Here is a 222,235-nt window from a genome sequence, read left to right as displayed (position 1 = left end):
TAAAATTACATTGTGTGTACTACTGTTAATGTCACAATAATGTACAATTTTTGCCTTTGGGTGACTGAATCCCAAAAGCTTTCAGGTTTTATATGCTATAGAAGTCTATGGAGGAACAGATGTTGGCCCTTGAAGAAAAACAAAAAGGTGCCCTTTAGATTGGAACCTTAAAGATGCACTTAGAGTCAAATTTTGCCACAAAACGGCACCAAACTCCACTTTTGCTTCAAACAGTATAATTAGAGAAATAGCAGAGCACATCGTTTCATATTTCCCCGAAAAATAATCTATATGAACAGATTTTCTTCTTTATGTGCTATAAATATCCCTCAGCAGGCTCATTTGAACAAGTATGCAATTGCACACACAGCTATACATCCATACATGGGAGTAATAGTGATGGTTATGCAGTGCATGTGAAGTACTACATAATGAAGCAGACTTATGAACTGAAGAACCAACTTATTTACAAAAATGTTAAGTTGTAGTTATAAAGCTATTTTTGTCTGAAGTCGGGTAACTTGGTTTAATAGCATGGCATGTCAACTTTTAATTGTATAAGAAACTAGTAGAATGGGTTTATATGTGTTACTGAAAATTCGCACTCACTTTATGTATCTTTAAGCATGAAATTTTCTGTGAAAGGTCCAATTTCCTGGCATTATATTTTGTGCTTTTCATGGTCATTCTTATCCAATTACGACATTTATTAGCATGTGAAGTCCTGCCTTAATAACACCTGTCCTCAGATGAAGCAGCAAGATATTTGCTGGAAACTTCATCAGCAAAGGTATTTGTATAAGGTTAGGTAAATGTTGTTTTAGCAACATTCATTCAGTATTACTTGACTTGATAATAAGTAATTTTTATTTTCAGTGTTCTTAAATCAGTTGTTCAAGGACTTTGTCACTTTTTTATTGGTAAAATGTAGCACTCCACTGTATAGCATGGGACATTTTAAGATTGGGTTTAAAAAGGAGGATAAAGAGAGGCATGGATGACTTGAACATAGAGTTGAACATCCATAGGAATAGGCATTAAAACAGTCTTATTTCAACGTTTGAATTCCAGTCCACAATGAATAGCTATTTTGAGCAAAGACCCCACAACAGAAATCAAAACTGCAGAATGGTGTTTGTGTAACAGCAACTTTAATAGATAAATAAATAATTATATTGGCTCTGCATCAACAAACCTAATAGATTAATGCAGTAACAACTGTTTAAAACTGGTTGCTTTCTCAAATAAAATGCAGAAATGTATAAATTAACTTATAAGAGCTATTCACATTTAAATGCACAAAAATTATATGGTACATGTATAACATAAATATCAAAAACTTCTTAAGTGCTTAATTTTGGCAACATAGTGTTTTTTGTTCCATTTTGCTTTTTAAATGCTACACAAACAAAATTAAATTGTAGAACAACAATCCACAATGATTTCTTTCTTTTGATGCTGTGCGAGTTCCATTTCTGTATTTGAACAAGAGTCTGAAGAATCACAGCCAGAACCAGACACACTATACCCAGAGTCTCTCTGCAATGCCACAGATGAGGAAGAAGAAGACATCCCCTCATCCTCACCAACACACTGGACATCAAGGGGATACTTTCCAATATTCATATACTGTCTAGAGATGGACTTTGGATGAGATTGAAGAGGTGATATTTGATCCTGTGTTTCGTTGTGTTCTGGGTCGTACAGGAGGTAGTTTGGGGACAATGCCTGTTGTTTCTTGGGGGGATACAAACCAACATTAAATGGTGTCATGTGACTGGGATGAATAGTTTTACTTAAGCATTCAGGTGGTTTGCCTTCACAAAGGGAAACATTATGACTTTCACGAGATAAGTACTCTGTCTCTTTGTTTGGGAAATTCAGATACAGTGAATGTCCGTCTCCATTTAGCATGCTGGTACTATCTAACATTGGAACATAATTTTGTTCATCTTTGTTGTCTCCATCATATGGATTCATCTGAACTTCAATTTTCCTTTGCCAACATTTCTCATATCTGTTCCCACCAATGGGGAATCTGCTCGAGGCATGTCTCCTCTCCCAAAGGTCTGAATCTGAATTTGGAATTTGGCTGTAATTAAGCTCTTTCAAGGGGATGGTCTCTTCATACGGAGTTCCTCCTCTAGCAGGATAGTTATCCTTGTTGCAGCACTTACTTGCAGCATGAGTTCTGCAACTGTGAACTTCAGATTTTGGAAATGAGTTGAAACATTCACGTGCATTGCTAATGTGATAATAAGTATGGTCTGAACACTGGTGTAAGTCATCATCCCACCCACTATCCTCATCTAAATCTCTAATCTGAAGATGATCTATTTCTGACATGTCATGGAAGCAACTGACTCTCATTTTCATCACAGAATCAGGCTCCAATCTCGTAGTATTTGAACCATCCTCAACATAGTCCTTTAAGTTACACGTTTTGTTGACCCTGATAAAATCTTCAGTGTCCGTGTAATGATTCCTCTTCTTGCCACACACACTAATGCAGTCCAGCCTGAACTGCTTGGTCAGTGTGATGTACAGGAGTGGGTTGGCACAGCAATTCAGGGGGAACACAAACAATGCCATCACTTTGGTTGCTGTAGCACCGATGAGGACATGTCCAAATCCAGCTGCTGCCAGGGTAAGGATCATGATGGGCAGCCAACAGATCAAGTCCGTAAAGATGAGAACAGCCATCCTTTTAGTTACTCTGGAGTCGTGTAAACTAACTAGACCTGTGCCTTTGAGTGAAACACAGATTTGGATGTAGCATGCAATCATGATCATGAACACAGCACCATCAATAGCCACCAAAATGCACACATACACTGAAAAAAAATATAACATCATCATAAATTAGTTATAGTCTGGATGACTGGTGCTATATTTTGGCCAAATTGCTCAAAATGTGGAAAAAGCATGAAACTTGGCACAATTGTTCTTTGGTCTATGCTGATCATTTTCAAGGGCAGTGCCCAAAATTTCCAAGCGTTGCTTAGCAACCGTTGCTATGGAAGTGAATTTCCTTAGTAACAAGCTAATTAGACCTTTCTTGTCCAGTTTAAAAAGTTTATAAATGCTAATAACTATGTTTCAGGGCATCAGAACTATCACTAGACTATTTTAAGGCAATTAAAACCCAAATTAACCTTAGCCACGATTGCTAGGCAGCATATTACCCTAGCAACAAGCATTTAAAGTTGCGTTAGTCTATTAAGTAAGGCAAATCTATAATACTAGCTAAGAACTACACTTTTGAGCAAGATGTTCATACTTTTAATCCAGTAAGTTGAACCAATTGTGTGTTTACACACATCCGATCAAATAAATTGCCAGTGCAGATACTTAAGGCAGCATGTTCAAAATTAGTAACCAGCCATTTCCATGCTTTTATCACCTTACGACTCTTTATAAAACTTTGCAATAGTTAATAATAATAATAATAGTTAATTCTCCCTTGTATGTGCAATATACAGTGTATTTTGCCCTTGCACATTGTCAGCCTCTACATCTGCACCTACATGCACACTGAAGCAACTCTGGACAGGTCAATAGCTTTTGGCAAATGTGTCCACTTAGGCCCACTGTTCTGCACAAGTCCAACCAGAGTGAGCACATGGTATCTGATGACATGGCACCGTAGTGCTGATTCAGATATGTTCATCTCGCAAGAATACTCTTATATTGATGTAGAGCAGCCTTGGTGGAAGTAAGATATGGCATCTAACGGCCTTTGGGTGTGAACAGAAACTTTTGAACTCTATTGATTAACAAATAGAATTAAAATAGAACCATGCTGAACTGACAAAATACAATGTGAAAAAACTTTTTAGAAAATATTGAACAAAATGAAAAATATCTTGGAAATCTGGTCTCTGAGAAACCTTTCAATAATAGGAAAGTCAACAGTGGTTAAACCTTTAGTATTTCTCATCTTACGTAGGGCATGTATAAACTCTCCTACCAGCCCCCCCCCCCCCCTCCCTCAATACTTAAAATATGCATATCATATTTAACTTTATCAGGAATGGAAAAAGATACAAAATAAAATGAGCAAGGATGGCGTCTGATTACAAAAATGGACGGAAAAAGGTACAGCAAATAAAAATTTTTCCAAGGCCCTAAACTTTACATGGCTTAAGAGACTTCTTTATGAAGAAAATAAGAGTAAGTGGAGAGCGTTTTTCTTGGCAAAATGTCAGGAATCGGTAGTAACAAAAGGTGGATTAAAAATACTAAAAGCAACTTCTTATCCCTTTTGGCAAACCTTATTGGTTCTTTGAGTGAAATTCAGGAAAATTTCAATTTAACCCCAGATGAAATCTTATCACAACCATTATGTCAAAACTCAAAAATTGAAAAAAATTAAAAAACTATTTTCCATAAAAGATGGTGTAAAAATGTTTTTGTTTTTTTTACATCAATGATATTATTAATGACATTTGAACTCCCCTCTGTCTAGAGGAACTCAACAAAAAATCAACCTTAACACTAACTTTCTGGGCTAATTCAGCATGTTAAATACTTGTTGCTAGGGTAATATGCTGCCTAGCAACTATTGCAATGGTTTACTTGGGTTTTTAATGTCTTAAAATAGTATAGTGATAGTTCTGATGGTTTGAAACATTATTAAAAGCCTTTTTAAATCATTTAAACTGAACAAGAAAGGTCCAATTAGCTTGTTACTAAGGTAAATCACTTCCTTAGCAACGGTTGCTAAGCAACGCTTTGAAATTTTGGGCACTGCCCTTGAAAATGATCAGCATAGTCCAAAGAACATTTGTGCCAAGTTTCATGCTTTTTCCACCTTTTGAGCAATTTTTGCACCAGTCATCTAGACTATTAACGAACTTTCATCAAAACCACATCTGATATGAAAGATGCAACTGAGTGAACTTAATCCACCCTTTCACACTTTATTATTTAAACATCTTCTTAACTAAAAAAAAAAAAGACCCAATTTTAAAAACTAAATCTTATTCTTGACTTTATGTTCTATATTATTATGAAATTCACTTTCTCAAAAACCAAGAAATTGCTCTGGCGTTACCTTTTGAGGCTACATCTCCTATCTCCATGGGCAGGCAGATGGCATATTTGGAGTAGCTGCTGACATGAATCAAAGGCAGAGAAGCAAACAGCACAGCAACCAACCATATAAATGACACAAGACAAGCTGAAATAAAGCAAACTTGCTATCATCTTTTGATATTTGGGTATTTCTACTAATTTCAATTATGTTTTCCCTAAGTTTTTGTAGCCATATGCTGGTGTACTCTAAGTTATTTTATTTTTTTTACTTGCAATAAAGTGGAAGATAAAAAATCTACATTTTACAAACTAAATACAATTTTGTTTAATGGAAAATAGTCACGAACATTTTACAAGCTGCCTCTGAGTATAAATTGGGGATTTAAACCAACCTGCATGCCTGAGAGGGACTCTTTTCTGCAAGTCTCCAGCATGGATAATAGCATACACTCTTTCTACTGTGATCAACAGTAATGTGAAGACAGAGAGTTGAGTGCCAAACACTGCCAGAAAGCCACTTGCCTTACATCCCAAACCAAACTGCCAGCCTATGGCACTAGACTCAAACTGACCTGATCAATAATATCAACAATTTTAGTCATCATACCTGTTAGTAATGATTATAGCACTTTTATATAGCACTATTTTTTACTTTCTATTATAATTTTATAGTAGCGTTCATATTGAAGTATCAAAGTAATTTCTCAAATTCTATGTATACCTTATAAGTGTTAAAGTAAAACAGACAATGCATTTTACCACTACTGAAAACATATTAAATCTTGAAACACAATATAAATTTGACCATTTCATCATTGCCAGAGTATTCAACTCACACGTGATCATTTTCAGACAGAAAACTCTCAGTACCCCTCCCCCCTTCAAAAAAAATTGGATATTAAAATTGATCAACTCAATTTTACTTAATATCACAGACAATTTTCACAGTTCTGCCTGAAATAGCTTTAGATACAAGATATTCAGCTCTATATATCTACCTATTGTGCTTGCATCCACTGAGGTCAACAATCCCAGATAAACAGCCACACACAGGTTACCGCAAGCTAAATTACACACCAAGAACTTGTTTGTGTCCACCTTTCTCTTCTGGGCCACGGTGACCAGGATAATACAAGCACAGCCCACAGCTCCAACCAGGAAAATCAGCCACACACCAACCCTCAGGGACCACCACTCAATTAAATTGTTACAAGGCATCAGGGGACCTGAAGATATCCAGTCAACATTGGCCAGTTAGTAATCAACATGATCTATACGAATAATCATATTGGTCATGTCTATCCAATATTTATTCTATTTAACTTGAAGGGGGAAATTGTGTGACATGGGTGTATAGTGCAAGGACTAATTTAACACATTAAAAAAGCTGTATTTTTTAACACTGTGGGGCATTGGTTGCAATACACCTACCTGTGAGTGATGATGTCTTTTGAAGAAGCAATCTAACTTTTCTTCAAGTGTCAAATGAATTTGCCTTACCTGGTTCAGGTGTGCACTGGACTGGTACTTTCCTGGTTATAGCAAGTGATCTCCTGTCTCTGTCCCGTGCCTCACCCGAGTACATTGGATTAGATGGAAAATCTGTATAAAAAGTTTAAAATATAAAGTATAAAAGATAAAAGAAAGATACTGAAGGAAGTGTTTTAAGCAATTTATTTTATTTTTCTTAGGCTCATGGAAATTACAGCAATCTGATTTATTTTTCTAAGTTTCAAACACTTAACTTGTTCTGCGATCTAAGAAAAAACTCTACCACCTAAATAATAGCTCTATGTGACACATCCAAAACCTGTACACACCGTCAGCAAGTGTCATGGGATATTTTGGTCTAATAAGCCATATCTCTCCTTTTTGGTATCACTGTTCAAATGCAACTCAAGACCATTCATAAGCCAATTTTTTCTTCCAAACAGTTTACAGATATAATGCCATGAATCATGTTTCATTAATAAATCCATGTAAGAGGTCACTGTTCTGACATACCAGACAAGTCTGTCCAGTTCATAGTCACTGGTACGTACAAATCTGATGACACCAGGAATTTCCCCTAGAAAACATAATGTGCAAAATCGTTATAATACCTTAAAAGTAAATAAATACGTATCAATACATGGTCAAAGACATACATTCTTGAATTTCTCGTACTATACCGGTGGCTCTATTCACTGTAGTGCTGGTGCAACATGAGGAAAAACCTCAACAAAGTACATTCAAATGCCAGATAATATTTTTATGTACTTAATGAATAACAGTCAACATGGAAATTGAATGTTAAAACAATTTATCTATTTATTAAACATTCCACCTCACCTCATTCATGAAATGGCAGCAGTGGTAAGTGTAGGAAGTTTGAACACTTTGAATAACTGGGAACTGCACAACTGAAGGAAATGCTCGCATCTCATAGTTCTGGTCTATCTTCAGACTTCTAAGATTGACTAAGCCCTTGGTAGGGAGGGAGGGGATGTGGTTGTTTGCTAGGTTTCTGAATTAACAGAATGACATTCATCATGTGTGGATGTGTTAATAAGAATAACACTAACATTTATCAACTATTTCAGATGGGAATGATAGACATTCCTCATAATAAATGGCATGCTCATATAGAATAAAAAATAGAATTAATTTTTATAAAAATTATCATGCCTTCTTTTACATACCAATATAGCTATATCATGAACTGTAGGAGTACAATCTACGTTTAACATCTTCATAGTAGTCATGTTAGTTTCAGATAATATATAATGTATAAGCCATATTCAAAAAATGTTCATGAATGCTAAGATACATACAGATCCTGTAGAGAAGTCAGACTGCCAAAGGCATCTCTGTCAATATTGCTCAGGTGGTTGTTTTGTAATTCCCTTAAAGAAAAATAACAATTTCATGGGTTCAAATAATCTTTTTTAATTCAAAAGGTTTACTTTTCTCCGAGTACGATCATAATTCGGTAGTTCAGGATTACTGATTAATTATCAAAAACAGAAAAAATCCTGAGCTTTTTAAAACAAATATTGTGCCCTACAAGAAAAAAAAAATTACAACTTCACCAACACTTACAGACTCAGTACACAGATTATACTTGCTAAGATGTTACTTACAAATACAGCAGGCTCTGTAGTCCATGAAAAGCGTCAAACTGTAACTCTGTGAGTAAATTGTTTGAGATGTTAAGGTCTGTCAACTTATGCAGATTCCTGAAGGGTGTGCTTTCCAAACTGCTTATTTCATTTTCAGCAAAGTTTCTGGAAATAAAATATATCTAATAAATCTAACTGTCTTTGGAAAACAATTCAATCATTAAACATCTTACTTTAATCATAAATACTTGCAAAACACCTAAACCGGAATATGAAACTAACTTATTTTTGATGAATTATGCTGTTTCTAATTGTCAACCTACATGTACTGATTAACAAACCATATTGGCAAAAATGCCAATCTTTTAACTTTGGTCTGCTGTAACACATTACTCACAGAATCTTCAGTTTTGTACAACTGGAGAGGTCTGGTAAATTTTTGATCTTGTTTGAATGCAGATCTCTGGAAGAAAGATGATCATCAAACTTGTATTTTCATTAGATTCACATCTGTTCGAGAATAAAGAAAAATGGATGTCCAATTCTAAAAGTCATAGGTGCTTAGATACTGAAATTACAGTTTGTCAATTATTTGTTGTTATGTGCATCTATCATGAAGAAAATGTATTTCAATTAGTGCACTGTTAAACGTCTAGGGGTGTGTGTGTGTGTGTGTGTGTGTGTGTGTGTGTGTGTGTGTGTGTGTGTGTGTAAAACATACTTACAGAGATGTCAGGCCAGGAATCAAATCACAAAGGTTTTCAGGAACCTTGTCAATTCTTCCTCCACTGAGCTTCAAGGTATTGATCTTCCCAGTGCCTTGTAAAGATGGAAACTCCTTCTGTTCTTTAATATTCGCAATTACTCTGTAATTAAATTGAAAGTCTTGAGAATTGCACCCAATTTTTTTTCAAAGATTTAAGAAGTTTATAGTGTAAAATTGTCAAAACAGGTGAAGGAGAAAGTTCCCTTCACAACAGTTTTAATTTTAAATATTTTGAGATTGCGATGGAAAATAAATGTACTAATAAGTATAATATTTATTTGATTTATTAAAAATATTATTAAAGAGTAAACTTTTAAACTTTTTTTTTTCCTTTTTGTCAATGGCATAACATGAGCAATTGTATACATACAGTTTTTCCAAATATGGCAGCTGAGTAAATGCAAATGTTCCTAGAGAAAGAATAGGGTTGCCAGACAGGTGGATCAGCTTCAACTCCTTATTTGATGTAAAAGCTCCATCAGGAATATGGTTGATTTTGTTCCCACTAAGATCTCTAGAAAAATTATCATGCACTAATCTTGCTTTCTTTTTTAATTTCCTGGTTATATTAGATATACCACTTTCAAACACAGGAAGGTGTGGCGAAAAAGTACATACACACTGTTCACTTATTATGTTTACAATGTGATTTATACTCACAGACTCAATAATTTCTCTTAGTAATGTATTCAATTTTTTTCAAAAGTTTTTCTTTGATATATGAAATACTTGCATAATGTGATTCATAAATCTAAAGCTCTTTCACAGATTTACTTACAGTTCTGTCAACTGTGGCAGATCCCTCAAGGCCATGGGGACACTCTTCAACTTATTGTTCTGCAGCTCCCTGCAGAGTATACAAGATATCAACAGTAAAGCCTTCAAAATTAAAATGTTAACCCCTCCCCCCTCAAAAAAAAAGTTCATCCAAATTTTAAGAATTGTTTCAAGGTATAAATGTTAACTTTCTTTTTCAAGAAAAAAGTTTTAGTTTGATAAATGTGACTTAATGATTAACTCCATGCTGTGCAAAAACCAGCTGAATTTAGCTGACAAATGCACAGCCCAGTAGATTACCTACATTAAAAATGGATAACAACATTTTTCAGTTTAAACAACAGTCCTGTAAAACACTGAAGTTTCTAACAAAGAAAAAGACTTCAACACAGATTGATACTTGCTAAAAATTACATTTTTGCTAACCAGTGTTGTTTTTCAAACATAGTATGTCAGTAACACAGATGACCCCAGCCTATTTCAGGCAAAAGGAAATGTCCCTTTCCCCCTAATATCTCAAAAGCAAGGTTTCAAAGCAGGGAAAATTTTTCAAAAATCTCCATCAAAATGGCAACTGTTATATGTGCAGCCACTACTATGGCTGCATATAAAAGTGGGACGACTTATGATGTTCACACACTTACAGCGTTTTCAAATCTGCTAATCCTCCAAATGCCTTTTCATCTATTATACCTATGTTATTTGTGTGCAGCAATCTGAAATATCAGATTAAATGTCCTTTCTGTTGAATTATGGTTACAATAATATGCCAAGGCTGCTTCTGATGAACATCTCTTGACCATAGACTGCAACTTAGCACAGAAGTGTACATCTATGAACTTAGTAAGTATCGGACATAATATAAGGTGTTTTAAGTATATTTTGCATGGATATAAATCCTATAATTAAGTCACTGGAAAAAAAATTAGTTAATCAATCTTCATATTGACTAAAAAAAACTGCTACTTTTTTAAATCAACAAATCTATTAATTGAATGCTAATTGACATGTTTTTCAACCAGTGTTTTATGAAAGTTTCATACATATTTTACTCAAAAGCTTTTATTTTCCAGACTTCAACATCAGAATCAAAGTTTCAAGTTTGAATATGGATAATGAAAAGCATGAGTGTGATAAGCGCCTTCATGTAAAAAGCATGGAAGGAGTTCCAACAATCATATCCATACTGTTAAAAGTAATTCTGCTACATCACATGCTGTATAAATTACAAAAAAATCAAATGTATATGTACTAATTAATGACACTTCATGAAACTACGTAAATAGGCAGGCAGCTAATTAACACTTACACTACAACCATTTTCCTGTTATTGGCAAAAGAGTGAGCCTCTACCTGAGTGATATTGTTAACAGCTAATGTCCTGAAACCAGACAGATGTCACATTAAGGTTGGTATTAATATAAATATGATTAACACTTCAGAACATTGAATATCATTAATTATATCATCTAGCATGTTTTTCCTTATCAGAGAAGTGAACAGGAAGTCAGAATGCAGCAGAAAATTCCATCTACCCCTTCTATTCCTCACCAGATTTCTAATAATAGAACTGAACAAATATAAAATATGTCCATTATGACCTTTCAATAGGCCAAAATCTTTGCTGGAAAATTTCCATGATTGCTTATTGGCACTTGATGCCCCTTTGTAATAGTCCGTAGGTTTCTTTTCAAGTACAATAAATACGTTTTTATCTAATCTTATTCTCTTCATCAATCTTTAAAAGGGATCAGCTTCTTGGAGCTTTTTTACAAGTAAAAATCATTTTTCTATAGTAGATATAAGTCTAAAAACAAATCTGCCAATGACTACAAATGATGATTTTTTTAAGAATCTGGTTTGGTGCCAGATAATGTAAAATGTCTGCATAATCACCCAATAAATTTTGCTAAAGTAACATTATCTTGGTTAAAACTTGTCTTTAGTCAGAACAGCTGTTTTCCTTAGTATAACATTTACTAGAAGATGATTCTATGCATCACCATGTTTAAATCATTTGTCATTTTTCCATAAAGGTATGAGGTAAGGTGTATCTTTACCCACAACTTCACATAAGAAAATTACAAAAATGTTTTATTCGGTGCAATATAATATTTACTTCCAATTTTATAAATAAAATGAGAGACAGACATTTTCTTCTTGGAGTATGGGAATTTATCTAGTAAGCTGCTTGTGGTTCTAAGGATTTCTATTTAGTAATGTTTTAGTGATAATAATTTTTAGGAAACAGTTATGTTTCAAATTTCAGGCCGAATGCTTGATGATGCTGTGATCTACAAGAGTAGCTGTTTCATGTTTTTTTTCCTAAGTAAGTCACTAAATATGTGTGACTGGTTGTTCATACTGGAAGGCAGTGGATGACATGGATTTCCTTCCGAAACTCCCAAGCCTTAGAAATGTTACCAAGACTGACAAGTTATAGCCTAGATGAAAACTAATGTGTCCAACCCCTTGTCACGGCCTGTCTTCAGTACTGCCTTTTAGGCCTGCAGGCCTACAACTAACAACTTGATGGCCAAGATGGAATTTCTTTCCTTTTCTTCCTTTCTCTTTTTCTTCTTTTGCAAAATATTATACCAAGGTGGTTGAATATGCAAAAAGTACAATTAAAATGCAAATAGTGCTTATCTAAAATTTCATATATAACCTATAATAAAAGTGTCTACAAAGAAAAAATTAAACAAATAAACAATTAATGTAATTATTTGTGACTAAGATTTTCTCCTAATTGCCTTTGAAAAGAAACTTGAAAATAAGAAAAAGCTGAAAAACAAAAATATTGAAATGATGTACTACCAATAGTCTAAATTTCTGCAATTAACATTAACTTTGTCCATTTGGTTATTGTTTGGAACTCACAGTGCCTCCAGAGCTGGAAGTCTGCTGAGTGCCTCTCTAGGGACAGCTGTCAATTCATTAGCATCCAACCACAACTGCTTTAGGTATGGCATGTTATAGAAGGCGTCTGCAGGAACAGTGAGAATTTGGTTTGCATCCAAATGTCTGAAATAAGAAAAATTATTGGCTTGCAGATACAGAAATGGAATGAGTCAGCCTCATCTGAAGTATTAACAATCAATGCATCTATATATCATATCATCTATGATTATCATTATTTTTGTAAAAAAGAAAATTAATGTCCAAAATCAGACCTTAAACAGTTACTAAGCTTTTAACAAATGTTTTAACCATTCATTATAAATTGATATATCCCTGACAAAAATCCGTGCTGTGCACTATTGTAGTTCCTTGAGACAACATTTAAAGAATTCTACACATTTTCCAAACCTTATTAATATCATGGCGCTGGGAAGGTGAAAATAGGCACAGTAACTAGACAGCAAAGTCAACAGATATACACACACCAAATTGTAAAAGACACTGCAACAATATTTACCAAATAAATAAAAAATCATTATAAAAAATAACCCAATCATGCTGTTTGCTTTTACTTTAAAAAACCAAAACTACTCAGTTAATCAAAAGCAAAAGAAACTAGAGGATCAGAGAGGCGATACCGCCTCCGAATATTGTACCACCAGCTGGAGCAAGCGCATTCGTATAGACCCCCACATACACAAAATAAGGGACACAGCCACCAGTCTTTTGCTTGACAAGCTGTAAAAATGCAATCAACAAGAATTTTCAAAATATGCAAAAAAATATATCAAAAGTTCATCAAAAGGTAGGTGAAAGGTCAATTTCACAGTAAGATTGCCAGTATATGATTTCCTATTCAACTTCAAAAGTAACTTTGGACCTATCTCTGCCAGTTTGGGAGATAAAAGGGAAGCAAAATTTGCAAAGTTCAGTTCATGGTGAAAAGTAGGTCAACAGTCAATTTCAAGGTCACATTTAGATTGCCAGTGTATGACTTCCTATTCTAGTTCAATAGTAACTATGGACCTATCTTTGCCAGTTTTGGATATGAAAGGGAAGCAAAATTTTCAAAGTTCAGTTCATGGTGAAAAGTAGGTCAAAGGTCAATTTTAAGGTCACATTAAGATTGCCAGTGTATGGCTTCCTATTCAACTTCAATAGTAACTATGGACCTATCTCTGCCAGTTTTGGAGATAAAAGGGAAGCAAAATTTGCAAAGTTCAGTTCATGGTGAAAAGTAGGTCAAAGGTCAATTTCAAGGTCACATTTAGATTGCCAGTATATGACTTCCTATTCAACTTCAATAGTAACTATGGACCTATCTCTGCCAGTTTTGGATATGAAAGGGAAGCAAAATTTGCAAAATTCAGTTCATGGTGAAAAGAAGGTCAAAGGTCAATTTCAAGGTCACATTTAGATTGCCAGTGTATGACTTTCTATTCAAGTTCAATAGTAACTATGGACCTATCTCTGCCAGTTTTGGAGATAAAAGGGCAGCAAAATTTGCAAAGTTCAGTTCATGGTGAAAAGTAGGTCAAATGTCAATTTCAAGGTCACATTTGGATTGCCAGTATATGACTTCCTATTAAAGTTCAATAGTAACTATGGACCTATCTCTGCCAGTTTTGGAGATAAAAGGGCAGCAAAATTTGCAGAGTTCAGTTCATGGTAAAAAGTAGGTCAAAGGTCAATTTCAAGGTCACATTTAGATTGCCAGTATATGACTTCCCATTCAAGTTCAATAGTAACTATGGACCTATCTCTGCCAGTTTTGGAGATAAAAGGGAAGCAAAATTTGCAAAGTTCAGTTCATGGTGAAAAGTAGGTCAAAGGTCAATTCAAGGTCACATTTAGATTGCCAGTATATGACTTCCTATTCAAATTCAATAGTAACTATGGACCTATCTCTGCCAGTTTTGGAGATAAAAGGGAAACAAAATTTGCAAAGGTTAGTTCATGGTGAAAAGTAGGTCAAAGGTCAATTTCAAGGTCACATTTAGATTGCCAGTATATGACTTCCTATTCAAGTCCAATAGTAACTATGGACCTATCTCTGCCAGTTTTGGATATGAAAGGGAAGCAAAATATGCAAAGTTTAGTTCATGGTGAAAAGTAGTCAGGCGGCTCAGTCCAAATTTTATCCAGAATTGTGCAAAAGATGATAACAGCATGAAATTTTCCACGATGAATGACCATTGGGTGTTTGTCAACCCCCTGATCCAAAATAGATGAACACCCAATGGTTATTCATCGGGGAAAGTTTCATGCTTTTATCATCTATTGCACAATTCTGGAAAAAATTTGGACTGAGCCACCTGACTATACCGTACTGCACATTTTGCTTTCACCACCAATATGTACTTTTTGATAGCGTTACTCGAAAACCGTTTGGAATACAAAAAAACGGAGACCACCTCCAGTGTTGGGCTTTACATGCTCTACAAAATGCAAAAAAGAATGGGTCTCTAGCATTAACGGTTCCCGAATTAGAGACAGTTTTCAGTTTCAGCATCTTATGGCCGTTACTCCAGTGAAAATGCACCGATTGACCCCAAATTCACGGAGATGAAAGATGACCTGAAGGGTAACACTTTCCAATAATATTATTGGTTAAGTCTGTGTGGTGTCTGAATAACAGGGTAAAAAAAAAAATTTTTTCATAAAAAATATTATTTTTTTAAAATTTTTGGCCCGTTTGACCTTGAAGTAAAGGTCAAAGGTCAAATCCAAGGGCATATTTGAAATCTACACATATGACTTTTGGAAAGCCGTCTGTAGAAATTTTTCCCATAACCCCTTCCAAAGGGTAGATAATTAGCATTTAATTTTGCCATTTTTGGACAAGGGTGCATTGCAATGAGTGCCACACCCAGACCCCAATACCGGCAAAGCCCAAATTTTACGTGGAACGAGCTGAGATTATAGGTGACCTAAATCCAAGATTTAAAACCATTCTAAAGAAAACCATTCTAAAGAAAATAAATAACATAGGAAAAATGCACCTTGTCAGTGTCACAGTTAGGTGGGTGTAATGACATAATGAAGTTATGTCATAATCGTTATGTAGTCTTTGGCTTTAACTTTAACTTAATCAAATTGAAAGCTCTTTTGAAAACATATAGAAAAAATCTAATGCCCATGTGGGACCACTAAATTCACACATTCTGAAAAATCTACTGGTCCAAACTAAATTTACAGGCTGCGGGCATAAGAAAAGTGGTTTTGATAGGGAAAAAACTGCACTTTATTCTTGTTTTGCCAAAGAACAAAACAAACAAAAAAACTGTAAATACAGTGCAGGTTATAATTCTGGGAGTATTTCCTTTTGGTCTTTCACATAGCCATACTTGAATCAAGAAGCTACATATATTTATCTCAGAGGGTAATTACATGACCACTTGTTTTGTGGGAACATCAGATGAAATACATGATGCCAGCCTAAAGCTGTATCAAAAAGGGAAACTTACTATTTTCTCACATCTGAATCAACAACAGTTCCTGACCTTAATTCATTTACAAGATAACCTTCTCAATTACAGTTGTCTTTGTGTCAAAAACATACACGTTAACAGTGTAAGTATCATGACCTTGTAATCTGATCAATTTATTTTAATTTTGAATTATTTTTCAGCATCTGTTATCATTCAGAAAATCCTGTTCTTTTAAATCACAACAGCATGCCCTTCTATAAATGTAATATAAATCAAAGCTCTTTTTGATTCCTATTCTGTTACCAAAAGTAAAGTACTTACAGTTGTTGTAAAAAGTACAGGCTTTCCAAAGCTTTGCTAGGGACATCAGTGAACTGGTTGCCTTGAAGATGCCTGGACAAAATTCAATATTACATATTATCTTTATATAATAGCTATTATCATAAATATTAACATAAGATATAAGATTAGATAATTGTCTAGTGACAATCCCACCTGTATATTAAGTAATTTTACCATCAAATGTATCCCCCTCCCTCATTCATGATCAGGAGAAGGGGAAACAGTAATTAAGATGATGATGAATTTTAATCCTACAACAATTTATCAAATTCTGCAAAATATTAAAAATTATCTTACATGAAACTTACAGAGTTTTCAGGTGCAGTATCCCAGTAAAAGCCTGAGCTGGCAACCAAGACAAACAGTTGCCATCCAATCGACTGAAATGAGAATTAAGAAAAAAAAAAAACATTACTACGGGTATACTTCTTTATAATTCATCCTACATAAGCAGATAATTTGGCTATTTATGTTTTTACATTTGATCAAACAAAACCATATTTAATAAAACATTTTATGTTTGAGCCAATGCTTTACATAGTAATGTCTCATGCATATGCAAGTATTGATATTATGTAAATAAAATTAAAGTGTTATAGTTATCTTGACTAAATTTGTGTTTTCTCAAACTAATGATCTGCTGAGAGTAAATATCGATCATTCCACATGAACCCAACTTTCCTAATTTGGTCCAAATTGCATTTAAATACCACTCCCAGCTATTTGTTTGCTTTGTTTTGGCAAAGACAGAAAAAAAGAATGCACCATGGCATTTGACTAGGGTTTAAATTTGCTTGAAAAGACTCTCATCATAAGATTTTAATCTTGTTAGAAATGTCACATTCTTGCCAAATGGAAAAAATTGCAAAAATGTGATAACAACACAAGTTCTAAAGCTGAACAATTCTTTAATAAATGGCAGCCCATCAGTTCAAATGGCCAGTATGTTATCATAATATCAAGCAAACTGCATATGCCCTTGCTAAAACCCATGGCATGCAAACATTTTGATTCCCTTAAGTCAAAAGAAAGCAACATAAAGGTGATAATTCTTTGGTTCACCTAAGTTTGAAAACATACAATGCTAGCACTTTGAAGGTAAACCAAATGAACTCACCATCCCATTTCCATATAAGTATATTATATATTATACAGTATGCATTTCTACTGGTTTTGAATATAAATATAATTTTGCCAATTTCAATTAAAAAAGGCTTGGGGGAAAAAACATACTTTCAGGATCCTTAAAATCTATAAAACTGGCATACTACTAACTTTTGAAAAATACTAGTAAGGGTGATAACCATGTAAACTAAGGGACCATTCAGATTGAGAAGAGCTGAGTGCTAGTAAGGTCGCGACCTAAATATGGCGGACCTACATGAAAGGAAAACCGCTAATCCTGTAATGGTCTTTCTGCCTCTCACACGCCTCCCCACGTGTCGTCCCTACAGGGGCACAGTAATTAAATCTCGGCTCAATTCAACCGGTCAAAGGACAACGCGTGGGGAGGCATGTGAGAGGCAGAGAGACCATTACAGGATATGTGGTCTTCCTTTCATGTAGGTCCGCCATGTTTAGGTCGCAGCCTTACTAGCACTCGGCTCTTCTTGATCTGAATGGTCCCTTAATAGGAGGCTACTCTGCATGGGGTTTACCAGTATCAGTCTATAGGTCAATACTAAAATGTTCACTTGAACACTAACAATTTAAAGTTGTTGTCAACTTGAGAAATGGATATTTTCAAGCTGTTAATAAAGCACCAACAACTGTATCATCTGTATCAGAACAATTTCCACTATAACCCATCCCCTTAATTCCTATTTACAGTAATCTAACTGAACCTGATCTGAAAGCACAATTGTCAGACTGACATCCAAACTTATCTGAGCATATATATATATATATATAAAAACACTGAAATTCGTTTCAAGATTTTTCAGCCCTACTGGGCCTCTTCAAGGTTTATTTTGGCCAAAAAAAATCTACAAAACACATACACACCAAGTTTTTGTACAAAAAAAGAGACCTAACATCAAGCAATTAAGAGACCAAATCAGCACAACAAAACATGTTGCATCAAGTTTAATTAAACAACTAATTGTTTCTACAGTTCTATATTCTCTTCCCAGTACTCCACAGAATTCTTGCATCCCAGTTGTAATAATAACAAACTGTTGGTTCATATGGTGTCAGACTACAACTGATAGGAATGCAAACATAATGCAATAATTGTAAGGCTGGGTGTTGGTTCAGGTGCCTTCAGTGTTCAGCATGAAGCATTTGCAAACAAATCTCAGACAGTGCCTGCCTCACAAAAAGAGTGATTGGCAAAGATGACAGAAGACACACGTTTCAAACCTGGTTTCTTAATAGAACATACCATTTGAATGTTTTATTTTTCAGCAAGGAAATAAAAAAATATGTTCAATTCAGCTTTTGAATTGTCTCATTATTTGGCAATAAAGTTAAATTACACTACTTTTTCAATTTAGTTGGCAATAGTATAAAAAAAGATAACTTGTAGAAGATATTCTTGAATTCTTCAAATAGATTTTAGTATCAGTAGATCTAAAACTTCTGTAACTGAAATCTCCCACATGCAAAAAATGTGCTGTTGAATTTTTAACTTTATATATATATATTTATTTACTGTATTTATTAAAGTGTCGCATATTCTTAAACCATAAAATACAAAAAAAAAAACATAAAATAAACTACTAATTAAAAGAATACCCAGCCATATTTGGCTTATGGGACACAGTTAAAAAGATTTCCGTCTTTTAAACATTTCAAAAACTGTCTTAGCTAATAAAAATTGGTATTCACAATTCATAATAAAAACAAAACTTCCTGTATAACTATAATTGCTAAAACATGGATTAAAATAGTGACATTGATCTAAAAGTTCTTGTCATAAATCTGAATAAAAAAAATAAAAAGGACAGATTAAAAGAAAGTGAATCTCATCTTCTGTATTTTTCTTATATGGGGTTTCCTATATACTATTGTAGGGTTTTCTTTGTCATTCCACATTTTACAAAATCATTTTTGTTCGTAGAATTGAAAAAGAGACCTCTTTTCTCTTTTTTAACATTTTAAAATACATATGACTCATTGCTTAACATGCTGTTCAGGTGTGTGTGTGTGTGTGTGTGTGTGTGTGCGCACATCCAAAATAATGGGTAACAACAATGGGTAACAACTGGGTAACAACATCATTGAAAGTCTTTTAAAATATTATTGTGTGTTAGATTATAATGGGGGCGCTTTCATGTGCAAGGAGATGGATGTCTTATTATAACAAACAATTTTATTTCCAAACATTGCTGTGTATTTTTAACTTTTTAATTCTTAGCCGACACTAAAACAGCAGTTAAATCTGGGACAAAGACATCCCAGTCTATCTTGCAGCTGTACATTATGGAAAGGAAAGCTCTCAGAATAGTATTGACACATTTTTGGTCATCTCAGGGATCATTTAAGGCACACATACTACAGAAAAACAATAATTGCTCTTTGTCGCAAATCTTGATGGGTGAAGAAAGCAGGTTTGTTGTGCATTATACCATCGTTTCTGCTTTCAACTTCAGTACAAAGAATTATCTCCCATACACCTGAACTATACAAATCGTTCAATTTCGGGATTTTAATACCTGAAATACACTCTGCTTTTCATAAAACAACGTGTAAGGAAATCCTATCATCTGAGCGTGTAATCACAGATGTTATGACCCAAGCCTGTTTTGTTTCTTTCAGACACACACGACAGCGAGACCACAGCTGGCAAGTAGTTTCGTTTCCTTATTCAGCGTAAATACTAGAGATTTCCATTGATAACGTTATGACCCAGTCACATGAATATTAAATGAGACTAAGGCTCCGTTCACATGGAAAATCTATTTTCTAAAAATCTATTTTCGGTATCTTGTGATCACGGTCTGTGCCCTGGATACCCCGTGGCGTAATTACTGGCAGCGCGAGCGAGTTACTTCCAAAGCTGTAATTAATTCTCGGCTGCACTCGGAGGAGATTCTGATACCTTGACGCATGCGCAGTAGAAAGTTACTCCAACTTGTTTTGCACTACCACTAGCCATATTACGGGTCTGCATGCTTGAGTTGTCACAACTAAACTGATGAACTTCACAGCTTAGAGATACTACTCTGCCGCGGGGTATCCAGGGCACAGACTGTGATCACAAGATACCAAAAATAGATTTTTAGATTTTTAGAAAATAGATTTTCCATATGAACGGAGCCTAAGTAAATTAGCTATATCCGCTTCCCACTTTTTGGCATATAACTCATGAAAAAAGACTTCATGTCATCACTGTTCAACCGCTGATTCAGGATCGCAGTGTGCTTTTCCAACTTTGTGGATCAACCTAACTCCCTCGGGGTTCACGCTAAATTGCAATCAGCCAAGCGTGCACAACAGTTAATTAGCCCCTTACAACTTTTAGTAGGCAGAACAGACACTTAAGCTGGCTAAGCTGACAGTAATCTAGTGAGACTCCCTACAGGGATAGATCGATCTAAAATCTGTGGGAATGGGGTCTAAGACCATTTTTACTTTGCTGTTTAAAATGTATTCATACTTACAGCTCCTCCAAGAATTTATACTGAGAGAAAGCAAAGTCAGGAAGTCTGGTGATCTGATTAACACTCAGGTCCCTGAAGCAAAAACAAAATACAGAATTACTAAAAGATTACTTCATTGCTGAAAAATTAAAATATGCGCACTTTTTTTATCAGTAGTAACCATTCAAACTTGAACCAGGCAAAACCCATACAGATAAGAAAATTGTGTTAGAAAATTATTACAAAAAAAAAAAAAAAAAAACATCTGAAGAGAGTTTGGTATTTTAGTGGTTTTGTTTGTGCCACTCCTGACTACTGCCAGTGGTCAGACACCAATGGTTAAAAATAAAGTTTTGGGAATTGTTCTTAAATACTTTTCATCTCACTTCAAATCTTCTAGACTAGGATTATTTATTGATGATTTCACAATATATAATACCATAATGTAATAAGATAAGTTTCACCACCCCTTGGTCTATCATTTTTTTTTTCAGATGTGCTTTGTATTATTCATAAAACTTGGCTTATCAATTAAACATCATGAAAATATACAACCTACTTGATACTATTTTAGCAATGAAATGCCATACAAACAGTGTTAACCTCAGCTATGCATGCCATAAAATATATTTTCTGCAATCATGAAAGTAAATGTTATAAGCCTTTAAGATGACCAATGTAATGAGAGAAGCTTAATATTAATATTAATAGCTTTATGCAGGGCTGTAGCCTCCGGGGGGGCAGGGGGGGCAGCTGCCCCCCCTGGGATTTGAGGTGCAAAAAAAAATAATCGCAAAGGTGGAAAAAAAATTGCAAAGTTGATATCAATTCTGTGAGAAAATGCACTCATGGCCACTAGACAATCATCCACCTCCCACACCCTCCCCCACCGGGGGCTTCGCCCACTCGTGTCCGCTTACTGCCCCCCCTGGCATTTTGCTCAGGCTACGGCCCTGTATTGTATCAGCTAAACCTTAAGCAATTATTACGATACTACCTTAGACATCAGATTTTTATAAATGGTCAATCTACATAACTCAACAATTTTCTCAAAGCATCATTATATAAAAAAAAAAAAACAGAGAGCTTTTTATTTGTTCCTTGACATGGGCTTAACCAAATCAAGATGTTGTATCAAGGATGGAGTTGAATGTTCATATATCATGAACTGCAGTTGGTAAATTCGCCTGACTGAGTCCGATTTATGATTTCCCCAGCTTATCAAATCCATTATCTACATACTTGGATGCTGGGGTGCATAATATCTTACTTAAAATAACATTGTTTAAAAAAGACCAATGAAAAGGACTGAAATATTGCTAGCCCGGTACACACTGTCAGACAGTTATAGGTTAATCTTGCAGCTAAAGGAGATGAATTGCATGATAAGCTTTTTATATTAAATGTAAAAGACACTACAGATTCATTGACATTTCAGCATTTGCTAAGAAACTCAAACATTTAGATAAATCACTTCATATATTGAAGGAAGGGAGTTACATTGGTCTGTAATATTTCTTTAAATCTGTTTAAATTGCTGTACATTCTGACGTAAATGCTGCATGGAAAAAAATTGAAACCAGAAGAGTAAAATAGAAAACAAAGGAAAAATTAGATAGGGAATTAAAAGGGAGGGGGGGGGAGTTCTTTTTTCAAATTGCCTGTACAAAAATCATCTAATTTCAAGAGCTGCCTCAAAACATCACGCATACTTTAAACTATGCTACAAGGACTTCCATTATTTCAGTCCTCAAATCACACATTTGCAATTGACTAGCACCCGCATACTGTAAAGAATGCAAGTTTGTGCGATGTCCCTCCCACTCCCCAAAGCAGCATTATTAGCTGTTACTTCTTATTGTACTGGGTATCAAGTATCACTGGAAGATCCACTCCTTACTGTCAAATTAATATCTGTTCTTTACAAACCTGTCACCACCAGTCCATTTTTAAGATTTTTAAATGGGGGAGGCTGGTGAATAATGAGGGCCAGATGGTTTTTGAATAAAATCCCAACTCAAATTTGGGAAATTTGCAGTCAGAAACTATAAATTGAAATAAACAAATATGAACATCTTTATTGGGCATAAAATATCTAACCAAAGACAAAACTTGAAAAAATATCTCCCATCTTTCCCTTCCACCCACCTTACACATCAAATGAACTCACTCCATACATTTTAGCACTCATGACCTCTCTGCTAATTTCTTTTGTTGCCAAACAAAAATATCTTGGTATCTTATAGCTTTGCGAAAATCTTTCACCTCACCTGCAGATTTCAACATGCATGCCAGCAACTTGATATGGTAAATTTCTACCAGTTTAACAAAATCCTTGCATTCTTTCCCCCCTACGAATGAACTTATAATGTTCTTTAATCTTTAATCCCACAATAAACTTTTAATCCTGACAGACAGGGATATATTTTGACTAAAAGCAACAAGATCCATCACTCAACATTTAAAAATCCCTGTGAGAATGAGGCCTAGAAAGTAATCTCAATGAATTTCTTTAACCCATATGATATACTGATATTTCTACCATCTTTAAATAACAGAAGCCTTGAGAAAAACTACTCCATAAATCCTGTATATCATTTCTAAAAGATACACTAACAGACATAAATCCATCTCTCTCTTTCTTGGGGTGATCAGTCAAGTGGTCTGAACTGTCTCAGAGTGAAAAGGTCTTCATATTCACTGAACAAAAAACTCAGCAACAAGGCCCATACCAGCAGTGTTCTCGCCAAGTGCTGAGGCAGACCTTACCAAATGTAAACCAAGCAATTTAAGAATCTCATTGAACACAGCAAACGATAATTTGACATACAATTTTTCACAAATCTTTCATAATTTGTGCAAATTCTGCACTGTGCATTTTTGTTTGAACATGGCTGAATGCCAGTCCCATGGTCCCTCCCCTGTAACAGCCTTAAGCTTCTGTTGCCTCTCCTCAGGTGATATCTCAATACAAGCCATATTTGCATGGACATGATAATACACATTAATTTTCCCCGATTAGTAGGGAGAGCTACTGACTCCTGTAAATATATACATCAGGCAGCAAATGATGGCACATTCCAAGGCTGGCAGAACTACCTCAAGGTTACCAGTAGGTGGAGATAACAAGTTCTGATTATAGGGGGATAGGACACTTCATAGAGAAAGGCTGGGGATAAGAATTGACAGGCTGATGGTTTATCTTATATTGTCAAAGATAAACGCTTAAGTAAAGAGATGTGCACACATTCAATTCTGATATGATTTTTTAAAATTTATTTTACTGGTTATGTCCACTGCATGATGTATTAAATCCCGATAATAGTGAATGAGCAACCTTTGGTAAGAAGGCATGCTGGAATTGTTTACAAGCCAATTCACAATTTCATAAATCCACAATCTTTTTCTTTGTCAGCAACAGGGCCCAAATTGTCAGATATAATGATTTAATTATACATTAACAATTATACACTGACAAAAATTCTTAAAGCATTTTCAGGATATACCCAATACATATCCTTTTCTTTGCAAAAGACTTCCACATCGTGACGTGCTTTAGCAAGAATTTGAGTTATTTTTCTTCTATTTCAACTATGTTAATTTTTTAAAAATTAAAATAGATATTTATAATTTTTTTCTACCTTCTTCTTTGACAGCAACCCACAAATCCATATTATCTGCTTGTTACATTATATACTTATTAATGCAATAAGTTCACCAGCCTTTCTTCATTAATCTCATTCATCCAGTGGAATGCACAATTGGAGTGATCAACTTTTCATAATAGCAGCACAAAATCAGCAGCTGCACAGTTTTCAGCTGCACAATTTCTCATTTTGTCATAATGGAAATAAGTCACTTTTCTCAATCACCTGGCATTTTTCTACAACTACTAAGATCAGGAAGACTTCAAGTGCACCAACATGACAAAAGGAGCTATAAAAGATGCTCTAAGTAGGTTTTTGAAAGTGCTTTGATTTATATTTAATGCAACTTACAAAATAGCAGACCATATAAGTATTTGCAATGACCAGAATTGCTTCGTATAGATTTCTTGCGCTCTCTCTCTCAGACTAATTACAGCTGTGATTTGTTCTTTAATACCATCTTAATTCCCACGTTAACCAGATTTCAATCAAAACAAATCTACTGAAACAAGTCAGTCCTTTGTTTTACACTGTGGCTGACTTTTCCATTTGAAACCCATTTCAACTTTCAGCTAAGCCCTACTGTGGCACTAAATATGAAGGCCCAAATCAGATAAGGAACAAATGGTTGGCCCACCCATAATTTACTGTAGATGGTCATGATTGCCACCATTAACCAAACCATTAGTAGTATCAAGCTGCTGATCAGGTGCCTGACATGCATTTTCAACCAACTCAACTTTTGTCTTGATGAAGAGACTTTGATTGCGGGCACGATCTTTCAGAAAAATGCTTAAGTCCACATACATTTTCACTATTATCAAATTAAATATTTTTATTCCTGCACTTTTGTGACAAATATTGGGGATGGTGTTATCCCACCCACTGATATGTCCTGCATTTGTAATTTTATTTCTTCTATCTCCTCACTTGAGTAATGGAGTGAGGATTATGAAATCTCAAAGGATTGATACATGTTAATCTATCATCAGAGATGTGCATAAACCCAAAGGAATTTTAGTACCACTGGGAGTGGAGCTGTCCCTGGGGGCTGATGACTCTACTGACCACATAATTTTTTATCAATACTTTTAAAAAGCCATGCATGAAGGCAGACTTTTTTATGTCATTTGATGATCACTATAAACAGTCAAGACCAAAGCTGTGACAGTCAAGACCAAAGGTGTGGCACAGAAATCCATGGGGATAGGGTCCCTGAAGGTGGTTGATAAATGAATTTCATTTTTACATGAATTTTGATTGTTGGTCATAAATCAATCCTACATAAAACACTAATCATCATGTAATGTTATATAACTTATATATTAATAAACAACATACAAACATGTTGGACACTAGGATTCTCAGTGGTAAAAACATCCTGAAAGTTGGATGACTATTTTTACAAATACATAGAACCTTTTCCATTGATACTTTTAAATATAGCCATTCATAAAGGTATATTTCATTTTTTTTTTTTGTTTGTTTTTTGTTGGTTGTTGGTTGTTGTTAATATTATGATGATTGTTATCAACAGTCCATAAACAGAGGAACAGATATCCAAGCAGGTGGTGCCCCTGGGAATGGGTGCTTCTTACAGTGTGGTGAAGTGCAGGGATATGCTGCATTGCATTAACAACATAATATTTTGTTTTTAAATATGACTTTTATCCAGAAATAAAATATTATAAAGTTTTGTGAAATCAGTCTAAGTATCTTTTTTTTTTTTTTAAATTGTTCATGATTTATTTCTTTTGTACTGGGTGTATCCCCATCTGACAGCAGATGTTAACTGTTATTAAAGCTTCTATTCCGAACAACAGAACTTATTACCTAGATTTTTTCTCAAATATGAAAATGAAAAAAAAAAAAAAAAAGAAAATAGGATTTTTTTCTCTTTCATATATATCTTTTTAAATAGCTGTAACATATTTATGCAAAATTGTGAGGGAGAGCAATCAATCACAAAAAGTCAGAACATTGGGGATAAGAGATCGAGAGATAAATTGTGTAATCCTCTAACATATTAGTCTACTTGAAATAAACTGAAAGAATGGATCTGGAATAAAGAACCACGGTTGCTTCCTGATAATTTTTAAGTTAGAATTTCAGCATAATCACATGAAAAAAATCATCATAGTATGAGCATGAAGTTACTAAACAAAAGTTGAATTTAGAAAATGCCTGTAACAATCAATTCATAATAATGAATTTTAAAAAAGTAAAAAAAAAAGTCAAATAAACTAAACAGGTTGAAAAGTAAAAAGCTCTCTTGAAGTATGGTTTCAAAAGTTGTCAATGTTGTTATGTGAAGAGCTAACAGTATTCACAGCAACATGATATCCCCAAATACAATGCACGTTCTTTTTACAGTGTCAGCATCAAGTTTTGCCATGAGTGACAGAATGTGGTCTGTAAGAAAACAGTTAACAGCAGGGCGGTCCCTTAATGATGCCAGAAGAAACAGGAGTGCTTTCCTGCAACCACCACCCCTCTACTCATGAATTGTTTAGCAAGCAATGACATAACGCAAATTGAAGTTTTCTTTTCTGACTTTACCCTTCTATAATATTTGCAGAGTAACTTAATAGTTTTATGAGAAACACATATTTATAAAGAACCAGCATATTTCCTTCAACCTCAAAGCTTGGTACCTTAAACAGGATTTAATTTTGCTCACAAGCTCCTGTATTGAAAATAATAGTTTTCCCTATCTCACTGACCCATAATTGATAGAGCAAGCGAAGGAAAAAGGACGGCCAGATTTTCTGTAGAACACAAGAGTGATTGTGTTGACATTAGCTTCCCTGTGTTTGCCACCTCTGTTTACTTACTCCGCATTTAACATAAGAGACAATGGGCTATGACATGGCCAACAGTGAAAACAGGGATATCGGTGATATGTTTGAATACTCAAGAATATACACACAGGTCCAGTTCATGCAAACATGCATAGTACATGCTCAATCAAGCTTCCTCAGAATAGTCAAGTCCTTTCAATGCCACAGCTTTTAGCGTCATGTTAAGCAAATGGACCAAAATATTTGGTCTACAAATGGTCGACAAATATGTGAAATAAGCATCAATATTATTTTAACACACTCCAGCTCAGGTAAGTGCTTTAACGGTAACCTAATCACTTGAAAGCGTATGCTTGGTTGTGCCACTGTGGCTCTCTAATTTAACTCTTATCGGTGCTTCCTTATACCACTTGTGTGGCACACACTTTTCCCCCTCCTTGGCATGCCACTTCTCAAAAGAAATTGGAGATTTTAGGTTTTCAGAAGGCGCCAATCCTAAAAATACTACAAATCTTTTTATACACACCAAGCAAATAAAAAGCAGAAGCAATTAGAACATTTTTCTTAAGTGGAATGATGCCCACTAAACTTTAAAAGATAATTTTTATTTCACAGGCCAAACTACCAACCAATTTCTATGACCTTTTCAATCCTTATATCTTGAAATCTCCATTAACTCAATTAGATTGTAATCAAGCAGCCTAGCTGGATGGATTAATTGAAAACATGAGCTACTGTTTATGACTTTTGTAAACATGTTATTTTCCCCCTCATTGCTTCAGCTTTGATGCCAGCTACTTGATAATGATAAGCCTCAACTTTATCTTAATTAGCTTAGTTGGAACTTATTTAAGGAGAGACATAGTGCATAGGGCACACAGGAATTAAGTGTCATTCTTTTTATTAAGAATTACAAATGTCCATTTCATGAAAAATGTATAATAATATATTAGAAAGAATTGTTAATTGTGGAATAACTTTATAAGACCAATCAAAAGCAATAAAACACTGCTTTATACATCAAATTGAATGAAAAGAGTGTATTTAAATAAGAACCATGACTTAAAAATTGTTTTGGCTTGCCATAGACTGCGGTATTCATAAATCCATTTAGCTTGACTTATTTAGAGAGACCATCAATGATAGCAGGGAAAAAACATGTAAAGATCAAATAAGCCTTGGACATAAATCTTAAAGCAATAAAGTAAGATGTCCAACATTTGTGGGTACTGCTTGTGCCAGAAGGGGAGGTGATTTGAAAGGTCAACACAATGTCAATGATAGTAAAAAGGATTACATTTTTCTACTGATGTTGCCCTAGGTTACTTCTTAAGCAGCATGAAAACATTTCAGGAACTCCATCTACTACAATTGATTATTGGCCATTATGGCATGCCCCTGAATCAACTGAGGCATCTTCAGATTTCATTTTGTATTTCTGCTGTGATTTTATCTTTATTTTTCAACAAGTCATGATTAGCCAGGTTATTTAAAAATTTCAGTTTGGAGATGCCTCTCTTTTTTTTCAGTGTTGTACAATCATCTGTACTATCCAGCTAAGCTTTCAACATCTCAAATTTCTTCTGTGTAACTTATTGTTAGACACACAAACCAACTGCAAGCCTACCATTAATTTATTCTTTCCTCTCCGATGATCATTTGTAGAGAATTTGATGCAATTAGTCAAACTACCCATGAAATTATATCTGGTAATTGCACTCAGGTGGTAGCGTGGAATATTGCCATTGAAATTCCACTGCCAGCTTTCAACAGTCAACAAATCGCAGTTAATTTAAGTCAAGGGTCCTGTCACTTTCCATTCACTAATGCCAACACAGTCAGACTCAAACTGACAACTTTTGTCTATTGGGGAAATGATGCATTAAATTGATGAAAACTTCCTCGCTTCCTATGGTAAAAAATCCCAGTCCGGGTCATGTAACAGGTATAAAAGTGGCATGCTTACACTAGGTGGCCAAGCAAGGTGCACGCTCTTAGGGCAGGAAAAATTCACATTTCCTCTTTGCTTAATACTCCCCTTATTGTCACTAAGGAAAGCAGAAATTGCCATTTCTTTGCAAATTTTCTTGTAACTCTACATTTTCAAAAACAAACTCTACCGGTATACACAGGTGTTAATATATTCATACTGGTTTGCACTCCACTCTATTCACTACCATTCTACCTAATCTTTAAGAAAGACTGTAAATTGATAAAAAACAACAAGATCAACTGAGAATCTGCACAATGAATTTGCAATCTGGTAGCTAAACTTATCAGCAAACTTATTGCCTTTGGAAAAAAGTACCATATGCTTCCAAATACCTCGCTGATGAAACCCAGAAGATTACAATTATTCAATGCTTTAACTCAAGTGCTAATGACCAGGTGTGAATTCATCAAGATTGCCTAATTTGTTGCTGTGCCTACATGGCCATCTTTCCAGAGCAGAGTAAACCTGTAAACCATACACCCTGCTGCATATCTATATGTACAAGAATGCTATAAATCCTTCCCTATCTCTGCCTCATTCATATTTCATCTCAACTGCCTTCGCCTTTTGCAACAGCTTTTAACAGAATGTGCTCAATCTGAAATAAAAGTGTTCAAGGATCTTAAAATAATCCAGCATGCAAGGCATTGCTGCACTGATTATGAAATGGATCCATATTTACAATTAGCATGTTATTCAACACAAAATGGCAAGATTGGTCCCAAAACTGTCTGACTGAACAAAAGGTTCTACAATAAAAATCCTCATCACTAGTAATATACCTTCTTACATGTATATCATCAAACAGCCAACTGGCTCCAGGGTACTGTTTCACAAAAACATAATTTGCATTTAGTTTACTAAGAAACGGAGCTGCATTTCAAAAAGACTCATCACGTAGTTACATGTATCTAAAGCCATTCTTTTAGAGAAACCAGGCAGGGCTAACAGAACCCAAGGGCTAACTGCCCCTTTCTAAGGCCTAGAAAAGAGGTTAATCCATTCTAGCTGCAGTGGATACTGGTTGTAGTAATACCCACATTTAAAAACAACTCATCTGCGAACTCTACTTTGTGACTGATGAAGAACGGAGTTATGTAAGATGAAATGTTAGCACATCTGTCTAACTACACATTCAGTGTGTTTTTCATTTTCGATTCCATTTTTTTCTGGTGATATGATATTGTCAGTAACGTCTTAGGGTGTATCCCCAGAGATTTAGATTGATCCAGAGATTAAGATTTGGATCGACCTAACTCCCTGGGGGTTCACACTAAATTGCAGTCAGCCGAGCGCGCACCATAGTTAATTACCCCCTTACAGCTTTCAGTAGGCGGGACAGACACTTAAGCCGGCTAAGCTGACAGTAATCTAGTGAGACTCCCCACAGGGATAGATCGATCTAAAATCTATGGAAATGGGGTCTTAAACAACAGTCTACCTGTATACTGTAGATATAGAGTAAACGTACATTACATGTACGTTCACAATGAAAACCCCTGTCGTATACGTTCACAATGAAATCCCCTGTCGTATTTAGTGGATTATCAAATTTGGTATTAACATTAATTAGTACATTAAAAATCAGTGAAGAGTTAATATTGTCGGAGGTCTCCTTCACAGGGCCGTTTTCCGGCTGCAATGAAACATCCAGTATCTGTGTACAGGCTAGGCACCCTTTTCTAGTGTACCACGCTAACAACACTAATACTCACAGCTGAACAGTGAATGAACTCAAGTCGGACGGAATTCCATGTAAATTCTGTCCTGAACAGTCGGCTCTCACGGTAAAAGCGTATCCACTACACGTGCAAGCACTGGGGCAGTAACTTTGGTTGGTTTCAGCTGCTACTAAATTCCACCGTACTGGAGAAAACCCTAAAAGATACAGGAGTAACAAAACGCACAACTCGAATGTTTGCGCCATGTTTTCGTCTGCATGTGTAGCGGCTCGAGGCTCCGTAAGGAGATCCGCAACTTCGGCAACTGCGCGAAAGTTATAAGAACAGCTTAGGAATTCCTAGTTAGTTTCGATTTCAAATTCCACTTATACTCAAAGTTAATGACAAATTATTGAAAATTATTTATATATGTTGTCTCACAAAGTGGTGTTTTCACATAATTATTGATGTCGCAGGCGACTAGTTTCATTCTATAAAATAAATACTAATTGGATTTCAGATTTCCTTACTAGCTATTTAACCATCAGACACATGTACTTGCAAGCATGCACGCGTCGCTTGGAATGATACATTGAATAAGGTCTGTCTCCCTCTCTCCCTAAGTGTGTGTGATTGCATGTGTGTATGGAATTATATTCCGGGGCGGGGAAGGGGCGGTGGTCAACAATTTTATAGAAAAAAATCCGACAGGGAATTGTTTTCCGTTCGTGGATCGCTTACTGCATGATAATCCCTACAGTACTCCCATCTCCGCTTCAACGCTGCTTTGGGCCTACACATGTACTGGTACCAAAATTTGTAAGTTAACAGTTGGTTAACATATACAGAAACTTATTTATCCTGGTCAGTTTTGCAGAAAAAGAAAATCATGCATTTGCAATTCTTGACATGCAGCTTTACGTGCTGATCAATATGTACTACATGTAGTAGCACATACGGTACGGTTTGTGTCTTGAAGAGTGTTTCAGGTATATTTTCGAGCTTGTTCGGAGTCCCTTGTATATGTTTGTATGGAGATTTTTAAAGCAAAGGTGTACGCAGGGCCCTAGCTACGAAGTGTGTTGAAGCTGTTTTAACCTAAAGTTTAGAGCGCCTCAAATATTACACAATTATGTGTTTACCTGTACCTTTACAGTAACAATAAAAGCTTCCCAGGGGGTAGGTGATATGTAAACCTATCATTCAAGTCTGACACTACCAACCCTAACTTCATCCCGTACTAAATAAGGTAGAAATAAATAAATATTTCATTTTAATTCTGCTTTCATTATCTTTCGCGTCACCAGGTGTTCCCGCTGCTGAGCATTGTTTCGATTTGCACAAGACAAGCCTATTACAAAGTAGTCGGTATTTCCGCAACATGGCCGAAGTCGGGAGCGTGGTTTTACCTGGTGACCAAGTGAGACTTATGATAAATACAGAAGATTCTACCAGGTTTGTGACAGGACCAGGGCTTCGAAGAGATTCTGATCAGGTTACAGTATCTAAAGCTGGGATCTTAAAACACAAAGAGCCCAATATATATTGGGTTGACAGTCGTCAAAAGCGGGTGAGCGTTAAAACCACTGGGTGTAGCTGAATTGCGGAATACACCGCAACACAGCCCAATACACATGAAAAACAAAACTGCTTCAGTAGGCATGCCAGACATCCATGCAGTTGCAAATTACACAAAAGAAACGGTCATTCCCAACAATGTAGGGTGATATAAAAGCCAATTATTATATTACTATACTAAGTAATTTTAATTAAATTTAATATATGTAGCGATTTGGGGTGAGTGCAGAAAAAACACCCACCAGACCAGGAATCGAACCCGGGACCCCTAGCTTACAGGGCGAGTGCTCTTACCTACTGAGCTACCTGGCCGGTTCTACCTGCCCCTGGCACTACACTCCTCCCCCCCAAATGCCGAAAGACGCGAGCCCTATCTCGCAACACCGCTGCCACCATTGTAGCGTTTTGGGGTGAGTGCAGAAAAATCACCGACCAGACCAGGAATCGAACCCGGGACCCCTCGCTTACAGGGTGAGTGCTCTTACCTACTGAGCTACCCGGCCGGTTCTACCTGCCCTTGGCACTACATATAGTTGATCAGGCACGTAGCCAGCAGTTCCAAAGGGGGGGGGGGTCTTTTTCTGAAAATGTGGACCTTTTGCTATAAAAGATCAAATTTTACTCAGAACAGACCTTTTCCCAGCAAAAAGGGCAGTTCTTTTGAACCCCCGAACCCCCCTGGCTATGGGCCTGTTGATATAACTCAACAAATGGCAAGACTTTTACATCTTCGTATCGGCAGCCTTGTTGGCGAGTGGCTCTCCAAGAGGAGCCACTCGCCAACATGGCGAGACCAGACGATGACAAGATCTTGCCGATTTGTTAAGTTGTATCAGCGATATTAAGTACTAGGTAATATATTTTGCTTTAATATCACCCTATTTATACCTTTTCCTATATTTACTTGCAACTGAACTTGTTTTTTCAAGTGTATTGCGGTGTATTGTGCAATTCAGCTACACCGTCTCTCAATTTTTATTAGGGTCCCAAGTTTTTTTCTAATAGTGCTAAGGGCTTGATACACATGATAGACATCTAAGTCACTTAAGCTGAAGGCAATTTAGTGAGAAACCCCTCAGTGATGTGTCGATCCTGCTTGATCAATCTGGGTATGGAAACGTGTCTTACCCTGATTCCCTGTAATCTGTTTTAAAATTTTTTGTGAATTTGTTTTTATAATATAAATGAATGTGTATACACAGCCCTTCCAGTCCTTACTAATTGTTTTTCTTGTTACTATTTTAGTACATTCCAACCAAGGGAGAAAATGTCATTGGTATTGTAACTATGAAAGCAGGTGATGTATTCAGAGTGGACATTGGAGGAAGTGAACAAGCATCGTTGTCATACCTATCATTTGAAGGTGCCACAAAAAGAAACAGACCAGACGTGAAAGTAGGTAATTTAAAATAATTGATATCTACATTAAGCTTTAAGGTATGTTTAGTAATTATTATCCAAAACTTGAAAAAATATTGAGGAATGTTTGACTTTCTTGTTAACAGTATGTTTTCTAAAAGGAACATGCACTTTGTGCTTGCTTATTGAGTTAAGGTGGGGTAGGCAAACTGTATAGGTTGTGACAGTTAGGGGAAGGGTTTCTCTGTTTGAAATCATATAAAGGTAATGGGCATTGATTTTCAGATAGGTGACTTGGTGTTTGGCAGGTTGCTGGTGGCCAACAAGGACATGGAGCCAGAACTGGTGTGTATTAGCAGTAATGGCAGGAGTAATGGCATGGGAGTGATCAGAGATGGTGGTTTCATGTTCACAGTCCCCCTCAACTTAATTAGGAAGTGAGTATTATACAGGTGACAAAATGCTATTTTTTAAAGAATGGGTATCTTTAAGGTCAATTGTTCTACTAAAATTTTATAAAAAATGAAATGGATACTTTGGTTTTTAGTCTTATAGTCCTATGTACTAGTAGCATTTGTTTCAAATGATTTATAATTCTTTTTAGTAATCAGTTAATACTATACTATTTTCAAGATTACAAAGAGCATTTAAATGTGATTTTAAAAACTAATTGTTTCCAATTGTATGTGGTTTCTTTTTGGAGGGAGGGGAGGATAGAAATCTTCAATACTGCATTACTCCCAGGAACCTATAATGTGCTCCTAGGTGTTCATTACCTGTTACATGGAGACGGTGATTATAGAAGTCAGTTCATTATGCCCCTATTTCACACAGACCACGAATCTCAAGGAATTGACAAATTTCAGGATTCGTGAGGATTCGTGAGATTTTGCCAATTTTCTGGTCTAATTCGACACGCTCTACAATTCAGTTATGATACAAGTGCGATAGTGATATGAATATTTGTGGGATTCGGCTGGAATCGCACAAATATTGTCCAGAAATTCACTCCGATTTTTTGGAATCGGGAGTTCATGGCCAAAATTTTGAACAGCTCAAAATTTTTGCCATGAATTCCCGATTGATCGAGAATTGCAAGAACTGACTACGATTATATACAAATCTGTTAAGAACTTCACGATCTGATTATGATTCAACCACGAATCCTGAAATTTTCAATTCCTGGCGATTCGTGGGATTCATGGTCTGTGTGAAATAGGGGCATCAAAGTTTTTGCCACTAATTCCTGTTGGTCAAGAAGTGCAAGAACTGACTATGAATATATACGAATCTGTTAAGAACTTCACGAACTGATTACGATTCAACCACGAATCCTGAAATTTGTCAATTCATGGCCATTCGTGGGATTCGTGGTCTGTGTGAAATAGGGGCATTACAGAAGTGTGTTTTGAGGCTATTGCTTGCCACAGAAACATGGTGATTGTGTTAGATGTTCCTTACCTGTTACAGGAACATAGTGGGAGTGTTGAGCCTTTAACACTTGTCACAGGAAGTTAACAATTATTTACACAGACTTCAGCAGATGTTCAACAGTTGTGTCAAACAGCTACAAAATCACTGGTCCAGTCTTTCAGATTGTTCATGTTATAGAAAAGATGTTTAAGGGTGTTACTGCGTACCAGTCAATAACTCAAAAAGAAATCTTTTAATTTCACCTTTATTGTTCACGCACATTTTGTAGCTATTTATAGTAGATTCTAAGGTGAATTCTGAGGTGAGTTCTGAAGTGAGTTCTGAGGTGTTTTCTGATGTGGTGAAACTAAACAAAAAATAAGTAAAATAGATAAATAATAATAATAATAAATAAATAAATATATTACATTAAGTGTACACACAAATGCAAATATAAAGAACGGAGAGAGAGAGAGAGATATGAACACGCAAATATCGACAATATGACTAAAACTATGAAATTAAATATATGCTGTAGCTAAAGTACTTACACAACATTTGGCAACTTAAAGATTGAGTACACAGTAACGTGGCGGCCAGGAAAGCAATTGTCTAGGAGGATAACGTACATGTCGACTAAATATATATATATTGATATAAAAAAGATGACTTTATACTAATATCACCTGACTTAATGAATAACTAATAGGTGACGACGGTTTACAAATCTTTTATATCAAATAAATGAACAACTAAATATGTACATATCCAAAGTGTTCTACGTGTCTTACCTTATTACATTTCGAAGAGAAAAAACCTGACCGCACCCAGAAGTGGTGTGCGCTCGCTTTTATAGTAAGCGTTGGCAAAAAGTACTCAAATATTCATGACCCTATTACAGCGACATTGCAGTAGGTGTGATAACGTGATATATTTGTCGATGTCGACAACAAAGGGACTGTTGTTCATCGTCACAAATGTTTAAAAGAAAGCTCTCAGTCAAATGATGGAATAAAAAGTATGAACTCAGACAGATCAGGTACACAGACTATGATAGCTAATGCGCAACAATCAAAGTCAACATTTTTTGACTGGAAACTGAGAACTTCACTAACTTCTGTGTTTAAAATCATTCACATCCGAGCAGTTTATAACTGGGATTTTATAAGATTTTGATGGCATTTTGGTCCATTTCTTAGCCATTGAACGAAAAATGTATCAAGCTCCTTCAGACCATAAAACAGAAGTCCAGAATTGTAGAAATAGCCGCGTGTTCTTAATGATTCAAGATTATTAGTACCACCAGCGTATGCTGGCGGTACTCATGGTTTTAGTCCTGACCCGTCTCGTACAGCTCCCCCGGCTCCGTTGGCTCCGCAGGGTGTCGTGGGATACAAGTCACCATTACCGCTTCTCCTCCTAGACCGCAAGGACCCATGTCCCCATCTCTTGGATTTAGGTCACATATAATCTCAACTTGAACCCCCTGGTATTTTTGTCTCAGTCTGTGCATTGGCCTGGGCGTGGCGCTCTTTGAAACGCACCCTTGTCAAAATTTTTGAAAATTCAATGCTAAATATCTCCCAAACTGAAGGAATTATGGGAAAAATTACTATAGATGTCTGACCGAAAGTCATATGTGGAGATTCCAAATGTGCCCTGAGATTTGACTTTCGACCTTTATTTCAAGGTCAAACGGGCCAAAATTTTTTAAAAATGGGAATTTTCTGCAAAAAAATATTTGTTTGTACCAATTTTCAGAAACTACACAGACCTAAGCTCTCATATTATGGTGAGGGGTTACAATCAGGGTCTCCATCTTTGGAAGATTGGGTTCAATCGGTGCATTTTCATGGGAGAAGCAGCCATTAGATACCGAAACTGAAAACTCTCTCTAATTCTGGTAACGTAAATGCCAGAGACCTTTTTTTTTTTTTTTTTTTGTAGAAATTGTCAAGGGCAATTTTTTATTTTCGACACAGTTTAGGCATTGCGCTATATAAAAAAGTACAACGCAATATTCAGTGGTGAAAATAAAATGTGAATTACTCCAAAACTAGCAGAGATACGCCCATAGTTACTATTGAACTTGAATAGGAAGTCATATACAGGCAATCTAACTGTGTCCTTGAAATTGACCTTTGACCTAATTTTCACCATGAACTGAACTTTGCAAATTTTTTACCCCTTATATCTCGAAAACTGGAGATATGCCCAAGGTCACTGTTGAACTTGAATAGGAAGTCATATACTGGTAATCCAACTGTGACCTTGAAATTGACCTTTGACCTACTTTTTATGATGAACTGAACCTTTATATCTCCAAAATTGGCAAAAAAATGCCCATGGTTACTATTGAACTTGAATAGGAAGTCATATACTGTGACCTTGAAATTGACCTTTGACCTACTTTTTCACCAAGAACTGAACTTTGCATATTTTCTTGCTTAATAGACCTATTGGTTTTCCTTGAAATGTGTTATCAGTGTTGCATCCATAGTATGCTGACAAAAGAAAAAAAAACCTGGGGGCAACACTGGGCAGATCTCTGCATATCTTCAAAACCAGCAGAGATCTGCCCAGTGTTGCCCCCAGGTTTTTTTTTCTTTTGTCAGCATACTATGGATGCAACACTGATAACACATTTCAAGGAAAACCAATAGGTCTATTGTCTAGAGAATCACAGGAGTGATCAATGTTAGGAAAATACAGGTCAATTCCAAAATCTGCTTGATTGGGCCATTAATAGTTAAGTTTTTTTCATATTTTGAGAACTCTTTCATTTTATAGAGCTTGTCAAGCACAAGACTGGTGGTGCTGTCCCTTTGTTTTTGGTTTTCCATACGAATGTGCTTACTCCAGCTGGTGGTACAATATCCGGAGGTGGTATCGCCTCTCTGATCCTCTAGTTTGAAGGGGGTCCAGGCTTGCTAAGCTGACCCTCCCCCCCCCCCCTCCTCAGCATGGGGTGCAGGCACTGGTGGAGGACCTCGAAAATTTACCTAATTTGAGGGCAAACAGTTCCATTTGTATGGTTTAGAACTGTGATTCAGCTAGTCAAAATTCTAATTTCTAAAGGGAACCATTGTTGTGATTTTTTTCAGATATTGAAGTGGGGTTAGGACCCTCCCTGACCCCCTGACCCCTCCCTAAATCCGCCACTGTGATATATTATTCTCTTACTTCAATATTTCAGGTTGTTGTCATCAGACTGCAATCTCCTAAAAACACTGGGACATCACCTACCATTTGAAGTTGCCATAGGAATGAATGGTCGGGTTTGGGTGAAAGGACGCTCAGTGCGTGAGACAATAGCTATTAGCAATGCAATTTCCAGTGCTGAATTTATGGACAACATGCAAATCAAAATGATGTGTAATAAACTGGTTGATGCACTGACTGGATTTACTTGACAGAAGGAAAAAAAACTTTTATATATTTTACACATCACTATGTCGTATACTCAAATGGAAAGGTTCCAGCACAAAAATTCCAGGACTGCAGTACAATTTTAATATCACAATACTTCTTTATGAATCACTTATTTCTGACAGGAATGATATAGTAATGTCTTAAAATACATAACAAGCAAGAGTACAGCTGTGTTCATTCCCTGTAATACATACAAACTACTACTTCCAGTTTCTCTTATAATTTGAGTAAAATAAAAAAAAAAAAAAAAAAAAAAAAAAAGCTTACAGTTATCACTCAGTCAGTCAATAAAAGGCTTTAAATCTGCACCTTCATATTTCTTGTCATAAACTTGACCTGCTTCTCTTCCCCTCTATGACTGGGTTCCCATGCCTAGATTGATCCATCTTGATCGGTCTAACTCCCTGGGGAGTCTCACTAATTTGCTATCAACTTAACCGGCTTAAATGTCTGTCAAGCCTACCGAATTAGCTAGGATGTAAAGATAATTACCCCCTAACAGTTTTACTAGGTGTGACAGACATTTAAGCCGGTTAAGTTGATAGCAATTAAGTGAGACTCCCCAGGGAGGTAGATCAATCCAAATATCTGTGGGAATGGTCCCTCTGGTTCATAATGAAACCAAAAATGAAATGAAGGGAAATAATAATCGAAACCCTGTGATATTTTTATTTGTTATACTAGTAAATTTACAATGTTTACCAGACAGTTTCTACTAGCTTGATATGCATCTTTAAAAAACTATTTGTAAACTAGAAAAACACCCCGAGAGCGCAGACCATCACCAAGGCAGTAATTAGGATTCCCCATAGGGGAATACTATTGTTTTTGGTAGTATTATTATTATAGTTATTCTTTCTGCGCGTTTTTTTTCGCAAAAAATCTGAAATAATTTACATAGGTAGCCTATGGTAAGAATATGCCATAGACCCAGTTTCAGTGAACTTGACCTACTTTTCAAGGTCACAGGAGCTTTTAAAGGCAAAATTTGTAAAATTTGAAATTGCCATTAGGCCTAAAGTATAAGCCATATGGCTAAGGGGCTTATGGCCAATAATACTGAGCCAAATCCACAGATAATGACCTACATTTATGCAAGTAGGTCAAGGTCAAGGTCGCTAATTGCCAAACGGGCTCAAAAAAGGTTTGTTTCCGAGATCTCAAAAACCGGAAGGCCCAGAGCCCCGATCATAGTGGCAAATGATGCCCTATATATTTATCTTAGGTTAGCCATACTTTGGTAGCGACTGCCTAATTACTTTTTTTAATATAGATTTTTAAATATTTATGACATTGCAGAAATCTTGTGTTTGGCAATTTCTCCATGAAACACTGGTTTTTGGTCATGGCAGTAAACTACCCCAAACATATACCCAAAACCTCTAAATCAAATGTCAAATTTGACCTTGACCCTCATTTTCAAGGTCATTAGGCTATTTCATGGAGAAATATTGAAGTGGGCTAAAAGTATGTTTTGTTGACCCGCCCCCCTCCCCCCCCCCCCCCCCCCCCCATTCGCACATGCTCTTTCAGAAAATGGGGTCAAATTTTACCCATGACCTTCACATGCCCTTGTAAGAGCCTTTCCACACCCCTTTTTTGCAGGGGAATCCTTGGCCACTGGCTTAAGCCAGTTGCAGTCTAGTTTTTGATTATTATTGATTATTGATTGATTATTGATCCGGATCACCACCAAAAACTAACCATCTGTTCCTTGGCCCACTTCTGACAGTTCCTGAAAATTTCATCAAAATTGGTCTATAACTTTTCAGTTATGTTGAGTTATGATGACAGACAGACAAACAAACAAACAGGGGTAAAAACATAACCTCCTTGGCGGAGGTAATAATGAGAAAAAATTAATTGTAGAAGCTTGTTTTATTATTCTCTGTAATATTATAATGTTAGAAACATGTTATTTGCCAAAATTTAAACAAACACCATAAAGGACTCGCTGGCAGGCAAGCAAACCAAAATTTCCTCCACCCCCTTCTTTCTCACAAGTAAAATCTTGTGTGTCAACATCTGTCATGCTGTACGAAATTCAGCTTGTCTTGTAAAAGGAGGCCCTGGCGGTATGCTCCATTCGCACATGCGCAGGTGTCGTTAGTTCGTACAGGATGCTCACTAGCGAGTAGGAAGTTTCTGATGTGTTTTCTTTACTGTCTCCGAAAAAGGAAAATGGGCAGTTGGATCCAAATGTTAATCGATGGCCTTGTCCTTGCTACAGGTAATCAGATATTTTGTGAGAAAGAAAGTGCCATACACACTGTCAAACATCGTTAAGCGGTATACGGTGGGGTGATGCATATGATTTATATCAGTGTACTTTCTCTTTCTGAATCGATCCAAAATGTTTCCGTTTTCTGTTTCGCATTAATTAGACTGGTGCTAACATGTTAGTACGCTACGGTGATTTGCTCCCTTTCCCAACCCCGTGTGGAGAGCTGGGGAATTTTTTTTTTTTTTTTTTTTTTTTTTTTTTTTTTTTTTTTTTTTTGGTTGACTTTCTTATCGTACGTAATGCTAATTACGGTGTAGCGTGACAGAGTCTTCCATGTTTGAGTATTCGTTTCCCATTCATTTGTACAGGTAAGCCTCTCCCTAGATTTTGACCCACTTAGGTAAAGCTAACCCTAACCATTATAATTTATAACTAAAATGAGGACGGACTTTCTGTTACACAGACCCTCAGTTTCGATACTAGTACACTGGTAGTCAGGTTAAAGTGGTAAATACTGGTTATTTTGGGGAACAAAAGGATTTTCCTGTGGTTAATTTATCCAGACTTGCCAATGGTTAATGAATCTATCTAACATTCAAAGTTAGTCCTTGGTTATTTATTTATTTATTTACTTTTAATGGATTTACTGTTAAAAGTAGACATTTATGGAGGTCACATGGTCTTGTGTCATCACAGTTTCCAGAATAATTGAGATAACCACCATTTTGGTGGTAAAATAGATTTGGTTATATTTTTGTGAGTTGTTACAGTGTATTTATTATAAAATATGTATCTCATACTAAGAGTTGTTATCCCTTTAATCCCTCAAACTGGTTCACAAAAAGGGCCTAACAAGTGCCTTACAAGTTACAATACTGATTAATTCTGATTTATATAAAATATGGTTATGAGATGTCAGAATGTGGTGTTTAATTTTTTTGGCAAAACTATTATCCAGCCTGCTCATTGTGGGATATGTCACAAAGCAAAGCAAAGCATGGCACAAAGTTTAATGTGTTAGCTCTCAAATTTAGTTTTCTGATGTGTACTATATCGGGCCTACTCAACTACCAGACGTAGAACCAAAGGAACATGAATTCACCGGTAGATCGGATCATGCCACCCGTTTTCAAGACATTCTTTACTTTTAGAATTTGATAAGTTTTCCATTCAAGCTACAATATTTGTAACTCTATACAATTGATTCATAACTAATATTTGTCCTCCTATCCCATTTACAGCACAAAATGATGTATAGAGATTCTAAGTCTTGCAGCAGACTATGAATAATTGCATATATCCATTTAAGTCTTTATCTTCTTTTCAGTTGGAGTTGTAGTTGTTATTTTAAATTTTGCCATTGACCCTTTCCATCGAGGGTTCTTTTGTGATGATGAGAGTATCAAGCATCCATTTAAAGAGAGCACAGTGTCCACAGGTGTGCTGATTGCTGTGGGGACAGGTTTACCTGTACTTTGTGTAAGTGTGGGGTACAGGGAGAACAGAGGAAGATATGGATGGCAGACATTGCTTCAAATGTCAAGGCAGAAACAATTTACAAGGGTTTACACAAATGAAATTGAAAGCTCCCATTGATAAATAAGATTATTTGGAATTCATATATATTTTGAATTATATAAATTTGTTTATAGACCATCCATATCTTAGACCTCAGAAATGTTTTTCACTGATTAACTTTTGATTTTGGAGCTGGTTTTGATCTTCAAATTTGTGCAGAAAGATCAATGACAATACCAATATCAGAGGTCGATCTTTGAGCTGTGTGATTATAGATACAGTCTAGTAGGCACAGATTTGCTGTCTGCTGATGCTTATTCATAACAAACAATTTAGAATTTAACAATATGCTTTTGTTGTAGTGGCAACACCGCTCTTCTTCTTAGAATTTCTAATCAAACCTTTCCATAGAGGTTTCTTCTGTGATGATGAGAGTATTAAATACCCTTTCAAAAATTCCACCATTTCTGCTGCAGTGATGTTCACAGTATCCATTGGTCTACCTATCATTTCAGTAAGTCGCAATTTATTGTGATAGATTTATGTTAACTTTTGATTTGTTTCTTCAAATTCAATAGAAAGTGTTCAATAATGAGCATATTAACCAAGTAGCTTCCCTAAAATATCATTCATATAAATATATTTTTGTTGCATTAAATCTTTCCATTTCCTTTGTAGATAGGCTAGTGCTAATTTCCTACACTCATGTTGCATCATTATGATTGAAATACTAGTAATAAAATTTATAGCCCTGCTCAAAAATTGTATTATAACTAGCTGCTTCAAAATCATAATCTAATTTTGTAGTATTTTCAGAACTTAAAAAATGATGGCCCTTTAGTACTAACACTGATAAAGGACATAAGATTTGCTTGGATATGAACCATTTAATGTTTTCCCTAACTTTGTTGAGATAACAAGAGGGTTTTTGTATTTTATTTACCTTAATATCTATACCATTGATTTATATGTGAGACAGCTATTTGTTTTAAGAAAAAAATGTGTTTGTATGCAAATCTTTGGATAACTTTTTTACTGTATGTACAGATTACATCTTGATTTTGTCATAAAAGATGTAAAACTAGTAGTAAATTTCCTTATTCTTGCTCCTTTCAGATGTTGCTAGGAGAAGCTTTAATTTATTGTCGAGGATCAGGCCACAAGAGTCACCAAATGTGTTCACGTGAGGTCCATCCATTTGTTTGGTCTTGTTACAAGGTCATAGGAGTGTTTTTGTTTGGAGCCTTGGTATGTCAGCTCCTCACAGACTGTTGTAAATACAGCATTGGGCGCCTAAGACCCCACTTCATCTCTGTATGTAAGCCAGAATTCTCAGCATTGAACTGTAGCACTGCAGATGACTTGATGCGGTATATTGTGGATTATACATGCATGGGGGATGCTAAACTGGTTCATGAAGCCAGGTAAAGGCATTTCTGTACTATGACATCAACTGATCTATAATTAATATGTAATAGATGAATGAATGTTGTTAATTAAGTGAACTTAATGTTGCAAATGTCATTTTATTATTATTATTAACAATTTTCTTGTCTTTACACAGGTTGTCATTTTTATCAGGTCATGCCTCATATTCCATGTATTGTATGATGTATCTAGCTGTAAGTAATCATTGTTATTATTGTACATGTATTGCATGCCACTTACACATTTCTGTCTTATGTTGCTTCCATTTATGCAATGTGCTACTTGAAAGACCATGCTGTGGTCCAGTGTATCAATTTTCAGCAACTACATTGTACGTGCCATACATGTCTTCTTTGAACACATCTCGATTCTAAATACTGCCTTTGACAGAGGAAACAAATAAAGTATGAGTTCATGCATGTGAATTACATTTTATGTGTAATACATGACCTTCCAGCTCCCATGAGACACTGGATTGATAACAAATATTAATTATATTCATTAATAGATCTACATACAAGCTAGGATGCAGTGGAATAGAAGCAGACTTTTAAAACCATTCCTACAGTTGGTGGTTATAACCATGGCATTGCTGACTGGACTGTCCAGAATTTCTGACTATAAACACCATTGGAGTGATGTGCTAGCTGGACTGAGTCTTGGCGCAGCTGTAGCTCTAGTTGTGGTAAGTTGTCTGCAGATATGTCAGCTTTAGGTGGCTTCTTGCATTTCAATTTTAAACCCATGTCTGCCTCAAAGATAGTTAAAATACTTATAGTAATCAATTGTTATTCAGTACCTCTTCATTCTCTTTATGTTAGAAATTCTGATATGAAATTTTATTTACTTGTTAATATTTTTCCATTATTTTTCGATTTTCAGAGTGCACTTGTCTCCGACTTGTTTAAAGACAGGCATATTTACACGTTACCAGGAAATGATTACAAGAAGTCTGATGATTATGGAAGTTCTGCCCAAGTGCCCCCTGTTAAGGGGTCTAATCTAGAAGAAGTTGAAATTAAATGAGCTTCTAACATCTTGAAGGTTGTTACAGAGGCTTATTTTATGGAGATTTGCTGTGATTTTTGAATTTGTGCAAACTCATTCTACTGACTTTTGTATTTATCTTTCTTTGGCAATTGCAAGTAAAGCATTATTCAATGCATAATTTGAAGGAAAAATGGAAACTATTTTGTTATAACTTTATTTTTGCTCTGCACTGTAAGCTGTTGTTCAGCATAGAGACAGAGTCCTACATTGGTAAATTTTTGTCAGGACATTTACCAATATGATCGTCCATAATTATTGCTGTAAATATAAAATATCATCCACTGAGATGCACTTAATATTGTATGTCACTTTACAATCAGTAACTTTTCAAGATCTTTCAAAGCTAACATTGTTTCTTGTTGTGTACTTGATGTAAGATGAACAGATTTAAATATATTTTCATACTTTAAATATCTTTAAGTAGAAGATTTAACTAGAAGAGCAACCCTTGTCATTTCTGTAGTCTTACTGGATGAAAGTAAATTAATGTTTTGTTCACATTATAATTTCAGTAGTTTGTAACAATTTTTTTTTTGATAGTACTGCAAATATTTCATTGTCATGTTTTTTATACATTACATTTGAAATTACGTTCAAAACTATTTTTAAATTCAAAATAATATTTTTTAAACCTTTGCTTACATTGCTGTTAATAAAATTAAAAATATGATAACAATTTCATTATTAATGTGTGATTTATGTCTGTATCATCTGCACAAGGAAAGACTTACAATGTATCATATTTATTTGGATTTCATTTTGTATTTGTTTTACGGCCACTGGTCATGTGCCGGGCATCCTTTTCTACGCGAACAACGCGTTGGGTGGCACGTAAATGGTAATCATTGCGATTGGTGCTCTGTACATTGACCAGCGCAGCGCACAACTAACACACTGTTCCTCCACAATCAAGGTGGTGGTGCAGCGTTGATATGCATTTTCTTTGGCAGAAGGATTCGTTGAAATTTCCTGCTTCTTAAGAGAAAAGTATGTGGGTCGTTTCTTTACATAAAAACAACCTCGGTAAACTGAACTTGAGGAGAACCTTGATTGACTCGATGTCTAACTTCTCGTTTAATTAGTCTTTGGCCACATTTTCTAAAATTCCCAGTTTACTTTTTTCATTGATGACAGAGGCAGAAGAAAGATTTTAAATGCAACTAGCGTTTGCCATGTAGCTGCATCAATTTACAAGATTGATCTTTACGTTCATCTCTTGGGCTCTATTTATCCGGACCTACTTAACTGTCGTCATGGTTACAAGTCATTTGATGCTCAATATGTCAATTTTTCTTCTTTATTTTAGACGGGTTTCGCTTTCAACTGTCATATGAAGGAGGAAAACAACGGTAAATTGGTTAAGTGGACTTTTGTGTAGTTTTGACACTAACTGAAAATGTTTCAACCGTATAGAAATGCGGTTTTAGAATACTCAAAAAAGGCGATTTTTTTATTATTATTATTATTTTTATTATTATTATTATTTTTATTTTATTTATTTATTTTTTTTTTTGCCAGCTTGAACATGACTTTCATGCACCTTAAATCGCATTCCTCGGATCTGCACATAAGACAGGGGGCGAACTAAAGAAGAAAAGAAATAGCGGTAAAAATGCAGTGGTAATAAAATCGAATCCAGTTTCTTCTCCTCGAACAGTTGAAACTAAATAAAAGAATATAGATTTTTACCTCGGATTGAAGCTTCTGCAGCCTCGCGCACAAATTACAGGAAATCACGGTGAAGGTTATTAAGGCGAAATCTATACGAGAATAATTATTTTCTGGATTATTGATCAAGAGTTTCCCTGCATTTTACTTTAAATAAGCACAGCTGCATCCTGCGATCTGAGAAAGCTTTTATCTCTCAAGAAATTGCTAGTAATTAGTAAAACCGACTTCTCTCTGGCATGTATTTACGTTTGTCCGCGCAGAGGAAGCCTGCTGAGTGCCAGAGCTTTTGTTCTTTCCATAAATGAACGTGTGTTTCAGAGTGGAGTCTTGATTGTGGTCAGGCTGAGAAAAATCAGAGTGAAAGTGTCTTCAGCAGAAATTGATTAGGGGTGGTTTGTCTTAGAACGTAACAAGGAGCTCTGTACGTAATATAATTGTGCTTAGGAATACATTACAGTTTTCTGAGACAGGGAACTATAATTTAAGCTATGACGCCTTCTTCCGCGCGAGATCGTTCAACTGAAACAATTTTTGAACGAAATAATAAAGGGGGTTGTTTTATATTTTTAGGATTATTCAACAATTTCTGCTTTTACCGTTTGGGGCCAGATTTGTCTAGTTTCGCCATTTTGTTTTCATGAAAATAGATGAACAGAGAAAATCGGTAACTCTTGGGAGGTTTATGATATTCTGTATGTGAGAAAATATCAAAGTAGGTGACAGATAGGCCCTCTGGTAAACATTACTCAAGCATTCATTGCGACAGACGACCGGTCAACGACCTTCTCTTGAAAGGAGGCCATAATATGCGCTGTTCTCTCTGGACAGGCACTTGCGTAGATTGATTGACTGCTCACAAAAATGATGGAGTCTTATATGCTATTTCGTAAATAAAATAAAATAATAAAAAAAGATTCTCTGCAAGTGCCTTTCCCCCACCCATTCGACACTTCGTATCGCAAGTCTTGCAAATTAGGGGAAATCTCAATCGCTCATATTTCATAGATATCATTCTTTGGAGGCGGACTGACTGGCCATTTAAAAGCCAAATTAATCGTGGCCTTTCCAGCTCAGCTGTTATATAAAAAAGAATTTTAAAAATTGCAAATATGCAATGCGTTCTCCCAACCAACCACTTAATTTTTTGTCCAATACTTCACGAGAAGTAAACGTTATTTAGACCCATCTCGTATATCTAAGAAACTAGTTATGATGTATGTTTATTTGGAGTCTGTAATCTATAAAAAGATATTTGAGATTAAAAGTTTAATACGCAAAACGGATTGTCTTTTATTATAAGCAATGACACGATTGAACACACATGGAGAAAAAGAACTGACTTTTATCTTTATTTCTACAGGACATCCGTTATATGCTGTCAAATTTGAAGTTATTTTTCTGTATAGAATCAACCATCAAGACTAAGTAAGTTAATGACAAAGTGAGTCCTTGAGAGTTTCTTGTGTAACTAACATTACAGCCACCCAGCTTTGTCATACAATTCGCACTAGCTGGCATACATTGAGACAGATGTTCAAACAGGTTGTCTAAGAGTACCAACAACAGCCCTTCACATCATTAATCCAGGTATTACACTAAAGCAGGTGATTCCCTCTTTGCTCCGGCTGCCCGTTATGGTGGACAATTGTTTCGTGTGGTTAGAGGGGGATTTTCCCACGCCATTAACTCTCTATATACTTCCCTTTGGATAACCTCAATTGCCGTGATTTTGTCAATTTGAGATCAAGTTCTTAGAGATGATTATATGTATAATAACTGTTAAATCCCGCATGGCCATTTACTGCTGTAATTTCTGTGAGGCGCTTGACTTTTTTTTTTATTTTTAGATTCGGGGCTACATCGACCGTTATACCTTTTATCATGAAAACACAAAAATGTATTAACCCAAAAGTTTAACTTGTGAATTTAACGTATCATTTTTAGAAAACTGTAAACAGGAATGTAGGGTGGATGCAGTTGCATATTTGTGTTTCATGTAGAGTGTTCATCTAAATAAACTGAAAGGAAATAGCCTAAGGTTCGTCCACCAACAACAGTTTGTTCGAAAGTTCTATATTAGTGCCATTATCAGTCCAAATCACGTGATTTCATATAATTAAGAGAGAGAGAGGAGGCGAAGAAAAATGGCGCAACAACCTTTTTTTTTTTTTTTTTTTGCCTTTACAATCAATCAAGCAGAATTTCCAGAAAGCTATCGTAGAAATTGAACTTCCCACGAGTATGAAATTTTCCCTGGTTAAATGATCGTTACCAGGAATGATGAATAAATCGATATCTTTTGCTCAGGTGAGGAAAATTGACTCTGTCATTTTCTTGGGAGTTCCAACTATCGTAGTTCACAGAATGCACTTAGATAAAAGCGAATGTTCATTCAGAAAACAAGAATATTCAAACAATGGGCAAGCTGGTCAGGCTTGTAGGCCTTACTCGTAATTTTTTTCGTTTTGAAAAATCTTTTTAGTTATAATGAAACGACGAGAGAACGTTCTTGTACTTGTCGTTGCTGTATTTTCTGTCTCTCAATATATGGCCTTACTATTAAGTAATAACAAAGCCGAGAATTTAAATTTTAATAGGTCAGGCACTGTCGTATGTAAATATTAATGAAATAACCTCTAAGAGGAAATGGCTGTTAGGAGGTGGGAGAAATGAGAGAGAGAATATGAGGCATTCGCCCCAGGAGTAATTAAGACAACGTGTGCCGCGCACAGACTGCACGTGTGTGACGTTCGTACACCTGCACACACCTGCGCAGATGCGGTCTTCAATATGCGGCTTTGCCCTGCTCAAGCTGACACACAATCATTTAATTGATTTGAGTTATTAGCTGTAACAGATTACATCTCCAACCGTTAAAGAAACCCATTTTATGAATTACAAATATTCTGTTATTACTAAACCTCATATCTATAATCAGATTTTCTTTATATATATATGTGTGTGTGTGTGTATAAAAGGCCTTAAGTAATATAGTCGAGGTGCATACATTTTCATTATGATTTGTATTACCAGCGGTTGAACACTATGCGAATCTACATGAACTGAACGTTTATTTACAGTTGCCCTTCACAAAGTATATTTCATTTTATTGTATTCACATAACATTTCAAATTAAGTTTACTGATGGACTTGATTTATATTACCGACATTGTGTCCGGCAGACGGCAAATCTGAACTCTATCAATAATTCTATCTGGACTAGTAAGAAAATGAGACTTTCTCTTTCATTAATGAAGTACATGCATTAATAAACTGGTGTGCGTTTTCGATTTTGCCTTCTTATTGAATACTTTGGTTGTGTCATTCTACTTAACCACTCAGTAAACAACTCAAATGAAATATAAAAGATAAAGTTTTTGAAAATAAATGTTAGTTATTAATTATGTAAAACCAAAAACAATTAAACAAAAAAAAACATTAATCATTTACAATTATCTCATAAAAGATTTGTGCTGACTTTGGGATTGGAAATATCACATAAAAGTTAATGTTACTATGGCTTAGAATACCGTCTAGGGGCCCATTCCCAATGAAACTATCGTTCTACTTAGATCGATCATATTCCGCGTGGATTCTCGCTGAATGTAATCAGATTTACAGATCAACACGGCTTCTCTTGTTTCTAACGTGCCCGTATAATCACCAGCTTATCTGTATCTTCTACTCAACGCCAGGAGGAGGCGTGTTTATCTTTTAATCCGAGTTGGAGTTAGATCAATCAAGAAGTTATAATGAGAAGGAGTAGAAACGGGACATCAATTATCTCTCTCGTCCAATCAGATCGCAGCATTCTTTTCAAAGCGGCGTCCTTTGAAATTCGATCCTCGTAACTGGTCTAATCCTCCACTCGCCTCCGCGTGACTCAAGACGGAGAAGCTGAACCAGTGCGTATACGTCTTGATTTATTCATGTTTAATGCGAATATTTGGAAGTTATACGTAGAAAAACGCCAAGTCGAGCGATATAAAAGTAAGTGAGAGTTGATAATCTGCTTTGAGCATTGTTTTATGTTCATACGGTGGCTGTCAGTCAAATTTGCCTGTGCAGAAAGCAGCGTTAGCTCGAAGATCTGAGGCCGATTCAGCGGGACCTCCATGTTTAGGACTTTTTTCTTCTTAAGTGCGTGATGTATGCACATAATTTATGTTTTTCTGGTTAGTTAAGCACGTGCATCATTACAATACATCACTTTGGTATTAAATGAATTAATCCTTTAGATGAAAAACATCGTTTCAAATAGACAACTATTCGTCCGACTTTTTCAAAATGGCGGGTCCCTAAATTGGTTAGAGACAGTTGGGTGACAGTTTGGGACAATTTTTGGTAATTTTAACGTGATGTAAGCACATAATTTATGTTTTTCTGGTTAGTTAAGCATGTGCATCATTACAATACATCACTTTGGTATTAAATGAATCAATCCTTTAGATAAAAAACATCGTTTCAAATAGACAACTTTTCATCCGACTTTTTCAAAATGGCGGGTCCCTAAATTGGTTAGAGACAGTTGGGTGACAGTTTGGGACAATTCTTGGTAATTTTAACGTGGTGTAAGCACATAATTTATGTTTTTCTGGTTAGTTAAGCACGCGCACCATTACAATATAACATTGTGATATTAAATGAATCAATCCTTTAGATGAAAAACATCGTTTCAAATAAACAACTTTTCAATGGGACTTTTTCAAAATTTGATGACAGGGAACTCTCGGAATTTTTTTTCAATTTTTTATTGCAATATGATGTTTGCAGAGTTTCGTTTAGGATATAGAGTTACATTTTATAATGAATTCCGCACTTACTCATTTCAGGTTGAAGAGAATGCAGGTGAAAGATCTTTAGTTTTGCTGGCAGATGTACAAGTAGCCATAATTGAACAGTCAAAATGATTGTTTCCAGCAGCAACTTGATGAGGCACAAGGCTCTGTTTTCTTACCGCCACTAATATTAAACTATAGTGCACAAGAGGTGCAAGTTTTAAAAGGGAATTTAGTGGTCCAAGTTTTAAAAGGGAATTTAGTGTTAACTGGCTAATTGTCTAAAGTATAAAATAAAATAATCACCACATCAAAATAAAAACTAACCATTTTTGTATTGCTTTAATCACTGTTGGGTGTAACAATATTGACATATTTTCATTGCTGGTACTTTGTTATAGATATTATACAAGTTGCTCGAATGTTGAAATAAAGCAATATCAATCAATAAAAATATTTCTTTGATTTTTTCTTCTAATGAATTTAAACTATCAGTCTACTATTAGTTGGCCTCCTGTAATAGACAAAGAGTTAAACAAAAATATGTATTAATGAAATTTTATTTAGAATCATACTTAGTGCAATAACTTATTTTCATTTCCCCAATTTTCCTGTTTAAGCTCTACTTGGTATATAAGCAATAATGTGCCAAAAGAAAAAGAAACGAGGCTGGCATACGGAAATTGCAAGTACTACTGTTTTGTGTACACGGCTGTAAATTGAATGTGTCATTCCTGGATGAAGGTAAATTTCCTTTACACGCCTTTACACGACAAAAAGAATTTAAAATAAATATGAGACTTCTACAGGTGCAAATTTTAGCGTTGAAGGTGGGTTTGTGAAATTGTTCTCATACATTCTTGATGTGAAACTAATTTTTGTATAACTAATCGGCCCTAGATCAAATGAAGGTGTATCTCGCATGATTTGAGTTTTATTTTCCAAAATGTTTGCGTCCAGGCTTGAAATCTCTCTCTACACCTTTCTGTAATCCCACCATGTTTTCTCTGTGAGATTATTAGAAACTTCGCGAGGGTTTATCCCAATTGGCTGAAGCAACCCACGTGGACGGTCTCTTGCATATGTATTAGGCACAAGCTCTCCCTAAGACCACCAGCTGGGTAATTATTAGGATTAAGCCCGTTACGAGGATAGGATGAAAGGAAACCCCTTGTTTCTACTCCTTCTCTTTATAACTTCTTGGATCAATCTACGTAGAACAATAGTTTCATTGGAAATGAACCAAAACTAACATGCCAATGTTTCGGTACTTCTAAAGGTCTTAAGATCACTTGAACACTTGCTTTATGACAGAGGGGAAATATCATACAACGCTTAAAATTTAGTTTTTTTAGTAAAATTTTTTCGATCATCATAGTCATAGATTCTTTATACAGACAATGCTATCATCACATTAGGCCTACGGTCCTTGTCTCTTAATCATGTAAAAAAAACCTTTCCGGCACAATTTCGTATTTGCAAGATTTTTTTTCAATATTTATAATATTATTTTATTTACTTTGGAACCTACGAATATTTTTATTCTTTGAGTTAGGAAATCTATCATAAATTTTTGTTTCTACTCGAATGCCGTCCTGGGGATTTTAATCGAAAACTTAAAATATTAAACTTAAAAGAATGGTATTACGAAATAAATAACTGTCGCCTAACATGAGCAGAGTCCCCAAACAACTGGGTATTTGAAAAATAGAAATATTGTAAGCAAGCGTGCTTTTTTTCGTACCAATTACATGTATCTTTATGTATAACGGTTGGATTTGTGGTATTTTCTGCAAAGTTCGGAAACGCAAACAAATGATTTCCCCTGTTATCGTGCTAGGCTCGTGTAAAACACTTTAAAATTGCTTATTAATATGTTTAAAGAGGCCTCTGTCGTCGTAATGCATAAGAGATGACAGATATGACTGACACTGAAAATGACAGAAAAGATTAATCGTTTTGTATTTAGATTGTGTACGGGTAAGAAAGGAAGCGGACAAGCATGACCAATGCTTTATGACACATGTTTGCTGACATAAGTTGGAGAAATTCTAGGCCATCATTTCTCATTTCTCTTGCGTGACAACAAAATTGTAAAGGTTCCGTTCGGTTTGGATGAAAAAGGGTCGCGCCTTGGTTTCGTAGACATCAGAATATCCTAAACAATACCGTAAGGTATATTCCTGACACTGGTCAACCGACCTTTAGTAATCTTCAATCACTTAGGTATATAGCACTAACATGGCATGTTTACATGATGTGTTGTTGTTGTTTGTGGCAAAATGTGGCATCCTACTCTGTATATTACACAAACACACCTGTCCATGTCAAAGTCCTGGCATACGTCTCTGTTTACTGAATATTAGGTCAAAGTAGACTATATGTTTTCCTCAGTTCATCACTTATCATATATTTGCACAGAAGTAGCCGTGTATGTAGGCGGGGATGGGGGGCGGTGAGGGCAAATAGTGATTTGGTGAACATTCTCTGTAATGGTGAAAACATCCACTTTGTTATCCATCCAACGATGGCTTTTATGTAGAATTCTGCAAAAACATACTGTATATATGCAAGAGTCCATTTTAGACCAGACATTGACTTCTAAATACATCAAATAAGATTAATGTACTTGATCATTGACACGATGAGCGGAGAACTGCCCACCAGTTTGTGTGGAAATAGTATTTATTACAGCTCCGTGTTCAGAACTCTTAAATTTGGTGGAATAAGTAAACAGATAATTATATTTTAAGATTCCAATATGTGACAGAGCTTTTACTTTTAAAATGACTCGTAACGAGTTGGGATATTTAGGTATACAGGTGGGCGGTTCTGTTTCCTGAATGAAATATATATTTCTCTACCCGTTTCCTTTCCCAGCCCTCTAGTACGTGACCTAACACAGTTGCGTAGATTGAAAGGGGATTTCCTGTAAATTTATTGCACCGCTTTTGTTTTATCTACATCCATCGCTCTGACATACGACTTGATTCATCATGTCCTCCAGCTCAGAGGGTGGGAGGTAAAACAGCTACTTTGTCAGGTGATACAACGTGTCTTCTTTCAGTTGACATTTCTTCGTGCCGGACGGCATAATCTGCGAACTTGAAAGTGTTTTCTAGTGCCCATTCACTTTGTGTGTAAGTAAGTCAACAATTAAGACCGCGTTATTTATACACCTGGCCATTAACGCAGAAACTGAATCTTCTTGTAGGGTAAGAAGTTATTCGATCCTTTGATCAGCTTTTAATTACTTACGAACGAAACTTAGACTTAGTAAAGAAATAGCACCTTCGTTTGCCCACCTGCAGGAAATGTGTAACATAACGATTAAATTTCCTAACATTTCGGCACAGGGAAAGTTTCGACAGGTCATTATGCGACATTCTGGCTTTATCTTGACCTCTGATGTATTTGTCGCAGTTTCACATAGTAGTTTCAAGAATTTTGTATATGCCGCTTACAGAAAATCCCGAGCTGCTGAAGTGCAAAAGGGTTACTTTCCCTGTCACACTAAAAAAATTGTGACGTGTTAAATGCGTGCATAAGCCCCCACTACTTGAACATTTGAATAGGAGGCATTTGAAGGACGCATCTTTCGATTTTTTAATGAAGTTTAATTTATATCACCAGCTGTTGATGTTAAGAGACTAATTTCCTATTATACACCTGTGAGCAAAACACCCCAAAAATGAACAATCCTTTAATGTGGGGGGTTAGGATAATTCGCATATGTGTATGGGGGGGGTCACTACCGTTAGCTACTTTTACTGTGAAAATGCATTGGTTATTTAACAGAGAAGCCCGAAATACCATAAACTATTGCTCGAATAGAATTTAACCATTCTAAAATGCAAGGAAAAAACACACAATACATGCAGGTGCCAGTTGCTGTCACCAGCGAAGAGCTGGTAAAAAGGACACAAGACGGTTGCGCCTTCTCCAAATGCCACGCGGGGTCAAATAATGAGACGTCGGTCGTAATTGATATCAAAATTTTGCAGGTGTGCAATTGTATCAAAATTATATCTGCTGTCTCGACTGGGTTAGCAATGACAACACTGTCACAACTAATGCTTGGGAAAATATTCAGGATATGCTCAATTACACAGGTTTATAGGGGGAATCATGCGTCAATATTTCCATAACATGTGATAAAAAATAAACAATTTCTGCTAAGCAAAATTGATAATAGCACTTAATTGGTCGGGAAATTTGATATATAACCTTGTTTCTATTCATGCAATTCAACTTACTTCTTTCTTTTATACTTTGCACCAGAGGGGTCTCGTCATGTGATGTTGCGACCGTGTCGTGATTTTAGACATTTGATGATAGCAAGTGGGTTTTGTTACATTTTCTTGTATCGCATTGCATCAATAACGATAGACAAAAAAAATTCATTTCTTGAAACTCACTGTTAAGGTATTTAACAAATTCCGAATATTATATATTTTGTGTATATCTTAGGGGAAATTTTAGAGGTGCAATTTTTAGAATTATTTTCACACAGCAGCACAACATAAGATTATTTTTTGTACATTTCACGGAAAAAGAGGCGAGAAATTTGCCAAAAGATTGACAAGGGAACAACACAGCGAAGGTGAATGTCGGGTGAAAAGATCAGAGGACCATTCGCCCACTGTGCGTGATCTTGTGAAAAGTGAAACACGGTTATTTACATATTTAATTCGTCGCTTTCATCGACACAGAAAAGTGAAGAAAACGGCCTGTAGTCAATCAATATTACGGTTAACACTACTGAACAATGTTGTGCGTACCTTTTGCCCCTGGTGGTTGTTAGATTTCTATTCACAGCCATGTTTGTATCTTTTCAGGTTTTTGTGTTCCCTTTGCCGCGCTGCACCTGTCGGCTTTAGCGGCGTGGCCCACCTTGAATGCATGTTAATCGAAAACCAGAGAGAGAGAGAGACAGAGAGGCATAGCAAGGGAGTGAGAGAGCTTGTATATTATTAAGTGCCTTTTTTGTAAAAAAAAAAAAAAAAAAAAAAAAAAAAAAAAGGTACATGGTGAGAGGTTGACTTGTTGGTTGTTATCATTTTCATGAATACAGTTTTGAATGAGGTTTTAGATAATAAAAACGTTCACAAACGTTTCCCCATATACTATATATGAAGGTGAAAATGTTCATAATTTGTTTTCTCAGTTAGCCCGATGACAAGATTACTTGGTCATATTTATACAGTAAGATTACCGAGACTGCTTCTGACTCTTCTGTTGACTTTAACCGGTTACTGTATTGATTTTCTCAGTCAATATAATATGATATAGCATATGCCCCAACTGTTTCTCATGGGACCGAGGACAACGTGAAGATCACTTGGGAAACCCACCAGCTGACGGTCATGTCGGTGGGAAACAGGATATTTTACTTGCAACAACAGACATTCGATTAACAATCAACGTCGGTCAAATCGCATACTTTTTCATGATTGAAAAAGTACTTATGAAAATTGACAATATAAATATTTTAAGCAGGGCGCTTTTCATTAAACATGGTGTACGAGGCGAAAATTCCTCGAGAGCCTTGATGGTATATCCTCTTCTTTTTTATAAAACCAAATAGAACGTAAAACAGTCTGTAGTTTTGGAGGTATTTTAACGTAACAGGTTTTATAAGCCTACCACCAACAAATGCAGATGACGTACGGGACTCGACCCCAATTGTAATAGCCAATATACACGAAATGCTCTTTTATCGAATTTGGAAATAAATTATCTATATAAGATATTTTCAGACAACGCATGCTAACAATTCGTGAAAGATAAAGCGCCAAGCTCAATCTCATAAAAGGTGGATTGGTTTTAACATGACATAAAGATCCATTAAAACATTCGGCATTCTTCAAGATATCGGCACTGCTTGGCAGTTTGTGCAAAGAACAGCTATTTTAACATACAACAATGGTCCTCGGTGACATGAGACGCCTTATCGCTAATAGATGACCTTATTCACCTCAAAGATGACCTGTCTTTACAACAACAATTAAGATCGCAATCTTAGGTAGGAAGCCTGTTAAAACCACTGGAACGCACCTGTGCGCCAGTGAGCCTGCTCTGATTGAGAAGACAGGTGTGGTGGTGGGGCCCTTTTTCCCCTCTCACCACCTGACCACAGGTCAAAGGAGCTCTGATAACATCGGCACCGTCGCCAGAAGAAATAACATACATAATTCAGAGTATCCTCAGCATAAATTTCACATGGATACTAATGTTAGAATTGTACTCGATGATACTCTTGATTACTGTGTAACCTTCAGTTCCTACTGTAATATGGGGACTCATTAGTGTCACGTGGGTCTTAAACACATAGGCTTCATCAGTGAAATGATTAGGTCTTTGTCTTAAGTGCAGATATTGAAGAACCATAATATCATGAGATGTGAGCTTGAATATTTCCGCAAATTCATAACTGTGCTAGTGTTACATTAATAATACCCGTTGAGTGCTGGAGCCACTCTTACGTTCATCTGAAGTTGGTCATTATATGTTTTCCTTATAGACAAGTTTGTAATATATTGATTTCATTTTAGCCACTTTTGATCTGATCATAATCGAACTCTTTCTTCACACAAAAAATGGTGTGCACGTTGACAAATGTGCAATATCCTTGAGAAGCTATTCGCAATGTTTGATAGCAGACAAGAGGATATTAAACTTCCATATCAGCAGCCCGCCATTTCAACCACACTTCCTAACTCGTGTGTTGCTGTCAACTTCATATCCCAGTACAGGATGACGATGGAAAAAACAGGAAAGAGAAACAACGTGCATATGATTCATTATTTTTTATTTTTATAGACTTATTCTATTGACATCATCAAGAAAAAAATCATATTTGATTTCGGCACAGTCCAATACCAGCACATCTGTGCGAAGTTACGTGTACAGTCGGACTAGCAACCCCTTAGGGGATCTCAAAATTGTACAAAATTTAAAACTTAAAAAAAACTTAATTGTACATCAGTGTTAAGACTCATTCTGAATAAGTCATGGCATAAAATGCGTAAAATGATGCGAAAATGAAGAGAAATGAACTGTTTGATAAACTGAAAAATATTCTCGTTATGACTTGGGTGAACGCCGTTTAATAGGATGTGTAATGACGTCTAAATTAATCAACTGAACGCACTAATCAGCTGGAACCATATGGTCTACTTGGAAAGAATAAACTAATAGCTTATCAATTAATTAGTATAACACCCAAACCCAATATAGAGGTGCATTTCACAAGTTCAAGTCTCAAAAAATGAAATTGAATGAATTCGATGTATTATCCAATTTTTCAAAACTTACATGTCTATAGAACACAAATCCACAAATGTCTCTATTTTACGCCCACGTGTTTTTGTTTTCTAAGCAAATAAAGCGACGGCCGTTTCAAGTAAAAAAGTGTAAGAAAGAACATACGTTACCGCTGAATCGCCTAATATAAATTCCGATCATTAGTTGAACGCTGTGGAAATTTGTGCAAACTACACACTTTCAGAACCCTATAAGTCATTAATAATGGAAAAGTGAAAGAAAAACACATTTGGTTTGACTAGATCTAGGAAAATAACTTTCAAACTAAAGATCATTTTTCTTTACACTGTCCATGTAGAAGACTACTTCAATAGCAGTTATTGCCAATTGTATAGAAAGTTGAAAACTCTGTTTCCTAAAAGTTATCTACCACTGGTCATATTCTCCGTGAATTTAAATTTCATCGAAACTTGCAATTTTTTCAGTGTATTGGGTACAATACCAAATATGCCTCGCATCCTTCGCAGACCACAATGTAACGTATGTTCCACAGCCATAGAGAAAACAAGGGAGACGATTTTAATAAATATAAATTATATTTTTTCAGTGTTTTCGTAGAATTTATTGAGGTGTGTAAAAGTAACTCAGACATCAAAAATTATAACCTAATACACAACAGGATCCACGTATCAAACGTCTTAATCATTTGTATGTAAAGGAATACAGATCCTAGAAACATCAAACCTAGGACCTCTTTAAACGAAGCCATTTTCAACACACCTAGCTATAAGTTTTCCAACACAGCAGAGAAATCGTTCAAAATGAGCTTTACTAACATCATCTCTGAAAGATCTAAATTTTCTTGCGGATTTCGACATTATTGACGAAAAATATATTTAATGTTTGTTTTATCTATAAAAAGTAAGTGGCTCACAAAATTGCGTTTTAAGTCTTTCTATTGAGTGAGTGTAAGAAACGGATCTCACTTTAGAGTCCAAGGGTTTCAATGTCCCTTACCAGCCGCTATTTAGGGCAAATTATAGGCTACATGAATAGCGTCCAGGTCGCTTGGTGTAATTTTAAACATTCGATGCGATTTTCCCGCCGCACATGGTTCCTCAACACGACACAAGATATTGTCGAAAGGTATCCAAATGATGTCACACCTCTTTGGCCATTGGAAGAGACTTTTCCGTTTCTCTAAAAAGTTGATTTCTGCCTCTCTGTCTAATACGTCGATATCTTGTACTTTCCCCAGGTACCATTTTTTCTCATAGACCGCTGCTACAAAATCGCCTACCGTCACAGCCACCGTCTGCCCAGTGATGCGATGGGTTATGCTTTTTTCTTTGCTCAGTCTTGTTTCAATTTCTACGGGTGCTGGTACAAGCAAATGTGTGTCTTCCCACGTGTCACACAATCTGCCCTGGATGCATAACTGACAAGAACAACTTAGTTTTCTCACTTTCACTTTAGAATCTCCTAGCCCTGCCACAGCATGGATGTTTAAAGTGCCTCGTATAGCCTTTAAGGTAAGCTTTTCCAGCTCTTGTGACTTGACTTTTACCTCCTCGGAGCTGACAAACAAGAACCTGACATTCGTCATAGATGATGTGGCACCCCAGTCATAGAATTGCACGGCATCTTGGATTATGTGCTTTCCGCTTTCAACGGCCGCATCTGCCATGCGTTTGGCGGTTCCACCCAGCCCATCACAGGGTCCTTTCCCGTGTCCTGATTCAAAATAATTCCAATATGCTGTAGAACCAAACAGTTTCGCGTGATTTGCTACGATGTAAAATATGCATTTATTTCTGTACTGGCTAGTCGGACTGTCCGTCCAGTAATGGATGGTTTCCAGCACGGGCACAAGGCTTTTCACGTGTGGCATAACTTTCGACAGTATTGCATACACGGTAGAAGCCGAATGACTTGTTTCATCAGAGACAGCGATAAGGCTCTGGTGGGCCAGCTTCCCATCCTCATCACGATAGTGGATGACAACGGGGTGCAGGGTAACGCTAGTTTTGTTCCAGTAGGCGGACTGGATCTCGTCGGCGGACCTACATACATAGTTTTCCGCAAAATCCATCTGTATAGTCACATGGTTTCTTGGAAGATTTTCCTTGAGATTTCTTAATTGCTCGTACTGTGTTTTTACTCTGCCTACGTGCTCGCCGAATTCTTTCTTTTGGTTACTGAAGAAGGACAAGAACTCGTCTTTCTGGACTTCATTCTCACATACGCGCATAACTTTTTTTTTGCGGTCTTTGTCTTGGATTTCCACTCGTTTCCACTGACTGTATTTAACTTTTTCGGGTAATTTTTGCCACTCACTCTCGTTTAAGTCTGTACAACCTTTAATGAACGCATCAGGACTCAGAGGTACATTTATACCCTCCCGTCTGAGAGCCTTTAGAAGCAGCGCCATATTCTGGTGCTTTGTGCAAAGACAGCTGTGTCTGGCAATATGTGATGTTAACAGAATGTGTCTGGGTCGAAGGCGTCGAAAGGTTTCCAGTGATATCTTTATGTTCGGATTCTCACTCATAAACTTGTAGTATAAGTTAGCAATGTAGTCTGTCAGCACTCTAGTTTGCATTTTCTCTCCATCTTCTGATTTGCGCGCATCTGCTTTTCCAGGTTGGGCTCTACTATTGTCGTCTCTTTTAAAAAAATCTTGTACAGCTTGCCTGTTTTTTTCTGCTACTCGTATCCGTCGACCTTTCGACCAGTTCATCCCCTTTTCGCGAGTCCTCGACAAACGATTCCGGCACATGCCAGTAGCAGCAGAAAGATGCCTGAGACAACGATACTTCTTCGCAATCTTCCCAGCCACTATATTATGCAAAATTTTCATCTTACTTCTTGGTGTTACTCGTTTAGCTTGACCCACTTCAGCTACTAAAACATTTCCTATAAGCAATTGCTTCCTCACAGTGTTAGCTTGGGTCCTATTCAACATAGCCTGTCGTATGGTGCGCTCTGTCTTGGTTTTGGGGCTTGTGGGAAATTCAGGTGATCCCATATTTCGTCTTCGACAACGGCTAAATCGCTGCCGGATAGCATTCTCCCTCTTTTTCATGGCATTTACCTGTGCCTGTAGTTCTTTAATTGTTCTTTGTGCCTGCTTTAAGTTTTCTCTAAATCTTTTATCTCCACGCTGTGGCCACCTCACACGTACAACAAGCCTCTCCGGTACTGATTGCTGTGGACTTGCCTCCGTAACTTCTATAGCAGCTAGAAGCTCTTGTTTTCTTTGGTGAAGTCTAAGTTTTCGTGCTTTAGTCTTCGCATTTCTCTTTCGTCTTTCACGGTCGCTTAAGGAGGCGGAAGGTATATAGTATTTTTTAACTCTTTTTCTTTCCCTTTCCAGATATGCTTCACGCTCATTTTCCTTTTTACGAGATCGATAATTTTTTTGAATCTCAGCTCTTGTTTTCGCCATTTTCTGAACAGTTATTTGTATGTACATATATAATAGGGCCTATACATGTACATGTAAAATGATATCTTTCCGTCCGGCATCAATGCAGGCGCGGATCCAGGATAATTTGAAGCAGGGGTCCGATGCGCACCCCTCCCCCCTCCCCCCCTCCCCCCCCCCCCCGGCACATGTCCGATAAGCTTCCGATCCCCCCCCCCACCCCCCGCGTGTGGTTCGGAGGGCGAACGGTGACATTTGGTACGGTTCAGAAATTTGATTCAGCTAGTCAAAATTCTAATTTTATCAGGGACCCAGATATCGAAGGAAATCAGAAAACCCCTGACCCCCCCCCCCCTTAATCCGCCACTGCAATGTATTTAATTGGCACTGCACTCAATGCACTAGTTGGCGATTATTTTTTTCATAGCATAGTCTTGTTTGACATTTATTTCTTAAAGTATTTGATAGAATGTACATAACATTATTATTACGGCAAAATCATTTACTTCGTCTACATAATCACTGAGGATTTTATGTTGTCTTTACACTTATAACTCACCTCAACTCACGCACTAATTAACGTTAGCTCGAGCAGACGTCAAAAAGAATCACGTGACATCTCGATCAGGAGCTAGTTTTTCTTTCGGAGCTGGTTTCGAACACAAATAGCTTTTCCACTGGTAACGTATGTTCCGGTAACGTATGTTCCAGGCCACCTAATTTTAATTCTTATACCGTGTTCCTATATATTTTGAAGTGATTCGATCAAGTTAAATTAAATATGAAGTAAGACGTTTTTATTAATATTTTAACTGTAACTAATGGGACTTTGCATCATGGCTAATACTAGGTAACGTATGTTCCCTAGAAAAATTGACAAAATGTTTCTCTTTGTTTAAGTACTTGGTGCAAGAAAAAAACAACGTTTTCTTTTGCTGATCGAAAAATATATAGTGATTCCATGATAGTTTGACATTTCAGATATAATAATTCGAGCACGAGTGGAAAAATAATTTATCAAATGCTTATTTTACTGTCGGTAGGGTGTATTTTCCCCGTTTTTTTAATATTCAGTGACAGGCAAACTTATGTCGCTAAAAAACAATTAACTGCTCTATACATAATCTTTTCGGAATTTTTTACAACGTTATACATGTAGGAGATAAATTAAAGAACAAAACCCGTGATGATTGAATTTTCAAAGTGATTAAAACTTTTCCACAGCTAGACGTTATGCATTTGTGACAGTAACGTATGTTCTTTTTTGGGATTAGATGATTAATTATTTTTTATTATTCGTGGTTCCAGGAAAGTGAAACTTTAGTACAAACTTCTTTATGTGGGACCCTAAAATAATCAATCATAGTTTGTAATCTGTGCACTACATATTTTTAGGAACATGCCTGTGACATCGTTTGCACCTCTATATTGGGTTTGGGTGATAACCCAATGTAAAAGCAGGTTTACCACATAACAGATGTTTGCTGTGGTTATATACGACCATCGAGGATCGATTTCGTGGAACAATTAATGAGAAATGGCTTCATGTCGATTACATTCAAGCTGTCACCGTGTCATGATAATGGGATGAGGATGAAGCCGTCAAATCAATAGACAACGACCGAATGTTACAATACACTATGTGAACCGGTCACATATATCTAGCTATAGCCCCAAATTATTACTTAAAGTACATGGGTGATTTTTACAAGATGTCGAAAGAAAATAAAAATCTACAAAACGGGACTCAACGTCCAACTTCACGTGCATACAACAAAAAGATATCAAAAGTTAGTCACGTTTTCAGTTTTCCTTTCAAACCCTTGCTTTGACACAAGGTGGTTGGAGGTTTCTCTCGTGCGTTGTCCCGTGATGATTAAATCCCTGAGTTGTAATGTTTGCTGTCGAGCACCTTGGCGCCACACGCTACTCTCCATAGCCGGGCTCTGGGTGTCAGGTGCTGTACACAGCTTTAGCACCATTTGATTCATGATCGTCAAAAACACTGGCGTCGTGCGGGGAGACGGAAATTTATTTTGTCTCATTGTTCTTTGGTCCTGGCACCTATGTTTAGTTGGTTTGTCTGCCATGTCCCATGGCGTTGCGTATCATTTTGCTGATTGGGAGCCCAAAAAAGACCATCACCGCTGTCGCCAGGTGTCAGTATCAGTCAGCAGCTGCCAGCGCGATAGTGTGTTTGTATCTTCACGGAGACACTAAATTGGGTGGTTTTATCTGGAAAGAACAGAAAGAGAAAATTTAGCTAATACGTGATAGCATCTTAAGTCAAAGTATCACTTCACGTGAACTTGAAAGTAACGCACAGTAAAACATCCGTCTGAACAGAAAACATCTGGGTAAATTGTTAAAGAAAAACAAATGATGGGTCTATAAAAACACGCTGGTGCCCGCCTGTCTATCCACTCTACCCACAGATGCGACTCCGCACGGAAACTAAGTGCATTTATAAAATATCGACTCAATTTGTTTTGGGAATCGAATCTTCCGCAGCTGCACATCTACTGGCATTTTTATGAAATGGGGCCCTGAAGGTTTTGATGTTTTGGCTTCTCACCATGCCAGCCTGTCAAAGTTTGTACGATCATAAATGCCAGGAGGTAGCTTTGACAATAGCCAGATGCGCAGGTGGGTATGGCAACCCGTGCAAAAATGCTCTGGGCCCTGCTGCATGTGCCCATCGGAGATTTCTCACGATCAGCGACTCCCAAACAAGCATCAAGCAATTAAACAGACATGATTAACCTAACAGAGAAGCTTTTTAGGCCAGGTGCAGTTGGTAGTAATGTTAATTTCCTCGTATATTTCTGTTGAGAAAATGTTGGCTCGCAAGTAAAGCAAAATCCTTCCCAAATCCCAATTACAATATTGATTTTCAGGAGAAATGTCTGTTTTCACTGCATCTAAGGTCGACAGAGCACTATATTGATTAGCAGACAGTGGAATAAAGAAGGAGATTGCAGAGGATGTTTGAATATAAACCTACCAGTAAGTTAAACGATTCTTGATCTTGATCGTGTAGAGTCAGCAAGACGGGGGCCGAGATTCACAGCTATCAGCATCAGAAGCTTCCATTTCTTCAGTGTAGCTAGATTCCTAGAAAAAAGATAACAAAAGGGCATCAGAAATGTTCTTCTTTTGAATGATATATGGACCCACGGGACATCAGATATGAAATGCATTTTATTTGGTATAGCTTCGTACGATATTACGCATATCATGTGATTGAGTGTCAAGAGGCAGCTGTCCTCGTGAAATATATCAAATATCACGCTCTTTGGATACAGGCCAATCATTTCTCATGCAACTGCACCTGCATAGCGGAAGGACAATAGCTTGCGGATAACAATATTAATAATAACTTTCCATTTGCAATATTTCCCAGGTGCAGTCAATGCTTTAATCAGTTCCTCGTAAAATATTTAAGAGAAATATCAGCAATGGTATTGTTTCAATACATCATTTGCCGACTGCAATTGTACAGTAGCATGACATATGGTTGCCTGACTCACCAATGTGTCAAAATATTTCAATGCATCACTACATCTCAAAAACACCCGTCTTGAAGGCCATATTCAGTGCTCGTTAATACTTCCCCTTTCCATTTCCATCTTGTAGATATGACTGTTTGTCGTAATATGTGTTTAAAAGTTGTAAATATTTTATCATTAAATTGCAAACATAATTATAGAAACAACATGACAATTTAGTTAACACCCACCTGTTTGTTGAGCTGTGAGCTCTCTATTAGAGGGGGTCTGGAGAGACCAGAGGTCAATGACGATAAAGTTGCCAAATTCATCATTGGGTGATAGTCCAGCGCGGACTCCAAGTCCATAATATAGTCAATAACGTGTTGAATCAACGCCACCTTTGACACTTTCTTATTCTGTGGGACTGTTGGTACTAAATCCTTCAACTTCGCGAAGCAGGCTTGAATTTCCGCAGCGGCATCGTTATTTTTCTCCTTAGTAATTTTTGCCTTCAATGTGTTCAGGGCTGGGTGTTCTGCAGCGATGGTTTCCTTCATCTGAGCCTTCATATTGATATTAAATGTAAATATCCGTTGACTAAAATAGATAAAAATGCTGATACAAGTTAAGGTATCTTTCGTGTCCTCTCTCGTTTCGATCGAGCTAAGGAATGATGTGAAGTGTATTTCCAGGCTGAATATACTCTCATTATATATCCTGCTGAGCACCGCCTCGCGATTAATTATGTACAAACAATTTGAGCACTTGAAGGCACTTGATTGGCAGGGATGAATCCTTCCCACCAATCAACATCAAGGATTCTTCATACCTATTGTGATAAGCTCCACCCCCTTTAGGCCGATTCCCACCGCCAACTGGGGTGACTTGATTACTTTCCCACCATAATAGAACGCTACTTGAGCTCGCACGTGGTCTTAAAATATAGATATGATGAAAAAGGAGATTTCACTGTGAAGTAGTGGTCAAGAGTCCTTTAGTTTGCTGAATAATTTAAATTCCCATAGCTCTTGTGTATATATTTTTCACATGACACCCGATCAGGTTTGACAAGTGATAAATTGGCGAGAACAAGCAACAATCAACAACAGCTGCCCCCGGCAGTGTGGCGCCAGCCGTGTGACGTCACCCATTCATACTGTGTATACAGCCATCGACTCGGCGCCGGGCCGGCGGTCGCTATAGTAACAACACTGCCAATCAAGGTGTACATCAAAGCCTCCGCTCACCGGTGACTGATAAATTGCATTACAATTCGTCACCTTCGGCCTGTAGATCTTTCACACTCTGAACACCTGCACATTTGCATAAATTCATGTGTATTTTACTGTTGTTGGTTGAATTTACTTCGGCGCCAGGCCCGCACAAGGATTTAGGAAAAATAAATACCCAAACTTGGCCATCTACTAAATAACTCCACTCTATCTCAATGCTCTCACCGCACATTTAGGCGTAATATTATTGTTGAAGTTATTGAAGCCTACATAAAGATGTCACGAGTTTCCTCTTACTCCCGAATCGCCTCGCAGGTGGTATCGTCGCACCTGTAAAGAGTAAAGCGCTAAATTAAGAGAGAATTAAATACACGTTCTATCGAACAATAAAACAACAGAAAACAGATGTTGATATAATAGTGGGATGTCTAAAATCTAGATTAAAATAGTTTTTTAAAATAAATATGTGAAAATAAAAACACTTCAAGTAAAAAAAAAAAAAAAAGCGATCCCTTCCATCATATGAATAATTGTAAAATATGGAGATCTGAACTTTAGGCACACATACACATACCAGTGCATATCAAGGCACGGCTTGGTTTCTTTGATTTACTATTAATTTAAATAAAATAATAATTATATATATTGAAAGTAAGTGTTTTTCCTGTACGAGTATATATATATATATATATATATATATATATATATATATATATATATATATATATATATATATGACAAAAAGAAATAAAAACATCACAACTGCTGTTTTTTTTATTTCTGTGTGTGTGTGTGTGTGTCAAAAAGAAATAAAAAACAGCAGTTGTGCTGTTTTTATTTCTTTTTGTCACACACACACTCACACACACACACACACACACACACACACATATATATATTAACTGCATCCAGAAAAAATATTTATTTTGAATTGTAAAAAGTGTCAAAGTGCCATAGGAATTGCACATTTAGTTTTAGTTCTAAATCATTATCCTCTTACCACTTCTGTTTTAATGACAATAAGCACAATCAAACAGATTTTTATAAGATGTCGCCCTTAATTTTCTCGTTTTAAAGTGCTCCCACTCCTTTTTTTAAACAAATGATAATAATGCTTCACTATATCATCCTGCAAAAAAAATTGTTAGATTTTTTATGGGATGAACATCAGCGCCCCTGATATATCAATTTTATTGGAACTTGTGAATTATAACGTTAAATTAATAAGTAGTAATATAAATGGGTTAATTATTCAGCTATATCTATCACACAAATTACACCAGATGGAGAGTTGTTCCACTGATTCTTAGGAAACAACAATAATAATAAATAGCAATTTGTTTATCTTAGTTTAAAGTTGAATTTTCCCATGGAAGAAGTTCCAGGTGAGATCCAGGTAGTTGTCCAGTATGGCTTGGGCCATCTGTCCCATCTGCTGCTAAACAAAGAGCTTACCTCATGAGAATGCATCTGCTTCAACTTTCCCACACTCGGAATACGGGCTGGCAAAAAATCCAGCTGCCAGACCCACGATTCCGGCATCTGGACAGTCTGTCGTCTGTAAAAGTCTTCCAAAAATTTCACTTCTTTCATTTTTGTAAAAAATATCTAAAGAAATTTGTAGGAGAACTTACTAGTTTGTGGTCGCGTGGCTGAGTGTGCAGAAAGAGTATGGCGCGTGCCATTTGTATTATATTTCCATAGGGAGGAGGGACTTAGTGACATTTTCTTTTGTTATCGATAAAGCCGCCATTACCTGAGTAAATGCAGTCGCGTGCCAATGTCACTGATAACCGACAGTAGCCAATCAGAGACGCGCTACGTCACAAGCCGGCAGCTGTTCAAACGACTACATATTACCACGCTTGTTTACCTCTTCATTCACTGGAAGGTGGCAGACAAAGGGGTAGTTCCTTAAGCAGTTCATTATCGAGGATTTGGGTGAAACTTCTGACCGTCGGAATTTTATTGATCAAACAAATATTGTGCAAAAACACATTTTGATTTCTTTTTTAAAATCAGATTCCCTCTGATTCTGTCTGTCAGCAAAAACCGTTGTCAATAACAAGCAACCTCTCTTTAAATGCTTCATTGCAAAAATTACACCAAAGCGTACATTGGCACTCTGTTGTTATCGTGAAGTTTGTTTCAGCGAATCTGTTATACAGCCAAATTAGAAAAAACTAAAAAAAAACTACAATGAGGACCCGTCAAATGATCCTCTTTAATGTCGTAACGTCTTGATTGCCATTGTTATTCAATATAATGTACATTTTGATTGTTAAAAGTCTATCCATGGAATTTTACGCTAAATGGTGTAGGGCATTACATGATACTAGATTTCATTTGTCATACTAAGAATTGAAATAGATTGCAACCATCAAGTAGGCAAATGTTCAGCAATGAAGTCGAACGGTTCTCTCAGTTAAGCTTAACCGTCTGTAAAAAGTACAGGCCTACATTTTTTTTTTTTAATTTTGAACGTAGGCTCTTACCTAAAGCAACAGCTGACGCTTTTTCTAGATTGCCAGCATACCTCCAAGATATGTTCAACGATTCATAAATCAGTATCCAGTGTATGGTGTGATGTTTGAAGGCTTTGAGATGGGGACAGCGTGGTGTCAGAAACCCCATAACATGTAGAATTTCCCCCGAAAATAATGATAAATTTTCTTAATCGTTGCGAAGATTTCATAATAAAAACAGTCTATTATTGTAGGCATTAAAAGGCTTGCGCTAAAATATGACACTCGTAAAGAAAACGGCCATCAATAATTCTGACAATATCTATTTCGCGGGTAATTTTCATCGAGTCTCAGAGCAACGAAACGTTGCTTTCCAACTGAATAAGACTTCAATTTGATTCATAATTTGATAATAGTTAACCTGTGTGTTTGCAACGTAGAGTGCTTTTTCACAAAATATTAGTATTACAACATCATAACTTCTCAACTCGGCTTACATTTGCCACACTATCAGTTTGATGACTGACTTCTACAAACTTGTTCAATATGTTCATATTCATTATAAAATCATAATTAAAAGAAAAAAAAAAGATTTTCAAACAAACAAATGTATTTATACACATATGTGGGCACTGTATAATCTAAACTGATTTATATCATGTAAAATATCTAAAATAAATATATTTTGCTTCTTGCGACAACTGTGAAAATTCTTCAAGTGATTCTTCTCGTTTTATCCGCTCTCACGCAACGTAATAAACATTAAAAAGGTTTTCTTTGTAAGGTGCTTTTCATTCTTATTAATATTCTTTTTTATTCATTTCAATTGGTTATCAATTGGCCATCTTCAGAATTTGTTTTCATTATATTATAATTTATAAAATTTAAGTGATTATATTTCAACTTAAAATTTATATAATAATTAAAAGTTAACCGCTTTTTTATCTTTTTTTCTTTGGCTCAAATTTTGATTTAATCAACTTGTTTAACTAACATTTTATCATTATAATCATGATAACATTTGAGTTAGATTATACCAACACGCATTTTCTCTTAATGCGTTGCGTAGAATCTTATTTAAAAGCCAGGTAACCATATATGTTTAGAAAACTGGTGTTGCGTAAACTATAAATCGTGGCTGTTTTAAAATAGCATCGGGTTCATCATGGGGCAGCCTCTCGCAAGCAGTGGGTGATTTATACTATTATTACCTAACTTTCCACACTGGCATTGATTCTATGTATATTTGGTACAGTGAGTATTATATTCCAACAGGTGTGCAGTTCAATAGTTGCCTTCCACACGAAGCCAACGGAAAAGAATGGGTTAAAAGGAGTGCAATAAGGACTTGAACTTTTCAACTTTTTTCCAGTATTCGTCCCCATGCATTCCATTACACAACTGAAGGCAATACATTCTTAAAGACGCCCCTGACATTGGTGCCCTTAGTGTCGGGGAGGTTTACGGATCAAGGTGCGTGGGGACTGTATAGTTTTCCCAGCTGGGCCCGCCTTTCTCTTGTATTGTTATATATCTACGTGGATGTTTGTTTGTTTTCTATTTCTTCTTCGGTTGCATGAACACCTCGTGTTGATTCGACTTTTGTATTCACGTGGAAAGGTAAATTGCAGAGCAACCTTCAGGTGTGAAACGCACCACCTAATTTGTGGTCCAGGCGACACTATGTCTGCGACTTGGCTTTAATGCAGACTTAACAGGTCCTAAATCGCAGTATATCGAAACTGGACAAAGAGGTATCGCTAAATCTTTTTGTTACCTTGCTTTTCAAATCTAATCATAGCGTGCAATCAGTAATACGTCTGTGGGATGATGAGTGTTTTGTACGGGTGGCTCTCCCCCACACCTGAGATATGCGCCCATGGTTCACAGTAGAACTTTGTTTACACTCCGGTGACTATGCAAACGCGACGACGCCAGTCTGTCTGCAGCCCACCTGGGCTTAGTCGAACGCTCACTTATCAAGGTGAGAGCTTGTTTACATTCCTACACATTAAATGTTTTCACGATAAATAAAAAGGGCAAAATATCCTCCGATTAATCTCCCACTTTGAGCACGATCGGCTAGTGTAGAAAACTGATCAAGTGCAACTCATTACGGCGCCTTACTACAATGCGCAGCGGTGCCACAGAAAAAGCGACGGGAACTTAGCAGTGAGATAATGAGAAAATATATTAAAATGTAATTATAGAAATAACAGTTTTATCTGTACAGACAGAGGGACAATCCTCCCACCTGTTGAAGGAGCTGAAACATTTAATAAAATGGGTTTTACCATAAGATGGTTTCTTTGATGTATTTCCCTGCTTCTGAATATCAAATGAAAAAGCTGACTTGATTAAAGGCAACTTAACTCTAAGTTGATTGAACGTGAATAAAGAAAAAAGAAACCATGCATTACTTAAAATATGCTCGTTTAATTAGAAAACCGATACAAAGTACAAAATATATTTGATTAAAATTATTTAGACCAGTTTATTTATGAGAAATCGACCAGAATTGGTTTTCTGCTATATAAAACATATTTCAATGATAACTACCATAAAGCCAGTGAAGTACATGTAGGCTTGCGACGCGATATTCATCTGTGTAATTTGTGGTTTAAAAATTGCCTACTCATGTCGCCGTTGTTGCGGCTTTGTTCTGTATGTCCTACAAAATCAACTCGAAAGAACTGCGATTCATACCCATTAAGGCCATTTATTCTAAACACTCTCAGGTACTGTTTTTTAAAGATTTTTTCTGTTTCATCAAATATATAAACATATAAATATTATGAAATAAAATGAAAATGAACAAATACACAAATGCTTAAAAAATAATAATAATAATAATAATAATAATAATAATAATAATAATGTAGCAAGATAAAAGACGTCTTTTCATTATCTTGTATTTTAAAGGTATACTAGTAGTTGTATTGGTATTGTCTCAGAGTAACACTATGGAGTCGAAGAGTTGTAATTTCCTTTCCATTAAACGAGCTTCTAATCTAATTTATAACCCATTTTATTACACAATGTTGGCGCGTATCAAGTAACTCTTCCTTGTTGCACAGTATTTACGTGGCTGTTTGCTTGACAGTTATTAGTCACATGACAATGATCTTTGATCACAGGTGTGCCGTCCATTGCAGCCTTGTGCGTGATGAGAGTCACTGTGAGAAGTGGAGTTTTAAGTTGATAAACTTGCAAATAGAATAGGCGATAAAAATAGTGCTCCAAGTTAGATTTGATTATGACAAGTAGTACCCGAACACCTGTTTGTTTATGTGAAAATGGCAATTTTTCGCGACCTTTCCTGCCACCGCAACTTTTTTCATGTAGTTTCATTATACTTCGGTGTTATGGAGGTGTCGCGCTGATGCGGGTTTATACGTTTGTTTTTATTGAAAAAGCTATATTCACAACGCGTTAAAATAGTTGAAGAGCAAAGCTTACAGTATTATCAAGGTCCTTATCTAAGGGAGGGCAGGTGCGTGGATAACAGACTTATTGTCCCTAGCTGAAGTACTGAAAATTAACATTATTTATCATATTGGAGCAGACGATTAGATATCATGTGAAGAAATCATTGTTCTGGGGATCAAACGAGAAAAATTACAATAAATTATTTAATGAAATTGCTAGCTAGAACGACTGTCCACTTGAAAAGTGTGATAAAAAATATTGTTCAGAAAGTTGAAAATTTATCTACTGATAATTGAACAATTGAGTACAAAGATTCTGAAGAACAGTTTTAAATGCTGCAGAAAGTAATAGAAGGTCCTTAGTAATTTGAATCATTGAACTTTTCATGTCCAAACTTTAGTATTAAGAAAACTAAAAGAGTAAAAAATGTTAAAACCGTTTTAACATTATCTTGGTGTAAATATTTTAAAATCATTTTGGCTATTTCAATCTATCTGACTTCTACAAAACAAAGTCATCACGTAAGTAGTGCACACACGGATGCTCCCTTGCTTGCCCGTCAGACACTCAGGTAACAACACAATAATACATTCAGTGCTTCCAGGTGTGCAAAGATAGGTTCGTCATGTGACCTGAAAGCTCCTCGCCGTCGCCAGTCAGTCTACGCTGCACCTGTGCCAGTCTAAGTACCAGCTATCAACATACACATACACACCAAATTCCTTCACGTCCTTCTGTGAAGAACTATGAATGTCTTCACACCTTCTTAACGAGTGCAAGCACAAACTTGACGGCGATGAGCGTGGAAAAACCAGCCCATTCTTTAAATGTTACGTGAACCACGCATTTTGACAACAACAACGTACGGCTTGAGGTGTGCTGCGGGAGTACATTATGCTTGGTCATCTTTTGAATGCGGTTATTATCAAAAGAATCTTAACAATAAACGGACAAAATGAAAGAAAAACGTCATATAATAGATATATAACGCACTAATTTACAAAGATATTTTGTTCATTTTATACAATGAATGTTAGGAAATCCTTTTTTTTGTATGTAGCAGTCAGGGGATTAGATGATCATTTCAGAAACAGTAGATATCGAATAAATGATTGTTTATTGTTTCTGTTTGACTCCTTTGCGCAAGATTATCAGTCATACCATTCTTGAAGATAATGATTATTCAATATTATGTGATATATTAATAAAATGCAACACTCGAGGTAGGTGTAGTCACAAATAAATCTACTTTCTTATTTAGTAAGGTGGTTTCATTACACTTATGGGTTTAAAGATGTCAAATAATTAAGCAATTTCTATATAATATTGTCTCTATTGCCGATTACTAATATAATGAACATATTTTATGGAAATATTAAAAGTCAATATCTAACGCCACGAAGTGATAGTATCGCAATCTGACATAATCCCTTTAAACAAGTTACCACTTTACTCGAAAGCCAACGTTTTTTATGCTGAAAAAAACCCACTTAATTTAAGTCTGCACATAAATTTACCCCCCCCCCCCAATATCCCCCCCCCCCCCCCCCATCTCCCAACAAATCGTCGGATGTTTTATTTGAAGTGTTGGGTGTCATTATCCCGGCGCCACTGAGTCTGCAGCCCACCTGCGGCGTCCTGGTCAATCTATACAGAGGTGTTATCTCCCCAGCTTTGCACGTGGACACCTCCGCATTCCTTTACACGCCGTATCTATGCACGTGTCCTTTCCTCACTACCGTAAATTACTTGGTAGTTGTTTAAATTAAACTTCAAGTGTTATACAGATCCTCACCGTGCACAGCTGAACGAAGATACGTATAAAATACGTTGTTGTGTCTCCATTTTGTCAATGATACATGAGAAGGATCAAAACAAATAAGATTGCGTAAGCTTGCTATGTGGTGTATAACTTTGTTAGTGTCGAGTTAAGTGTGGGAACGAAACCTGCATTTTACGGCCCTGTCATGTTTATCACCACAGCCCCGCCACCAAGTCTGTAGTACACCTGGGCAGCTTTAAGTGACACTGTCACGCATATCGGACCACGCACCTGACAGAGAACCACACTAGCTTACAGTTTAATGTTAGGAACGTCAACAATTGTCTTTACAATGTTTATTCATACCCATGTTTACTGAGCACGGCACTTTTTGTTTCGCGGTTAATAATTAGCATCTTTTAGCAGAGGGTGTCTTTTTTCTTGAGGGATGGGGACTGTGTTAAAATGGTTTATTGAATAAGGATACGGTAAACTCTGATTTTCCTGTACGCATATTTGTCAAATGATGACTACTTCGCAGTTTTGTATCATGAGTAGAAAAGCTCGATGCGATATGGGGTAAAGAGGTTGTGGTTAACCAACCACACACTGTATAAAACATTTCGGAATTAAGACTACACTTACACGACATTTAATTTTCACTCCACCTCGGAAGAAACATTGTATTTAATGATGCATAATAATTTCTTTGTATTTCTTATATTCTAAGAAAGAAACAGGAAAAAAGAAACTGGCTTTCAGCTATTAAAGATGTCAACAAAAACCGTCTCTTGTTAATAATAATGACTGCTGGTATGTAGATCAATTTTAATTATTATTAAAATAGGTTTGCATGTATATACATGTATGACAGTGTACGGCAATGATGCTTTTTTCTTGACTTTGTATGACACCTTTGAATTCATTACCAAATTTAATACAGTACAAGGAAAGTAACGCCAGAAGCTCCAACCTAGGACGTCATATAGTCTACATCGAAATTTTGCCTACAACATGTATTTCATGGTCAGATGTTAGTTTGCCTGTTAGAACCTGCCTAAGAATCCAAATTATCTGCCCAAGCTATACGGACATCATCATTATCATTATTATTACTATTATTATTTTATTTACTATTATTATTATCATTTGCTATACTAGCAAATGTGAAATCTTAAGTTCGATTGGTTTGTATTATGTAATATTCTATTTATGAAACTACATCCTCAATTATTTATTTTATTCTCTTATTTGGGTGAAAACACATTTAGTACATTGTAATCTAGGGTGTATCATGTCCACATTTAGGCCATCTATCATATCGATGCCATCCTACATAATCAGTGTCGTTCTTCCTATTATTTGTCTTGTGATACCACTGCAATATTTTAACATTGTTATCAGCATCCCATTGTTGGAAGGCACTGTCCAAAGATATATGAGCTCGGTTACACCATTTTACAAGGTTCCGTACTATTTATGGTTACTGAAGTGTTCTGGAAAACCTTTCGACAAATCACCAGCCTGTTCACTGTATTGTAGGCTTAATGACTTCTGTCGCAACTCCTATCTCTGTCTGTTCATGACTGAGCATTTTGTGTGGCCTTCCAACCAAGCAATTATTGTTATCTACAGCATGCCCATTCATAAGGGAGTAACGAGATTTTTTTATATTGCAAATTTTATATTTTCTTTCAAAAAAAAAAAGTTTGTATAACCATAGTAGAAACGAGCTCTCTTGTTTCACATTTTTCATTGATTTTTAGTAGCTACCCAAACCTATAAAACGCTTATGCGGACCATAATGCAAGTAAATCCTGGGGATAAGCGACTTGTCCCGATTGTGCAAATCTCATCTAGCACAATCCTATCAAACGATGAACAAGGGGCATGGAGACAGTGTTATACACTTTCTTTATGTATGTATCACAGGCATTGTTAAATATCTTAAGGGTTTTTAATGTATCAGTTGCACGTTTACTCTAATGACTATTGAATAAATCCTGCAGGTGGTAATTTCAAGTGCGATCCAGGATTATTTGAAGGGGGGGGGGGGGGGTCCGCTCAAGAGCGCCGAAAATTTTTGGTATTTTAGAGGTCGAACGGTGCCATTTTGGTACGGTTTAGAACTATAATTCAGCAAGTCAAAATTCTAATTTCAAGAGGGGACCAGAAATCGAAGGGGGGGAGCCAGAACCCCCCTGTAAATCCACCACTGCGATCCACTTGCTGTCATCAGCGACTCGGCGAATGGATCAAACCTAACACACGCTAGTTATGAAAAACTTTATTTGCATGATTTTATGTAACATTTTTTGTAAATTATTTCATTTAGTTAAATGTTGTCCATGATGCGATGCACCACGACTAAGCTTTGGAACGTAGGGCATGACAAAGCCCTCTTGATAATCTTTGCCACAACTTATTCCCAATAATCCCATTAAAACTTGCAGGGTTAAGTAGACAAGGTTAGACAACTTTACACAATTTCTTAAAATCTATCCTTTTCGCAGGGTGACTGCTGTAGAAGTTTTGAGTAAGGTTATGTTAAAATGACTTGTGTCAAACAAGCATTATCAGAGGTCTTGTCCACCTATTAGTGTCTTTTTGTGTACTTACATTGTGTTGATCCTTCTTTTAGAAGCCAGAGAGCTTATAAATGCAATAACATTATTGTGCTCAATAATTTATTATTATTATTGTTAAAATATACCACATTGTGACACAGTTCTTGCTGCATGTGACAACACAGCTAGTTCCACTTGAGCTTTATATTGGCATCACAACCATACTTAAACATCTGGGCCCAGTTTCATAAAGGACGTTCAGCACTAACCAGTGGATAAATTCTCCTAACACCCGTTAACTAAACGACGGTTGAAATTGTGTTTCATAAGCAGAGTTTAAACAGCCGGTTAGTTAACTGACCTTTAAATATTATATCCTGTTAAACACTGGACTGTTAACTAACCGGCTATTTAAACGCCGTTTATGAAACACAATTTTAACCATCTTTTAGTTAATGGGCGTTAGGAGAATTTAACCACTGGTTAGTGCTAAACGTCCTTTATAAAACTGGGCCCTGTAGTTTATGTTCCACGTTATGTTTTCATTAAGGGAAGATGTGCATGAAATTGCATTTGTAAGCAATCAGGCTGGACTATGTCAGGCAGTTAAAAAAAAACTTCGTCCAGCAATAATCTTTGCATGTAACTAACACTCGGCCGACATCTAGTACAGAGAGCCCCTTTGTCAAGTGTTCCTTCTTCTTGAATGTTGGTACAAGAAAATCTTGAACAAGCCACAAACACACACCAAATGTATAACAAAAGCACAAACACAACAGTTTAAAGGACTTTTACTTGTAAAAATATCAAAAATAAAAATATATAGTTTTTACATTAAAGTTTACATTAGCCTAGAAAAAAATTGATGTTGGTAGACGAGGGTATTTTTTCCCATGAATTTTCCCTACTCTTGTAATTTGTAAATGGAAAAAAATAAGTAATAATAAATAAAGCAGTGGACATGAAGTTTGAAAGTGGGAGAAATTAACAATAGATCAAACCCTAGGAAGAGCTTAGTAATACTGTTGCTTTTTTGTTCTAAAATTGCCCACATTATACTGGACGAAAAATTTTGTCCACTTATCAATTTTGTATGGATTTACACTAAAATTTGTTAAAATTCTATAGAAAGGAAAAGTTATCAATTCTGGGCACCCAAAATGTAAAACTGCATCGATCTTATTACAGCGCAGTTTGAAAGACGTAATACATTCAATGCATCAACATCATCCAGTCTCATGCATCACAGTTTGCAAGTTTTTTTGGCATTGATGTCAAGATCTCCCAGACAAGTGGGTCACACCAGCGTAGGCCATGTGGTGACAGGAGTCACATTTCCATCTCACAAGGGAAAAGAATTTATGGACCCTAAAATTGGAAAAAGAAAAGGTTAGACATAAAATTAACAACAGTAGTGCACACCATTAAATTATTGTATAAAAAGATAACCCACCATTAGTCCAAATTATAAGAAATTGAATATTAAAAAAATGATGTAATTTTAATTTCACAACTTCTTAATTAGCATTAGAGCAAACCTTCAAGCAAATAGTCAATCCTCATCTTGAACAATAACCAGAAGCCGATGTTGCTTGAAATCATGTAAACATTTTGCTTCAATTTCTGGACATTACTAGTTACGTTACCTGGACAGCATTAAATCTGGGATGTCTGTCTGCTGCTTACTGGAGGTTTACATTTCTATCATCATCTTTTTTTTGTTTGTTTGTTTTTTCTTTTCTCTTTCAGTGTGTATTTAGAAAATTAAAATTGGTACCTCAACTAGTAGTGTTGTCAAGTCAGATACAAGTTCAGTTTGTTGCTATGTAGTTCTGACACCATTTACATTCAGATAATTAAAGAATACAAAGATTAAAAAAATTTTTAACTTCATAAAATGCCAGATTCTTAAATTAAAAATTGTTTATAGTATTGTTGTTTACATTGTTTATAGTAACCAAACTAATGAGTTATGAAATGTTTAGAGGATAAGGATCCCTACACGAGTTCAGAACTTAACATTTAAAGCCATTCAAGTTAACTCTCAGCATCTTGTGGAATCATTCCTGTTAACAAACAAAAGTAATTAGGTTTTTGTTTATTTGTACACATTTAATCGAAGCATATTACATAAACACTAGCCTAGCATTTATCAGTGTTGCCACGTTTGATTTTACACCTTAATTTTAAACGACCATGAGGACAAATATATTTTTTGTACAAACATATCAAAGTACTGCAATCAGGTGCATTTACATTAAAATCAAGCCCCTTTGCACATGCTAGGGTCTAGTAAAACAAAGACGGACCTCATTAACTCATTTAAAAAATGTTATTTGATGCATGGTTATTTAAAAAATGACATTAAATCATTAATTTCTTTTTTTTTTTATGCAGCTTTGTGGCAACACTGTAAACCTGGCGATTAATATAATGCAGCTGACAGAACGTCTACTGATCAACTGCTTTGCATCATATATATTTTGCTTTATAAATTTCTAATTGATATATTTCAATGGAAAACATTTTACAAGTTTGAGTGCAACTGGCTTATATACAAATGGATATTCATTAATTGTATTCACTTTCTTGAAAACATCCCAACATACATTACTCATTCTGATTTTTCATATGATACTTCAATCTACTCATATTTTTCAGCAAAAAAGAGCTTATTTTTCTTTTTTACAAAGCTACGAAAATACATTTACATAAAAATAAACTAGGATTTCCTAGAAAGTCACACCATATGTTAAAAGGCTCAACCCTGGCCATGCTGATAATGATGATAAAAGGCCATTACTTGAAAGTTTTTTTTTTTACAAGATATTTGATTATACTGTTCAAGTTTTAAAACTAAAGACATCATGGGCAGTTTTTCTGTGCACACATCAGTTTTTCAAATTGAAGTTATGAGTGTTCTTCAGGGCTATTATTTTTTTCAGTCTAATTGGAGTTTAAGGTGTGACCATTGTTACATATTATTATATACTATTTTTGACTGCCAATTGTGTGTGTGGACTAGGCTACCTCTGATGTGCCATTGCCAACAAAGCTTCCTGGGTAGTCTTCAATAGCTGACACAGGTCCACAGGCAGGTGCCAAACATGGGCTGCCAGCTTTAGTAACCCCGCCCATATGGGTGTTGCCTTGGTGCTGCTCTAAGACTTGTTGGAGCTTTGTATGTGCTACCACTACCACGACCACCTCCTAGGCTTCCAGATCCCCATGAATCACCTAGAAGTGAAATGTCATAAAGTCCGCTGAAATATTGTTGGCAAATATATACTGCAGTGTTCACTGGATCCAGAATTATAGAAATAGCATGTATAAAAGGAAATATCTTGAAGGGAAAAAAATCATGTGTTCACTTGGTTACAGTAAAGGGGCTATAACCACTGGACATTCCCATGCTCAAAATAGGCAGTAAGCCATCCAAATATTGACTAACATGTTTTCTCATATACTTAGAACCTATTAAAAATTAACTGACCATGACCCAACTACATAACTGATAAATTTATATAATCAAAACATGCACTGTATAAAATTCCTGTCTGGCTCACCATATCCTGCATCATCATATCTGTCCCTTGTTGCAGTAGACCCATGTCCATAATCAAAGTACTGTGTGTCACTGAAAATTTTTTAACACAGAAAATTAAATTTAATTTTGGATAGTCAACATTTTGTGAATCACTGAAAATAGGTACAAAACAATACTGTATAAATCACCATGTCAAAATGTCAAGTGCACATTAAACATTCAACAATGTTGTCTTATGTCACGCATTTACTCTTAATCCATTGGCCACAGAACACTTCACCTTTATTGAAGTACTGTTATTAACCATAACCTATGTAACTAATATATGAGGATTTAACATTTTGGTTATATAATGACAATGTCACAGAGATTGGAGACAGCCTTGAGCACAGAGTCTCCTGGCAGCACTATGATCTTGTTGTCAGTATAGGCTGAGAAGACCAAGGTGTAACCACTGGAAAGACAGGTAAAACACCTGACCAGGACCAGGAGCATCATGCAAAGAATACAGCAAGCACACCTTGGTTTTAGCCATAACATAATGAAATAGATGTCAACACATGGAAAGATTCCTCTTGATGTGAAATACAGTAATTCCTCTCAATTCCAAGCTTGCAACTAACCTTGCACCTCCTGCAGAGTAATCCTCCTCATAAGCATCTCTTCCCCCTGCACTGTAGCTGCTTTCTCCATAGGCATCATCATAACCAGCACCCTAAAAAACAGAATTATCTTGTTGAATGATAACAACCAGCCTTCAATTAACCAACAAATATCTGAAAGAAACAACAATACTATCATTTATCATAGTTAATATATTATTTTCTAAAAATATTTGAAATGAAACTACATATAAGTCCACTGGTAACTACTAAGTTTCTAATGAGGTTTTGACTTCTTTGTTCAAAATACCATATTGTGAAGCAGTTTATTACATATCAAATTTAAAGGCAAAATCTTCTATGGACATTGTGCACTAGTTCAAGAAATAAAGTTTATTTAAGGCATATAATAGAATTGAATAAGGGTTAAGTATGCAACAAACTGCTGATATCTATGGCAATGAGGATTTCTGTTGATAATCATAAATTTCTGTGTTTCATTTACATGTAAATTAGGAAGACATTTTATGATTCTCCAATCTGAAGCTAGTGAGAGAAAACTGGCAAATTGAGCACATATACAGAAATTAAGCAGTAAAGATCCAGTTATGGTGTTAACAAATGTACTGGCCGAAGGAATCTACTCACATAACCATCATCATAGTCTGGCTCTCTAGCAAGGGCTCCTCTTCCAACTAATGGTGTAGGTGCTGGTGGAGGCACCATACCCCCACCCATCGCACCACGCCCAGACAACAATCCCCCTCGTGACGCCCCACGGCCAGCAGGTATACCACCACGCCCCATTGCACTTCCCCTAAAAATAGACAGGAAATTGCTATGGCCTTTTTTTGACATTTAATACTTAAAATAGTTACTAATTTTGGCAATTTTTCATTACTAAACTGGCTATTAAAATTTTTAACATTTCCAACGTCCGAGATATCCTGTCTCTAATCACCTTCCCAATGGACCCCCACCCATAGCCCCTCTTCCCCTGGGGGCTGGTCCACCAGGCATGCCACGTCCTCTTCCCCCTCTTCCTCTTGGAGCCCCGGCACTGCCTGGGTCACCCAAGTTCATCAGCTCCTGGAACTGTTCCTGTCGGATCTCATCATTGTATTCCTGCAATTAAAATATAAAGATCATAAAATTGCCTTGCTATACACAGCAAAAATCATGAATTTTGTTTCATGGCATAGGTCCAGAGCCATACTAGATTCTTAGAGTGCATTCCCAGAGATTTAGATCGTTCCATCCCTGGGGGTTCACGCAGTCAGCTGAGCGTGCACGACAGTTAATTACCCCCTTACAGCATATAGTCCGCGGGACAGACGCTTAAGCCGGCTAAGCTGACAGTAATCTAGTGAGACTCCCCACAGGGATAGATCGATCTAAAATCTGTGGGAATGGAGTCTTATACAACATAACCGAGAGGAAACAGCCAATATTTGTTTTGCCACTTTTTCAGTCACACTGTCATCATTATTGCCCTGATGCACCTAGCCCCAATAACCCCCAGCCAAAGTAATTTATGCCTATGAATAATAACAATTATGTTTTCTAAATCCATAAAAAGATCAGGTTAGTTTTAGAAATGTCATATACTGGCAAAAAGGTGGTACTTACTGGGGTTAAGTACTTCCTTAGTTCAGCCATAGCATGTGACAGTCTAGAGTAAGCTTCTGCAGGAGGAGCAAACACCTCCACCAACACATGGAGTTCTTCATTCAAATGTGCGTACTTGCCACCCTCTTTCCGGCACTCTTCCTCCTAAAATAATGTTTTTAGAGTTAAAAGAAATCTCGTTCTTTTCACTCCTCTTTGTTAAGTCTCTTGAAGGCTGAAGTAATATTGGTCTTCCATGGATATCATGTTTAGATTGCAGTCCCCCCCCCCCCCCCCCCCCCAAAAAAAAAATAAATAAATAAATAAATAAAATAAATAAATAAAAATAAAAAAATAATAAAATAAAATAAATAATAAATAAAACTAGAGGATCAGAGAGGCGATACCGCCTCCGGATATTGTACCACCAGCTGGAGTAAGCGCATTCGTATGGACCCCCCCCCTCCAAAAAGGGACACCATCACCAGTCTTGTGCTTGACAAGCTCTATAAAATGCAATCAACAGGAGTTCTCAAAATATACAAAAAAATATAATTAAAAATGGTCAGTATATGACTTTCTATTCAACTTCAATAGTAACTATGGACCTATCTCTGCCAGTTTTGGAGATATAAGGGACTAAATGTTATAATTTTGCAGTTACCATAATGTGCTATAAATTTCCTACAGAAAAAATTAATTAAAATAAAGAAAAGGTCATTTTGGTCAAAATTCTTGAAATGGGAGGTGCTCTGAAGTTCCAGATGTTCTAATTTGATGAAATAATGTCATTTTTGACCACAAGTTGCCTGCTTTGCCAAGCCTTATGTTTTATTTTTCTGGAGTTCAAAATTAATTATCCATTACCGTACTGCACATTTTGCTTTCACCACCAATATGTACTTTTTGATACAGCGTAAATTTGGAGATAAAAGGGAAGCAAAATTTGCAAAGTTCAGTTCATGGTGAAAAGTAGGTCAAAGGTCAATTTCAAGGTCACATTCAGATTGCCAGTATGACTTCCTATTCAATACAACAGTAACTATGGACCTATCTCTGCCAGTTTTGGAGATAAAAGGGAAGCAAAGTTTGCAAAGTTCAATTTATGGTGAAAAGTAGGTCAAAGGTCAATTTCAAGGTCACAGTAAGATTGCCAGTATATGACTTCCTATTCAACCTCAATAGTAACTATGGACCTATCTCTGCCAGTTTTGGAAATAAAAAGGGAAGCAAAATTTGCAAAGTTCATGTGATGAAAAGTAGGTCAAAGGTCAATTTCAAGGTCACAGTAAGATTGCCAGTATATGACTTCCCATTCAAGTTCAATAGTAATTATGGACCTATCTCTGCCAGTTTTGGAGATAAAAGGGAAGCAAAATTTGCAAAGTTCAGTTCATGGTGAAAAGTAGGTCAAAGGTCAATTTCAAGGTCACATTTAGATTGTCAGTATATGACTTCATATTCAAGTTCAATAGTAACTATGGACCTATCTCTGCACGTTTTGGAGATAAAAGGGAAGCAAAATTTGCAAAGTTCAGTTCATGGTAAAAAGTAGGTCAAAGGTCAATTTCAAGGTCACAGTAAGATTGCCAGTATATGACTTCCTATTCAACTTCAATAGTAACTATGGACCTATCTCTGCCAGTTTTGGAGATATAAGGGACTAAATGTTATAATTTTGGAGTTACCATAATGTGCCATAAATTTCCTACAGAAAAAATTAATCAAAATAAAGAAAAGGTCATTTTGGTCAAAATTCTTGAAATGGGAGGTGCTCTGAGGTTCCAGATGTTCTAATTTGATGAAACAATGTCATTTTTGACCACAAGTTGCCTGCTTTGCCAAGCCTTCTGTTTTGTTTTTCTGGAGTTCAAAATTAATTATCCATTACCGTACTGCACATTTTGCTTTCACCACCAATATGTACTTTTTGATACAGCGTAAATTTGGAGATAAAAAGGAAGCAAAATTTACAAAGTTCAGTTCATGGTGAAAAGTAGGTCAAAGGTCAATTTTAAGGTCACATTTAGATTGCCAGTATATGACTTCCTATTCAACTTCAATAGTAACTATGGACCTATCTCTGCCAGTTTTGGAGATAAAAGGGAAGCAAAATTTGCAAAGTTCAATTCATGGTGAAAAGTAGGTTAAAGGTCAATTTGAAGGTCACAGTAAGATTGCCGGTATATGACTTCCTATTCAATACAATAGTAACTATGGACCTATCTCTGCCAGTTTTGGAGATAAAAGGGAAGCAAAATTTGCAAAGTTCAATTCATGGTGAAAAGTAGGTCAAAGGTCAATTTCAAGGTCACATTTAGATTGCCAGTATATGACTTCCTATTCAACTTCAATAGAAACTATGGACCTATCTCTGCCAGTTTTGGAGATAAAAGGGAAGCAAAATTTGCAAAGTTCAGTTCATGATGAAAAGTAGGTCAAAGGTCAATTTCAAGGTCACAGTAAGATTGCCAGTATATGACGACCTATTCAAGTTCAATAGTAATTATGGACCTATCTCTGCCAGTTTTGGAGATAAAAGGGAAGCAAAATTTGCAAAGTTCAGTTCAAGGTGAAAAGTAGGTCAAAGGTCAATTTCAAGGTCACATTTAGATTGTCAGTATATGACTTCATATTCAAGCTCAATAGAAACTATGGACCTATCTCTGCCAGTTTTGGAGATAAAAGGGAAGCAAAATTTGCAAAGTTCAATTCATGGTGAAAAGTAGGTCAAAGGTCAATTTCAAGGTCACATTTAGATTGCCAGTATATGACTTCCTATTCAACTTCAATAGTAACTATGGACCTATCTCTGCCAGTTTTGGAGATAAAAGGGAAGCAAAATTTGCAAAGTTCAATTCATGGTGAAAAGTAGGTCAAAGGTCAATTTCAAGGTCACATTTAGATTGCCAGTATATGACTTCCTATTCAACTTCAATAGTAACTATGGACCTATCTCTGCCAGTTTTGGAGATAAAAGGGAAGCAAAATTTGCAAAGTTCAGTTCATGGTGAAAAGTAGGTCAAAGGTCAATTTCAAGGTCACAGTAAGATTGCCAGTATATGACTTCCTATTCAACTTCAATAGTAACTATGGACCTATCTCTGCCAGTTTTGGAGATATAAGGGACTAAATGTTATAATTTTGGAATTACCTTAATGTGCCATAAATTTCCTACAGCAAAAATTAATTAAAATAAAGAAAAGGTCATTTTGGTCAAAATTCTTGAAATGGGAGGTGCTCTGAAGTTCCAGAAGTTCAAATTTGATGAAATAATGTCATTTTTGACCACAAGTTGTCTGCTTTGCCAAGCCTTATGTTTTATTTTTCCAGAGTTCAAAATTTATTATCCATTACCGTACTGCACATTTTGCTTTCACCACCAATATGTACTTTCTGATACAGCATAACTTGAAAACCGTACGGAATACAAAAAAACGGAGACCACCTCCAGTGTTGGGCTTTACATGCTCTACAAAATGCAAAAAAGAATGGGTCTCTAGCATTAACGGTTCCCGAATTAGAGACAGTTTTCAGTTTCGCCATCTTATGGCCGCTACTCCGGTGAAAATGCACTGATTGACCCCAAATTCACGGAGATGAAGGATGACCTGAAGGGTAACACTTTCCAATAATATTATTGGTTAAGTCTGTGTGGTGTCTGAATAACAGGGCAAAAAAATTTTTTTTCGTAAAAAATTTAATTTTTTTGAAAATTTTGGCCCGTTTGACCTTGAAGTAAAGGTCAAAGGTCAAATCCAAGGGCATATTTGAAATCTACACATATGACTTTTGGAAAGCCTTCTGTAGAAATTTTTCCCATAACCCCTTCCGTAGGGTAGATAATTAGCATTTAATTTTGCCATTTTTGGACAAGGGTGCATTTCAATGAGTGCCACACCCAGACCCCAATACCGACAAAGCCCAAATTTTACGTGGAACGAGTTGAGATTATAGGTGACCTAAATCCAAGAGATGGGTACGGGGGGCCTTACCGCCTAGGAGGAGAAGCGGTAACGGTAGCCGTCCGGCGGAGCCGGCGGAGCCGGCGGAGCCAACGGAGCCGGCGGAGCCGGCGGAACGATCCGGACGGGACCGAAACCATGTGTACCGCCAGCGCTAACGCTGGTGGTACAATAAAACAAAATCATTTTTTTTGCAGATATATTAAGTGTTATGACAATACCCACCTTATTTTTGTCTCTCATTGAACCTTTTCCAAGGATTGACATTTTTGTACCCGTGTCTTCCTGAAGTCTTTTTAGAGACAATCCTTTAGGTCCTAGAAGCTTCCCAACAAAGTTAAACTGGAATAAAAAGCCAGTTAACATATACATATTTGAGAAGGGTTATCATTCTGACACTTCAAATGTAAAACAATTCAACATGAAAATAACTGATGCAGAAGTTCAATTTTCTGTCTCACCTTTGGGAATTCTTTGTGTGGAATGTATACTTTTGAGTTCAGTTTGCACTTCTTAGAGTCAGAAGTAACATCTAAGAAGTCTGAGAGCTTCCCTCTGCTTACTTGCTCAATTTCTAAAAAAAAAAAAAGGGGAATATTGTACTTAAAAATAATAAAAATATTATTAACAATTTATTATTAATGCCTTCATTTCGTAAATTGATAAACTTGATATGACAAACATTTCTGATATCATACAAAAATTTATGATGTTAACTAAACATACTATTGCAACAGCCATGGCACAAAGACCCTTTAATACAAATATTCTTCCACCTTTGCAATTTTTTTTGACATAAAGCTATTTACAAGCTGAACATTCTACTTTAAGTCAACAAACTGTCCCCTTAACTGTGTTGGGAGGAAAAAGACCACAAATTCATCGGTTATCCTCAATAACAAAGTACCTTAAGAAAAACATCAAGAGGCAAACATCAATCTTGATTTCATATCTGCATTACTAGATAGATGCACAGATGACTAATACCTTGTTCCTTGCAGTATCAAAGGCAGGGTTGCAGGGGTCGAAATGTTTAGAAAATCATACTTTCCCTGCCGGGAAAGTGATTTTGTACATTATTTTCCCTGCAAGAAAGTAGCTTTCCCTGACAACAAATTCATGAAAACCAATTTCCCTGATATTAAATTAGATTATTTTAATATGATGATGAATTATATAGGTAAGAACATATCTTTGAGAAATGAATGTTTATTGATATGAAATAAACTAACATGGCATCCATATATAGTGTTTTTTATAACAACTAGATATATTTGTCAACATTAACGTGACTGAAATCTTAGTACCAAATACATATGCTGCATCTGTTGTGCTGACTGAAAGGACCATCACAATGGTCAAGAGAGCACAAATATTAGGGTAAATCTCTTTAAGTACAGTCAGCATTCTACTTAAAAAGGCAACTATGTCCTGGTCCTTTTCATGAAGTTCCAGCATGGATTTTTTTAATGAGGCCATTCAGCCTGGCACATGTTTGTTTAAAAGCCAGCATTATCCAGTGTCCTAAAATGTTCTGAAAGCCTTTCAACTGTCTCATCTCCATACTCGCCACTGTCTATATTCTCCATGGGTCCATCTTTGGCAGCTAAAAAGTAAAAGTCAAACCAGTAAACAATTGGACTTGTTCCTAGTGTGCACAATGTTTAATTTCATTTGAAACTTGGGGCATTTTCTTAATAGTAGACAATTTCACACCAATTAGAAAAGGGTAAGTTGAAGAAGTGCAGTGAAATTTTGATGTTACAAACACTGCATTTTCAAAAGTAAAGAGAATAAAGGTATTAGGTCCTTAATTATAAAGGCTAGAATAACCCGTGACATCTTTAAAAAGGTCATCAGTTTGGTAGGAGTTCAATGAAAAACAACTCAATCACTTATCAAATAATTAAATAAGTCCAGGTGGAACTCTTGAGAAGAGCCGAAAAACTCAGTCGGTGAAAAGGCCCATTTGTTTTTCAATACATCATGTCTTCAGCAAAGAGAACGAGGTAGGGCAATTTTTATGTTTACTACGTAATAGAAAAGTAAAAACGTCTTGTTTATCATTAAATTTACAGTTCATTAGATATGAAACTTGTTTGACATTATTATTATTATTACGACGTAGCCTCGTAGGCCTACTGGTACCTGTATCGTCGCCATGTGCACCTGCTTCACCCTCATTTCTTATCGTGTCTTGAAGTTTACATGTGTCTTGTTTAGCAAGTTTGCTTGCTTTTCCCTTGCTTTCGTCATTGATTTTCCACTTGAGGAACTTTATTTTCTGACCATCAACCTCCGTTAGACTTGAGCCCGACTTATGCGCGCAACCTGAATCTTGCATCAGCTGATCGTGCACAAATGGCTGACCGATATTCGTTCCCCGTACTACGCTGTTTGGTGCCCGTTATTTGTGTAGGCTTGGACGCTGCGTTAACTTTGTTCCCGCACATTAATTTGTTTCCGTGAGCTGCGTAGGTTTGTACTTCTCTATGTTATACCTGCTAGCTGCGCAGCCTTGATCCTTTCTGTGTTTAACATTGTGTAAATGGGATCGGGAACGAGTCAGATATACCCCATGTAAATGCCTCGAGACGATTTTGATTGACAACTCTCTTGAAATTCAAAAGGAGGCCCCGTAACAAATTCTAGCTAGTCACGTGCGTGCGTCCTTAGTTTCAGAGTGAGTACTTACGTCGAGCTTGTGGAAAATGGTTAAATAATTGACGGCTTGGTGCCAGGGAATAAATTTCATTATAGGTAACAGTTTTTCGGGAAAGGGACTTCTAAGTGCGCTTTCCCGAAAAGTTTTTGCATTTCCCGGGCATTTCCATTGATTTACCGGACGGGAAAGTAAGATTTGACATAGATTTCCCGAGCTCGCAATAGCTTTCCCACGGGAAAGCGGGAAAGCAACATTTCGACCCCTGGGTTGGTCATCACTTGGGGGGGGGGAGAGTAGAAAAGCCAGGGCTCCGTATCTCGAAAGGTTCGCTATGTTGCACACGTGCGTAAGTGTCTTGATTCCATAACTGATTCTATTTCGATATACGGGGCCATGGAATCGAGACGCTTGCGCACATGCACAAGTGTCTTGATTCCATAACCAATTCTATTTCGATATACGGGAATCGAGACGCTTGCGCACGTGCGCAACATAGCGAACCTTTCAAGATACGGAGCCCAGTTCTCCTGTAACATGGCCTACATAATACTTTCTACCATTGCAGCAATACAACTATGCAGTCAGTGTGTGCAAAATAAGCTAAGTTTCTCTATAAGCCACACAATACAGGAGGAATAGACAATTCCTACAGTTAGCTCCAGAGATGCTTTTGTTGCTATTTGTTGAGTAAAATGCTTTGTGAGCGAGAAGGATGAGATTTGAACTAATGCAAGATAACCCCAGTGAAGAAAGTACCATAAGAATTGTTACAATTATTGTAATTATTGCTTTTGTTACAGAGTAAAGCACTTTATGACAGTTCTAAAATTGGGCGCTTCAAATGTTGCCTTGTATTTTTCAAGAGCAGAAATACTGGAAGAGGCACATTTTAGGACACTGAATTTTCAAATGAGTGACAAAAAACTTCAAGTTTTAAAGACAAAAATACATTTACAGAGTCGTCAGAGCACTTTTTTTCTTGGCTTTAGCCCAGTAGTTTCGATTTCCCTGCATGTCGACTGACCCTGTTGGACAACAAAACGTTTTATTTCTTTTAACTGGCCCTCTAGGCCAATAGGAAAACAAAAGCAAAAACATGGAAAAACGAAAAAATCGGCCCCAAGAATAGAACACTAGTATTCTGAAACGGGTTTCTTTGTTAATTATAGAATATACAGCAGGTAAATTTCGCCGGCTGAAGTTCGCCGGTTTGTAAACTTACCTTTGTCTAGCAGCCGAGCCGCGTTCGGAAATGTTGTGTCACCAATGCTCTCTCTCTCCAACTTAAGAACTTCCAAAAGATCGTTGTCAATGGGAGGACCACTTGCCCCATTCTTATTACCAGGCATTTGGTTTGTTTGATTCATTTTTGATCGTCTTCCACTCGTACACGCTTTTAATCAAAATGGCGACTTAAAAGCTGCACGCACCTGCCGAAAATAGTTCGGAACTAGCAAACATATTAAGAAACAAGAATGGAAGAAACTTTGAAGATACATATCTATATTAATCTATATTAATCACCCAATGTTCTGAGCTAAAAATCAACAAAATATCACATAACTCAAGAAAAACACATCTTTTACACATATATTCATGCGCATACACCAGATAGCGCCACTGAAGATAGCGGGCTCTGCAGTTTTTCAATCGATACATGTTTGATTTTAGTAAAAGTGGGCGTTCATTTGACAGCAAAAGCATACCATTAAACAATTAAAAAAAATATCCACTTGTTCATATAACATATGCCTCAGTAAAAAATTATTACTAAACAGTAAAATAACCATTGATGAATGGCTACTTCTAAAATATAGATTACAGGCAGAGATTGGAATTTCGCGTTTATGGTCATTTTGTAATAAAAAACTATCAGAATGTAAATCAAAGCATAATAATAATTTGTCTTTTAGATAAATTTTCTATAAAATTTGTTTTCCATTTCTCTCTGTTTTAATCGTATTACATTCCTTCTTTTACTCAGAACCCGACACAGCATGGCGATTCACCGGAACGTGCACCTGGCTTCATTTAATGAACAAACGGGGCAATTCCACACAAAATCAGATACCAATTTTGATATAGAAATCAAAAAGGCTGCAGAAGGTGCCAATCTTATATTCTACTCAGGTAAGAAAGCAATCGAATCATAATTTCACTTTTAAAAAACCCTTTCAACATGCAGGACATAATCAGCTTGGTTCTTTTTGTTTGGGTTTTTGTTATGAAAAGTGTCTTTGAGGAATCTTGATTTTTTAAAGGAAAAGTGTTATCACTCTCGAGATATCAGTCTATTTCAGTGCATTTCATTTCCCTTTTGCTAATTTAGAATGGCGTTTTGTTCTGTTTCTAATGCAGTTTAAGTCCTAAATTATTATTTTCATTTCTTTGTATCTCCTGGCACGAAGATTCATGGGTAACTGCCGTTTGCATTCCAATTTACATTTGCGATATGTAATATAGGTCCTTATGCATGAAAGATAGAGAGGCACAGGTCTGTATGAAGGGCTCTCACATCTTATGCTTACCAATCACGTCGCGCGCACAGCTGAAAAGCCAACCTGGTTGTACAAAAATTCGTAACACAGCGCAATACAGTTGAAAAAATGACTCTGGACATGAGTAAATGAGTATATTTATGATAAAATATAAAAGTTAAAATTAATCAATTTCAATTTAAACTGAAAAGGTCATTTGTAAAAAATAGGATAATATCTTTATGAAATATATTGCTTGGTAATTACATTGATCCAACTTAACAAGTCAGTATGAGAAGAGCCACTAGTGTTGCAGGCCTACCCAACTACCAGACTCGGCACCGAATGATCCAGAATTCACCGGTAGATCAGACCACACTACCCGTTTTCAAGGTGTGTATCAGATTGTATTACACAGTATCAGACACGACACAGCTCTTGCCTAGTACGCGATGTGATAGTGACGATTCTCAGCGGTGTTGAAAAGCATTGCATCACCACTCAAAATTTGTTCAGGGTATGATACTGTGTAATGCGATCTGATACACACCTTGAAAACGGGTAGTGTGGTCTGATCTACTGGTGAATTCTGGATCATTCGGTGCCGAGTCTGGTAGTTGGGTAGGCCTGTGTTGTGTGGCCAAGATGGCAGATGACCCAACAATAAATGATAAAATATAAAAGTTAAAATTAATCATGTTTCATTTTAAACTAAATTATTTAATTAGAAATGGTACAAAACGTCATATCCAAGTATAGGGACAGGTTGTACAATGATTCGTGAGTAGAAGAAAATTGCTTATTATTATTATTATTATTATTATTATTATTATTATTATTATTGTTTTTTTTTTTTAGAAAAATTGGATTTGGAGCCAAAATGTTATATAGACTATTGTTATCACTAACATTAAATTATAATGGTATTTGTATCATGATTGTCACCACATTAATGGTCTTTATACTATGACATATATATATATATATATATATATATATATATATATATATATATATATATATATATATATATATATATATATATATATATATTACTTCTTAGAATTATAAACCTGTTGCATCCCAACATCCCAATTTATATATATATTTTGCACAATTATTCTAATATTATTGTCCAAAGAAAATTTGGGCACAGCGGAGTTTAATGCCCACCTCAAAACTGGTGTGGAACAGGGCAGTTTTCTGTGTACCCCTCACCTTCTCTTATTGCCCATTTTTTAAAGCAAATGGTTTTTAGAAAAATCCATTAAAATCTATGATCTCTTCATAACAATTTTGTCTGGTTACTAAGCTCAACCAATTCCTTGTATGTGTCAATCCAGCCCATAGATAGTATTTTATAACATGCATAGTTTCCATCTGATTGTAATAGCAAAGACTGTAATATGCCCAGTTGTTTTGATAAACCATAAAATAGGAATGCTAGCGATTGAAAACTTACTAGGACTAGGAATATGCTCTTTCCAGTAGAATTTCGGGGTAAATCTGAATTTGCAACATAACAAAACTTGTTCTTGATTAATCCATGATTTGATAACCCTTTATTTTTGTCAGCAGAACATTCCACAGAGCAATCATATTTTGTTTCTATATCTTCCAGGTGGTCAAGTGGCATACAATGTGGTAGCAAACAAAAACACAGAAGTCTCTTCATTAGGCAGCCAGTCTCTAGTAGTGTCTCTTGATAGTGAGGGGATCCTTTTAAGGTTCCCCTCTCAAACTGGTATGTCATGTCTCATAATCTCATGTTAAAGGATGGGAGTGTTAAGCTGATTATCCTTGAGTCCATTTTAATAGAATATTTGGAACTGCATGAATTGTAAATTGTTAAATTATAAAAAATGTGATTTTGAAGTACTAGAATAAAATCCTAACTATTTAATTCTTTATTTTCCAGATGTTCAAGCATTCCAACTACAGTTGAATCAATACATAAAACCTGACAAGGGGTCAATATTTGAACAAAGGACAGAAGAGGCTTCTGCAGCACAATACTTTCAGGTAGGGCCATTTTTCCCAGTAACTGCTTTAGTCATGTTTTATGTTTGCAAAAAATTGGGTATCTTTTTGGTTTTATAAATTGGTTTATTTTGCTCTATAGAATGATGTTCTAAGTAACTGTTAATAAGATAAGGACTGCAGAATTTTTGAAATATGTGCAGAAACTGACTAACATAGCTTATGATAAGATTTCTTGTATAGACATTGCCACAAAACTAAATATGTTTGTGGAAGGAGATATTACAGGTGCTACAACTACCCATGAGTTGGTATTGAGAAGAGGATTACAGAAAAAAAATGAAACCGTGCCTCAAAGACAATCTGCATAGATATATTTTTATTGTTTTATATGATACTAGGCAATGGACACTTATACTCTGAGGTTCAGTTTTCATTGTCTGATTTGATATTCTTAAGACTCCCCGTTTGGCTGGTTAACAAACACTGACCTATACGAGACATTATTGTGTCATTTCAATAAAGGTACAAAACAATCTGATTATTTTTGGTGGTTAAAAGTCAAATATAATGAAACTTTATGATTTATGTCAGACAAAACATTAAAAAAGACTACCTATCTGTGAACTATTTGAACTGTTTCCAGATAGAAAAGGGATGCTTGTGACTGATGCAATATGTTTGAGTGAAATAATGGTGTTGATCAGAATGTTGATTTATACTTTGTCAGTTGACAAGATCATCTGCTTGAAATCACTTCAAATACTTCAAATTATTAATAACACCATATGAAATACACTGCTGCCCCTGTGTATAAATTCTTCATTAATTATATGCTAAATAATGAATAAAAGCAAAGAATGTCAAATATGAATATACTGTATAGAAGATACTGAGTCCATGGATGATACCAGAATAGAAAGTGAACAGTTATATTAATGGTATTTACTATTAAGCACATGTTACAGTTGCCATAATAGATCCATTTCATTGTTATTTATGCTTGTTCTTATTCTGTGACACATTATAAAATATTTATATGACATACAGCATAGTCAGGACTGCCAGATTTCCATCTGAAGCTGAGGTTATATAATGACAATGAATACCTAAACTTTCATATATTGTGTTTGACTAACATTTGTATTTGATTTTATTTAAAATTTATAAAAATGTAATTTTTCAGTTGACCAGCTGTAATACCACTAGAATCCACATGCCATAGTTCAAAAATGCCATGTGAAAAATTCTGTTTGAGAAATATGGAACCTGCTTTTAACTTTTTGAATTCAGGGACTGTAATTAAGACGGAAATTAGAAGGAAACAGACAAAATATTTCTAAAACTAATATAATGCGCCTTTTTATAAAGCATGTCATTGTTGAAATCTTATAAAGATTTCAGGAATTTCCAATATATATATTCAACAAATAAAAAGTACATACATAATGTAAAACTGTCACACTGGTCAACAGTTTTTTAAAAGTATGTTTGATTAATTACAAAATGTTATGGAAGAAACTCGGAAGCACCCCAAAGCTGTAATAAATAAACCACTTTCAATATTGCTAATATATACATCTTTTTCCAGTTCTATGGGTACCTTTCACAACAACAGAATATGATGCAGGATTACATCAGAACATCCACATATCAGAGGTCTATGCTGGCCAATCCTGTGGACTTTAATAACAAGGTAATGAAATCATCTGAGATAGCATAAAATGAGACTATGGGCTGTCTCAAGTGATTCCCACACATCAGAAATATGTGCTGACCCATCCAGTGGATTTTGATTAAAAAAAAAACACATCACAAATTTTTACTGACAAGTCTAGTTGATTTTAAAATGGCTATAATGCACATGTCAGAGGACCAAGGTGGTCAGTTTTGTAGATCTTTATGACAGAAAATATACTCGTCTGAGAATTCAGTGCTGGGCTATCTTGTAGAGTTTGATAAGGAGGTAATACTTACATCACCTATACAGCTATTACAGCCTCTGTTAGTCTGGCATCTGAATATAGATTTTTAATAATGCCATACACATATCAGAGTCCCAGGCCCTGCTTACAGTAATGCTTTGAATGGCAGTCTGGCACCCCCACCCCCACCCCGCTTGTGATTAAAACCAGCATTCCTCTGGGACCACATCAGTGACTTATAAACTTAAATTTATCAGCATAAAATGAGATGTTTTAACCATCATTTGGTTTAAATTCACTGCCAGAAGATGAAGCAATCATTTTTTTCTTATTGTTTGAAAGCCATCACCACTAGAAAACATTTATGCATTTTTAGCCTTATTCAATAATTGTATATATATCATATGTCTGTCACAAATGTATGAGAATCACTTAATTTTAAAACCTGCCTCTCACAATTTGGCAGTGCACTAATTGGGTGTCCCCCTTCATATGATTCCCTTTTGTGGCTCTAGTCTTTATGATATACATGAAAGGACTGGAAACAATTTTTTGGTTAAGATTCTCTAAGATTGTACCTACGAACCTGAAGTTTAATTGATATGGAATCACCTGGGTGATAGATGATTGTTATTTAGCATGGTGTTTTTCAATTCCCAATGCTATTTTTCTCTGAATGTGTTCAGTGAAATTCACCCCTAAATCAATTGTCTGATACTAAAGTGCAACTTTCCTAACATTCAGGTTGTTCTTGATGTCGGTGCTGGCTCTGGAATATTGTCTTTCTTTGCTGTCCAGGCTGGGGCCAGGAAGGTGTACGGTATTGAGGCCAGCTCTATGGCAGTGCATGCAAAGGTAAATTATCTAGACAGTCTTACTGTATGATTTTTTGTTTTCGGATTGAATCGTGTGGTCACAGTCACAGTCACTGTGAGTCACATATTTTGTTTGGTATTGAATCATGTTTTGTACCCCATTTAAACGTCTTCTGAATTTGTAAAAATCTTGTAAAAGATTACTGATAATACATTATTGCATTTAGTTGCAATTGTAGACTGGAAAATACAATTTGTTCTTAGTGTTTACTATTATTGTTTCATGAGGTCATTTTGTGAACTGTGCATATTTTGAAAATGAAAATGTCTCTGCAGGAATTGGTGCACCAGAACAAATTAAGTGGCAAAATTGTGATTGTTCCTGGGAAAGTGGAGGAAGTGGAGATCCCAGAGCCAGTGGATGTGATCATCTCAGAACCCATGGGCTATATGCTGTTCAATGAGAGGATGTTAGAGAGCTTTCTGCATGCCAAAAAGTGGTTAAAACCTGGAGGTAAGGGAAATTGAATTAAAGTGATACTTTAAAATTGAACTGTGTAAATCTCAGGATGTTAAATGTCATATTTCTTATCCCATTTTCTAAATCATAGATATTTTTTACGCCATACAGTTGGAGTATTGATGCACTAATCCCAGGTTGTTGTTATTTAAATTTAGTATACATAACCATTCAGTACAAATTAGAATCTGATAGAAATGTGTTTCTTGCATGTTTCCACAGACTGGCTTTCAGTTTCCATGACATGAAAAAGTAATCTTTACTAGACTACATGTTAACTTGCTTGTAGGTAAAATGTATCCTTCAAGGGGAGACTTACATGTAGCCCCATTTTCTGATGAAGCTCTCTACATGGAACAGTATTCTAAAGCAAATTTTTGGTATGTATTTCCTGTTAAATGAGTAATAAACCATCTGTATATTAGCTATTACCACCAAAAGTACATGCAAACTTAAGCTTATATGTATATAAACTGTTAGAAATGCAGGTATCCATGGTGATTATTTTTGGTATAAAATTTAATGGTCTTGAATACCCTGATCTATGAGAAGTTCAGTTATTTCAAGACAATTTAAACAATTCATAATGTCCTTAATTACATCCAATCAGGTACCAGCAGTCATTTCATGGTGTGGACTTGATGTGTCTAAGAGATGCGGCAGTCCAAGAATATTTCAAGCAACCTATAGTGGTAATATATCAAAATGAGCACACATGATATTTTATTTATTTTCATTCCTCAACATTACAATGCTGAATTCAGAAATACAAAAATGCAGAAGTGCTGAATTTTTAAAATAACAAGACCAAGAATGAATGTTGTGTTTTTAATAAAATTGATATTGGTCTAGTAGTTTTAATTTTGCACTGACACAGTGGTTATATAACAAGGATTTAAACTTGGAGTTCTCTTCACTTTCTTCAAACAGATAAATTGGTAAAGAATTGGCATTTTAGGATTATTATTATTTTGCTCTGGGATTACTATTTTGTTTATGTCATTGGCTTTTTAACTTCTACTTCTTCTTCTTGACTAATATTTGACCATTTTATGATTTGTGGCACTGTTGGCACATATTCATATGTGATTGTATTTCTTATCCAGGATACATTTGACATAAGAATATGCTTGGCCAGGTCAGTGAAACACACTGTTGACTTCCAAACTGCTGCAGAGTCAGCCCTGTACACCATAGAGATCCCCCTGACCTACAGCATGCTGCAGACAGGCACAATCCATGGCTTGGCCTTCTGGTTTGATGTGGCTTTCCTGGGATCACAGTGAGTGGAGTGTATATGGATTTTATACATGAGCAAATATACTAGTTGTGCACATGGCTGAACCAGTGATTGAAGCAGCTTTTGATTTCACTGTGTTGATTCTTATATTAAATTTTGATATACATTTTAAATTGTTGTCATATTGCCTTCGTGTACTTTGGTCATTTGTTTCTATGTTCTTAGCATTGAAATTGTGTCTATCTTTGGAATGTTGTGGACAGCTTAACCTGCAGATTAAAGTAAAATGTGGAAGGTCTTTTCAATTGAATTTATTTACTAGGGCTTTTCTGTTAGATTTCATGTAAACTGTATATTTTTGAAAATGAAAATATTTGGGTAGTTATTATTTGATGCTTCCTTTGTTTCCAGACAGCATGTGTGGTTATCAACAGCCCCCACAGAACCGCTGACTCATTGGTACCAAGTACTGTGCCTGCTGCAGACGCCAGTGTTTGTCAAACAGGGGCAGACACTTACAGGGAAAGTGACACTCAAGGCCAACAAAAGGTTATACCTTGTGTCTTTGTGAAATGATGGGAGAGCACTGTGTCCTTACTGGGATGGAATGTTGAAAACAAAACTGGCTAGATATATTGTTAAAAAGAATATTTATCATTAAATAATAAGTGAATCTATGAATGTTGTATTTAGACTCTCACAGATGCACACCTGCACACAGGCAACATTATGATCTTTTATAAAACTGTAAAGTTCCTTAATTGCTTTAGTTTCTTTTACACATGTGTTCCTCATATTTTTAGACAAAGTTATGATGTGGAGATTGAAATCAACATCCCAGGGACAAATAACAAGTCGGTCAACTCTCTAGACTTGAAGAACCCCTTCTTCCGCTACACAGGCCATACTCCTCAGCCTCCACCCGGCCAGTCAACACAGTCCCCCACTGAGGCTTACTGGAGTACTATGCAAATAGGTAACTTTTAGCTATACTCCTTTTTCACTTTCTTTTTACACATTTAGAAATTGTAGGAATCTGTTTGAGTAATGCACTGTTCTCTCCATAGATTTACTTAATGTTATGTGATGTTTATATTTATATTTGTTTATAATTAGTTTCATTTCATTCATAAATTTGCCTTAAACACTTTCATGAAAATACAGCTGTCTTGTTTTAGTGGAGAGGTTTTCATGTAGTTTTGACAGTTATGATCCTAAAGATCAGTAAGAGCAATGGCCAAAGGTAGTTTGAAAAGAAAATGTTTCTAGACTATAGTGCTGACCTGTGTGTAAAAAATACACGAAGGATGATAGAAGTGAAAACCATCTATTATTCTTTATCATTTATCTAGTTAATAGTTTTGTTTGTTCACAATGTCATCAGAATGGTATATATGTAATAGTTCTGTAAAAAGAGATGTCTGTAGCAGTTCCTTTATGCAATTTAAATCAACTGACATTGACAGTATTCAAGTTGAGTGTAAAATGATTTGATGTACACTCAAATTGATGTCTATATTTAAATTTGGATGGTTAAGTTAGATGCAGCCCAGTTGATGAAGAAATTCAAACCTTAAGAACATGGTGTGATGTTGCTATAGCCCATTCTACTCCATGATTCAATTTTGAAGAGACAGTTATTAAACCACCATGTTAAACTGGTATAAGTAGGGTCATTATAACTATTGATGCCCTTGTCTGCACTACATTCTCTCACTGCACCAGTGCTCTTTAGTTGACAGTGTGTGTGTTGTCTACCTATTCCAGCCAGTGCACAACAGCTGTCCAATAACTTAGTGAATGGTTACGTCAATGGTGGTCTAGCTCACCAGCAGGGCGTGGTTCAGACAAACCTTGTGCCTCTTGGTAGGTGCTGCCGCTGTCATATTGAAGGCTTGACTGGATTTGATTGTTGTATGCAGTGAACAGTTTTTGGAATATATTTCACAGCTCTCTTGTTATATTTGGGACAAAAGTACATTTGTGACTTCCATCTTGGATAAAAATACTCTTTATCTATTGTATCTTATTGCATTTCATCTGCACTACATTAATGGATGCAGGTAAAAGATTTGGAGATTTTATTTGGCTAGAATTCTAAAATGAAAAGCAAAGACACTTGGATTTAAACATTCTTACAGTGTTTATATTATTATTTTCAGCCAAGACCCTTACAAAAGTTTTAACTACTTTTCTAATAGTTTTTGAGTGTCTTATGTATGTTATATAAATGTGTATTTGTCATGAATTATTCTTGGCAATTTTCTGAGCAGGATATTTAACTTTCTTGGTTTTTCAGCTAATGCTGCTCCAGTGAACCCTGGCAGTATACCCAGTGTTGGATTTGTGTCTCAGGGTAATGCCACCAGAACGTCTGTAGGAGGGGGTATCTCACCAGCTGTATTTACTACACAAAACCATGTTAGTATCATCCTGAAATTTATGGAAACTGTACATTTACTTATGTACAGAAATTCTCAAGACCATTGTTATAAAGATTTGTTCACTCTGTCTTTATAATCCTTTTTTGCTAGGTAATACATGGCAATTGGAGTAAAGAATGGAAAAATTAGATCAATTAAAGTAAAATCCTGTTGAATGTAAACCTTAATTTAATAACCTTACATACTGTCAGAAAAATGTGACATGTTATAATTCCAGTTCCCTGTGAGTAACTAACTCTTGGCATGTAATATGATTTTCAGCAGGGTCTAGGCCAGTCTAACCAGTTTCCCGTGAGCAACCAGTTCATGATAGGTGACTATGTGATGCCAGGGAACATCATGCTGCCTGACCAGTCACAGCCTATCAACATGAAGACAAATTCCAGTGTAGGACAGCATTAGCACACACCAACACCATGTATAGGCTTAGAGAGGCTGCGAACTTTAGGGAGGGGGGTTAGGGAAAAGAAGGTTAAATTTAGTATTTTGATAATGTTAAGCTTGCCTTGTAGATTTTACTTTCATTGTCAACTCACATCAGCTTGATAAGTGGCTCCCAGCACCCATTACTATACTCCATATCGTACAATTATTCCTGAACAATAAATAAAGCAAATGAAGCCTGCAAGTGCAACATTATATATATATATATATATATATATATATATATATATATATATATATATATATATATATATATATATGGTGGTTGCCAGTGGCTAAGATGATTGACAAAGAATAATGAAGGGAAATGCTCTGTCTGCTTGGAGTTGATTTTTGTCTGAAAAATGTAGTTCTCTAAGATAAGAAATGATGGTGTGATCACAGGCATTACATATCTGACAGCAATACAGCTAGTAGACCACAGTGAATGGTAGCTGCTTAGATTATTTTCACTTCTTAATATAGAATAAAAAGGTTTACATTTGAATACTGAAATCCTAAAAGTCTTTTGAGGTCTACATTGCAATTGCAGGCTTGTCCATGCTGTTACAACTTGTGGGGAACAAAACTAATTTAAAATTGGAAGTGCTAGAAAGCTTATGCAGCTATTATCACTTTTATCAAGAACGTATTAAGTTTTACCTATTTATCCAAAACCTTAATGAACAGATGGATTCCTGTCAGTCCACAAGATCCTGTTATAAAATATTTTGATAGAATGAAGTAGATAGAAAATATTTTCAAGATTGGCACAGTATAGAATTCAAATTGTAGTAGTGCATGACGAGCTGAGGGATTCTATTTAAGCTTGCTCTGCCTGTTTGTCGAATCTACTAAGGTGCTTTTGAGGCAATCATTACTACATGGCTGCTTCTGGTGACTTAAATTTGGTTGATTTTCATCTCACTGATATACCTAACAACCAAGGAACATTTCAAAATTGGTGAAAACTAAGAGGGTTGTTCTTCTTGTGTTTAAATGTTAATTGATAGTTGTCAGAAGAGATGCTGTTGCTTTTGAATGGATTTTCTGCTACTCAAGGCTGTATATTACAATAGATGAGGGTTAACGGGGACACAAAGGTTATGTATATAAAACATTTCAATGTATTTGATGAATTTCAAGGAATTTGATTACAAAAATCTCAATCAGGTATCACTTTTGACCTGGTACTCATACATTGTTGTAAAAGTCAGGATAAGAAATTTTAAAGAATCTGAACAGACACTTTCATTTGTAATAAAATTGTTTCTGATAGGTGCAGTTCCTTTTTGGTAAGTGTCATATGTGCATTCATTTTTAAATGGAATATGATACATTTTTTCCAAGGAAATTCTTCTAAAATTAAGCTTTACCCTATTATTTTCACAAGTTGTACATTGCTGGATTTGGTTTTGAATTTGAAGAATTAAGAATATTTTGAAATTTCGTACAATCGAGATTATATAATTGCCATTGCTGTGCAATGAATGCTGCATCCCAGTCTTGACTTGTAGATAGTTTCTCATACCTGACGTAACAAGTCTCATTATAACACAATTGTAAATAAATGTAAGGTTTGTTCATTATTGTCATACTGTGTATAGAGGGTTAAAAAGACACTTGGGTGGAAAATGAGAAAGACCGATAAGATTTTTTAAATGACTTGTAAGCACAGCACCACATCCAAGAATGACACTTAATAAAAATAAAATGGCTAATCTATAAATTAGTATGTACTTAGATATTCCCTTTATCAAATGTGACAAGTACAAGGTATTTAATATTTCACCCAAGGATATACTGATGTTATAATTTGAGAGAAGCTAGTATTTGCTTGCTTGTCTGTACTACGACCAGAACAAATTTTAAACAAGTCTTTCTAATGTTACACATATATCTTTATATATATATTTACATATTGTCAGTGATACTTCAGTTTGATAGAATTTCAAAGTTTCAACCAATGGATATTATTGCAATGTTATTAATATTGTCACTATATTGTTCATAGTGACTTGGCAAATAATAACTTTTAAAACAACTTTGTTTGCTTTCTTGAATTACATTTCAGCAGTTGCTGGTTCATGGGTCATTTTGTTCATACTTTGTTGCAAAGCTACTTCTGTGTCCCAACGGCTAGCCTGTTGTTGATATGGCTGCTCAATTACACTAATACAAGTGTCATTCCGCACATGTTCAAAAGCTTCATCTCTCTCTATGCTTAAGTTTGAATAAGGCAGCAAATCTGTCAAATGTACAGACACACAGCAGGAAAAAATGTCCATTTTCAACACCTTTTACATAATATAAAATAACCAATTTACTGTCATTTTTATATGATCAACGAAATTGATGAGATGGAAAAAATATCAACAGAACAATTTACGTCCAATTTGCTCCATTCTGAAATTCTGAACATTTCTGACCCTTTATTACACAATACTCGGTAACAGATTCACCATAATTTTTGTATAATCAACTAACAAAATTGTTTAGATGCAGAAAATGTCATGTATCTTATTAGTTCAATAATGAGACTGCTAACATGCTGAAGACTTTAATCTGAGGAAAAACCACTGTACAAAAAAAAAAAAAAAAAATAATAATAATAAAAATACAGCATAACTTCATCAAAACTAAGCCGATCAATATAATTATCCATCTGTAGTATAGTCCTATTAATTAGTCCTGCAAGTTTTAAAGCAAATTGTAACAGTTTTCATGTTACTTGTGTAACAGTCAATAGAACATGCTACAATAAAAAAAAAAAAACTTTGAAAAAAAGTTTCCATCAAGCTGATTTTCAAACTTGACCTGTATTTTGTCATAATTCTTTGGAAGCGTTCATCTGCAAAATTTTCACTCAATAAGTATTTCATTGTCTTGCATTACACCCATCTTAACCCGTCTTAAAATTGTGCCTTTTTTTATAACCAGGAAAGGTAAAATATGTCTCCTTTGACAATTAGAATCCTCTGTTGTTATTTCATAGATTTTGACCAAATCTTCAGTTTTTTTGAAAAAAAAAAAAAAAAAAAAAAAAAAACTCCAATCTTAAATAACACAATGGTGAGCGCCCTTTAGTGAGTCCCCAAATACACAAAGGATTTAATAAGACGACACTGTGAAAAATCTCTCTTTAGAAGCAATATTCACTGGCAAGTGATATACAGAAGCAACATTCACTGGCAAGTGATATAAAGATGCTGTATGCCAAAACTCTGTGTACAACTTTCTTTACTGCATTAGTCCCATGGGTGCTGTAATCTTTCTTTTTTCAAAGTTTCTATCTTCTTCACCTCTGGTACGGGTGCAAACTGGAGGCTGATTTGATATTGGTTTTTATGGAACTAGGGGCTTTCATGCTACTGGAAGCTAAAATGAAATTGTAATAATTTAAAGTGGTGAATAATTCTGTACCAAATCAAAATAATGTTTTTGTTAAAGCTATGCTAGAATATTAAATCTTATTTAAAATGAAGTTAACTTGAGCACTTCTGCATCTCAACCTCAAGCTCTTTTAATCATTTAGCTCACCCTGTCTTCCTGGTTGAGCATGTTCTGCAGGAGATGGTTGGGACTGGCTGGAATGCACATTCTCACTGCCTGACTTTAAACCTTTACCAAAGTTAACTGCAGCCAGTAAAGTATTTGTATCTGCTATGGAAGATGTCTGTTGTTGGCTGGTTTTCTGAGCTATAATGAAAAGATTATGAGGATTACAATTTGCAGTGAAATAAAAAATAACCTGACAAAATTTTTGTTAAAGACATGATTTATTGGAATACGTATAAGACACAACTTCTTAGCTTTTCTTTAGATGGTGACACAATACTTACCTAATTCCCACTCATCTCTAAAACTGGTGATCATGTCCAATAGTTGTGTGCTTATTCTGTTTACAGCATTCATCTGTTTCTAATAAAATGACACAAATAAATTACTCGCAAAAATAATCTAGTTTTCCTTTAAATTCAGAACTATTATGAATTGTGCAATTCACATATAAAATAGTTATATTTAATTATCAGTTATATAAAATAATCCATACACTTATTTAACTTAAAAAATATTGTCACTTTATGTTGATATTCCAGCACTTTTCTAAAGTAATCTGTAGGCATAAAAAAGACATTTAGCCACCCTCATTTACTTGATCTGTAATATAATAATTTGTACCTGTGCATTTTCCACAGTCATATTAGAAGCCTGTTTACTGATATGTTGCTGTCTTTCCTCCACATCTGGTTCTGGCTTTGTCCTCAGGTAATCTGGCACCACCTCATGGTTGAAGGCAAGGACTCTGCCTTCTGTCAATTTCTAAAAATTCATATGTAAAAAATGTAAGAATATAAACAGATATAAACAAACTTGAATTTATAATCAAAATGTTACATGCAGAATACAACCTCAATAAAAAGGTTAACAGTTTAAGGGTAACAGGGTGGCAAAAATGAAATCATAGTTAAGTTTGGGGATATGTGCATAGGGTGTCAGGTGGGGCAAATTATGTGGCGTATGTCTTTGGTAACAGTGTACTCACTTCTAAGTCTGCATCCCTGTCTGGTGAAAGCAGCAATGGCAGCAAAACATAGTTTCTCAATAGAGGGGTTTTCTCATGTTTAAGAAGTTTGTTTAAGGAGCTGATCTGTCCAGAAAGCAGAGCAAAGCTGTCTAAGACTGAAGGCCTGAAAACAAATTTTACATGATATTATAATAATTACCATGTTTATAAAATGTTTATTTCTATATAAAGATCTTTTTATTGTCATTCATGTTTCATAAATTGTGCAACTGTGGCAAATCATGGACTTTTATCTATTCTTTTTGATAATCCTTACCAGTTTAGAGTATACTCAGTTTCCAATTTCACCAGCAATGCAGACAGGGAACCCTTGAGATCTTGCACTCTTTGTATGGTAGCCTCCAGAGAGTTGTCTAATTGTTTTTCGTCTCGCTGAAATTACAAAGAAATATCCATGTCTATGTACTAGTAATCTTAGAATGCATTCAGAACAGTGGACTAATAGATTCCCAGTTCAAATATGGCGACCTACTGAAAAGACAATGGTTTAATTCAGAATTATACACTGAAAAGATTTCCTGCAGGGATTACTCATTAAACATTCAAGTGGGTCAACCACATTTGATTGGTGGATCTGGATACTTGATCCCTGTTTTGAATGAGGTCTTAGTCTCTAAATTGTCACCTTAATCCAATTGATGAATCTAAAAAAAAATCACATTATCTACCAGTTTTTTATACAGAGCTTGGTTGCACAAAAATTTGTGCATCAGTACTCCCATTTCAGTTTTTTGATAAGATAGGCACTAAATTATACGTTCTAATGCATGAAGGATATGGTATAATGCACTATTAATGGTGTTCATATAGCATGTCTTGACACAGCAGTGTGCGACTTAAGTAGGTAAGAGATAGGCAAAAGATTTGAGACTCCCACCCCCCACCCCGTATCTAGACAGACGTGCTAGCTGATTGTTATCTAGATACTTCCATGTGCCTTACCACACACAGAACATGTAAAGGCAGTTATAATAATAATAATAATAATAATAATAATAATAATAATAATAATAATAATAATAATAATAAATAGTTAATGCTTAAGCATTAATTCTTAATGAAATAGACTAAAAATTGAAAAGGCTTTTTCCCTCAGATATGGAGCTCTCTGTGTGTGTTTTAAAATTTCAAGTCTTTAGCTGAGCCTAAGAGAAAAATCATGAAAGGTAAACATTGTCATTGTTCAGCTTCTTGTAAAACCAGTGTGTTTTTATACCAGAAACATCCTAGAAAAATATGAAAAAGATCCTAGTTCATACGAAATTGTGAATTAAACTTGGTTATCATATAACAAATTAGTACAGTGCCACAATTTAAATAAATGAAAATATACTCACTTGCATGTTCAACTTTCCCGGAAGTTAAATTAAGTAGAGTGAGCATGCGCAACCTAGATAATTTTAGGTCAACCTATAATGGAACTCCAGGGTACTTCCCAAGTTGTATTTCAAAGTTGTCCTAGAATGCTTCCATGTACTGGTGACAGACATCCAAGCAAATCATGGTAGACGAAGACGTAAGTGAGCGGCAGGGAGAGGTATGCATGATTTAAACTCCCCATAACCAAATATTACAACAATCAGAATCACGTGTTTTGGTGTGATGCCTGGTGTGTGTTTACAAACTTTCTGCTGTAAGTTAGGGTGATGAAATGAAATGGTTCTGCTAGTGATTTATGCATTTATATGCTTGTATTATGCTCTTATGTTTATGGTTCCTTATACCCGTTATAAGCTCTCTATATAACTTGTGTATCATAAAAGACGTGTCATGCAGACACCACCTGATATTATTAAAACTGTGACCCTGATTCAGGCTATGTCCATGCAAGATGCACATGATTTCAGTGATAATATGCCTCAATACTTTGTCCTGAGGAAGGCACCTGTTATCACACATGCAGTCTTCAGGATATGATACATGTTTCCTTATAGACAGCTCCACTCTTTAGTGGTTAATTGGTTAATTGTGCCCAGCATAACACGTTCCCATGAAAAAAAATCATAAATTGCCACTGTCTTGGTCTTGATTATTGAAAGTAAACATCATAATAATAATAATAACATAATACTTTGATGTTTACTGTTATTTTGTTTTAGATAACTCATCCCCTCTGCTGGTAAGTGTTACACTGATAGAAATAGAAAAGAAAGCAAAACAATAAATATTAATTTAAAAAATTAGAATAACTAGTATCTATATCCAAAGGGACCAAAATTTTGAATTAGGATATATGCATGTCTTCTATAATATGTCAATCCCAAAAAAATTCAAGAAGAAGATAGGAGAAATCACAATGTGTAATAGTAATAGTAACCCCCCCCTCTCAGGGATACCCCCTTCCTGCGGCACATTGAATTTTTGAAGGGCCCTTGCACATCCCTGATGGCCGGTTCTATCACTCTCCAAAGTTTCAACTTTGTTATTCTTTTGGTCTAGGAACAGATAGAAGAAACTAAAAATTCACTGACAGATCCTCAGATTCACAAAATGGTGGTTTAAAATGGTCCCTAGTGCTTTTCACAAGAGTGCAGGGATAAAAACTTTTTTCATAACCATTATAGAGTATAGTATAAAATGAGGGGTTGACTTGAGAATGATTTTAATCTTAAGCTTAACCAAACAGCTATCGTGGAAATAACTGTTCTACACTGAAAAAATTGTGATCAAAACTGCACCCTCTAAGTCTTAATATCTTTCAAATTTTTGTTTTGAAATTCGAATAATTACTTTGGTGTTCCTTTTCAAAATGCTTATGAATAAAGTTTCATTTAATTTGGCAGTTATCAGTAGAATACACATCTGACTCGTACCTTTTTTTGGCAAATACATACTAGTAACATGGAACCCATGTATAATAGGAGACCCAGAGTGGGAGTACATTATAACTTCACATTTCTTCATACCTTTGATCCAAGAACTCTACACATTAGTAAACAGCCTATGGCACAAACTGAGAGAACAACTGTTTAATAGAATTTCACTTGTCAAAATGGTGTTTTTATTATTTGCTTTCCTAAACAAGCTGCACATCTTCCAGATCCTGGAGGCAGGTAATGTGTACGTGCTGATGAAAAGGGAGTATAGGATCTCAAGAAATATAAGAGCACTCTGGTATTTTGGGCACCTCAATCAAGTCATTGAATATACACCTAAGTCAAATCTGGTAAGTGTTGAATGGAAAAAAAACCTTATGTAAGCATTAAACACAGGGGGAAGGTTAAAAATGTAAAAGATAGCATGAACTTAATAATATATAATTTATATTATTTCATTTAAAACAAGTTTTTTTCCTAAATGTTATAGATTTGTTTGCCAAATAAATATATTTGGACTGAGTAAATGAAATAATTGTAAAATATTTCTGCATACATCTCCAGTCTGAGTACACACACGAGATAGAAGTGATATCAGTGGTTCCCAGAGAACCTGCCAGGATACAGAAGAGGGGAGGGAAGAGGCCTCAGTACAGACTGACCAGTAACACAGTGCTCACATTCTTTGCTAGGCGGTATAGATTGGTGTATGCACTGGACCTCAGTCCGTCTTCAGGCTCTGTGGTGAGTGACAGGAGAGCATTTACTTTAGATATAGATTAGGGGTCACAGTAGTGTACATCAACAAATAATCATTAAGTGGCTTTTGAGGTCACTATGATGGATTTTTGCTTCACCACTTAACCAGAAATTTTCCTGTTTTTGAAAAAAACTACTTACTTTACATTTGAAACAAGCTTAGAGGTCTTGTTTTCACAAGATTATAAATTCACCTTGTAATTTGCTACTAGGCAGTGTTGATTTCAACATTTCGCCTGACATGATATCAGTGTTTATATTTAAGCTCTTTAATATAGTAAGAAAAAGGTATCTGTGAGGAAAGAGTATGTTATTGTGTTTATGTATTACCTATTACATTAAAATATAAAATATTTAGTAAAGAAAATCAAAAGAATAGATGTATATTTATGTATGTTATTCTTAGACTTCATATTATTAGAAATAACTATTTATTTCAGGATATCAACCATTGTTCAGTTTTGATAACTGAAGTATTTTTGGCTCTGAAGAAATCTCTCCTTGGATTAGCTCAACCAGTAAGTATGCTACGGCCTTATCTGGGATTAAGTCATATAATTTGCCTTATTGGTTGTCTTTCATAAACTATGGCACAGATTGAAGCAAAATTTGAGAAGATGTGTTTTAAATTAACAACAACTATTCAGTATCATTTGACCTGCTGTACAGTGCTTACATAAACAGCTTTTGTAACCAATTGACATTTCATTAAAGGGCTAAATTCAAAGAATTCCATCAGCACATAATGTATCCAATTTTGAATTTTCAGTTAATCAGAGTAAAATCTATTTGTGTTTCAGTTCTATATCCCTGGTAGCTTGCTGAGAATTGAACCTCAGCTTTACATCACAGTGGTCACATATGCACCAATTGTTAGCTGCAAGGCTAAGCAAGTAAGATAAAGATTGGTTCTTCTTACAGTCCAACATTATCAAGTGTAGTCTTGCTTTTACAATCTAATGACTGTTATTTGGATATAAACTATGAAGTATACATAATTACAGTGTCAGCCTTGTACATTGTGTTTTAACAAATATAGCATATAAATTTGGTAATGCATAATCTGACACTCTTCATGCCCACAACACGTGCAACTGCTTTAACTTGATCAGACAGTTTGTCATATTTTCATGACATTTTGCATTTTTATCTTGTTTATGGTCTTCATTTTTTTCTATGTTTTTTCTTCTCTTTTATGCACAGGTTCTTGTTCAGGGTTGCCATGTCACACATGAGAATGTTGAAGAGTTCCTGGCAGTGATCAAAGAGAAGATAACCGAGTTGGAAAACTATATGGCACAGAGCTTTGAACCATTTGCCAAGGAGATGCCAAGCTTTGATGTGAGTTGGAGAACACTGAGTAAAGTATTTCACATGAAAATGTTTTTTCCAGAGAAGACATTTTCCATTTCTCCTAGCATTCATCACACAGTGTTTGTTGCATTGTACATACCAAATGCTTTATTGCTTATTTATAACATTGCTTCGGAAGGTGAAGGAAAAATGCTGAAAAACTCACAAGCAAAAGTGGTGGTTTGGATACATCCTACCCTGCATCCACTTTGCAGATGTGACATCTTAAGATGTTGTTGGTTTATAATATGCCAATTGGTATATTAAAGCTGTGTTACCTTGGATTTATAAGGTTCCATTATAAAATACACTTGTATACATTGATTTTTAAAATATTAATTTTTAATATTAATTGATTTTTAATTAAACCTTGAAAATGTATCACACCTGTGGTATTTATACTGGCTTTAAATGAAGAGAGATCAAGCCAGTTACATTATTTTTATTTTTAAAAAGTTGTTGACTCTAATGCTTGTAACTGGGCTTAATCTGAACACAGATTCAGGTGTTAAGTTAATTCTGGAAGAATAATTTCATCTTTTTGTGTACTGTTCAATTTCTTAATCATGGTTCACAGGATGATGAGAGTGTGATGTTTGGCTTGTATCCAAAAGAAGATGGCAACCTGGCTGATATAGACCCTCAGCCTGACTCCATGGTGGCAGCAGACTCAGGGTTTGTCAACCTGCTCAGGTACGGCATCCTGGCACTACAGTTGTTACCTGAAAACAGCAGCGCAGGTAAGTGCAGATTTTTACTGTGAGGTAACAAGTAACATTGTCATTATCTGTAACAATTAACACAAGCTCAGATCTATACATATATTAGTAAATAGTATTGTTTTTTTACAAGACGAATATTCTGTTACCCATAGGTATCATTATCATCACGGATGGAGTTGTCAGTCTTCCTGATGCCCTGATATTTGAGTCATTGCTGGCGCAATTGAGAAACAGCACAGTCACATGCTCTGTGCTGCAGATTGGAAGTGGTTGCCATGCCAACAATAACTTTGGACTAGTACCTTGTACAGAGTTGCTGCAATTTCTTGCCAAGGCCACATTTGGTGCTTACTTCAAGGGGCCTCCTGACGTGGTAATCTGAAATAGTACATCTATACAAGTGATATAAAGCTTTTGTCAAGTTCTGTCTTTTTTATGGCTTTACCTGCTTTACCTTTCTTTGGGAGCTGATTTGACAATGCATTACTCACCAACCAAACTTTAGGAAGACAAAAGATCTGTATATTTCTCCAAGCTCAGAAAGATGCTTAAAAACTCAAGGTGTTCATCTTTACGAGTGAAGAGATTGATTTTGTCTTTAATTCTAAGTGTACATATTCCAGACTTCCTCTGACACATTTGAGATGAACTGCTATCATAAAGCTCTGTTTGGATGGAAATTCAAGAATGCCAATCTTAGTATGGAACTAGATGGATGGGAAGATGTCAATTTTGGTGTCAGGTAACAAAACACATTCTTGGTTGTGATACTTGAAAACATTATTCTTGTCTTTGTCAACAAAGAAGGCTACATTTTCATTCAATATCAAAAAGTTCTTAACCAATTTAATTGATTTTTTTTAATAGACAGTTCCAGAGGAAAAGAAATGAATATGGGTCTTTTTTTTTTTTTTTTTTTTTACATTTTGCCTTAGTAGATGTTGTTCTCTTGGTGTACTCTCCAGTGTTAAGATTTTTTTTTTTCACATAAACATTATATACACTTTGGAATCCATCCCTTATACACTTTGTCAGCCAGTCACTTTTACTTCATATTTCATATAGCAATTAATATTGGACATATAGTGACAAAGAATTTTCTCATATAATCAAGTAATAATATCATGTATCTTGTGATTTCTAAATGGCCAGGAAGCCTCTTACCCTGGGCAATCATTCAGTTTGGGAGTCCCCACCCATGAGGAAGAAACACATGGAAAAAAACCTGCATGCCAACATACTAGATGTGATATCAGTGAGGCTAAGAGAAGGGTTCACTATCAAAAATGTAGCCATCACCAGGGGTAAGTTAGTGTACCAGTTTTATGCTGACACACTGTGCACTTGAAGAATTTAAGCAGATTCTCTACAATTTTTTTCTATCAGTATAAGTATATATTGGAATAAAAAAATATAATGGTTTGATTTTCAGGAGAAAGTCAGATTGAGGTCCATCTTGTGTTGCCATGGAGAGACAATGTTAGGATAGAGTATCTAGCCATTGCTTCATGGCCTATCATCAGAGAAAGGTAAGTTATAGTTAATGAATAGATAAGGTGAATACCCTTATATAAACACTGATATGTTCACTTGTATATTGTGAAATAAGTTTTAATGAACATCCTGTGCAAGAAATGGGGACATTTTTGATATGTTTTCTAGCATTAGAATTTTATGGAAGCAAAGCACAGAAAACATAAAGTGTGATTCTGATTTTTCCTCCGCCCTGAACCCTGAACATGTGCAACACATTGTGGCCAATATCTTTCTCATTTAGTTATATCTAAATGTCATTTTGATGTAGAACTTTCAAAAAGGCACCAGGACTCGGGTGTTTTTTTTTTTTGTTTTCTGTGGCCTCTTTGATTATTTTCAGTTAATGGTGAAAATTATAACACTGCAAGATTTCAGACATTTATTATGTTTAGAGTTTGTCATTGTGGTTGAGAATGTGTTTAATATTTAGCAGGCTGTTAACAAGCTGTCATATTTCAGTTTATGTGCTCACTTTTTTGCTTGTCTTCCCATTTCTTTTCTTTCTTTTTTCCTAATTTTCCTAGCTTTGTCATTTTTCTTTTAGCAAGTCAAAAACAGACACTGTATCATTTAAAGTGATGGAAGGGAGGTTAGTTATGAGCTTTGTGGTCTGCTTTTTGCTCTAAAGCAAGGGACTATTTATTTGTCTATCATTTGTGTTTGTGCCTTATTTGGGTTTCTTAGTTCATTTTGCTTAAACCAATTGTGCACCCACCTGATCTTTGCTTTTCAAATAAATATATTATAAGTTTTATTTATCCATTTTTTTGATAAAATATCTTATAATTATTGACTGTGGAATATGAAGATCAATCCAATAGGATGTAAGATGTTACTTCATCAGAATGTAAAAGTTGTTGAAGAATTAATTTACCCCTTCAAACATGATCAGTTTGCTTTGATTTTATTGATTTAAGACTCATTTCCTTACCTAATTTTTATGGTGTACAGCATACACATCCTTCCATATGGATCCACTTCTTTGCTGATTTTGCTTTTTATTTCATACCAGAGCTGAACAGATATTCATATTCAAAGCCCACTGCTTTTAAGATTTTCCCTCCATTCTTGCTTTCATGGATCAGTGTTTTTCTTGGTGAAACATCATCAAATTATCAGTATTAAGGCCCATGGAATGAATTGGTTTATGTACTTTTATGATTATAGGTAATAGATAGTTATAAAAATTGTTAGCTTTCTGTAATGACAGATAGGTGACTACAGGTGTTTAAAGAAAAACTCGGGATTCTGAATACTAATAGTTTTTAATGTTTGTTGGGGTAGGTAACTTGACTTTGCATTTTCAAGTGGACAAAATTTGCATAGATGTTGTAAAGTAATATAGTTTTGTCTTAGTTTTTTGTTTTGCTTTGTGACTTATTTTGGAAGGATTGGTTTTTTAGTGTTACATGTTTGCATGGGTTTGTGTATTGTCACAATATTACTTTACAAATTGCCTTCTTTTGCATTATCTTTGCTATTTTATGCAAATTTTTCTTTTATGGCCATGAAGGATAAAGTTATATATTTACATTTGAAACAGCCAGAGTAATTGTATTCAGCTGTTTTTATTTTTTATCATTTGATATCTTTGTTATGAATTGAACAGAAAGAAATGATGTGTGTGTGCTTACATTGTTGCGCATGTGTGTGTGTAAATTTAAATTAAAATAATAAGTTTTTATTGCCTTATTTGATGTCTTTTAGGATGATGACCCATGTTGAGGTGACGACAGAGGGCTGCTACGAGTTCCTTCATGATGTGACGTGCACACAAAAGAAACCATTCAGGAGTCCCTACCGGACAGCCATGGTCAAAACTTTCTGGCTCATGCAACAGGGGTAGCTTGACCAACCAGTGTCTTTCATCTTGCAGTAGTTATATGCAGTGATTTAGAGGAAAGACTACTGTACCATGATATGATATGTTGTTGAGCCTGTCTTGTTTGTGTCAATAAAGAAGTACAGGAGGTTAATGATATACATATAAATTATATATATTATTTGTGACATATTTTCATTTCAATTTAAATACAAAAATGTATAAGACGCCACCAGAATGTTTTATTCATAGTCAAGAATTGTCTATATAGCTTTGAATATGTGGTTTTGTTTTATTTTTTAAAACATGTTTATTCTATTTTAGCCTAACTCAAGTTGATCAGTTGATGGTGCATATCCAATCCTTTGCCAGCAATCCAGCCTTCTACACCATCCCTGAGAACATCAAGAGTGGAGTGCCTTTGTTTGTGTTACCCACCAACTCCCCCAGTCCTCAGCTCTACATACAGCAAAGCTCAAAGTGAGTGTTTTGTGAAGGATAGACTTTGGTTACCAGGCTGTAGCTGTAAAACATAAAGTAGCTTACAGTCAGAGTTTAAAAATCAACTAATTAAAGAGTTAATTGAGTAGATTAGGCTAATGTTGATGTTTCTTGTATTTTGTTTGTGGATATCGTGGACAATTTCTTCTTTTGAGAGTTTGTAAAGATGCTTATCCTATTAAGATTCGTTACAGTTGATGTTTTAAAGTAATGTCCTTACTGATATCACTTCATTTTTTCAGGGACACGGCTCTGTCTCAGTTTGCTTCATTTTGGAAGCCAATTATGATGCTGGACATCAATATATGGCAAGTAAAACATGCAAGAATCAAATAAATTTAAAAAAAAAAAATTGGAATAAGAAATAAATGTGGTCTTGCTGTCCTGTATAGTATGAATTGCACATTTCAGTTCAATAATAAATTGGTTGTTACAATTGTTTTATGCAGGCAAAAGTGGATGCATACTCATCGCATAGGCATCATTCTGGAGCATGACATGCCATTGCCCAAACACCTGCATATCCCAAACTCCAACAGCCGCTTCAATACTGTGATGTGCAGACAAGCTCTGACCTCCATGAATGAGTTGCTGAAAGACTGGAGCAGCTTCATTCTGATGGAAAACCATTCTTATATCAAATTGATTGGGTAAGCACTTAGCTTGAGAGGTATGAAAGAGTAATTGACTAAATTTGAAAATTTGTTTATTGTGGTAAGTGATACCTGTACAAATAAAGCATGTGCACAAAACATCCTTTGTTGGACTCTATAATCTGTATTTATTATATTTGTATATTTAGTGTATTTGTATAAGTGTTAGATTTTGCATATGATCTTACTTTGAAAAATGAGAAATCCTTTTACAAATGTGTCATAGACTGAATGGAAAAAATCTTCAGCTCACCTGTTTGCAGTCTGCATCCTATATTTCTATGTGATTAGGGAACCAGACAAGCCTCCCAGCTCATTTTATGTGATCAGAGTGACATCCAAGCCCCCATGTATGGTGCTGAGGGTGGCCTTCCCCACAGGGACACCTGGACACAAGAGGAATGAGGTAACAAGTTTATTATGACATCCAAGCCTCCCTGTATGGTTTTTGAAGGCTGCCTTTTCCTAGGACTTTAAGGATAAGTGAAATGAGGTTGTGTGACAAAAATTTGATGAGACTTTATTTTGATGATATAAGCCACACAAAACTTGTGCTGCGACCGACAGATTTCTTAAGTCAAAGAAATAGATTGAAAATTAATAGTTTTTTGGGGGCTAGTTATTGAAAAATGGATACAAGGTCTATTTCTAGGGAGAAATGAGCTTCAAAGTAATATTGAATGTTCAGCCTAAATGTAAAATGATGTATATTTGCTTTCTAGATTGTGAACAAAGTGAAGGCCAAGTTGTTGACCCTGAACTTCCCCCAGCGTGGCACTCAGAAGGAGGGCCTGTCTCAGACCCCTGGTCACTCTCAAGTGACCAGTCCAGTACAGGTTTGGAAGCCACCTCTGCAGAGACAGAGGGCAGAGATACGCTGCTGTATTCTCATGAACAAACCAGTGGAAAAGATCTTGATCAGGTTTATATAAGTTTTGACATTCAAGATAATTATTTTATTTAGAACAGAATGGGCTATTAGACTTTTTGTGAGTATTTGTTAATTGGTTATGAATTTTTGGGATTGTTGAATTTGAAATGTATTTTCTTACATGAAACATTTTTTATCAACATATTGGGAAGTGTGAGCATCAAAAGCATGAAACTTCTAAATTTTCATCAGTAAATACAAACATTTATAACTATGTTTGATTCTCCAAGGTACGAAAAGATCCCAGAAGACTTTATGTCCATGGAGAACCCTTATCGTGATTCTGCCCAGCTGGGGATGACCCAGGTCAGTTTGACTAAGTCTGCATCCAGTCTGTTCACCACATTGTCCAAGTACTTGTACCACAGGAGGTGGGTGTGGTCAGTCCAAGACAAGCTCTCCTCTCCACCAAGTCTACAGGCTATAGGCCGAGTGCTCACAACACTCTCTAAGTAAGTTTATCTTACATTATGTACATAATTATAAGATTGGGATATTTTAATGGATGTCAGTCAATGATAAGGTAGTTCATAGGCTAACATCAGATTAATTTAAGGTTATATGTCCAAATATTCCCATACCCAGATATGTACGTAGTAGAATAGAGCTTGAACCTCAGGATAAAGATAAATTTTCAATTTCATTTTGTATAGAACAGGTAGAGATGGCACCTTAGTTTGTGTGGAAAACTTATATAAGAAATATTTACTTAAGAATAAAATGTTCAGGCGTGCCATAGTGCAATTAACAGAATTTTAAAAGAAATTCAGAGTGAAGTTTGTATTTACCTCAGGATCCGTCTTCAAGAAGGCTTCCATTTTGCTCACACCAGCTCTGGCATTGTTAACATGGTGGTTGAAATGCAGATGAAGGTAATGCACATAACTGTCATGCTGTTTTACACTTACAGATATTCTGAACTTTTGTAATAGAAGTCCATATTTATTTTTTCTCACATTCTCATATTTAAGAGGGAAGTAGACACATGACTTAATATGTAATCTGCATACAATTAGGTCTCAGAAAGACAAGTATTTACCATTTATCAGTACAAATGTCACTTACACACGCTATTTTTACAATCTTAGGAAGTGCAAGCTTATGTTTGACCTTGTTAATGATGATGATTTATATTGAAAATTACATTTTCTTCATAGCTAGTGTTATTTTATGACAGGATCCTAAGTGTGAAGATGACACAGAGCTGCAGCCCTGTGTGATGCAGTATGTCCTCTTCCCACCTCATACTACTACAAAGGAAAGGTAAAATATCAAACTGTTGCTGGAGTATTCAGCCCATTATTCCTTTGTTGAACAAATAACAACAAAAAGTTTAGTTGACTGTATGGTGGATGGAATATTTACTCTTTTTAGATATGTGTAATTTTCTGAGGAGGAGTTGGATAAAATAATTTCATATTTGTGTGTGTTGTTTTAACAGCTTTACTTAAAAGTAATAAAAGAAAAATGCACTAAAATAATGATATAAACTGTAGCTTAATTCATACAAATGTTCAGCCAACTTGCTGCAGATAACAAATGAAATGATTGTCAACGTAAACCTGTCTCCCGAATGTGGCTATAGCATGTAATATATTCTCTTTTTTGTTTGTAATCTAGTAAGTGTGACTGACCTTATCTGTCTGTCCATTGCTTTTTTTCAGCTTCTCAGAGAGCGACACAGATGTGGAAGAGCGTGCTGAGAGTGATGGTGAGATTCAGATTATCACTGAGTGTTGGATAGAGCCACAGTATGGTAATGTGGTCAACAAGACCCCAGAGAGGAACCACTATGATGGACTAGACTTCAAGCAGCTGGCTAATGCGGTAGGTGAACCTCTGTTTGGTTAGTGTGTTTAGTTAGTACTAGTTGCTGAAGGTGGATCATTTCACTGATTATATCAAGGTTCTGGACAATTTTTTTTAAACACATTACTATGCCTTTTAATGATGGGTTTATTTTCACTATCCTAAATAACTGACAAGGTAAAGGTCAACCTTGTGCAGAAATTATGATTATAGTATGCCAATACCTGTTGTGATGAGATCTTGCTAGACTGTTAAGAGTTGATTACACAATGAACATGAGCCATCAGCAGTAGAGTTTCCAAGTGCCCACAAGTACAGCATGTTGATTTGTGATTGACATATAATGTGGTTGTTCTTTGCATTTGGATCAAATCTTAAGTAAAGGATGACAAGTGGAGTGCCTGGACCATTATTTATGAACGACTGCCAACAATATTTGGGTATATAAATTGTTAAGTTGTACAATGATAATAAAGAGACATTGAAGAAAATATAGCTTATGTTAAGATTTCATAGAAGGAACACCTTTGAGTCCCATCTCTGTTAACAAGCTGTCATCTAATTATTTATATAAAGATATAAAATGTTACTTAAAGCAGGGATATTCTATTTGTGTAATGCATTGTCATTCTTCAACTAAGACTAGCCAGGAATGTTGGGAACAGATGTAAAATACTTACCACTCTGTACTGTGACTAGCTTTTAGAATTGTGAATTTTAAGACACCACAAAAATACTTAAAGCACAATGACATGAAAGTGAGAAAGTGTTACAGTATTTTAAGGACACAGAAACATGAAGGGACTTATGCTGGGTTTCCTATTGAAATCCTATTTCTCTTTGCTGTGCACCAGTACTCTGGTATAAAATGGGAAGATAGATACACTTTGGTATTGGGAAAGATTGTAATGGAATTGGAAAGGAATTATAAGTCTGGGAGGAGAAGGAGGGGGGGGGGGGGGAGAATATAACACTGTTATTTTAACACTGTTATCATAGCATCCTACAGGTACTGATAATGCAAGGAGTATCTATTAATTTGTATGTGCTTTTCCTTATCATATGTAGGATTATAATCTCATTTATCATGTAAACAGATAGCATGTCACGCAATAATTCTTCACAATATTCACAATCGATTTTCATTGACATGAAGATGAAAGTGTGAAAGGTTTCTCACTTTGTTTATGAAAAGATGATGAACGGCACATTTTTATATATATTGTTCAAACAATGAGACTGTTTTACACGTGAATATGCCCAGATATCTGTTATCTAACTCAGTGGTCGAAAAAGTAATCTTATCTCAGTGATTTCACTATATTATTAAAACTTGCTGATTGGCATGAACTGGCCATTATCACCCTGTTGCCATGTGTGTGAACCCTGTATCTGTGGTCCTCACCTGAGACCATTACATATACCTGACAGTCACATGCTGGAGTTATAAATCAGATGCAATAATATTTGAGTTTTTCTGTGATAAAAGCCCTTTGATGTATTTGTGCTATATCACCAATTATCGTGTTTTGATTAATTTGGGTACCAGTTTGGTGTATTGGATGTTAAGTTTTATTAGGTATGGAGAATTGTGCATTTTCAATGATAATATGTATTTATTTAGTGCAATATTTGCTTGCAGTTGTTTTCAGCAAGGGGAAGTTTTATGAAAATGAAATGATGAATTAAAGAAAAAAACAAGAAAGTTGTAGGAATGGTATATTGAAATATTGATGAAAGTGTAATAACTTCCTAAAAGTACATTAAGTTTCTGTTTTTAGAAAAGTAATTTTATGTATAGTGCATATGTTAAAGTATAAAAGAAGTTGGAAAAGACAGACTGCAAATTTCAGAATTAATCTCTATCTCCCTGGCACTTCTGCTGGTGTCTCTTCATATCCAGGGTAGGTTAAATTATGAGTGATCTTTATGAGAATCCAACTCTACCTAAACACCTGAGGTGATGACAGCATGCAGGTGGAGACCAAGTGGGTGGAGAACATTATCAGGAAAATAAGTCTATGCATCTTTTTTAAAATTAAGTCCTTAACATAAAGCACATATATTGCTTCGGTGGAAAGTGATTTTGTTTGTTTGAAACATTGGATAAAAAAGGGTGAAAAAGTACCTTAATCTCTGCAGTGAAACAGCACCCTCAGAGTTATGTGCCATACATTACATAAGTTGGGATTTGAGGATTTATTGTCAGGTCAATTCAGTTGCAGGTATTGAATGGAAGCTGATAAAAATGGACGAAACTCCCCTCCCTAAGGTTCTTTCAATGGACCCTCGAGCTCATATTTAATAACACAAATAATTTAAGCTGTGATAAAAAGCAAAGTCTCTTCATCCTAAGCTTCTTTCCATGTCTTCCTATCTCTCACATGTCTGTTAGTTCTGTGTGTTTGTGTGCTTTCCCATGCTGTGGATCCCTTTATCTGTTTGTCGTGTCTGTCCACTCCTTCCCCTAGCTTGATAACTTATCACAGAGATGATTAGCATGGGATGAAGATGGCTGAACTATCTGCAGTTGCAACCAGGATCCGGGGACCAGCTGGAAAAAATGTCACCCACTCACCCTAAAAAAATAGATATTGAATTAGTTAACGTTTGACTAGTAGCCTATAATCGAAAATAAACCTTTTCCTTGCGTGAGCCCACACACTGTTGGTTTCCACTGTGCACCTCATAAACCCCTGATGAAGCTGTGGGCACCTGTGCCTTGACATGTCACACAGTTACCACTAATGGAAGCATATGCTATGCCAGGAAACTTAATGTACTAATTACTTTCCTTTGTGATTAAGTGTGCATTTGTGACTATGGATGGCAGTATGGCGTACTTAACATGTCTTTTGTTTGTTGTTGAGTGCCAAGGGCAGTGGGTAGAAGGAGGTTAATGAAAGTTCAGCTTTCTGTAGTTATTTTGCAGGATTTTGTTTTGCAAGCAAAATGTTTGTTTTTTTTATTTGTTGCCCTTTTTGTCCATTTCTGATTTAAAATCTTATTGTTTTTAATACTATATTTCTTCTTTTTTTAATTCTACACATTGTGATGGATGAACTAATGGAAAAAAGATTTGGACAAAATTGTAAAAGATGTGGTTTATTTGGGTAAAGAGCCTATAAATTTTATGGTTTGCCTCAGCTTATATCATTTTAAAAAGAAATTCTATCCTGTAAATTGTCATAAGCTGACTTTAACAAACAGATTAGAGTATCTATATTTGAGAGCACCTCTCCAGATAGAAAGGTCAGAGGTCATTTGAGGTTTGTTGACAGGTGGTTAAAAAGTTATCAGACAGGAGACTTGTGGTCTGGGAATGAACACATAAGTAAAAACTTTCTTTGTGGAAAGATCTATCCAGTAATTTCCTGCAAAAAATGCTGAAAATTGATCCAAAATATCCTATCACTGGATAAGTTGTGCTTTTCTTTTTTTGTAATTGAGGATAATTAATTGAATTTTTATAAAAATTCAATATTAGGTTCTGACAATTTTTTTTAAATAAAAGAGATTCTTTAGTTTATTCAAAATCTCTAATTCTTACACCATATGGTTTTGCATGCCATCAACTGGTCAACCTTATCATATAATATTCAAGCACTTATTGCTTTATAACATTTATCTACTTGTGAAGTACTTTTAGGAGGTTCTTCAGAAGTGGGAAGAGATTTGATTGCAGTAGTTTTTCAAAATTAACTGTGCTGATCAGCCATGTGTACTTGTGAGCATGTGATGACATCGCATGGAGGCTGTGATCAAGATATGACTCTGCATACATACATATTGTCTGATTGTCTGGACCCCTATAAAAGCTAGAGTCCAGGCCATGATGTTCTATTGTCTTTAGTCACAAGTTACTGGTCAGGGCTCTCTGTGCATACATTTCATTGGTCATAACGACCCATACCAGCCAGTCTGGCCATTAGGACAAAGGGCAATTACAAGGATTATCATTTTAGACTTTTATACATGTACATGTCTTGTATGAAACTGCTTATACTACTCTTGGAAGAAAATTATTTTAATTTTTTTTTTCTGACTGGGTGCCACAGAATATTCCAGTGATGCTGTGTCAAGACATGGAGGCCTGGACATTGAAAGTTAATTTTTAGTGTTGCTTTCTCACAAAAATGTTAAAGAGATGTCATTACAAAGAAATTTTAATATAATAAAAACCAGATTGCGTGAAGCAAATTGCAGTTGAAATTATTGTGAGCATTGAGATTAAATTTGAGGATTGGTTTCAGATATGCTTGGAATAGTTAAGCCATCTCAGTGCAACTCAAAAAAAGGCACTATGCAGACAATTTTCATCATTTTTAATAAATTTAGCATCTAATTGCAGTGTTGCTATGGCCAGTTTAGCTCAGGTATTGCGAACTGCCGAGTCATGAGACATAAGATGTCCCCAGGTGTGCCCATCCCAGCTTGCTGTTATCTCTGCTCTAACAAGAGCCAAGGCTTGTGAAAGAGGCCTCCACTCCACAGTACACAATTGTTTTACTATCACGAGAGGTAAACTCGAGTACATAGTTCTGTTTGAACAGAATTTAGTCACTTGATGAAGTGATACTAAAAACCACAGGTCAAGTCTTGTGTGCGGACTTCAAAGAGAAATAAAATCACTTCCACGTTTACCTTAAAGAGAATTGCGATATTGAGCAAGTTGCTTGAAGAACTTGACAAATATATCCAAAGTTTCTTTTTATACCCAGGGTATTGAAACAAGATATCAGTAAATTGATTAATTCATCTATGTCACAAAATTGCCAGACAGGCTATAGAAAAACATGTGACAGGCATATTAAATATCTTTAATAGCTTGCATTGAATTTGATTATTTATCAGTGTCCCAAAATCTTCCGAACAAGTTTCCAAAGTGAAAGGTGGTTTTAATGCTGCAGTATCCTATATAATCTTGTAATTTAGGTACTGCCTAATAATATCAGTTCAATATAGGAGTAAATGTATGTATTGTTACTGAAATAATGATTGATCCCGAGATCTAATCCATTTAACTTTTTATGTACATTTATTGAAGGGAAAAAGTAAAATGCACATTTGTCAGATGAAAATAGCCCTATTCGTTTTCTTTTTTAATTCACACTGGTCATTGATTTTCTTTTTGTCACATGATAACTTATCAATCCACTTTTAATATATGCTATTAGCTTCTCTCTCAGTATTACTTTAGTTGATGCATTGACCAATGTAGAATGATGAGAACTTGGGTAAAGTATACAGGTAGCAGTTCTTTATCATGAAATGTTTCACCAATGGTGCATTTGGGGTCATTCAGAAAACTGACAATTCATTCATAAGAACTGTTGCAGATCGGTAAGTTATAAAGTGGATTCATAAGGCAAGGCATGACCTCTCCTCAGTAAAGGTGTATAGTGATAGTGGTGTTTGCTCTGCCACTAGTTTATTCCCCCACCAAGTGCGATAGGACTTCAGCTGATAGGCACAAAACTTATCTCATCTGTCGACTTTGAACTGGTGTCATGGGTTTTAGTGGGCCGATCCACCATGCAGTCTGCCTCATAGTTAAATCTGCTGATGGGTTGTACTTTTTTTTTCCTTTTTCAAAAAATGCGATTTTTAATAGAAAATTTCCTATATAGGAATTTAGTCATTGTGGTGGCATTTAGTTCCTGGTTCAAGTCTATATGTCTTGCTATAAATGCTGTTGCTGGGAGAAGTTGTGTTACATGAACTACCTGTCTCCCCTAAGCTATATGTATGCCTTGTTACTTAGATCCCAGGTAACTAGAGAATTGACACGTTGCCATTCCAGTAGGACAGGAGGATCCAGAGAGATGGCAGCAGTGAGGGGAGGTGGTGGTAACGGCAAACCTGGTGGCATACGTGCACATACTTACAGTTGCGGGTGTGTCTGCACACATACATACACTTAACAGTATCCTGGATGTGTTGAGCTCCAAGCAAACAAACTGTGAAAGGAAAACAGGCAGCAGAAAGCAAAACTTTATGACTATAAGGTTTTAGAGTAATGTGCACAAGTGGGGAGGAAGTCAGGCTGAAGGAGAAATTCAAACATCTTTTGTGTAAATTACATGTTAGTGCAAACTTTATGTTATACAAATGGTAATGATTTGTAGTTTAGGTAAAGGCTGGGATAGACATGGTTCCTTGTATTATGTGCTTCTTCATATGAGGCAGGGAGATATTGAAGTTGCTCAGCTAGACAGATATTTAGCCTCAATGCACAGTATTGTTACAGGATCCATTTATATTAAGGTCTGTTATTGTTATGCGGCAGAACTTGATCGTGGGCACATCCATGTCTTTTGTGTTTGGTGTCGATTCAACCTGCATTGGTACTGAATACTTCCACTTCAGGAAGATATAATGTAACTTAAAGTTGAAAAATGGGTCGCACGTAAGCTCTTGCTTTATTGCTACAAAAGTTGGTCGAAACAATTGTTCTTCTATCATAGTTGATAGCAAAATTAGTTAAAAATCAGTCATTGTTTGGTCATGTGTATTGATTATAGAGTTTTTAAGATTTGGTGTAGTTTATAAAGCAAGAATTTGTTAAATCACATGACTATGTAGTCTGATCTCATGATCCATTGATGCCAATTAGTACAAGCACTGGCTAATTCAATTAAATTTGTCATGGGTTTTCAGATCATGAGTTCATAGTAAGTGCAGGTTGTAGTAGGTGCTTGCTTGGGCACACTTTTCCTTGCAATCCTAGGAAATGTATGAGATATATTCTAGGAAGTGGGGATAAGATGGAGAAGGTAAAGACTGTGCATTTTCATTGGCTTATTAGAAGAAGGTCTGTGATTAGTCAGATTATTTTTTGCACAAGATTGTCAAGAACCAGTAAGAAAAGGATGAGATATCAGTGCTTATATGACATGCTGATTGTACGTGGGCAACACCATGCTCATGTTAGATGTGAAGAGATGCAGGAAGGAAGAAGATGGGGGATGCATTTGAACTATTAGGTGCTCCTAGTTGAGTTGGAAGATTAGGGCTGACAGTTATATGTAAGCTTGGTGCCAGATCTAACTCTTCCAGCTCAGGTTGGAGTCACAGTTAACAACATTCAAATGTATCTTCTTTCAGGTTTGTAAAAGTGTTGCTAATATTTGGATTTGGTCAGATTCAGTTATGGTATGCAATACATTGGAAATTCACCAAAGGTAGTTACGTATATCAGCCTTAGTTTAAAGTGTGGTTTTTGCAGTTGTTACTAGTTGATAATTTTGGAATTTTGACATTTGAATGTTTTTTTTTTATTATTTAAAATACTTTGGGTAGTATTTGGTAAAAATGGACACAAGTGCATTTCTTTTGTTTGCTGATAACTGCCCTGGGAGAATTGGTCTGTAGTGTCAGTTTCTCATGGACATGCCTTTGCAAGGTTACAGCTAATTTAGTAACACAAAGGGGAACTCTTCAGGAATTTAGAGCTGTGCCATGAAACATTCATAGATTCCAAAGGGAGGTCTTCTTAGTAAGATTTGTGTGCATTTTGTTCAGTCCTGTGAAAGTTTACCTGTTAGTCTTGTTGGCACTTTTATTGCAGGGTACTTTTTTGTAAGGATCTTATTAGTAACTATAGCTTTGAAGAAAGATATTATTTTTGCTGAGCTTTGTAGTTATGAGTTTTTTTTTTGTGTGCTGTAAGTTGATGCTGTGTTGGCACTAGTGAACAATGATATTGTCAGATGATTTTTTTTTGCAAAATGTTGTTCTATGGATAATATCTGTTTTTCATAAGAAAATTTTGAAATTGTTTAAAAATAGCTCTTGAATTGAAGATATGAAACATTTATTCATTATGCATTTCTTGAACAGTCATTCAAATACTTCAACAGCTTGAAATTTTAAAAGCGTCAGAAAAATGTTGATTAAATGTAGCTGTCTGAGGGGATCAGCAGTAATTTTAGAGGAAACTACATTATACCTTATGAATCCAACTTTCAAATAGTAAGTAGCTTGGTCAGCCTGCATCTCTAGTGGGTAGGTTGATAAAGGCCATGCCACATTTGTGTGGTTTCAGAAAAATCCTGATTAATCATGGAGAGCAAAGGAAACCCTTTGTTTGTACATTACATTGGACAGGGAGTTTGCCATGTTTACCAAGCAGAACTGGCTGTCACCTCATTTTCTGGGGGAGGGTAGAAAATTGGAGACACATTGTCAGTGTGTTTATGCTGTCATAAGACAGGCTGGTTGTTAAATTATAGTAACTTTCTTTTTGAAGCATTTCAAATATTAAGCATGATGGCCAAAATGAGACATTTTAAAGATAATAGTAGGGTAAGATGTTTATTAAAAAAGGGAAAAAAGAAAGAATTAAAGAAAGGATCTTAATTCAGAGCATATTTTCCATCCATGTCTTTGGAAAGGATAGCATGATTTTTTTGCTGTCTTTGACGTTGCACATGCAGGCAGTCAAGCTAAAGGGGCTGATATCGCTTTTTAGCAGTATTGATTATTGACCGTGCGTCCTGTGTGTGATGTTGCCGCGTGATCTTGTCACACTGATATTGCTGATAGCAGTTGTCACCAGACTGTTTGTTGACTTAATGATATGTTCAAAATTTATAAAATAACCTGATAGCAAATGTCTCCATTTATTGATTTCTAACAGAACTGACTATAGTCTGGCATTCCAGCATAAAGAAGTGGAGTTGATGAGGAAGCTGTGAAGTGTGGAAAGTGTTAGCAATAGAGCAGTGTTTTGTGGAGACTTGAGTCTGCTGGTAGATCTAATTTCACATGCACTTGCATATGAAGGGAATTTTAGTGGTTGCTTTTGTGATTTACCAGTCAATATTTGCATTAATACTTTACTCCATTGAAGACTTTTGCCGTCTGACAAACTTTAGTGATAATGGATCATCTACTTAGCTTTAGATGGAGGTATGCAGTTGTGATAATCCTTAATTACCAATGAGGTTATGTTTTCTGTGGTTATAGTGTGCTTTATGCACTGTCTGTTCTATGATTATTTCCATGGCCTTAACTTGTGTCTGTCAGTCATGGGATTTGATCTCTCCATTGCTTAACTTCAGACCTTGCTCAAATAGAGCTAACTGAAAAGTCAACAGTTCGGAGGAGGAGCGTGATGCCATAACTGATTTTTCAGGATTAATTTTAGATAAGGCGCGGTTGATAATGCAAAGTGAAAAAGCTCCAGATCCTTTTTAAGTTCCCTTCAGTGAGGTCAGCTGAGGAATTATGTCCGTTATGCCAGGAAGGTTGATAAAAAAAAAACTAGAGATGATGGTTAGGAAAGATTTATGGGGATTTTCTGCTTTGCATCCTGGATACCAGTCTTTACACCTGACTGGTACAAATACTTGAGTCAAGTCAAGAGCATGTGATATACTGAAGCTGGTCCACTGTTGTAATTATTCTGCAGGATGGTGTTCTACTGTAGAGTTTAATTCTCCTTTGTGCATCAGGTGATTGATTTATAGTTTTATTTTTTCCAATTTATTCATAGAGATAAGGAAAAAGACTGACGGAATGTCATAGGTAGATAGAAATTCTTGATTTCCTTGAAAAAATCACTGATGAGGACATACCTAGGATAGTGCAAGGGAGGATGGGATTTCTAGTTGGTGCTGAAGCAGTGGAGAAGTTTTATCTCATCGTTTCACAAGGCAGGTGAGATTCAACTCCTCCAACTGCCCATGCATTGAAAACTCAACAGGTGGCAATACTAACACGGACGATGATTTTTACACCATCTGTCATAAAGCAAAGGGCAGACAAGGACAGATCATAGACAACAATATGAAGGACAAGATATTATGCAACTCCAGATTCATGGCTGAGGGGTCTTCTTACAAAGTCCATATCACAAAATGGGCATTTACAAGTTCAGTGTGTCATGTGCCACCATATATCAAGTTTGGCTCGATTTCAAACAATTTCATCAAATTTTGTACATTTTTATTTAAATGTTTCACAATAAAGAAATATAAAAATGTTATCATCATGTTTTTGTCTGAGTTCCTGCTTCATTAAGTGGTCCACTTTTTCAAGTTTATTAATAAAATTATTTTAAAATGTTTTACAAAAAAAAAAAAAAAAAGAGAAAATAAATACTAAATCTGTGTAGTGAATACATTTATATTAAAATTAAGAACAAAATAAAATGCTTGACCTATTCGTGTATAAATTAAGTCGTATAATTACCGTACTCATATTGGGCATGTTAAGATGGTGTTTATTGCTGTAGGAAGAGCAAGCACTGCATCAGTGTTGACTGTTGTAGTTGAGACAACACAACTTCCTTTAAAATCTGTTTGTGATCTTGGCTGGACTCTATTTGCACAAAAAACATTCTGTTCAAATTATAAATAATTATAAACAAATCCTTCATTATGCATCTTCAATAAAATTTGAAAATAGTCTTGAATATTTCTCTCCTGTATGGAGGAGTTAATGTGATGTGAAAATGGCCAAACATGCATGTTGAAAACAATTAGATGCCATGTCTACTACTACCACTACCACTACTACTTTCCCTGATGACTTCTTGAATTTTTAAATCCATAAATCTACTTAAATTTTCTTTTTTACATCTCTAATTGAACATTTAATATAGTACCTAACTGCCTTTTAAAAGCTACAAACAGCATGCATGCAAATGCAAAACTGCTTTATTTGACTTACATTATCAGTAAAAACTTTGTGAAATAATTGCAAATTATCTGGGTCTCTATTGTGTTGAAAACTATAGTATGAGAGGTCAATTTATCATTGAATAATTTAATACATATATGTACACCTCTTTTTAATTATATATCAAAAACATATGCACACATCTGTAGCATATGGTGTGATTCCATCCCTTCTTACCTCCCAGACTTAAAGGGATAATAACTCTTCGTTTTGGCCAAAGATGAATTTTCCTGGAGTAAACAACACTTTTCCCATACTTATACCAATGGTTAATGAATCCATTTTTACATTCAAAGTAAGTCCCTGTTTTTTTTCTGAAAAGTTTGGTTTTTTGTTAAAATCTCTTAAGAGATTATAACAGAGTATAGCCATCATTGGAGGTCACGTGGTCTGAAGACCAGCTTAGATATCAGAATAATAGCTATAACTGCCGTTTTTGTGGTAAAACAGAATATATTATATTTCTGTGAGTTATTCACAATGTTTTTATTGTGAAATATAAATCTCATATGAAGAGTTATTATCCCTTTAAAGTAACTTAAAGGCAATTATTTTAGTCAGTCTGTTTTCATCCTCCCATTCTCCATCCCCATGATTAACTTAAAAGTTATTGCCACTGATTCTTACATCTCAAATTAAAAACTATTCCACCTGACACATTGTGTTAACATACAAAATAAATGTAAAAAAAGAATGGTTCTAGGGTACACTTCTCTCTGGGCACAGGCAGCCACATCTGCCGGGTACCAAATGTTCTTGCTGTCAGGGTTACTAGTGCAGGAGATAGGAGGATGAGATGTGACAATGTTTGATGTGACACAACTCACTGATAAATGAAGCAGTGTCAACAGTAACCTCCAGATGATGCCTGTGTTTGTTGATTCAGAGAGATGGCAACCTTGGCACTTGGACCAAAATTAGTGTTCATTTTACTGGTGTAATCATAAACATTTTGGTTCTTCTGGGTGATGAAAAGACTCTCGTTAAAATATTAACTTGACCTTGTTTAAGTATCTTATTTTCTGTTTACTCATATTCATTCTGAGAAATGAGACAAAAAAAGCAAATCTGTTTATACTCTGTTTAAAGAAAATGATAAGAAAGGACTTACTGCTTTATTCTATGAGAAAGATTTCTTTAGTAGCTTGTCATCCTTATTCATATGAAAATATTTTATGTACCATAGGTGTGTTGTTCTAGTACTTGAGAGGTTTTTATCATACTCCAATCTCAAGAAATGACTAAATCTGCACATTATATTTTTTCTTGGAGATAATCATTGATTTTTTGTTATTTATGCCTGAATATACTGACACTAAATGAAATATTCCAGACATGTCAAATATTCCTGCAAATCACACGGTGCACAGAATACACCAGGGGTTATGTCTATTTATTTATATTTTTGATAATAAAACCAGTGCTGTTACCCAGACCTCCACATCTTCCCTAAAACAGCACTGGACAGTATCCACCTATGTATAATCTCCAGATTAGATTCATAGTTCTTTGCATCTTTGAAATTTTGCCAACTGTGCAAAGAGTACAGTGTAGAGGGCACTGATGCTGTAAATTCAGTACACAGCAATAAATTTAATACACATTTTATTTATGACAATTTGAGATGTGGTCAGTATATGCCACTTAGGAAAATTATATGCTTGAACCGAAGGTCCAGCCATCTTGAAAAGTAGCTGGACTGAATGTCTGATGGGTAGGAAAAATTCTTGGCCCGTTCTGAAAGTTATCTGCCCCAGGCAGACGGTCCAGCATTAATTTCGAACACTGGTTGTGGTTTTTAAAATTTGAGCACTTGAAGTAGTTCACATGTAAATTTTTAACTTTTAACATCAATTTTATAACAGTATATGATTTTTTTAGCTGTTCCCTGTTGATGAAGAATGTATATCTACCATGCTGACATTGGAACACCTGATCAACATGTGCCAAGAACCTGTACGAGTACTGGCTCCTGCCACTGAAAAGTGGTAAGATCAATCACAAAAGTATCCAATTTATTTGGAAAAGAAAAGAAATTTTGAACAATTGGAATTTTGGGAAATGAAAAGGCCTTAGATCCTTTGCAATTGTGTAATATTTGGCACTAATCAAGTTCGTACAACTTCAATGAAATATGTTTGTATTTTGTTATGGTAGAGAAAATTATAATATTGTGGCAATATTTTTGAAGAATTTTAAAGCAAATTTACAAATGCAGAGACTGTCATTTGTTAAATATGTTTTTCATGTGTGTTTTGTCTTTTCTCTAGGTGTCCTGTGTACTCTGAAGAGTCCAGTCAGCAGAGAGGGACATCAGAGTCTGCCATCCATTGTATTCCTTTTCCTTTTGACTTGATGAAACTTTTGCCAAAATGTCAGCAAGTGGAAATCTTGTTTTCAACTTTTATTGAAGGTATGTTCTGGCATGTTCACTTTGTTAAATTTAGCAAATATTTATTAATTTTTTATATAGGACAGATATCACTATTCTTATTTTGTCTCCAAATGTTTTTTTTTAATGTCAGGCAGACTGCAGTCAATTTCTGTCTTCTAAGTCAGTTATCAAGTCCAGTGCCACCCAGAGTGGAATTTGAATTATATATAATATACATGTTGTCAGTATGTCTACAATTTAAATTTTAAATCTGATGAACTTTCAGAATCTACAAATTTTGCTCAAAATGACCCAATGTCAGAGCCTGGCACCCCCACCCAGCCCCAGGGCAGTCCAGCCCAGTCTCCAAACGCCATCCTCTTCCAGCTCCTGTCAGAACAGCTGAAAGACTTGCATGACAGGGAGGTGGAGATGAACATGGCAGAATGTGGTACCTTTGTTCAGCTTATACAAAAGAGAACACGGGATGTACAGGAGCAACCATATCCTTTTACAACAGCCAACATCACTCATGAATCCACACCTGAGAAGGAGTTGGACCTGAGGGAGATAGTTTCTCGGAGTATATTGTCTTCATGCACAGACAAGACCATCTCACAGCATAGTGTCACAGCTGTGCAGGGACGACAGACAGAGGAATCTCATGGACAGGAGAGCAGGAGTGGGTGTGGCCAACACAGGGTACCCAGGTGGAACTGCTATGTTAAAACGGTGGGACAGGGTTGCGTTATTGTCACTTTCATCCCAGCAACATACCTGGATTTAATATCACTTGCACCCTCTAGTAGCAGTGGGGAGGAGAGTTCAATGGACAGAGAAATGGAAGATGCTGTGAGAAGAAATAAAATTCATGAGGAAGAGTCTCAGACAGATGTTATTGAAAACCCAGAACAGACACAGTGCTGGGAAAAGTCTTCAGAAACAGATGTCATCAATGAAAGTTTTGCAGACATCCCTGATACAGGATTAACTTCAGAGAAAGATGCTTCCAATGAGAAAGATCTGAATGGAAATGAACAAAGAGAATACAAGAAAGATTCATACTTCACAAGTAAAAAGTCTCTGACTCTTCCAATGTATATCTACCAGTGCTCCATGTCCAGCCTGACGGAGCAGCTGGTCTCTAAGTGGAGCTACATGGAACCTCAGGACATCTTCCAGGATATGACATTTACTTCATGGGACATGGAGGAAGATGTCATGGAGCCCCACGCAACACGTGAGGGGTCCCAGGACACTGTTGTCAACCGTGGGGAAGAAGAGGGGTCAAGAAGCCGCCAGGACACATTGACCAGTCCAGTCAAAGATAAGTTGCACGTGTCATTTGACAGGCGGTCAACTGAGATATTCACTGGGGCAGAGGAACTGAGGAACCACTGTAACATGATGTGTGATGCCTACTACAAGAGCTTTGTCACAGGTATGTTTTTTTTTTTTTTTTTTTTTTTTTTTTTGAAAGACAGACATGAATTAGAATGTATTCTTCAGTAGTGATGTTTTAGACCTCTTTGTGACAACTTAAATTTTGTTTAATTGATACATGATGATCTTTTTATAATTTTAAAATGAAAAGATTTTTTAAGGAATAGAGTAATATATTTAATAGCTGTAAGTGTACCAAATAAAATATTTTGATGACATATTTTCACAAGGGGTTTACAAGAGTCTCCAGCAAGGACAGGAAGTAAGTGGAATGGACACTGAGTCTGCTATCAGTAGCATATGCCAAGAGAGCGTACCTCTGCAGATTGACATCACAAGGTAGGAATTATTATCCACAAAATTTATTCTTACTGAAGTTGTGTGTGCTGTTATAGCTTGTTTCATTAGGTTTGTTATTTTATGGACTATATTTAGATTTTGTACTTTTATGAAATACCACCTTCCTGAGTACAAAATTATGAGAGACTTGTCAGTAAAACTATGTGGTTATTTGGTACTTGATATCTAAAACATTAGGTTTTATTTTCTGCATTGTTCAGGTACTTGCAAACAGTATGTGGTCACATTCAGAAGGTGATAGAGAGGCACAATAAAGAGCAGTGTATGAAGAAGGACCTGGAGATAGCAGTGCCTAAGAGCCATGTCATATTTGCCAGAGAACTTGGTGATGTGGAGGAAGAGATAAAGAGCACATTGTCAGGGTATGCACACACGCATGCACAGCATTTTGTGGAAGAGAGCATGCATATATTTTGATGAATGTTACAAAGATTTTTTTATTAGGCCTTTGTTATTTTTTAAAGATCAGGTTCTATATGTGGAATATTTGAATTGAGTCTTACTATTTCCCCCTCTTTGTATTATACATAAGTGCCACCTGTATTTTGACCCCTATAAGTAAAATACCTGTTTGCTTCTTGCTGCTTACAGCAGTGGCATTGCCCTCAGTATTTGGTCACAATTTTATCTGACTGTTATTGCCATTGATCAACAAAAAGATGTGTCATTTTGTTTTCAGAGATTCTGGTGTCACCATGTCCAACCCGAACTCCAACAGATACTTCCAGCCCTCCAGGGCTCACATCAAGTTTCCAGTTTCAAAGCTGACCTGCAGGTGTACAGAGTTGGTGAAAGGACTGCATAAGCAGATCAAAAAGAAATTTGCAGATATCTTGGCCAAAAATTTCAGATCTGTCTCTTCCTGTCCAGATTACTTCTATTACAGGCCTCCACTCTTGCCCAGACGTCCCTCTGTAAGTCAGCATGTGAGACAAGTTTTTTCAATTAAAACACATTTTATCCTATTGAAAAAAAATTTGATTTTAATTTGTTTTAATTTTATATACAAAGATCACTTATACTCAGAAAATATATAATTGTAACAGTTAATTTGTTAAATATGTAGGGAAATACAGAAACAGAAGAGGAAAAAGATCCATTCTGTGAGGGTAAGTAAGATTTGTATGTCAAAGACTATGACCTAAGCCAAAACATATCCTAGTTGTTGCAAAATATTTTAATTCAATACATTGCGTTGGATAACTTTTATGTGGGGTAATTCTGCAATTTACAATAAAGTTAAAACTTAGTGTGCACCCTTGATATTTGTTAATAGAAATATTAATATTACTTTTAGAGTACTTACAACTTGACCCAAAAGCTCTGCCATGTTCTAATATTTCCAGACCTGGAGAAAGAAGAAACTGAGGATGACATCTTCAGGTCAGATGCAGATGAGCCTCCCCAGTCCCCTCTCTCCCCTGCTGCCATCTATGGTGGAGACTCACCATCAACCTCCATACGCACAGGGACTATGAGTTCCTTCCTTGGTGATGAGATTGGGTCCCTGAACATGGAAGATGATGACAATGATGAAGATGTGCAACCACTGTTCTTACACTTGTCGTGCACTGTGAAGACAAAGAGCATATTTGACTCTGTGCCAGTAGGAAATCTTGTCACCTGTTTGAGTATGTATTTTAATACTATATGCTCTACGTATATTTTTTACAGTATTTATCTGCTTTAGATCAGTGTTGTTTGTATGATTTGTACCTACAAAACTCAGTAAATAGATTAATTCCAAGTCATATTTTAATTTTTTCATGTACTGTTTACTCTCTTTCTCTATTTTGTAATAAGATTTCAGTAGATGGTAGTTAGCAAGTGATCTTCAGTGTTTGTTTATATACAGTGGTGTATCCTGGACACTACATGAATGGGGCACCTTTGACACCCTTTACATTGATATGCCTTTTTCCATGAACTTCTAGTTTGACTTCATTTATCAACTTGATTGGGAAGGAACATTTTGCAACACAATTTAAAACAGCTTTTTTAGAATCATTTCTAAAAAAATTAATTTTCAGATGAATTCTGTGAATGTTTTGAAGATGAAGGTCCAGATGTTGACTTAGGTGAACTGACTGTCACCCTGGACATCATCTGTTTGACCCTTCCACAGGACACTGATCTGTCCACACAGAGGTTTAAGCCCAACTTTAATAGGGCCTTTTCCATTGGGAGCGCATACAGTAGTTCCCCTCCGGGAGATCCTGCTAATACAGAGGAGACCATGAGTGCCTCAGATGTGGGGTGAGTATGGGATCAAAAGGGAACACAGATGTCAGATTTTTTTAAAACTCTAAGAGGTATTTAATCTGTGTGAATTACGTAATTGAGAGATAAATAAATAAATAATCTAAAGCTGATTTTGTGACTGTGCTGTATGCACAACTTCTGTTTAATTAATATTTTCATTTGCTTTACTTCGCTTGCTTCTGAGTTAATTGCTTATATCCAGAATTATGTTAGTGCCATTGTTTTAACTCTACTAAATCATTCCATGTTAACTCCCAGGCTTTAAAGCTTAGACTTTTGACCCCAAAGCTTTGAACTACTTCTTTGCCACATTTTTGTTATATAATTTCCCTGTTTCAAGAATGTGTAAGATTTGTAGTAATAATTGTGAAAAGTATTTGAATTAGTCTTTGGTTGTGTTGAAACTGAAGTAGTTGTAAAAATGTTCATATAAAAAAACTAGGAACGTGAGCAAATGCTACTACAGGGTGATTTGGATAACCATCCTACAAAAGTTCCCTTGGTTATTGAAAATGTAAGAAGGCATTATTGAAACGGGTTCACTTCTCTACTTCTTTTCTATTCATGTCTCCTCTGGTTTCAGCACTAGTTACAGTGTGGATTCTGAAAAAACTATTGCTCCTCCCGAGTCTCCTACCAGAGCTGGGTAATGGCTGCTTTACACTCTCATCCATAGTTGCTTTGTAGTTTGTGGTGAAGTGTAAAGTAACCAGACTTATTGGTTGAAAATTGCAATGTTTCAGTGGTTGTTATAAAATGGTTAAATGTGAAAGGCCAGCTTATATAACTGTTATGTGTTATCTAAATCTAACAAACCCATTTTGAATAAACACGACTCAATAAATATCTGCAGTTAGCTTGCAGATGATATGCAGGAGTAGGAGTTTAAAATAAATTAAGGGCATTCTTAACATTATGGTATTATTAGATCAAGGAGAGCTGTACATCATTAGATGAACAATTTTTATTTCTCAGTTTTCGACGTAATGCCGACCCATTGGCCAATCTCCCAGTGGTACAGAAGCAAGCTGTCAATGAATGCAAAGCACAGGTATACAGGACAGAATTTTACACATTGTGATAGACAGTTGGATAATAAAATAATAAGAAAATCGTCTTGGAAATTGTGTGACCATGCATGCAATTGAAGAAAGTATGTAAAGCATCCATTTTTTTCATCCATGCAAAACTATACAAACACAACCTATCTCATTTGAACAGCATATTATTTTTTAAGTCAATCAATTAGGGAAAAAACTTTGTCTCAAGTTAACTGATTTTATGTTAAAACATCAAACTTCAGATTGAGTGGCTGTTGAAAGATGAGATAGCCTCAGGTGCATGTCATATTTCTCCGCCTACTGTAGAGACACTGGAGATGGTCTCCAGACATGTCCAGGAATCCAAAGGGAAACTGTCCTGTATCACAGAGCAAGTACCTCTACAGTTTGTGTATGGACCACAGCAGAGTCGCTTGAAGTTCATTGAGGTATGAGTCTTTAGAATAATGCAGCTTTGGTGGTATGCATACTCTCTCTGTATTGGGATTTCAGCAAATTTTAAGGCATTAATAACAGAACCAAAAATCAGTCAGCATAAGAATGGTTTTTACTTCATATCTTGTTTAGAATTTATACTATAAATCTAATTATTAAAAACCTTTTCTTTTCTGATTCTGATATATTCTGATTTTTAGGAGTTTGAGAGAATGAACATCCCTGGTTACTACCTGCTAAAAGAGGGGGACTTCTACTACTTGGTCGTTGACAAAGCCACTCTATTTTTGGAGGTCCATGCCAATGCCATTAAGTCTGCGCTGGACAAGATTAGCAGAGACAATTCACCTACCAGAGGAGAAGAAAAAAAGATAAGTGATGTCTTCATGGCTCGTTCAGGCACCTCAGAACCTGACTTATCAAAGGAGGCTCAGTCATCAGATCTTGATGCTACCCTGGTACCAGGTGGTGTGGACAGTGCCACCACTTCATTGTCATCAAAGTTGAGAACAGACAACGGCCCAGTGACCTTCAATCCTGTCATCTCCTTGAAGGAACCAACCCCTGACAGGACTGCTTCTGCTGACCCCCCTCACTCAACCTCAGATAATACCAGTGGAAGCTCTGTACAGGTTCTGGATGACAAGAATGACTCAGCAAAAGATCTTTCTTCTAATCTGATGCAATCTGTGGTGGAACAGAAGGATCACGTGACAAACCAAGCCCAAGAAGCAGTCACATCAGGTAGCAGTTTCAGTGACACTGTCACAGCAGCAGTAGAAAGTGCCTTCAGACCTCGCAGCCAGTCAAGTAAAGATGATGTCAGACGAAAACCACAAAAAGAGTCCCTGAGTATGACTGAGAGCTGCGATAAAGATAATACAGCATTAAGAATCAAAAAGTCTGCCAGCTCTCCTAGCATGCATGATGGCAGTGAGGATATTCTGATGAAGGAGGTGGACATGTCATCTCAAGATGTGAGAAAGCAAGGCCGACCCAGGTCCAGTCTTCCTCAAACTCCAGTTAATGGTGCTAGCATGAATAGGTCTAGAAACTCTTCTGGAACTCCAAAAAGTATTATTTCAGGCATTGGGACACCTAATCGCTCACGCCATTCCTCTGGGACTTCAAGATCGAGGCATTCTTCTGGTAAAATATCCCGGAAAATGTCTGGTATATTTGATAGCAGCAGTCATGGGAGCTGCACTGAAGAAGGTATGTCCAGATTATTTAGTCTGTTTGATAGCAGGATAAACTTTTGATTCAACTTTGTTATCAACACTGATAATTGCTACCAACGTGTGTTATGTATGCCTTTTAAAAAATTGAGTGAATGCAACAAAAAGTATTGAAAAGTATAGCGTTGAATAAATGAAACCAATAATAGATTGTGAATTATGCTTGTTTATATTATGTTGCTATTTTATATAGGCTACGATGGAGACACAAGCAGCAGTGAAAGTGCATTTCACGTACTTTTTGGTATAATAAGATTGACATTAAAATTTATTTTCTGTGTGTGCTATATAAGCCTTTCTTTCTTTTTTTGTTTCTGTTATGTTTTATGCTGTTAATGATAATTAGGAAAGTCTCTCTTGATGCATGTACTCACATTTTGAAATTAGTACTTCAATTTTCAGTATTTTTTCCCAGTAGATTGAGTGAAAGAATGTTCAGAGAAACATGTTCTGTTGTTGTGCATTGGCATTTATTTAACTTCAAGTTATAGTAAGACAATTTTAAGAATTGGTTATATAACATAGGAGTCATTTAATTACTTTGTTTTGTTTTGTCTATCTTCATTTAAATTATCTTTTTATCTTCCTTTTTCTTATTATTGTTGTCTTTTATTGAAGTTGAATATCACTGATAATCAGTGACTGGAAAATATAAGTTATAGTTATATATACCACCTTATAACTAAAAAAAAAAATGTTTTGTTTTCCCCTTTCATGTTGTAAATAGCGTACAAGTTTGTACAATTGGAGCCCAATTAAGATGGCCTCCCATTCTAGTGCTTTACACAAACATTTGTGAATGTTTTAGGCTATGAAGGTGACTCCAGTGATTCAGATGCTGAGGGGGGTATGTTGTCAATGCATGACACTGGTCCACAGCAGCCTAGACTGCCAGACTTCTGGCTACTCATGAAGGTCAACAGGGACAAAGTGGATATCTTCTTCCACACCAGGTAATATAACATAACTTCCACACCAGGAGATATAACATGGCATCTACTTCCACACTGGGCAATATAACATAACATCTACTTCCACACTGGACAATATAACATAACATCTACTTCCACACTGGGCAATATAACATAACATCTACTTCCACACTGGACAATATAACATAACATCTACTTCCACACTGGGCAATATAACATAACATCTACTTCCACACTAGACAATATAACATAACATCTACTTCCTCACTAGGCAATATAACATGACATCTTCTTCCACACCAGACAATATAACATGACAGCTTCCATACCCGGTAATTTAACATGACATCTACTTCTACACCAGACAATATAATATGACAGCTTCCACTCCCGTTAATATAACATCTACTTCCTCACTAGGCAATATAACATGACATCTTCTTCCACACCAGGCAATATAACATGACAGCTTCCACACCCGGTAATTTAACATGACATCTACTTCTACACCAGGCAATAAAACATGACAGCTTCCACACCCGGTAATTTAACATGACATCTACTTCTACACCAGACAATATAACATGACAGCTTCCACTCCCGGTAATATAACATCTACTTCCTCACTAGGCAATATAACATGACATCTTCCACACCTGGTAATGTAATGTGACAACACATGGCACATACTCCCTTACAAGGTTATATTACATGACAACTTTCACACCTACTAAGATGTCTTGATAACAGTGTTAATGCATGAGCAGAGTATTTGTCAGTTTAAAATGAAATAGTTGTTCTAATGATTAAACTATAAAGAAAAGTATTTAATACCAACTGTGAAAAGTTGTTACAACTATCAATGTCACTTTCAGCTACACAGGCGAGGAAGAAACAGAAGACTTGGTGCATATGAAGATATTATACAATAATGTCATCAGTAACATCAGAGAGACAGGAAGGATTGTCAATCAGGTGGGTTGCAAGCTTTTTTTTCTGTGAATACTTGCTGTGCATTAAAAATGATTCCTTTGAGATAATTGAATATATTTTTGTAGCGACTTCTGCTGCAAGACCTCCATGACACCCGAATGTGCAATAGCCTGCTGGTGCCAGAGGCAGATGAGGATATCTCCTGGAAGAGGGATCTGGAAGCCATGCATGCCTCTAGAAGGAGTGATGGTAAAGCTTCTCTTCATTGATTAGAAAGGGAGCTAGAAAATTATGAAGATTTTTAAAGAAGTTATTTGAAGAATGCATACTGGTTTTGCTAGTAATTGGTTTTTGAAGTTGTAATTTTATACCTGTATTTCAGTGTGCACCAAAGTTGCAAAGAATGTAGAAGTTGGGTAATTTAGTTATGTTATTTGACTTAAGAATCAGATGAAGAAGAAGATCTTGGCCCTAAGGAAGGTTACCTAGCTGCTGCTCTTGACTTCGAACCAGGGCACTTTGCCTGTGACTGTGTGTGGAAACATCAGTTTACACTGCACCCAAGGTTAAAAACAGGACTGGGGAGAACTGGGCTGTCTAGAGGTAAAAGCAGGGGTGACGTTTGGGAATAAAAAACCATGATAATAATGTACAATTACTGCCTGGTACAAATTCTGAAGAATGCTTTATTACATGTGCAAATGTAACACAAGTACTCTTAAAAAGTCATTTTAAATGTGTCTGATGGAGATAATAATGAAATTTTGGTTTTGCAATTGTTTTCAAATTTGTATAAATATATCCAGAACATATATAAGTCATGAATATCTTTTAGAAACAAAGAAATTTGCAGTCATAACAGTTGTGGTATGTTTTAGGTATCCAAGCTCTGAGATCAGTGCTGAATGCCTTCTCTGTGAACAACAGGAAAAACATGTTTGTGCTCAGAGAAAATAATGGAAACGTGTTCTACTTGAGGTAGGAAAACTGCACCTCTTAAATATTAAGAATATTAAGGGTTTTTTATGTACAGACACAGATGTGTCTGTACATATAGCCATCATCTGCGTCTGTCGTCGCCGTCGCCGTCGTCGCTGTCGTCGCCGTCGCCGTCGCCGTGCACTTTTACCGATAACACGATAAGTGGAAAACCATTTTGCATTTTGATTTGAAACTTGCAGAACTGATGAATATTCATAATACGCAGGTCAAGTTCGAAAATCAGCATGATCGGGTCACTCTTAGGGAATTTATGCTGTTTTTTCACTTTTTTCAACATATATGCAGCACCGATAACACGATAAATGGAAAACCATTGTACCTTTTGACTTGAAACTTACAGAACTGATGAATATTCATAATATGCAGGTCAAGTTCGAAAACTGGCATGATTGGGCCATTTTTAGGGAATTTATGCTGTTTTTTCACTTTTTCAGCATATATGCAGCACCGATAACACAGTAAGTGGAAAACCATTTTACCTTTTGGCTTGAAACTTACAGAACTGATGAAAATTCTTAATACGCAGGTCAAGTTCGAAAATCAGCATGATTGGGCCATTTTTAGGGAATTTATGCTGTTTTTTCACTTTTCAATATAAATGCAACACTGATAACACAATATAAGAAAAACGGATTGGCCAATTGGCATTATATTCACAGGAGTGGTCAATCTTACTAAAATGCAGGTTGAGTTCGAAAATCAGCATAATCGGGCCATTATTTTAGAAGTTATACTGTTTTTTCACATTTCCTCAGATTCAATTATTAGGCATGTTAACAGTCTCATTATTGAACTAATTAGATGCGTAAAAGTATTTGTTTGATATTTCCTGCATCTTTACAACATTGTTAGTTGATTATGTAAAAAAACATGGTAAACTTGTTATCATGTATTGTGTAATAAAGTGTCAAAAATGGAAATAAACTCATATCATTGCAGTTTGTCAGATTCAATCATCCACTATGTTCAGAATCTCAGAATGGAGGAAATTGGACATTTAACACTGTTCTATTGATACTTTTCCCATCTCATCAATTTTCTTAGTTGGTCATATAAAAATGGCAGTAAAATGTTTATTTTGTTTTATGTTAAAAAAGTGTTAAAAATGGAAATAAACCCATTTCAGGACAGTGCTGTCTTGTTTACATTTTGGCATTTTCAAGATGTGACTTTGAAGTTCCATGGGCCTGAAGACCTTTGCTTGTCATGTTTTCTGAATGTCCATGTTACTAATATTTTATTAATAACATTTGATGGTTATCATGCTGTTAAACATTATGTAACGTTGCATCAAAATTTGAAGAAACCCCTATTTAGGGCACTGCTCCTATGATGACCATTTAAGGGAAAACATGTCACTTGCTGTTCTCAATCTTACAAGAAAGAAACATGGGTCTAACATACAGCCTCAGTAGGCAATGCAGTCTGTTTGGTAAATTTTTCTGGCAATTTAACAGTTTTTTGTGAAAATTTAATTTTTCACTTATTGACATTTTCAAGGTGCGACTTAGAACCTCCATGGGCTTGAAGACCCTTGCTAGTCACATTTTCTGAAAATCCATGACACGTATATTTTATCATTTAAAATTGATGGTCATTATGCTGTTAAGCATTATGTAATGTTGCATCAAAATAGAAGAAAACACAATATTTGGTGCTGCTGCCATGATGACCATTATGGGAAAACGGTGTTACTTATTACTGTCAAACTTTCAAAAAAGAAACACAGGACTAAAATGCAGCCCGAGTTGGAAAAGCAGTCTAATTGGCTTCTTTTTCTGGAAGTTATACACTTAGTGAAATATTCATTATCTTTTTGGCATATTCATTGTGGGACTGAGAGCTCCCATGGACATGAAGCCTAATGGTAATCAAATTTTCTACATGTCCATGCTATTTATAGTCAATAATCAAAAATTGGTGATAATTATTCTATAATTTATTATGTAATGTTACATCAAAATTGACAATAATCTTTTTGCACTGCTACTGCAAACATTATGAAAAGAAAACTGTGTTACTTATTATTATATTTAACTTATAAGTACGATTTTTAGGATTGGCATGCAGTTCAAATTAGAAAGCCAGGTCAGTTGGGTCATCATTTTTATTAAATTTATGCATTTTTTGTGAAATTTTCATTTTTCTCATTCTGGCACTTTCTAATTGAAAACTTGAACTCTGATGGGCCTGGAGCCTTATGCTTTTACTTTCATCAGCGTTACCTGTTGTGCATAATTAAAATTTTATGTTGACTGTGCAGTTAAACATAATGTATTATTGCATCAGAATTGGGCAGTCTCCTGTTTTTATGTACAGACACAGATGTGTCTGTACATATTGCCATCACCTGCGTCTGTCGTCGCCGTCGCCGATCATGTCGCCGTCGCCGTCGCCGTGCACTTTCAGCGTTAACACCATAAGTGGAAGACAGTTTTACTTTTTGGCTTTATATTTACAGAGCTGACTAATATTCATAAAATGCAGGTCAAGTTCGAAAATCAGCATGATCGGGCCATATTTGTAGAATTTATCCTGTTTTTTCACTTTTTAGCATATATGCAAAACTGTTAACACATTTCAAGGAAAACCGATAGGCCTGTTGTCATGAAACTCACAGGAGTTATCAATCTTACTAAAATGCAGATCAAGTTCGAAAATCGGCATGATCGGGCCACTATTTTAGTAGTTATGCTGTTTTTTCACTTTTCAGCATATGTGCAACACTGTTAACACATTTCAAGGAAAACCGATAGACCTGTTGTCATGAAACTCACAGGAGTAATCAATCTTACTAAAACGCAGGTCAAGTTCGAAAATCAGCATAATCGGGCCATTATTTTATAAGTTATGCTGTTTTTTCACATTTCCTCAGATTCAATTCTTAGGCATGTTAACAGTCTCATTATTGAACTAATAAGATACGTAAAAGTGTTTGTTTGACATTTCCTGCATCTTTACAACATTGTTAGTTGATTATGTAAAAATGATGGTAAACTTGTTATCATGTATTGTATAATAGAGTTTCAAAAATGGAAATAAACTCATATCATTGCAGTTTGTCAGATTCATTCATTCACTATGTTCAGAAACTCAGAATGGAGGAAATTGGACATTAAACACTGTTCTATTGATATTTTTCCCATCTCATCAATTTTCTTAGTTGATCATATATAAATGGCAGTAAATTGTTAATTTTGTTATATGTTAAAAAATTGTTAAAAATGGAAAAAAAAAACATTTCAGGACAGTGCTGTCTTGTCTACATTTTAGCATTTTCAAGGTGTCACTTTGAAGTTCCTTGGACCTGAAGACCTTTGCTAGGAACATTTTCTGAATATCCATGATACTAATATTTTATTATTAAAAATTGATGGTAATTATCCTGTTAAACATTATGTAATATTGCATCAAAATTTGAAGACACCCCTATTTTGGACACTGCTCCCATGATGACCATTTAAGGAAAACCATGTCACTTACTGTTCTCAAACTTACAGGAAGAAACATGGGACTTAAATAAAGCTTCAGTGGGCAATGCAGTCTATTTGGTAAATTTTTTTGGCAGTTAATCAGTTTTTTGTGAAAATTTAATTTTTCACATATTGGCATTTTCAAGGTGTGACTTAAGAATCTCCACCGGCTTGAAGACCCATGCTAGTCACATTTCTGAAAATCCATGATTCGGATCTTTTATTATTAAAAACTGATGGTCATTATGCTGTTAAGCATTATGTAATATTGCATTAAAATAGAAGAAAACACAATTTTGGGTGCTGCTCCCATGGACATGAAGCCAAATGGTAATCAAATTTTCTACATGTCCATGTTATTTATAGTCAATAATCAAAAATTGGTGATAATTATTCTGTAATTTATTATGTAATGTTACATCAAAATTGACAAAAATCTTTTTGCACTGCTACTGCAAACATTATGAAAAGAAAACTGTGTTACTTATTATTATTTTCAACTTACAAGTATGATTTGTAGGATTGGCATGCAGTTCAAATAAGGAAGCCAGCTCAAATGGGTTATCATTTATTATTGAATTTAAGCAGTTTTATGTGAAATTTTCATTTTTCTCATTCTGGCATTTTCAAAGTGTGAACTTAAACTCCCATGGGCCTGAAGCCTTACGCTTGTTACACATTTCACTTACATTGGTATTACCTGTTGAGCATAATTAAAATTTGATGTTGAATTTGCAGTTAAGCATAATGTACTTTTGCATCAGAATTGACAGTAGCCTGTTTTGTTATTTCTTGCTTTTTGTCTGTACATTTGACAGCTTTGCTGCCTTGTTTTTGTTAATTTTTAGTATGAATGTGTAGGCAGAATAAAATATTTGAGCATAGGGCTGTTTTTTTCTGATACCTATGCCATGGTGGGTTTGGGATTCTCCCAATACATATATTTATATATATTGTATCTCCTTTGGTAACTCCAGGGTTAGTGACTGTATCCCTGTAACACAGTCTGTGCAATTAGGGGATTCAGGGGGGCCTGAAGACCAGGTAGATGGATCAAAACTGTCAGAAGGTAAGGGGCATAAAAAATTATACAGGAAACATTGTCTTCAATAGTGATTCCAACTTTTTTAAGAATAGAATTTAAGGCATTCCTTATTCAAAACTAAAATATTTTCATAGATGATATATGTTCCCAGAATCCAATCAAATTATTTTGCATTTTAGCTGCCATGACTAGAGATGATTCTTCAGCTTCGGGGTTTCCATTTAGCAAGGTACTGTATGTAAAAGTGTTCTTTAAGTGTAGCCACAGCAGTACTGTATAAATTGTTTCTTGCCTGTGAAATGTGTTGCCTTTGATTATTAAGCATGAAGCGCGTAACATGTATATATGTAAGTATAAATGTTGACTGCTCTCTGTAGGATTTAAGGATGCGGAGGTTATCCTCCACAGACAGAGATCCAGAGATGCTGTCCCTGTCCTCATCAACCAGCAGCAGGATCTTCTCCAGGAAGAACGAGGAATGCATCGAATTATCTGTCCATGGCATAACAGATGCAGGTGAGTAGATATTACTTTGTAAGAGAAAAGTGTATTGGTCTTTGAACCTTAATGGCAACAAAAATCCTATAAATATGTTCAGTGAAGGATTTCACAAAAAAAATGGAAAGCAAGTCACCGAGTTAATGTTCAGCAAATGTTAACAATAGGCCAAGGAGTCGAGATATGTCAGTTCAATTCAATAAAGCACATCAGCTACAGGGCAAAGCAGAGTTAAGCATTAAGGTCGTGCAATGCAATGAATAGATTAAAAGCATCTAAAATGGTATGAACACAAAATTAAAAAATTTCATACGTAAGATATACATAGAAATCATTGATAAACATTAAGTGGTAATAATAAGGGACATCGGGCAAATTTGTGGTAGGAAATGGACAAGTGGTTGGGGAGGATGGATAAATCTGACTAGAAATTGTTAGAAGAAAATCAATGTTATATTTGTGTTATAAGAAAATCAGTTATGTTTGACTGATGCTAGTTCAGATGGCTGTAGCTGCCTCAATATTGGTATTATATTTACTAAAACATGAAATATGATACTTGAAAGTACCACTTCATGTAAATATTTTATAGATAAATGGCTTTATTTAATAGATGATGCTGTTATAAAAGCTGCTTGCAATCAAAATTTAGTTGCACTTTCGTTGTCTTGTCCCAGGCCCTGAAATCAAAGAAGATCTGATAGATGTATTGAAGAGGAAGATGGATGATGCTGTGTTGGATGTGATATCTGTGATGTTGGCAAGAAATGCCATGTGTAAGCTGACTGTAGATGATGTTCAGGTGAGAGGGAAGAAGGGATAATGATGCTTTCATAGCTTGATAATTTGAATGAGTACAATATTTGAATCTGCAGAATTTTCCTTCCTTCCTTGGTAGCATCTTTTTTTTTTTTTTTTTTTTTTGGGGGGGGGGGGGGGGGAGACTTTAATCCTAAACCAAACTGGTCAGTAAATATGCATATGACCTGAAGTATACATATTTTAATGAAGTCTTTCCAAGAACACTAATGAACAGTTTTCTAGAATATGAATGCAGAAAATGCCTATAAACCAATGCTCAGTTTTGAAATGCAAAGTAAATTAATTTTTAAATAGCACATTGTTTCTTCTAGTTTATACAGCGGCCCTTTACAGCTCCTAAAGAGGTGCTACGTCTGGTTCCCCCAGCTGCTGCTATGCATTACCTCTTTGCTTTCATGCACTATCTTCGCCAGAACATGAGGCAGTTTCTGTTTGTGCCAAATTACATTGATAATAAAGAGGAGCATCACTTCCTGGTAAGCCATGAATCTACAGTCACTACACTTTCTGATGATTTCTTACTATACAGTATACCATTCACTACTTTAAATTACACATTGTGTTTTGGTTATGATATTTTATTATATATTAATGATAATTTATAAATTTCATAAATTGTTTAATTACAAATTTATCCTAGATTTTGATTTTGACTGTTTTTGATGAGTAAATGAAGTGTACCATTTTTTTAGGATTACTCTGAGGAAATTCCATCATCTGGAGATGTATTTCTGTATAATCGACCTCATGCCACAGGTAGAAAAGGTAAGGATGAAATGGACTATTGTGAACCAGGATTAAATGATTGTTTGATTTATGGGTGTGAATGGTATTTTGTTGAAAAATGGAACTTATTATCACCAGGAGTGATAGTTTGGTTTCAGCTTTTACAGTTAATCACACTGAACAGGCTTTGTGTGAACATTTATTTTTAGGATTATATATAGCTTTTGAATATTTAATCTTTTCAGGCATTGCATGTGTCCATTTGAGACTGGTGGAAGGAAGTGGAAGTGCAGTTCAGCCATTAGGAGGTTCAAAGCCCTCTCCAAATGCTTACCAAGAAGGTTTGGATCCTGCTGACTTTGATACCATCTCTACTGCTGTCAGACACGAAACCAGTAACAAGAAGAAGCCAGGTAAGAATGAATGGGTAGTGATTCTGGCTTGACATCTTGACATTTCAAAGGGCAGTACCATGAACTAAAGTTATTTTCACTCTGCAGTTCATGTTTTGCAGTTTGAGGTAACTTCAATACAAGTCACACATGGAAGTTAAATTAATGTAGTGCTTTTTGCCACAGGACCAACGGCTATTTGGGTTTTCTTTTACGAAATAAAGAAATGTTGGAAATGTATATAAGATAATTTAGTTTAGATTTGAAAGTGCTCCTTACAATATATTATTACAATTTTACACAACTTAGTTTTGATATCATTTTCTCACTAGGTCCCCTGTCCTTGATTCAGCTGAGTATCTGGGAGAGGGGAGATGTAGACATGAATTTCCTCAAGGAGAAGCTAACCCATGCTATTCGCTGTGCCCTGTGTGACATAGTGATGGAGTACCGTCTGCTGACTGCCCCTCTCTGTGAGATACCATATAGATACAAGGATGCACTGGAGGGGCTGTTCCAGTCAGTGCCCTCCTCTCCAGTAGTCTCAGAAAGTAGGTGGCATGCTAGGAGTGAGAGCATGCTGCATGAAATTTTGATTATTCAGTTAATACTGAAATGTTTTAGCAGATATTATTTGGGATACAATTAATCTGGGATGTCTGATTTGAAGCACATAATAATCACCATTTTTTACATTCAGTGGAAGGGTGAAACATGATTTTTTTAAAAGATCAGATCAGTCAGGGGCAGATTTAGGCCGTCTTCTGGGTCTTCCGGAAGACGGACAGAATTTCAAGATTACATTGACAGGTATCTTTTTTTTCTGTTGGAAGATGATCAAAAATAGAGGATAGATTAATGAAGATAATTTGGAAGACTGTCAGAAAATATTTCTGGATCCGCCCCTTATTCAGTATGTAGTTCTTAACATGAAGGTGGATCTGAACATTTAAAACACCCATTTTTATGTACAGACACAGATGTGTCTGTACATATTGCCATCACCTGCGTCTGTCGTCGCCGTCGCCGTCGCCGTCGCCGGCGCCGTGCACTTTCCTTGTAAACACGATAAGTGGAGGGCAGTTTTACTTTTTGGCTTTATATTTACAGAGCTGATGAATATTCATAAAACGCAGGTCAAGTTCGAAAATCAGCATGATCGGGCCATTATTGTATAAGTTATGCTGTTTTTTCACTTTTCAGCATATATGCAACCCTGTAAACACATTTTAAGGCAAACCGTTAGGCCTGTTGTCATGAAACTCACAGGAATAATCAATCTTACTAAAATGCAGGTCAAGTTCAAAAATCGGCATGATCGGGCCACTATTTTAGTAGTTATGCTGTTTTTTCATTTTTCAGCATATATGCAACACCGTAAACACAATATAAGAAGAACAGATGGGCCAATTGTCATTAAACTCACAGGAGTGGTCAATCTTACTAAAACGCAGGTTGAGTTCGAAAATCAGCATAATCGGGGCATTATTTTAGAAGTTAAGCTGTTTTTTCACATTGCCTCAGATTCAACTCTTAGGCAATGTTAACAGTCTCATTACTGAACTAATAAGATACGTAAAAGTGTTTGTTTGACATTTCCTGCATCTTTACAATATTGTTAGTTGATTATGTAAAAATGATGGTAAACTTGTTAGCGTGTATTGTGTAATAAAGTGTCAAAAATGGAAATAAACTCATATCATTGCAGTTTGTCAGATTCAATCATTCACTATGTTCAGAATCTCAGAATGGAGGAAATTGGACATTAAACACTATTCTATTGATATTTTTCCCATCTCATCAATTTTCTTAGTTGATCATATAAAAATTGCAGTAAACTGTTAATTTTGTTTTATGTTAAAAAAAGTGTTAAAAATGGAAATAAACCCATGTCAGAACAGAGCTGTCTTGTTTCACATTTCCTCAGATTCAATTCTTAGGCATGTTAACAGTCTCATTATTTAACTAATAAGACATGTAATAGTGTTTGTTTGACATTTCCTGCATCTTTACAACATTGTTAGTTGAATATGTAAAAATGATGGTAAACTTGTTATCGTGTATTGTGTAATAAAGTGTCAAAAATGGAAATAAACTCATATCATTGCAGTTTGTCAGATTCAATCATTCACTATGTTCAGAATCTTAGAATGGAGGAAATTGGACATTAAACACTATTCTATTGATATTTTTCCCATCTCATCAATTTTCTCAGTTGATCGTATAAAAATGGCAGTAACCTGTTAATTTTGTTTTATGTTTAAAAAAATTGTTAAAAATGAAAAAAAAAAAAAAACATTTCAGAACAGTGCTGTCTTGTTTACATTTTGGCATTTTCAAGTTGTGACTTTGAAGTTCCATGGGCCTGAAGACCTTTGCTAGTCACATTTTCTGAATATCCATGATACTAATATTTAATTATGAAAAATTGATGGTCATTATGCTGTTAAACATTATGTATTATTGCATCAAAATTTGAAAAAAACCTATTTTGGGCACTGCTCCCATGATGACCATTTAAGAGAAACCATGTCACTTACTGTTCTCAAACAGTACAGTAAATATGTACAGATGTGTCTGTACATATTGCCATCACCTGTGTCTGTCGTCGCCGTCACTGTCGCTGTCGCCGACACCGTGCACTTTCATTGTAAACACGATAAGTGGAGGGCAGTTTTACTTTTTGGCATAATATTTACAGAGCTGATGAATATTCATAAAACGCAGGTCAAGTTCGAAAATCAGCATGATCGGGCCATTATTGTAGAAGTTATGCTGTTTTTTTCACTTTTCAGCATATATGCAACACTGTTAACACATTTTAAGGAATGTACTTTTGCATCAGAATTGACAGTAGCCTATTTTGTGCATAGTTATTTCCTGTTTTTTGTCTGTACATTTGACAGCTTTGCTGCCTTGTTTTCATTATAGAAGCCAACAGCCTTCCCCATGCACCACTGAGGAAAATGCATTCAGAGTCTCCAAGAAAAGGAATTCCTGTGACTTCTCCGGGGACCCTGTCAAATACACCATCATTTTTGGACTTATTCTCCAAAGGAAGATTATCCTTTATGTCTCCTAGCAGGGTATGTTAATCTATCCAAAATTGACAGTTATCAATGTGTTGATTGAATATCATAATATATGAATACAATTGAAGTGTGATGTACTATAGACAATTCACCTTATGTTATGCATATCTAGGACATTCAGTTATACCATTTGTTCTTCCTTCTCTTCACTGTATGCAGCCATGTACTTATATATATATTCAAAATTAACTCTTAACAATTTTGAATTAGATCTAGAGATAAGATTTTTTTAATTAGACATCTAAATAAGTCATTTTGTAGTTTATATTGAAAGTTATTTTACAAAATTTAAATATGCATGGAAAGTTATTCAATGGTTGTGGAACAAGTATTTGGGGTTGGGAATTATTTTTCTAGCCAAATGATGATGATCATAAAGAATCATTATTTTACGTTTATGTTTTTGATGAGCAGGGGTGCTTTTTCTGAAACTATTACAGAGTGGTGATGCTGGCAAACTAGACCAGCAGACAAACAGCCAGGAGAAGCTGGAAACAGATGCACAACACAAACATGAGCTAGAACTGAAGCAAAAGATCTGGAAGTATGAGATTGGTGAGAGAGGGATCCTGTTGCCTCTGTATCCCACCACAATGCTGTCCTGGCTGGAGTTTGCTGCTAAACTTGGTAAGATGTGGTAAAAATCTGATATTAACTTGCAAAATAGTTTTCTGCCTTGTCTATTAATGGTAGATTTGCATTAAGCAGCAGTGTTTATGTCTGTGGAAATGACACTAACAATGTTCAATGTGGACTCATGTCATGTTTATGGTAAGTGAATCACCAGTAAAGGTAATCGAAGCTGGTTTTTCTGCAGAGGTCTATAGCTACAGAGAAAGGGTTATCAGGAAGATTGTAAATGTGATCCATGTTTTAGTCTTCATGTCCAGGAAACCTTGCCAAATCTTTTTATATGAGCAATAAGATAGAGTCTCATATTGGTACATGTATATTTTAATTTTAGGTCATTTATAGTACAATTTGTATTGTTCACAAAATTTTCTAGGAGTTCCCTCCATTCAGAAGTTTTCTGGTGTCCTTTTGTTGCGTGTGTCTGTGGAATTTGTGCTGAAGGAGTTTCAGGCCATGGTGTCCAGCCTGTCACCAGATATCACAGTGCGAGTGTTCAAACACATATCAAAACTTCAGACAGAGGAGGATATGGGGTATCATCCATATAACCCCTCCAGAGTAACTTCTATGGTAAGTGGATATATGGGAACTGCACTAGAGAGGGGTTTATCGTGTGTGGTTGGTATTGCCACTGTATTCAAGGAGGGGACAAGGACAGTTAACCACTTTGGTCTATCTCTCACATCTTAAATATAGGAGTAGATAACAATGACAGGTTGCTTGGAGTGGGTTCAAAGTGCTTTTTATTGTTCTACTTTTGAAATTATGGAATACTTACTCTTGCTTTTCTACCAGTAGTTTACTTTTCTTTGCAACTTCACATTCTTAGACTTATGTTTTTTATTTGGACGTTCTTTTGCCTAGCCTTTTCCTGAAAGGTTAAGTTCTGCAGGGATTTTTTTTTTTACTGACTAGAAAGCAGTAAACAGGGCTCAATACATGTTGAGAACTGTCAGGAGAGGGAGGTTGAGGAACATCATGCTTTCAGCTTGGCCTAGAATAAATGAGGTGAATCATATTCAAAAACACAACAGTTAAACAACAGGTGTATCCAACTCTGAACTGATGAATTCAAGGTCATTGCATGTATCACTGTGAAGAATACATATTTAGGGAAATAGTATAGTATTCCAGTTCTGACTTAGTAATCACTTCTGAAGATGACCTGATGCAGAAACCTGATTTCATCAGGAACAGTTGGAGGATGAGAAATTTTCAGTCCCTTTTAAGTCTTGCCTAAGTCAACCCCAACCTGATCGCCTCACCTTTGCAGCCATTAAACTGTCTGGCTGGAGATTCTCTCATAATTTTGCCTATGACTCACACAGTTGAATGAATTCATTAATATGGAGAAATTTAATGCATTTACCATACCAGGCTTTAACATAAACTTGTCCGTGTTTGAAGATTTTTCCTGCAATGTAAAGCTGAATTTTTTGTCAAGTTAAATAGAATAAAATAATAAGAGCTGAAAAGGAGAGAATTTGACTTGAGGATTAAGGTATGCTTTTGTGTACAATAACACATTTAACTTGGCTGCACAGCTGCTACAAATACTGTTATATTAAAGTTTTCCAAGAAAGTACCCTTATTTGTTGCCTTTTATGTTGTTGCTGATCCCCAATAATTTCTTCTAAAATATTTTTGAGGTATTAATCCTCAGATCTATCTACAATGTAAATACTAAACCATTAACCAATAAAATCCCCAACAAGTTTGGTATTGAAGGACAGTTAAGTTAAAGCAACATATATTCCACAATCTCACTCTTCATGAAAGCGGCTTCCATGATCTGGACTAAAAACCAAAGTATGCATTCTTTTGGCTGTTATTTTCAGTACACATAGTGTAAACTGCTGGCATTGTCAAGTAAGTTGAAGCATCTCCAATAAACATGTAATTCAGCATTTAACAGCATACTTTTTGCCACTGACAATTCATTGTTAGAAAATACAACTATACATGATTTTGTCCATCTAATTTGGATTCTCCTATAATCAGAACAATTGGATGATGTAACAACACACCTTTAGTTTCATCAAGATCTTGAAGATGGTATGTGATCATATTGCTAGGGTTTGAATCGAGTTTAAGCATTTTATTTCTGAATCTACTCAACAGTTTGTTTTGAAATCTGGTATAAAAATTCTATATATGATCTTGCAGCTGTGTACAAAAATTGAGATTTTCAGCCTCCATATTTTTTCTTCAGTTCAGCGTCAGATTGGAAAATATCTCACAGCTGAGTGCAAAACTTGACATTTTTAGGTTAAGCATTGTTTATATAGTGCAGACTTAAAGTTCAAAATATACCTTATATCTACGCTTTCATGAAGGGTCCATCTTCCTGTTAGTGCTATATTCCCAGATTTACATTAAATTTGTAGTTAATTTAAAAGACGCTGTAGATTGATTGAAAATTTATTTTGTCAGTTGTGAATTATTCAGTGTTAACCATCTTCTCAAATTTTTATGTACAGACACAGATGTGTCTGTACATATTGCCATCACCTGCGTCTGTCGTCGCCGATGCCGATGCCGATGGCGATGCCAATGCCGATGCCGATGCCGTCGCCGTGCACTTTCCTTGTAAACACGATAAGTGGAGGGCAGTTTTACTTTTTGGCTTTATATTTACAGAGCTGGTGAATATTCATAAAACGCAGGTCAAGTTCGAAAATCAGCATGATCGGGCCATTATTGTAGAAGTTATGCTGTTTTTTCACTTTTCAGCATATTTTTCACATTTCCTCAGATTCAATTCTTAGGCATGTTAACAGTCTCATTATTAAACTAATAAGATACGTAAAAGTTTTTGTTTGACATTTCCTGCATCTTTACAACATTGTTAGTTGATTTTGTAAAAATGATGGCAAACTTGTTATCGTGTATTGTGTAATCAAGTTTCAAAAATGGAAATAAACTCATATCATTGCAGTTTGTCAGATTCAATCATTCACTATGTTCAGAATCTCAGAATGGAAGAAATTGGACATTTAACACTGCTTTATTGATATTTTTCCCATCTCATCAATTTTCTAAGTTGATCATATAAAAATGGCAGTAAACTGTTAATTTTGTTTTATGTTAAAAATTGTTAAAAATGGGGAAAAAAAACATTTCAGAACAGTGCTGTCTTATTTACATTTTGGCATTTTCAAGTTGTGACTTTGAAGTTCCATGGGCCTGAAGACCTTTGCTAGTCACATTTTCTGAATATCCATGATACTAATATTTTATTATTAAAAATTGATGGTCATTATGCTGTTAAACATTATGTAATATTGCATCAAAATTTGAAAAAAAACCTATTTTGGGCACTGCTCCCATGATGACCATTTAAGAAAAACCATGTCACTTACTGTTCTCAAACAGTACAGTAAATATATATATAGATGTGTCTGTACATAATGCCATCACCTGCATCTGTCGCCGCCGTCATCGCCGGCGCCGGCGCCGTGCACTTTCATTGTTAACACGATAAGTGGAAGGCAGTTTTACTTTTTGGCTTTATATTTACAGAGCTGATGAATATTCATAAAACGCAGGTCAAGTTCGAAAATCAGCATGATCGGGCCATTATTGTAGAAGTTATGCTTTTTTTTCACTTTTCAGCATATATGCAACACTGTAAACACATTCCAAGGAAAAGCGATAGGCCTGTTGTCATGAAACTCACAGGAGTAATCTATCTTACTAAAACGCAGGTCAAGTTCGAAAGTCAGCATGATCAGGTTACTATTTTAGTAGTTATGCTTTTTTTTTTCACTTTTCAGCATATATGCAACACTGTAAACACAATATACGAAAAACAGATAGGCCAATTGTCATTAAACTCACAGGAGTGGTCATTCCTGCTAAAATGCAGGTTGAGTTAAAAAATCAGCATAATCGGGCCATTATTTTAGAAGTTATGTTGTTTTTACACATTTCCTCAGATTCAATTCTTAGGCATGTTAACAGTTTCATTATTTAATTAATAAGATATTAAAAGTGTTTGTTTGACATTTCCTGCATCTTTATAACATTGTTAGTTGATTTTGTAAAAATGATGGTTAATTTGTTATCGTGTATTGTGTAATAAAGTTTCAAAAGTGGAAATAAACTCATATCATTGCAGTTTGTCAGATTCAATCATTCACTATGTTCAGAATCTCAGAATGGAAGAAATTGGACATTTAACACTGCTCTATTGATATTTTTCCCATCTCATCAATTTTATTAGTTGATCATATAAAAATGGCAGTAAGCTGTTAATTTTGTTTTATGTTAAAAATTGTTAAAAATGGAAAAAAAAAACATTTCAGAACAGTGCTGTCTTGTTTACGTTTTGGCATTTTCAAGTTGTGACTTTGAAGTTCCATGGGCCTGAAGACCTTTGCTAGTCACATTTTCTGAATATCCATGATACTAATATTTTATTATTAAAAATTGATGGTCATTATGCTGTTAGACATTATGTAATATTGCATCAAAATTTGAAAAAAACCTACTTTGGGCACTGCTCCCATGATGACCATTTAAGAAAAACCATGTCACTTACTGTTCTCAAACAGTACAGTAAATATGTACAGATGTGTCAAAAATGTGTCTGTACATATTGCCATCACCTGCGTCTGTCTTCGCCATCACCGCCGTCACCGCCGTCACCGGCACCTTGCACTTTCATTGTAAACACGATAAGTGGAAGGCAGTTTTACTTTTGGGCTTTATATTTACAGAGCTGATGAATATTCATAAAACGCAGGTCAAGTTTGAAAACCAGCATGATCGGGCCATTATTGTAGAAGTTATGCTTTTTTTTCACTTTTCAGCATATTTCACATATTGGCATTTTCAAGGTGTGACTTTGAAGTTCTACATGCTTGAAGACCCATGCTAGTCACATTTTCTGAAAATCCATGATACGTATATTTTATTATTAAAAATTGACGGTCATTATGCTGTTAACCAATATGTAATATTGCATCAGAATAGAAGAAAACAATTATGGGTGCTGCTGCCATGATGACCATTATGGGAAAACCATGTTACTTATGATTGCCAAATGTTCAAAAAAGAAATGCAGGACTAAAATGCAGCCTGGGTTGGAAAAGTAGTCTAATTGGCTTCTTTTTCTGGAAGTTATACATTTTCAAAGTGTGAACTTGAACTCCCATGGGCCTGAAGCCTTATGCTTGTTACACGTTTTACTTACATTGGTATTACCTGTTGAGCATAATTAAAATTTGATGTTGAATTTGCAGTTTAACATAATGTACTTTTGCATCAGAATTGACAGTAGCCTATTTTGTGCATAGTTATTTCCTGCTTTTTGTCTGTACATTTGACAGCTTTGCTGCCTTGTTTTTCATAAGCTTTAAGAGGTGAAAGTATCATTGTATAAATTTATAATGTGGCTGTTTATGTATTTAGGTATTAGTTAGGTAAGTATGAATTCGTCAGAATGTTGTTCATTCTTAAAAACAAAATACCCATTTTATGAGACATTGAGTATTAACTTGTCCTTTAAGTAAATGCAATTCTAAAGCAGCTTGTTGGGTATTATGTCTGTGATTTTTTATGTTTTGTGCCATTCATTGAATTGATTTTTTTGCTTTTCTAGAGTACAGAGAGTTCAAAAGAGTCCTCACTTGATATGGCTCAATTTGCCTGTGTGGGAACCCCAGGTAAACCAAATCATTACATTGTGATTGGTAGAAATTTTGACCAATGGAAACATTGTATTGAGCGATATGAGGAAGAAGACTCAAATGACCAGCAGTCTGCAACTCTCAGTGGGAAAGGTAGCTACTTTTAACTGAAAGAATTAATCATGAAAATTACATTTGTGATTATCATATCTGAAAACTGACATTTTACAATGAAAGATGTCATTAGTGCAAATATAAATGGATGCAAAAAAATCACAGAATTGATCACAATAACCTGTCAAGTCTGTAAATTTTGGTATGTTGCATTATTAGTCTTTATATGCACACAAAGCTTATTTAAATTCTCTAGTGAAGAAGAACTATCAGAAGTTCTGTTCCCTGGATAGTGAGGCAGCTCCAGAAAAAACCAGTGATCTGGGAAATAGCAGTGGACTCGCCACTGCTGCAGCACCATCTGGTGTAGAGGAAAAGGTTTTTGTACCCAGGCAGAGGTTTCTCATATTGAGTGTGAAAGATATATCAGTAAGCATGATTATGTAATGTAAATTACTTGTGACAAATTCAATAATAGAAGAAAAAGCTATACAGTAATAAAAGGACTAGAAAAGATGAGTCATCTCAGGTGGTTTAAACTGTTGCTGATAGTGAAAGGTTTATCCCTTAAGTCAAACATTTCTATTTATTGGTGTATGTATATCTTGAAGGCTTTTATCAGCTTACTATAACACATTATTCCAGATGGAGCTATACACATACAACTCGGCAGCAGATGTGGTCAGTACCCTTGACCGACAGTTTACACGACTAATTCAGTGGCACAATGCTAGGACACACCTGTTATCCAGTATTCTCAGCCAGAAGGCTGGCTTGTTCCAACATTACCCATTTACAGAATTAGCTGCAGTCAGGGGAAAGGTAAAGTCATATTTGATAACACATCACATGTTCAACTTTTTTCACAAATACTTATTTCAATTAATATTATCAAATTCAATTTGTATTGTGGCAATTAAAACTCTGCATTTTTTCTATTCTAAAGGTATTTTTGGGATGTTTAAAAGTACAAAAAGAACATACTGCATATAGTCAAGATATTTAGAAATAAAGGAGAAAGATATTTAGAATAAATCCTCCATATTGTCAAACATTTTACTCTTGACTAGGATGCCAATCCATACATCCAGTCAGCAGATGTGGACCTTCTACTCAAACATCAGAACCCTCCTTCCAAGCCAGACTTGCAGCGGCAGCGCTCTCAATCTGTCTCCATGCATCTTCGCCCTGAGGTTCATCCAGCCCTGCCAGCAGTGGATGAACTGTTCCGTGACACATTTCCCCCTCATCCTCTACACAGGTCTCCGTTTGGCAGTTTTAGGGATCCTGTGATGAGACATGGGTACCAGCTACGGGAGGTCAGGGAGATCACAAGAAGGGAATCAGAAAAGAAGGTCAGGCTGGAGACTATATATGCCCAGTGGCAACAGAGGCAGTCAAATGCTGCCATTGCTGTAAGTAAATAAGCAGATTCAAGAATAGCTTCATCTGGATGTGTGATTGATGTTTTTACAGTGAAAGTATCTTATCATCCAAAATTGTCCAAAAGTAATTTGATGTAATGTAGAAAATGAACTTGCCAAAAATGTATGACTTTGATGTTGTTCTAAAGCTATCCTCAGTGCAATTACTAGTCCATTTGTTGACCACTAGGTGGATCCTTGGTCAGCAAGATGGTGCTGTATTATGGACTGCTACCCCCCCCCCCCCCCCCCCTTTATCAAGTTTTATGTTTTTTTGGCACTTACCATATGGCACAGAACAATCAGATCATAAAATAGGAAGGAGGGATGTAAAACATGATTATTTTAAAGGGAATACCAAGGAGTCCACCAGTTGGGTTTCAATTTGATGTTGTATGCAGATGATTCCCAGATATATGTTATATGTGAAAATCCTTGTGATGAAAAAGCAACTATTGAGGCTTGTGTGAATGAACTTAGATCTTGGCTCAAGTCCAACTACTTAGTTTTTAATGATGAAAAAACTGAATTAGTCCATTTCAACTCTAAGTTTTTCCAAAGACAATACTGCACTTGATAGTATTAGAGTTGGGGATTCTTTTATAAAACCAACAACAGAAGTAAGGAACTTGGGTGTTATTTTTAATAACAAATGTGAAATGACATCACACATTAACAAAGTATGTAAAACAGTATATTTTAGTCTCCAACGGATATCCAAGATCTTTCACCTTATTAACACCAAGCAAACTGAATTACTCATCCATGCATTTGTAACCTCTAGACTGGATTATTGCAATAGCCTATTGTTTGGAATACCTAACTATCAAATGGAAAAGCTACAATCAATTCAGAACTCTGCTGCTCGTCTCCTCTGTAAAACTCAGAAGTCCGACCACATCACACCAATTCTGCGAAACCTCCACTGGCTACCCGTGTCTCAACGAATAGTTTTTAAAATATTACTTTTGACTTTTAAGATTTTAAAGGGCGACTGTCCATTTTACTTAAATTCTACCATAGAACATTTAACTCCTATCAGATCACTTCGATCTAGTGGACAACTTCAACTTAAGCGAAAAGACACCAAAAAGACTCTTAAAACATATGGACACAGAAGTTTCGAGATTTGTGCACCGATTTTATGGTCTAATTTTATCACAAGATCTAATGTGTCTCTGGATGACTCATATTACTGTTTTAAGAAGAATTTAAAAACTTTTTTATTTAAAGAATACTTTAATTTATAGCATCTTTTTAGTTTTTAAAATTTTTAAGTATTCTGTTTTTAGTCTATACTGGCTTTAATTTATCTGTGGAGTTTTTATTTTTTATGTAAACAGCGCTGAGACGCATGTGTAGCGCAGTTTTAAAGAAGTGTTTTATTATTATTATTATTATTAAAAAATTATAAAGAGCTAGGGCAAAAAAAAACATGAACCATGATGGGGGCTGGGGCACATGCTTATACAACAAAATAATTCAGCGTAGGTAGTAGTATTCACACTGAGGAATTGATTAGAGTAACACAAGTGTAAAATTTTTGGACAAGGGAATTTTTTTACATTAATTACCTTTTTAGAAAGTTAAAAGTGAATTTTTGCAATAAAAAAGCCTGGAAGATTTATTGGTTTCTAGAATATTTGATGGAACATAGAATAAAATTTCCCTTTAAAGGGTTAGTTTGGTTTGATTAAATAATGTTTGATTTCATGTTAATAAATATTTCTTTGGTATTATAGGAGGATATGTTGAGATTATTAAAACAAAACTCTCACCTTGTCCACAATGTGACAACACCACTGCTGTTTAGTCCATTGCGGAGGAAGACTGTCATAGAATCCACCTGTCCTCAAAAAGGAGAGTCGACCACGTCTACCCCTCATGAGGAGAACTCTGTAAGTTTAGGATCTTATGTTTAAATGCCAGTAAAATGCTAATAGACCGTCAGTGGATTTAAGTGTTAGTCAGCAAGACAGTGTATGTAAGGATAGTAACTTAATGTATGTAATAGATAGTCCATGTTAAGAATGTTCAAAACTTGCAATTCAAGTTATTTTTCTTTTGCAGTGACTGATAATGTAAAATTGCTTTTTAATTTTTTTTAAATATGTAAATGAACATCATTTCTAATGCAGTGCATTATTGAGAATATCAAGACATTGTTTCATGTCAAATGTTGTGTATATTCCTATTTTTATTAAATATTAAATGTTGTACATTTCTTTATCTGCTTCAGCGTTCTAGACAAAACTCTGGAACCAGTGTCAAAAGCAAGCGATCAGACAGCCAGCAAGGAAAGATACGCCATACCTCTACAGCATCCCAGTTGAGTCAGGCACCAAGTCATGAATCTCCACGTCTCAGGAATCCCAGTCAAGAAGAAGAGGAAATGTGGCATGTGGACTTGAGAACTCACTTCATTCAGCTATATATGCAGTACCTCCAGCAGCTGGGCTTTATGCCTGTCCAAGTCACTGCTTCTCCCAAACATAGGTTGGTGGATTCTACAAAGGATAAAACAGCACTTTACTTTTGTATTTGGCCAATAATATTAGTATAAAATCATTTTTATTAGAATTGGAATGTTTATATATACATTCCTTTTTATGAAGATGATAAAGCATTTTTGTGATGAAATCCTAAGATTATATCTCTGTAATTAAATATACATTATAAGTGTTTGGATGGCTATTTTCAGTGATTATGACTTTAGCAATCTAAAATGCATTTTTGGGCAGCGGGTATTAGTTGATTCATTGTCAGGTCTTTTTACTATACATGTTCATGACAATGAATCCTAAAAGTGAACCCAGGAGTTATATTTCAGGATGAAGGGGAAGGGAGAAGTGCGCCCTCCCAGCAGTCAAGTCAGCATGGTACATGTGGTGCAGAAGACACTTCCAGGTGGTATCATGCTGATGGAGCTGAGCTTTAAAGACATCTTTTTCTGCATCAAATTATTTGCCTTTGAGTGCAGTAAGCTCCCTCTTGGTCAGAATGTGAATTCCCAGGTATTATGATAGTACAACTGCTGTGAATTTATGAAAGTCCCATGAGATCGGTATGGGATGTGCATTTGGCAGGTGTTAACATGGGAACATCTCACCAGTGGCTATAACATATTTATTTTACTTTGGAAATGAAAAAATATTATTTTCATGAATATTATTTCTGTTTTTCTGGACTGAATTGTGGCATACTATTTTAAAAAAGAATTTGAAAGAGTATAAGATCTAGCTAATAACATGTGATTGGATAATTATTAATAGTAATATGAATTTTAATTTCCTAAAATTGGACAATTAAGACCTATTTAAACATAGGGGTTGTTTTTCTTTCAGCTTACTATGCACTTCTTAGATGAATGTGACAAAATGAAGGACCTGTCTCATGTCCATTCATTTGCCTATGACTTCCATCTTCGTTGTGTACAGCGGTACATAGAAGGAAGGCCTATGTTACATGATGGTTACCACTTGGCCAACTTTCTGGCTGACTTTATCAAATGTTATCCCAACCCTCCATCCTTCTCAAGGAACTGTGTATATGAAGGTACAAAATATAACTGACATATTGTTTTTACAAGCTGCTCTTTTACACTTCAGACAAAAAAGCAAATAATTAGAAACAAATGTTAAAATATAAAGACAAATACTACCATAACATTTGTTGACCTTTGTAAATGCAAGCAGCTGTGTAGAGAAATCGTTCTGGTGTCACTGCGTCACTGATAAATTATTCATTTTAAGAATATGTGAAGTGCAAAAACATACGTACAGTATAATTGATTTTAAATTTTTAATATTTTCAGTAATACGTTTAAGATAATATACATTTTAGGTGTCCATGAAACCAGAGACACCAACAGCCCCAACACCCACCTTTATGATTACATACTGAACCATGACAAGATGTACAAGATGAAGTCTGTCAAGATGAAGCCTTCCCCTGGCACTGATGACTTGGTATGTACCAAGGCCTGTGTGTAAGAAGCATTCCCTCAGAGCTGAATGTGTTCAGTTCAATTGTACATAAATTACTTTCTACTTGTATTTGTTTAAATTTTATAGAGTTAAAAAAAACTGCAGAATAGTTCCTTCATTCAAGCACAGTTTCATCCATCTAATTGTACTCTTGCAATGGCAGTTGTGTAGTATCGCACAACATTAAGCTATTTTAATATTTTAATCTTAAAAGATTTTGTTTTTATTCTTGTAAATATATATTCCAAATTTTGTAAATATATTTTCATAATAGATTTTCATTGCTATCCAACAGGAGGCCCAGTTTCCTCTCCGTAACCAGTATGCCCTTGTCTCTCACTTTACGAGACGAGCCGCACTGGATGTTCAGGATGACACAAAACAGAAGTCCAGTGATTTCAACATTGGACTTGTTATTACTCATGATGCACCTGTGAGATACAGTGAGAAAGACAAGCAGGACACCATTTCTCTGAAATACTATGTGATCTTAACCAGTAAGAGGGACTTGTATCCAATCCTTATGTTGGAGAAGTGGCTTGGGATGACCAGGTTAACATCCAGTACACAGAGACAGTCTATAGGTAAGTTCTTTTTAGATTATCACAAATACAAGTACTGTGCATTTATATTATCTTTTCTTTCCATTAAGTTTATTGGCCTCTGTGGTTGAATATAACAAGTTTCTTATTTCATACACCTGCATATGAAAATTCAAGTATGTTTAATATTATAAACACTAGGAATATAACACGTTTTGTGAAGTTTATTTTGACAAAGAAGGTAGCAGTAATTATGTGCTGAAAATATATTAACAGGGTCTGTCAGTGGTAGTGTCCCTGAGACAACTGTGTACTCTGTGACACCGACTGACATCCCCCCACTGCCGGTCAGCCAGCACATCAATGTGCGTCCAGAAACTGAGCTGTCCAGGTTTTCTAAGGAGGTGACCAGTGTCAATTACCTGGGTTTTACAGCCAATCACCAGACGCCAATGTATGCTCTGTTGGAGAAAGAACAGGAGGCTGCCAGGTAGAAAGGATTAGCTGAAAGTGTTACATGTGCTGATTAGCTGTTTTAAGGTTTTTTTATATGTATATTTTAGATCATTTTTGCTTCAGAAAGTTGATAACTCCCTAAAAGTTCTTAAAAGATATTTTACAAAAGACTGTTATCGTTTTATATCTGTTTAAAATTTCAAATTAAGAAATAATTTTTCCCAACCCAAGTTTGGAGATAAAGAAAATTCTATTTTCATTTCCAGAGAGCGTATATCCCAGATGGTGGACAATGCTAAAATTCAGTGCCGTCGAGACATCCTGTGGAACAGACTCCTGGTCAGTGATGTCAGGGAGGATGATAAGCGCAAGGGGAGGAGTGACACTGAGGAGAGCCGAGGAGACAGGGTGAGGACACTGTTCAAATTTCATTAATATGTTGAAGATATTTTTGATATCATATGTTCATTGATATTATATATTAAGTTAAAACTCCAAAAAATTAAATTGGGCAATTACAGATGCCACTGGTTATTTTACCATCAACATGCGCAATGATGACTTCTTTGATTTATTGTCAATGAGTTCTTACTAAATTGTGCAACAGCAAAACTAGCATGCACACATATAAATGGTTTCTGGTCATCTGTCAGTGTTCAGGAATATGAACGACATTGATTGACTTTTCTGTATTGAATACCTAATCTGTGCATTGTTTTGCTTGGTTTAAAACTGTTCTTTCCCATACTTCAGCTGTCAGATTTCATGTCAAATGATTAACCATAATATAAACCTTTTTAATTACTTTATATTGAACACTAATATTCCAGCAACTGATGATGAAGCTAAGTTTCGCGGAGTTCATGGAGCTCTTGGAGGTGGTCCACAAAGTACCCTTGGGGGACATTGACAGCAGGTTGATAGCCTTCAAGAACATGAGTATCCAGTGGTTTCAGGGTCTAGCACGGGTCCTCATGGCCAAACCTGATTATGTAGATAATCACAGATATTTTGTTAGTCAGGACCAACATGTGCAGCATGTGGTAGGTGAAATAGCAGGGCTCTTTGACATCACACATTTCAAATATTCATGAAATACATGAATATTTTTAACTTGTACAAGTTCTTTGTGCTATTCATAATAACAAAAAAGAAAAAAAAAGGAGTAAATGGTTACAGCAATAAATGTGATTTCTGTAATAAGCTCTTCCAAGGAGGTTATATTTCACTTATTTGTCTGTTTGTTTGTCACCAGCTTACTTAACTCAAAGGTCATGGGTGGATTTCAGGACAGGTCATAAATGGCTAACTAGTAATTAGATTTTGGTGATAATTAATTAATTAGTTGGTAGATTGATTAATTAATTGATTAACTAATTAATTAATTGTTAATTTTTAGAAAATTAATTGTCTTGACTGAGGTCTGTACAATTTTGAGTGCTTTGAAATGTCTGGTTAATTATTTGTTTATCATTGCAGGCCATACCCAATCCTAACTACTTGGATACATTTATTTTATTGAGTCTGGATAAAATGAACAACAAAGCAGTGAGTTTAAGCAATTTATTTATTGTTTGAATAAATATAAATAGTATGCACTATCAGTATTAACCATTGCCTTTGGTATATAAGCTGGGTCAGTTAAATGTTTTAAGATTTTCACTACAACTATTATGGTAAAAACATCATTCATGAATTTAGCAAATTGGCATGACAAAGATGATAATTGAAAAATCATTTTAATGTGTTTACACATGCTGCCAAATATATTATCAGAAGTATGTCTGTTTCTCTCTCCCTAGGACTTATGTGCTGTGTATAGAGACACCGTGGAGGAATCATCTGTCTCCAATCCTAGTCGCCCAGCACAAGCTATGCAGACACACATAGAGGGCTTCATCAATGCTTGCTGCTACCACATGTGGGCAGGCATCACCTAGAAACAGATATCTTTTCCCAAGAAAAGATTTCTTATCAGAGGACATGTTTTAGGGGTTTGCTTAGGGGGTAACTTTATGCATTGATATAAAGTGAACTTGTTGACTGATAAGCAAAATATGAAGACCTAATTTAAAACATTAAACCCTGTTAGCTGAAAGACTAATATTGTATAACACCACCAAGATTTGAGAATATGCATGTAGTTTCTTATTGTTGAGAAAAGATGATATATTTTATCCTGAAAAGAAATGGCAAAAAGATCTGAAATATGTTTTGATGCACTGTTTTGAATGTAAGCATCTAAAAAAGTTAACATTGAAAATAAAAGGTAAAGTTACTGTATTTTCGAGGAGTATTTTGCATCAATAATTTATCACCTCTGTTCCTTAGGAAGCTTTGAACAGTTTAATTGCAGCATAAAATTTGTAAATAAGCTGAATTTTACAAGTAATATGTGAATATTGGTTCATACTTTATTTTATCCATTTGCTTGAATTGATCACACCATTCGAATTGTTTGGCACATTGCCATGATATTTCATTTTAAGGAAGTGTGATGGTGGTCATACCTTAAATTATTGATAATAGTAGGCCAATACAGTTTACCAATTTGCAGTAAACTAATGTCATAGAAACTTGTATGCCAATAATTGTTCGGTTAACAGTTTTTGTGCACAAACTGTCTAAATTTTTTAAAGGAAATTAAAGTAGCAACAATTCAGAAATGCAATATGAAAGATTGCAAGTAATTCATTGACTGTAAGTGTTGCTGTTTTTATAAACAGGTAGTATTACTTCTTTCCCCCCACCCCCTTTTCAGAATTTAATAAATGTTTAAAAGTGAATTTATGTGTATGGGGGGTATAAGGTGGAAATTTATTGTTATAAGGTGCTTTTCACATGTGCGTGAGATTTGAATGCATTATGTACAATTTGAAAATATAAAGTATGATGCTGATGTTTGTATCATATGTTTAAATATTTTCTTTAATAGGCTATTAAAATCAACTCTGTTTTGGTCTGTGCCCAGTCTTTATTTATTTATGTGTGGTAGGATGCAGTTGTATCATGTATTGCCAACATGCTCCGAGATCGTTATTAAAAAAAAAAAAAAAAAACGAACAGCACTAATTACTTGTCTTGCACCACCTTAATACCTGTGCCACATTCAGCCCAGTTTTGCAAGTCAAAGGAAAGAATATAATTATAGACCTATCGTTGACAAAGATGGGCAATGTTTGATAACAGTATTAAAACTAACATTTACTAGTGCAATCACTGTGGGACAGAGCACCTCTACATTAATGATGATAGGCCTAATGATGGTTTTTGAGCCCTTAGAAAATTCAGGTTACGTAGATCATGGTTAACAACTATAAATAAACATGGTCGATAGACGAATTTAAGTTTTTAAAATCAACTGTGGTTAATGGGCATAACAACAAAATTCTGTGATCAGTCAGAGTTAAAAAAAACGTTATTCAAAGGAATATGTCAAATCCAAAGTGTAGGCAATTTAAGAGCATAAAAGCAACATCACCACGGGTTTCCCTGTGGTAAATTGTAATTTTTTCTACATATCACACCAATACCCAGTCCATTTGTCCATTTGAAAAAAAAAATTCTCCAATTGAGGATAGGCGGCGCTCCCGACTCCTTAGTCAACTTATCAAATTTATATGAACTATTTTTAACATAAGTAACAATGTCAGCAACATTAACATGAAAACATTGTATAGGGGGAGAATCAATGCAGGGGAGTAAAGATATGCTTGGGAGTAACGGTGCACGTACAGTTCGTTGTATTGCGGTAATTTTAGAGGGGTTGTATCGATGGGGGCGTCTCGATTGTCCGAAGGTTCACTGGTCCGAAGGTTAATTGGTCCGAAAAACGGTAACATTTTTATCGGTTTTTTTAATCAAGGGTTCATTGGTCCGAAGGTTCTGTAGTGAACATTCGGACCAATGAACCTTCGGACTATTGAACCTTAAGACTATTGCTACGGCCCCCTTCTGTGCTATTTATAAGGACTTGTAATAAAAGATTTTCTTGTTTCACTTTGAGTGTCATTCTTTATCTCACTGAAAAGAGAGGGATGAAAAAATTAGACTGTAGTTTGGATCTTAGTGCTGGTATATTCAAGATTTAAAAACGAAGTATAGGAAATCTGAAAAGCATCTCGGTCTGTTTTTATAATCTTGAGTAGACCAAGGAGTTATAACAGATGTTATAACTCCTTGAGTAGACCAACTCGAAATTTGATAACGCGCGCACTCAGTTCCAAGATAAGCCAAAATGTCTAGAATTATATTTGTGTATCAAAATGTGCATCAATCAATACCATAGATATTATGCTAGAGGTATTTAACGCAATCACGTTTTGCTCATTTAATCACATAAATAAGAAATATGCCAAAATTATATTTTGTATTTGCTTGTACAATGACGATCTTCTGAATTTGAAGGCATCTTCTGGGCGCACCCTTTAGTTTAAATATGGCGGCCTCAGCAACAGCACAAGATGCCGAGCAATTACTTGCAGATGAATCACTGGCAGAGGAGGTAAGAAATTATGGGTATAGTAAAATTATACGTGTGGAATGTTTATGATGTTGTGGGCTTAATTTCTACACCGATAATTAAGTACAGATGGCAAACTACCATTATATACAATCGTTAAGCGTTTATCAACTTTCACACCGCTTTCACAACATAAAGACTTGGTGGGGGTCGGTGTTTTTTTAAGTCGGGGCCTACCTCTTAATAAAACAGCCTTTCACCAAAATCTTGTGAAATGCAAAACATTAGTAAGTAATACAGAACCTAAGTTCGAATTAGTTTTTTTTTTTTTTTTACATGTATGACGTAGCTAGGAAAAGCAAAGTGAACTGCAAATATATATTTCCTTTCTTTCAAATCGAATAAATGTTGTTGATTCCAGGAATGATACCATTTATTCACGTCTTCTTATGAAATATATGTTAAGGTTTCATATTTACAGAGGTTGTTAGAAGAATTAGAAAATGAAGAGATCCCAGCTCACATTCGTGAGGCAAGACTAGAAGCTCTGAAACGTCAAGCTCACCAGTTTCAAGAAATGAAGACCAAAGGATATGGAATCTATAGGTGCAAAGATGATTATTGTTGTAGAAATGGTTTTAAAACAATACCAGCTATGCTGTGTTCATTATTTTATTTAATACCTCATGTACCCATCTTTCTTAATATCACTTATGGCATTTATCCACAATTTGGGTGTTAGAATCAGAAGTTTTCTTCTCAGAACAGGGAACAGACATATACGTAATGAATACATATTATTTTTTCTGACAAATTTCTTGTTATTATGTTTTGATATCGAAACTTTGAAAGATTAAAGCACAGGAATTCAGTGGTTTATAGCAGCAGTAAGGAGTAAAACATGGACAAAAATATCATGTAGAAAGATTTACATGTAATTTATTTTATGAAACAATTTGATTTCAGTGAACTGACAGAAGAAAAAGAATTTTTAGATCTCACAACATCAGAAGAAAAATGTATAGTACATTTCTTTCATCCCGACTTTAGACGCTGTGCAATATTAGATGGTCATTTACAGGTGAAATTTCACTAATTTTAGCAAAAAATTCTTTATAAGTTTATTCATGTCCAGATGTATTCAAGAACTGACTACAGTCTTTATTTTAAGAGTCATTTTAAATCTTGCAGTTTCAAAAACATTCTCCAATCTCAGTACCATTTTGCCATATGCACTACTCGTACTCATAGTATATCCAACAATATTTGAGAATGGTGAAGGAAATTTATATTCATACAATTAATTTATTTTTCATTTCAGAAACTTTCAGAAAAATATTTTGAAACAAAGTTTGCAAAAATTAATGTAGAAAAGGCCAAATTCTTTGTAGAAAAGCTGAAAATCCGCATTCTTCCAGCTCTTTTTTGTTTTCGTGAAGGAAAAGTAATAGACAAGTAAGTAGCATTTTATAAATGGACAGCATTGCTCAACTAGCAGTAATATTATCTAGACTTGCCTGCTCACTCACTTTTTTCCTTCATGGTAGGTTCTCACAAAACCCCTCTTGCCATTTGTCCAAGAAACACACAGTGAAAAAGAGAGTATTTTGATATTCAATGTTCTTTCCTCAGAACATCTGATGCATTCATGAACTTGAAGTATGCCAGCAGTACTGTAGTTAAAGCAGGCCTTAGAAACTTAAGCCTCAGATGTGTGAGCACAAATGCCCAAATTAATGACTCAGGCCACAATTAAGAACTCTAACGTAAAATTAGTAGCTACGAGCACACCGACTGGACCCTAAAACCGTTAATCTGCTTATCTACTTGTCCGGTATGTTCATATAAGCCTGAAGTTGCCAAGAGCATATTGATGTCGTATTAAAAAAAGGAAGCCATAGACCCAGATGGAAGCTGGTCAAATTTTTTTGTGTGGTCCAACTCTGTGTTCATGGCTACTAATTTTACATTTGGGTGCTTAATTCGTGGCTTGAGTTGTGAATTTGTGCTCCCAAATCTTACCAATTACTGTTTATGAAGTCTGAATAGGCCACTTTTGTGAGATGTGGTACAAGCACGAAGTATTGGTTATTGCAACAAAGCAACACTTGCTCTATCAGTATTTTCAGTACAGTTCTTCAGAAGCACCTGTTACAATAAAATCAGTTGATATTGTCTAGGAGAAATTATAATTCAGGTTAAGAAAGCCCTTTGTACTTAGGATATATATATATATATATATATATATATATATATATATATACAGTGTTAGAAATTAAGGCTGGACCGTCTGCCCGGGGCAGACAACTTTCAGAATGGGCAGAGAAGTTTTCCCACCCAGCAGGCATTCTAGCCAGCTAATTTTCAAGGTGGCTGAACTTATTTTCCTAAGAAGCAAACACTGTATATATATATATATATATATATATATATATATATATATATATATATATATATATATATATATATATATATATATATATATATATGAGTGTCTGCATGCATAACTGCACTTTCAGGTTAATTGGTTTTGAAGACTTGGGTGATTCAGATCATTTTCAAACCGAAGCCTTAGAAAGAAGACTGGGGAAATCAGGTGAGCACTGGTTTGTATGGTTTCAGCTTGTATAACTTAAAGATGTGCTGAATAGCACTTCCTAGCTGCTATGAAAAGGTCTAAATGGAAAAACACTAGACAATTGTTTTATTTATTTTGCTGATGGTATTAATCTGTCTAGACATACCTGACAAACATATTGTAAATTTAAGTAATGTTCTTTCTGTAAATTATTAAGATGGGTAGGTAAATACAATTCATGATCCTTAATTATAGTCTTTTAGGTAAACATAAGGTCTTTAAACCACTGAAAAAGGAAAAAAATGAAGATGCTGTCTCAATCTTAGCCTTTTACATCAGGTTCTTAGCTAGATGGTTGAAAAGTAATAAGAGACACCACCCATTATTGGGAGAAGCCATGTCTGTATATTCAACCATGTCTGTATATATTCAACCAGCCATAGTTTATATGGCCATGGATGTGTAAACCAATTTTAGAAACACAGCCAGTGCCATTTGCAATCTATACAACACTCCACTTTATGTTTTTCAACAACACACTTCCTGCACTATTATGATAGTTTGATTGTATCAATATTATGATTAAATTTATAATCTGTATTTCCAGGAGTGATAGAATTTGCTGGAGAGGAGGAGGAGAAAAAGACTGTATTTGGTTATCAGAGACATGGTGGAGGTAGCGATGACAGTGATGAAGACTGATATCCATGCTGTGTAAGAATCCTGGGATTTGTAAGATTTGAACAAGCAGACAAAAACGTTTTTTTACCCTTTTATGCTCATGAATAGTTTTGCCTACAACCTACACATGCCTCTGAATTTAAATCTACCTTGTTTTACTCTGACTGAATATAATTAGAAATCTTCTCAATAGAAAGGGTTGACTTAACTTTATGAATATGTCCATTGGAAGTCCCACTGAGACTGAAGTATTCATAAGTGTTCAGATCTGATACAACTGCTTGTTTTATGGGAGTGCATTTTGAGTAAAAGTACAAAACAAGTACAAAATAACATTACAATTTCTTCCAGCTATTTCCTTGTGTAAAGCCCTGATATTAATCCTGTCTCAGTCTCTGGTAAATTTGTGGTCAGTGCTTGTCTACTGACCTGACAGGTGTTTCATGTAGTATTAATCACTAGGAAGAAATTGTCATTCTTCAGAATTAATTTGAAACATGTCTCATTATATTTGGGAATGCCTTGATTTCTTGAGGTTAGACACTGATTACTATTGGTAGGTTTAATATTTATAAAGCAGAACATTTTCCTGTAGAGCAGGTGTTCCTAAGTGCTGTGAACATACATACTGCCAATAACTCTAGTTTTAATTGAAGCTGTATTGGCATGTATTTTCAGTTAGTGCTTGGAGATATGGTTCTGTCAGGGAAGTCTCTTTTGTCATGCTAGGTTTTTTACTTGATGTAGCTGAAAATAGCCTTACTAATTATGGAATGACGTCAGAAGAGGATCTGACGTGATTTGTTACTGAAGCATGTAAAGTACTGAGGTCTGTTCCCCATGGTTTGGCAACCAATGGAGTTTTCACGCACTTAATTTAGCAAATACTCTATTACTATGTAGGTAGTGGAAAATTGCTGTGATTTTAACAAAATGATTTTTTTCCTATGAATGGACCATAATGAATATGATTGGATATCTGTACTATCACGTTCACTTATCACTTTCTGGATGTAATTTTATGAAAGGGTTGGAGCATTTTTTACATTGAAAAAATATGAAAGGTTTGCATGTGTTAACTTTATCACTCCATTAGTTCTGTAGTCAATATAATTGAAAGACATTTTTAAGAGAGAAAAAAAGAGTATTTATTGATTGTGTAAGGACGAGTGGTTTGTAACTAAGATATATTTCCAGTAACTTGGATATAGTATCAATAAAAAAAACAAAACAAAGGAAACTGTAATCAGTTGTCTGTGGCATGTTATCACTCCTTCAGTTTACAAAGACTGATACACTGTACTTTCCTTGTGTGAAAATCAATGCTATCTAAGACTTTGTCTTTGTCTTTAAAGACTGTGGTTGGGATTTGAAGTACATTTTACACGAAATTTAAGTACTAGTACATACATTTTCAAAACTCAAAAACACTGGATTTTCACTGGTCTGTAACTTATAAGCAGTTTTTTAATAACTTGCTACTAAAACCCCTTTATCTCTAAAATTATCGAAACAAAAAATTGAGATTATACCATACAATGCAAGGCTATGGGAGCAAAAGAGGGAGAAGAGGTGTGAAAAGAAAATGACAAAATCATTTTGTGTTTGTGTAATCATGTAAGACAAAATAGTTCAGTTAAGAGGAACCCTGCTTTTAACTTCTTAAAATGTGGCAAAAATGTTCATTTCAGTCTTTACTATCATCTGTAAAAACAAACAAACAAAAAAAAAAAACAATAGTGACAATTATTTTGAATGTTTTATTTATCTCGCCCCTTCTGACCTGTCATAAAAGCAAAAATTGTATGAGAACAGGGCTTCACACTAACTTTCACACTATGGGCCAGTAAATATTACAAGGGTAACTTGGTGCTTTAAATATTACTTGCCCTTCGGGCCAGTAACCCCTGTTATTCACTGGCCCAAGATCGGTCTTCAGTGGCCCCAAGCCATCTTTAATGCCAAGTTCTAGAGACAAGTAATTGAAAAAAAAAAAAAAAAAAAAAAGCACGTAATCCAGGATATAATGAGAAGGGAGCAGCACTAATTTTGTTTTTAGAAGAAAAGTAGGACATGACATTATACTACAGTGTCAATAAATTGGCTACAAATATGAACTTTTTAATTAAGAAGTATGTTTTACACTGCATACAAAATCAATAAATAATGTAACACAGTTTTAGGTGAATAACGATTGACATGAATTGGGTCTCTTACTTCAATTAAGACAGGAGGACTGAGGAAAGGCAGTAATTTTATTCATGAAGCACCAAAAGATTTGAAATAATCATATTTAAATATTATTTTTACTGTAAACGTAAGATTTTATTTTTCTCAAAGAATTTCTGTTAAGGTGATGGAAGTCTGTTGACTTTGAGAAAGGGAATATCTGGCAACACTGAAAAACATAAAAGAAACCAAAGATAATCTAATTAATGTGGGAGGTGATACATGATTCTATTTGGCAAATGGATGTTGTATTCCCTTGCATTCTGCTCAACTAGAGTTTCTTTTACATAGAAATAATAAAAATAGACCCCCTTTGTATCCTTAATATAAAATCTTCAGAGACAAAAATAAAACAAACATGCCACTTTTGACATATCTGATTTTTCTTCATGCTAGAATTCTAGATCTTGAATCTTATAAACATAAAAAAGAAAACAGAATTTTCATAATATGTTTAATGCTGTTACACTCATTTTGCCATTGTACATTAATTGCACATTAAGGTTTACTATATGCAAGCTTCAGTACCTATGAAATTATTCCCAGTTAAAACTGTGTGACAGATATACCTAGAGGAATACACTAGTCTGCAAATAGTGCATCATTTGAGATTATGAAATGGTACGGTAATATTATAGCAAAGACCTATTGTTTTAACTAACTGATATTTATTTACTGGCAAATTTTTCTTTGCTAAGGGTAACAAGGTATTTATCAAAAAGTCATTGTTAGTCAAATTATTTGTCTCCATTTGATTACATGAAAAGTGTCGTTATTTACTGTGTTTTTTTTTTTTTTTTTCAAAACATATGACTGACATACAGCATCAGTATAAGAGGACACACTTTTAGCACTTTTAGTTTTTGATGTTTGGAAAACACTGGAAATAAGATAGTGCTAGGAGTACCTGCCACACCCTGGAAATATTGCACTATATATTACATCTGATAAATTATATACTAGACCAATATGTTTACAAACACTACATTTCATATTAAAATGTACAATTATATATCTCATTTAAATTAAAACTGATAACATAATACAACAGGCATGTCTCCCCCCCCCACCCCCATACCCCAGGTAAACAACTCATTTTAATTAGTAGTAAGGCCACCTTTGTACTACATGATTTTACCAAATACTACTCTTCATGTGATTTCTTTACAACACTGCCCACTTATTTTGTTACTAAAGCATCTTTGTAACTTTTACATCAAAAATGAAAATTGGTCCTTAAAATACAGTTTATTGATTCCAATAAAAGAACAGCTGACGCACATGGTTAGGGGAAGATATGAGATAATAAACAAGTAAGCCATGTTGACAAGAAAACAAATGACAACAAACATCCACCCTGATGGGAAACAATAAACTGAACATCTTTGGAACGCCACTTCTGAATGTAGTGGATTTTTGCACAAAACTTTCCATCTGTTCAAATGCAGCAGTTTTTCACTGCTTATGTAAACGTGCATCCTTTCAGAGCCGGTTTCCTCTCTGTCAGTTGTAAGTTATGCACCATGCTGATACATGAATGTCCTACAGTGAAAATAGCAGACATTACTTCTGAACTTTTTGTGACAATTAATTCACAACACTTCAGACAAGCCAGTGAACTGCAGCAATAAGAAGTTAAATTACCATTGACTGTTTTTACCTTTTTGTTGAACAGGTCAGATATAAATGTAACTAACTGGTAACTTTTCCTGCCATCAAAGAGAAATACAACTGGAGAAATGGTAACAACTGAGAGCATGATTCTGTTTACTCTTTGTTGGCATTATGCCAATTCTCTGCTTCTGCTGGAGGGTTTTGCCTTATTAAGAGACTAAGTGGGCTAATGTCTATATATATATGGGGTGCCTTGCAATCCCCTTGGCTCTTACACATACGAAATGGCAAGCTACTTATATATGTGCCCTCCAAACCCCACAGTTTTAACAAAAACACATTGGCAAGTGGCTTGTATTTGTAATCAATACTAATTACTCCAGAATGCAAGAAGTAAATGCCAAGAGGAGAATGTAGGATAACAAAGGCAAACATTTCAATTCTTCAGTATCAGTTTTCCTTTTTCCAGGTGCCCCCTTCTCCATTGGGGCTAGGGGTGGCGGCAGAGGACGATTCGCCAGTCTGATTTACACATCCCCACATTCGTTGTAAGTGAATCAATTTACTGTCCAGTGCCAGGTAGTAGTAGATGCTTACTCCAATGAAACCCATGCGACACAACAACAACAAGGCAGAATACCTGGACACACCTCCATTCACTAATAATGTTCCAAGGCTAACTGTAATGAAAAATTGATAAAAGAATGTCTTACAACATCTGAATTTATATGATTAAAATAGAAAAGAATTTTTTAAACATCTATATTGTAAAATAAGTATTTTAAAGAAACAACTAAGAAAAATAACCGAAAGAAAGAAAAGATACAAGATACAAATGACTAGACTATGGAGCAGACAATAGAACTAATTTAATGAAAAATCATAGCTAGCAATAAATTCATTCCCCCAATGTCTGCATCAGTGATCTGAAATTAAACTTTGTACATTTATTAAGGATCACATCTTCAATTTATTAACATGATAACCATGTAAATATGACAATTAATGTTTACTCTCTAGTCACAGCATCCACTAGTAGTCTGTTACAATTTTAGAGCTCCCTGATATCAGAGGGTAAAAACTACTGCTAGACTGCAGCAGTCACTCCTGACAGCCTGTCTCTAATGGAGGCTTAAACTATGTTTACTGCTTTAAATAACATTAATCATGATGTCGGTTTAGGCTCTCTTCATTTCCTGTGAAGCAGCACCTATTATTGCAATTTATCCTAGGCTTGTTGGCAATCTTTATGTGGGAATCCTGGGGGAAATTATGATCATCTCTTAGTGCTTAGACAGATTTCATCTTCGAGATAAACTGCAGCCTCTGAATTAAGCAACACCAGGGTCATGTGTGTGTGTGTGTGTGTGTGTGTGTGTGTGTGTGTGTACATTTAGTACATTAAAATAAGCCCACTAAAACCACCTTTGTGGACAGAAACAAAACTGATTTCCATTTTATTTTCTACGGGTCTTAGTCACATGTTTAAAGGTACTAGCTAGCATCCTAGCTATCAGGGATTTCCCGTCAAATTGAATTTTTTTCAGCAATTTTCTCCTACTCAAGAATCATTGCTGAGCAGACCCTGCAATTAGATCTGATATTTTATACCATTTATAATTAAATGATTTTGTTTTAAATAACTGGTCAGTCACTTAATTAACCGTTAAGTCTCCCTGTACATTTCAGAAAGAAATAACAACATCAAGTGCTTTTGAGGAGTTTTATCATATTCTGAAAGGGGAAAGATAAGTAGGTTTGCATGACAGTGAGACAGAGAAAATAGGACTTTGAGGCATTTTCAAATATGGATTGTTGAGCATACCTTTATAATTACCCTATAGGCTGTACTTTGTGCCAAGACCTTTTTCCTAGAGTTCATGGAAGTGATCCATTTGAACTGTTTGTCTGCCATATTTTACTTACAACTAAAAGGCTTTAGAGATTCTTCCTTCCTGCTTCCTATCTGGATGCTGTCAACATTTCCCAGATTTTAGTATCCCTAGATATTATACTTCACTGTAGTCTATAGGAGCAGGTAATAGAAAACTCCCTTCACACTTAGTGTTAAAACATGCAAATATTTAGATTTTAGTTGTAACAGATTGAAGATATGTTTTCTGGGCATTCAGATATCAAAATGTATGTATTTAATAATGCACAGTCCACAAGCCCAATATTCATGATAGCATGCTGAGGGATAGTGAGGCATGCTATCATGTATATCTGGCTAGGGGATAGCAGAGCATCATATTTGTCATACACACAAAAGGAAATCACACGTTTCCCACCCAAATTCCCTAATTTTGAATAGAATACACTGATGTCACTGTGCATAGTATGGTGACTGTAGATATAATTCATCATGATCATTGGTTTATTTGCAAAATTTTGTAAGTGCATTAATTGCATGAAAAACTACTGCAGCAGCTGTCAGCAGACCATTCAAGGTCAAACTACAGATGTATTCAAAATGGTGAAGAAATATAATGGATTGAAGATTTCTTGCCCACAGCATGGAATGATACTAATTAGCTCACACAATGAAACCAGAAATCTAGCACAGAGCATGGAAAGAGACTCCCAGGTCATAGCTTGGATTGACTTTTAGGCCAGAGCATGGAATGAAGTTCATTAGCTAAGAGCCTTTGAGAAAACAGGGAGATTTTAATTAAAATTAAGAGAATAGATGGAAATTACTCACCCACAGCATGGATAGAGAAGTACACTGTGCTTGACACCACAGACCATTTGATTACATTTTTATCCACAGATACCCAAGTACTCCAAAACAGAAGGGCAAAGCCTGGAGGAAAAAAAAAAACAACACAGAATTAAGAAATTGAAATATTAGCAATGATGTAGAGAAAGATCAAGAGAGGGTTAAAGGAGACCCAACCCCTTTCCTATTGATTAAGTGTGGGAAGTGAAATCATGTATGTCTTCCACCCCTCTGTGCAACACGCTGGATCCTCTTTAATTTGTTCTGAACACATAGATGGGTATAAAACCTGGAGTAAGTTTATGAAAGCTTAGACCTTGTTCCAATACCTAGATCGATCTAGCAGGATTGACCCATCTCCGACAGGTTTCTCGAAGTAAGGATTATCAAGGATTTATCAATATCTTCGGACTAAAGACATATTTTCAACAAGATAACTCATATTGAAATAATATCACATAATTCATATTGAAATTATATTACATACTACATCTAATCAAGTAGCTCAGAAACAATAAAAGTTACTCAGTGTCATTTTAATATATAATTATCACATACATTTGTACTACATAATCAAAGTCATCTGTGTTTCTCACTTACTAAGAAGAGCTGCCCCATATAGCCTCAGTGGTACAGTTAAGTGATTGCTGTTCTCTTGATCAAATGTGATCCCAAAGAAATGAGCTGGGAAACATAATGCCTAAAACAGATGTTACATTTTGAAAAATGTCCAATTATTTAGAATAACATATTATCAATGTTCCATATTATATGATGTCTTGCATAAATTTGTATTGTAAAAGTCAAAAATGACCCTACAGATTGTCACACACACATGCACACACACAGACACATGCACACACACTAAAGAACAAAGTCTGCAAAGTCTCTGGGTTCACATTTGACAATTCATGTTCATTCATTTATTTATTTATTAAACTTTATTTATTGAGGGTAAATATGGTATATATATATTTTATCTTCTCTATGGCTCTCATAGGGCTAGTTAAAATCAGCAGTAATGACTTTTCAATCAAACTGTGTATTGTAATTTGTAAGTAAAACTTTTTCATTAATTCATAAAATAATTTCATTATAATACTGTTATTATTACATTTATATGATCTTCGCAGAAAGAAAAAATAAGGTACCTTGTCAAGTAGGCAACCAAGAATGACCAAATTACTATCATGAATTATTAAAGATAAGAATTTAGATATGACCTTTGGTATCTTCTCCATATGTTACCCATAGTCAGCTGAGCAACCATCTACGCAACAACTGTGATTACATCAGTCAGACAGAATCACAATGTATTACAGAAAAAAATGTCAGGAAATTGATAACAATACAACACAAAGATTTGTTGTAATAGCTTGCATAAGTGAAAAATATCATAATCTTTCCCTAATTCCCAAAAGTGGTTTAGTGACTTAGTGACATAATATATTTGCTAAATGGAACATTTCAAGTCTACATGATAATTTACCTCAGGACAGCATTAGAACTTTTGTCTGTTTGCAGAGTAATGACCAAATGATTAATGTTTGTCATTATTCATTAACTCATTCATTCATTCCCTTTTTTTTTTTTTTTTTTGCATATGTCTGATTTCTTGTTTGGAAATAGGAATATATTTTGGGTTTGCAATCTCAGAGTCTAGCTAATTTAATTCCTCTGATTAGCACATTCTTTCAACATTATTGAAAAACCAGATTTAAGGTAGACATACCATACCTTGCAAATCACTTTTTACAGAAATGTTAAAGGTAATGTTGATTGAATCATTTCTAAGTCACCTGTGCACAGTGCATTCAATTAGTTATACCTCATTCAGCAACCTGGTCTCCCTGCATGGCTTTCATGTACACATTCATACCACTCACTGGCAGATCATTCCCACTCAGTAAGTCAAGTTCAAATGACTTCCTTAGACTGTTAGCAGACCTACTAGTATCTGCAACATCTGAATTCACCAAATAACAAAATACACAAAATTCCAGACTTCTTAATCCTGTATATAGCAAATCTAGTTAAAGGACAGCAATTTTTTCCTCATTCACTTAGAAAATGTGGAAATGAACATTGTCATGTTATGAGATAATGCTGTCACATCAAAAATACATTGGATTGAATTGGCTAACTCAAGATGATGATGATGCAACAGCAGCACGTGTTTTGGGGGTGAAAACTATAAAATCGATTTCAAACAATCTCCTTCACCCTAAAAAATAACAACAGCATTTTAATGCCCATTTAATTGCAACAATGTAAGCACTACAATCTTGTGCCAGATAATTTTCTTGAAAGGTTTACTTGTGAGTTAATACATAAAGAGGTGAAGAAATGCCTTTGTTTCATAGAATATTTCAATTAGTGGCTCATTCATATCACCTAAACAAAACAATTGAAGACCAATCGCTGGTAAAAGATTGTGGTTCACACCCTAGTCATCAACCATGCCAATTGTCATGGTTATACCTTTCTTAGTCTGGGAGTTACATTGGAAACCAATCATTATGTCATACCAATTTACAAATCAACCAAATTTGTGATTAATGCTTGGCCAACCTATGCACAGAAGCAAGTGAGGTGGTGAATAAAGCAAGTGTTTATTTTGATTGCAATAATATTAATATTACATGTAGTAATAAAAATAAAGGGAATGGGAAAAAGCTATTTTGCCATATATATGTAACCAACTGATCCTCTTTAAACTTGTTTCAGTTAGAGTTGGAACTCTGGTGTGAACACAAGCAAGTTGATTCACACATTACCATATATATCATTTCTGTTCTGCTTTTCTGCAGGGTATTTTTGATTTTGGCAATGGGATTTGATTGCAATAAGTCTAAATCTGATTGTTTTGTCATATGCTGTGGGCTCAAGGAAAAGCATGAAAGCATAAGACAAAAGCAAAAACCATAATTTAGTGAAGTGCCTGTTGCTTATCATTATTCACAGATTTTCTCACTTAATTATGACGAAATTGCTGTACCAAATGACTGGTCACCTACCCAAACTGCTATCAAAAAGAACCAAACTCCTGTAATATACTGCCATAACCGTAGTCCTTTGGGTAACTTTGTGTACAACTGTTCACTGTGGCCAAGAATTTGGCTAAGCTGGAAATAACAACATTTCTATTACTTATAGATATTACATACCATCTTCAGTTTATTCTGTTAATTAAAATCAATTTTCATTGGAACAATGGCATTATAAAACTGACATCCATGTACTGCCAATGTACTAGTAGTATTGCTACAAGGTAATTTCTTTAGGAACAAGGTGTTAAAAGCATGCCATTATTTAATGTTGTACAAGAAAAAACTTACAGAATTCACATTTTACTATAAATAAAAAATTTACAAATGATGTTAATCAGATTCCCCTGAGGATGCTCTGTTCTTATTCCTCTCTGGTAATATCAGCAGAAGCTAGGAGGCTTCATAACGCTGACAGATACCCCACAGTTTTATGTTATATTACCTTTGATCTGTGGACATCTCCATCATCAGTTTCCCCTACTCCTAGCAGCTTTCTTGTCTTCAGGCGACTCTGTAAATCTCCACTGCTATGTTTCCTGGAATGAGAATGAGAACTTGTCATTCTCCTGCTACTGCCAGTATGAAATGCAGTATATGCCTAGTGGTTTCTTGGCATGGTGAACAAATGAATAAAATATAGCTCAACTCAACTCTGTGGGTCAAGTTTCTCTTTTCTCCAATACGGTGCATTTAACTCACACAACTTTAGAAGAATGCCAAAGATCTACGTTTACAGCCATATCCGATGTTTTCATGTTTTTCTGAAGTAATTTGGCAAAACATCCTCACTGTGGCAGGTATACTGCATGTGATTCAATTATTTAATAAACAACTGATAATTAATTCTTTTAAGTAAGTAAACTTCAAAACAACTTATTAGATGTAATAAACATGATGTCACATTTTCTTATGCAAGTAAAATGTAACATTTCTTGAATCACCTCCTTAGCCCCATCCCAAACAATTCACTCACTGTAACTATATCATGAAATCAGATAGGAAAATGGTTATGTCATACATTCTTAAAGGCAAATGATCAGCTTGTGGCCTTTATATAGCAAAATTTGAACTTTTTTCAAGATTTCAACAGTTTTCCTTACATTACCAAGGTTTAACATGATCACAGCCATTCACAAAATAAGCATTCACAAACCTAGCTACATATAATGCTTTACCACTCACATTGCCCAAGTAGTTAAGACTTTTAGTTAATGTATGTTGGTTTTATATATACTATTTTTGGGTCCATTCAGAATGAGAAGATCCTAGTGCTATAACTGGTCCACGACTTAAATATGGTGGACCTACATGAAAGAAAGACAGCTTAAATCTGTGATGGTCTCTCCGCCTCTCACACGCCTCCCCACGCAGCATCCCTGCAGGGGCACAGTAATTAAAGCTCAACTCCATTCAACCAGACGGATATGAAAAATACAGGCAAATGTGTAAATTTAAATTAGCACTGCATCCACTGTGTGTTCATTTATTCCATCATTCCATATATCGTATCACATTCATACTTCATTTTTAACAAGGCAGCAAAGCTGTCAAATGTACAGACATCAAGCTGGTTTGCCAATTTGAGTTTTATGTCAATGATTCTTGTAAGTTACATAATAATAAGTTTTAAGTAATTAGTAAGTTTTCCTTTTAGAGCATTTGTAGTGACACTACACAAGTTTATTTTAGCAATTTTGATGCAATATTACATAATGCTAAAGAGCATTATCACCAACAATTTTAATAATACAATGAGTATCATGGATATTCAGAAAATGTGACTTGTAAATTAAAGGTCTTCAAGTCCATGGAAGTTCAAAGATACACCTTGAAAATTTCATTAAAAATGACATCACTTCTAGAAAAAGAATCCAATCAAGCAATTTTTTTCCAAATTAAGCTGTGTTTTAGTCCTATCATATTTTTTGTAAGTTTGAGAATCATAGGTGATATGGTTTTCCTTAATAGGTCACTATAGTGTCCAAAAAAGGGTGTTCTTCAATTCTAATGCAATATTTTACATAATGTTAAACAGCATTATCACATTCAGAAATTGTGACTTGCAAAGGTCTCCAAGCCAATTGAATTTCAAATTTCAAATAACATAAATTTCAAAGTCACACTTATGTGTCATGCCAATATGTGCACAAGAGATAACTGTACCAAAATAGTTAATTGACATTTTCAATTTATTACATAATACATAATTATCACTTTTCTTTCATATTTTAGTGATCAACTAACAACATTTTTAAAAAATGAGGAAAATATCAATAGAACAATTTCAAATGTCCAATTTACTCCATTCTGGACATTGTGAGGGATTTAATTTGACAAACTGCACTGATATGTGTTTATTTCCATTTTGGAATCTTTATGACAAAATACATGGTTAACAGATATACCATCAATTTAATATAATCCACTAAAAAGACTGTTAAGATGCTGAAAATGTCAAAAATAAAAATAAAAACTCAAAATAAAATCTAATTAGTTCAATACTGAGACTGTTAACATGCTTAAGGATTGAATCTCAAGAAAAGCCACTAATATACAAAAAACAGCATAACTTCAACAAATATAAACAGATCAAACTAGATCTGTATATTGGACCTATGAATCAGTTCTGCATGTTTCAAAGCAAAATATGACACAGTTTTCATTTAATTTGTAGAACAATGGATAAAATATGCTATAAAAAGCAAAAGAAATGGCAGAACTTTCAGAAAAATTGTCTGATCTAGTGAATTTTCGACTTAAATTTGATGAAAATTCATCATTCTGTAGGTTTGAAGACTAAAGGTAAAACATTTTATATGTGTAATGGTGGATAAAATGCATATGACTATCACAGAAATATCCAATGTTGTAATAAAATTGCATAATCATTGGTCACTTAATTGCATGTTGGTTGGTCTATGCATTTCTACTCATATTTCTTCTGTTTATTTCTCTATTCCAGGCCTTATCAACAGATTAGATGTTGGTGAAATAAAGCCTCAGAATTGTTGGCATTAATGCACAAGTTTATGACTTGCACCACTATTTCATAGCACAGATGTAAAATTAGCAGTCATTAGCACTGTGCCACAAACCAAAAATCGTTAGTCTGCTTATTTACCTTATTTACATTCCATATGAGCCAGAGATTTTTGAGAACACATTGCTGCCATATTAAAATTAAAATGCAGTATGGATAATAGATTATAGAAATACATTAGTCTGATTGGTTTTGAGACATTTTTATTTAATTTTTATTTATTTATTTATTTATTTTATTTTATTTTATTTATTTATTTGTAATGATGAAGAAAATCCATGAAAACTGATATTTGTGAATTGGTGGAATTAGTTGTTGAAACAATTTTCCATGCTACTCATATATTACTGTACATCTTGTTTAAGCTTTGAGAGACAATGACAACTAACATCACTTTCCTCCTCAAATTCGGTCAACAAAAGCCCTAGCCACTTTTTTGGCCTTGCAGTAAACATCAAGAATCCTCTCTCTTTCATCAAAGTAGAAACCTTTTTTGACTAGAAATATTCAAAAGCTCTAACATGCAGTTACTCATATTTTCTACAATATTGAAAATAGTCAGGGGTTGAGAAAAAGAACCCATATGTGTACAGCTAATGACCCAGATGAAAGTTAGCCAAATAGTTCATGCTTTTTGATGCTGTGCTCGTGGCAACTAATTCTAAATTCGTGCCTTGAAATCATGGTTTGAGCTGTTAATTTGGGCATTCATACTCACAAATATGAGGCTCGTGATCCCATGGAAATGGGATCAGTCAAAGTGGTATCGGTTTAAGGTCATGTAATTTTCATAAACTTACATAGTCCCTACCATTCATGGCAGGAATGAGACCTTTTGACTCCCAAATAGTTGGTCAGAAAAATCTCACTGTTGTAAGCACAAACACAACACTAAAAGGTAGAAATCCACCAATAGCTGGAAAAATCTCATCTCTGGTTCATGGTTATAGAACAAGCCTTCAATCAAAAAGGTTCATCCTATTATATGTGGTTTTGACTATAAATACAGTCAGCCATATCTGGGTGAAATGCAGCATAAATTTGGACCTACGCTTATGCTTGTGGAAGTGATCAATATTCCTAAAGGACATTCAGCACCAAGTGAAATTACTCTGTGATTTCTTCTCTCTTATTGCCATCCAGATTGTAGGTCACCTTTTTATTAAATGTTTTAATTCTGGACAAATGAATATATGCTAAGGCTGGTAGGTTTCATAATGAAAAGAAAAGCAATTTAAAATTCTTTCTCATATTTCATTTAAATATAAAACACAAATACCTTTAACATCTAATAAATTGTTAATAATTTTAAAATTGGTGACAGACGGACATACCCACATGATCACCTTCAAATTAGGGGACCATGATCAAATAACAGTCTTGAACAGTCACTCAGTATTATGACCCATTCTTAATAGATATATTATTATTCTTACATTCATTAGCAAATGTGACATAAACCATTGTGATAAAGCATTCTTAGTACTTAAGCACTCTAGAAATATTTGGTTATTTCATGATTTTAACACAATGTTGAATGAGCATATCACAAAATTTAAATTTTTTGACTAATGAAGTCATCTTATGAAGAAAATACCTACATAAAACGTGGAGAAAGGTTTGGACTCCATGAATTGGACAACTTATTGTGTGAAGTCACTGCCATTGTTCTAGAAATGCTCATCTTGATATAATTCCTGCTAATTAACTCCAGGAACCATGTCTGTGTGTTATGGTGAAATCAAGTCTTGCCTAACTTCTTCAAATCTCAGCACTTCCATTCCCTACTATCACTACAGGAAAACTCCAATTTGGCAAGCAGATGAAAACCAAATGATTTCATTGGGATTTCAGTTCTCATCAAAAATCAGTTATAAATCCTCCAAGGAGTTTTACAAAGCCCTAGGTTGATCCCTATCCAAGTTGGCTGCCATAGCTCTTTACGTCAGGCTGTGTAGCATATTGATTGGTTGAGAATGGCAAAAATAAGTTCAATATCATAAATTACTTGTCAATAACAAACCCATCAACATCAAATACCTGCATGCTTGTTTTCAAAATCACTTATATACGTGTATTTTATATATAGTAGGTACAAAGAAAGTTATTGAAGAAATTGCACTTTCAGCTAGATTGATTGTGATTCAGTAGCTGCCTTCATCTTGCTGTTTCAAAACAGACATTTCTTTAAGCTGTAGCTGTACAGATGCGAATTAGATAATTTCAAAAGTGATCATATTTCAAATAAAACAAGGTAATATAATATAAAAGCTTGTTACCATGCTGTTATAAAATGTACCAAAAACAGGCATAATGTCTTCAATTTTAGTAAATGACTGATGTAATATTGTTAAAAAATAATTCTACAATGCACTGTATAAAAATCTCAATGTGCCATACATAATGTTTTAAAAAGTTGACAATAATAATAGAATTCCACAAGCTAAATGTGTTGACCACCTCCTCAACTATGAATGCCATAATCAGATAATCTTTGTAATGATTGCATCAGCAAATACTTTTGTCCAGGTTACAGTGACTGTTTATAGTAATATCATCTACTGCAATCAAAATAAAAGGCCTTACACTGTCCTTATGTGTACAAATTTCAAATAAATACATGTAGCTGACAGGACAACATTGCATCCACAGATGATAAGAAGGGCTATATGAAAACCTGCTTCTTCAACACTTTTCTCAATAAGGGGGAAGGCTATAAAAAAGAACAGGGACATCCAAAGACATCCAAAGCATGAATCAACACTGCTTCAATGTGATCAATGACAGAGACAAACTTACACCCCAATGAAGAACAGTCCTGAAACCACCTTTATTTTTCAATCATTACTGAAAAAATCTGCAATTGGATTCAGTTATACTGTGACAGTGATATGGAAAAAAAATCCTGGAAATGGCAACAATTTCCCTTTAGTCACCAAGGTATATCCAATCCAAACCTGTTCAGAAAATCACTGTCTTTGAATTCAAATAGCCTCTTTTAATCATTACTGTTGAATTTCACTGATCTCAATCTCCATTTAGAGGTTGACTTGAAATAATGAAACTTGGAGCTCGAAATGGGTTTACAGATCAAAATTATGTCTACTTGTTGTTCTCATTCACTTTGGCTGAAGTTACTATATTGTTTTGCTGACTGAATACCAATGTTGATAATTGTTTAAGTATATATAAAAAAATAACTAAAACCAATTTTCTACATCAGGTTTTATATTTATTGTTATTGCAATAATAATAAAAATAAATAAATAAAAATGCCCGAATCTAAAATATTACAGTCTATCACCATTCTTTTTTCCTCACTGTGAGCAAAAAATTTGCACAATATCGTCACTCTGGACCTCTTGGTTTTGTCACTGAAATAACTCTATAATAAACTCTCATTGGCTGTCCTCTAAGCTTTTGCAATACACCTCTGCTCTGGCTACTTATCCCGTTCTTCCAATAATAAATATCATTTCAAAATTTGCAATCATCTGACCTTGTAGACATTCTCCTCTAGGAAGCATTGAGATGACTTCACTTTGCGTCATCGTTGTCACATGTATGCACTAGTGGGTGACTCGGATACTAACTCAGATAATTTCTGTAGGTATTCAATGTTAGAATTTCATAATTAAAACGATATTTTTCTTGATTTTTGTTTTTGAAGGAAGTCTTTCTTTTTTCTTTCTTTCTTTGATTTTGATTTTTTTGCTGAAAGGTGATCTAAGGTAATTTCTAAAGCAAGGAAAATGCAGCATACATTAAACAATTTTTCTTTAAAGGGTTTTGATATTAAGTATTTATTACTGTTCCAAGAAAGGTAAATTCAAAAGCAGTGAAAAAAAGTGCATTTATTTTAAATGCCAATTAAGAAAGTTTTTTGTACCAAATGCTCATATACAGTACACAAAAAATTGAAAATACAAAATTCCATTTTAACTTTTAAAATATGGTTACATTTTAATTACATGCATATCGGTATTCACAATTATAAATTTAATCATATCAATTTCACATTTATCATGATTTTAAAATTATTTTCATTAGGATATAGTAAGTTCTCTGCTATATAATTTCCTTCCCACGTCTGTCCTAAAAATCTTTTAAAATTTCCAAAGTTCTGTCCATATCTTCTTTAGAAATGTAATTTTTATTTTTAAAACAAGATACAACTGAGTTAATGTGATACTTACATACTAAGTAAATAGTGCATTCCCTCAATCAACCATTCTGTCAGGACTCAAAGAAAGAGTGGACTAGTAGGCCTGATTTGGTCTTAAAGCACAATTTAAGACTAAAACTAGTCTGAGGCAACAATATTTTTCTTGATTTTTGCTTTTGAAGGAAGTCTTACTTTCTTTTTTCTTTCTTTCTTTGAGTCACCCTTTAGCAAGAAATCAAAATCAAAAAAGAAAGAAAAAAGAAAGACTTCCTTCAAAACAACATTGAAAGTATGCTGCACTAGTACTTCTACAACCAAGTCTTTCCTTGCTTTAGAAATTATCTGAGATAGTATCTGAATTGCCCTTATCAATTAGGCAATTAGCACTTGCTTGACAAGAGACCACCCTTTGCTACTCATACAATGGCCCTCCACTTGATTGCTATCTTCAGCTGTCTGGCTGGAGCCCCAGTCCAAGTTTGGACTGAATTGCTTTACCACTTCAGACCAATTATAGTCTTACTCACTGGACTTTCAGTTCGTTTTTAGTCTTAAGATCAAATTAAGAGTCCCTCCTTAAGCTTTAAGATCGCCTCAGCCTAGTTTTAGTCTTAAATTGCACTTTAAGACCAAATCAGGCCCACTAGTGATGGCTGGTTGCAACATTACGTAACAACATATAAGAACTATGTGACATAGGCCACACCTGGTTGCAACAATACACCATTTCCTAGTTTGTTTACATGCATCATCTTTTCATTTATTATATTCTTATTTATTCTAATTTTAAAAAATGCCAAAAATGCTTGTTGTATTTCTATTATATCATTTATGAAGACTGGTGGTGTTATTTCTTAAAGCAAGTGTCTGTCAACATTGCCTGCAAAACACTCTTAAGCTTGAGGTTGGATTTCCAGAGACTCTGGCAGAATTTTATGAATATAAAATGAAAAAATTGTTTGCTGAACTGACTGAAATGGCCCAGATGAAAGACCTTGGTATGGAATGCAATGAACCTTTCTGTGAGAATGGTCAGAACAACAGGATATTTTTCATTACATCAACTTAATTTCTTTTCTTTTGAGGGTTCAAATACCCTGGTAATGTCTGACTGATAAAAGCTATAACAGATAACTGCCAATCATGTTTCAGTAATGTGAGACATACTGTGAGATACTGAATGCAATAAATGTTAATTAAAGCCAGTTTTATTTTATTTTTTAATTTTAAATCTTTTAAGCATTGAATGACATTTGATAGTTTAAAAACTGACTGTTTTTATTATCATTGTAATGTAATTATAATATATTAATGAAATCTTTCTATACAAAACTAACCATAGAGAGTGAAAGCAAAACTTCATCCAACAACAACAACAATAATAATAATAATAATAATAATAATTATTATTATTATTATTATTATTATTATTATTATTATTATTATTATTATTATTATTATTATTATCAAAATCATCTTTATTATATGAGTTATGATAACACTGATCTGTTTTCTGCATAGTAGTAATATTATAATCATTCAATTCATCTCAGCAATTTACCTGATGCTAACCCCAGCCAATATTAATAGACAGCTTGAAGAGATTTCTTCATTATATTTGTATGTGCATAACAGTGATGGCAGGCTTCAAAAGATTATCCAGTCTTGCTGATGGAACAATTAATGAAGTTTCTACGTGATCACCCAGACATTCATGGAATGTCATAAACCTTATGGTACCACATACACAACACATTTGGAAAATATCTGGTATATATAAAAATATACCAATAAATGCAATACACCTTAGCTTTAAATCATAACCAAATTAGTCTTGGTTATGGTAATAATCTAATTAGATTTAATAAAAACAACAACAAGGTTAAGTGTGGTAATGGAAATTTAACACCTGCTAAGATTGTGCTTAATAATAATAATATGATACTTCTTCAAAATTTTGAAAGTAATATAAAGGCAAATTAAAATTATGACAAGCAATAACTTTTTATTGGGGGCACACCAAATATGTTTAGTTCACTATATAAATGTTATAAGAAATCCAGTTTTAAAGCAGGTGGGGAACATTTAAATTTAATTTATCAATAACCACGGTCTAATACTTTTCAAATCTGTCTTCTTATATTGTGTAGATTTGGACAACAATGTAGCAAAAGAAATGAAGGAAACAAATTAGAAAAAAAAACAGATTTATGTCATGTTTCAGCCTAGTATACATGCTAGAATTAACATACCATACCCAGGGGCAGATTTAGGCCGTCTTCCGGGTCTTCCGAAAGATGGTCTGATTTTCAAGTTTTCATTGACAGGTATCTAATTTTTACTGTTGGAAGACAATCAAAAATAGAAGCTGGATAAACAAAGATAATTTTGAAGACTGGCAGAAAATATCTCAGTTGGCATTAAGTCAAAGAGACCTAAGATATTGTTGTTAAATTGCTAGAGCAAACATTTTTCAAGTAGTGAACTTGTATTGTAAATGTTTTAATAAGGCAAAATAACATGCTAAGTTTAAATCAAGTCTGTCTAGATTTGAATGAATCTTACTTAAACTAATCAAAACAAACTTATAGATTTAACTGCAAACATATTTTCTATTATATTTTCAATTTGATAAATACATGAAATAAAAGAAAGTTTATCTCCATATCCTCATCTTCTTAAAAGCATAACTGATATCCTGTCACTTGCCCAGTGTGTACTGTACTGTTGTTGCAGTGGTATATCTGGGGTAAATGCAGGTATATAGTGACCAGTGCTCTAAGTGGCACTTGAAAGGAGTGTCAATGAGAGGGTTTTGTGAATCTCATAGCAACTGTACTTTTCATGCATTGCACTAACTTGTTAATTAAAATATTAATAAAACTATTTTTGTAACTAACTTTATGGTAAAGCCAATAAATGAATGTCAGATGTTGAGACAAGGGTGATTATAATAATTTCAGTGCTTGCCCCTGGTGCTATTTTCCATAGATACCATAAAGTCATATACCGATATATCCATGATGTCATTCCTGGTATGATCAATGCACCAGTAATTTCAACTTTGCTAACAAAAGACCATCACCATGGGTGTGCCCAGTTGCTTATATCTTGATGGCGTAGCATGGATTAGGAAAGCTTTTCCCAATATCCTGAGGAAAACCCCCTAATGACATCTGCCATATTTTTGTCTAATTCTGTCACAGAGCTGGCTAAGTCAAGATCACATTAGAGGGTCTGTAGAAAAGTCAATTAACACATATAACAACAGATTCAGTATACTTTAAGAGACCATAAACAGACAGGTACCCTTTATTACCTACTTGAATAAAATTAGAAGATATGAACTTTGTTATAAAAAGATACAGGATATGAGGCAGGAGTGGCTGCATCTGGTTGATTGTGTTTTTTTTCCCGTTGATATACCCAATGGAAAAAAAACAAGACTATTTTTTAAGTGAACCCCCACCTGACCCAAACTCCCTTATAGTAATAGCTGTTCTATATGTATGTATGTGTACTGGTAGCTGTATACCCAGTATATCCTGTAAGGACAAAATGAATTAAATTTTTGAAATAGGTTCCTAACTATAAATGAACCATTTCCTTTGTACCTTTAATGTCAAAATACATACAAAATAAACAAAGACCTATCTTTATTATGACATCTTGTTTCATGAATAAAACTATCTTTGTGTATTTAGTTTCATAAAATAATGGTCAAATATCTACATACTGCCCAGCTATATCTAAAGTTGAAAAAAAGGGATTGTTGCACTTAAGTTCTTGTAGCAACTTTTTACAAAATTAAGAAATAACCAAATGATCATAAAAAAATCACAACATCCCCATACACCCAATACTGAATGAAGGACATGGAATTACTATTTTTGCGTAAAAACTGACCTGAAAAGCAGTTTCCAAAGATCATCCATCCAAGACATTTTGTTAGCTTGTCTTTATATGTGAATGCTCCATCAAATGACAAAACTTATGAAGCTGTGTAATTTGTTGGTGGTTATGTTTAGTGCGTCGTAGCAGCTCCGCCCTCAACTCTCACTTGAAGTCATCAGCTGGTTCATTATAAGCAAGTCTCAGTAGTGAAGCTGAGGCGGCATTGGCAATGTATCATGTGACAGTCAGATCACAGCACATTATGCCAAGATTTCATGCATCTCTGCCTACAGAAATGTATTAACTGTGCAAAACTACATGATTTGTTTGCTGCTCTGCGGAAGTAATAGTAAACAACCCAGGTGAGGCACTGGGGTTTTACTGGGCATTATTTCTGTCACTGTAACAGAAAATATGCATTGCAATCATGCTACATGCAGTGAAGCTTTATCACTCCTGAGGATATGTTGTTTTAGATATGTCAGTTATTATTATTATTATTTTTTTTTTTTTTTGCCAGAGTGTGATGAGGACTTTTCCTCTGAACACCAACAGCTACTGGCATCACTTAATCATAATGTAATTCAGCATGGTGGGAGAAACTATGTAAAATATTTATAAATGGGTGTCATAAAACTGAAGCATCAACATTACTAAACATGCATGAAAGTAACTTAAAGGTTAGGAAAAAAATAGAAAAAAAAACTTTTATTAACAGTTATCTTCTCTCAGTTGACAATGTTTTTTGGATAATCATACTCCATATTTAGTTTTCAATATAATGATCACCTGTCTTCCCATACAATGTTATCATCAAACTTCACTATCCACACCTTATAGCTGTAAGCATATTGAAAACAATCAAAATCATCTGTTGTGGCAAAAAATACTTTCTCAAACAATAATCCCCTTGACACTTAATTGGTCTCTGGCTTTCCTTTGTGTTAATTCAGATGGAAATCAATAGGATTGCTGATGATTGACTTAAACAATGCCTGCACTTATTGTGACATATTCTAACTATGTTTATTGGCGTTTGGAAAAAATGGTGTCAGGGAAATGTTCATCACAAAGTCCAAGATTATTTTTGTATTTCTTATTTTGATAATAACATGGTCTGTTTGATACATAACAAAGTGAAGAGAAAAAAAAACAATGAACCCCTTGAATACAAAATATCAAACAGTATTTGATTGCATTCTTGCACTTTTGAATGCTTGATATGAACTTTGCCGTAATCAATCAATCAATCATTCTTAAGACTGAATCCATGACAGGCCTCTGTGCTTAATAATCTTGATGTTTTCTATTATGGCTTAAGCAGCTGATATATGAAATATTTTATATGTTCATATTTAGTTTAAAAAAAAAAAACGACCATCAACCAAAGGTCTCTTTATTTTAATGAGAAAATAACTGGTTACTTAAAATAAAATCAATATGCACTTTCTTTCTCTTCAGCAATCAGCTTGTTTTGCCAAAAAAATTGACGGAGTTGTGAAATGGTTTTTCTCTGAGAAATTATGCTAAAATATGAGCCCATGAAGCTTTTCATAAACAGTGCCCCCCCTCTCTTCTAAGACTTTCAGTATCTTATGCTGCCAACGTTCCCAGTGCACAACAGCTGCCTTCAAAGTGAAGCTGACATATATTTAACATAATGCCTCAAAAATGTTTCTTTGTAAAATGGAGTATTTTGTATTGAACTGTGATGAACAAAACTATGTAAAGATTAAGAATGTATTACATTTTCTGGTAAATGTACAAAACAACTTACAAAAAATATTGATTTTACATTTGCTCTGACTTATTTATCAAACAAAGATAATTGAATCATGAGTGCAGAATAAGAAACAAGACGGAAACTTTGCACAGAAATGTTATGAACTTCTGGACATTCTATTGTTTTTGATGATAGAAAATCTCTGGGGGTTTCTCTCATACAAACCTGTCAGATTTCATACAAAGATAATCTGAGCACAGAACGTTAATTCCAGAAAACTCATCAAATGTCTTAAATTGACTTTTAGGCAGACATATGCATCCAACGTGTTGAATCCTCTGGGAAATAGAATGATTTTTATATGTAAGTATATACTTTCCAAAGCAGACATATGCATCATTTAGGATGCATCTCTTAGGTTGCACCACTTGGTAAATGTATTTGTGGAAGGGTCAATGGTTGATTAAATAAAGCCTAAATAATTAGATTACTTACTTGGGTACTAGCTGTGAAGTTTTACAGGTATATATTCTATCCTGGTATATTCACATTTATTTTACAATAATATTGTCTCATCAATTGAAGGAATAAATGAGTTTCTCCTTTATAAAGTATAGGGTCTAAGAATACAGCAATATACATTTATATAAAAACAAGCGCAACTTGGCAATTATAGAACATCAGACTGAAGTGAGAATCAATTTTATGGACCACTGTATCTCATGTGGCAGTGAGATGGGTGATTTAATGAAGCATTTTTTGAGTAGCAAAATAACCTTCAGTCATAATAAACAGATTAAGATTTAAAAAAGTCATCTAACAAAACATCCACTAAAATGGCAATTTGACTGTATAGGAAGATATAAGGCAAATTTTGTTCCTCCCTTTAATTTGCAATGGATGTTAGCCAATCCAATTAAATAATGCCAAACAATCGATTTGACATGGTCATTTGAAATGAAGAATTATGTCTAAAAACTCTTTGATTTACCATTTACCTGACTTTTCAAACAAACTTTGGCCTTAAGAATATATGCCTTTGACAGAGAGGAAACTGTAAGTTAATTATTTACTCCAATATAATTTATCTTATTTGACTTAGCAGTGACAATAAATAACCAAATTTTATCAGCAAATCAACAAATGTGAAAACAAAGTGTCCAAACCACTGTTATGAACAATTAGAATACATACAGATCTGGACATTCAAAAACTGACCAGAAATTGCAAGTAGCACAAACCCATCTTCTCTGTAGCAATAGTAGCTGACTTAAGGACTACATGTACAAGCAAGTGTTACTGGGCTTAACAATATGCCAGATGGATACAGCTGAAAGATTATAAACATGTTTATCTTAATCAAATCAAACTCTATAAAATCTTCTTAAGTCAGTATTTTCATGTTGTTCTTAACCTAAACTTCACAAAAATGACATTTTTCTTACTTAATTCTGGTCCATCTAAATTTATAAAAGAGACGAAGACCTTTAATGTGAATAGACCCTGGATGACTTTTTTTTCAGAAAAAATAGCAATATCTCCAAAATTTGCATCAGGTGCATACAAAAAAGGCACTTCAAGGCCAGCAATATACTTAAGACCTTAATAATATAAAAATAATGATGATAAAAGCAAAAGAAAAAAGTGTGCCCAATTTACCCAGGTATACTATATCCTAAAATTTATAAATAATAACTGTCAATACGAAAACTAATTTACAGATAATCATTTAGACAAAGGCTGCAGATAAAGCATACCTTGGGATTCAGGGAAAAGTGTTAAAATCTCCAGGTAAATCAAAATTCAAGCATATTACATGCTAACATACAAAGAAAAAAAAAGATACTTATTTCAAAGTTCAATCACTTCAATAGTTTTGGAGATATTGCAATGAAATTTGGGAAATTTTAGGAAAATGATGTTTTTCATAATTGTTGAAAATTTCATGACTCTACCATTCAGAAAAATTTAAATCTTCAGTAAAAAAATGCCTCGTCGGCCTATGTGACTTCTGGTAGGTGCCAGTGTCTGCCAGTTTTGACACCTGTCAATGTGTTTTTGGATTGATAATAATATCAAAACTGTTTAGCATTAACATTTGAAATTTACAGTGTTGACCAAAGTATCAAAAAATCTGTGCAAAATTCAGTTGTAAACTGTCAAAAATATTGAAATTAGTAACTTTTTTCTTTTTTAAGCCACTTGATATATAAAGGTAAAGTGCTCATTGCATGTCTTTAAAAATCTGCTTTAAAAATCAAATGACCTTTATTTGGCACAACTTCATAGTGTTGTCCCTGGCATAGAAAACTTATGCCTAATAGTTTTTTAACATTCCTGTGGTACCTAAGGATACCGAGTCAAAACTTTTATGTGCTAGAGGCATTATTAAGCAGTAGTATCAAGTGAAAGTTTATTGAATTACAGTGGGTATTCCTATGGAAATTGAAGAACATTTTGTGTTATAATCAATCCAATACATGCCATAATTTTAGGTAAATGCTATTGGACATTACATCTTCTCAGACCTTAATAATAAGTATGAGTCAATAATTATTTTTCTCTCATAATCTTTGAAAAGGACACTGCAATTGTCTCATTTTCTTTATTTTGACCCAGCATTACCTTAAAACTAATGGGTTTAGGAATCACATGTGTTTATAGTTAAACAGACTCTGTGGACTTCTTATTACGTTATTGGGCTCCACTATCCAATTTTAAATTGATGAGGTTTTAGATCTTCTTATCAAGTATCCGATCAGACTTCCCAATTTTTGCTTTAAAAAGCTCAAATGGACTATTTAATTTATCAGTTTTTCCACAGAATTCCCAAGGCAACCATTATAATGGTTGAAAGACCTTGATAACAAATGTTGGCAATGCATTATTATCAATCATTTTCAGGAAATTGCAGATTTTGAGTAAAAAAAAAAAAGCACCGTTTATCTTTGAAATAACGAGGGCAAAGTGTTTGAGGTAATGTAATCACCATCTTCTTTTTTAGTCACAAGGTAATGAACTACATGTTTAGAAAATACAACATGAAACTCCCATCACTATAGACTAAAGGCTTTTCACTACCGCTTTAAAACTGTTATGGCAGCTGTTTTTGAAAGGATGTTCAGCTGCATTTTTCAACTCCCCACCATGCTTTTGTCATTGGTTTAACTCAGACCATATGCCATGCCAAGACTTTAAAAAAGCTTGCTCTGAACATAATAATAATAACAATAACATTTATTTATAGTCTAAAATCCATATAAAATGCCCAGTAGAATTAACATGCATAAAATGAACAGAATAAGATGCATAAAGTCAATCAATAAATAGGCAGTTAAGATATTAAAATATTAAAATGTATAGTGCAATGTAAATGAATATATGGATAGTTAAAATTTTAAGATATTAAAATAGATAGTATGATGTTAAGTTTATGTCCATTCAAATCAGTTATAAAGCTTTTTGAAAATAAAAGTTTTTAATTCTTTTTAAAAATTGTCCTCAGACACTATATATATAGTCTTTTAGTATACTGGGAGAATGTTCCATTTATTTGGTCCATAGACTTGAAGAACTTGGTGGACGAATGTTCTTAATCTGGCCCTACAAGGCATTAGCAAAAACTGGTCAAGTGATCTAAAACTACGTTTTGGTGCATAATGATGAACTAGTTTTTGTAAAAAAACACACATATATATACATATAAATGTATGTACAAACACAAGTTTAGAGCAATCCCATGCAAGCAAGTTGGATGTTCACTTCATTACACGTTGCCATGTTAAGGAGTAATGTGATACCTGTGTCAGCACCTTTATTCCTGGCATGTCATAGCATGTGACTACCCCTTATACCAAGTTAGTATGTCTGTACAGACACATATATAAAAAAAATACTGCTTAAGTAAAGAAATGCTGTCAGTACACAGATGGAAACACAAATTTACAACAGACACCCGTATCAAACTAACAATATATCTATATCCATGCTCTCAAAATATTAAAGCATTGGGAATACTTCGTAGAAAGGTAAAAAAGTCATGAATTGACATGCTGCAATAAACTAAATCTATTTAAGGTTACTTCATGCATTTTATTTGTATAGCAATCAATAAAACAAATATCAAACAAACAGTGTTTCTTTATTTGTACCTTCAGAATATTAAAGCATTATGAACACTTCACAGAAATGTTAAAAAATGATGCAAGGAGGTGTTTAATACTACCAGATCTATTAAAGGTCATTTCGGTCTATGCAATTTGGTCTACGTTGACTCACACAAAGCAGCCAAACAGTCGGGTGGCCTGTCCGACCTTCAGCCCATCAAATACCTTGACGCCCTTGTCGACCCTTTTTTCGCTACAAAAAACTGGTATGTGCTGCTTTGGACAGAATGTCACTGAAACTTTCCGGGCGATAATCGCTGGCCGACGCCAGCCTTTTGTATAATTGTAAAAAGGTGATATCTCCATGCTAATACCAATGGCATATCAATCCAATCCGGGCCCTGTTCTCTTTATGACTTTAATTGTCGTTTAATTTGAAAGTAATCCTAGAGATGAATTTGACGGCAAAGCGGCCACATTTCCACGTGGCGATAATACACATGCGCAGAAAGCTCATTTTCCAGCAAATCCAGTGACAACGTTTGCGACAACCGACTTCATTGTTTTTTTTTTCAGAGAACAGACGCAGGATGTCATCCATAAAAATAAAAAAGTGTGGCCTAAAGTATTGAAAATGGAAATTCAATACAGTTGTCTCTTGTTTACATATTGGTATTTTCACGGCATGACTTTTTACTACGTGCCTGAAAACTTTGGCTTGTCAAATTTTCTAAATATCTATGGGTGCATTCTCAGAGATTTAGATCGATCCAGAGATTTAGATTTAGATCGACCTAACTCCCTGGGGGTTCACGCTAAATTGCAGTCAACCTAGCGCACATCATAGTTAATAACCCCCTTACAGCTTTTAGTAGGCGGGACAGACGCTTAAGCCGACTAAGCTGACAGTAATCTAGTGAGACTCCACACAGGGATAGATCGATCTAAAATCTATGGGAATGGGGTCTATGTTACCTGCAGTGCATAATCAAAAATTGGTTGTAATTATGCTGTTAAGCATTACATAATATTGCATCAAAATTGAAGAGAACCCCATTTTGGGCACTGCCACTATATGACCAGTAAAGGAAAACCACGTTACTTAGGTTTTCACATATTGGCATTTCAAGGTGTAACTTTGAACTTCCATGTACCTCAAGACCATAGATTGTTATATTTTGTGAATATCCATGATACTCATAGTATATTATTAACTAGAAAGCAAAGCTGGCAAATATACAGATACCATACAGGAAACAAGGCAGCAAAGCTGACACGGACATTGAAAAACTAGCAACTGATTCAGTTCCATGGGATATAAAAGCCACTGAAAATGCTAATTAGTGTGTGAAAAAAAAAAACAGATAAAAAAAACTGATCATGGCAATATGATTACCTTAATGTAGACCAGAACAGGTATACAGAGTTGGGATACAGCTAGGAATTTTGAAGCATTGTTTTTCCCCAATATTACCAAAATTATAAGAATGTTTATCTTTTAATGTATAACCATCTGAAAAGATTTGAAAGCAAAAGCAATACACAGTGAGAAAGAGTAGAATATTTGTGAAAGAGCAGGGTTGACAGAACTGTAATATTCTTAAAAACCAATTGTGTATCTCAGATATTTCATTTCTGGTACATTAAACACCTAAAGACTGGTACATGCATTAACCTCTGAAAATATCTGATTCAAATCAATATTTTCAATTTGGCAGTAACATGACTCTAGATTCATTACAGAAGTCATGGTAATAGAGCCAAATGATTGTGAAAGAATCATGTAATTAATTTTTGCAACAATAATTATATATCAAAATTTCTTGGTATCCTTACTAGTAATTATCTTAGCATCAACTCTGTGGAGTACCAAACTCAGATTTATCCTATAAATAAATGTTTTAAGGGATGGTGAATTGTATTTATCCTGATTTCGCCACTTGCATACATAATATTTAGTGTACATGATATTTTAAAAGGCTGTAACATGTCTTTCAAATATAAGCACTGGTTAATTAAGATGAAAATTGGAAGACTTCAGAATGTAAGTGTGTCTGTGGTGTGTCTCTCCCAGGAGTGGGAATGGTCGCTCAGCACTGTCTCGTAAAATAAAACCTGAATCTCATATGAAGGAAACCTATTCCACACAATGACCACAGTCATAAACTAGGTCAAAGATAAAAGTTCTTCCAGTGATCCTCAGTCCATTATTATGTGGATGAACTACTAGTATAATATGTACATGTGGCACTTAAGTTACGGCCATTTTGTTCTACAGATTTTTTTAAAAAGATGGTCTAAAACATTGATAACTGCTTTACTTGCTCAAATGTCTACACCTGGTTGTTCCAATTTTGAATTTCCAAACAACGAAATTCAATTATATAAATTATTAAAATACATGTAATAAATATTTACAATAAATTATATAAACTTATCAAAGTTAAAACTGAATATCATTTCAGATGCTGCACTAGTGGCAAATTGTTTATCCCCTTTTTTCCCTATTTGCTTCATTAATTTAAATCTGGTATCAAAATTATACATACAGATGTGTTTAGCAGTGTAATTTTTTTCACAATATCAATAAACTTTCCAAATTCCAAGTTGCTTACAGTGGATTTCTTTCAATAGCCTACTCATGTTGTCCCTTCAGGCATCATAATATGATACGATTTTAATACAGTAGATCTCTTTGAACATTTAATACTTCCTTCACTGCAAAAGTTCAAACATATCACAAATACTAAACCGTTACATGTGAACAGACCTTAAACACCTTTAAATGTGTAAATTACCAACACACAAGGTGAACTACAAATTCTATAGCTACTGAAACATCAAAGAAAACTTACAGTTGCTTCACTGAGAACCTGCTTTCATCATCTTTCTTTTCCATCTTAGCAATCAATATTTTGTTTGGCTCTGTCTCAGCAGTTCAGCTTCATATTCACCAAGAGATAATTCTAAAACCCCAAAGACAATGAATAATAATGTCTGGTGCACATCTCTGCATGTCACGGTCACAAGTGATTATTGCTTTTCTCAATAAGAAATGGAAGTACATTCAGTATGTGAAAAGAGAAGCCAGAAGTGAGAGTCACTTTATATTGTATCTAGAACTTTATAGGCAGTCCAGAGAGCTCTTCAGACAGGCTATAGGGAATTCTATGTGAGAAGTTGAGAAGAGTGACGTATGGGAATACACACACTGACATGACATGAAACATTTCCTTAACTCGATGTTCAGTGGCAGAGTCCGGTTGGTTTGTCAGTTTAATGAAACTAGCAGAGCATTAAAAATGACACTTATTGATGTTGAAGAGAGCTGAAAGGATTTTCTGATCCAAAACGTCATAATAAAAAACAAATCAAGCAGAAGGGTTGCATGTAAAAATTTTTTTTTTCATATAAACTCCCTAACACTGAACATTTTGTGTAGGCAGTAGATGATTACCCCGCCTGGAAGTAATTCTGTTACCAGAGAATATGCCATACAGTCACGCAAGCTGATATTATTTCTGAGAAAATGTAGCACAATTCAACAAATGTGCACCCTTACTGAGGTGGAATCAGGGTTAATATCAGGTAGAAAAGTGGCCTTTACAAATAAAGATAAAAGGGATAAAAACATTTGAAACAATCTATTCCAATTTCATTAAAATCATTGAAAAAAATGAAAAACTTTACTTTCTACTGCCCTGGGTTCAATGTCATTCATAGCCATAAAAATTAATGTCAGATTAATAACAATTACAATAAACTAATACCAGATTAAATTCAAGATGATTAAGTGGGGATTAAGTGGCATTGCTTACAAGTGGGGCTGACCATATTTGATCCAGTTAGTCCACAGACCATCTGTTCTGAATGCAACCTAAGGGACCATTCAGATCGAGAAGAGCCTAGGTCTAGCTCACACAGCTCCCCTCACGTCATCTCTAAAGCTGTTGAATTGAGCCGAGATTTAATTACTGTGCCCCTGCAGGGACGCTGCGTGGGGAGGCATGTGAGAGGCGGAGAGACCATTACAGGATTAAGCGATCTTCCTTTCATGTAGGTCCGCCATATTTAGGTCGTGGCCTTGGTAGATCTCAGCTCTTCTCGATCTGAATGGTCCCTATGTCTTATTAGGTAAAGTTGGAAGAGGAAGGGTCAGCAGTTTATTCCTCCTTAAAAAATATAAAAAGCTTGATTAAGCCATCCAGTAATAATTTCATTTTACTGTTGAGTTGCAGAATTTAAAGCTGATCATACAGCATTTCAAGTTTTTTTCTTTTTTCTTTTCTTCTTTTTTATTTATTTACTTATTTATTTATCTATTTTTTGGTAGATTAGACCTTACTGCATGGTGATATTTCATTCAGATGCCCATGCAAGCAGTGCCCTAGACAAAGAATATGAGACTATAAGATGGTCCCCAACATCCATATGGAAAATCAAATTTATCAAATTCTAAACATAAAAAAAATAGATAAATAAATAAATAAATAAATAAATAAATAAATAAATAAAAAGAAAAAAAAATCTTCCAAAAGTTCATATTTATCATCACAACTAGCCTGTCTAAATAATGATTACCTGGGTAGATTTTAAACACAAATAAATAAACTAAAGGATTAGAGAGGCGATACAGGTATGTGCATTTGCATGGAAAACAAAGAAAAAAAAGGGACACCACCTCCAATGTTGTGCTTGACAAGCTCTACAAAATGCAGTAAAAAAAGAGTTCTTAATTTTTTTAGAATATTACAATTAATAACAAAATCGTGGAGAAAAGTTAAAATTCAAATCCAAGGGGGCAGTAAGATTGTGAATATAAGACTTCCCATCTAAGTTCTATAATAAATACAAGTGCTTTTAAAATACTGTATTTGTAAAATGCGGTTCATGGTGAAAAGTATCTCAGAGGTCAAATTCAAGGTCATAGTAAGACTACCAATATACAACTTCCTAGTAGGTTAAAGGTTCCTAAGTAGGTTAAAGGTCAAATTCAAGGTCATAGTACCATTGCCAATATATGACTTCCTATTCGAGTTCAATAGTAAATATGGGCATAACTGTCAGTTTTGGAGATAAAAGGGTCAGCAAATTTGCAAAGTGTAGTTCACAATGAAAAGTAGGTAAAAGGTGAAATTCAAGGTAGGATTGCTGACATAGGATTTCTTATTCAAGTACAGTAGTAAGTATGGGCTTATCAACGCCAGTTATGAAGATATAAGGGTCAGGAAATTAGAAAAGCGTAGCTCATGATGAAAAGTGGGTCAAAAGTCAATTTCAAGGTCACAGTCATATTGCCAGTATATGACTTCCTATTCAAGTTCTATAGTGAATATGGGCATATTTCTGCTAATCTTGGAGTATTTCACATTTTATTTTCACCACTGAATATTGTGACTTATTTTTTAATACAGAGCAAACTGTTAAACTGTATGAAAGACAAAAACAAAAACAAAAAAAAACAAAAAAAAAACAAACAAACAAAAAAAAAAAAAACAGACACCACTTCCCGTATTGCACTTGACAAGCTCTACAAAATGCAACAAACAAGAGGTCTCTAGCATTTACGGTTTCAGAATTAGAGAGTTTTCAGTTTCAGCATCTAATGGTTGCTTCTCCTGTGATAATGCACCAATTGACCCCAAACTCATGAGGATGAAAGATTTCCCTAAGTGCAACAACTGCCCATTATATTTTATGTGACCTACATGCAAGAGATGGGTACACAGGCTCTTGTAGTCTGGGAGGAGAAACGGTAACAGTGACAAGGCAGCCAAGCTGGTGGAACCCAGCGGAGACAGCAGTCAAGACGGGGCTGGACTTAAACTATGTGTACCATCAGTGCTGGTGCAACAATAAATTTTCACTTAGGATGTGGCAGTAGGCCTTTAAAACAACAAGAAATTTGTGAAAATGTAAATTATAAAAAGTAAATCATTGTTCTGGGGCCTACCTAGCCAAGAAAATGTGTAGTCAGCATCACTGAATGCAAATGAAAAGACCAAATCTCACAAGGTTGGGGAAATGCTAGCATATAATTGGTAAAGGCAAGACTGCAAACAAAACTAGACAGCAAAGCTGGCAAAATACAGATACCAAACAGCAAGCAAAAAACACTGCAACAATATTTACAAAAACTAAAACAAAACAAAAAAATAATACTAAATTGTAAAAAAAAAAATCAATCATACCAAATTTTGAACGCAACCAGCCCTATCAGCATACTAGTACAAAGCCACTCAGCAAATTTGAAGTACAAAAAAGGTTTTGCTTTTATGGGGCAAAGCCACCAAAATACATGGAAAAAACGTGAAATATCAATTACTTTTATGAAAATTATCCCATTTTCTTTTTCTAAACAAGCAAAGGTTCTCAGTTAATTTAAAGTAAAACAAAATTTGGTTTGCCAAATCAGTTTTGGGGTAGGTGAACAGCTCACAACTGTTCATCAGATTTTGACAGCGCATGCTATTTGGCATCTAGAATTCTGGGTCAATCCAGCTGCTCTTTCTGTGGAATGATTGTACCCAGGTAGTTAACTAGTTAACACAGGATCTTGCAGTATCAACTTCAATATTGTAGTCTCATCTGCTAAATATATTTCAACTGACTTTGAAAATGAATTACTTTGCCCTTCAAAACTTCAAAACTTTTTATTGCCAGCAAACATTATAAAGCCTATGTGTATGTGAAAGCTTTTTGCGACCCACTGTTGATATTTGGTAAAGAACCATGAACTGAAAATGTGCCCGTCAACAGATAATAATTTTACATGAACAGGCAAGAAGCCAGCAACTTTAAAGGGTAGGGGGGTAGGTCGGAAAAAATGGAGCTTTTACTACTAAATCTTCATGTACCTAGATCAAATTTCAAACCTGAATGGGCCTTTTCCCTTTTAAAATGATACCACACACACACACACACACACCCGTCTATGGGCCAGATGAATCTGTAAATGGAGACCATTTTGCTAAATTTTATCGAAGAAGTTGTAGAGGGGTACCTTCTCTACAACTCTTTGATTTATCCCAGCAGTCTTAGTGCAACCACATGTCTATCAGCATGATTACGGTAAAGTGCCATGAATTTCAAATGGCTCTTAATTTTCAAACGATCTTAAAATTGGCCATCTGGAATTTTTTATGGACCATGAATTTCGATAGGTAAGCAATTTTGCGCAATCTTGATTTTCGTGAATTTCGTACACCTTAAAATTGGCCAACGGGCTATTTTCGCACTCATGTCAATCGGTACAGTTAGCTTAGGGTGCTAAACAACATCATCACCATTCATTAAGATAACAGGAGATACTAGTTTCTGGCTGCCAGAATCGCTTTTGAAAAACAACACTACTGATAATAATACTGTTTTGCGTCTCTAGCCAATAGTACCGCTCGCTATCTAGCACCTTGGGCCATACACAGTGATCGGGTGAAAGTATGTGTATCCCTTGGGTCGCAATTACCGACACTCACCCATCATACATTATGGTAACTCTATATAGATTGTCAGGAGAAGGTAACATATAAGGCCTAGCGACGAACAGATAACTTCCAGTCAAAATAGACAAATTCTATGAAATTCAAACTTTTGAAAGTTCTAAGCACCTCCATTTCATGAATTTCGACCAAAATGATCTTTTTCCAAATAAAAATTTTTTCTACTGTACGAAATTCATGGCACATTACCGTATTGTCACTGGGCACAGGGGCACAATGGCACTTGGCAATAATATCTCCACCAGGGTCCCATCCACCAGAAACAATAAAACATCTGCATTTAAAAAAATTGGGTAAGTGGAGTATAGACTGTGAAGTATCTTTAGGTTTCTTATATTGCATATTTACATAGATAATGTCAACAAAATCAATAAAGTATATTTTAATACAAATAACAAAAATGTCAAGAGTAGATGAGGATGATCTCAATAGACACCTGGACATTGGAGTAAGCATTACTTGTTTTCAATCTTATTGCTTTCATATCTCCTGATTTCTATGAAAAAAAAAAAAGAATTGAATGCAACATGATAACTGTCCCTAGAAATTGATTTTAAATTCTGGACAGTAAAGGTAGGGTATTGATAAAATATCACATTGCTAGTTAATAACACATTTTTTCCAGTGCATGATTTTTTAAAGTCAATCAGTTCTAAGCCTGTCTGTATGTATCACTGCGTCCTTACAATTCTACAAATCAGGTTTCCAAAAGTAATTAAATTTCTTGAGCCAAACTCATTTCATTAAGACACATATTAACAGGGTAAAACTCGCCAAGCCAGACACCTGATCAATAAGTATGTTTGCCGAGACAGATTACAAACATGGCTTTATGCATGAAGCTGTTAATAACAGCCTGAATAAACTAATATACCACCCATATACTCAAATAAAAAAAAATTCATCTCAATAAAGTAAAGTAAGTGAACATAAAATCTTTCATCAGTGAGACTGATTTGCTGTACAGATATAAAATTCAACAAATCATGTAAATTAGTAACAGAAAAAATTATAATAATGTAAACTGCAATTGCATTTATACTAAGTTTCTGAACATAGAATTATGCGCCTTAGGCATGCAAGCACATATATGTACACACAAACAAAAACACACAAACACACACTGGCAATGCACTTTTTAACTGAGGCCCCATTCAAAATGGGATGATCTGAGGACTTACTGATCATATTTTTGCTTTATTTAATACCTTGATTTCAATCTCCTCTTAATTAAGGAAATCAATATGCCTGATATAAAACTTGTTTGACTCTTTCAAATATCACACAATAGCAAAATAGGATAATACATTGGTTTCATGAAAACAGATTGACCTTAAAGAAAACATACAAGGATTCTTAAATGTTAAATGACATTATACATGCATGTTGAATATATTACAGAGTATGCAATCATTTCAGTCTTTGAAAAGACCTATAATTTATGTGTATGGGCCCCATTCGAAATGGAAGATCTGAGTACTTACTGATCCGCTCACTAAATATGGCCGACCAGCGTTAAAAAGCAATGACGCTGAAGCCTGATGGTCTCCCAACTCCACACCCACCTTTAAATGGATCAAATCTCTGCTCCAAGGTTAAATTGCTTTTGAAATGTGGTCATTGAATTGCCGTTGATCTACCTAAATTCAACATCAAATGTTGATCCAGCCACGTCAAAATGCCATCATAATGTGACGTTGACTCAATGTTGTATTTTGGTCAGTGACTCAACGTTGTTGTTTGGTTGTTGTGATGCAAGACATGGATCGTAATTTAAATTATTAATTATTGAAAACATGATACTTTGTTATCAATACTGTAACGAACTTTATCAAAATATTAAAAACGGTGTTTTAAAGTAAAAGTGACAGTTGTTTTGTGTCTTTAGTGAACTACTGAATTTTCTTAACTAGTTATTCAAAAATACATTCCAATAAACTTCCTTGCAAGGTCAGCTAACACTAGGATGAATAAGTAACTGTAAATGTGATGGAGTGAAGTTAACAATATTGAATGACAGTTTACGGTACCCTGTTATAGATAGACAGGTTGAGGTGACCGTGGCTTTCCTATATATATATATATATATATATATATATAAAAACAAAACCTTGAAAACCTAACTTTAAGGCCATACATGATATATACCCTACATGTATTTAGCCATCAAACATGTCCTACTGCTAAACACATCCAGGCTAAAAGGGTGTACCATGCTTAGATGCAAAACATGCTTAGGAGCTAAATGCGTTGAAAAAATCAGACAAAGCAGGCACTTGGATGTTTTTACAGTGTACGTTATAATTGTGTACCTGTGTTTTGTACCAAAAATAAAAACATTTCAGGTCATTTTAATGTCTTTTCATGCAAGAATGTTGTCTAACAACTTGGGTTGATACAATGTTGTTATCTGACGTTGATACAATGCAGTTATTTGACGTTGATCCAACTTTCAAATCCAACGTTTATCCAACATCTTATCAACTTTATGGTTCAACGTTAAAACAACATATTTTGCCTGTTGGGAAGGTCTTAAATAAAGCAAAAATATGATATGAAAAATAATCTGAATGATATGATTCTAATATAGTAGCTTTGCATGGTAAGTTTATCATAAAGCAATTATTTGAAGCACGTTTTACTTACAGTCAATCTGCACGTGAAAAAATCATTACTATCTTGATTCATTTAATGTGAATTGTATTTTTAGGTGAAATACTATTGCAAGTATCAAAAATTAGCTTTCTCCTTCTGTAACAGGTCTTTAAGACTATTAATCTGAATCTAATTATGAATAGGAAAAAAAAGATTTTTGCATGTATTACCATTTAGAACATACAGAATAACCATAGGAACAATTTGGTTCCACATTAATATCCAGAACTAGCTGTTCTTGCCTGCTGGGATATAACATGTCTGAATATAGGAATAACTGACCTTTAGATGATATTTGACTTAGAACTAATCAATAGTTAGCTAAGTCACAATTTTAGAAATGCATAGTAAGTCATGACCCACAACTTCTGAATTCTGATGGATTTTCACTGGGATCCAATGGGATTTCTTTCTTTCTTTCTTTTTTTGAAACAATGTGAAGATTATTTATCAGCATGCAAAGATTAAACACAAAAACATATAATAATGTTACTGTTTGCAATCTCCTTACTTACAGGGTGATTTGCCTTGAGATGTTTCCCCATTTATGTTTATAATCCAAGCACTGTTATTACTAACCAAATGACTGTGTTCAGGGCATGCAAAATGGTCTATAAATGTCTTAATGCAACAAGTTCAATACAAACAGATTATTAAAAAAAAAAAGTTAAAGCCCCTTTACACTAGATGGCGTCCTTTCTGCGTCCCTTGTGTGACCATGAAACTGGCATTGCTGTGGTCAAAGACAGGAGGCACAAGCATCGCTTTGGTTGCAGAATGAATGCTAAATGATTGGTCAATTGTTGGCACATTAAGAATATTTTTTATTCTCAAACAGGGCCTTACTATAGTATGCAGAAAGAATGCCATCCAGTGTAAAGGGGGGTTTACAGAAAGAGAGTGGACTAGAAGAGATATTTTAATTCGCACATTAGAATTAATTTCTGTCTTCATAATTCTAATAATATTCACAACACAATCAATTCATCTGGATATCAACTCTTTCCCACTTATGAAATACACTACCAGGTATCTAACAGATATATATCCGCCATTTATCCTGGTGTATAGCCAAGTTAGGTCACGTTTCAAGACTTAAGTGTGGTAGTTTGTGTGAATGCAGGAAGATTTCTGTAAACTGGTTTCCTAAAATCCTGTTTACAATGAAGATTATTGAGTACTAATCCAATAACTCACTTGAACTGGAAATTGGTGAAGGGGCTTATTATACACAAGAATGTAAGAAATGAAACAGTGCCAGTCTGTCCATGAAAAATAATTTACATAGTGGTCAATCATACCAAATCTATATAATAATAATAATAATAATAATAATAATAATAATAATAATAATAATAATAATAATAAATCTTCCTCAATGCTGCCTTAAAGAAATGACCTAGATTGCCTTGAGATGCTCTGCTCTGTTTTGCTTCAAAAGAACTGGCTGTATCTGGATGTGACAAAGATAATGTGTTAGGTGAAATCCATTCTGGTACTGTCTTTGGCAAAAATACAGCATCCCCTTCACACTGAAATATGTCAGGCTGAGGCTTTCTTTAAAACACATTTTTTCTTGTCCATAAAACATGGAACCTACATTTTTAATATGACTCCATTATTCATAAAAAAAATTAAAGACAAATTTTAACATTAAAGATCAAGGTCTATATTTCTGAAAGGAGATTTAGATCTGCAGTAGCTGAAAAATGTCAACTACTGCACTGGACAAATTCCAATGTTGAAACCCTTCAGTCTTAAGGTATGTGTTACATGCTTAAGTTTGCCATGTCTCATTTCCTGTTATCATTCACCAAATGTCACAAAACCCAATGATTCCTTGACCTTTATGGTTGGAAAATGTTATAAAATGTGGTTAAGGACTTAAAACACACCATAACACACAGTCTTATATTTTTTAAATCTGGATGGTATTTTGGACTGTTCAAGTGGTGTCATTAAAGATAATTCCCCTACTTGGGTTTTGAAAAAAAAATTAAAAAGCATAAAATAGCATGCTACAACCCAGCACACCAGGGAATTAATGTATCATAATGTATCATAATTTTAACTGTCAAGTAATCCTCTCTTAATGACTTAGGAAATTGAGCAAAAAATTGCTTTGCACCTATGTTCACTTATTGATCTCTCCATTCCACCTGACTGTCAAGTTTTCCCCATGGAAGTTTATATACTAGTACTGAACATATAATCCTATTGATTGGAATACATACAGGTGTTGCAATCTTTATCTCATCCAGGAAATCATCTCCAATTTGTAGTTTACAATTTAGGTCTTGTTAAAAACACATGGTGCTGCAATCGTGTTAGTAATGATAGTATTATATGAAAATGTATGTCTGGCAATTAATTGTAATTTACAAATGTCTACTACAGAATTGTTATGCTGTAATGAAATAGACTGGATCAAGCAAGAATAAAAATGAAATTGCTCATGGAGCAGGTACTTATGAATTATATATAAGCTTAACTTCCAACACAACATATTTACATAAATATAGAAGATAGAGCAAAAAGATGTTTGAATAAAATTTCTTTTGAAGGGACACTGTATGGGTTTGGATTCTTATAAAACCTTATATACATCTTAGGAATAATTTAACACTTTCGGTAAAAAACTTGAAAATTTCGTCAATCTTGAAAATTTCATCAAAAGAGGATTTTCTGCCGACGTTATTTTTTTCACTTTGAAAATTTCGTTGAGCTTGAAAATGGGCCCTCTGGATAATTTTGAAAAGTTCATTGCAATGTATGAAAGTCACTACATGTATGTAATTCAGATTCCTTGATTTTTAAGTGATATACACATTTACACCTAAGGTACTACTACTATAATAGACAGAAACATTAACTATATCGTTCAGCATATAAATAATCATCACATTTACATAGACAAATAATTGTATGCTCATATATATATTTGCGGAAGATTGTCGGCAGGAGTTCATTTGGAATCTGAGCAAGACGAAAAGGTAATTTTGATATTTGTTTCAAGGGACTTCGTTCATGGAAGATCGTCGGCAGGAGATCATTCGTGAGACGAGAGGGCAATTTTCATATTTGTTCAAGAGACTTCCTTCGCGGGAGATTGTTCGCCGTCCGAGTGAGACGAGAAGGCAATTTTCATATCTTTAGCAGGAGATCGTTTGCGTAAGAACGTCAGTAGATTGTTCGCCATCCGAGTGAGACAAGAAGGTAATTTTCATATCTTCAGCAGGAGATCATTCCCATAAGATCGTAGTAGATCGTTCGCGATCTGAGAGAGACAGCAAAGCAATTTTCATAATTGTTCAAGGGATGTTGTTTGCGTAAAATCGTCAGGGGGAGATCATTCGTCCCCGAGCGAGAGGAGAAGGCAATTTTCAAATCTTCAGCGGGAGATTGTTCGCGATGTAAGCAACAATTAATAGAATGCAATTTTCATATTAGTTCAAGGGACTTAGAGACTTTGCTCGCGCAAGATCATCATTACCGATTATTGTACCCCCCCCCCTTTGCTGTGGCAGATTTGGAATTTGGAGTTTGGAAAATTTCATCATATCCAGGAGTCGGGGAAAGTCGAGGAAAGGAATTTTGAAAAATTCGTCTGATGTACGCAATTTAAAATATTAATTAATTTTCAAGCGACGAAATTTTCAAGTTTTTTCCGTAAATAATTTTTGTAGTGCACCTGATGTTGATATTTATATTGGAAGTAATGGGAAGTTATAATGACTGTCCAGTTTATTTTATGCTAAAATCAACATTTATAAATTTTATGAAAGAACAAACGCAAGTAAAGAGATGAATAGGTAAATGCTTCACGAATGCATGAGAATTGATTATTTACTCGAAAAATTCACTTTTGGTGGAGCAATCTCATGGAGTGTCCCTTTAAGGTTTATTAAAAATTGTATGTGAACCTTATGCCATAAATACATATCGGGGTATATGTAGCTAAATATGATTCTTCAAATGGTGCAAGTAATGTTTTCTAAAAGAAATAAGCTTGACAAATGCATGGCCACAAATTGATTAAAAAAAGGATTTTTTGTGTAGATATTTTCTCCAAGGCGCTCTTTAATAATTAGTGGATAATCTGGCCTTAATAGTTCTTAAGGTGGTTTTTATTATTGTTGTAAACCACTTTCATTTTTGTAAATGTAATTAATGTTTATAGATTTTGTTTTTAAAAGTTTAAAATGAGAAATATCAAAGTTAGCTAACCACAGTTTAAGGTATAATAACAGTTAGTTTTGGTTGAAAAATGAATGATCCTGGGGTGAATAGCAAACTTCCAAGACTTATTAATGTATAATGAAATCGTTTTGACGTTAAAAAATTGATCTTTTTTTTCTAAAAAGGTTGGGTTTTTGTTATAATCTCTTTTGTAACAAAGTACTATCATAAATGTATAATGAAATTGTTTCGACGTTAAAAGTTTGATCATTTTTCTTTCTAAAAGGGTTGGGTTTTTGTTATAATCTCTTTTGTTACAAAGTACTATTATACATGTAGTGGTCTGATGTCGGGTTGACAACAACTGCTGACTGCATGGCCCTGTTTGCTATCTGGGGTCTCAGGCCATTCCTTGTGGGGCACACTTTGAGGGAGAATCCACACTTACGAATGCACTGTTTTTCAAGACAAAAAGGACACTGCCCCTACTCTTCATGCCACAATGAAGCCACTATACACCAGAGAAAGTGAACAGTCAGTGCAGACTGTAAAGCGCCACTTGAAGGTCGTTCAAAAACTTGAAGCATCCAGAGTAAATAATGATTATTCAGTTTACTATATTATGCCTACCAACACCATTTAAACTCATTATATTTCATTTCTGTTAAGTACATAATAGTTCTAAAATAAGAAAATTGTGATGGAATACATACAATTTTTGTCCACACATCAATTTTGTACTTTATGATGATTCACAACAGCAAGGGGGGGGGGGGGGGGGGTTGCATGTGTCTAGTTGTTTATTTTGATATACTGGTAGTGGTCATTGTATACATAAAATGTTTGTCCCCTAAATACCTCAAACATTTTGATGAGATAGATATATGTTAGATTGTCTCCTTTCGAAGTTTAATGTTCTATTTTTTTATTTTCAGTAAAAAAATTAATTCATAAAAAATAAATATTTATAAATTGTTCCTCCCAAAGTAAACTCTGGGCTAATCTATTCTCACATTTTCCATATCGCTGACATATTACATATATAGTCCAAGTACTGAGTGAGAATAGCAACTAATATCATTTTCACCCTCAAATTCTGTCAATAACCCTCAAGCCACTGTCAAGAAGCTGTACATGTGAAGAAGCTGTAAATACTGTAATTATGTATACTTCACGTACAACGTACTTCTAAGTAACACCTCCTGAAGACTTACTCTGATACTTAATTTGGCAATTGCAACCAAGAAAAAAAAAACAAACATGTGACTCACAAGCTAAACTGAAAATAGAACTAGTTGCATTTATGTAAATTTATATATTTGTGTAATTTTTCAATCTGCTTTTAACCAAAAAGCCCTGTAAAGAATAACTGTTAACTTAAACTGAAAATAATTACAGAAATATTAATGGTAAGATAAATATAACCCTCTGAATGAAGATATTCTATTCATATATGAACCCAAAGTCTGTTTTTCTAGCAAATAAATTGGTCAACTCAGATCAACTGACTGACATGTCAATTTCCAATTTTGAGCAAATCCCCAAAGACAATTATACTGCATGACCAAAACATTTCATTATCTGTACTTTTTCATAACCATAGCTGACCTACAGCTCAGTACAGACTGGTCCTTCAAGTTGAGATTCCCAACTTCTGATAAACTAGTAATAATTACATTTCCTCTTCCTATGGTTTAACAACAAAATAGGTCAAACAGTGTTCGTCCCATGGCATGTGCAAACCAAATTTTTATTTATAAACAAATGTCCATATTTAAAATAAAATCAAACAGACTAATTTTATTTCTGTATTTTTTTTTTTTTTCAAATAAGTGTCAGCCTTTCCTAAATGGTGTACCACATGAACTACCTCTGGTTGATAAGGTGATCTAATGACAAAGGAAAGGCAAATCAAACATCAAATCTTTTAGTTGTACAGATCATTTGCCTGTAAATCAGCAGTACAATCAATAAATCTAAAACTGTAACTGTGTATGTATGGAAGTCTACTTTTGATGCTAGGAGCCAACACTAGTTTCTACCTTTTCTATCACAAAAAAACATGAGAGAGAGACAGCAGACCAGAGAAGAGGAGAAAAGAAGAGAAAATATGTAGGTCTACCAATTCGCTTGTGGATTATCCCCATATCATTTCAAATGAAATTAGCCAAAATAGCCCAGTGGCACGACACACACAAAAAAAGAGAATAAACCACTTAAGTGTCAATCTACAAATTTAACAATATGTTCCCCTATGTTATTGCTGAAAAATAATAATCTAGGGAATATTGCTTTTGCTGCGATCTAGAACCCTGATTGTCATGTGCCATTGTAATATGACATCCACTATTACTGACTAGAATCTAATTTTGATTTCCCAAAGGCAACTCCTATCAATATTCCTGAATCTATGCATATAATACACTTAGATAAAATAAAACTATTGAGAGTCATAAAATTGGGAACTGGGCAAAGACTTTTGGCCAAACAGATCTTCCAGGTTTATTACATTAGCTGTTGGTACTTCTATTGACTAAAACACTGATATATAATACTAATTTGATAAAATTCATATTTCACCAGTAAATCTGTGTATCATTGTGACCCAAACATGTATACAGTCATAATAAAATATTACACACACACACACACACACACACACACACACACACACACCAGAAAATAAAATATTCAAACACTAAAACTCTAAATAATTAAAAATCCCAATTAAATTTAATACAAGTCAAACACCCAGGCATGCCCTTAATACATGTTTAAACATAATTATAAAAACAAGGATGAAACCCTTGTCACCCTTTGTAAACTGACATGGCCAGAAATGTGCAGCATTCACGCGATACGCGAGGGCGCAACAGTAGGGCTTCACGTGACTCAACTAACCAATCACAGCACAAGAAGCGCATCGCACACAGACTCTGTGATAAGTGCTCAGCCCATTGTCAAGTAGTGTTAGTTCATGCATGGACATAATAAGATGTCTTATTATGTCCATGGTTCATGGTAACAAGCGCCTGATATGTGCAGAGAAGTTTATTATTATAATATATATTGTTCTTATTGTTACATTATTAAATCTAACTCTGTATCCACGTAGTAACTATACTGTACCAAGTCAGGTACTGATGATGTGCAGAGGTCATAGACCCCATTTCCAGAGATTAGATCGATCTACTTTAGATCGACCTAACTCCCTGGGGGTTCACGCTAAATAGCTGTCAGCCGGGCGGACACGAAAGTTAATTACCCCCTTACAACTTGTAGTAGGCGGGACGGACATTTAAGCCGGATTATCTGACAGTAATCTAGTGAGACTCCCCGCGGGGATAGATCAATCTAAAAGCTCTGGGAATACAGCCATATATTCCAGAATAAGCCATTACCACTGATTTATAACTTTTATTTTTGTTTAATATGTTATTCGTGAAAGAGTTCATGAAAGATTATTTTAATTTGTTAAATAGTGATCTTATTCTTTTTATATTCAAATAATTGAATAATGTGGGTACAATTGGATTTCCACTTCTTATTTGCATTTTTCCTTTACTACAAGATTATTTTGGAACAGTTGCAGCATTAAAAATTTAAATAAATAGCAATCTGAAAGAAGAATTTTGCATAATTATTAAATGATGATAGGAATTTTGGATTAAGTGATTAGTTAAATACTAAGTAGTGATATGGTCAGTCAATTTATGTAGAATCTGATAATATGATTGAAAATACTGATTGAATTCTTGACCTTGCACTGGGCAGTATTACATTTGTGCCAAGTCCTCTTTTGGGACTCCATTGTACAGTACGTGGTAAAAAATCTTCAATTGCCATGAAAGTTTTTCATCAGACTCTATATGGTGCTGCTATCTGCTGGTGCTATCCGCAACGAATTAATTTGCCTTTGTTTCTGAGTGAATTTACCGTCTAAAATCACTATTACTGAAAATATTTGCATTTTGCTGAGGGTAAGCTAGGCAATATACGGCAAACTTCTAAGTACGTGTGTACAACAGAATTTTTTAAAAAACCCTAGCGATATTTGGTCAGGAGTTGCTTGAAGCATAGCACAGCGTTTCTGTCTATCGGCATCATGCCGTTAGTTTGTCAATTCTCACGAATTACCCACGAATCGCGAACCCATTCATTTTCCTAGAAACTCACTGAAAATGCACGCATGCGCAGTGGGCTAGGCGTGACGTCATGCAGTGCATTTCTGGGGATGTCATGCCAATTTTCGAAAGTAACCTGCTTCTTTACTAAACAAAGTCAATCAGTAAATTTAAAGTAAGACAAAAATATAGTTTGGCAGATATGCGGCGAATGTCATGTGTCGGACAGCAACAGCGATGGCACGGACAGACCAATCAGTGTCTGTACATAAAAAAAGGTTGCTCAAATTTCTCTTTTTCTCAAACAATAGATAATAACATCATGAGACTTCACAAGATTATTTAAAGATGCATTTGAAGCAATTTCCCATGTCAAATCATTGCCACTAAACCCAGTCAAATGCCACCATACGTATAGTTAGTTGGCAGACTTTTATGGACTGGAGGGATGGATAAATGGGTTAAATTTAGGACAGAGACATTTGATTAAGTTGCACTTTAAAAACTTGTCTTTTTTGAGGGGGTGGCTGACTGCATGATTGATTAATTCTATTAATACTTTTGGACTTTATTCGAGCCAAAGAAGAAAATGGCAGTTGTGATTCATATGCAATTTATGCATTACAGGGAATCTTCGCTTGCTTCATATGAAAATTTCTTATTATCTTTAACAGGAAAAAGTTATCGATCTTTTAAAGATATTTCAATAAGTACCTACTTTGGAACCGACAGCACTTTGTTGGTTGTCACAAGATCTACTGAAGTACAGGAAAATCTTTTGATTTCATTTTTGCTTAAGATCCCATCTATCCCCCCTTCCTAGCCAGCTACCCTCTACCAGGGTGACAGATTGATTGTTTGCGACAGATTGGTAATTGTTTGCATTACTGTTCAGGCACTGTCACTTAACATGCCCAAACCAAGTCCTCTTGACAGCAATCAAGACAGTTAATTGCTCTTATTTTAATCACTTGCTCTTTTGTGACAAATAAAATAACCCTTTCTGAATAGTTTGTTTCTTCAGATTGAAATTAACTGAGGAATCTCCTGTAATAACTCCCTACAGAGCGGGTACAATGCCATCTGCATGTGTGCAAATTTAATTGCTTCCATCTGGCCAAAAGTCACAGGGTGGCTTTTTTCAAATGTTCCCTGTAATATTTGCCACCCTGGTAGAGGGTACTAGCCAGCCTAGGTGATAGATTTTGTTGACACATCTAATCAGTTTAATACCTCTGTGCACATTAACGAGGTCTAAATAACCTAGAATGACTTTTGCAGCTACATAAACCAAGGAAAACTGAACAGACCAAATCAATATTGCTGAATCATTCATACAAAAAAATCTTCTCAATATGCAAAAATTCATAGATGCATGAACTTTCTAGAATCCATGATAGAGGTTATGACATAAGATGGTGATGTATTGTTGGCTGTGAAGATTTATAAGCAAACTGTAGACAATTTTACCTACTGTATCATGATTAATAATTAAGCTGAAACTGCTCTTTATATTAGTTTCACTATACAGCAAGGGAGATGCACTTTCCTGCTACATGGTCCTACACAATCAAGATTAAAGTTAACCTAATGGATGAACCAAGTCATAGCTCCATCATAAGTGACAGCCAGTGCTCAATTTGTTTATGAAGCAACCACTATGATGTTTTTGCAATATTGCAATGACAAAGAGCAGTGACAAACACATTTTGCATTAAAGCAAATTCATGATCCACTTTAATTTATATATAAAATATTACTTTTTTTAATTAAAAAATTTTCTCTAAAAACTTCTTGTTCATATAAAGTATTGGTGACTTATATCTGTATTTATTATTGGTACATGCATGTTTGAAACTGACACAAAAGTCTTCATTGTTAAAAAGACCTACATAGAATTTTTGTTGTCATAAAACCATGTATTTCCTTTTAAAATATTTATGTAGTATTTTTTAAAGAATTATATAGTATATTTATATAGTATTTTTAAGGTATTAAATTGCAGGGAGTTTTGCTTCCTTTCACAAGTTGCTTTAAGGTTAGTGTAGGTCAGTTGAAGGTACTCTCCACAAGATTTACCTGCCAAAATGGATTTTTCTTGAGAAAAGGGCAATTTTTTCCAACTCATGAATCATTGCTTGATCCGTTCCTGCATGTGGATTTCACGTCTTATCCCATTTTTAATTTACCAAGTTAGTTCTAAAAAGACTGACCAGTCATCTAGAACGATATCTGCCTTCACAGGTATCGCATTGTTTACACGCAAATTCACACCAATACCCTGCACAATCAAACCAGGAAATGACCAATACAGTGTGGGTATTTTTGATCATTAGGGTTTTCCTGGGGTCAATTGTAAAATTTCCCCAACTACCATCCCATGCATATATTACACCTAGCATTTTTCCATTTTGGAAAAAAGCAGATTTTCTCAAAATAAGCACTTTTTAACCAATTTAGTCATTTTGTCTGGGCTTGTTACAAAGAGAGAACACAAGGGAAGGAGTGCATGTAACAATCGCTCTAATTATGAGCAAAATTTAAGTGTTTTGATGTAAGAAGTTGAAAAGTAATGGGGAGAATTAGAGAGCTATGCATGGGTAGCTTCAGGTATTGTTCGTTTTATTTTATTGTATTCTATTTATTTATTTATATTGGTGCCACATGCAAATCTTTTGAGAAAATTGCTGCTTTTCTATAATTTAAAGCTTATCACTAAGCTAATGTTTGTTTTGCTGTTCAATAAATGGTTCAAAACACTCCACATGGAAGCAAAATATGTCTTTCCCATGGCCTGATAAGATAAATCTACTGTAAGACCTCCACTTACCTTTCTAATTTGTGAAGCCTTCCAACTCTTCCCTTATGCTTAATTATCTTTGGAGAAACTGGTGCCCGTCTTAAATTCTTGAGCAATGCCAGCTCTTCCACCACTTTCTCTTCCACAGGTCTTTCTATGTCAGGCCCAGTCACAGTGTCAGTCATCTGCTTTGACCACCCCACTTCATCTTGTTCTGTCAGATTGTTGTCAACATCACTGGCAGTAGAGGGACCTGCCATGTTTCCTCTTTGTTCTTTGTCACGATCAGAAGGATAGTCTGGATAGCCGAGCTGTGAATCCTTCAAGATGGCAGGACAGGTATCACTGGAGAGAACTCCTTTCACTCTAGTCTTTGATTGAACCTGTGTTTCACCTGCTGTAACTAGTGGACCCTGTGTCTCAGCTGGATGTAACACTTCAACTTTTTCCTGTTCTACTGTAAGCTCCACTGATTTCATTTCTGATTCTGCATTTTGGTCACCATTTTGAGAATATGACTGCTCATCCCCTGGCTCTGTAATATAACTATGTTGAGTTTGTATGGTATATGGTACTTTATCTTGCAAAATTTCTGTCTCTTTGCTAATTGAAGGCTCTGTTTCCATATTGTGTGATGTCCTCCTCTATAGTTACGACCTTGATGCTAGAGTTTATAGATACTGATGTAGATTTATTGTTGATATCTGCAACTACACCTGAATCAGTTCTAGTGGTTTCTGAATCAGTTGTAGTGTTTTTGACATCTGAACTTTTTTATATTACTCCTTCAGAGCCACATAAATCACGTGCTGCCGTCATCTACAATCCAGCCTATACAATATTGAGAATGTTCATGTCACTGTAACGAGTAGATGGAATTTCAAGTGATGCCCCTACACCTCCTTTACATTGAAGTTACACACCATAGTAGGTATATTACTTTTATTAACTACACATGTTCAGCTTATATATTGCCAAGCACTATGGCAAAACCCACGCTTAAGCCTAAAATCCTTAAAACTTGCTCCCCTTTCCAATGACTTCTTGGGGCATTATTAATTCAATTAGTCCATGCTGTTTGAACTATAAGTAACCCCCAGTATAATATGGTTATCTTTAATAACCTGTATTTTAAGTTAGTCAGTAGTTGGCTTAGTGGGTTCCCCATGTAATAGTAGTTGGTTTAGCAGGTTCCCCAAGTAATATATAATCATGAATTATTCACTACCTTAGAGTACATACCTGGTTGAGCAAGAGCAGTGGTCATTAGTTCTTCCAAGTAAACAAGAAACCTGAGGCCAAACACCTCAAAATATATTGGAAAAATAATGATACTTAATTATGTCATAGGAAATCTGCTTTTCTGCAGTGATCATTTTTTTAACAAGAGTGATTTACAGGTTTCAGACTGAGAGAAAACAATCTCCCTTGACAGCACTGTTTTTACAAAATGGTATTTATCATGAAGACATAATATAAATGTTTAGGTATGAATGTCTCAAAGGTCAATGTGGCAACAAATTCTGTCACATATATCACACTGGAAAACAGTTCTGCACACTTACTTTTTTTTATAAATCAACAATATTGACATATTTTTTTTTCTGGAGAATATATTCTTCTTTATTGTTATAATAAAATTTCAATATTTAAAAAAAATTATCACTTAAAACATTCTATTTCAGTAAACCTCACAATATCAGAATCTACAAGCTTGTTCATTATTAAGACTAGCTGCTCAAGGTTGGAGTGTAAGTGATGTTTTTTTAATCTCCACCAATTAATGAATAAATTTATAACATGCCCACCATCTATCAGCCCCAAAGCACAATTAACAGACTAAAGATATAATCCAATCTGATGCTGAAAGTCACATATGGTGAGGATTGAAAAAAGAAATATGGCACTACCCTGGTTTCTAAATCCCAAAATCAATGAAAGTATGTAATTTGGGTGTCAAATGAAACAAAGAAGAAATTAAGAGCTAGAAAACTGAAATCCTGGAATCATAAGTATAGCAAACACTGTCGGCTACTGTAAATTACTCTTTCATCCAAGATCAAAGCAGATCTTGAGAGCCTATTTAAATGGCTCAAAACCAGCAGCAGCAGTAATATGAATCTGAGAGGGAGTGTACTGGTAGGTACCGTAATAGTACCCTCTAACAGGGCGACTGATAGATTTTTACGGATATTCACAGATATGTCTCTAGCTAGATAGATTGTCATTTTAACTCTAAGTCACTTAGAGTTAAAATGACAATCTATCTAGCTAGAGACATATCTGTGAATATCTGTAAAAATCTATCAGTCGCCCTGGTA

The 222,235-nt window shown here is 35.1% G+C and overlaps 12 protein-coding genes across 28 annotated transcripts; 5 read left to right on the top strand and 7 right to left on the bottom strand.

Annotated features, from left to right (window-relative positions):
* Positions 1-1,129: 1,129 nt before the first annotated feature.
* LOC106178134 (leucine-rich repeat-containing G protein-coupled receptor 5A) lies at positions 1,130-31,346 on the bottom strand. 3 transcript variants are annotated; one of them, XM_024074350.2, is made up of 20 exons: positions 31,095-31,346; positions 20,960-21,031; positions 16,664-16,735; positions 16,335-16,406; positions 12,562-12,705; positions 10,991-11,062; positions 10,326-10,397; positions 9,683-9,751; positions 9,275-9,418; positions 8,864-9,004; positions 8,536-8,601; positions 8,160-8,303; positions 7,851-7,922; positions 7,369-7,543; positions 7,042-7,105; positions 6,538-6,639; positions 6,036-6,263; positions 5,430-5,609; positions 5,057-5,182; positions 1,130-2,834 (listed from the first exon to the last, which is right to left on the bottom strand). In XM_024074350.2, exons 1-20 carry the CDS (start codon positions 31,304-31,306, stop codon positions 1,414-1,416), a joined length of 3,648 nt encoding a protein of 1,215 aa, XP_023930118.2. In that variant the 5' UTR covers positions 31,307-31,346; the 3' UTR covers positions 1,130-1,413. The 3 variants fall into 3 exon arrangements, with proteins under 3 accessions (XP_023930118.2, XP_086857581.1, XP_086857580.1); XM_087001455.1 differs by lacking the exon at positions 31,095-31,346 and adding an exon at positions 23,556-23,584; XM_087001454.1 differs by lacking the exon at positions 20,960-21,031.
* A 1,040-nt stretch (positions 31,347-32,386) lies between these two features.
* Positions 32,387-38,987, top strand: LOC106178031 (exosome complex component RRP40). The gene is made up of 4 exons (XM_013561026.2): positions 32,387-32,610; positions 33,864-34,013; positions 34,263-34,414; positions 38,587-38,987. The coding sequence occupies exons 1-4, from the start codon at positions 32,422-32,424 to the stop codon at positions 38,801-38,803; spliced, it is 708 nt and encodes a 235-aa protein (XP_013416480.2). The 5' UTR covers positions 32,387-32,421; the 3' UTR covers positions 38,804-38,987.
* A 1,895-nt stretch (positions 38,988-40,882) lies between these two features.
* LOC106171462 (phospholipid phosphatase 1) lies at positions 40,883-45,548 on the top strand. Of its 5 annotated transcripts, none has more exons than XM_087001135.1 (7): positions 40,883-41,052; positions 42,374-42,525; positions 43,041-43,078; positions 43,681-43,988; positions 44,129-44,186; positions 44,501-44,677; positions 44,875-45,548. In XM_087001135.1, exons 3-7 carry the CDS (start codon positions 43,043-43,045, stop codon positions 45,016-45,018), a joined length of 723 nt encoding a protein of 240 aa, XP_086857261.1. In that variant the 5' UTR covers positions 40,883-41,052; positions 42,374-42,525; positions 43,041-43,042; the 3' UTR covers positions 45,019-45,548. The 5 variants fall into 5 exon arrangements, with proteins under 5 accessions (XP_086857261.1, XP_086857260.1, XP_013407285.2 ...); XM_087001134.1 differs by having other exon boundaries at positions 42,927-43,078; XM_013551831.2 differs by lacking the exon at positions 43,041-43,078.
* A 14,191-nt stretch (positions 45,549-59,739) lies between these two features.
* Positions 59,740-62,205, bottom strand: LOC147764818 (uncharacterized). The gene has a single exon (XM_087015423.1). It carries the CDS (start codon positions 62,203-62,205, stop codon positions 59,785-59,787), a length of 2,421 nt encoding a protein of 806 aa, XP_086871549.1. The 3' UTR covers positions 59,740-59,784.
* A 2,980-nt stretch (positions 62,206-65,185) lies between these two features.
* LOC106171457 (DNA-binding protein inhibitor ID-2) lies at positions 65,186-68,567 on the bottom strand. Its single transcript, XM_013551812.3, has 3 exons — positions 68,363-68,567; positions 65,924-67,237; positions 65,186-65,298 (listed from the first exon to the last, which is right to left on the bottom strand). Exons 2-3 carry the CDS (start codon positions 66,242-66,244, stop codon positions 65,227-65,229), a joined length of 393 nt encoding a protein of 130 aa, XP_013407266.1. The 5' UTR covers positions 66,245-67,237; positions 68,363-68,567; the 3' UTR covers positions 65,186-65,226.
* Positions 68,568-77,905: 9,338 nt separating this feature from the next.
* LOC106171456 (uncharacterized) lies at positions 77,906-90,962 on the bottom strand. Of its 2 annotated transcripts, XR_001239307.2 has the most exons (10): positions 90,740-90,962; positions 87,314-87,426; positions 87,078-87,194; positions 82,909-83,052; positions 82,241-82,404; positions 81,928-82,096; positions 81,301-81,392; positions 80,697-80,767; positions 80,161-80,367; positions 77,906-78,498 (listed from the first exon to the last, which is right to left on the bottom strand). XR_001239307.2 is itself a non-coding variant. In XM_013551810.2 (9 exons), the coding sequence occupies exons 1-9, from the start codon at positions 90,882-90,884 to the stop codon at positions 80,252-80,254; spliced, it is 1,131 nt and encodes a 376-aa protein (XP_013407264.2). In that variant the 5' UTR covers positions 90,885-90,962; the 3' UTR covers positions 79,214-80,251. The 2 variants fall into 2 exon arrangements, 1 of the variants encoding a protein (XP_013407264.2); XM_013551810.2 differs by lacking the exon at positions 77,906-78,498 and having other exon boundaries at positions 79,214-80,367.
* LOC147764817 (uncharacterized) lies at positions 88,046-89,478 on the bottom strand. The gene is made up of 2 exons (XM_087000318.1): positions 89,001-89,478; positions 88,046-88,458 (listed from the first exon to the last, which is right to left on the bottom strand). Exons 1-2 carry the CDS (start codon positions 89,194-89,196, stop codon positions 88,352-88,354), a joined length of 303 nt encoding a protein of 100 aa, XP_086856444.1. The 5' UTR covers positions 89,197-89,478; the 3' UTR covers positions 88,046-88,351.
* A 514-nt stretch (positions 90,963-91,476) lies between the features above and the next one.
* LOC106171450 (histone-arginine methyltransferase CARMER) lies at positions 91,477-103,385 on the top strand. 4 transcript variants are annotated; one of them, XM_087000311.1, is made up of 14 exons: positions 91,477-91,647; positions 93,616-93,738; positions 93,913-94,016; positions 95,566-95,670; positions 96,644-96,754; positions 97,051-97,228; positions 97,524-97,614; positions 97,845-97,926; positions 98,341-98,516; positions 98,886-99,023; positions 99,278-99,450; positions 100,242-100,340; positions 100,774-100,895; positions 101,183-103,385. In XM_087000311.1, exons 1-14 carry the CDS (start codon positions 91,515-91,517, stop codon positions 101,318-101,320), a joined length of 1,773 nt encoding a protein of 590 aa, XP_086856437.1. In that variant the 5' UTR covers positions 91,477-91,514; the 3' UTR covers positions 101,321-103,385. The 4 variants fall into 4 exon arrangements, with proteins under 4 accessions (XP_086856437.1, XP_086856438.1, XP_013407253.1 ...); XM_013551799.2 differs by having other exon boundaries at positions 91,478-91,647; positions 101,180-103,385; XM_087000312.1 differs by lacking the exon at positions 100,242-100,340.
* A 346-nt stretch (positions 103,386-103,731) lies between these two features.
* On the bottom strand, positions 103,732-107,424 carry LOC106171451 (mediator of RNA polymerase II transcription subunit 8-B). Its single transcript, XM_013551801.2, has 7 exons — positions 107,267-107,424; positions 106,186-106,301; positions 105,888-106,032; positions 105,524-105,664; positions 105,184-105,262; positions 104,882-105,040; positions 103,732-104,719 (listed from the first exon to the last, which is right to left on the bottom strand). Exons 1-7 carry the CDS (start codon positions 107,270-107,272, stop codon positions 104,640-104,642), a joined length of 726 nt encoding a protein of 241 aa, XP_013407255.1. The 5' UTR covers positions 107,273-107,424; the 3' UTR covers positions 103,732-104,639.
* Positions 107,312-167,359, top strand: LOC106171449 (KICSTOR complex protein SZT2). Of its 6 annotated transcripts, none has more exons than XM_087000298.1 (68): positions 107,312-107,445; positions 108,970-109,095; positions 109,310-109,489; positions 109,945-110,022; positions 110,305-110,397; positions 110,708-110,845; positions 111,435-111,597; positions 111,732-111,952; positions 112,203-112,321; positions 112,732-112,883; positions 113,012-113,108; positions 113,660-113,704; positions 114,823-114,957; positions 115,262-115,417; positions 115,681-115,746; positions 115,888-116,088; positions 116,383-116,497; positions 116,814-117,013; positions 117,253-117,474; positions 117,816-117,894; positions 118,200-118,285; positions 118,687-118,849; positions 131,399-131,505; positions 131,788-131,930; positions 132,178-133,332; positions 133,565-133,673; positions 133,895-134,056; positions 134,374-134,608; positions 134,761-134,803; positions 135,041-135,325; positions 135,725-135,950; positions 136,540-136,602; positions 136,932-137,007; positions 137,260-137,445; positions 137,653-138,667; positions 138,884-138,934; positions 139,499-139,643; positions 140,498-140,597; positions 140,681-140,804; positions 141,000-141,158; positions 141,434-141,533; positions 146,008-146,099; positions 146,255-146,304; positions 146,453-146,591; positions 147,251-147,375; positions 147,707-147,871; positions 148,088-148,160; positions 148,367-148,534; positions 148,846-149,064; positions 151,445-151,599; positions 152,046-152,232; positions 152,612-152,808; positions 153,154-153,246; positions 157,844-158,024; positions 158,242-158,414; positions 158,631-158,807; positions 159,056-159,400; positions 161,152-161,307; positions 161,649-161,905; positions 162,240-162,423; positions 162,754-162,964; positions 163,253-163,377; positions 163,691-163,979; positions 164,214-164,427; positions 164,660-164,801; positions 165,224-165,436; positions 165,873-165,941; positions 166,196-167,359. In XM_087000298.1, exons 1-68 carry the CDS (start codon positions 107,431-107,433, stop codon positions 166,331-166,333), a joined length of 11,871 nt encoding a protein of 3,956 aa, XP_086856424.1. In that variant the 5' UTR covers positions 107,312-107,430; the 3' UTR covers positions 166,334-167,359. The 6 variants fall into 6 exon arrangements, with proteins under 6 accessions (XP_086856424.1, XP_086856423.1, XP_086856425.1 ...); XM_087000297.1 differs by having other exon boundaries at positions 107,327-107,466; XM_087000299.1 differs by lacking the exon at positions 113,660-113,704 and having other exon boundaries at positions 107,327-107,466.
* A 1,387-nt stretch (positions 167,360-168,746) lies between these two features.
* LOC106171440 (uncharacterized) lies at positions 168,747-173,360 on the top strand. Its single transcript, XM_013551789.3, has 6 exons — positions 168,747-168,897; positions 169,337-169,461; positions 169,822-169,936; positions 170,177-170,310; positions 171,375-171,451; positions 172,041-173,360. The coding sequence occupies exons 1-6, from the start codon at positions 168,832-168,834 to the stop codon at positions 172,133-172,135; spliced, it is 612 nt and encodes a 203-aa protein (XP_013407243.1). The 5' UTR covers positions 168,747-168,831; the 3' UTR covers positions 172,136-173,360.
* A 1,420-nt stretch (positions 173,361-174,780) lies between these two features.
* Positions 174,781-220,731, bottom strand: LOC106171458 (uncharacterized). Of its 2 annotated transcripts, XM_013551813.2 has the most exons (6): positions 219,945-220,731; positions 182,172-182,265; positions 181,697-181,804; positions 179,280-179,379; positions 178,662-178,763; positions 174,781-176,637 (listed from the first exon to the last, which is right to left on the bottom strand). In XM_013551813.2, exons 1-6 carry the CDS (start codon positions 220,538-220,540, stop codon positions 176,408-176,410), a joined length of 1,230 nt encoding a protein of 409 aa, XP_013407267.2. In that variant the 5' UTR covers positions 220,541-220,731; the 3' UTR covers positions 174,781-176,407. The 2 variants fall into 2 exon arrangements, with proteins under 2 accessions (XP_013407267.2, XP_086856439.1); XM_087000313.1 differs by lacking the exon at positions 178,662-178,763.
* Positions 220,732-222,235: the final 1,504 nt, after the last annotated feature.

The sequence above is a fragment of the Lingula anatina genome, chromosome 1 (genome assembly GCF_051362555.1).
Source record: "Lingula anatina isolate TDL-2025a chromosome 1, LinAna3.0, whole genome shotgun sequence".
Taxonomy (NCBI): domain Eukaryota; kingdom Metazoa; phylum Brachiopoda; class Lingulata; order Lingulida; family Lingulidae; genus Lingula; species Lingula anatina.
This window is presented reverse-complemented; position numbering and strand designations above follow the sequence as displayed.

What these genes read in the sequence shown, in the direction of transcription:
- LOC106171449 (XM_087000297.1), top strand. Translation starts at nt 107,431, where the DNA reads ATGGTAGACGAAGACGTAAGTGAGCGGCAGGGAGAG. An exon ending in CCCCTGGCACTGATGACTTG is followed by an intron (nt 163,378 to 163,690) that starts GTATGTACCAAG and finishes GCTATCCAACAG; the next exon opens with GAGGCCCAGTTTCCTCTCCG. An exon ending in ACCAACATGTGCAGCATGTG is followed by an intron (nt 165,437 to 165,872) that starts GTAGGTGAAATA and finishes TTATCATTGCAG; the next exon opens with GCCATACCCAATCCTAACTA.
- LOC106171458 (XM_013551813.2), bottom strand. Translation starts at nt 220,540, where the DNA reads ATGGAAACAGAGCCTTCAATTAGCAAAGAGACAGAAATTTTGCAAGAT. An exon ending in AGGCTTCACAAATTAGAAAG is followed by an intron (nt 182,266 to 219,944) that starts GTAAGTGGAGGT and finishes TTCTCATTCCAG; the next exon opens with GAAACATAGCAGTGGAGATT. An exon ending in TCTTTTTGATAGCAGTTTGG is followed by an intron (nt 179,380 to 181,696) that starts GTAGGTGACCAG and finishes CATCTGTTTTAG; the next exon opens with GCATTATGTTTCCCAGCTCA.
- LOC147764818 (XM_087015423.1), bottom strand. Translation starts at nt 62,205, where the DNA reads ATGGCGAAAACAAGAGCTGAGATTCAAAAAAATTATCGATCTCGTAAA.
- LOC106171462 (XM_013551831.2), top strand. Translation starts at nt 40,971, where the DNA reads ATGTGTTTTCTTTACTGTCTCCGAAAAAGGAAAATGGGCAGTTGGATC. An exon ending in ATTGTATGATGTATCTAGCT is followed by an intron (nt 44,187 to 44,500) that starts GTAAGTAATCAT and finishes ATTCATTAATAG; the next exon opens with ATCTACATACAAGCTAGGAT. An exon ending in CAGCTGTAGCTCTAGTTGTG is followed by an intron (nt 44,678 to 44,874) that starts GTAAGTTGTCTG and finishes TTCGATTTTCAG; the next exon opens with AGTGCACTTGTCTCCGACTT.
- LOC147764817 (XM_087000318.1), bottom strand. Translation starts at nt 89,196, where the DNA reads ATGCAAGATTCAGGTTGCGCGCATAAGTCGGGCTCAAGTCTAACGGAG. An exon ending in TGCACATGGCGACGATACAG is followed by an intron (nt 88,459 to 89,000) that starts GTACCAGTAGGC and finishes TTTACTTTTTAG; the next exon opens with CTGCCAAAGATGGACCCATG.
- LOC106171440 (XM_013551789.3), top strand. Translation starts at nt 168,832, where the DNA reads ATGGCGGCCTCAGCAACAGCACAAGATGCCGAGCAATTACTTGCAGAT. An exon ending in AAAGGATATGGAATCTATAG is followed by an intron (nt 169,462 to 169,821) that starts GTGCAAAGATGA and finishes ATTTGATTTCAG; the next exon opens with TGAACTGACAGAAGAAAAAG. An exon ending in AAGAAGACTGGGGAAATCAG is followed by an intron (nt 171,452 to 172,040) that starts GTGAGCACTGGT and finishes CTGTATTTCCAG; the next exon opens with GAGTGATAGAATTTGCTGGA.
- LOC106178031 (XM_013561026.2), top strand. Translation starts at nt 32,422, where the DNA reads ATGGCCGAAGTCGGGAGCGTGGTTTTACCTGGTGACCAAGTGAGACTT. An exon ending in TTGACAGTCGTCAAAAGCGG is followed by an intron (nt 32,611 to 33,863) that starts GTGAGCGTTAAA and finishes TTACTATTTTAG; the next exon opens with TACATTCCAACCAAGGGAGA. An exon ending in GAAACAGACCAGACGTGAAA is followed by an intron (nt 34,014 to 34,262) that starts GTAGGTAATTTA and finishes ATTGATTTTCAG; the next exon opens with ATAGGTGACTTGGTGTTTGG.
- LOC106171457 (XM_013551812.3), bottom strand. Translation starts at nt 66,244, where the DNA reads ATGAAGGCTCAGATGAAGGAAACCATCGCTGCAGAACACCCAGCCCTG. An exon ending in GCTCACAGCTCAACAAACAG is followed by an intron (nt 65,299 to 65,923) that starts GTGGGTGTTAAC and finishes TCTTTTTTCTAG; the next exon opens with GAATCTAGCTACACTGAAGA.
- LOC106171456 (XM_013551810.2), bottom strand. Translation starts at nt 90,884, where the DNA reads ATGAATCAAACAAACCAAATGCCTGGTAATAAGAATGGGGCAAGTGGT. An exon ending in GGTGGGGGTCCATTGGGAAG is followed by an intron (nt 82,097 to 82,240) that starts GTGATTAGAGAC and finishes GTCTATTTTTAG; the next exon opens with GGGAAGTGCAATGGGGCGTG. An exon ending in ATATGATGATGCAGGATATG is followed by an intron (nt 80,368 to 80,696) that starts GTGAGCCAGACA and finishes TTTCACTTCTAG; the next exon opens with GTGATTCATGGGGATCTGGA.
- LOC106171451 (XM_013551801.2), bottom strand. An exon ending in TGACTGTGGAAAATGCACAG is followed by an intron (nt 105,263 to 105,523) that starts GTACAAATTATT and finishes TCATTTTATTAG; the next exon opens with AAACAGATGAATGCTGTAAA. An exon ending in TAGAGATGAGTGGGAATTAG is followed by an intron (nt 105,041 to 105,183) that starts GTAAGTATTGTG and finishes TTTTCATTATAG; the next exon opens with CTCAGAAAACCAGCCAACAA.
- LOC106171450 (XM_013551799.2), top strand. Translation starts at nt 91,515, where the DNA reads ATGGCGATTCACCGGAACGTGCACCTGGCTTCATTTAATGAACAAACG. An exon ending in AAGGTTCCCCTCTCAAACTG is followed by an intron (nt 93,739 to 93,912) that starts GTATGTCATGTC and finishes TTTATTTTCCAG; the next exon opens with ATGTTCAAGCATTCCAACTA. An exon ending in ACACTCAAGGCCAACAAAAG is followed by an intron (nt 99,024 to 99,277) that starts GTTATACCTTGT and finishes TCATATTTTTAG; the next exon opens with ACAAAGTTATGATGTGGAGA.
- LOC106178134 (XM_024074350.2), bottom strand. Translation starts at nt 31,306, where the DNA reads ATGGCGCAAACATTCGAGTTGTGCGTTTTGTTACTCCTGTATCTTTTA. An exon ending in TATAAATTCTTGGAGGAGCT is followed by an intron (nt 16,736 to 20,959) that starts GTAAGTATGAAT and finishes TTCTCATTTCAG; the next exon opens with TCGATTGGATGGCAACTGTT. An exon ending in AACAGGAAAATGGTTGTAGT is followed by an intron (nt 10,398 to 10,990) that starts GTAAGTGTTAAT and finishes CTGATATTTCAG; the next exon opens with ATTGCTGCACACAAATAACA.